Source organism: Oncorhynchus kisutch, linkage group LG4 (assembly GCF_002021735.2).
Source record: "Oncorhynchus kisutch isolate 150728-3 linkage group LG4, Okis_V2, whole genome shotgun sequence".
In the NCBI taxonomy this organism is placed as follows: Eukaryota; Metazoa; Chordata; class Actinopteri; order Salmoniformes; family Salmonidae; genus Oncorhynchus; species Oncorhynchus kisutch.
This window is the reverse complement of record NC_034177.2, coordinates 61,835,716-62,098,148: the sequence shown is the minus strand read 5'-3', so window position 1 is coordinate 62,098,148 and position 262,433 is coordinate 61,835,716. Positions and strand designations below refer to the sequence as shown.

The 262,433-nt window shown below is 42.6% G+C and overlaps 4 protein-coding genes and 2 long non-coding RNA genes across 10 annotated transcripts; 4 read left to right on the top strand and 2 right to left on the bottom strand.

Annotated features, from left to right (window-relative positions):
- Positions 1–31,615: 31,615 nt before the first annotated feature.
- Positions 31,616–35,870, top strand: LOC109888754 (uncharacterized). The gene is made up of 3 exons (XR_002255196.2): positions 31,616–32,084; positions 34,941–35,074; positions 35,705–35,870. It is a non-coding gene; the product is annotated as an uncharacterized LOC109888754 (long non-coding RNA).
- A 16,161-nt stretch (positions 35,871–52,031) lies between these two features.
- adgra1a (adhesion G protein-coupled receptor A1a) lies at positions 52,032–112,751 on the top strand. Of its 2 annotated transcripts, XM_031823379.1 has the most exons (8): positions 52,032–52,435; positions 52,899–53,107; positions 74,844–74,971; positions 79,142–79,265; positions 83,560–83,705; positions 106,220–106,261; positions 106,453–106,548; positions 108,659–112,751. In XM_031823379.1, exons 2-8 carry the CDS (start codon positions 53,105–53,107, stop codon positions 110,103–110,105), a joined length of 1,986 nt encoding a protein of 661 aa, XP_031679239.1. In that variant the 5' UTR covers positions 52,032–52,435; positions 52,899–53,104; the 3' UTR covers positions 110,106–112,751. The 2 variants fall into 2 exon arrangements, with proteins under 2 accessions (XP_031679239.1, XP_031679238.1); XM_031823378.1 differs by lacking the exons at positions 52,032–52,435; positions 52,899–53,107 and adding an exon at positions 53,508–53,769.
- A 16,062-nt stretch (positions 112,752–128,813) lies between these two features.
- On the top strand, positions 128,814–179,692 carry LOC109888948 (kinase non-catalytic C-lobe domain-containing protein 1). Of its 3 annotated transcripts, XM_031823377.1 has the most exons (16): positions 144,219–144,544; positions 153,459–153,730; positions 158,051–158,410; positions 162,631–162,724; positions 162,820–162,917; positions 164,491–164,690; positions 165,338–165,451; positions 168,511–168,658; positions 169,011–169,184; positions 171,049–171,264; positions 171,549–171,631; positions 171,858–172,011; positions 172,262–172,384; positions 172,863–172,922; positions 175,597–175,754; positions 176,902–179,692. In XM_031823377.1, the coding sequence occupies exons 3-16, from the start codon at positions 158,087–158,089 to the stop codon at positions 177,131–177,133; spliced, it is 2,178 nt and encodes a 725-aa protein (XP_031679237.1). In that variant the 5' UTR covers positions 144,219–144,544; positions 153,459–153,730; positions 158,051–158,086; the 3' UTR covers positions 177,134–179,692. The 3 variants fall into 3 exon arrangements, with proteins under 3 accessions (XP_031679236.1, XP_020337133.2, XP_031679237.1); XM_031823376.1 differs by lacking the exons at positions 158,051–158,410; positions 162,631–162,724; positions 162,820–162,917; ... (9 more) ...; positions 175,597–175,754; positions 176,902–179,692 and adding exons at positions 128,814–129,433; positions 131,581–131,779; positions 134,261–134,319; ... (8 more) ...; positions 143,152–143,239; positions 143,365–143,554 and having other exon boundaries at positions 143,742–144,544; positions 153,459–153,725; XM_020481544.2 differs by lacking the exons at positions 158,051–158,410; positions 162,631–162,724; positions 162,820–162,917; ... (9 more) ...; positions 175,597–175,754; positions 176,902–179,692 and adding exons at positions 129,322–129,433; positions 129,891–131,779; positions 134,261–134,319; ... (8 more) ...; positions 143,152–143,239; positions 143,365–143,554 and having other exon boundaries at positions 143,742–144,544; positions 153,459–153,725.
- Positions 179,693–179,762: 70 nt separating this feature from the next.
- Positions 179,763–184,806, top strand: LOC109888947 (homeobox protein vent1). The gene is made up of 5 exons (XM_020480095.2): positions 179,763–180,837; positions 180,945–181,177; positions 181,374–181,488; positions 184,261–184,460; positions 184,669–184,806. The coding sequence occupies exons 1-5, from the start codon at positions 180,534–180,536 to the stop codon at positions 184,804–184,806; spliced, it is 990 nt and encodes a 329-aa protein (XP_020335684.2). The 5' UTR covers positions 179,763–180,533.
- Positions 184,807–188,690: 3,884 nt separating this feature from the next.
- Positions 188,691–189,852, bottom strand: LOC109888753 (uncharacterized). The gene is made up of 2 exons (XR_002255195.2): positions 189,525–189,852; positions 188,691–189,180 (listed from the first exon to the last, which is right to left on the bottom strand). It is a non-coding gene; the product is annotated as an uncharacterized LOC109888753 (long non-coding RNA).
- A 20,690-nt stretch (positions 189,853–210,542) lies between these two features.
- On the bottom strand, positions 210,543–243,105 carry LOC109888752 (heparan sulfate glucosamine 3-O-sulfotransferase 1-like). Of its 2 annotated transcripts, XM_031823375.1 has the most exons (3): positions 242,740–243,060; positions 242,586–242,657; positions 210,543–213,345 (listed from the first exon to the last, which is right to left on the bottom strand). In XM_031823375.1, the coding sequence occupies exon 3, from the start codon at positions 213,154–213,156 to the stop codon at positions 212,251–212,253; it is 906 nt and encodes a 301-aa protein (XP_031679235.1). In that variant the 5' UTR covers positions 213,157–213,345; positions 242,586–242,657; positions 242,740–243,060; the 3' UTR covers positions 210,543–212,250. The 2 variants fall into 2 exon arrangements, with proteins under 2 accessions (XP_031679235.1, XP_020335510.1); XM_020479921.2 differs by lacking the exon at positions 242,586–242,657 and having other exon boundaries at positions 242,740–243,105.
- Between the last annotated feature and the right edge of the window lie 19,328 nt (positions 243,106–262,433).

Sequence of the window (262,433 nt, the reverse complement as noted above, 5' to 3'; positions counted from 1 at the left end):
CTGTGATGCTGCAGTGGGATGTGCTGAATGCTAAACACCGTGGAAACCCCCTCTACTCCTCGTAGTAAGAAGAGGTAGGGAGAAGGAGGAAGGGAAGGTGGGAGGGAAGGAGGAGAGTGAAGCAAAAAGAGAACTGGAATTTAGGAAGAATGAGAAAGAGGGCGAGACAGGGAAACGCGACAGATTAAGAGAAGGGATTGAAAATTGAGAAGCAGACAGGTAAAGAGACAGAGGGATATAGAAAGAGAGGGAGACGGAGGGACCAAAAGGCAAAAGGCCTCCTGCGGCGATGGGGGCCTGGGATAAAAATACAAAAATATTTTTTAAATACAATATAAATATAGGACAAATCACAACGAGAGACACAACACTACATACTTCAACAGAACACAACACTACTTCAATAGAGAACGAGAGATTGAGAAAGATAAATAGTTCCATCGACGGATAGAGATAGCCAGTCACCGAGCATTTGGGGAGATCTGTCCATCTCCGCTGAACAGCTGAACAGGGGACAGAGGAAATTTGGTTCTCTTTGTGCCTTTGGAGACTAGTCGCTCTAGCTGACTGGGCTTTGTGCAGCAGAATGGCCCTGGCTGTCCTTTGTCACGCCTGCTTCCCTGAGAGGGTCGGATATGTACGCACGCACGCACACACACACACACACACACACACACACACACACACACACACCGCACACACACAGACGCACACATCCTCCATTCCCATCCTGCTCTGCCGCAGTACAGCATTGTTTCATTAAGTGCCTCTGTTGCATTACCATGCTCATGTGCTGTACTGGACTGCTGGCTGTACAATGCTGTATTGTGAAGCTAGCTCCTCCTTATCTGTTTGCTGCTGGCTGTCCTATGCTATGCAGACAGAGCGTTATTTTACTGCATAATGATTTATATTAAACGTTGGACTCTGCTGCCCTGCACCACGCAATATAGTTGTTGTTTGCCCCTGACAACTTTTCTTTGTGAATATCGTGCTTTAACATTTCTTAAAGCAAGGCATGCTTTCATTGTAGATTGAATTCCTTGAAATCCCCCTCTGCTTATAGAGGGTGGGTCGAGGTGAGGGCATTATCAGCGTGACACATAGCTGATTCATAGATATGTGACGTACAGGGATTGTTGATGCCCCTGACGGGCATTCAGTCATAGATTGTTAACTTTGATGAAGAAACCTCAACCTTTTATTTTAGAGGCTAGGAAATACAGTGTGTTTCCAGTTCGTCGTGTTATTAGGTCATGTCAACTTAGTCCCGAGTTAAGACTTTCCTCACATGAAGCAACGGCATGCCGTTTATCATCATAAGCCCTCTCTTTGTACTTATTTGACCTGTCAACTTGGTAATAGTCACGCATACAGTCATTTAGCATTGGCATTATTTCATTGGTAACCAATGGTAACCCGCCACATGTTATGATTCTGTCTCTCTCCCCCGCTCTTTCACATTGTTTCTCTGTCTATCTGTCTCTTCCCTATAGCGCTAAAAGCACCAATGTAGACCAATTGGCCGAGGGCTCCGTCCCCTGTTCTAGTTCATCTGTGCTGTCCGGCTTTATTTTTCACCTTTTTGCTTCTGACCTACAAATCACAGCTCCCTTGACCCATATCGTCACCCCCCCCCCCCCCACACACACAGTCCTTACAGCCTCCTTTAAACAGGGAGCAGCTGGGGAGCTGGTTTCAGTCTGTCTCTTTTGCTTTCTGTCTATGTCTTTCTCACTCCCTCTACTACCTCCCTCCCTCCATCCCTCTACTACCTCCCTCCCTCCCTCTACTCCCTCCCTCCCTCCCTCCCTCTACTCCCTCCCTCCCTCCCTCCATCCTTCCCTGCTATTACAAGCTGCTTTATTCCTTGTACATTCCTTGCCGGGCCATGTGGGGTAATTAAAGCTAAATGAACAAATAATAATATGCTGTAAGGAACAGTCTGGATGAAGGTCACGCAGAGTAGCACAAACATGCACACACACACGCACACACACACACACACACGTGCGTGCAAGAGCATGCATACCCTGAGATGAGCACACAGTCAAACACACACACAAAGTCGAATGAATTAATACACAAATGCACATTCTGAATAGAGCAGTCATTTCTTTTGAAATTCCTCCCAAACTCTCATCAGATCCATAAAAGTCTGATCTCAGAAGCATAGCTCCCGGCTTTGGGTTAGCAGCGTTCCCTAAAGGACTAACCCTTATTGGTCTGCAGTGTGTTTGCGTGTGCACCATCTGTGAGCTTTTGCGGTTCCCTCAATGCAAATTCTTAGATTAATTAATTGGAATGTTCCTATCCTGGCTGAGGTTCCACAGGCAGTATAATTACTGTAAAACCTTGTTGAGTTCTCAGTGTGTGTGTGTGTGTGTGTGTGTGTGTGTGTGTGTGTGTGTGTGTGTGTGTGTGTGTGTGTGTGTGTGTGTGTGTGTGTGTGTGTGTGTGTGTGTGTGTGTGTGTGTGTGTGTCTGGGTCCATTACGAATTCCATACATCTCTACCCACTCTCTCCCTCTCCACCCACTCTCTCTCTGTCCTCCTTGTAGCAACTGATGATGTAATAAATTGACAATAATATAATAAATATGCTGAACGCATAACGTAATACCATTTTCTGCATAATGTAACGTTATGAAGTGGGTAAAACAAACCATGAATAAGTGATATAACTTTAACCAATATTGTATTATTCACTCTTTTTTATTTAAAAAAAAGGTGGTGTCATGCTTCAGTAATAGCTCACTACACAACAAACCACATTCCTAGCAGTAATATCAAGACAATTGACCCACCTTCCAATACATACCCACAACCCCAGTCAGATAGTCAGTCAGTCTGTCTATCTGTCTGTGTAAATGAGGGAGAGAGAGTGTGTGTGTGTGTGTGTGTGTGTGTATGCTTGCTACATTTTTGGGGAAAACGTATATCTATAAAAACGTTTTTTTATAGATATAACCCTGCAAACTAAAATGAGTTGTTAGGACATCCACAGAATGTCACAAAATGGTTGCCTGAAGTGGTAAGGACGTTGTGTCATGGTCTCATGGAGGTGTCTAGTTCCCGGTTAGTTCTGGGGACATCCCCAAGGACATTTTTAGGATGTTCTTGGGACATTGTATCATGGTCCCCTGGAGGTTTTTGTCTAGTTCACAGTTTGACCCGGGGATGTCCCCAAGGATGTTTACGACATTCTTGGAATGTTTTGTCATGATCCCCTGGAGGTTTATGTCTAGTACCCGGTTTGTACCGGGGACGTCACCTGATGGTCGACACCCAATGGTCGCAAAAAAACGTCATTTCAGTGCAGATGGCACTTTGATAAGTGCAGATTATTATAGGTATGAATGTATATGTGACTTCGTGGCACAGGAGAAAGATCAGCATACCCCAAATCCAGATGTTGTGAGTTCAAATCCCAATTTGGGTTGTATTGAAAAGTCAGTACTAAGTGATCATGTCATATGTAATCATATTGTCATTGATTTAAGATTTGACACTATTTTAGCTAAACGGCGTACCATGTACCTTAAAACCTATACCACTTAATTACTATACTTATAATGGTTTGGCACACCTGGGACCATCAAGTGACAAAAACCTCCGGGGACCTTGACACAACGTCCCAAGAATGTCCTGAAAAGATCTTTGGGGATTTTCCCTGGACAAACCGGGAACTTGACAAAACCTCCAGGGAACCATGAGACAACTTCCCAGGAACTTCCTAAAAGTGTCCTCAAGGAGGTTCCCAGGGTAAACTGGGAACTAGACAAAACATCCTGGGGACCATTACAGAACGTCCTAAGAATGACCTCGGGGATGTCCCCGGGACAAACCGGGAACTAAACAAATCCTCCAGGGGACCATGACGCAACGTCCTCACCACTTTAGGCGACCATTTTGTGACGTTCCGGTGACATCCTAACGACTCATTTCTGTTTGCAGGGATGTTCCCTTGGGACCATCACCCATGTCCTAATGACTTACAAAGGTCCTGACCTAGTCCTCGGTGACGTCCTGGTAACTTACAGGGAACCTAGACAAAGGTCCCCCAAAGAACGTTGACTATCATGAAACATCCCCTTGTGGTCATTGAATATCCCATGGATAACGTTCTATCAGAACCAAATATACACTCTTTCATAACGTTTCCTAATAGACATCAAAATACATTATTTTAACGTTATACTACGGCCAAACAGAGACCTGTACTGAACGTCTTCTTATGGTCCTGAGGTTAACGTCATGTTTTAATGTTCCCGAGAGTGGGATAACGTCTCGACCTTATGGGAACCTCACATAATGTCATTAAGACGTCCCCTGTTTGCTGGGAACCCAGTTGTAGACTGAACTGAACCATACAAGAGAGAGGGTGGAGAAGCAAGAGCCATATCTCTGCCCAAAATATGTCCACATCAAGCAGATCCTTAATTATTAAGCAGGTGAGGTGTTTTTGTATGGACTCCGGAGATTCCAGAGGCTTTTTCGATGCCACCAAGGCGTTGTATGGACTCAGTTACCTCGGGTCTAAACCCTTTTCGCTCCAAAGATGGTCAAAATCTGTTGAAGAATGACAAATCAATTCAATGGGATTCCAGGTAGCAAAAGCAACCACTGTTACATGGCCTTTATAAATCTTGCCTTCTGACTCTGTGAACCGCCATGCTCTCTGGCTGATTCTGTCAAATTCACCAAAATACTGCTGCGTGACAACATGTCAGCTTTAGTACTCAGCAACAGTGGTGCTGAAACAGAATCCTTCAAGGTTGACACTGGAATTATTGCACCCACCCTGTTTCCTATTTTTCATTGCTGCAATCCACCACCTCACAGGCTAAAATCTGCTGCAGGGATCCAAAATGATGTACAGAACAGACGGCAAACTCTTCAACCTCAACAGATTCAAGGCCAAGAGCAAAATCACCAGCACTTCCATTGTAGAGCTCCAGTATGCAGATGATAATTCCATCACTGCCCATTTAAGAAGAGGACATTCAGTGCATCCTGGAAGCTTTTGCAAAGGCATGCAAGCTTCTGGGTCTGGCCCTAAACATAAAAAATACCAAAATCCTCCACCAACCACACACTGACCAAAATTCATCAGCCCCAGCTAAACATTTTGACAAAACCACTCTTGAAAACATGGACCACTTTCCCTACCTTGGCAGCCTTTTCTCAGCCAACATTGACACTGAAATGCACCACTGCCTAATCTGTGCCAGTGGAGCCTCCTTAAGATCGAGGGAAGGAGTCTACGACAATTGTGACATCCAGGCCATAACTAAAATCTTGGTCTAGTGCTCCCCACCCTACTGTATGGGTTAGAAACATGGACCACATACAGCAGGCACCTTAAAGCCTGGGAGTCGCACTATCAAAGATGTCTCTGCAACATGATGAGGATCAGCTGGGAAGACAGGTGCACCAACAACAGTGTCCTTGAGAAGGCAAACATCAGCAGCATCCCCACCACCAACACCAGCTCTAATGGACTGGCCATGTTGTCAGGATGCCCAACTCTTGCCTCCCAAAACAGGTCCTGTATTCACAAATAAATGCAGATCACCGGGCCCCTGGAGGACAAAATATGCAGTTAAAGGACAATCTAAAGAATAACCTCAAAAAGTGCCACTTAAATATCTCCAGCTGGGAAGACACTGCAAAAGATAGGTCAACATAGAGGAAAACTGTCCACGAGAGAGTAGCACAGTATGAAGAAGTTGCCACAGAGGACAAGCAGCAACTTCAAAAGGAGAGACTTTCCATCTAGAAGGCTTACCAACCACCACCACTCACCGCTGCCCACAGTGCACAAAAATATGTGGCTCCCGGAACGGCCTCTTCAGCCATCTGAAGACCCACAATTAGGACCCACCAAGAAGACAATCATGCTCGACACCAAGTGATTGGCAATGATGATTCCACATGTAGCACCCTCTTCCCAAAACCAGCCATTACTCTTTCTAAGGCAGCATTTGGTGAAAAGAGGAGAAGTACTGTACCTGTAATGAAATTAATCCTGATCCTCCGTATAAGCTTGTTCTGAGAGCTCATCCATCTCTCACTGAAGTGTGCAACTTTTTCTTTGGCAGTAATCCAGTTTAGCTCCTATGTTTCTCTGAAGATAACCAGACGGACAGACGGACAGACAGAAACGAACCGCCTGCCTGATCCAAATCCAAACCTGCATGGGGAGGTAATAATAGCACCTGGACATACATTATTACATGGCCAAAAGTATGTGTCATCGAACATCTCATTCCAAAATCATGGGCATTAATATGGAGTTGGTCCTCCGTTTTGCTGCTATTTGCTGCTACTCTTCTGGGAAGGCTTTCCACTAGAAGTTGGAACATTGCTGCGGGGACTTGCTTCCATTCAGCCACAAGAGCACTAGTGAGGTTGAGCACTGATTTTGGGCGGATAGACCTGGCTTGCAGTGGGCTTTCCAATTCATCCCAAAGGTGTTTGATGGGGTTGAGGTCAGGACTCAGTGCAGGCAAGTCAAGTTGTTCCACACTGATTTTGACAAACCATTTCTCTATGGACCTCACTTTGTGCACAGGGGCATTGTCATGCTAAAACAGAAAAGGGCTTTCCCCAAACTGTTGCCACAAAATTGAAAGCACAGAATCGTCTCTGGGATGTCATTGTATAGTGTAGCGTTAAGATTTACCTTCCCTGGAACTAAAGGGCCTAGCCCGAACCATGAAATAGCCCCTAACCATTATGCCTCCTCCACCAAACTTTACCGTTTGCACTATGCGTTAAAGGCAGTTAGCATTCTCTTGGCATCCACCAAACCCAGATTTGTCCGTCGGACTGCCAGATGGTGAACGCGTCTCCACTGCTCCAGAGTCCGATGGCGATGGCGAGATATACATCACTACAGCTGATGCTTGACATTGCGTGTGTTGATCTTAGGCTTGTGTATGGCTGCTCGGCCATGGAGACCCATTTCATGAAGCTCCTGACGAACAGTTATTGTGCTGACGTTGCTTCCAAAGTCAGTTTGGAACTCGGTAGTGAGTGTTGCAACCTAGGACAGACGATTTGCATACATGTTTCAGCATTCGGCGGTCCCGTTCTGTGAGTTTGTGTGGCCTACCACTTCGCAGCTGAGTTGTTGTTGCTCCTAGACGTTTCCACATCACAATAACATAATTTACAGTCGACCGGGGCAGTTCTAGCCTGGCAGACATTTGATGAACTGACTTGTTGTAAAGATGGCATCCTATGACGGTGCAAGCTTGAATGTCACTGAGCTCTTCAGTACAGGCCTTTCTACTGACAATGTTTGTCTATGGAGATTTTATACACCTTCCAGCAACGGGGGTGGCTGAAATAGACTAATCTACTAATTTTAAGGGGTGTCCACATACAATTGGCAATGTAGTGTACTTCCAGCATCAGAAATCCTTAGACATGCAGTGCTATTTTCAACACACCACTCTTAGGTATCACAAAACCTTTTCAGTTTTCTCAGTAGTAGAATTGAAAGAATGCGAAACAGTTTAATAATTTAAACACATACCATACCATTCCCTTACTTTTCATGTGTCATTCTGTTAATATCAGATTTTCTAGCAGGTAATTGAAGTCAGAGAGCAGAGAAAGAATACGAGAGAGAGATGGCGTTAAAAAGAAGCAAACAACAGAAAACAAGTATAGAAAATGTGACAAAGCTAGCTCTGGCTTGGTCTGGTACACTATTTCCTAAATCATATCACTTGCTGTGATATATAAGGCTTTCTTCCCACCAACTGACTGAGTGTCCCTGGCTCTGGCTCTGCTTCAGTGGTGATAGTGCCTGGGTGATCATTAAAGCTGTTTGCTCCTGGCGGCTGGAGTGGTCTCCGAACGGCTGTTTCCCGGACAGCATTGAGCTGACAGCGCTGGTGGGTAAATCCCAAAGGATTAGAGCCGGCGTGAGGCACAGTCCTTGTCTGATGATTGGTACATTGTTTCAAGGCACTTGGGCTCTGGCTGCCTGGCAGATTGAAGGCGAGGGAGGTAGGGAGAGAGGGAGAAACGGGTGAAAAGAGAGTGTGAAAGAGAGAGGGAGAGAGCAGGAGAGGGATAGGACAGAGAAAGAACAGAGAGAGAGATGAAAAGGCAGGTGAGTGCTTTGCTAAATAACACAGTGTTCTCTGTGATTGTACTTCCAGCAGTGTTAGAGGACACTTGACGTGATCTGAGTGATTATCCAAGGTGAGTTAGAGAGAGCTGCCATGATGGGGACAATGAATACTGAACACAGATATAAATGCAACATGCAGCAATTTCAAAGATTTACTGAATTACAGTTCATATACGGAAATCAGTCAATGGAAATATATAAATGAGGCCTTAATCTACCCGATAGCAATGAATTACATATTTTCATTAAAATGTTATTTTGATAAGTAAATTCATAACATTTCATTCTTCCACCAGAAGATATAGTCCGGACAAAAATCTGGTTGTTCGTTTTGTTCGACGCGACCCAGTCGTTAATTATTTTTGCATAGTTGCTTCGCAAAAGAACTGGTCGTCCGTTCTAAACTAAACGTTTGCTATGGAGGCTGTATAATGTTCTTGTCACTTGCTTGCTAGGTAGCTTCAGCTAACTCAGTAACGTCAAAGAATGCACTTGGAATGACAGTACATTAGTTGCATTTTTGTTTGTTTTAGATTTTTTTCTATTGGCATTTACTTGGATATATCCACGATAATGACATTGATGTTTGATTTCGCCTGGCTCAGAAAAAATTTGCCTGGCACAGTTCACTCTCTATGTACAGTATGGTACAGAGATCGAGACTGCTGTTTTTTAACGTTACGGCGAGGGTAATCACGCAAGAGTTGGGTTGGCTACACTAGCTAGTTACTTCCCTCGCCGTACGGTTAACAGAACTGCGGGAAAGCAGTTCTCGGCAAGCGGGGAAGGACTACACTATGTACTGGTGTTTCCTATCTAGTTATCAGCCTCCTTCTTCGGTGGGTTTTTTCTCGCAGTTGGCATCCAATGTTGGTGCATTTCCGCCAACTACTGTGCTGGAGTGTGGTCCAGAGATGGCGCTAGCAGCTTCACACCCTGACTACACCATTCGTGTCGCATGCGCGAGCATTACATAATACATTTAGAAATCTATAATATTCAATTATTGCACCCACACTGCTCACGTGCGTCAACGAGCGTCTGCGTTTCCAAGGGCTAAAATAGAAGTCAGTTCTATTTGTGACGCAGATCGTGGTGTCCTACCTCTCCCGTGTCCTCATTGGTTTAATGAAGCAGATACCCACGTGCCATCTCATTGGTTATACCCACGTGGGTGATTGAAAGACGAACTGTGTTGTTGGTCGTCGTGGTAATTCTATGAAAGTTTAGATGCCAATCACCATATAAGTTCAAAGAAGAAAAAGCCTGGAAGGGGGAGAGATGACTAGAAATGATTCGGTTGACCGTTTTATGTGTGGATTAATTGTCGGAGTAGAGGTCCTTGTGCATTTGAGGTAAAATAACAACTCAATGTTTATATCCCAGGACAAATTAGCTAGCAACAGCAAGCTAGCTAAATAGGACAAATGAGCTAGCAAGTGCAAGCTAGCTAGCTAAATTGCCGTAAATGTTTAATGCTTTCGACATGTCCCCACATTAATTTAATTGGTTCTGAGTTTGTTTTGATATTTTAACCTGTGTTTCGTGATCGCGTTTGGTGTGGGTGGACAAAATAAATGTATGCACGATGGCGCACGCACGCAGATGCTTTGGGTACCATGTCAATGGCAGTGGACGTGGCATGTAGTAACCGCAGTTTGCAGGAAGATATTATTGAATACAGCAAGGCAAGGAACCATGCTCGTCCAATGAGCATCAAGGATCCAAACAACCAGTTTTATAATTAGTAGAAATGCCTGTAATGTGGCCCTTCATTATTATATAAATAAAGATTTGACTGTATAAGTGCCCAATATGGCACACAATATATGGACATGTTCATATCCATTTGGTGACACTGATACCCTTATTCTTTCATTCCCTTGAAATATCCTGTCAAGTCACATTACATGCTGCAAGATTGTGAGCAGAATAGGGACTGACTGTCTCAAATGAATTTAGATGGAGGTATCCTGTCTGGGGCTCAGCTTTAATATATTACATGTTAAGGTGATGGGGACTTCCCCTGTCATTCAGTTTTCATTCATACCTTCCACATCCCCCCTCTTTTTCTCTCTTACAAGCTTTCTCAATATTTAGTTTCTGACGGTTAAACCAGACTGAAAGCTATGCTCAAGTGAAAGAAAGTTGAGCGGCTAAGTGCAGCATTCAGTCTGGTTTAACCAGGCTTGTTTTGACTCCCTTGTCCGTTTTCTCCAGGTTCAGATTTCGTTCAAATGCTCCTTTGATCAATGCCTGTTGTCTCTGTTGACATTAAAGAGTCTGTTAATGTAAATGTTAACGATACCATAATTGCGGAGATTGAATAAGGTGTTTGGTCTGATTTGCCTTTGTCTTTTCTTTCATTTTGTATCAAGCTGCACTGAAGAGCCCCGAAGCTACAGGGCAGTTAGCAGCTAGCGGTGGCGTGGAAACAAAAGCCTTAAATTGGGTTTGGCACTGGGCTTTAATGGTCCAATAAAAATCTGTTTCGGCCAATAGTAACTACTAGCCTGTCACCAGCTAGTCCTCCACTCCACTAGTCTCTTCCCCTCCCATCCCACTGCACATCTGTGCGAGTGCACTTCAATCAGGCTCATTATGGTCTGCAGCTTTTTATAGCGCACGGCAGTCCGCACTCAAGATGCCTTTTCAATTAAGTAAATTGGCTCCCGATGATGTCGGTTTAGCTTGATTCAGCATTGATTGCCGGATCATCCTGTCCCTGAGGGGTATACTACTCAGGCTTTTCTAAAGTTAGCCAGCTTCAGTTACCGTCACATTTCAGCTTGGGTTTCATCCGTGTTACGACGATGGATATTGCTCGTCCGCCTGCCGCTAGCAGGCTTCTTTTTAATTTTTTTTTTTTTTTAAGTTTTTGAATTTTTAAAATTATTATTTTAATCGTATTTTTTATCTGCGCTTGTCGAGACAATTGAGACAATGCTGACGCATCAAGCCATGGGCAAGTCAGTGCCACATTTTCATTTATGCCGAAATCAAAATGAAATCAAAATGAAAGAAAGTTATCTTGGAAATTCAGCAGGCTATGGTGTAAAATAGGCTTTTAGAAGTGATGTTTTTATTTTATTACTTATCGTTAATGGCGTCTTTGGTGTGCTTATCAATGCATGAGCAGCTGTTTTCCCACTCCTATGGATCAAATAATTGTATTAAAGCTGCAATATGTAACTTTTTGGGCGACCTGACAAAATTCACATAGAAATGTCAGTTGTATATCTGTCATTCTCATTGAAAGCAAGTATAAGAAGCGGTAGATCTGTTCTATGTGCTCTCTTTCTATGCTTCCCATTTTCAGTTTTGTCTTTGGGATATGTACATCAGCTTCAAACAGCTGAAATATTATATTTTTGGTTATGGAAAATATAGATAGATGATACTCTACACTATACTTGCTTGTTTTGTCACACAAACTGAATTTAGGCAAACTATTTTAATTTTAGAAACCAGAACATGGCGGAGCGATTTCTGACTAGTTTGCTAAGTGTGTCCTTTGAGCATGTGTCGATACTAATAGGATCGAAAGAAAGGCAGCACTGATTTCTGATCAGCTTTCCCCATTAACATAAGAACATAATTATTCCACAATACTGATGACGGATCAGCTCCGAAAGCGATATCACCTAATGGCTGCAAATATTGCAGAAGTTTATTTGAATGCTTACCCTATAATAATGCACTCAATCACAGATTCATTTGGCACATCATTGTGCACAGCTTAGGTTACAGATATATTGAAACATATCACAGATAGTAACCTACAAGTAGCAAAATAGAACTCAATTGATTGAACATGAACAATTATAGCCTTCCCTACTGTTTATATTTTAATATAGTCATCTGTTTTCATTGGAAGCTTATTTTTTATATGTTGCTTGTTTGTATCAATTGCAAAGACATTGGCAACTTTGAATTTGAGGTCAACTTTGTTATGAAGTTATCAACTGTCACAGAGAGATGGATTAACCTTGTGATTCTATGTTTAGCAGAGATCTTCTGTGTAAAAAGTAACGTGGGAGGGCATAAAAGCTTCTAACCATGCACTTACAGTGTCTTCAGAAAGTATTCACACCCCTTGACTTTGTCCTCAATTTTGTTGTGTTGCAAAGTGTATTTTAAATGGAATTAATTGTATTTTTTTGTAATTGATATCCACAAAATACACTGGCAATGTGGAAGAAAAACATTTGTAAAAAATATATTAATCACAAATATATCTTGGGGCGGCAGGTTGTCTAGTGGTTAAAGGGTTGGGCCAGTAACCGAAAGTTTGCAAGATCGAATCCCCGAGCTGACAAGGTAAAAATCGGTTTTTCTGCACCTGAACAAGGCAGTGTACCCACTGTTCCTAGGCTGTCATTGTAAATAAGAATTTGTTCTTAACTGACTTGCCTAGATTAATAAAGGTTAAATAAATAAAAAAATTGTTAAGTATTCAACCCGCTGACTCAATACATGTTAGAATCACCTTTCCACAGCTGTATTGTGCAACATTTTCCCATTATTATTTTCTAAATTCTTCAAGCTCTGCCAAATTGGTTGTTGATCATTGCTAGACCAACATTTTCAAGACTTGCCATATATTTTCAAACAGATTTAAGGCAAAACTGTATCTCGGACACTCAGGAACATTCTTGGTAAGAAACTCCAGTGTAGATTTGGCCTTGTGTTTTAGGTTATTGTCCTTGTCAGGGGGTGAGTGTAGCTGGTGCATAGAAGTCAGGCGCAGGAGAGCAGAGATGAGTGGACAAAGCACTTTACTAAGGCAATCATTTGCACAAAACGCAACCGCGTCACAAAACAAATGTCCAACGAACAAGTGAGGCAGCACAAAGTACAAAAACCCAAGTACAAAGTACCGGCTGCCACAAAGCACGGGTAGTAAAACAAAACCCGGCGCAAACCAGCCAGAAGCGTGCCAACCTTGACAATAAACAATTTCACACACAGACATGGGGGAACAGAGGGTTAAATACACGATAAGTAATGAGGGAAATGTAAACCAGGTGTGTGGGAAAACAAGACAAAACAAATGGAAAATGAAAGGTGGATCGGCAATGGCTAGAAGACCGGTGACGTCGACCGCCGAATGCCGCCCAGAATCTCCCAGAGTCTGGTGGAATTCAAACTGGACCAGGTTTTCCTCTAGGATTTTGCCTGTGCTTAGCTCCATTACGTTTATTTTTAACTCCCCAGTTCTTAACGATAACAAGGATAGCCATAACATGATGTAGCCACCACGATGCCTGAAAATATTTATTCCTAAAGATCTTTCAGCACCCCGATGGAGTTGAGCTTAGACAAAAATGTGACAGAGTTTATGTTTTACGGAGTTGACAAAGTGCATATTTTTTATTTTGAAGTGGTATACAAAATAGCAAAAAGTCATATTCTGTCTTAGTCTATAACAGTGATGGAGTTGACAGGTTATGGTTGTGGTCATGGTGATATCAATAATGTTTGTTTAAATCTATCAAAAGTAGAGGACCTTCAGGAACATTAATTGTTTTGTTGCACTCCATCAAATCAGGAGATTATTTCTGATACATTTTTGACAAATCTGACGGACTAAAACTCAGGACACATTTTTTAGGAATTACAGTTTTGAGAGAAATATTACTTAGTCAGTTAATATTCATTTTATCCCGTTTTTAGAATTTTAAACACTTTTATGGAGTGTGAAATTGTAATCCTTTGCTCTAGACAGGGGCATTTCCTCACACACAGCAGACATGGAAATGAATAACATAACAACTATTTAGAAAATGTAGAAAATATAGATATTTTTCATTAAAGTCATTTTAAAGCTCAAATAATGAAAACATATACAGTGGGGCAAAAAAAGTATTTAGTCAGCCACCAATTGTGCAAGTTCTCCCACTTAAAAAGATGAGAGAGGCCTGTAATTTCATCATAGGTACACGTCAACTATGACAGACAAAATGAGGGGGAAAAATCCAGAAAATCACATTGTAGGATTTTTTAATGAATTTATTTGCAAATTATGGTGGAAAATAAGTATTACGAAGCCACAAGATTCAACAACTTAGACATATACTGAACAAGTCCCACAGACATGTGACTAACAAATTGAATAATGTGTCCCTGAACAAAGGGGGGGCGGTCAAATCAAAAGTAACAGTCAGTATCTGGTGTAGCCACCAGCTGCATTAAGTACTGCAGTGCATCTCCTCCTCCTCCTCCTGAAATCCTCCAGATTTGCCAGTTCTAGCTGTGAGATGTTACCCCACACTTCCACCAAGGCACCTGCAAGTTCCCGGACATTTCTGGGGGGAATGGCCCTAGCCCTCACCCTCCGATCCAACAGGTCCCAGACGTGCTCAATGGGTTTGAGATCCGGGCTCTTCGCTGGCCATCCCAGAACACTGACATTCCTGTATTGCAGGAAATCATGCAAAGAACGAGCAGTATGGCCGGTGGCATTGTCATGCTGGAGGGTCATGTCAGGATGATCCTGCAGGAAGGGTATCACATGAGGGACGAGGATGTCTTCCCTGTAACGCACAGCATTGAGATTGCCTGCAATGACAACAAGCTCAGTCCGATGATGCTGTGAAAAACACCGCCCCAGACAGTGACGGACCCTCCACCTCCAAATCGATCCCGCTCCAGAGTACAGGCCTCGGTGTAACGCTCATTCCTTCGATGATAAACGCGAAACCGACCATCACTCATGGTGAGACAAAACCATGACTCGTCAGTGAAGAACCATTTTTACCAGTCCTCTCTGGTCCAGCGACAGTGGGTTTGTGCCCATAGGCGACGTTGTTGCCGGTGATATCTGGTGAGGACCTGCCTTACAACAGGCCTACAGGCCCTCAGTCCAGCCTCTCTCAGCCTATTGCGGGCAGTCTGAGCACTGATAGAGGGATTGTGCGTTCTTAGTGTAACTCGGGCAGTTGTTGTTGCCATCCTGTACCTGTCCCGCAGGTATGATGTTTGGATGTACCGATCCTGTGCAAGTGTTGTTACACGTGGTCTGCCACTGCTGTCCATCCCATCTCCCTGTAGCTCTGTCTTAGGCATTTCACAGTATGGACATTGCAATGTATTGCCCTGGCCACATCAGCAGTCCTCGTGCTTCCTTGCAGCATACCTAAGGCACGTTCACACAGATGAGCAGGGACCCTGGGCATCTTTCTTTTGGTGCTTTTCAGCGTCAGTAGAAAGGCCTCTTTAGTGTCCTAAGTTTTCATAACTGTGACCTTAATTGCCTACCGTCTGTAAGCTGTTAGTGTCTTAACGACCTTTCCACAGGTGCATATTCATTAATTGTTGGGAGCATGGGAAACAGTGTTGAAGTTATTTGGATTTTTATGAATTATCTTTGAAAGACAGGGTCCTGAAAAGGGGATGTTTATATTTTGAGTTTATATTGATATACTATAGTATTCACTGTAGGGTTTTTGCTTTTACGCAAAACACTATAGTGAATACTGTAGTATTTACTGCAGTGTTTTTGCGGACATGACTGTCCGGGCAGGCAGGCAGTATACTATAATTCTATAGTAAGTAGTACAGTAGTTTTCTATAGTAAACTGTAGTATTTTCTATGTGGGTAATGACCAAGTGAATGAATTATACTGTATGACTGTCCTACATGAAAAGTTGTTTAGAGAGCAAATAAAGTAGGACTCGTAAACTGTTTTTTGTGTTTAAAAAAAAACTTATTTCATCCTCTTTACCTCCTGGAGATGGTTGGTCCCTCAGGTACCAATGAACACTTAATTTATTCATTAAATGCCATTATCAGATTATCTCAATTAATCAGAGTGTTCTGTTTCAGTAAATAGAGTCGGAAGATGACAGAGACTCAACTGAATGCGTTTCAACTCCTCACCCCTGCTGTCGAGAAGCAAGCTGCCAAATGGGGTTGTTGAATGAGGGGTTCTGATTAAGAATGGATGATGTTGGTACAAGGGGAAGCTAAACAAAACAAGCAGGTGCCGAAACAAGGGCCCAGGCTTATCTCAGAGCATGAATAATGTACAGGCGGAAAGCACTAACATTCTGTTAGCACCGTTAGCTGTAAACAGACAATTAACATAGTATGAGAAATGCCTAGTAGTGGGCTAGCTGAGGTATTTCCTTGTCCTTAGGAGAAGGGGGAGGAGTCATGGATTAGGTCCACACACACACACAAATGCACACACATGCACACATTGCCACACACACACACGCCCTGGAATATATTATTTGTTTATTTATCCTTTATTTAAACAGGGAGTCACATTGAGATTAAAAATCTATTTTACAAGAGAGCCCTGTACACATTACAATAAAAACAGAATATTAAAACAACATACACTACTTATACATGACTTATATTTAACACAAATTTAAAATCTGTAAGTCATTTCTGAATTGAATCAAAGTCATGCTGAAGTTCACGAAAGGCCTGCTGCACCGAGGTGGCACAGGAATACAAAACTGTGTCATCTGCATAGAGATGAATCTGCATAGAGTATTAAAACAGTGTTTCCGATGTCGTTAATATACAAAGTGAACAATAATGGACCCAAAATCGACCCGAGGAACACCTTTTTGAATCTCAAGAAATTCAGATTTAACCACATCTATCAAGATGGCCTGAGTTCTGTCGCTAAGATACAGTTGAAGTCGGAAGTTTACATACACCTTAGCAAAATACATTTAAACTCAGTTTTTCACAATTCCTGACATTTAATCCTAGTAACAATTCCCTGTCTTAGGACAGTTAGGATCACCACTTTATTTTAAGAATATGAAATGTCAGAAAAATAGTAGAGAGAATTATTTCTTTCATCACATTCCCAGTGGGTCAAAAGTTTACATACACTCAATTAGTATTTGGCAGCATTGCCTTTAAATTGTTTAACTTGGGTCAAAGGTTTCGGGTAGCCTTCCACAAGCTTCCCACAACAAGTTGGGAGAATTTTGGCCCATTCCTCCTGACAAAGCTGGTGTAACTGAGTCAGGTTTGTAGGCCTCCTTGCTCGCACATGCTTTTTCAGTTCTGCCCACAATGTTCTATAGGATTGAGGTCAGGGCTTTGTGATGGCCACTCCAATACCTTGACTTTGTTGTCCTTAAGCCATTTTGCCACAACTTTGGAAGTATGCTTGGGGTCATTGTGGGGTGACAGGTAGCCTAGTGGTTAGAGCGTTCGACCTGTAACCGAAAGGTTGGCAGATCAAATCCCCGAGCTGACAAGGCACAAATATGTCGTTCTGCCCCTGAACAAGGCACTTAACCCACTGTTCCTAGACCATCATTGAAAATAAAAATGTGTTCTCAACTGACTTGCCTAGTTAAATAAAGGTTAAAAAAATGTATTGTCCATTTGGAAGACCCCTTTGACACCAAACTTTAACTGATGTCTTGAGATGTTGCTTCAATATATCTACATCATTTTCCAACCTCATAATGCCATCTATTTTGTGAAGTGCACCAGTCCCTCCTGCAGCAAAGCACCCCCACAACATGATGCTGCCATCACCATGCTTCACAGTTGGGATGGTGTTCTTCAGTTTGCAAGCCTCCCCCTTTTTCCTCCAAACATAATGATGGTCATTATGGCCAAACAGTTATATTTTTGTTTCATCAGACCAGAGGACATTTCTCCAAAAAGTACAATCTTTTTCCCAATGTGCAGTTGCAAACTGTAGTCTGGCTTTTTAATGGCAGTTTTGGAGCAGTGGCTTCTTCCTTGCTGAGCGCCCGTTCAGGTTATGTCAATATTGGACTCGTTTTACTGTGGATATAGACACTTTTGTGACAGAACACGTCTTCTTCCTGATTGATATGATGGCCACGTAGTCCCATGGTGTTTATACTTGCGTACTATTGTTTGTACAGATGAACGTGGTACCTTCAGGCGTTTGGAAATTGCTCCCAATGCTCCCAACCAGACTTGTGGAGGTCCCAAAAAAATTTCTGAGGTCTTGGCTGATTTCTTTTGATTTTCCCATGATGTCAAGCAAAGAGGCACTTTTTGAAGGTAGGCCTTGAAAAATATCCACAGGTACACCTCCAACTGACACCAAATTATGTCAATAAGCCTATCAGAAGCTTCTAAAGCCATGACATCATTTTCTGGAATTTTCCAATTTTCTAAGTGAAATAATCTGTCTGTAAACAATTGTTGGAAAAATAATTTGTGTCATGCACAAAGTAGATGTCCTAACAGACTTGCCAAAACTATGGTTTGTTAATAAGAAATTTGTGGAGTGGTTGAAAAATGAGTTTTAATAACTCCAACCTAAGTGTATGTAAACGTCTGACTTCAATATCCATGCTTCTGGAATACTTCCTGATAACAATGTTGAATAAAACATTTGGGCTACTGAGCCAGCAATAAGCAGACCAGGCTCCAAATGATCAGCCCATTTGTATTTTTTTGTCTGTTAACAAAGCATCCAGGCCTTCTTTATCAGTGAATTTCTGGGGGAAAAAACCCTGACCAGCGTTTTCAGTAGATTCAATAGATTTTCACCATCTACTGTACATCCAAACTACTCTTTCAAGAGCTGGCTTTGAAATACATTCAAACATAAAGCCTGCAGAGATAAAAGGGTGATTAAATGCATTAATGATATCAATTTTGTCAGTAATAGGGCCAGAATCTAAATTAATTTCTTGGGGGAGAGAAGAGGAGACCCTTCAGTGATTTAACTGCTTTTCAAAATGTAGCTGGATTCCCTGTACATTCAGATAGTGTATTAACATAATAATCAGATTTAGCTTTTTTAACTAGTTTTACACACATATTTATCAATCGCGGGAAAGACTGCCAGTCTGGGCCCGAGTCTGTGAATCGAGCTTTGGCCCAGGCACCTTCTCTGAAGTGTATGACTCTGGACTGAACCAAGCAACGACGACAGCAGCTTATTAGCATTGGCCTCACCTTTCCTGGAAAACACTTTTGTGTGTGGCAACTCATAAACAGCATAACAGCCAAATAAAAAAAAGAGCTTTCAAGTAGTTGCTAATGTGAGAAAGCTTCCAGGATAGTGACCATTCAAGTCCCACTCTGTGATATTTGCAGCAGTTTTTGATTATTTGAATATATATATATCCATTTATGTTTTGAAGAACATCAACCAGTTAATGGGAAGAAAGAGATATGTTTATGGGCCTTTAGCGTTGAACTGGCTCCCTCCCTCCAGAAGACATTGGTTGACTGAGTATGTTTACATGCTGTGGTCTGTGGACCTGTAGCACTTATCAGGGACTCAGGTCCCCAGGAGTGAGCTGGAAGCTTAGAGAGAGACTTGCTTGTGAAAGGAATGAGTTTGTGATATTTATAGACCTGAAATACTACAAGAGGTAGAAGATGTTTGATTTTAGTCAACCGTTTTTTCTAGCCTGGTCCTAGATCTGTATGTGCTGTAAATGCATGTGCTGAAACTAAAGCAAATTGTTACGGTTTTCTAAGTGTGGTGAAGGAGAGTCGGACCAAACTGCAGCGTGTCGATTGCGATCCATGTTTATTTAAACAAACGTAAAACACGACTAAACACGAACACTACAAAAACAATAAACGAAACCCGAAAACAGCCTATACTTGTGTCAACTAACATCAAACAAGGACATCAATACAAATAGGACAATCACCCACGACAAACTCAAAGAATATGGCTGCCTAAATATGGTTCCCAATCAGAGACAACGATAAGCACCTGCCTCTAATTGAGAACCACTCCAGACAGCCATAGACCTTGCTAGATAACCCCACTAGCTACAATCCCAAAAACATACACACCAAAACCCCAAGGCAAAACACACCACAATACAAAAACTCCATGCCACACCCTGGCCTGACCCAATACATGAAGAAAAACACAAAATACTTAGACCAGGGCGTGACACAAATAGCTATAGACCAGGCTACCTTTCCACTGAAATATGCCTGTTCTTAGACCTTTTTTTATATCCAGGTTTATCTCATTGAGATACAATCTATTTTTCAACCAACACAGCAGCAGGGGGGAACAAAGTTTGAGAGAAATATCATACTGTAACAACTGACCGAAATAGACACATCATGAAAAATAATTGACATAGACACATACATTTCAATTACAGAAACATACAAGCATCGTAGATAAACAAATCTAAAATAAATATATCATATGTACCACACCTTTTGAAAGTCGGTCGTGGTGTACTGTGAGGCGAAGCATGCCACAGTGTCAGTACTGGCTCATCCCAACCTCTCTCTCTCTCTGGTCCATGGGATTGAGGTATGGAGGTCTGCCAGTGGAAGGTCAGGGAGATAAGATGTTCAGCCAGGAAGATAGGGAGCTGCCGCAATTACCGCCACGTCGATGAAAAGGCCTTTAAATATCTGTCGTCCACCCCCTGAGATGCAGGCGGGGACACCTCCCCCCCCCCCCCCGCTCTCTGTTCCCGAGTGTAGGCCAGTACCAACCCTGGCTGGAACACACACCATGTACTGTAGATGCAAACTCACATCATTACAGGCGCTGAAACTATCTGCTCTCTCTCACTCAGTCACACGTGCACACACACACACGCGCAACCCTGAGTGAAGGTCAGCTCCAACCCGGAACCCTCACATACTTGTAGACACACTAGTCTTTAGCTCTTTCTCTCTCCCCGTTCCCGAGTGAAGGCCAGTGCCAACCCTGGAACACAGTGTAGATGCACACTGAAATGTAAACACATTGATACCCTTATCACTGTCTGTCTGTCACACACACGCACCAGTCTCACACCTTAATCTGTGATCCAAGGGGAGGAGATGCCTCAAGCGGTTTACTGGGTGAAATTTACATTTATACTGACATGGGAAAGCAGGTCTACCCCTGGAGCGTAACTAAAGCTAGGTTGGCGCTAGCCTCTCTGAAATAGGCAATTTCATGCAGATAGCAATTCCTGGGAGGCTGCAGTTTTGCAGCCACATTTTTCTGTCTTTGAGCTTCTTGTTTGAGGAAGATGTGCCACTCCCATTGCCTCAGCGAGTGGGTTTCTCTCCCCTCTCTTCTGTTTTCTCTGTCTGTAAGTGGATGTGACTTGTTGTAGGACAAATGCTGCATTGGCTCTTTTGCTCTTTTCTTGGTGTCTGCTTTGAATCTGTCAGATGAGATCGCATTATGTGACGTCCCAATTAGAATCTACATGTGCACGATGTTTTGATTTACCCTTGAATAAGGAGCTCTGTCTTCTGTCTCTCTAGCGCTGACTCACACACGTTTTCTCTGTTCTGTCACATTCTCTCTCCATATCTCTCTGTATCTCTCTCTCTCTCTTTCTGTGTGTTTTGCTGTCCCTTCGCTTTAAGCAAAAACTCTGATGAGAGAATGTCATTAAAACTTTCCCCCGTCAATATTTAATCCAAACTGCTTTTGAAGCATTTTTTCGTTGATGATAAATTTGGCATTCTAATGTGAATTGATGTAAAATGAGAAATATGCTCATTGGAGCATGGCCTAAGTCTTCCCTGTTTAGAATGAACACATTCCTCTAGCACCTCATTTGTTTTGCCAGCGCTCACATGCTTAGTGGGAGGCGTACATAGCATGAACTCTCCCTCTAATAATTTACTTATCTATTAAACATTCTTTGGGGAAATGTTATGTCTCAGACAGCTATAGGGGAGGGGTCTCCCCAACACCAACATCCTATGCTAATAAAAACAGTTAATAATTAGTTGTAAACCCATTCTAAGGGGCTATGGGAAAATCCAGATGGCAGCTAAATGTAAAAACATGGGCACATATCTGGAAATTCTCAAGGCATTTGGTTTAGTGTGGTGAGATGAGCATTGCTTTTGACACTAGCCATTTGGTGCATGTGACATACATGTACTGTAGAATGTAATGCTGCCCGATGGATATAAAGGGGTCTTAGCTAATGTAGTCAGATCAGCTGTTCAGTGGATGCTGCTTATAGGTTCCAGCAGAGCAAGGTACCATCCTTTCCAGCATAGAGACTCGAACACAGAGATGGCACTCAGCCCTGGAAGTGACCAATTACACCATACATCAGGTGGCTGATGCAACTCCCATCGCTGTGACATTAAAAAAGGACATTAGTGGTGCATCACAGGCCCATTTCCTCTGGGAGAGAGAGAGAGAGATGGTCTGGGCTTGGATTAGACTGGCAGCAGGAGGTCAGAGCAACACTGGCAGAGGAGAGATAGTGTCAGTCTCCTGATGGAAAGGAATGTGTGTGTGTGTGTGTGTGTGTGTGTGTGTGTGTGTGTGTGTGTGTGTGTGTGTGTGTGTGTGTGTGTGTGTGTGTGTGTGTGTGTGTGTGTGTGTGTGTGTGTGTGTACGTGCCTGCGTACGAGTAATGCTGTGCATGTGTGCGCGCAGTGGAGTTGTAGAGGATAGAGACGATAATATAAATCACTCCCTGAGGCTCGAAACACGTGATACTCATCTAACCCCCTCTGAATCTAAACTAGCATTTAACAGCCGCTAAACAGGATAAGAGTGGCAAGAGTCAAGGAGCTCTGGGCCTTAATGCTGCCATCCATCTTGACTCAATCCCCATGGCATGCAGTGAGGATCATAGCGACTGAGTTGGGTGTTTTCAAACACCTTGCTGATGCTCTAGTAGTACATCAGTGGTAGGTATTGAAATGGGTACAGCAATGGGATGTATTGTAATGGGTACAGCAATGGGAAGTACAGCATTGGGTACAGCAATGGGAGATACAGCAAGGATTACAGTAATGGCAGGTACAGCAATGGGTACAGCCATGGTAGGTATAGCAATGGGTACAGCCATGGTAGGTATAGCAATGGGTACAGCAATGGGAGGTATTGCAATGGAAGGTACTTATTTATGCAAGCGAACAGGACCAAAGCTATGTCAGAGAGCTAAATCATTGATTGCTTGGGCCAACAAGCAGGAAAATCAATCAACAACAGTCAACGGCACCAAACCCCTGATCAAGTCAAATCAAATGTATTTATATAGCCCTTCGTACATCAGCTGATATCTCAAAGTGCTGTACAGAAACCCAGCCTAAAACCCCAAACAGCAAGCAATGCAGGTGTTGAAGCACGTTGGCTAGGAAAAACTCCCTAGAAAGGCCAAAACCTAGGAAGAAACCTAGAGAGGAACCAGGCTATGATGGGTGGCCAGTCCTCTTCTGGCTGTGCCGGGTGGAGATTATAACAGAACATGGCCAAGATGTTCAAATGTTCATAAATGACCAGCATGGTCAAATAATAGGTCTGGGACAGGTAACACGTCCGGTGAACAGGTCAGGATTCCATAGCCGCAGGCAGAACAGTTGAAACTGGAGCAGCAGCACGGCCAGGTGGACTGGGGACAGCAAGGAGTCATCATGCCAGGTAGTCCTGAGGCATGGTCCTAGGGCTCAAGTCCTCCGAGAGAGAGAAAGAAAGAGAGAATTAGAGAGAGCATACTTAAATTCACACAGGACACCGGATAAGACAGAAGAGGTACTCCAGATATAACAAACTGACCCTAGCCACTTGACACATAAACTACTGCAGCATAAATACTGGAGGCTGAGACAGGAGGGGTCAGGAGACACTGTAGCCCCATCCGATGATACCCCCGGACAGGGCCAAACAGGAAGGATATAACCCCACCCACTTTGCCAAAGCACAGCCCCCACACCACTAGAGGGATATCTTCAACCACCAACTTACCATCCTGAGAAAAGTCTGAGTATAGCCCACAAAGATCTCCGCCATGGAACAACCCAAGGGGGGGCACCAACACAGACAGGAAGATCACATCAGTGACTCAACCCTCTCAAGTGATGCACCCCTCCTAGGGACAGTATGAAAGAGCACCAGTAAGCCAGTGACTCCGCCCCTGTAATAGAGTTAGAGGCAGAGAATCCCAGTGGAGAGAGGGGAACCGGCCAGGCAGAGACAGCAAGGGCGGTTCGTTGCTCCAGAGCCTTTCCGTTCACCTTCCCACTCCTGGGCCAGACTACACTCAATCATATGACAGACTGAAGAGATGAGTAAAGACTTAAAAGACTTAAAAGACTAAAGACTTCGGTAAAGACTTAAAGGTTGAGACAGAGTTTGCGTCTCTCACATGGATAGGCAGACCATTCCATAAAAAAATTGAGCAATACAGGAGAAAGCCCTGCCTCCAGCTGTTTGCTTAGAAATTCTAGAGACAATTAGGAGGCCTGCGTCTTGTGACCATAGCATACGTATAGGTATGTACGGCAGAAAAAAAATCAGAAAGATAGGTAGGAGCAAGCCCGTGTAATGCTTTGTAGGTTAGCAGTAAAAACCTTGAAATCAGCCCTTGCCTGGACAGGAAGCCAGTGTAGGGAGGCTAGCACTGGAGTAATATGATCACATTTTTTGGTTCTAGTCAGGATTCTAGCAGCCGTATTTAGCACTAACTGAAGTTTATTTAGTGCTTTATCCGGGTAGCCGGAAAGTAGAACATTGCAGTAGTCTAACCTAGAAGTAACAAAAGCATGGATGAATTCTTCTGCATAATTTTTGGACAGAAAATGTCTGATTTTTGCAATGTTATGTAGATGGAAAGAAGCTGTCCTTGAAACAGTCTTGATATGTTCGTCAAAAAAGAGATCAGGCTCCAGAGTAACGCAGAGGTCCTTCACAGTTTTATTTGAGACGACTGTACAACCATTAAGATTAATTGTCAGATTCAACAGAAGATCTCTTTGTTTCTTGGGACCTAGAAAAGCATCTCTGTTTTGTCCGAGTTTAAAAGTAGAAAGTTTGCAGCCATCCACTTCCTTATGTCTGAAACACAGGCTTCTAGTGAGGGACATTTTGGGGCTTCACCATGTTTCATTTAAATGTACAGCTGTGTGTCATCCGCATAGCAGTGAAAGTTAACATTATGTTTTTGAATGACATCCCCAAGAGGTAAAATATATAGTGAAAACAATAGTGGTCCTAAAACAGAACCTTGAGGAACACCGAAATTTACAGTTGATTTGTCAGAGGACAAGCCATTCACAGAGACAAACTGATATCTTTCTGACAGATAAGATCTAAACCAGGCCAGTTTAACAGTTTAACCAGGCTCAGTTAGGTGGTTAACTGATCTTTTCTATCATCATAAAAAGTAGTTGTGATTCTTCTGATGTTTGCTAACAGTCAGTAAATACACCAATTCAACAGAGGTCTGTGGGGTTTTCTCCATCTTTATCTGTCTGCTTTGAAGGACAATGAAAACAAATGATTAGTGAAAAGGCTTTCTCCCCCTCTGTGCATTCATGTACAGTAAATGGCCTTGTTAATACTTCACCAGTGGTTTACTAGGTTGGCCCCATGCCAACCTTTCTAAAAATGGGAGGACTCAAAGTGTGCCCACTCCTCTGATGCTAATCTAGGCCATGTGGAGGCTGTGCAGTAGCAGGGCAGAGATGAAATAGAGCCGTAGGTAACAGCGCTCGCTAAGGAGTGGAATGACAGCAACTGGTTTAGGTTAGGGCTGTCAGATCATACACCTCCGCTAGAACCTCCAGTACCTGTCATCATCATCGCTATCCCTCTACCTGACCTTGACCTATGACATCACCATAGACATGAACAGGTCTCTCTTGCAAAAGAGATGTTATCTCAATAGGAATAACCAATATAAATCAAGGTTAAAAGACTGCGATGTTTGCGACAGCATCACTTTTTCACAATGCTGCCACAGCATCAAGGCTTGAATAGCATTTACATAATTGTGATAAGGGACGTAGAATTGATTACTGCTTACAGCGATTAACTGTCATTTTCAGATGCTAAACAGATCAGGCATCCATATATTGAGTCCAGGACAGGTCCTTCGGGAATACCATTCTCTTCTTCTTCTTCGTGTTCTCCATTATCAGCGGCATCAATTTAGCTATCATTCAAAGAGAAAATGGCACTTATTTTATGGTCCTTTATATGAAGCACATACAGTGCTGCTGTTGGAGTGGGGTTGGCCATGGGTCAAATATTGATCAGGAGGGGAGGGGGAAGGGCAGGAGGAGTGCGGATGAATGAGCAGGGGCCATGGTAAATGCTTCACCAGATCGATTAAAGAGATGTACATTTGCGCCATAGGAGCACACCAATAAATCCCCCATCGCAACTGGTCCCTATAGACCTTTTAATGGCTTTTTGAGGAGGAACAGAAGTGAACCCTGGAACCCCAAATAACTTCTAGTGTGTTTGTAAACAACAGCTGTTCCATCACAGCTGTAAACCGCTAGCTAGCTAAGCTAGCTAACTTAGTACAGTTGTTTTACTATTCACGGGTGGGATGGTCCTCACGACCGGGGACAAATCCGTTTATTTTAATTTTGCATGGATAGTAAAGTTTGTTAGCAGCAGGAGGTGGTGGCGCCAGGATCATGTGTAACACACGGGTAAGTTGTTTATCAAGTTGACCATCTAATCTAGGTAACGTCAGCTGGCTAGCTAACTACAGTCGTGGCCAAAAGTTTTGAGAATAACACAAATATTAATTTCCACAAAGTTTGCTGCTTCAGTGTCTTTAGATACTTTTGTCAGATGTTACTATGGAATACGGAAGTATAATTACAAGCATTTCATAAGTGTCAAAGGCTTTTATTGACAATTACATGAAGTTGATGCAAAGAGTCAATATTTGCAGTGTTGACCCTTCTTTTTCAAGACCTCTGCAATCCGCCCTGGCATACTGTCAATTCACTTCTGGGCCACATCCTGACTGATGGCAGCCCATTCTTGAATAATAAATGCTTGGAGTTTGTCAGAATTTGTGGGGTTTTGTTTGTCTACCCGCCTCTTGAGGATTGACCACAAGTTCTCAATGTGATTAAGGTCTGGGGAGTTTCCTGGCCATGGACCATGTTTTGTTCCCTGAGCCACTTAGTTGTCACTTTTGCCTTATGGCAAGGTGCTCCATCATGCTGGAAAATGCATTGTTCATCACCAAACTGTTCCTGGATGGTTGGGAGAAGTTGCTCTCGGAGGATGGGTTGGTACCATTCTTTATTCATGGCTGTGTTCTTAGGCAAAATTGTGAGTGAGCCCACTCCCTTGGCTGAGAAGCAACCACACACATGAATGGTCTCAGGATGCTTTACTGTTGGCATGACACAGGACTGATGGTAGTGCTCACCTTGTCTTCTCCGGACAAGCTTTTTTCCAGATGCCCCAAACAATCGGAAAGGGAATTCATCAGAGAAAATGACTTTACCCCAGTCCTCAGCAGTCCATCCCTGTACCTTTTGCAGAATATCAGTCTGACCCTGATGTTTTTCCTGGAGAGAAGTGCCTTCTTTGCTGCCCTTCTTAACACCAGGCCATCCTTCAAAAGTCTTCGCCTCACTGTGCGTGCAGATGCACTCACACCTGCCTGCTGCCATTCCTGAGCAAGCTCTGTACTGGTGGTGCCCCGATCCCGCAGCTAAATCAACTTTAGGAGACGTTTCTTGGTTGCCCTGAAGCTTTCTTCACAACAATTGAACCGCTCTCCTTGAAGTTCTTGATGATCAGATAAATGGTTGATTTAGGTACAATCTTACTGGCAGCAATATCCTTGCCTGTGAAGCCCTTTTTGTGCAAAGAAATGATGACGGCACATGTTTCCTTGCAGGTAACCATGTTTGACAGAGCAAGACCAATGATTCCAAGCACCACCCTCCTTTTGAAGCTTCCAGTCTGGTATTCTAACTCAATCAGCATGACAGAGTGATATCCAGCCTTGTCCTCGTCAACACTCACACCTGTGTTAACGAGAGAATCACTGACATGATGTCAGCTGGTCCTTTTGTGGCAGGGCTGAAATGCAGTGGAATTTTTTTGGGGGGGGATTCAGTTCATTTGCATGGCAAAGAGGGACTTTGCAATTAATTGCAATTCATCTGATCACTCTTCATAACATTCTGGAGTATATGCAAATTGCCATCATACAAACTGAGGCAGCAGACTTTGTGAAAATTAATGTGTCATTCTCAACTTTTGGCCACGACTGTACATATAAATAGGATAGACAGCCATCCAATAATTGTTCTTTTAATGACACAAATATTAGCTTGATCTGCAAAAAAACAACAATGTTAGCTACCTAGCTAGTAGCTAAGCTAGCTATCTAATGAACAAATTTCCAGACCTAAAGAGAGAACTATGGCAATACAAAAATATAATTGCAATGAAATATCAAATGTCATAACACTTAAGAATAATGAAGCAAGTCCTGGTCTAATTGATTTGTTTCCTAACCTCAGATACAGAGACCTGTGAAAGCTGCTAAACCCTGTCTGCGAATTAAGGTCCCAAAGAAAGTCTCAAGGATATATCTCTCCAATGGGTTATAGGTAGCCTGTATGCTATTGTTTAACTTTTAGAATTGGTTGTAGGACTACAAAAATACTGTTTAAAGTAACAATGCATACATCCTAGAACATGCATGCTCAACTTTGCTCATAGAACTACTGGCTGTGCAGGTTTCTGTTCTGGCCCATTCCTGACATTCTGCTTATTATTTGTATTAGACACTATTTATTTAACTATTCAATCATCTCTTGTATGACATGAAAAAAAGTGTTGATTATTTTAATTATGTATAGTGTCTTTTTTGGTCATTGAACATTCCCGGTTTGTCTGTTTTATTTGGTTGTCACTCACTCTCTTATCAAATCAAATCAAATTGTGTTGGTCACATACACATATTTAGCAGATGTTATTGCGGATGTAGTGAAATGCTCCAACAGTGCAGTAATATTGTCTTATGATATTGAACAGATTTGCAGCTGAAGCTGATGTCCTTGATCATTGGTGTGGGTCTAACAATCCCTGTATGGCTGATGTAGAATAAAACCCCTGTCCACAACAGCACTTCATACCCACAAAGCAGCATCCATTATCCAACCAAACTATTATCTTGGTTGGGCTAGGATAACAGTTCTTTAGGTCTCAGGGCGGGTGACATCACCACAAGATGGCTACTAGGGCTTTGTCTCAATTTGTCTTTCCGGAATTGCTCGCATCCTAGCTCCTCACTTGTATTGTATCACAACTGTATTGGAGGAGAAGGCACAAGGTCCCTCCCCTCTGACCTTCTCCAATGGGTTATGGGTTTTGAAAATGAGGCGATGAGAGGAATCGAGGAAGAATTAAGAGCACTCACCTGTCAACTAGCTCCCATGTGCTACACACTCACCCCTCTGCTACACTCACTGACCTCCTTCTCTGCAGACTGTGAACTCAGTCACTCTAGTACCCACATAACTAATTTGGTGGGTGTTTAATTCTGCTACATTGACTCAAATCATACAGTCGTCGGCTGAGTTATACAGTCAGTGAGGTAGGAGGTGAAAGGGGTGTGACAGTAGCAGAATTTGTAACAGGTGAGTTCTAGTACCCAATGTGATGTGATGTCATCCGCCTAAAACTTGAAGTAGTGTCTCCTCCTGTCTATCATTAAAATCTATATTTTAATACTGTAAGCATCTCCGGTGCGGGAGGATCTCCTCCTGCAGAGCCTTTACTTGTGGACACTCTCTAGGATATTTTTATTTTGCCTCCACTATCCATGCTCTACCCTTTTGGTTCCAATTCTTACAGTGGATGAGAGATTATTTATGGCATCCATGCCCAATGTAGACAAATGATGGGATTAGTATTGGCCTCATGGGCATGTTCAATGCACTTGTACATATGGTTTGTCATTAATATACTGAAACAGGATTAGCAAATCATCACACATTGTTTGCATTTTGTTGAGGTATTTTCTCCATTTGAAAGTATACTATTAGAAAATTAGGAAAAGCACTCACACATCTGAGATTACTTGTGTGTTGGAATCCTTTGCTAATAACTTGAAATAAAAGAAAAGGCTGATACTGGCACTTTTTCTTTTTCATTCTACAATTAACGCAGATAACCATGTTGAAGGATGCCGTGCAAGCCCTGCCCTTATACAGACTTTAAGGATGACATGCACAGGAGACTATCATGACTCAGGATATGACCCAGATGCAGACACAGGAGGTGGATAGTACAGTTCTCAGATTATTATTATTTATAAACACGGGGCAGGCAAAGGGCAGGTCGAGGACAGGTAGGGGTTCGTGATCAGGTCAGAGTAAGGCAGGTACAGGACAGCAGGCAGGTTCGGGGGTCAAGACAGGCAGAGGTTCGTAATTAGGTCAGAGGACGGCAGGCTCGGGGTCAGGGCAGGCAGAATAGTCAGAACAGGGAAAACTGGGAAACAGAACTTGAGAAAAAGGAAGATGGGAAAGCACGCTGGTAAGACCTGACAAGACAAGATGAACTGGCACCTGGTGTCCTACCTGGGTGTATACCTGGTTGACCGGGGTGCCGGCGGTGGAACTCAGCGATGAGGGCTGGGTCCAGGATGTCCATAGTGGGGACCCAGCACCTCTCCTCCGGGCCATAACCCTCCCAGTCAACCAGGTAATGGAATCCCCTGCCCAGCGGTCGAACCCTCAGGAGGCGTCTCACTGTGTATGTTGGTTGGCCGTCGATGAGACGGGGGAGAGGGTGGGCCTGGAAACAGGAGACAAAGGGCTGTGAGACATGGGTTTAATTCTGGACACATGAAAAGTGGGATGTATATGGAGGGTACTGGGCAACAAAAGACGAACAGCAGAGGCGGAAAGGGCCGATAAATGGGGGTGATAGTTTGCAGGACTCTATCCGGAGGGGCAGATCCCGAGTGGACAGCCATATCCTCTGCCCAAGCGGGAGGCAGGGGTCCGGTGGCAGTCCGCCTGTCATTGGTACCTGGAGGTGGTCTTGAGAAGAGCGGCCCGGGCTCTCTTCCAGGTATGGCAACAGCTATGGACGAACACCTGAGCAGAAGGCATATTCCACCCACACGAGTTGCTGGCTCCATGTGGTGGGATTAGTGGAGACAAGGCAGCAAAGAGTTGTCTCCAGGTCCTGATTGGCTCGCTCCGACTGGCCATTGGACTGGGGATGAAAACCAGAGGACAGGATAGCCGACGACCCATTAAGGATGCAGAACGCCTTCCAGAACTGGGACGAGAACTGGGGACCGCAATCAAACGGCAGTCCATGGATCCGGAAGACGTGCTGCACCATGAGCTAGGCCATCTCTTTAGCTGAGGGCAATTTAGGAAGGGGAATAAAATGGTCGGCTTTGGAAAAACCGGTCTATCGCCGTAAAGATGGTGGTGTTGCCATCATCCTACATTCATCAGCTACATTTAGTTTAGTTAAATTGTTGGCGGCCGTAAGGGAAATCCATCTATCTATCTGGCTAACAAGGTAAGCTGATCGCTCTCTACCTTCACGTAATGCAAGCTCTGTGTTTATTTGCTATGCTAAGTTAGCCAAATGTAGCTAACTCCAGCACCTGAGCAAACGGGAAATAAATGTTGTCTGATGATTTTGTTTAGTGGGTCTGGTAGCAATAATTCAATTTGTGTATATAACTTGTTTGTTCAGTTTTTTGGTTGGATCAAGAAATATAAACTTGCCATTTTGTGCTAGCTAGACAACTAACTAACTAGCTAGCTAGCTAGAAATTATGGCATGCTGCAGCGCCAGATCTGACTGCCTACGGAATCTGGCTGACTTTGGAATTTGATTCGCTGCTTCTCTCCCATAACTCCACCCCATAGTTACTGTTGCTATGATGAATCCGTGCGCGAGAAGGTGTCGCGGGAGAAGGGTCAGATCGGGCAAGGTGCTGCAAGCACCTAGTACACCTAGCTAGGTTAGATAACTAGCTCGCTGGATATGGCGAGAGTCAACAGTGTGCTCTGCTAACTAGCTAGCAACCCGTTTTTTACTGTATAAATTAGCTTGATTTGGTTTGTATTTATTTTACTTTTCCATTTTGAATAAAGAAGACTCAGTGGTTACTGGCTAGCTAGCTAGCCCACACTGGCACTGGCTCCTAGCCTAGCTAGCTACATTAACAACAAAGAAGACATCAACGAACACTCCTAGGTAAGTGCCTTTTTTTGTATTGTAATTTCACATTTGGGAGGTGCATTGAAACAATCAGCTAGTTAACTAGATACCATGGTTATATATATATATATATATATATATATATAATCACAGCCAGCTAGTAAGTTATGATGCACGGAAGTTAGGTACAATAATATGTTAATTGTGTAGGTAATCCTCTAAGAAATCCAGTGGTCCAAACCTCCGTCTCTGTTCAAAATGTATTGGAGTTTTTACCCTTATATGATGGTCAAAATTAAGGCGACTAAATCAATGGAGGCCATAGAGAAAATGTGTCTGGATGCTGTGTGCGAGAATTAAGGCTACCGGACAGGTTTACCTGTTGAACTCGTCATCTTTATTTTCAAATCCGTGTGACATAAAACCGTATATAAGTAAAGTAGATATCGATTTTGAGACATGACATATAACGTTAGTATTTTCATATTTTAGTAAATGCTGTTCATATTAATGGAGAGTTCCTGTTCTTAAAAAAAGGGAAAATGACATTTTTTACGAAGCATACTCCCAAATGTTTTCTTTTCAAAGCCTTTTACATTAATTCAGCTTGTGTCATGCTAATCTTGCTAGTTGCGACCCACAGAAATAACTTGGATGACACGACCACAAATGTAAAATCCTCAAAACTTTTGGCGATAAAGCTGCTCTCTCAACAGAGCTCGGTGCTTAATTATCTGATGTACAGTATTCGGTTATGACATACGACTTTTTTTAATGTAATGTTAATGATATGTTATAGAAATACTAAGATTCAGAAGATTCATATTTGTCTTGGTAAAATGTGTTTTATGTCATCACCAAAGCATGTCATCACCAAAGCACGTTTTCATCTACTGTGGGCAGAGTGGGCTCACACCCTACTAGAGGGGATAACTATGTTAAGGGAATTGTTTGATATGTCATCATGCTATATATTGTACATGTACAATAGAACATTTAGTTTATTCCCCCCCCCCCCCCAGCTCTCACAGTGAGTTAGTGTATGTGTGTGTCTGTCTGTCCGTCTGCTTGCCTATCTGTCTTTCTGTTTGTTTGGGAGTTTCAAACAACACTTGAGGGCATGTTCACTGAGCAATGAGCAGATGTAGGAGCTCATCCTCATGAAGTTAATCTACAGTATAACAGGTGATGCACTGTAGGTATCCCATATTAGCAGTGGTGTAAAGTACTTAGGTAAAATAATTTCAAGTACTACGTAAGTAGTTTTTGTGGGTATCTTTACTATTTATATTTTTTTACTACTTTAACTTTACTACATTCCTAAAGAAAAGTATGTACTTTTTACTCCATACATTTTCCCCTGACACCCAAAAGTACTTGTTACATTTTGAATGCTTAGCAGGACAGCAAAATGGGCCAATTAACAGATGTATCAAGATAATACGTGGTCATCCCTACTGACTCTGATCTAGCAGGCTCACTGAACACAAATGCATCTTTGTAAATGATGTTGGACTGTGCCCCTGGCCATTTGTACATTTTTTAAACAAAAAATGGTGCTCTCTGTCTGCTTTGCTTAATATACGTAACACATTTGAAATGATTTATACTTTTACTTTTGATACTAAAGTATATTTTAGCAATTACATTTACTTTTGATACTTAAGTATATATTACAAATCAAACACTTTTAGACTTTTACTCAAGTGGTATTTTACTGGATGACTTTCACTTTTACTTGAGGAACTTTCTATTAAGGTATCTACACTTTTTCTCAAATATGACAATTGGGTACATGTTCCACCACTGCATATTAGGTACTACTTATTGGATGGATAGATAGGTGGAGGGATTGCAAGCATACAGGTAGATACTGTACTGTATCTAACTCTATGTTTCCAAGTCAATGCAAGTCATTACTTGGCACTGATTATTCAACCCACAGTGTTTCACACACTGTGAACAGACCTTGTTTGAAGTACCCTTTCTCCTCATAAGCAGTACTCAAATGAGTTGGACTTAAAAGTAATATTGCTGAGTTGAGTCCCGATTCTCTTCCTTCTGCCAAAGTGTATACTTGTATACTTTTTTTGCATGGATTTTCCATGGAAATGCCCTTCTTTCCATGCTTACACCAACCCTATGCTTTTAAATTCATGATGAGAAGTGCACACCTAGGGAGAAGGGTGGAGAATTGAGACGTACTTTATCCCTTGTGTGCTCTCTCAACCACCTCTACGCTCAGTACTATACTAAAGGCTACAGCAATATTACAAGATAAGGGCTGTCTACGGCATTAAATAAAATTGAATTATACTCTCATCATAGTCCCATCCTCCCCCACTGAGTTCTTCTATGACATTTTGTTTGTTGCAAGTCAAGCTTTTGTTGTCCCCCACGATGAAATCGGAGGGGGGAATGTGGATCTGTCTCCGTCTGTTCATATGTTCGTCACACGCAATATCTCAGACAGCACTGTCCCGATTTAATGATGCGTCTTGCCATAGCTATCCGGAATTTACAAAATTACACTAATTGACACAAGGCGGGAGCTGTAGTAATTAACTGAAATTTGTTAGTCACACGCAAAATCTCAATTGGTGGAGGGGAGGCTGCATTATTCGTGGCTGATTGCATGTTTACTGTTGCCTTCTTTCCGTACCACTAAATATTGTCAATTGTCAACAGTTAGGACAGTACCAGAGACTCTGAAAAGTGGCTGATCTATGATATGGACTGGAATTAGTTTGATTCAGTCTCATTTTCCTATTGCTATATTTGAAGGCTACAAAAGTTATTTTTGGAAGAAAGAACTTTTCTATAGAAGTTAATTTGCTCCAGACCTGACAAGTGTGCCTTTCCAACTAATCTATTTTGTGTTCAAACCATCAGGAAACTCTGAGAAGGTAGTGGTTCCGCTGAACAATGGCATTGCTGTGTGTGGACAACCCCAATAGCTCCTCCAGCAGATGCTGCCCCCTCCTGTCTTCCAGATGCTGCTGACCAGGCTGCCCACCATCAAACAGGTGAGGATGCTCTCCCATAGGAAGCAAGGGCTGGAGTGGCAATAAAATGGCCATTCCTTACCCCACCAGTCCATTCTTTTTAAGCCCATGAGGGTGATTGTATGAGTGCTTACTTTGACTCAGGGGTAAAGGGTAGGCTTGTGTCCTGATTTATACACCCTTCTCCCAAAGTGTGCACTGTCATGGATTTGACAACAATGGAAACTCCTTCTCTAGCCAATGATTACACCAATCCAATGTTTATAAATCTATGGTGGGGGAGAAGGGTGGGGAATCGGGATGCAGATAGTCTCATTCCCTCACTTAATTTGCCTTTGACCACCTTAGTGCATTAGAATTACTTCTTCTGGAAGAGCTGTGACAATGGTGTTAAGTCTAGTTCACTGTTCCTCATTCTTTGTCTAATGTCTAATGTGTGTTTTCATGCCTACCTGTGCTGTAACTACTCAATAAGATCATACTTTGGCAAATTTAGTGAATTAATGGTTGGACCGTACAGTGAAAAAAAAAAGAAAAAGAAGTAGGGTATTTAAATTGTGACTAGTGCAATTGCCTGAGTTGTACATTGGTAATCTGTTTTAGGTTACCACACATGCTAACCAATGCATAATTTCTGCTCATTTTTCACAGGTGGTTCCTGGCTGATGATCTGTCTCCATAGCTGAGAGAAACCGAGGAGGAATATCACTTTGTCTCCAATACTACAAAAGTTTTGAGAATGACACAAAAAGTTTGCTGCTTCAATGTCTTTAGATATTTTTGTCAGATGTTACTATGGAATACTGAAGTATAATTACAAGCATTTCATAAGTGTCAAAGGCTTTTATTGAAAATTACATGAAGTTGATGCAAAGAGTCAATATTTGCAGTGTTGACCCTTCTTTTTCAAGACCTCTGCAATCTGCCCTGGTATGCTGTCAATTAACTTCTGGGCCACATCCTGACTGATGGCAGCCCATTCTTGCATAATCAATGCTTGGAGTTTGTCAGAATTTGTGGGTTTTTGTTTGTCCACCCGCCTCTTGAGGATTCACCACAAGTTCTCAGTGGGATTAAGGTCTGGGGAGTTTCCTGGCCGTGAACCCAAAATGTCGATGTTTTGTTCCCTAAGCCACTTTGTTATCACTTTTGCCTAATGGTAAGGTGCTCCATCAGGCTTGAAAAGGCATTGTTCGTCACCAAACTGTTCCTGGATGGTTGGGAGAAGTTGCTCTCGGAGGATGGGTTGGTACCATTCTTTATTCATGGCTGTGTTCTTTGGCAAAATTGTGAGTGAAACCACTCCCTTGGCTGAGAAGCAACCACACACATGAATGGTCTCGGGATGCTTTACTGTTGGCATGACACAGGACTGATGGTAGTGCTCACCTTGTCTTCTCCGGACAAGCTTTTTTCCAGATGCCCCAAACAATCGGAAAGGTGATTCATCAGAGAAAATTACTTTACCCCAGTCCTCAGCAGTCCAATCCCTATACCTTTTGCAGAATATCAGTCTGTCCCTGATGTTTTCCCTGGAGAGAAGTGCCTTCTTTGCTGCCCTTCTTGACACCAGGCCATTCTCCAAAAGTCTTTGCCTCACTGTGCGTGCAGATGAACTCACACCTGCCTGCTGCCATTCCTGAGCAAGCTCTGTACTGGTGGTGCCCTGATCCCGCAGCTGAATCAACTATAGGAGACGGTCCTGGCGTTTGCTGGACTTTCTTGGGCGCCCTGAAGCCTTCTTCACAACAGTTGAACCGCTCTCCTTGAAGTTCTTGATGTTCCAATAAATGGTTGATTTAGGTGCAATCTTACTGGCAGCAATATCCTTGCCTGTGAAGCCCTTTTTGTGCAAAGCAATGATGACGGCACATGTTTCCTTGCAGGTAACCAAGGTTGACAGATGAACAACAATGATTCCAAGCACCACCCTCCTTTTGAAGCTTCCAGTCTGTTATTCGAACTCAATCAGCATGACAGAGTGATCTCCAGCCTTGTCCTCGTCAACACTAACACCTGTGATAACGAGAGAATCACTGGCATGATGTCAGCTGGTCCTTTTGTGGCAGGGCTGAAATGCAGTGTAAATGTTTTTGGGGGATTCAGTTAATTTGCTTGGCAAAGAGAGACTTTGCAATTCATCTGATCACTCTTCATAACATTCTGGAGTATATGCAAATTGCCATCATACAAACTGAAACAGCAGACTTTGTGAAAATGTATATTTGTGTCATTCTCAAAAATGTTGGCCATAACTGTGCTACTAATGTTTGTAACAGTACTGATGAGGAAGAAGAGGATGGATTTATAGTTCTAGGCATATATATATACATACACATACCTATATAGACATACATACTTTTTTAAAGAATATACCTTTATTATTATTCCCCGCAAACCCTTCCACCGATCCCCCAATTGGAGTAAACTAATAACCACTTCTGCTTCTACCTTCAATCCATACATCTTATGCACACTCTACAGACACAGTCTACTTTACAATAGTTCTCTCTTGTTTGTTCTTAGTCCTTCCTCTATTTCTGATGTCCATCCAGTTTGATTTCTATTTGTAACTATGCTATTTCACAAAAGCTCCGAACCTATATACATTCTACAGATCCCTTATTCCCTGTTTATCTTGTTATTAGTCCCACCCTTCAGCTCCACTCAACCCCTCCCATCTGTCTATCAACATCATCCATTTTGGATTTCCACTTGCCATATATTTTTCAACTGTGCTGTGATGCTTCACAAAATAACTGAACCTTCCTATTCTCATAGCTTCTACAGATTGTAAATTAAAAATAAACATTTTTGCTAAAATAATAATTATATTATTGATTGATTGACCATGGCTTTTCAAATCACCCAGTATTGCTATCTGTAGTGTTAGTTCTAGGCAAATGTTGCAATTCTTCAGCCATTCCTGGACCTGTGACCAAAAATGAGCTACATATGGACAATACCAAAATAAATTATCTAATGACTCTGCCTCCTCACAGCAGAATCTGCAGAGCTGGGAAGATTGTATCCCCCATATATATAACATTATATTAGTTGCAAGAATTTTGTATAGTAATTTATATTGAAAAATGTGAACATTTTGAATCCGGTGTTGTTTTGCGTATCAATTCATAAACCATGTGCCATGGAATGGGTACATCGAAAATCTCTTCCCAACTATTTTGTTGGTCCTTAAATGAAATTGGTATATGTTTTTATTTATCATACTTTTCTTTAACCATTTATGTTCTTTAATACAGGGCCGACATACAAGTTCCTTACTTTTTTCCCCTTCTACTTGCCTCTTCCATTTTTGTGGTAATGCTGCAATTAATTGGTTGTAATTTTGGGTAGAGCAGACATTTCCATATGTCTGTGTTAGCTGCACGTGTGACATAACTCCACCAGTCCTATTTATGATATCATTCACTAAATGTATACTTTTTTTTCGATAAATACCGTTTTTTGTATCAATTAGTATATTTGAATTTAACCACAATATTTGTTGTACTATTTGTTCCGTCCTTTCAGGTGGATCAAACTGAAATTGCAACCAACTTTCTAAGGCTTGTTTAAAAAATAAAGATATTTTGGAGATTATTTCCTTTTCAAACAACCGAAAGTGAGCAGGTGTAATCTGAATAAAGGGGAAAATGCCCTTCCTGAATATAGGATGAGAGATTCGTACCAATTGACTAGAGAACCAGTTTGGATTTAAGTATAACTTTTGTATGACTGATGCCTTTAGTGAGAGGTCGAATGCTTTAATATTTAATCATTTCTGCCCACCGAATTCATTGAGAGATTCGTACCAATTGACTAGAGAACCAGTTTGGATTTAAGTATAACTTTTGTATGACTGATGCCTTTAGTGAGAGGTCGAATGCTTTAATATTTAATCATTTCTGCCCACCGAATTCATATTCGTTATATAAATAGGCCCTTTTAATTTGATCTTGTTTGCCGTTTCAAATCAAATTGAATATTTTTTGCTCATATAATTTAAAAAGCAGGTCACTAGGTGTAGGCAAAACCATAAGCAAATAGGTAAACTGTGATATAACTAAGGAGTTAATCAGGGTGATTTTTCCACAAATAGACAGGTATTTTCCTTTCCATGGTAGCAAGATCTTATCTATTTTTGCTAACTTTCTATAAAAATGTATTGGCGTGAGATCATTTCTTTCTTTTGGGATTTGTATTCCGACTATGTCGACATCTCCGTCAGACCATTTAATTGGTAAACTACATGGTAATGTAAAATGTGCATTTTTTTGTGATCCAATACGTAATATGGTACATTTATCATAATTTGGTTTTAATCCAGAGAGGATAGCAAAAGTATCTAGATCCTCTATGAGGCCGTGGAGAGACTCCAATTGTGGTTTTAAAAGAAAACATGAATCATCAGCGTACAATGACACCTTAGTTTTTAGGCCACGGATTTCTAATCCCTTAATATTATTGTTTGATCTAATCTTTGCAGCTAACATTTCGATGGCAATAATAAACAGATATGCCGATAGTGGACAACCTTGTTTTACTCCTCTAGATAGTTTAAAACTTTCTGAGATGTAGCCATTATTTATTATTTTACACCTAGGGTTACTATACATAACCTTAACCCATTTTATAAGAGATTCCCCAAAATTGAAATATTCTAGGCATTTATATATAAACTCCAGTCGTACTTTATCAAAAGCCTTTTCAAAATCAGCTATGAAAACCAGGCCTGATGCCCGATATTTCATAGTATTGTTTCCAGTACTTGTCTTATATTATCTCCAATGTATCGTCCATGTAAAAAACCTGTCTGATTAGGATGAATAATATCTGACAATACTTTTTTAATTCTATGTGCTAAGCATTTCGCTAGGATTTTTGCATCACAACACTGAAGTGTAAGAGGTCTCCAATTTTTTAAATGGACTGGATCTTAATATATACCACTTGGGTCCTGTTTCAGTAAATAATGATATCAGACCTTCTTGTTGCGTGTCTGATAATCTACCATTTATAAAGGAGTGATTAAAACAAGCCAATAATGGTCCTTTGAGTATATCAAAAACGTTTTGTATACTTCCACTGGTATGCCATCCAGCCCTGGAGTTTTCCCATCCTTAAAGGCCCCAATTGCCTCAAGCAGTTCCTCCTCTGTAATTTGGCCTTCACATGAGTCTTTCTGTACAGATATTAATTTTACATTATTATTAGGAAAGAAATCCATACAATTAGTTTCAGTTAGTGGAGATGGAGGAGTCTGAAATGAAAACATATTCCCAAAGTACTTTACTTCCTCCTTCAAAATATCATTTGGTGAATCATGCGTGACTCCATCATTTGTAACAAGTTTTAATACATTTTTTTTGGTAGCATTTCTATATTGAAGATTGAAAAAGAATTTGGTGCATTTTTCCCCATATTCCATCCAGTTCCCTTTATTTTTATAATATATTACACTGGATCTTTCTTGAATAAGTTCCTCCATTTCTTTTTTATTTTCCTCTAACTTATTCTGTGCCTCTATAGTACCGTTTTTATTGCTATCTAACTGTACTGTTGGATTTATCCATTGTTGCTAAACTGTGTTCAGTCAAATTTATAGTGCCACTTTGTTACCAGAAACAATTGTATGTATTTTTTTTAACCTTTATTTAACTAGGCAAGTCAGTTAAGAACAAATTCTTATTTACAATGACGGCCTACCAAAGGCCTCCTGCGGGGACGGAGGTTGGGATTAAAAATTCAAAATACATTAAATAAAAAATACAGGACAAAACACACAAATCTACATAGAGAGACCTAAGACAACAACATAGCATGGCAGCAACACATGACAACAACATGGCAGCAGAAAATGGTAGCAACACATGACAACACAGCATGTTAGCAACACAACATGACAACAGCATGGTAGCAGCACAGTGTACAAACATTATTGCGCACAGACAACAGCACAAAGGGCAAGAAGGTAGAGACAACAATACATCTACGATGTTCAATAAGGTATTCTGCAAATAGAATTACAATACAAAAATGTTCTTATTCAGTGAAGTTCTGCACATCGTATGTTGGAAACCATTACAAGAAAACCTAGTTGTTTCTTGAACACTAGTGATTTTAAGGACAAGAATAACTGTTACCTGTAGGACCATGTCTCTATCACAGGTCACTAATAACCTAATTTTAAGTTGTGCAAACTAATTGGTATACCATGGGCATGACAAATCAATCAACTAATTAAACAGTGTTATTGGCTATTATGTCAATCAATCTCCAGTCGACATTCTCAAGGAAAAGGTCAATATTCATTATAGCTATACCGATGACTAGCAGCTTTGACAGTATTAAGTCAAGAAACAGCTTTACTGTTTCAGAAAATATGGTGCCACAGTGCTGGAGAGGCAGAGCAGGCAGGTGGGCCTCCTATCTCCTGATAACCTGAGGATGCACACTGGCCGAGATGACAACCAGCAGTATTTGTAAAGACTCTCTCACCAAGGACTGTAAAGGCCAAAGGGGTCCTTCTCCCACAGTCACTGTTCCAAAATGTGTTCGACCAGAATGTTTGCAGTAGGTTATGTCCATCTACTTAAAATGGTGGCAATTACACATAACTTGATACTTTCCATATATGCATAGCCATTGATGTGTTTTAAAAGGTTGTAAATGGCTTTGGTTATGTTGCATTGAAGCTATCTCGATAAATGACCACACAAGTTGCTAGCTAGCTTATTAGCCTGGTAGCTAACAGAGCAAGATACTGAAGCTATTAGTTCAGAGGATACAATCAACTACTATTTTATACAGTAACAAACAAGTTGATACTGTAGCTAGTAAGCTAGCTACATATATAGCCACGGAATTAGCAGCTAGACTGTTAGCTAACGTTAATTTGCAGCATCTCTCACAACCTGTCTCTCCTTTTCCAGCAAACTGCTCGCACGCGTTGACTGGTCATAGCAACATTAACAGCTTCCAAAATGTTTGTGAGGCAAATCGGCGCGACCTTCAGTCAGATTCAGCATGGCAGTCAGATCTATCACTGACACGGATGTTTACTGGGGAACCTCTTTCCCGTGCATATAGAACGTGTTATTGTTCTGACACTTGAAAAGATCAATAGGGGTCTGGACTTATGAATGTGGCCAAGACACTGAGGGGTGCCTAACAGCATGCCAAACAGCTGCTCTGGATCTAGGGTGGCTTGAAAGTGAAAGAAATGGGATGCGACTAAGTACAGATGAAACCCGTGCTTGACTTGGCAGGAGCTAAGAACCAGGATCTCAAATGTTCTACTGCTTGTTCCTCTTATAGAACATTAGCTCAAAAGTAGTGTGGAGGTCCTGCGCGAAAATATATAACTGTACCCACACCTATTTCTGTCCAAGTCAAGCACGGGCTGAACCTATTCAGTGTTTGAGGATAAGAGCCTTCATCATTTGAAGAATCACGCCCATTTCATTTAGCACAAGTATTGGCAAATCCAAATCTATAAAATTCTTGTAAAATATTTTTCTCAATTTACTTTTCTTTCCTACTGGTTGGAAATGTGTATCTTCCCTATCTCTTCCTCCCCATTCTGCTCTCACATAAAGAATCTGCATGTTGTTCAACGCAGAGCATAATTCACTGACGCACTCTCAGACTGTGGGCAGGCATGATGAATGCCCCCCTGGGCTGCTAGGGAAGTTAGTTTGTCATTGTTGCCAGTTAGTTCATCATCAGAGTGATGAACAGTTGTATTTGGTGCAGCCAAAGGTTTAGAGGGAAATAATTAATATGTGGTAACAGGAGGCTGTAAATATAAAGCACTTTTATCTCGCTCCAAGTCTTAATTCTCTAGATCTGTTCAATTCAACCTGGCAAACAGTCAACCTGGCAAACAGTCGTTAAGGAGCATAAGGTAAATACAAATTAAAGAGCACACCATTAGACACAACGGCAGCGTGAAAGTAATGTTTATGGTAGCTTCGCTTTCTGTTGATCTGCTACTCTGAAACAGTGATAGGGAGAGTTAAAGTACTACAGTTTTTTCTTGATATTCATTGGCCTAACTCAAATGATTACCTTCATCTGGTTAACAAAATCAATATTCTATGATGGGATAGCCATTATGAGTTTACGTTTACATCCATTAACTTCACACTGTGGACACCACAGACAGATATTTGACAGTGCTGTGTGTGTGCCTATGTGTATGTCAGTACTTGTGTGTGTTTGGCTGGGTCTCAATGCACGTGCGTGCCTGTGTGTTGGACTCATTCCTCCTCTCTGCTGACGGGCTGACTGCTGCATGCCAGGGTTCAGCTGGAATCAGTCAGCTTGTCGGATCATCAAACACCGTGATGAAATCGCAGAACCCCCATTATGCCGTTTAGAAGTACGATGGGAGATGATTCATCTCGGAAGCTTTGTTCTGGGGCCTCATTATTATGTTTCTTAGCTATGTAGACAGCCGTATTCCTCTGCCTTTCTGACATATCATTTATTGACATGTTCTAGGTGTGTAGGTGGAAAGTGAGGGATGTATTTATCTTGGCCAGGTTGCAGTTGTAAATGAGAACTTGTTCTCAACTGGCCTACCTGGTTAAATAAAGGTGAAATAAAATGTATGACATGCGGTGTCCAAAATGGCACCCTATTTATTTACATATGCTCTCGGTGTGTAGGTACAAAAGTAATACACTATATAGGGAATATGGTCCCTGACTTAACCTCGGTCTCCTGCTCAGAGGAACAACATCGGAGAGCCCCATGTGGCGCCATTGCGTCGGTGGCAATATATGTGCATAAAAACCACTTCTTACAACCTCATCCACTGTATACCCTGCCTTATAAACCTTACTTCAAAACACATCCCTCTTTGACTCGGTTGTAATTCTAACCTAATATTATAATGATGATTGCTATAATCCTGTAAGTATACTTCTACTGCAGATATAAAAGTTAACTCCCACACTGGCCCTCGTGGAGGTCCACTGTCAACCAGTATGCTATTGATTTAGACTTTCATTTAGCTGATGAATGATCAAACCCCCCAATCTCCAACATGAATATTCATGTTTCTACACTTTGATGTAATGGTACATTGTCAGTTATGAGACGTTACCAGTTGCTCCCTTAACTCCCGCTCTGGTGCCCTGCAATGAAATTGTTAAGTCACTCAGCTTCATAACCAGGTTACCATGGATACACTTGAAACGGTGTAGCTATACCTCCTCTTTGCTGCTGCGTCATAAATTGGGAAAGGCACTATGAGCCAACATCTCTCAATGGTTATTGGTATAAACGAATATGGCCCATACTTCATGGAAATGTGAGTCACAATATATTATACATGTGCTGTGCTGATAATTACAACGCTGTAGATGTGTCAATTTCAGGCTGTTGTGAATTCAGTGTATGCAATTGAGTGGTACTTAAAACACTACACTCACTGAAATTACAGCCCTTTCAGTGGAGTGACCACAATTGAGGGGATTGTCATAAAGACGACACACAAAAAGTGAAAATGTGATAGTACCTGGAGAGGTAATTGAATGAGTAGATATGTAGAGTACACCCCCAGGTCACTCATTCCACCTTACAATCTGCACGGCCACAAAGCAGCGACTATTGTTTGAATTTAAATCACTTTGTTCTAGAGCAATAGGCTATCTGGTAGTGATAGTATCGCAATATTCTTGTTGATGATATTATATTAGATTCTCTGACTCCCAAGTAAAACTTTTTTTTTTAACGAACAAATGATCGGTTTTAAAATTCCATGTGAATTCACAATGAACCCTCGCGCTGCTGCCAGCAACGGTTTGGGTCTCAAAGTGCGTCCCTTTCAGATGGTTAATCATTGGACCTGTACTACCATTACTGTACTTCAATTCCACCTCGCAAAGTTTGTATTGCCATACAGGATGTTGCTTCTATCGCTTGCTTTGCTCTGCCATATTTCCAACTGTTGAACACGACGACGTGGTGGTGGAGAGTCTACTCCAAAATAATTGATTCCTCGAATCCCTGCACGTCGACTCCCGGTGTCGACTCTCATTTCTGGGTGTCAACATTCGATCCCACTTGGAACAGAGGCGACTGATTAGTTGCCGTACTTCCAAGAACACAAGCACACATCTTTCATAGCGAGCTAACAAAGGAACAGATAGAGATGGGAGGGGCACAGTGTAGGCAGATCGGTCACCAGGCAGACAGTCAGAACCGTGCATTAGGCCTATCTATTGGCAATCAAAAGCTGTATCTCGCAATGTCTCGCAACTTCAGTAAAGCAGGGCCTATCAGCAATGAATAGGATGGGATATTGATATGAGCGAGATGCAGCGCTTCGCTCTCACACAGTCACACACTATACGCACATGTGCACGGGTTAGCTTCACACTGTTCACAGCGTGGTAGCCAGGGCACTATAAAACAGCAGAGAAGTTGAGCTTCAGCTCTTGGTTGCGGAAATTGACCCAGTACTATGCTGCTAACTTTCAGCATCTACGTTATATCACTGACCCTCTTTATGTCTGAAACAATACGGTCTCTTTTTCGATTGGCAGAAAAAGGAGGATCTGTAACTAAGTCAGGGACCAGTAGCATGTGCTTTATTGTACTGTTATTGTTGTCTTTTTGCCCCACAGCCTCCTCGACTAAAATGATGAAGGTTAAAACCAATCGTAGAGTAATGGAATGCAGAGATCGGACTGAATGGAACATTTTTTTCTTCTTCTCTGGAGTGGGCCAAATGAAGACACACCCATATGACAGCCGAATCCAAAGGTGTGGCTTTATTTCACCTTTACGGCAAGTCTAGCCGTAGCAATCGCACTTCATCAAAGTGATAACCAACTGTTATTACAGCACCAAGTGTCCAATCATCCATCGTTTGTCTGAGCTTTGCAGCTGATAGGGCAAGGATATTTGGTGCCCGAAATTTCCCGAACTTTGGAATAATTCCATACGGCCATGTACGTATGTAGGCAAAATCCTCACGTGAGCAACACCAACAAAAATGCTTTGGGCTGGATCCTGGCTTCATGGTAACCATATTCATTCATATAGAGTGTTTCGGAAAATGATGGATTGCAAGTCATTCAGTTTAATAAGGTGGACTGCCACTCAAGTCATTCAGCTCTATTGTGAGTGAATGCATCATGTACTGCATGAACAGGTATTGAGTGGTTTAGGGAATGAAATTAATGACTGAATGAATAACTTACATTTTGAAATTTCACTATTAGATGACAGCCGTTGTCATTCTTTCAGGCACTCAATATGTCTTTCACTCCTTTTGATTTAAAATGAATATGGAGTGTTTTAATGCATCACAACGTTTACAGTACTAGTACAGCCTCTTCTTCCTTGCGACATTCAAGAAGCGTGTCTTTGTTCAGCTAAGATCTATCTCAGTACTGCAGTGCAGTCTATAAGAAAAATGCTCCCGGGGCAAACAGCTCTGTCACCCCAGCTGTTTAATTTACTAGGAAGAATTATATAAATACAAGCACAGCATATTCTATGTACCCACAGAGAGGCTTCATTTCTAACAGTTTGTCTTTGGATGAACCAAACAAATCAGATGTTTATTGACTAGGAATGATTGTCAAACCTGGCACAGCATAGTCCTATGTACTTAGGCTCTTAATCATTTATAACAGTTTCTCTTAGCTCCTTTGTAACTCAGCTGGGAGAGCATGGCACTTGTAACGCCAGGATAGTGGGTTCAATTCCCGGGACCACCCAGGCGTAAAATGTTTGAACGCATGACTGTACGTCCCTTTGTATAAATGTGTCTGCTAAATGGCATGTTATTAATCCAACAATATGATATTTGCCTCATATTTCAATATGTGAAAAGATCGTTTCATAGTGTACTTTTCTCAAAAGTGAAAGAAAAATAATGGAAGACAGTTCAGAATTGGGTACGACTGTGTAAGAAGAGAAATCTGTTTCCAAGACATAGCAGTCACAGTGTTCTGTCTCCACAGAGCCTGTTGTGTTTTCTGCCTCACTCCAATCTGCTCTCAATCCAAACCTTGTCTGGGGGAAGCAGCCCGTTGGCATAGCAACCATGTAGCCTGTTTAAATTTCTCTCACTATGTGAGTGAGTAATGCTAACAACACACCACTGAGCAGAACTATAATGCTCAAGAGAGATGGGCCATTTAAGCTTCAAACATGGCAATCATTTTGAGAGAATTATTATTATTTTTGATGTGGAGTCATCATATTAGATTGTGCTACAGCCTAACAATTGCTAGAAAGAACTTCTAAAAAGGAATTCCCATGTTCTCATTATGCTTAGTGTAAGCAAATGATGTTTACTTACCACTAGACATAGTGCGTGACAGTAGTCTTTCAGAAACACATGCTTGCGCACATACAAACAAATAAACACGCGAACAAACACAAGGATTCATTTCTCTGACTCACATTTACCTAAGATTTGGCTCGAAAAAAGTGTTGTGTTCATTTTTACAGCTGAGAGATATTAATTTTCATGGCACTTTAGCTTGACATTAATTTGAGTGATCTGATTACATGGCAATAGAGCTCATACGGACAGACTGACTCTCTCCTATTGCACTTCCCTTGACATCAACACAACCGAGTTGTGTTTTGCTTGAAAAACATTTACGAGAGTAATTGTTTGTTGGACCTCTCGGTGTAAATGTCTTCTGTCTGCCGGTTATCAGAGATGGCTCATAATCCATTGTGGACCTGAGGACGGAGCCAGTGTTAAGCATGGGCACACTCTGAGCTTCTGATTCTCTGTTTGCCCTGGGGCAGGTCTGTGGCTGAGTTTGCCCTGTAGGCCTAGCTGATAGCACGTATGGCCTTGCATCAAAGAGCAAGAAGGGGGAGTAGAGTCAGTGAGTTTGTGTGTATGTGTGTTTGTGTGTGTACATGTGTATCACCTATATCCATGTAGGCAGCTCACCGCCGACAGCCAACCTTGAGGGAAATGAGAAGTGACTCCTGGCATTCGCCTGGATGACCTCTGTGTGAAATGTGAAAACAACAAGAACTAAAAGAAGCATGTGCTCTCTGAGGTATAGGCTATAGAGAGGCTACAGCATGCCACGTTTCAGGAAGGGGAGGGGATCAGGGAAGGTCACACGGTGGCGCTGCGCCCAGTTAAATAACTCTGAAGTGTGAAGTCCCCAGCGAGTTCTTCAGGCGAATGTAGCCTAACTACCTTCTTAGGCCGTTCCCGGAAGGACTTAGAGCGTTTGTTAAAGCAAGGCCTTGTGCATGCCATAGACAGCACATCCCCAGGGCTATAAATCGCTTTGAAATGTCTGGTAAAAAGGAGGAAAAGATGCAGAGAGAAGATGGGCTTGTGAGATAAGATATCCATGCAGTGTTGTGGTATTTGAAACGATCTGTGTTATGAGGTGAGGTCATCTGTCATTCCTTACCGTTTGAGATCTGTGCCCATCATAAAACGTCTCGGAGTATGACTGCTGATCTAGGATCAATTTTGTCTTTTAGATCACAATGAATAAGATTATATATGGACACGGAGGAACTGATCCTAGATCTGCACTCTTACTCTGAGACCCTTTGTGAATATGAATCCACCATCCTTGAGCCACCCCTTCAAGGATTCCACTATCCTTCACCTGTCCCCGACGACGTCACAGATCAAATCCACTTTGACGCAGCCTGGGGTGCCTTTTATCCGAGAGATTTTTAGATATAGACTACTTGCTTAAGCCTTTCTGGAGGAAAACCATATTACCTAAATGGTATCTCTCTCTGCAGGATGAAAATCTAAAGATTCATCTATCTCTGCAGGATTTGAATCAATAGCCTTTCAAGTGTGAGTAAATGCAGAAACGAATAACTAACTAACCCTTAAAACCTCTTTGGGCTAGGGGGCAGTATTTTAACGTCTGGATGACGAGATTGCCCAAAGTTTGGACACAAACTTTTGACTGGTACTGTATATACAGTGCATTCGAAAGGACTCAGACCCCTTGACTTTTTTCACATTTTATTACTTTGCGGCCTTGTTCTAAGATGGATTAAATTATTTTTTCCCCCTCATCAATCTACACACAATACCTCATAATGACAAAGCCAAAACTGTTTTTAGACATTTTTGCAAATAAAAAACAGAAATATCACATTTATTCAGACCCATTACTGAGTACTTGGTTGACGCACCTTTGCTAGTGATTACAGCCTCGAGTCTTCTTGGGTATGATGCTGCAAGCTTGGCACACCAGTATTTGGGGATTTTCTCCCATTCTTCTCTGCAGGTCCTCTCAAGCTCTGTCAGGTTGGATGGGGAGCGTTGCTGCACAACTATTTTAAGGTCTCTAGAGATGCTCGATCGGGTTCAATTACGGGCTCTGGCTGGGCCACTCAAGGACATTCAGAGACTTGTCCCGAAACCACTCCTGTGTTGTCTTGGCTATGTGCTTAGGGTCGTTGTCTTGTTGGAAGCTGAACCTTTGCCCCAGTACGAGGTCATGAGCGCTCTGGAGCAGGCGTTCATCAAGGATTTTTCTGTACTTTGCTCCGTTCATCTTTCCCTCAATCCTCACTAGTCTCCCTGTCCCTGCTGCTGCAAAACATCCCCACAGCATGATGCTGCCACCACCACGCTTCACTGTAGGGATGGTGTTGGCCAGGTGATGAGCGGGGCTGGTTTCCTCCAGACATGACGCTTGGCATTCAGGGCCGAGAATATTGTTTTTCATGGTCTGAGAGTCCTTTAGGTGCCTTTTGGCAAACTCCATACAGGCTGTCATGTGCCTTTTACTGAGGAGTGGCATCCACCTGGCCACTCTACCATAAAGGCCTGATTGGTGGAGTGCTGCCGAGATGGTTGTCCTTCTGGAAGGTTCTCCCATCTCCACAGAGTAACTCTGGAGCTCTGTCAGAGTGACCATCGGGTTCTTGGTCACCTCCCTGACCAAGGCCCTTCCCCCTGATTGCTCAGTTTGGCCGGGCGGCCAGCTCTAGGAAGAGTCTTGGTGGTTCCAAACTTCTTCCATTTAATAATGATGGAGGCTACTGTGTTCTTGGGGACCTTCAATGCTGCAGACATGTTTTGGTACCCTTCCCCAGATCTGCTTCGACACAATCCTGTCACTGCGCTCTTAAGGACAATTCCTTTGACCTCGTGTCTTGGTTTTGCACTGACATGCACTGTCAACTGTGGGACCTTATATAGAAAGGGATGTGCCTTTCCAAATCATGTCCAATCAATTGAATTTATCACAGGTGGACTCCAATCAAGTTGCAGAAACATCTCAAGGTTGGTCAATGGATACAGGATGCACCTGAGCTCAATTTATAGTCTCATAGCAAAGGTCTGAATACTTATGTAAATAAGGTACTTTTTAAAATTAAGTTTGTATACATTTGCTAAAATATATTTAAAAAACGTGGTTTCACTTCACAATTATGGTGTATTGTGTGTAGATTGATGAGGATTCATTTTCATTTAATCAATTTTAGAATAAGGCTGTAACGTAACAAAATGTGGAAAAGGACAAGGGGTCTGAATACTTTCCAAATGCACTGTATACATTTATTATTGTTATTATTATTTGTTTTTATAAGGACTAGCTAAAAAACAAGTTCAAATGTACAAATTATCCAATGGAACAAGTTTGCTCCATGGCTCAGCTGGCCAAGCGGACATAAGGCTGAACATAGGACTGAAACGACCCCTTAACCATAATATATGTGAGGGAAATAGCAATACTATATGCCATTTAGCAGCCACTTTTATCCAAAGTGATTTACAGTCATGCCTGCATACACTCTTTATTTATGGGTGGTCCCAGGAAATGAGCACACTATCCTGGCATTGCAAATGCCATCTTATACCAACTGCGCTACAGAGGACCACTATGACAAGGGGGATGGGATGAGAATAGAAAATAAGGAAGAAAATGTTCATCTTTCGCCATGTTTCAGCACAAGGGACAGTTCCAGTCCCTTCTCTTTCCTCACCCAACTCTTGCCCCTTCCCTTGGTACTAGCTGGTGTCAGGCTTCTTTGACGTCACACACATCCATAACCTCAACAGACGTCATGCACCTATAGAAGTTTGAATGCTTTTTTATTATGTTGTAGAATCAATGGTTTTACCCAACACTGTTTCTCCGTTGATTATTCTCCCTGAATATCCGCAATGGTAAATGGTAGTTGTCCAAATAAATGGATGGATAAAAAACACATCACTAGGTAGGTATATCTTGCTGTGTTGGAGTGGAAACACATTCGCATAGCAAAAATATGCATTTATGTTGTCATAATAATGTATAATATTTATTAAAAATGTATCAGCAAAATATTAATCAGATCACATTAATTATGTGCAGGCTGCATTCTCATATGCCCCTAAGCTGCTGACTGTAGCACTTTGGGATCCTTTTCTATGATTAGACTTGAACTCAGCTATGTTAGGAATGCTTACTCTGGGTAGGGTCCTCCTAAGTGCACTCAATCCATCCTGACCCAACGCACAATGTAATGCCTGCCGCTACTCTTTTTAGAAACGGTGTTTCCCTCCCAAAGCTCACAAAGGGTAATGTTAGGGGATTCCATGGTGTTTAAAGGCTGTGAGGGGAAGATAAAGTGAGTCCGGTTGTCTCTTTAAATCAACGCTGCAGAGCTGAGAAGGTAAAGCCTTGATCACACCTACAGTGATTTGCGCAAAAATGGAACGTAGCATCATCTGGATATGCATGCAACAAAAAAAATCAGAATTCACCTTCTGCTACTATTTTTGTCAAGCTGTCTAAGCATATCATTTGATGCATATGTTCGATCAATCCAACGTATGCACCACACATAAAGCACTGGAACTGCCTCTGCAATGTAATGTTGTAAGGAAAACGCGGCGTTCAATTGGAAATTAATGTACTTTTGGTGTACCAAAACGCATCTCACTGCCGGTGTGATCGAGGCGTAAGAACAATTTCCACCTCTGCGGCAGGGAGCCTGACCAAATAGGCGCACGAGAGCGCTTCAGACAAAGCCTACTGAGTGAAACCCATTCCCATGGTTACTTGTGCTCTTTGATCGCTTCCAATCTTGGAGAGGGAAGCAAATTGTCAATCTTACTATACTGGAGTGATAATTTTCAGCGCATCTCTAGCGAATGGTTTATTTAATTTAAATGTTGTCCTTTTTTATTCCATCCGCAGAACTCGGTTGCAGTCGCCTCAATCCATTTACCGCTGGCTGGTACGCCTAGCCCCTCTGCGTTGCAATCTGTTGATAACTCGACTTGCAAGCTGCAGTTTATTGTCTTTCGAAATGGGAAACTCTTTCCTTGCACAGGGAATTCGTCAAATCTTGCAGATGATGGAAAACGTAGGAGCGTTTCGACACCAGTTGCTTTCACCAAATTAGGTAAGAGGAAATGCATGCATTTTATCATCATGGCTCGGATGTCAACGCTGTCTACAACTATGATCTGTCGACAAACACAGGAACACGCACATGCATAAGAAATTGAAAAAAAGTGCGCAGCTTGTAGAGATCTGATCCAAATTACATATCCATGTATTTGTAAGTTAAACGCATAGCCTAATTCACACCACATTTGAATGATTTGCATGTTATTTCCGTTACCACCCTCTTGATGATTTCTGTGCCAGATGTTTAATAACTTTTACATGTTTAACATAAACATGTCAATGAAAGATAAATACAAATAATGAAAGAAGGCAGAATTAATCATAATTGATGGCTGTCTGACAACAGTAACATTATTGTGTGTGTTTGTGTGTTCGTTTGTGCCCATGCGTCATGGATGTTGCACTTAAAGACTTTCCACTTGGTTTCCCTAATGTAATGTTTTGCTTTCTTACAGATAGGTGCACCCTCGGGAGCGCGGTGCACTCCGTTACCATCGCTCTCAGGCACTTCGCGCTGGGTGTAGACCCCACCGCAGCCTATTGGGATTTTGACCTGCTAGATGGGCACGGTGGCTGGCGGGCAGAGGGGTGCCACATAACAGACTCCCTGGGCAGCACGACCACCATTCATTGCACTCATCACAATAACTTTGCGGTGCTAATGGTGAGTACAGAAGTGACCTTATTACAATCCTCGCACAGGACACATTGTCCCCGGCTCTCGCGGGTTGTTGCTTATAATGAATCACACACATGATTTTGCACGAATCAGTAGAGCCACGTGCTTTATCAAGCACTTCGTGATATTAAGGGACCTTTCCAAATGTGTCTTTATTGCTTGTTGTAGCCTAATCCTGCGGAGGAAAATGTAATGGGGAGATGCGCAATGGAACCACGGCTGAGGATGGTATTACTCGTTTTTTGGAAACACGAAGTTGGTTCTCTTGTCTGCTACCTCTGCTACGGCAGGTCAAATCGAAACCGTGCTCAATAGAACGAGCGCCTTGTCAGTGTTCGTCTGCAAGCGCAAGTGGTGTAGCCTGCTAATTGTTTGCAACCTTCTTCCACCGAAATGTACGATTGTAAAGCAAGCCATCTTTAAATATTTCTCGCTCAAGTTGGTCATGGTGTTGTCGCTGTGTGTATTTCTGAATACCTTCTCCTGTCGACGTCTCCTATGAAAATAGATTTCATGAGGATAATACCGACAGCGCAATGTCATCGCATCGCTCAGTCGTTCCATAGTGCCTCTGCGCCTAGTCCGCGTTTGGACAGACAGGAATTCTCCGGATGTTTACCGAAGAGTGGGATTCGCTAGATTGGGAGGTTAGTCCTTATAGTGCGTGAAAGTGGTGTTCTGTGGAATGACGGTGTTTTTCAGAGTTGCTTTAATCTGCACATTTTACGAGGCTGTTCAATTTCGTTATTTTTGCTATGAAATGAACCAGGTTTGAAAAGCAGAAATTGAAGAGTTGCTGTGTGAGACAGGGGAGAAAAAGCGGCATAGCGAGAGCAAGGGATGGTGTGCATGGAATACCAAGTTGTTGTCAAGTAGAGCGCAGATGTCAGATTGTCATTGCGTGGGGCTGTGGCAATGTAGGCTATCAATTTAATATAGAACCTGAGCTATGTGAAATGCTTTTCACTGCATGCACTTGACGGCACGCCTTTATTGGGTATGTAGTGGCTGTCAGCGCACGAGCAAAGTGAGATCGCGAGACAATTTAGTGAATAGACCTGACAGCAGATTAATGATTTGAACGTCAAGGCCCGTCAAATGGAAGTGCTGGTCGTGTTGGGTGGGTGTAGCTGTTGCAGTCTGGTCTCTCTAAGGAGAGGATATTATGTTTTTTATTCGGGTGTTTATGCCAGAGACCCTGCGCGCCTTACTAATGCAATCACCACACCCGCAGTAGACTCTGCAGTGCCCGAGAAAAGGACCCATATTTACAGACTCGTGACATCACTCTCTTTTCGGCGCTATCTCTGTTGCAGTATGATTTCTCGCTCCTGTTTGGCTCTGGAGTACTGAACCTGTTGCATGATCTCCTCATGTCAAGCTGGAACTGTTCTGGTAATGTGTTTGATATATCACCATATAATATATCGTTACCTGTTTGTTAACTGGTGTTAGGGACTATGGTCATTGATGCAGGTTTGGACCACCCAAATAAACCTGACACAGCTGCCTCGATGCAGAATGACAACAACTGTGTCAATGCAAATCTAGTGATCTCAACAAGTTGTAAACTCTACCCGAACTTGTATTCTGGTCTCTAATACTAATGCTGAATAGATGCACTGTTAATATCAGAAATAGCAAGCATTTAATTCAGACATTTTTCTTAGTGTATGTAGCTGTGGTATTATCATCTCAGATGTCCAGCATGGGCAGTTCTGCAGCACAGTGTGATTGGATGGTACAGTATTCACCTCTGAGGTGAACCACTGCCAGGACTGCAAAGAAGTAGAGCAAACATGACACGTCTGTTCTCAAATTTCCTCAAATGAGTGGATCACAGTCAAATCTCTGCGAGGTACAACACGAGGAAACCATTAGAGGACAAATCTACAACTTTTAACAGAATGACAGTGGGGTCAAACAATGAAAGACAGCTCTGGCAGATAGCAAGGTGAGAAAACCATCATCTCGTCTGAAAGGCACACGAGCAATCTCCAGCTCTAATAATGTATGCAGTTCTCATTCAGCACTTTGGGGCTTGTGTGGAGATGATTAGTCTACAAATGGCGTGACAGACCAATACAATTGTCCCTGGGGATTGGTATCCAGTTATGGTTTGTTATTTAAAAGCAATTTAATGAGATGCTTTTGACTTGGCTTAGGAAAATGAAATGCTAGTCTCTCGAGTAGACCTGTGACCAGAATGCTAAATGAAAGGGAGAAGGAGAATTGTATTGCAGGTGCTCTTTGTTGTCCTTGTCTTTTGGATTACCCCCTGGATATGAAGAGGATTAGCCCCTAGAAATGAATATTAATGTAGATGTGAAAACGTTGGGTCTTGGAATAGACAGCAGGTAAATTGTTATAGCACCTGTTTCATTGTTGTTTGTGAATACCAAATGAAATTACAAGACAGAAGTTGGTATTGGGCTCATTAAAGAAGAGACGGGGAGCAACCTTGCTGGGTTGACTGTCGAGTCATAAATTGGAAAATCAAAGAGATTGGAGAAATAGCATCATGCCATTCAGGTTTCAGCACCATGGACCGTTTCAATCACATGCTACTGAATACACCTTCATACCTTCAGTAGAATGCTGCTCTCCTGGTTTCAGCACCATGGATAGCCCCTCCCCCCCTAGCATCCTTATGAATCCCACAGTTCTATGTAAGATATGGTTGTTTTTGGACCTAAATGAAATTGGAAATATATGTTGTGGCATGCTGGGCCCCATGTTTCAACATCCTGGACAGTTCCAGTTATGCCGTTGTCTTGCTAAATATGAGTCTACTCCTCTACGTAATGTTCTAGTCTATATCTTCTACGAAATGTTTGTTTTTTTAGTAACTGAAAGAGATGGTTGTGCGTACGGCCCAGTACATCACTGGGGCCAAGCTTCCTGCCATCCAGGACCTCTATACCAGGCGGTGTCAGAGGGAAGGTCCTAAAAATTGTCAAAGACTCCAGCCAGCCTAGACTGTTCTTTCTGATACCGCACGGCAAGTGGTACCGGAGTGCCAAGTGTAGGTCCAAGAGGCTCTTAAATAGCTTCTACCTCCAAGCCATAAGACTGCTGAAGATCTAATCAAATGGCAACCCAGTTTATTTTTTATACTGTTACTATCTATGCATGGTAACTTTAATAACTCTTCCTACATGTACATATTACCTCAATTACCTCCACACCGGTGCCCCCGCACATTGACTCTGTACCGGTCCCCCCTGTATATAGCCCCGCTATTGTTATTTACTGTTGTTCTTTAATCAATTGTTATTCTTATCTCTTTCTTTTTTTAGGTATTTTTAATAAAACTGCATTGTTGATTAAGGGCTTGTAAGTAAGCATTTCACTGTAAGGTGAATGACAGGGGGGTCATTGTTGTATTCGGCGCATGTGACAAATACAGTTTGATTTGATTTTGACTCCCCAGGTTTCAGAACCATGGACAGATCCAGACACCCCTGCTCGCTGTAGCCTTCTTTGGGAATGCCAAATTATATAGTAAAATAAATTAACAATCTATTTGGATTGAAAATGCATGCATGCTCTAGCTTTCAGCACCATGGACAGCTCCAGCTGTAGCCCTTCCCTAGCCCAGTCCCTCCTCTCTGTGTGTGTTCTGTAGCCCACGAGGCCTGTGTCTGTAGGGCGGGCAAGGCTGATTCATTAATTTACAGCATTGCAGCCTGATCGTTCATCTTCATCAGTGACAGTCTTTTTTCCTCTTAACCTGTGTGTATGTTTTTCACTGTCAAACATGCTGGCATTTTTAGATTGGTCTAAACATGAGGTATAGTCTGGGAGGCATGTTTTCTCCATGTGATTGCTCCAGTGCTCCAGCCTGTTTAATATGCAAGGACAGACCTTTACAGAGAGCAGAATGCAGGGAAAAGCCGGATTTGTCAGTATCCAATCATTACAAAGGCTCAAAAGTGGTAAGCCAATGGAAGAGGGTCTATTCAGAGATCTATTTCTATAGTCTGTAGGGCAGGCTGACTGTGTAATGCTGAGCGGACACACAGGGGGGAAAAGACTTGGTTCAGCATTGCAATTAATACTAACTGGGTTCTGTGTGGGAATGAAGCAAAGCAGGTGAGCCGTCCACTTTTAATTCCTAGAATACACTTTTTACCATGTAGTGCACAATCTAATAACTAAAACATGGAAATGAATCAACTATGCATACTGTAAATAAAGGAAATATTTTGGGAGTGGATTGTAATCTGTATTGAGAGTATACCAACGGCAAGCAGGAGAGACAGTGTACACGTACTCCCTTTGTCTCATCCTTCTTATCGGTTGGCATCTTTGTGGTGGAATTATGCATGCGCACGCACACACACACACATGCACTGCACACACAACCCCCCGCCCCACCCCTCCCCGCTGTGTGATAACGATGAGGGTTAGGGCAGAGCTGACGATTTGTGAGCCACTTACCCGTGCTTACCTCTGACCCCTAGCTCTCACCCACTCTTGTTTTAAAGATGGATGCGTATGGAGCAGACATTTCCATGTGTGCGTAGGCGATCGGAATCACTACGCCTTCTGGTTTCTGACTGAGAGTCTAGGCTCATTCAGTCTGCTGCGCGGGAACATAGAATCAATTCCCCTTTCATATTGTCTGAGAGGAGATTTCCAAATAATTTTTGAGCTACTTAAGGACACCTGGGGATAGATTATCCTTTTAATTTAAAAGTGCCACAGTTGCTCAGTCAGTTTAACGCTATTATAACGTTTAGACTATTACGACAATCAAATTAATACACAGGTTAATTGTTTTATTTTCCCCACATATTCAGATGCCATTCTGTTGGTATGATATTCAGTTGTTTTTTTTCTTCACACGAAGCTGTTGGGTCGATGAAGAATCAGGCCATCTGTGTTATCTGCGGTTGTATGACAGTACCATTGAAGTTTTGATGACTGAAGTGTGTTGAAAGGGTGTCATTTCTTGCTCTGTGATACACACGGGCCAGGAGTGTTTCCTTACCATGCGACATGATCAAGAACATTTAGGGCACAGAGTTTTTCCTGGCCAGGTCAAATAGTCAGGAAAAATGTCTGGCCCCATATGGATCCTGATAAATGATGAGGTCACTTTTCTGATCTGGGACCAGTTTTAATAATCACCATACTCCTAGGGAGGTCTAGCAGAGTCAGTAATCCTCACTTCCATAACAGATTCCAACTTGACAATAATTTGGCATGTGATGGTGATTGTTTTCACCCTGAATAATGAGTCTCAACTGCACGGCATGCCATTCATTTGAACATCAACAGTTTTGCTGGGGCTTTGCTGTAGTCAGCCAATAGTCAGTGTCGGGGCTTATTTTTCACTGACACAACATATTGGATGGGATGGGAAAACCTCCCTCGTATTTGATCCTCCCCTTCTTTTGGTTACAAATGCCATTGCTTTTAATCTATTGTTTTCCAAATGACTGTTGCTGTCCTCGGCTAAGTATAGGAAAGATTATAATACTTCTGCTCCTAGCAAGAAGGATGTTTCAAATTAATATGTCTGCGTACACAATCATAGTTGGAGCGATCCAAAGAAAGTTAATAGGCTATTCAATGGTTTCACAGTTTCAATGTTGTTTCTAGAAAGCGACTGATTCATCGGCAGCTCAGCAGCGATAGGCTTTTATGGACAGCAACATTGCGTTGCACTTCAATTGTAAAACTGTCCATGCTGATGAACGCTGTTTATAAATGATAATGGTGCTGTTGAAATTACATTTGTATTCTGATGTGATGTGTCATGCATAACTTTAACAGTGCTACATTTCAGTTGGCTAGGACATATGTTTTTACATGGGAAAGGGTTGAATAAGAGGAACCATTCAGTATAGATTTCTCATATGGAACCACACACACACACACACACACACACACACACACACACACACACACACACACACACACACACACACACACACACACACACACACACACACACACACACACACTGAGTGTACAAAACATGAGGAACATCTTCCTAATATTGAGTTGCACCCCCAACCCTTTTTGCCCTCAGAACAGCCTCAATTCGTCGGGGCATGGACTCCAAAGATGTCGAAAGCATTCCACAGGTTTGCTGGCCACGTTTACTCCAATGCTTCCCACAGTTGTGTCAAGTTGGCTGTCTTTTTGGTGGTGGGCCATTCGTGATACACACAGGAACCTGTTGAGCATGAACAACCCAGCGGCATTTCAGTCCTTGACATAAACTGATGCACTTGGCACCTAAATCTTTTGTCTTGCCAATTCACCCTCTGAATGGCAGTACAATCCATGTCTCAAAAAAAAATCCTTCTTTAACATGTCACTTTCCCTTCATCTACACTGATTGAAGGGATCATAGCTTTCACCTGGATTCACCTGGTCAATTTATGCCATGTTCTTAATGTTTTGTACACTCAGTGTATATGTAAGTTATCATTTTGATTAAAGTTACTTGTAACCTTCATACTCAATTAATGTAATCTACAGTAGCAGTGAAGAGTATAAATAATGCATAAAATCATCACATATTAACAGATTCCAGCCATGTTAAGAGGAGGAATAGGGACCCTCTCCCAATAACTCCACACCAGCAGCCCTCCTAGCCATGGCCACTTCACTGTTCATCCACCCCAAGAACTGCCCCTGTCGAAATGAGGACAGGATATTTTTTGTATAGATTGTTTTGGGACGACAAGGGCGACAGCTCTTCCTGGTTTACCACACATAACGAAAAACGCATTGCAGACAAAATATTTTACAATTGACATACATTTGAAAACATTAACATGGACATTACAACTAGGTCAGATACGGGAGAGACGTTGTGTTGTGAGGTGTTGTTTTATTAGTTTTTTTAAGCTAATTTTGCTGTTTGCTTGAGTAATTTGAGATGGAAGGGAGTTACATGTGATCACAGCTCTACATAATACTGTGCTTTTCCTTGAATTCTGTCCTGGATTTGGGGAGTGTAAAGAGTCCCCTGGTGGCATGTCTGGCTGGGTAACTATGTCTGTCAGAGCTATACGCAAGTTGATTATACAGACAATTTGAACATTTAAACACAATAATACATCTCACAAAAGCAAGAATTGATGCAGTTAATCTCTCGTCAACCCTCAACCAGGAAAGACTGGCATGCATGTTGTTGATGTTAGTTTTGTATTTGCAGTTAAGGGCAAGGTGTGCTGCTCTGTTTTCAACCAGCTGCAGCTTTGCTAGAACTTTCTTTGCTGCACTTGACCATATTACTGGACGGTAATCGAAATGGGACAAGACCAGAGCCTGAACAACAAGTACAGTTGATTTTTGTGTCAACAACACAGAACATATTTTAGAGCAGACATACCCCTCCCCATCTTAACAACTTTGTCAATATGACTTGACCATGACAAAGAAAAGCAACATTACATGATTATACCTAGGAGTTTAGCTTCCGCAACTTTCTCAGTGGTCACACCCTTCATACACAACTCCAGTTAAGCTTTATGTCTTCGATAATGTTTTGAACCAAATACAGTCCTTTTTGTTGTAGCTTTATTGAAGACCAGTTTAAGACCAGTTTATTATTAATCACTGACTGTAGCTCCCGATTTAGAATGTCGTTGGGCTCACTGGCTTTGGGTGCTGACATGTCGAGTGGCAAATCATTTGTAAATATAGAGAAGAGTAATGGCCCAAGGCTCGAACAGTTCTCACAGTTAATTTCTTAAAGAGGTGCATGCTTGTCAACAATTGGCATAAATCATTTTACAAACTTCCAGTGCTGCATCTGGACTTACTTCCTCATACACATCAGACCAACATACGTTTTATTCTTCAACATAAGAGTCCCGAGAGAACGTTTTGTATGATCTCTTATAAATGACTTTAGGCCCAACATTTGTCACTTTGCCTTTCCTTGCTATTGCCACAATGTTATGGTCACTACAGCCAATGGGAACTGATATAGCTTTGGAGCAAAGCTCTGCAGCATTCGTGAAGATATGATCAATAAAAGTGGATGTCACAGATTCAACATTATTGGTATGCACTCCAGTTGGTTGAGTGATAGCCTGGGTCATATTATAGGCATTAGTCAGTTAGAAGCTTCCTCTTGAGAGGACAGCTAGTTGCTAACCAGTCAATGTTCAGGTCACCCCACACACACTATCAAGCATTTCACAAACATTACCTAGATACTGATGGTTATCACTCTGTGGCCTGTAGCAACACCCCAACATAATAGGCTTTAGATTAGTCAGGTGAACCTGCAATGACAACACTTCAATAACACTTGACATGAGATCTTCTCTAAGCATTACAGGAATAAGGCTCTGAATATATACAGCACCACCTCCCCCACAGGCATTCCTGTTTCTTCTGTAGATGTTATATCCTTGTATTGCTACTGCTGTATATTCAAAATAATTAAGTGTCTCAGAAATGGCTAATATATTAATCTTATCTGATGTTAGCAAGTTATTGATTTCATTAAGCTTATTTCTAAAGGCTACACATATTTATATGGGCTACGTTTTGCCCTTTCCTGTGTAGCTTATCAGAGATAGACATATGGAAAAGAATAAACAAAGCAACAGAAAGAAAAATCAGAAGTCAATTAACTAGTTGGTGTGTGTGTGTGCTGCGGGGTTGAAGCTGTGAACCCACAGGCTTGGCTCTCTCATCCCTTCCAGGCTTTTTGGAGGGAGGGTGGACAATGAGCCTGTCATTGTGGATGTAAGTAATGTCTCCACGCACTCTGGCAGCTTTCATGGCTGGAATAAGTTCTGTCACGAACTTCAAAATGAGCGGACCAATGGCGCAACGTGCATTGATTTCCACATCTTTTTAATACAAAGTGAAACTAAACAAAAACGTACAAAGACCATGCCGACGTAGTGCCCAAACACACTAACACAAACAATATCCCACAAAGCAGGTGGGCGATAGGGCTCCCTAAATACGATCCCCAATTAGAGGAAACGATTACCAGCTGCCTCTAATTGGTAAGCATACAAAACCACCAACTTAGAAATACACATTCTAGAACACCCCCCTAGTCACACCCTGACCTAAACCACTATAAAGAATCCAAGGGATCTCTATGGTTAGGGCGTGACAAGTTCTCTGCTCTTCTGGTGCACAGCTTCAGGATAGTCCTCATTGAGGAAGATGTACGTTCCTCTCAATTTCTTGGCTCTGTTCAGAACAATTACCTTGTCCTTGAACCTCATGAAATTGACCAGTATCAGCTTGGGTCTGTCACTTGGGCCGGTTTTCCAGTCCTGTGGGCGCACTCCACCTCAGTCTTCCTGTGACCCGTCTTCAGTTTCTCAGTGATTATTTCCCTCACTTTGTCCTCAGACTCCGTCCAGATCTCATGTGGTGATTCTGCAATTCCGTCCACAACAATGTCGTTCTGCCTTGATTGGCCTGTTTAAACTCATTGAGCTGACCCTTGGAGTACTGCAAACTATTCTTCAGGTTCTGGACTTTTCTGGTAAAATCGTCCATTATTTTATTAGTTGACTCGACCAGTATTTGGACACAACACTTGAAGCTATGTTATTGTTGTTGTAACAATTGTTTGTAGAATAACTTTTTTTTGGGCCTAAAATAACCTTGTCCTCAATGGTACTTCCACCAGCTTTGGTCTTTGTCATGGTAGCATGGTAGGTTAACACTGGCAATTCCAGCCAGCACAGCTTGCAGGACCGATGGAAATAGCAACAAACAGCAGGGATTTGAACAGCCACAAGCCCGGGACTATCCGCGCTCCCAGCCATAAGGGTTAACCACTTCGTGGGCTGTGTTCAAACTGTCAAGGGAACCTCGCTAGACAACATGCAGCAGCTCTTCAGACTTTAGGGTTTGGCAATATCCCGGGACAGATAGTAGCTGCCTCAGCAAATGAGGCTCACCACATCGCGGGAAACAAATGAAGCAGGTAGGCTAGTTTCGATTGGAGAAGGGCTTGGGCATGGCTCTTGCTATTGTGTATCGCTTTCACCGAAACGGACAGCACATTATTTACACATGCTGGCTTATTTTGCATCCATTAGGGCCATGTACAGTGTGATCCAGCTCAGCACTGGCTGGCTGCAGGTCTGCCTCAAGGGGCCAGGGTTCCCAGACTCATTGCTCCAGCCAAACGGTTGTTTCTTCTCCACAATGAGTCTGGATTTGACTCCCTCCCTGACCCTTCTAGAATGTGAACACATTCAAACCGTCTAATTGGTCCCAGAAACCGATGGGTTGGGCCAGAGCCAGAACAAATGTGGGTAAAGTGAAGTTATGAAAATTCACCATTGACTTTGATACTCTGGTCCAATTGCTGGTGATTGTGTTTTGTACAACGGCCATCGTAACCAGAAACTACTTCAAAGATGACAAGAGTAAACGAAAACCAAAATAAAAACAACATTTTGAAAATCAATTTAGTAAACTGAAATAAATAAACTGAAATGAGGGCCTCCCGGGTGGCGCAGTGGTTAAGGGCCACCAGAGACTCTGGGTTCGCGCCCAGGCTCTGTCGTAACCGGCCGCGACCAGGAGGTCCGTGGGGCGACGCACAATTGGCCTAGCGTCGTCTGGGTTAGGGAGGGTTTGGCCGGTAGGGATATCCTTGTCTCATCGCGCACCAGCGACTCCTGTGGCGGGCCGGGCGCAGTGCACATTAACCAAGGTCGCCAGGTGCACGGTGTTTCCTCCGACACATTGGTTCGGCTGGCTTCCGGGTTGGATGCGCACTGTGTTAAGAAGCAGTGCGGCTTGGTTGGGTTGTGTATCGGAGGACGCATGATTTTGGACCTTCGTCTCTCCCGAGCCCATACGGGAGTTGTAGCGATGAGACAAGATAGTAGCTACTATCAATTGGATACCACAAAATTGGGGAGAAAAAGGGGGTAAAAAAAAAGAACTGAAATGAAAAACATTGTAAAAACTAAAACTATCTTTGACTACAAACCTAACAACATTTTTATTTAAAAAAACATCCTAAATTATGGTTATTTCTTTTCTAAACTTTGATCAAAAATCGAATGGGGTTTTCAAGCTTTTTTTCTGATGGGGTTTTCGAGCTTCTGAATCTGGTGGGTAAATGCTGGCAATAGATGCCGATGTTTCAAATAAGCCTAGCTTGTGCATCGTTATCACTAGCCATCACTAACTAACAGTGAAGAAATCGTAGGGCGAGCACGGTGCGTGACTGGGCCAAGCTTGACCAACTTGTGAAGTTGGCCCACACCGACCAAATTCAAACTGAAAGCCAGTCACTCTCTGATGTGGTGCCATGCCTTCTCAACCTTCAGTCAACTACTGTTGCAAAACAGTTGGCACAGGTCCTCCAGAAGTCACTGTGCGAGCGCTTCACATGCATACTGAATCCTCTGGCAGCCAACTTTGATCCAACCCCTGCAGCAGCTTGTCTGATGGACCCAAATGTGTCTCTGGCACTTTGCTAAACAGAGATGGAACCGCTGATGAGTCTTTTGCTTTACTTGAACAAATCAGAGAGTACAGCAGTGGAGCAGCAGGACACCAGGAAGATGCCAGCACGATGAATTCAGCAAGCATCTCGACCACAGTGCTTCAGAAATATAGCTTCCTCGCATTGATGATTGGGTCTGAGGTCAACTGTCCAGCTGGAGGGTCAATCTGGCAGGGCATTAAGTGCAATGTGTGATCTGCGGAAATACTTGGAAGAGGTAAAGAGGGGCATGTTGACAGAGTCACCTCTCCTGCTCTGGCAGGCAAGAATGGTTGTTTATCCTAAGCTTCACCCTGTGGCGCTGGATCTGGTTTCTGCCCATGTATCCCAGGCATTCGTGGAGAGAATATTCTCTGTCTGTGGTCAACTGTCGTCAGGCTTGAGAAACTGAATGACCACCTCTCTGGAACACAGAGTCTTATTGAAGATAAACCAGAAAATCTTGTTTGGTTGAACAGAAACACACACACACACACAGAGACACACACACGCGCGCGCTGGCTGGCTATGAACTGATAGATTTGTGTAGCAGTGTTGTATTGCTTATATTTTTGCTGTTGCAGCTGTTTTTATTGACCCTATTTGAAGGGCTTAGTCAGTGATACATGTTTAATATTACATAAACGTAACATGTCAAATGTGCCATGACTTAATTCCCCCCCCCCCCTCTCTCTTTCTGTCAGATAAAGGCAAAGGTATTTGATTCTTCTTACATCTACTACTAAAGTCAAAAAAAGCATTGGCAAGATAGTTTCCTTCCGCCATATTTCTTGCACCAGTCTAGGTGCTTATCCTTTAAATCCAAGTCACATTAGGATTGATTTCTAATTTGAACCTAACTAAAAACAATGTCCTGGCAATGGATTTGTATGGTGTCCTGTAGTGACCAAAACCCAGTGTTAGGATGGGCAGCGCCATTGAAGACTTTCGCCGCTTTGATTTAGTCAACTGGGTAGGACTTCCAAATTGATCCCTTCGAATCACCGGGTTGGCATGACCTGATGAATCAGTTGGAGTCGTGACAGCCGGGTCATCAGGAGGGATCAGCAAATAGATTTTACTTGTGAAGAAGAAAATTGACTTTCAAGATGGAGATGGCCTCAATGACGCTGCCCATGCTCTCACAGACGCCATCATGGCACAGATACAGAGATGTTATGTCTATCAACGTCTATGATCCTGGCCCCTTCACCTTATGGACAGTTGAAGTCAGAAGTTTACATACACCTTAGCCAAATACATTTAAATGCAGTTTTTCACAATTCCTGACATTTAATCCAAGTAAAACTGCCATGTCTTAGTTCAGTTAGGATCACCACTGTATTTTACAGTTTTTTCCAACTGCTTACACACAAATCTTTTCATGTCACACGATTTTTGAAACCTCTCACTCAAAGTGCAAAACTACACACCAAATATCCAAAACCATAAGCTATTTCTCAGCCTTTGACTCAGTTGTCAATTGCATAAAACACTTTTTTCAAAACACTACACACAATTCTCTACCTAAAACACAAAAATCTAACAGGAAGTGACTTGCTTTCATTTTCCAAACACAACCAATCAAAATGCTACACTTATTCACCAGGTCACACACACACACTCCTCACATGTGCAAACACTAATAGCTTAACTGATCACTAACCAATCACTGATTTACTGTAGTATAGGCCTATAAATAGGTCAAAGGTCAGATTACCTGTTTTGAACAATGGATGCCAACAATGGACAGAGAGCAAGAGGAGTAGGAGGGAGAGGAAGAGGAAGAAGAGGACGAGGACAAAGAAGAAAAGGAAGGAGAGCCATCTCTGATGAGATTAGGGCAACACTTGTTGATCATGTGATCAACCACGGTTTGACCATGAGAGAGGCACATCCTCCATCACAATGCCACACTGGGTCTGTACAACACCGGCCATATGCTCACTTTTCTGGATGCAATTTACACAATGCTTGTCCCTGATCCAGATCAGGAGCCTGCTAGATTTGTGGTTTTATGGGACAATGTTAGTTTTCACCGGGCTGTTCTGGTCCAAAACTGGTTTGCCACCCATCCACAATTTGTAGTTTTGTACCTACCCCCATATTCACCTTTTCTAAATCCCATAGAGGAATTCTTCTCAGCCTCGCGCTGGAAAGTGTATGATCGTCAACCCTATGCCCGCATGCCGCTTCTCCAGGCAATGGAGGACGCATGTGGGGACATAGAGGTTGCCTCTGTCCAAGGTTGGATACGCCATGCTAGGAGATACGTTTTCTCTTGCCATACATCGAGGGAAGTATCTTGTGATGTGGACAAAGTATTGTGGCCAGACCCAGGCCGGAGAAGAGATGAAGCGTAGCTTAGCACTGGTGACTGCCCCCCCCCCCCCTGTATACAACAGTAATGTTTGGCCTAATAAATATTTTCTGTTTCTACATTGCATTGGTGTTTACAGTGTACTTGTTACCCCTCTCAGCAGATTACTTTCACTGTAGAACATTGTATTGACATTTATTTCAGCTTTTATTTCTTTAGCCCTGACCTCAATCCCATAGAAGGTTTGTGGGCAGAACTGAAAAAGCATGTGCGAGCAAGGAGGTCTACAAACCTGACTGAGTTACGCCAGCTCTGTCAGGAGGAATGGGCTAAAATTCATCCAACTTATTGTGGGAAACTGACCCAGGTTAAACAATTTAAAGGCAATGCTACCAAATACTAATTGAGTGTATGTAAATTTCTGACAACTGGGAATGTGATGCAAGAAATAAAAGCTGAAATAAATCAAACTCTCTACTATTATTCTGACATTTCACATTCTAAAAATAAAGTAGTGATCCTAACTGACCTAAGACAAGGACATTTTACTAGGATTAAATGTCAGGAATTGTGAAAAACTGAGTTTAAATGTATTTGGCTAAGTTGTCTGTAAACTTCTGACTTCAAATGTATGTACAGTATTTGTTATGAGAAGGGTTGCCGAGGCAAGGCATAGTTATTTGAGTTGACGTGGGTAGCTCATCTTGGGTCAAACAAAGCAGGTGATGGGATAAAAGTAAATTAGCCAGACAGACTTACTCTCTTAATATGCGTTGACTTACGTTCCATATGGTCATAATTATGGCAATGTGTTTTTATGTTCATTGACCTGACAGTAATAGTTTACATGAATGAAGAGAGCATGGCTGTGCATGGAAGAAAAGTGGATCATAATCATGTGTTTTTCAGGAATATTTGAGTAAAATGCTGAGAGATTATGTTTCTTTGATTTGAACAGCTCTCGTACCATTCATTTCGGTGTACGTGTGTGTTTGTTCTTGTGTCTAGCTGAGAAAGGGGGCCATTTGTGTGTACGAAGTACGGATGTGTGTGTCGGGGCTGTGCTCGCCAGTGTGTGTGAGTCATGTTTCACATTAGTATTTCTCTGGAGGTTAGGTTAGGCGTTGCACCTCCACGGTTTAACTTCAAAGTTCACTCAATTCTCCCCCCACCCCGCATCCCATTCCACTGGGTGAGCGTTACGCTCCCGTATCAAAGGTGAAAACTAATCTGGCCAGTGAAATTCCTCTTTTCGCATCCAAACACTATGTGGCGGCCTGCCTGCCTGCCTGCCTTATGTCATAATGAGACCCAAACATGTAAATGGGAGCAGGATGAGATGGAGCAGCCACTTAGGCCTAAATGGCTGCAGGTAGCAGAGCTGTCAGGGTGTGAAATGGGATTGGCCTTGTTGTCATGCAATCCATAATCAAAAAATGGAAGAGAAGATTGCAGGGGAAGGGAGGGAGGGAGGGTGGGAAATGGGAAAGCATAGGGGGTCGGAAGGTGTGAGGCATAAGTTTCTCAGCCATGAACGTACACTCCCATAGCCTACACACACGCACACTGTAAATACACATGGACATGCTGCACTTAGACATATGCAATAGGACACATTTAAGCACAGAGACACTTTTTTTTGCCTTACCCTGCTCTCTTTTCTCTTCCAGACCTATCAAGTTGTGTATTGCGGCCACACATCATTGTAGGCTAGTTATGGTCTAGCCCTGCTGGGGATTCAGCAGTGTCTAGTCTTTGACAAGCCCTTCCTCCGCACTAGGAAATTTCAGTCTGAAGTGTTTTGGAAACAATGTGGTTTTTATGATGATCGTAATAGAGTCATCAGAGCTCTAACATTACATTACAGTGCTTTTTATGGGCCGGCACTCGGATGCCATTGGAGGCCTCTGTTGGTTCAGGAGACCGAGAAACAAATGTGTTGAACAGGAATAGACAAGAGGAAGTCTCTCTGGTGAGCTTTCTGATTGCACTAGCTGAGTTATTGTTATAAAGGGACATTTTAGCACTTTTTACTTTTTAACATCATATTCATTATCTCCAGCAGCATGCCAGTCTTCTAATGTGAAAATGCCACCTCCCTGGCTGGAAACACATTGTAGTTTTTGAAAATCACAGTTTAAAAAAAAAAAGCATTCCTCCCAATGACCTCATAGCGACGGATTTTCAAAATACCTTTTGTTCCTTTCCGTTTCAGTGTAGAACATAGAAATGTGCAGTGATATATATGGGCATGGTAAACATTGGTTGCACCTCCGTCACTCGGTCGCGTCGTTGCCATTGTTATCAACATTCTACAAATGCCGCAGCATATTGATGCTCGACTGATCGTAAATGCCAAGTCTTTTCTAAACGGCGGCTAATGACTATTTCATCTAATTTACACTAGTGGCCTGGAAATACATTGTAGAAAGTAGACAAATCATTTGTAGAAAACAACTTTGACATCATTGTGATGTTGTCATGTTTACAAAGTGGAAAAATGGAATTAGTTGCCAGAATCTTGCAGTATCCCTTTAACCTGTGGGGTGTTATTGTTATTCTTTGTTGGGCACTTTAGAAGAAAATTGCAGTTTTGTGTACAGTGTATCAACCAGTGAGGGAGGAGATTGATGTTGTCCATATTCTCTCTAAGTGTTGAGCAACATGTGGTCTCAGAAGGCGTAAGGAACATGTGTGTGTGTGTGCGTGTGCGCGCGCGTGTGTGCGTGCGTGTGTGCAGAGAGCATACAGAGATAGCTCCATTGAGACTGCTGTGTAGTAAAGAGGGGATGAGTCACCCTCCTCTCACTCTCAGCCCCAGACAGCACCCACCAGACAGCTCTCCACCGGGCAGGCCACCATGTGAATGTGGCAATAGATTATCCTCTTAGAAAAGCACTGCATTTTTCAAGTATAGATGTTATCATAGTTTGACAAGGTATATAACAGGTAATGTGGCTTCTATGTATGTAGGTTGAGAGACAAGCTTGGTTAGTGAAATGGGGAAGTCATCTTATTTCGTCATTCAGACGTTGTTCAGGTTGTTTCATTTGTTCATTTATTCTCAGCCTACAGCCATTCCTTCAACATCCTTTAGTTGTAATCATGGTTGAGTAACTTTGTGTAATGCTGAACAGTGAGTGGGCTCTGCCACAGACACGCACGCACACACACACACACACACATACACACGCACACGCACACACACACACACGCACACGCACAAACACACAGAGGCCAAGGTCACTCCACAGAGCACTTAGTATAGGTCACTTAAGCTCATAGCTTCAAGTCTATTAAGAAAAGAGACTGCAGTAACTAGAGTGGTACAGTATACACCAAGTGTACAAAACATTCCTAATACCTTCCTAAGATTGAGTTGCGCCCCCTTTTGCCCTCAGAACCGCCTCAATTCGTTGGGGCATGGACTTTACAAGGTGTCAAAAGGCATTCCACAGGTTTGCTGGCCCATGTTGACTTCCTACAGTTGTGTCAAGTTGGCTGGATGTCCTTAAGGTGGTGGACCGTTCTTGATGCACACGGGAAACTATTGAGCGTGAAAAACCCAGCAGCGTTGCAGTTCTTGACACACTCAAACCGGTGCGCCTGGCACCGACTGCCATACCCCGTTCAAAGGCACTTAAATATTTGAATATCACCCTCTGAATGGCACACACACGATCCTTCTTTAACCTGTCTCCTCCCCTTCATCTACGCTGAATGAAGTGGATTTAACAAGTGACACCAATAAGGGATCATAGCTTTCACCCGGATTCACCTGGTCAGTCTTATGTCTCAGAGTTGTTGGTAATGTTTTGTACACTCAGCGTAATTCAGATACACAGCAAATGTTACTTCTTTTTAATCTAAGGCAGAGGAAGAGACTCTGGGGACATGATGTTAACCGTATCCTTTGATGTGTAAGTAGAGGAATCAAGCACAAATTATACACAGGACCCTTAAATAACGATGTCTGGAGGGACGTTTCACTGTATTCCAAATGAGATACATCATCTAATAATGGTCCATAATATGATGTTTGATTGAACTGGATTTCATTACACAAACAACAGTGTGCTTTATGTGCATGTCTCTGTCATCAGCTTGATCCTAATCGGTCTTATTCCGTCTCCGCGGTTATAAGAGCATTCGGCTCACAACCATCAGTGAAACGTTGTAGAAACAAATGTTGCATGATGGGTTTTCGGGATCATCGCCTGTCAGTCACCGTTCACTGTTAGTCCACACCGGTTGTTTATGAAGCATGTGACAAATAAAATGTGATTTGTCCAGGGAGGCAGTTTGACCGGCCTACTCCCCTGGGTGTTATTGGGTGGTTGTAGATGGGTTTGATTTGCACACTTTCCAGTTCCGTTCCAGAACGGCTGCTCAGGGATGATAAAGAATGGTGCTGGATGGAGCCGGGAGCCCTTCGGCCAGTCCGCCAAGGGACGTTAATGTGTATGTGTTCCTGTGAGTCTCTGTATCGTTGTCGTATGCATGTGTGCGGGGGGAAAAAAGAACAAGGGAGAGATAATTGAGCGCATGCGCTTCAGTTTGACCATAATCCTTAAAATCCTCATGAAAATAAATATTGGTATACAGACACCATTTTAGCACAGCACCTCCCAGACCCCACTGACTCCATGATCTCTCAATGTTCAAGTGTAACAGGGATCTTTTGAGATTATTGGATTGGATTGGGCCGGGTTTAATTAACACGAGTAATCTGATTTTCGGGGATGGTGGGGGAGAGCGCGTGTCGTGTGGATTAAATGTGTAGGGACAACACAGACACGGGATAAAGAGGCTGTTTGGCTGCAGAGGGGAAAGGGACAACGGAGCGTGCTTAGACGAAACATGGTGGCTAATCCAGAATAGGTTTAGCCGGCCTGGGCACGGTATACTGTGGCTCAGTCTGTGGTGATTTGTGCTGTCAGGGCCAGGACAGGGGCCCCGCTAAACACACTAATAATGTCCACACAGGCAGCCAGGCAACACTCACTGATGTAATACGTTAGCAATAATGATAATAATAGCTGTGAGTGGTCTGGATGGAAGAATCCTATTGGAAACTGTCTGGCTGCTGTTCTTATCTGACGCTGGGAGTAGCGCTGGGTTGGGAAGAATACGTGAGGAATGGGAATTGTTCAGAGCCTGGTGCTACAAGGTATTGCAAGGAGACATCACTCAGTATCACTGCTATATGAACAATTAGGGATATGCTGTATTTTTTGGTTCCCCTACAGGCAAACTATGATGGTTATGGATATTGCATTATGTGTCTGTTAAGCAACTACACTCTTAGGAAAAAAAGAGAGAAGGGTTTCAAAAGGGTTTTTCGGCTGTCTCCATAGGAGAACCCTTTTTGGTTCAAGGTCTACGTGGAACCAAAAAGGGTTCTTCAAAAGGTTGTCCTATGGGGACAGCCGACTATCTATCTGAGGTTTTTCTGAGAGTGTCGAGACAACACCAGCGATGATAATGATAAAAGGATGTTTTGCGATTGGGAGAATATGCAGGTCTTTTTCTCCATTTCCTGGGACGTTGATTTTCGACCAATGGGATCATTCGGTTGTGAGATCAAGTTGATGCGCCAGTATTTGGCACCAATCACCCTGCAGTCTTTGTTCAACTGTCCACTGTATGAGAGGTCTGTCTCTCCCTGCATCTCCCCAGGAGTTTTAACACTGGGACTGGCAACCCTGAGAACTATTTGTTCAAAGCAGGCAGTCATGCACCCTGCAGTGTGATTCACAATTTTTCTCGGTCTGGTGAAAGTGACATCTCCCTCCTCCCCCACTCCTCCTCCATCTTGCCCTTCTTCTTTGCTTCTAACCCTCCATACATTGCACCCTTTTCATCTCTTCTCTTCCACCTCTCCATGCTCTTTTCTCTTCTCTTCATCCCCCCCACCTTCCCTTTCCTACCCTCCCCTTTCCCCTCCTCTCCTCTGAGCCCCTTCCTACCGTTTGACCCGAGCCAGTCGGATGACTGTTAGTGTTCCTCCAATCACCTCACCCCACAGCAGTAAATCCAGTCCTCGGCAGCCCCGTGAGCTAAAGTCCCCTCCTGCAGCGCCATTTCTCAGATACTAGGACTGCTCCTGGAGTTATGGGGATACTCTCAGCAGGCTATATATGGATAGGGTATAAAGATTTAGTTGGGTATATATGGATTTTTACTTAGCAGGAGGATCCTTGAATCCAATATGAGGGCATTCGACGAGTAGTTTTGATTGGTTCAATCGGTCAAGTGGTAAATGGTTGAATATGGTGTAAAGGCTCAGGGGCTAAGAGGCAAGAGCTACAGCAGTCTCAGTTATCATTATAGCCTCAGTGATGATGATCTAGTGATGTCGATATGTCCCATGAGACACTTTGACCCCGGGAACTCGCCCTTCGCTGTGCTTTTAACCACTCTGGACGGATAAATAAAGGTCCTGTCATTTCAGAATGGTCATTTGCTATAGCTGAGAATTGTAGTTGTACTCGGCAATCAGCCCTCCCTCTCCTTTTGCCTCTCTTTTCCTTGCCCTCTCACGCTCTCTCCCCCTCCTTCCACAGACAAAGTCTCTATCTCGCTCTCTATTTCACCCTCATCCCCTCTCTCCCGCTTCCTCTCCAGCTTCCTCTCTCTCACTCGCTTTCTCTGCTATCCCCTCTGCCTCTTTCAGTTCGGGCTCCATTGAACTGACTGGTGATGTTCTGCGTGGTCCTTCTCTCCCTGTCACACTGTTACATATCTGTAAGAGATCCAGATCCGCCTCTGGCCATAGCCCTCTTACCCTCCAGCCCTGACTATTAGTGCTTGTCACACAGTACAGCAGGGTCACGGGCCCCCACAGGCCTCTAGCGGCCCCTACCGGTCCCTGTGTGAGCCTGTGGGTTAGCTGGTCAGGGGAAGTGGTGATAGAGAAGGACAGCTGTGTAGAATACACTCACGGCCATGAACACGGACGAGGCATCATAGAGCAAACCCGGCTCACTCCCACACCAGGCCTCCAACGGTGCCCATTCAGTTCTGCGGCTGCGTTGATCACAGTGCAGCCAAATCAATGGCGCTAACTTTCATGTGTCTTGAAGTGGAGGGATGTGAAAACATTACCTCCTATTCACCTCGCTACTGGTTTCAACTGCCCTATGCCGTTTTACGAATGGTCACAGTGCAGCCAAATCCACGGAGCTCGGCTAGCGTTCTTATTTCTTGATGGATATGACATGGAAGAACGTATGTTTACCCAACCCTGAAAGAGGAGCAAACTCATTCCCAGAGAATCATGTCCAAAGTTGTCACGATGATGTGTGTGCTCTCAGTGTGACGTGACAGCATAGTAACGCTCCCGTGTGAGGCCCTGTAAAGGGCAATCTATGCTTCCAGATGTGTAGCACAGATGCAGCGTGATGTTGAAGTTTTCCTAATGAGCGTCTGCTACTGTAGTAGTATGACATTAAGAGAGAGAGAGAGAGAGAGAGGGAGAGAGTCATGCTGATTCTCTCGCTCCCCGTGAGCGCTACGTGTGTTTTGCAAATTCGGAGAACGTTTTTGTTGTTGTTGTGGACCATTGTTCATGTGGTAATGAGCATTGTGCGCCCGTGTTTTGTTTTCGGTTGCCCCGATACAGCATACACATGAGGTCCACTTCGTTTTCTTTGCGCTTAGACTGTCACATTCAGTACATTGTTTGTTTTTCGGAATAGTATGTGAAATACGATACCATATGTCGTGTCTGACCCTGGTCTCTTTCTCTCTTCACCCCCCCCCCCCTCCCCTCTCTCTCTGCCCACCTCCACCACTCTCTCCCCCCCACTGTCTCGTTGTCTCTCTTCTCCATGTCCATTTCTCTCTCAATTCAAAGCATTGAGTACAATTGCAAAATCTTATATACTTATATCTCTCTCTCTCTCTCTCTCTCTCTCTCTCTCTCTCTCTTTCTCCTATAGGATCTGAAGAAGGTGCTTTCTTTCCCCCCGTACCCTGGGGAGTTTCTGCACCCGGTCGTGTATGCCTGCACGGCCGTTATGTTGCTCTGCCTCTTCGCCTCCATCATCACCTATATCGTGCACCACAGGTAAAAACCCTTGGAATACCGTGTGTGTGGTGGGGGGTGGGGGGGGGGAGCCAGGGGATATGTGTCTGTCTGCGTGCATGTGTACAGTATGTGTGTCTGTTTGTTTAGTTCTGTGTTGAAAGGATTTGAAGTGAGTTCTCATCTTCAGTTAACTAACCACGCTTGGTAAAAACACACACACATCCAGGTCATGTATCCATCACAACACACCGCCTCTCCTTTTTGGGATTTTTCCTTTCTTCAATTTCCTCCGTCATGCTCCTGGGTTGTGAGTCAGCCGCTGTGGGCCTGACTCAGACACCTGAACTGGAGGATTGATGTGTGCGCGTGCTGTGTGTGTCTCAGTGCGGTTTCGAGGGATGTGTGCGCATGCGTGAGTCAAACTACCCCTACTCCATAATGGCCAGAGCACCTCGGTCACCTCTCTCCGTATGGTCTTTGAATCCCCGAGGGCTGTGCTATACGTTCGTCTAGTCGTCCTCTACTGATGATCCAGTGTGGTCTCCAGGCAACCATGGATAGCTTGTTATTTGTTCGGGCCTCATTTTCCCTTTCGAGTCTTTGTTAGTCACTCACGAGCAATGGAGTAAGCGACCGAATGTGACAAGCATTCATTCCTTCTATACCTTCACTGTGCTGAGAATAAAAGACCAAAAAGAAAGTTGTTCCGTGTCTCTGAAACGACAGATGAAATAAACGAGACCTTTTTGATACTGCCTTTGGTTCTGATGGGAAGTAGATAGGTGTAATGGGTCGCGAAGATCTATGGGCAAATGTAAGTTTGCCATCATTATGAGGCCACTCTGAGAAAGAGAGGGAAAGGAGATATTGCCAAAATGGAGGGCTATAGACGAATTGGTTGTTCAGAAACGAAACCGATATGTGCGCAACTATGGGGCGACAGACGGGGTTGGCTTATGCTGTTGGCATCATGTAAACTACATTCCGTCTCCAATGTTTAGCAAAAACATAAACACATTTGTACAATGAGCACTCGTTGTCTCTCAAATACATTGTTACAGTTGTTGGTTAACTTTTTTTTGTCATATTAGCATTGACATAAAATCAGTCAAAACACCTCAAAACAAGATGGTATTGGCATTAAGAACAAGATTAAACAAGCCACTTAACAATTCCCCACATTGCCAGCTTCTTGTCATTGTTGGTAGCTATCTGTGCGCGTCGTTTTCATGACGTTGTCACCTAACCCCGTCTACAAGGGTAGATGGACGACGAAGAAAGGTAACTGCAGTCTGGGAGGAGTGATGTCGTCGGCGGCGCCACGACTGCGGTCGGGAGACACCCTGTTCTCAGAGGGAACGAGCCATCGTATCACAGCTGCAGCAGGAGTACAACGCTACAACATCTCGCCTCCCTCCATGTCCAAAGGCATAACAACATAGCCAAGCCGTGTCTTCCTTACTGTAGAAATGCTCTAAGGGCGACATTCTGAATTGAGATCCGTGCACACCAGTGTCCCATTGATGTCAGTGAACGATTTACGTCTTGAGTTGTGAACGCAGGTCTCAAATCAGAAAAATTTCCTAAATGTGTAGAAATAACTACACTGACTGTCATAACGTTAGAGTGTATTCCAAGCAAGGGGAGTGTGTAGTTAGTGTATTCCAAGCAAGGGGAGTGTGTAGTTAGTGTAGCACCAATGAATAGTTCAGCTGGTGAGCTAACACAAGTGCTAATTCCACAGGGGCGAAGTTCACCCTTCGGGAACGTTCCCTCCCCTCGGCCAAGGAGAACAAGTAATAAGGGGTCAGTTTTGCCACACGTGTACTGTAGAGGTCATTTCAGTGCTTCACTGACTCCTATAAGGTTAGTGTATTTCAAACAAAGGGAGTGTGTATTGACTGAATAGTGACGCTGGTGAGCCTATTATCAAGGGTTTATTCCATTTGGACTCCCAAGTTCACCCTGGAGAATATCCCCTCGGGCCAAGGAGAACAAGTGAGAGGTCAGTTTAGCCACATGCTCTCCCGGGGGAACGAGGAAGTGGAGGGGTTCCAGGTGAATGCACTTGACCCAATAAGAGCCCATAGCCAAGCCCATGACAAGCACTGGGAGGCAGGCAGAGGCTGCAGTGATTTATGGCCATCTCCTGGAGTCTCCTTGGTTGTAGTTTAGCACCTAAAAAGCAGCTCTTCCTCTCCGCTTTGGCACATAACACTGCACACTAACTCAGACATGCCTCACAGGATACTGCTGCTCTCTCTCTCCATCTCCCTCTCTCTCTGTCTGTATGTCTCTCTCATTATCACTTGTTTTCACTAATTCTCTCTCCGGTCTCTCTCTCTCTGGTCTCTGGTCTCCCTCTTCCTGTGGTCTCTCTTACTCTCTTTCAGTCTTGCACTCTCTCTCTCTCTCTCTTTCTCTGGACAGAGGTTGCTTTCCTATACATGTCTTCCCCCTGGTGTATAATGGCACTGGTGAAAATGATGAGGATAATGCTGATTTAGGATACTGGATAGATAGATTATTTGACCTGGATGCTGCATCCGGATTGGCAAACCCACATATTCTTAGTGTTTTTTCCAACAGCTGGACACAGAGTGGCAATATAGGTTAAGTGCCATGCCTAAGGGTCTCTCTCTCTCTTTCTTCAGAATGGCATGGCTCCCAAAGGTTTTACATTTATCTTCGGTAATACTAATTACCCCCCTCAAAGACATTCTTTGAAAAAGTATACTTGGTCATAACAGACTTTATATGGGAAAATAAAAGGAAGGTTCTACAACTTTGTGAGTTTATCGACTCACCACCCAAATCAAATCAAATCACATTTTCAAATCAAATCGAATTTTATTGGTCCCATACACATATTTAACAGATGTTGTTACGGGTGAAGTGAAATGCTTGTGATCCTAGCTCCACCAGTGCAGTAGTATCGAACAGTGCAGTAGTATCTAAAAACGATTCACAACAATACGCACAAATCTAGAAATATATCAATATTAGATCGAGCAATGTCGGAGTGGCATTGACTAAAATACAGTAGAATAGAATACAGTATATACATATGGGATGAGTAAAGCAGTACGTAAACATGATTAAAGTGACTAGTGTTCCATCATGGGCTTTTAACTTACGAGATATAGTTAAATGCCGTAAAGAGAAACAATGGGTACACATTTAAGCTGCACGTGCTCATCCCCAGAAACTGTCTACATGTCTATTTTCAAAGGATAAAGTTAAAAACATTATAAAAAAATATGGAAGACATTGAAACGTATTCTACAAGAACCAATTATCACTCCCTTAAAACACAAACCTATGAACAATACTCTGATATTTTTTCAGAATCCACCAATAAATTGGTCCACATGGTAAACTAAAGGCATTGATTACTTGGTAATAGGAAATACATGTATTTCCATGATAGAATTTGAAAAAGCAGTTCTGGAGGTCCCAATGTATATTTTCACATGCAACTTTGATATGAAGAAATGCCTATTTGAAATATTTTGGACATCAGAGCAATCGTAAGGAATTCCTATTTGAGTCAGAAAAGGACATCCATATGACAGGTAAGATACACGAAACCTTGCAGAGAGCCTATCCAACTGACAACTATTGGAACCAAGACTTAAAAAGAACTGATGTTGGCACACGGTGGAGGGAATGTTGGAACATAACTAACGTAACGTAACATAACTACGGTGAACATAAATGGACGATTAATCCCGTATAAACGAATGTATAGGATGTATTACACGAGACTAAATTCCCCCAAAAATTGGACAGCAGAGTCATGTCTTAAGTGTAGAACTAACAATGACTCAATAATCCAGGCCTTCTGGGAATTTGAGGCCATGTGGCAGAGAGTGACTTTCACCTCATCCCGTTATTTCTATTTTCTCATCCATCTGTTTTCTGTTCTTCCCTGTTTATGATCTGAACGATGAATTCCATGACATGGCTGTGCTTTAAAATCTGTGTATTAATTCAGGGGATATGTACATTACATTTCACCAGATTTTCACCTCATCCCCATATTTCTCATCCCCTTATATCCTAATAAATGACCTGCATGATTGAAGTGGGTATTTTGAAAACTCAAAAAATGTTCAACATCCTCTCCATCAGTCTGTAATCCATTCCCCTGATTCTCTGTGCTATTCATATTTATTTGACTGACTGTGTGGGTTTTTCTTTTGGCAGCACAATCCGCATCAGTCGGAAGGGATGGCACATGCTCCTCAACTTCTGTTTCCACACGGCTCTGACCTTCACTGTGTTTGCCGGAGGCATCAATCGAATCAAATACCCCATCATCTGTCAAGCAGTAAGTGCACTGCCTTTTCATTTCCGCCCTCTCAAAGCTCTCCGGTGGAAATGATTATGAATGTCTATTGAGGTGCTCTGAGTGCACAGTGCAGTACGTATAGCTCCCTCTCTCTCTCTCTCTCTCTCTCTCTCTCTCTCTCTCTCCCTACACAGTGTTCGACAGTACAGTACAGTCCATCCAGCTTAATTTGCCTACCCTACAGTAGATGAATGAATGCTTTATCTAGCTATCTGTCTTCCTGTGCGTTTCCTATTGACATATTGGCTGGCAGTACATATCCTGTGACGAAAGCCAGGTTGCCTGTCCCTCCAGGGGTTTCCCGACCCGGCCCCCAGGGGCTTTTTACCCGGCAGTTTGTTGTCCTAATGAGGGTGTTGTTTTGCCGTCGTCTCAAGGGGAGTAGGAGTATGGCTGCCGTTACTGATGTTGCCTACAGCTTGGCTCTCTCTTCCTCCGTAGGTGGCACCTCCGTCTCTTAGCCTGAGGCTTGTGAACGAGAATGAGAAAATACTGAGAGAGCGAGAGAAAGGGAAAGAGAAAGAGAGAGCGAGTGAGGGAGAGATACGTGGAGAGAGAGCGAGACACAGGCACCAGTAAGCGCTGCGGGACGCGGCTGGTTACGAGGCCTGTATGACGGTGTGGGTTAACTAACGGGTCACAGGAGTGCTTTCTCTCCTGCTGGGAGCATTAACGCTTAGCTCTGAGATGTTAGAAAATAGAAGAGATCCGGGGAGATGTGTCAACGTGAGAGGATCCTGCCATACGTACTGTTTTTAGGGCCGAGCCTGGAGGCAGCGAGGGGAAGGATAGCATCGGGGTGGCTAATTAGTGGTGCATGTCAAGACCTGAGGTGTATCCTGAGTCCTTACTTAAAGATAAAGCAGATGGTTGGAGACATCAGGTAAGAGAGGTTTCAGCTTTTGAATAGAGATGCTTACCTCTTAGTCAATCTTTGGCTTGACTGATACTTGTGTGAAAGGGTTATTATGGTTGTTGGGGAGTTTCGATTTCAGGGTTCAGCGATAGACTCAATCTTGTCTTGACAAAATAAGGAGTAAGAAGACCAGACTCGGGTATGCATGCCCATTGTTGTTTTGGGGGAGATTGATAGGAAGACGTTACAAAGAATGGATAATGGTTGATGTGGAGTTAAAACGTCAGCGTTTGCGATAGACTCAATCGTGTCTTGACAAAATAAGGAGTATGAAGACCAGGCACATGGCTACATTTTGAGAGATTGACGGCCAGATGACTCTGTAGGTTTTAACGAGAGTTTGATACGTCCGTTTGAACACGTCATCTTGCCTCTGCGATCTCTCCTCAGCGTGTGGAGCATTTAGCCAGCTTTTCTCTCATTCTACCTTTTCAGTTGAGGTTTCGAAGGCTTCAAACTCACCCTCTATTCTTTTCTGGTCAGAACCAAGTCCGTCAGTGAACCCGGGACCCCCGGGGCTGCTGCCTCGCCCTCCTGTCACCAACAGTTTAGACATCTTCTTGTTCTAAAACACAATGAGTCCACCTCAGAGTGGAGCCAAACACATCGATCACCGTAGCTCACTGTAGCTCATGGAAGCCAACAGTGCCTGACATGCCTTGGCTGCCTGTCAGGAGGCTTGGCTCGGACAGAGAGACAGCTAGCTAGGCTAGGCGCCTCTGGTTCATGCCGCGCCCGTCAAGCAAGCGTCGACAACTACATTGTGTGACACAGTTCAGCCGGTGTCGCGGCATGAAACTCCACCCCCCCCCCTCCCCTATCGACCCACCTGCTCCCCCGCTGCGTAATGGCACATGATTAAGGCCCAATTAGCATATTCCCCGTCAGATTTATCCGTACACATGGATGCATTGGCAACGTGTGCTCTGAGTGACATGCAGACATCTTGCCGAGATGCCACAGTTTGAGAGATGCCTGTAAAGCAAAGGACATCTTGTGTGGATATTACCCCTCTCCCAATGTCATTATCGCCGCAGGTGTGTTCTGCACAGTGTCTCCGGTGCTCCTTACCACTGGCTATTGATCTGATTGAATCACGTTGCCTAATGTTGAAGCACTGCATTTTTAATGGGTAACTCGGCATTGCTGTGGGATTATTTGGGCCCGGTTTGTCTCCCCTCCTCTCAATGGGTTTGAGGCTGTTCCCCTGTTCCCAGCAGTGGGGACAGTGTCTGGGATGATTACATGGCTGATTGCTAGAGGAGCTGGTAGTAAGGAAATGTGTGATCACAAACACCTCTCCACCCTCCTCCGTCCCTCCACCCTCCACCCTGCCTGCAGATGGATCCCGCTCAGGCCCAGCATGGTGCCACCACCCCAGGGGAGCTGTTACACACCACCCCCTCTGACAGGCAAACTTCAAGGAGCTCTGGAACCGTCTCTGGCAGCCTCTCTCGGCACTTCAAGCACTCGCAAACCCCCTTCCTCTGCAAACCTCCCCCATCTCTCTCTCTCTCTCTCTCTCCCTCCACATCTCCTTCTCCTCTCTCGTTTCCTTCCTCCAACCCACTCCTCACTGTCACTTTGCATTCTCTAATGTTAGTGATCTCTTACTTATAAGCCACACTGCGACAGTAACACTGACCCTAACCCGGACTCACTCAATTATACTCCACACTGACAGACCCAATCATTCCTCTGTGATTCAAACATACCACACTTTCATACCACTCCTTGTGACAGTGACATACAGTAGCTAAAGACTATACTACTGCAAAGTTATACTGGGTCACTCTCCCTCCCTCCCCTGACCATTCCACGCTGTGTGCATCGGTCTACTCTATGTGTGTGTGTGTGTGTGCGTGTGTGTGTGTGTGTGTGTGTGTGTGTGTGTGTGTGTGTGTGTGTGTGTGTGTGTGTGTGTGTGTGTGTGTGTGTGTGTGTGTGTGTGTGCGTCTTTGTGTGTGTGTGTCAGTGGAGGCTCCACATAGGGGGAAGGGGAGGTCCATCCTACTCAGTGAATTTCATAAAAATAAATATAGTGAACCATTAAACGTATCTATTTATATATGATCTGAATGTTATCCAGTTATATATTCACATGTCACAAAATAACTGATTAAAACACATTGTTTTGTGTGTGTGTGTGTGTGTGTGTGTGTGTGTGTGTGTGTGTGTGTGTGTGTGTGTGTGTGTGTGTGTGTGTGTGTGTGTGTGTGTGTGTGTGTGTGTACGAAAGATTGATTTGATCCCTTTTGAGTTTTCTGTAGCTGATATTCCTTGTCGTGAATGTGCTGTTCAAATCTTCTTGAGGTCAAGGACTAGTTCAGTGTGTGGCAATACGACTCATCCTCTGAAGACCTTTTTACTTGGGTTCCATTCCATCCTACTTCAGTGGTTGTTTGTCCAGTCAGCCAGCGTTCCTTTCAGTCCAAAGGATGTGGGTTATAGCTACACTCTTAGAAAAAAAAGGTGCTATCTAGAACCTAAAAGGGTTATTCACCTGTCCCCATAGGAGAACCCTTTTTTGTTCCAGGGAGAACCCTTTTTGGGTTGTATGTAGAACCCTTTTCACAGAGTGCAATCATTGATTGGTTGAATCACAGACCACCACCTACTCACTGGGAGCTTTTTCCACCGTTAACCAGTCTCAAGGTTATTTCAAATCAGTGTCATGTCTGACTCCCGTATGGTTCCTTCAGTCCCTGTAGAGTTGGTTAAGCCTAGCAGACTGGAGCGAGTTATTTGATTGGATGCCTCTTAGTTTTGGGCCCTCTGAGCGAACTGAGGAGTGTGTTTGTGGAAAGAGGACACAATGCATTTCTAATTCTGTCTTGCTGTCTTTCTCCCTCCTAGCTGCCTTTGTGTCTCCTGTTAAAGCCTTAAAACAATGGCAGATTCCCATTCAAGCATAATTCAGGAATATTAGAACAAGAGAGGATGGGATGCAATGTCTGTTTGCATTGTAGACGTGACTGACATTTATATTGTGGTTTATTGTTGACGGCTCAAGGTTACTGTCCTGAGTCCTCTGATGTTATTGATGGCGGATGTGGGTGCGTGTGTGTGTGTGTGTGTGTGTGCGCGTACATGTGCGCGCGTGCTTGCGTGCACTAATGAACAGGTCACAGTCTTCAGCCCCCGCTGCAATTGATCTTTGGAGGAAAATGTTAGTGACGTTGTGAGTAGCGACTTTGATGACATGCTTGTTGTGTCTGGAAAAGAACTCTCTCTGAGTCAACTGGGTGTGAAGAAGTGGACATGAGAGGGACATGAAGAATGTGAAGACGAGAGCGGGACACGACGCGAAGACACATACAGCGAGTGACCCATGTCTGTCTGTGTCCCCTGGTGCAGGTTGGCATGGTGCTACACTACTCGTCCCTCTCCACCATGCTGTGGCTGGGTGTGATGGCCCGGAACATTTACAAGCAGGTGACCAAAAAGCCCCTGCAGCCCCAGGACGGTGACCCGTCTGCCAACACCAAACAGCCCATGCTAAAGTAAGAGCAATCCCCCCGCCCCTCTGTATGTGTGTGCTCGTGAGTGTGTGCACACGTGAGTATGCATGCCTCCGTGTCTAATCGTGCATCTTCGTGTGTATTTGAATTGTATGTAGCTGATCGTGCTTGTTGTGAATGTGCTGTTATGAATGTGCTGTTGTGAATCTTTTTTTTTGTAGGTCAAGGACTGGTTCAGTGCACAATTCTATGCTTTCTTATTTCATTTCTCTCCCTACTATACTGTATGCCTTGTGTGGCCTAGAGATGCTTGTCGGAATCTGTACACAATAGCATTGGCCGGCTCTCCTGCCAGTACTTATTAAATCCTCATTCTCACTAAATCCAAGCCCTGGTGTCCTGCTTCTCTGTTTTTATAGGCTGTGGATGTGTACCTTTCTGTCTTAACTTTTCTGTAATGTACTGTTTCTGAAACGCTGTCAGCTACAGAGAGAACGATCATTGGGCTTGTAGTTTAGTAGGTTACTTGAAAGAAAGGATATTGTAAGCAAGTCACGTTTGGTGGATTCTGTATAAACCTTAGTTGTGTGTGTCTGTTTTTTTTTCTTCTCCAAAAGCATGATTACCATGGGTTTCACTTGGGAGAGTTATCGGATCATTTATCAAAAGAAGCATAAAGTATGTAGCGAGATTAAATTCCTCACACTCCAAGCCCTATATTGTAATATTACTGTCACTGCCCGAGAATGTATACAGTTTGGCTCTTCAGTAGCTAGTGCTTCTCTTACACTAATTCTTGTCAAGAAATCACATTTTGAACTTGAGTCACTCTCTGGCGTCAGGGAACAACTTTTAGTTTGAATAATTTGACTCACATCATTTGGAATTGATTCTGATAAATACCCTAGATTGCTAGGAGCCGAGGATATTCTTTTAAAACAAACACATTTCCGAAATGGGACCTATTCAATTTAGAGACCCGTATTAGTGCGGTAGAGGTGGCGCTCAACGAGCTGTCTGCTGCTTAGCAAATAGCTATAAGCAGGGAGTTACAGTGCCTTCAGAAAGTACACCCCACAGTGACAAAGTGAAAACGTGTTTTTTTTTCTCGAAATTGTCGACTGTGGGACCTTATATAGACAGCTGTGTTTCTCTCTAAATCGTTTCCAAAATATTGAATTGGCCAGAGTTGGACTCCAATCAAGTGACATCTCAAGGATGATCGAAGGAAGTTGGATGCACCCGAGCTCAATTTGAAGTGTCATAGCAAAGGGGTGTGATTACTTACAGTACCAGTCAAACGTTTGGACACACCTACTCATTCAAGGGTCTTTCTTTATTTTTACTATATTCTACATTGTAGATGAATAGGGGAGACATCAAAACTATGAAATAACACATATGGAATCATGTAGCAACCAAAAAAAAGTGCTGAGCACTTGTTGGCTTCTTTTCCTTCCGGTCCAACTCATCCCAAACCATTGGATTGAGGTTGAGTGATTGTGGAGGCCAGGTCATCTGATGCAGCACTCTGTCACTCTTCTTCTTGGTCAAATAGCCCTTAAACAGCCTGAAGGTGTGTTGGGTCATTGTCCTGTTAAAAAACAAATGATAGTCCCACTAAGATGGACAAGTGCATGATAGTCCCACTAAGATGGGATGGCGTATTGCTGCAGTATGCTGTGGTATCCATGCTGGTTAAGTGTGTCTTGAATTCTAAATAAATCACAACAGTGTCACCAGCAAAGCACCCTCACACCTTTTCCTCCATGCTTCACGGTTGGAACCACACACGCGATCATCCGTTCACCTACTCTGCGTCTCACAAAGACACGGCGGTTGGAACCAAAAATCTCAAAATGTGGACTTTCCTTGCTTTTGGCCCAAGCAAGTCTCTTCTTATGATTGGTGTCCTTTAGTAGTGGTTTCTTTGCAGAACTTTGACCATGAAGGCCTGATTCACATAGTCTCCCCTGAACAGTTGATGTTGAGATGTGTCGCTTGATGGTTTTTGCGACTGCACTTTAAAGTTCTTGAAATGTTCCATATTGACTGACATTCATGTCTTGAAGTATTGATAGACTGTCGTTTCTCTTTGCTTATTTGAGCTGTTCTTGCCATAATATGGACTTGGTCTTTTACCAAATAGGGCTATCTTCTGTATATCACCCTTACCTTGTCACAACACAACTGATTGTCTCAAACGCATTAAGACAGAAAGAAATTCCACAAATTAACTTTTTACAAGGCACACCTGTTAATTGAAATGCATTCGAGGTGATGGGTGAGAAAACACTCCCAATTTAATCAATTTTGAATTCAGACTGTAGCACAACAAAATGTGGATTAAGTCAAGGGGTATGAATCATGTCTGAAGGCACTGTAGGGATGGAGAAGATACCTACTGACGTCTGTCCAGGGAGCATGTGTTTATCATCATAGGCATCATCATGGTCATTATCACCTTTATGATAATTATTCAGCAACTTGTCATCAATATTACCTTAGAAAATGAAGGCGAAGCCACAGGGGAAATTTGATTTCACAGGACTTGTTGGTTCATTGGCAGGATAACAAATCACAGTGACTGTGCAAGGCTGGTTTGCAAACTGACATGTTAAACAATTGACAGTCATATATTTATTTATATTCAAAACTCAACTATAGGGAGAGAGTCTGAGAGCCTGTGCCAAGTAGTAGGTTGCTGGTGCATTAGAATGAAAACTATAGCGGTACTCATACTCACCCTCCCTGTTTTTGCCACTTTTTGAGTCTAAGTACCTATTGAAGATGCCCGCTCTCTCTCTCTCTCTCTCTCGCCTTTGCGGTAGACAGAGGGAGTTGTTTGGTTTCCATGGTGATAAATGGGTTTGGTTTGTGTGTTGTTTGAGTCCTCTAGTTGAGACTGCTTTGCTGGGAGAGCGGGGGGGGGGGGGGGGGGGGCAATAGAGGAGAGAGAGAAGAGGAAATTAGTGTCTATCCTGCTGAAGAAGAATGAGGTGACGTAAACAATTACCTGTTACCATAGTGCTCACCCAAGGCTCTAGTTACCTCAATGACCTGTGAGCCCGCATTGAATATTAGCTTTTAGGGATATTGGTATTTTTTTGTACCTTAATTTTCACCAGGGAAGACATATTGAGACCTAAGTCTCTTTTTCAAGTGTGCCCTGCGCAATACAACATAAATATACACATTCCAGGGTTTTTATTATTTTCTACATTTAGAATAATTGTGAAATAACACATGGAATCATGTAGTAACCAAAAAGGCCAAAACCTAGGAAGAAACCTAGAGAGGAACCAGGCTATGTGGGGTGGCCAGTCCTCTTCTGGCTGTGCCGGGTGGAGATTATAACAGAACATGGCCAAGATGTTCAAATGTTCATAAATGACCAGCATGGTCGTATAATAATAAGGCAGAACAGTTGAAACTGGAGCAGCAGCACGGCCAGGTGGACTGGGGACAGCAAGGAGTCATCATGTCAGGTAATCCTGGGGCATGGTCCTAGGGCTCAGGTCCTCCGAGAGAGAGAAGGAGAGAATTAGAGAACGCACACTTAGATTCACATAGGACACCGAATAGGACAGGAGAAGTACTCCAGATATAACACACTGACTCTAGCCCCCCGACACATAAACTACTGCAGCATAAATACTGGAGGCTGAGACAGGAGGGGTCAGGAGACACTGTGGACCCATCCGAGGACACCCCCGGACAGGGCCAAACAGGAAGGAAAGAAGCCACCCTTTGCCTTGATGACAGCTTTCCACACTCTTGGCATTTTTTAAATATTTTTTACCTGTATTTAATTAACTAGGCAAGTCAGTTAAGAACAAATTCTTATTTTCAATGACAGCCTAGGAACAGTGGGTTAACTGCCTGTTCAGGGGCAGAACAACAGATTTGTACCTTGTCAGCTCAGGAATTTGAACTTGCAACCTTTCGGTTACTAGTCCAACGCTCTAACCACTAGGCTACCCTGTCGCATTCTCTCAACCAGCTTCATGAGGTACTGTAGTCACCTGGAATGCATTTCAATTAACAGGTGTGTCTAATGCATTTGAGCCAGTTTGATCAGTTGTGTTGTGGCACGGTAGGGGTGGTATACAGAAGATAGTAAAAGATCAAGTCCATATTATGGCAAGAAATGCTCAAATAAGAAAAGAGAAGCAACAGTCCATCATTACTTTAAGACATGAAGGTCAGTCAATCTGTAAAATGTTTAAGAACTTTGAAAGTTTCTTTATGTGCAATCGCACTTAAAGCTAAAGCACAGCTGGGTCATGCAGCAAGACAATGATCCAAAACACGCAAATGGCTAAAAAGCAAGACATTTGAAGTTTTGGAATGGCTTAGTCAAAGTCCAGACCTGATCCTAATTGAGGTGTTGTGGCAGGACTTGAAACGAGCAGTTCATGCCATGCTTGAAAAACCACAAATGTCGCTGAGTTAAAGAAGAATTCCAAAGTTCCTCCACAGCGATGTGAGAGACTGATCAACAACTACAGGAAGCATGTGGTTGCACTCATTGCAGCTAAAGGTGACACAACCAGTTATCGTGTGTAAGGGGGCAATTACTTTTTCACACAGGGGAATTGGGTGTTGCATAACATTGTTAATTAAATAAATCAAATAATGATTTAAAAATATATATATTTGTAAACTCAGATTCCCTTTATCTACTATTAGGTTTTGGTTGAAGATCTGATAACATTCAGTATGAAAAATATGCAAAAAAATAGAGAAAATCAGAAGGGGGCAAATTCTTTTTCACAGCACTGTAGCTCGGTGGAGACCCTAGGAACCTCAAGAGTTAACCAATCCTATGAACAGGTTAGGCAATATGTGTCTAAACTTCAACGGCAGAGTTAGATAAGACGGACGTTTATGAAGTAGGGCCTTGTAAACAGAGAGCTCTATGGAGTAATGTAGAGCTCTGTGGATGTTTAGCAAAGTCCAGACAACCTTTTGATACAGGATGCAGTGATGAGTATCAAAACTGTCACCAGTAACAAAACTAACACCTCTATGCTAGACTGCATCAAAAGTTCTCCTTGATAAACAATACCGTCATAATCAAGAACAGATAAAAAGGTTGACTGAATCATCTGATTCCTACTGCTTAGAGAAAGGCACAATCTGTTTCTGTAGAAAAAGCCAACTTTAAATTTTAGCTTCTTAACCTGCTCATCTATACGTTTTTTTTTATCATTAAAACCACATCAATACAAATGCCTAGGTAGTTCTATGCGGGACACGTTCGATTGGAGAACAATCTAATGAGTGAACATGTAGTTCATCTGAAACCTTCTGTATTTTGTTTTTCACGTATTAAGTTTTAAATCAGCAAGGGATTCCTGCATAGCTATAAAATCGGACTGTAGTTTTCACACAGCCAGATCAACAGTCAGGGCAATAGCATACGTAATAGCATGTAGATGAAGTTACCATTTTTAACAGATTGACCAATGGTGTTTATATAAATAGTGAAGAGAATTTTGTCCCAAAATCAAATCCCTGTGGTACACCTTTATGCACTTCTAGAAATTCTGACTTAACCCCATCAGTCACGATGGCCTGAGTTCTGTCACTAAGACAATCATGAAATCATGATCAGGCGTCAGAGCTCAGGCCTATCGAGGACAACGTATTCAATAAAATAGCATGATCAACAGTATCAGAAGCTTTTAACAGGTCCACAAACAAAGCGGCACATTTCGTTTTAGTGTCTAAAGCGTTGACAAGATCATTAACAACTAAAGTGGTTGCTGCAATAGCACTATGCCCAGGCCTAAACCCTGATTGGTTTAAATTCAAAATACATTTCTCAGATAAAAAAAGAGCAAAGTTGTACATTTACCAAGGATTCAAGTAGCTTAGGAAGGAAGCCTTGAAATGGAGTGATAATGATTAAGATCAATACTATCCCCGCCCTTATGGATTGGTAGTACAAGAGCTGATTTCCATACTTTTCCTGATAACAATGTTAAATAAAAAATGTGGGGTATTGAGCCAACAGTGATGGGCACTGCACACTTAAGCAGACCAGGATCCAATTGGTCGGTCCCTGTGGATTTCTTGTTGTCTATTGCTAGCAAAGCATCCAGGGTGTCTTTTTCTGTCAATAATAAAATAATAGTAAAACCATTTTTCTGATCATTCAGCAAGTTTCCGCTATCAGCATCCAGACCAGTATCATTGTGTATAGGCTTAAAAGTTATTTCAAAGAGAAAGAGCCCGCTAAAATAAAATGGTAATTAAGTACATCAATGATGGCATTTTTCCCCTTATTGAGGCCAGTGTTTGAATTAATTTGTTGTGACAGAAAGGCGGAAGTAGAACCCTTCAGGGATTCGACAATTTTCCAGAATTTAGCCGGGTTTCCATTACTATCCGAAAGACTGGTTACATAATAATCAGATTTAGCCTTTCTGGTTTTTCTTACACAATGATTCCTCAATTGCTTTAAAGCTTGCCAGTCCCGGCCTAAACCTGTGTTCATAGCCTTAACCCAAGCATTATCTCTTTTATGAATTACTTCTGATAATTCCGTAGTGTACCAGACATTCGACCTACCTTTAACCCTTAGTTTTTTGATGGGAGCATGATGATTCCCAATAGTATCGACGACATCTGCAGAAAGAAATACAATCAAGGTCACTAAAATAAAGACCATGTAAAAGAGCCTGTTCACTGTAGTTTTTAAAGTTCCTCTTTGGGATGACACACGGCTTAGATTTTGGTATTCTTACATCTCTAACACAAACAACTGGGCAATGGTCACTAATATCTTGGGCGAGCACATTAGTAGAAACATGTTTTTTCTATTGTGTATTCGTTAGAATAAGATCATTCAGAGTTGACCTTGAAGGACCTTTAGGCTTGGGCCGTATAGGCTTAGTCACCAGCTGTGTTAGGTTTAGATCATTACTCATGTCTTTTAGATTGTCTGAAGCCTACATTTCCCCAATCATAATTTAGGTCACCCAGGATAATAACTACTGATTGAGTAAAAGAAGACAAAACGAGTTAACTCCTAGAGTGCATAAAGGTTAGCCGAGAGAAGACGGTAAGACCCCTATAACAGTTATGGATACATTTTTTCCCCAGACAAAGGCTTAAAGATAGTAGCTCAGATTTTTGGGCAAGGGAAAAATGGATTTCAATAAAGACGGATAAATATCTATAAGAATGGCCACTTTATCACCTCTACCCTCTGTCAGGTCTGAAAGTATTATAGCCCGCAATATTAATATCAGAGACTAGAATGTCCCCAAAGAACCAAGTTTAAGTCAATAGCAGAATGTACGTATTCATCTGCATAGCCCAGATCTTGATGTAAATCCAGTTTAAGAAGTAAGCTCCTAATGTTCAGCTGCATCAACGATTTTTAAAGTCACATGGTGTCTCCAACTCAAACAAGCTATGTTCAATAGACAGTTGCAGGCCCTGTCTGAGGGTCTATCCCTATGTGTAATAGAGGAGAGAGTAGAAATTGGAATTACTTTTCCAAGGTTGGCACGATAGGGCCTGAGGCCGCAGCCAATATCATGAGTATGTGGAACTCTCAGAGGAACCAATGATGGAATGTTCTAAACTGACCTACATGGTCTTTGGTTGCCCAAGCCCTCTGTGATTTGAAAACCAAGGGGGTATTCAAGTTTATGGAATTCACAATTTTACTAATAGTGCTGGGTGAGCAGACCACAATGGGCTTCCCTTTTGAGCTAACAATAGCAGATCTAAGAGTGGAGTACAAGCTAATGGGTACAAGATTACAACTGATAACACCCCTGGAAGTATAGACAACAGCACAACGACAATGCTTAGAAAAGATGGGAGGCATTACCTGAGCGGGGTTCGGTTTGTTTCCGAGTCAATACATTAACGCAGCCTTGAAATAATGAAAAGAGGGTATAGGCTCCTGTACAGTTTGGGTGGAGTCCATAATCTCTGTAGAGCATATTTTGTTTCCAAAAAGTGTCAACGTTGTCAATAAAAGTTAAGCCAACAGAGTGGCAGTAGTCTTTAAGACAGATACTTGCCTACTTAAATAAAGGTTAAATGTAAAAAAAAAATGAAGTACTAAGACCCTTGCTGCAGCCAATGTCAGTATGAGGAACTCTCAGAGTAACCAATGATGGAATGTTATAAACTCACCTACATGGTCTTTGGTTGCCCAAGCCCTCTATGTGATTTGAAAACCAAGGGGGTATTCAAGTTTATGTAATTCACATTTGTACTAATAGTGCTGGGTGAGCAGACCACAGTGGGCTTCCCATTTGAACCTTTTACAGCCGCGACCCAGCGACGGCACGGGGCCAGAGATAACAGGCTGCTTTTCAGAGCCTTTCAGGGTGTTGATCAGCTCAATAAAATCACGTTTCAATTGCTCTGATTTACCCTTTTTGATATCATTTGATCCCACATGCACTACGACTGCAACAGCTCTTGGCAGCTGATGTAGGATGGACGGAATAAATACTGTGATATCCTTCACTGTAGCCCCCTGGTAGCAGAGGTTTTTGCTCCAAGAACCCTGCCCTCCGAGCAGGTTGGGGGGCTGGAGCCTGAGACACCCTCGAGGCCTGATGTGAGAGGGAGCCCAGGGGGTACAGGCCTGTGGTAGAAACTCCCTGAGCCGGACCCTCAGGAGACAGGGTAGAGGATGAAGGAGCAGGAATCTCTGGAAGCAGGTGGGCGAAACTGTTGGTCAGCTGGATGGGATCCCCAAAGCCATTTCAGCCCCGTTCACCAAAGACCGCTCCCATTAGCTGTTGCGAAAGCAGCCGCTACTTTTCCTGGGGTCCACACAAAACATGATACAGAACATTAATAGACAAGAACAGCTCAAAGTCAGAACTACATCAATATAAAATAGCCTACATATCAGTACATACACACAAAATAGCTAAGTCAAATAGAGGAGAGGCGTTGTGCCGTGATGTGTTGCTTTGTCTGTTATTTTTGTTTAAACCAGGTTTGCTGTTCACTTGAGCAATAGGAGATGGAATGGAGATCCATGCAATCCTGGATCTATTAAAGCTATATGTTTCCTGGAATTTGTTCTGGATCTGGGGACTGTAAAAAGACCCCTGGTGGCATACGTGTCTGGTGGGATACGTGTGTGTGTCAGAGATGTGTGTAAGTTGACTATGCAAACAATTTGGAAATTCTAATACAATGTTTCTCATAAAAATAAGTAGTGATGCAGTCAGTCTCTCCTCTACTTTTAGCCAAGAGAGACTGGCAGGCATAGCATCAATATTAGCCCTCTGATTACAGTGAAGAGCAAGACGTGCCGTTCTGTTCTGGGCAAGCTGCAGTTTCTCTAGGTCCTTCTTTGCAACACCTGAACATATGACTAGGGAATAATCAAGATAAGATCAAACTAGACCCTGCAGGACCTGCTTTGTGGATTGTGGTGTAAAAAAAAAACTCTTGGTGTAAAAAAAACAACAATCTTTACAACCATTGAATCAAAATGTTTTGAACATGACAGTTTACAGTCCCAGGAAACACCAAGTCATTTAGTCTCCTCAATTTTCTCATTCGCCACATTATTCGCGATCAGATTCAGCTTAGGTCCTGAACTTAGGGAAGGATTTGTACCAAATACAATGCTCTTAGTTTCAGAGATATTCAGGACTAGTTTATTACTGACCACCCATTCTAAAACTGACTGCAAGTGTTTGTTTAGAGTTGTAGGGATTTCACTAGCTGTGGTTGCTGATGCATTTAGGGGTGAATCATCAGTATACACTGCTGTGAAAAGGTATTTTCCCCCTTTCTCATGTTCTCTACTTTAGGATTTTTTTTATACTGAATGTTATCAGCTCTTCAAACAAAACCTAATATTAGATAAAGGGAATCTGAGTGAACAAATAACACAACAATGACACAACAACAAAGTCATTGCCCCCCTTACGCTCAATAACTGGTTGCACCACCTTTAGCTGCAACGACTCCAACCAAAGGCTTCCTGTCCACTTTTCCATGCAGAACTGCTTTAACGCAGCGATCTTTGTGGGTTTTCAAGCATGAACTGCTTGTTTCAAGTCTTGCCACAACACCTCAATTAGAATTTGGTCGGGACTTTGACTAGGCCATTCCAAAACTTCTAATTTGTTTCCATTTTCATGTAGACTTGATTGTGTGTTTTGGATCATTGTCATGCTGCATGACCCAGCTGCAGCTCACAGATGGAAGGCCTGACATTCTCCTGTAGAATTCTCTGATACAGAGCAGAATTCATGGTTCCTTCTATTAACTTCTTGCGTCGAGCAATCCCGTATCCGGGAGCGTAATCATAGCCTCAAGCTCATTACCATAACGCAACGTTAACTATTCATGAAAATCGCAAATGAAATGAAAGAAATATATTCACTCACAAGCTTAGCCTTTTGTTAACAACACTGTCATCTCAGATTTTCAAAATATGCTTTTCAACCATAGCTACACAAGCATTTGTGTAAGAGTATTGATAGCTAGCATAGCATTAAGCCTAGCATTCAGCAGGCAACATTTTCACAAAAACAAGAAAAGCATTCAAATAAAATCATTTACCTTTGAAGAACTTAGGATGTTTTCAATGAGGAGACTCTCAGTTAGATAGCAAATGTTCATTTTTTCCCAAAATATTATTTGTGTAGGAGAAATTGCTCCGTTTTGTTCATCACGTTTGGCTTTTTTCCAAATTAACTTGATTCTAACGTTGTTTAGAATCAATCCTCAAGGTGTTTTTCACATATCTATTCGATGATAAATCATTTGTGGCAGTTGGGTTTCTCCTCGGAAGCAAATGGAAAAATACACGCAGCTGGAGATTACGCAATAATTGCGACGGAGGACACCAAACGAGCACCTGGTAGATGTAGTGTAAAATGGTCAATCTTCCAATGATATGCCTACAAATACGTCACAATGCTGCAGACACCTTGGGGAAACGACAGAAAGTGTAAGCTCATTCCTGGCGCATTCACAGCCATATAAGGAGACATTGGAACACAGCGCTTTCAAAATCTGGGGCACTTCCTGTTTGAAATTTCATCTTGGTTTCGCCTGTAGCATCAGTTCTGTGGCACTCACAGATAATATCTTTGCAGTTTTGGAAATGTCAGAGTGTTTTCTTTCCAAAGCTGTCAATTATATGCATAGTCAAGCATCTTTTCGTGACAAAATAACTTGTTTAAAACGGGAACGTTTCTTTATCCAAAAATTAAAAGAGCGCCCCCTATATCGAAGAAGTTAAGGAAAGTTGACCAGCTCCTGAGGCAGCAAAGCATCCCCAAACCATCACACTACCACCACGCTTGACCGGTTGTAATGGTTTTCTTCCTCTTCTGACGAGGAGTATGAAGGATCGGACCAAGATGCAGCGTGGTACGCGTTCGGCATTTTATTAAATATAACTGAACACTAAATACAAAGTAACAAAAGGCACAACCGAAACAGCTCCGTCAGGTGCAACTCACACTAAACCGAAAATAACTCCCCACAAACCATAGTGGGAAAACAGGCTGCCTAAGTATGGTTCTCAATCAGAGACAACGATTAACAGCTGCCTCTGATTGGGAACCATACCAGGCCAAACACAGAAATACAAAAACATAGAACAACACATAGAATGCCCACCGCAACTCACGCCCTGACCAACCTAAAATAGAGACATAAAAAAGGAACTAAGGTCAGGACGTGACACCGGTTCTTAATGTAGATTGCATTTTTTTTCTTTTCGGTATGGGTTTCAACTGATGGCTGTTCTAAATGTGTGTACCATGTGCAACAAAAAAATATGCCCTCATCACACCCACCAATTGGGCGATGTTTGCAAATGTTTTGTCGTCTGATTGAGGTGAATGCTGTAAATCGAGAGGAGTCGATGTGCTCTGAAAGATGGAACGTGTCAAGGTTTATGGTCGCTAGGTTTGGTGTAGAGTTACAAGGATGACATGCATCTTACCCTGAGTTGGCCTGAACAGAATGAGAATATCTGTTGTGTTGTGGAGACAATGAGTTGTGGAACACGCACTTGAACGCACTCGTGATCCCATTCTATGTGCAACAAACTTACAATCTGTTTGTCTGAAATGCCTTGTGAAAGCCTAACACTGTAAGGTCATATTCTAAAATGGCTACTAATGTTGGCAATAGAATAAGCTTTCAAATGAAGTGTGCTTGCTTTCCATTTCTCAACGGCAAAGCTAGCAGAGCTAAAAATATAAAATAAAAAATCACATCTAGATGAAGACGCTTTCCTTGATTCATTAAAGTGCATTGAAATGACTTAGAAGCTGCGCACAGTTTGAAAGGTGTGTGGCCATTTGGAGTTAGACCTACAGTTGAAGTCGGAAGTTTACATACACTTAGGTTGGAGTCATTAAAACACGTTTTTCAACCACTCCACAAATTTCCTGTTAACAAACTATAGTTTTGGCATGTCAGATAGGAAAATTTTTACAGCAATTGTTTACAGACAGATTATTTCCCTTATCACAATTCCAGTGGGTCAGAAGTTTACATACACTAAGTTGACTGTGCCTTTAAACAGCTTGGAAAATTCCAGAAAATTTGGTCAAGGCTAGAAGCTTCTGATAGGCGAATTGACATCATTTGAGTCAGTTGGAGGTTTACCTGTGAATGTATTTCAAGGCCTACCTTCAAACTCAGTGCTTCTTTGCGTGACATCATGGGAAAATCAAAAGAAATCAGCCAAGACCTCAGAAAAACAATTGTAGACCTCCACAAGTCTGGTTCATCCTTGGGAGCAATTTCCAAACGCCTGAAAGTACCACGTTAATCTGTACAAACAATAGTATGCAAGTATAAACACCATGGGACCACGCAGCCGTTATACCCCTCAGGAAGGAGACGTGTTCTGTCTCCTAGAGATGAACGTACTTTGGTGTGAAAAGTGCAAGTCAATCCCAGAACAACAGCAAAGGACCTTGCTGGAGGAAACAGGTACAAAGTGTCTATAACCACAGTAAAAATGAGTACTATATCGACATAACCTGAAAGGCCACTCAGCAAGGAAGAAGCCACTGCCCCAAATCTGCCATAAAAAAGACAGACTATGGTTTGCAACTGCACATAGCGACAAAGATCGTACTTTTTGGAGAAATGTCCTCCGGTCTGATGAAACAAAAATAGAACTGTTTGGCTATAATGACCATTGTTTTGTTTGGAGGAAAAAGGTTGATGCTTACAAGCCGAAGAACACCATCCCAGTCGTGAAGAACGGGGGTGGCAGCATCATGTTGTGGGGGTGCGTTGCTGCAGGAGGGACTGGTGCATTTCATTAAATAGAAATCATCATGAGGAAGCACACTTATGTGGATATATTGAAGCAACATCTCAAGACAGTCAATCAGGAAGTTATTCTTGGAACTACCGCTCCCGGATCCGGGAGAATTGTCATCAACTGACACTAATTAGCATAACGCAACGGACAAAAAATATCACTAGAAAATATTCATATTGATGAAATCACAAGTGAAATATATTGAAACACAGCTTAGCCCTTTGTTAATCACCCTGTCGTCTCAGATTTTGAAATTATGCTTTACAGCCAAAGCAAGATAAGCATTTGTGTAAATTTATCAATAGCCTAGCATAGCATTATTCCTAGCTAGCAGCAGGCAACCTGGTCACGAAAATCAGAAAAGCAATCAAATGAAATTGTTTACCTTTGATGAGCTTCGGATGTTTTCACTCACGAGACTCCCAGTTAGATAGCAAATGTTCCTTTTTTCCATAAAGATTATTTTTGTAGCTGAAATAGCTCCGTTAGTTCTTCACGTTTGGCTGAGAATTCGGAAATTGCGGTCACGACAACGGCGGAAAATATTCCAAATTAGCTCCATAATATCGACCGAAACATGGCAAACGTTGTATATAATCAATCCTCAAGGTGTTTTTCAAATATCTATTCGATAATATATCAACCGGGACAGCTGTATTTTCTGTAAGACCGAGAGGGAAAATTGCTACCTCTGTCTATTACGCATGAATTACTCTGAGAGCACTCAGCCGGTCACTTATGCAATGTAGTCGCTTACGCTCATTCTTCAACATAAAGGCGTGAAACTACGTCAAAATGCTGTAGACACCTAGGGGAATACGTCGAAAAAGGAATCTGGTTGATAGCCCATTCACTGCTCAATGCCATTCACTGCTCAATAGGGAGCTTTCAAAACATGAGTCACTTTCGCCTGCAATATCAGTTCTGTTATACTCACAGACAATATTTTTACAGTTTTGGAAATTTAGAGTGTTTTCTATCCTAAGATGTCAATTATATGCATATTCTAGCATCTTGTCCTGACAAAATAGCCTGTTTACTTTGGGAACGTTATTTTTCCAAAAATGAAAATAGTGCCCCCTAGCTTCAACAGGTTAGCTTGGTCGCAAGTGGGTCTTCCAAATGGACAATGACCCCGAGCATACTTCCAAAGGCAAAATGGCTTAAGGACAACAAAGTCAAGGTATTGGAGTGGCCATCACAATGCCCTGACCTCAATTCTATAGAACATTTGTGGGCAGAACTGAAAATGCGTGTGCGAGCAAGGAGGCCTACAAACCTGACTTTGTTATACCAGCTCTGTCAGGAGGAATGGGCCAAAATTCTCCCAACTTATTGTGTGAAGCTTGTGGAAGGCTTCCCGAAACCTTTGACCCAAATTAAACAATTTGATGGCATTGATGGCAATGCTACCAAATACTAATTGAGTGTATGTAAACTTCTGACCCACTGGGAATGTGATGCAAGAAATAAAAGCTGAAATAAATCATTCTCTCTACTATTATTCTGACATTTCATTTCTTAAAATAAAGTGGTGATCCTAACTGACCTAAGACAGGGAATTTTTACTAGGATTAAAAGTCAGGAATTGTTCAAAAAAACAGAGTTTAAATGTATTTGGTTAAGGTGTATGTAAACCTCCAACTTCAACTGTATATATATATATATATATATATATATATATATATATATATATATATATATATATAAATATACAGTATATTGCACCTGCCCCAACATTTCCATGAATATTCTTGTTATTTTACTGATTGAAGGAAGAGTATTTTCAGATTTCGTTACTGACAAATGTGAAAAGTACAGTAAATGTAAAATGCACAAACAATCAACAGTGTAATGTTTGGATTCAGTCTTATGTCAGGTGAACTGTTCTCACCTTTGGTCTGATAATTTCCCTATATTCTCCAAAGGGTTTGTGTTTTAATAGCTACCATGGTCATGCACATGCCTTTTATATCTTCTTTTGGGCCCTATCCATATAAGCCCATTTCCATGAATGTAAAGGGTTAATTCATATTCGCTTAGATTCACACATCAGGTTTAACGTTGCTTCCGGTGTTCTTTTTATTTATATATTTATTTATATTTCTGCTTACTCACCGTGTTTGGCACATTTAAGAGGATCAGCTATGGGACAGAGAGAGACAGACACTCTTTGCTCGATGGAAGGTACTGTGTATGTGCTGTGTAACTCAATTTGAGCAAATCCCACAGGAAAGCCTGTTTGACTAAGAGAGGTTGACACACGTGCCGATGGAGACAGACAGACAGACAGATAGCACACCAACACCAGGTTTACTGTAAAATCTCAATGTCATTGTATGTTTAAGATCTGTTGCCTCAGGCTCTGACACTTTACTCGAGACATTTTGCTCAAGAGCACTTTTGAATATTCAAAGTCACAAAATAATTAATAAACATTGAAAAGTAATAAATGGCAAGGGCTGAAGTAACTTCCCAGCTAGCACATTAAGTTCCCTGGGTGTTCTTGGTGTGTCTATTTATGGTATCAGTTTGGTGTTGGGATTACACCCTCCTGTAAGGTATTGTATAGTGCAGTATAGTAATTACAGGTAGCCTGTAATATAAACATTATTCAGTGAACATTCCTCCATGAACCATAGCAACTGGATGCCAGTGAAAGTCATTGAGGACAAAGCCCTAGCTGGATAAGGACCCTCAGCCTCTCTTCCCACTCTCCACACAGGCAGATCCTTAACCACCTGCACTGCACAGGGAGGGGGCTTTATGGAATATTCTGGAGGCTGCTGTCTGTGATCCTAGTGCTATTAGAGAATGAGATAATGTGGTGGAGCAGATTGGGCCTCTATTCCCAGAATGCTAACAAAATTAACATAGACACGTAGACACTGTTAACTAAATGCTAATGAGTGAAAACAAACATAAACTAATGGCAAAGACAGACAAATCCAGCTCATAAAGTTATAAAAGCATAGCTAGTACCTACCGAATGTCATTTTCGGTGAGTGTGGACAATTGTAAAGTGAACAAGATAAATTGTACAAATGAACAAAGTTGTGATCCATGCTTTTCTGGCATCTGTACAGATAACTCATCCAGAGCTCTTTGACTTCTGGCAGAAAGCCATTATAAGATATCTGATGGCAAACATTTAGTAGTGAATTGTATCCAAGTGCAACTTCATCACAGAGACTCGCCGATAGATATACAATGCTATGAACTCCTGCTGTCTCCCTTTGTGCTATTTACAAACAGACAAGTAATGGCTCAACTGTTGTGGGGAATTATGGTAAGCTTCATCATGTAAAATAATATGACAGGGGAAATGAAGAATGCAATCTACTTCATCTCCTAGACGTTTCCACTTCACAATAACAGCACTTACATTTGACCGGGCAGCTCTAGCAGGGCAGACATTTTTGACGAACTGACTTCCTATGTTGATTTTTGACGAAGGTGGCTTCCTATGACTGTGCCACGTTGAAGGTCACTGAGTTCTTCAGTAAGGCCATTCTACTGTCAATGTTTGTCTATGGAGATTGCATGGCTGTGTGCTCGGTTTTATGCACCTGTCAGCAACGGGTGTGGCTCAAATAGCCGAATCCACTAAGGGGTACTTTTTTCCCCACATACTTTTGCATATGTTGAAAACCTTTAGTGGTGTGCGCTTTCATCAGAGTGGGTGAAAATGCACTTTGGCAATGAAATTTCCCTTCCTTACGTTATTAAATACATTTTACCAAGACAAATATGATTATTCATTTTCTGAAACGTTCAGTGGGGTCTTTCTCGAACATATTGTATCATTAAGATTATATCCAAAAGGTCTGATTTTGTAACCTAATACATCCGATAATAAGCACCGAGCTCAGTTGACATAGCGGGGCAGGTTTCTCGTAACAACTTTTGAGGATTTAACATTTTGTGGTCGTAGTCTTCAAAGTTTTTTCGCGGGTCTCAAAAAGTAAAATTAGCATGACATGAACTGAATTAAATGTAAAAGGATTTGAAAATGAAAAGCTTGGTACAGGCTCAGTACGCCATTGACATCTTCGAAAAAGAGCGGGAATTTTGAATGAATATGAAAAGCGTACATTAAAATATGAAAATATTATGGTTGGAATTCAAAATTGCCGTCCATCTTACCTCTGTATTGTTTTATGTCCTGCGGATTGGAGAAGAAGGATCATGAGTTCAATGGGAAAGTGAGTCTGTCAGGTAGCCAGTTGCATTCATTCTTGCACAGAATCCAGCCTAGCTGACGTGATTTTCCTCAGTTTTGACCACTTTTTGGATCTGGTCTCCATTGATTTAGCCACTCTAATCCCAGCCATCCTACAAGGGTAAAACTTCCCAAAACTTTTGAACGGATTATGATAGAGACATGAGTTTTGGACAACTGGTTTTCTTGGAGGATTGTCTACACAATTAACATTATTTTACCAATTGGTCAAAATATGTGTTTTTGATTGGACACCTTACAGTATACAGTGCGTGCAACAATATTATGTCTCCAAAAATAGTGAGTTACAGTAAGCAGCACAACAACCACACAATGCAGCTGTTTTTCCAACAGTTTACTCCATCAGCAGTAAATGTCACAACATGTGGACAGGCCTGAGTACTCCACTCCCCATTGTATATTCAGGGCTAGATGAAGAGAGAGAGAGAGGACAGCACGTAGTCAGAGGAGAGAGGGAGGAGGCACTTCTCGCTCCAGGGGCTTTGGCTGTCTATTTATATCAGCTGATGATTGCTGCTGCTTCCCAAAACTTAACTCAAAAGTGCCCGCCCTCTGCACTGTCTGCCATTTTGTTTTAAAGATGGAGTCCGCAGTAGAGAAAACAGCGCCACTGTCTGCCCACACGGCCATTATTGTTTTTGTTTTGTTGAGAAAGCGGAGGTGAGGAGCGTTGCCCAACGTGGTAAAATGTTGGGGGGGGGTGTTTGTTGTTTATAGTAACTTCTTTGTTGTTTTAATATCGCAAATGGACGTGGCAGTTTTACCAATTAACGATTCCGACATTAAAGGAGAGCACTGCAAAATGAGAGCGAGAGAGAGAGAGGAGTGAGAGAGAGAGCGTAAGAAGGACAGAGTGAGTGAGAGCATTCGCTTGAGAGAGACCTACCTGGGAATATCTTCCTCTTGTGTATCGGCATGGTTAGCCTGGCTGGGTTGTAGATAGAGAGGGGGAATAGGGGTCATAAAGCACTAGGCTTTAACATCCACTAGTCCTCTCGTCTTTATGCTTATCTCCTTGACATGTGTGTAAATGACTTTCTGTTGGAAGAGTGTCCTGAGGGAATCACTCCACCCAGACACTGACAGCCCCGGTAATGCCCCCGCTTCCACCTGCCCACACACACACATTGATTGTAATTGAATTTTGGGATGGGTGCAGTATAAGGGGAGAGAGAGGGAGGTGGGGAGAGAAGGGGTGGGGTAAAGGGTAGAGATGGAGAGAGAGAGCAAGACAGACAGAGGGGAAGAGGATGGGGACTGCATGTTCTTGCTATTGTGTTTTATCCCGAGCTGATGCAGTGAAAGGAAAATATCTCAAGCAGTACAGCTCTCATCGGGCCTGAAAATCAGAGTCTGGTCCGACCCAAGCCTTCGTGAGCTGAAGCCCAGGCCCAGTCCAACACCACAGAAATTAAACGAGCCCGAACCCCCCCCCCATACAAAAAAAGGCAGATTTCTAGAAAACTGTATATTGATTTTTAAACTGGTGTTGAGAACAATGTGGCAAAGGCGGGCGGCAGCGGTGTGAGGAGATGAGGAAACACCTCAGAGAGAGGAACACATACCTTAGTTATGATCAACTGAATGACTTTTTTTTTTTGAATAAAGTAGGCTAATGCAATTGAAGGCATGTATGACATTTTTGCTTATAATGAAACTCCCAATGTCTTATTATACTAATTGAAAGCAATAGTCGTGTGTGGTTTCATCACGTTTCAGCATGATAATGCACGGCCCCATGTCGCAATGATCTACACAATTCCTGGAAGCTGAAAATGTCCCAGTTCTTCCATGGCCTGCATACTCACCAGACATGTCACCCATTGAACATGTTTGGGATGCTCTGGATCGACGTATACGACAGCGTGTTAAAGTTCCTGCCAATATCCAGCAACTTCGCACAGTCATTGAAGAGGAGTGGAGCAACATTCTACAGGCCACAATCAACAGCCTGATACACTATATGCGAAGCAGATGTGTCACGCTGCATGAGGCAAATGGTGGCCACGCCAGATACTGACTGGTTTTCTGATCCACACCCCAACCTTTTTTTTAAGGTATCTGTAACCAACAGATGCATATCTGTATTCCCAGTCATGGGAATTCCATAGATTAGGGCCTAATGAATTTATTTCAATTGACAGATTTCTTAATATGAACTGCAACTCAGTAAAATCTTTTCAATTGTTTCATGTTGCGTTTACATATTTGTTCAGTATAGTTTGCTCATATACAGTGCACTCAAAGTATTCAGACCCCTTGACTTTTTCCACATTTTGTTACGTTATAGCCTTATTCTAAAATGCGTTAAATTTAAAAGAAAATCTTCAGCAATCTACACAACATACCCAATAATGATCAAGCGAAAAACTGGTTTTTAGAAATATTTGCAAGTGGATAAAAAAAATAATAACTGAAATACCTTATGTAAATAAGTATTCAGAACCTTTGCTATGAGACTCGAAATTGAGCTCATGTGCATCCTGTTTCCATTGAGCATCCTTGAGATGTTTCCACTACTCGATTGGAGTCCACCTGTGGTAAATTCAATTGATTGGACATGATTTGAAAAAGCACACAGCTATCTATATAATGTTCCAGCAAAAACCAAGCCATAAGGTCGAAGGAATTGTCTGTAGCGCTCCGGGACAGGATTGTGTCGAGGCTCAGATCTGGGGAAGGGTACAAAAATTAAACAGCATTGAACGTAGCCAAGAACACAGTGGCCTCCATAATTCTTAAATGGAAGACTTTTGGAACCACCAAGACTCTTCCTAGAGCTGGTTCTTGGTCAGGAAGAAGGTGACCAAGCTCCAGAGTTCCTCTGTGGAGATGGGAGAACGTTCCAGAAGGACAACCATCTCTCCATCTCCACCAATCAGGCCTTTATGGTAGAGGAAAAGGCAGAGAAAAAGGCACATGACAGCCCACTTGAAGTTTGCGAAAAGGCACCTAAAGACTCTCAGACCATGAGAAACAAGATTCTCTGGTCTGATGAAACCAAAATTGAACTCTTTGGCCTGAATGCCAAGCGTCATGTCTGGAGGAAACCTGGCACCATCCCTACGGTGAAGTATGGTGGTGGGAGCATCATGCTGTGGGGATGTTTTTCAGCTGCAGGGACTTGGAGACTTGTCAGGATTGAGGGAAAGATGAACGGCGCAATGTACAGAGAGATCATTGATGAAAACCTGTCCAGAGCACTGAGACCTCAGACTGGGGCGAAGGTTTACCTGCCAACAGGACAAAGACCCTAAGCACACTGCCAAGACAACGCAGGAGTGGCTTCGGGACAAGTCTCTGAATGTCCTTGAGTGTCCAAGCCAGAGCCCAGACTTGAACCCAATCTAACATCTCTGGAGAGACTATAGTTGTGCAGCAATGCTCCCAATCCAACCTGACAAAGCTTGAGAGCATCTGCAGGGAAGAATGGGAGAAACGTCCAGCTTGTGTGCCGAGCTTGTAGTGTCATACCCAAGAAGATTTAAATCGCTGCCAAAGGTGCTTCAACAAAGTACTGAGTAAAGGGTCTGAATACATGTAAATGTGATTTTTTTTAAATAAATTAACAAACATTTTAAAATGTTTGGGGTTTGGGGTATTTTGTACAGTAGATTGAGGAATAAAAAAATATATATTTTAGAATAAGGCAGTAACCTAAGAAAATGTGGAAAAATTCAAGGGGTCTGAATACTTTCCGAAGGCACTGTTTTAGCTGATCAGAACATGTTGCTAGCATGTAATGTAAATTAACAAGTGGATTTTGCTCTTCACTCGCATAGTAGCCTGTCCTACTCCTGACCAAAAGCCTGTGACTTGGCTGACAATCAATCAATCCGATTTTGTTTCACTGAGTCTCTGTCTGTATATTTTGTTAATTGAATAATCTGGCTCATCTGCTCATCTATCACCGATCACAAACATTTAGCATGCAATAATGTAGCCTAAATCAAGTGTATTATTTTGCTCTTATAATATAATATAATCTAAACCTAATATAATCTATCCATCATCGAACTGTGAGAGCGCATCCTGTTTTATGTCTTAATATAACCCACTTCAGCATAACCAATAAATCATTCATTCATGCATACGAGTCATTCATGCCTTTAAATACAATCAAGCATTTTAAAATAATAATAATAATGAAATAACAAAGGAGCCTTGAATAATTAAACAATAAATAAATAACCCTTTTATGCCAAACGTACATTTGAATAACCGCTTAAAAGCCCTGTGTTTTTTTGAATGCATGTTTAATTAGGAAAACATTTCACTTCACTTTAATAGTTACCAGGTCCAGAAAGGCACATTAGCCGGGCAGCCATAGGGTGTGTGTTGTTCAGGATGTATCTGCGTTAAGATGCCACATGGAACATGGGCTTCTCCTGATACTGAGATGCACTGCCTGTCGTGGTCTTGTGGATCGTCATTCTTCCTAGGGCACTCAAGCCTACTTGTATCGTGATTTGAAACGTTTCAATCATCAGGAAAAATAGGTTGAATCAAGGACATAAATGTCTCTGGCCCAGCCAATATTGGAATGCTAGCGGCGCTGGTGTCTGCAGCTGCTGCAGCTGAGAGATAGATGTAGTAGGCTAAAAGGTACTCGGACACGCATAGTTTTTACTTTCTTAGCGCGGCACGGCATGCCCAAAACCCGCCTGGCCAGAGTCAATTCACTGAATTTGAGGCCCGGCACGGTATAAGACCGGACCCCGTCGGGTTCGGGCTAAGAATGAGAACTCTATAATAGAGACATCTCCTATTTGAGAAGAAGTGGATGTACCAATCTGTGTGAACATGCTCCGGCACAAATACGTCTGTATGCCTACTGGTCATGGGGTATAATGTGCCGCAGAACTGTTTTCGTGTTGAAGACCGTTAGACGTTTTTTATGCTGCTCAGAAGAGAAAAGAGGAGAGGAGGAGGTCAATTTTACCTTTCTCTTAATAAGCTGTCTCTCATTTTCTCTCCCTCTCCTTTTCTCTTTCTCGCCATCTCCAGTCTACAACCCAGGCCGGCACAGAGAGAGAAGCACATCCTCAGGTCTCACTTTTTCTTCTTTTCTCTCTCTCTCTCTCTCTCTCTCTCTCTCTCTCTCCTATCTTCTTCTCCCTCTCCTTCTCTTATCTCCCTCTCACTAATAATATTGATTACTAAAATTACAATCCAGAATATAAAGGATATTGGTGTTGCCACGTTTATTTTTATTTCACTCTCTTTCTCTCTCTCCTCAGGTTTTATTTAGTCAGTGGCGGAGTGCCCTTCATCATCTGTGGAATCACAGCAGCCATCAATATTGAGAACTATGGCAGTGGGGAGACGGCACCCTAGTAAGTCACCCAGCAGTCTCCTATTCTCAAGGTCACAGTTTGAAACTATTTTACACACACACACACACACACACACACACACACACACACACACACACACACACACACACACACACACACACACACACACACACACACACACACACACACACACACACACACACACAGTGCCTTGCAAAAGTATTCATCCCCCTTGGCGTTTTTCCTATTTTGTTGCAATACAACTTGTATTTAAAATAGATTTTTAGGTAATGGACATAGTCAAAATTGGTTCAGTGAAATTAAAAAAATAACTTTAAATTAAAAATGTAAAAGTCGTGCGTGCACATGTATTCACATGTATTCACATGTATGCACATGTATTCACCCCCTTTGCTATGAAGCCCCTAAAGAAGCCAACCAATTACCTTCAGAAGTCACATAAATAGTAAAATAAAGTCCACCTGTGTGCAATCTAAGTGTCACATGATCTGTCACATGATCTCAGTATATATACACCTGTTCTGAAAGGCCCCAGAGTCTGCAACACCACAAAGCAAGGGGGACCACCAAGCAAGCGGCACCATGAAAACCAAGGAACTCTCCAAACAGTTCAGGGACAAAGTTGTGTAGAAGTACAGATCAGTTTTGGGTTATAAAAAAATATCTGAAACTTTGAACATCCCACAGAGCACCATTAAATCCATTATTAAAAAATGGAAAGAATATGGCACCACAATAAACCTGCCAAGAGAGGGCCGCCCAGCAAAACACACAGACCAGACAAGGAGGACATTAATCAGAGAGGCAACAAAGAGACCAAAGATAACCCTGAAGGAGCTGCAAAGCTCCACAGCAGAGATTGGAATATCTGTCCATAGGACCACTTTAAGCCGTACACTCCACAGAGCTGGGCTTTATGGAAGAGTGGCCAGAAAAAAGCCATTGCTTAAAGAAAAAAATAAGCAAACACATTTGGTGTTCGCCAAAAGGTATGTGGGAGACCCCCCAAACATATGGAAGAAGGTACTCTGATCAGATGAGACTAAAATGTAGCTTTTTGGCCTTCAAGGAAAACGCTATGTCTGGTGCAAACCCAACACCTCTCATTACCCCGAGAACACCAACACCATCACAGTGAAGCATGATGGTGGCAGCATAATGCTGTGGGGATGTGTTTCCATCGGCAGGGACTGGGAAACTGGTCAGAATTGAAGAAATAATTGATGGCGCTAAATACAGGGAAAATCTTGAGGGAAACCTGTTGCAGTCTTCCAGAGATTTGAGACTGGGACGGAGGTTCACCTTCCAGCAGGACAATGACACTAAGCATACTGCTAAAGCAACACTTGAGTGGTTTAAGGGGAAACATTTAAATGTCTTGAAATGGCGTAGTCAAAGCCCAGACCTAAATCCAATTGAGAATCTGTGGTATGACTTAAAGATTGCTGTACACCAGCGGAACCCATCCGACTTGGACCAGTTTTGCCTTGAAGAATGGGAAAAACTCCCAGTGGCTAGATGTGCCAAGCTTACATACCCTAAGAGACTTGCAGCTGTAATTGCTGCAAAAGGTGGCTCTACAAAGTAATGAGTTTGCTGCGGGGGTGAATAGTTATGCACGCTCATGTTTTCCGTTTTTTTGTCTTATTTCTTGTTTGTTTCACAGAAAGAAAGAAAAATTGCATCTGCAAAATGGTAGGCATATTGTGTAAATCAAATTATACAATCCCCCAAAAATCCATTTTATTTCCAGGTTGTAAGGCAACAAAACAGGAAAAATGCCAAGGGGGGTGAATACTTTCGCAAGACACTGTACACACCTTCTCAACGGCTCAGTGTCTAGACTCCATGCACTGATATCCTGCAACAACCATTTACCTCATTGACACTCCAAAATAGATGAGATACTGATAGATCTGATGATATGAGTCACACTTCAGTGTATGTTGCTCACCCCCTTAATGTTCTTATCACCCAAGGTAATGTATCACTTCAAGAGACCTATGTCTCTTCTCTGTGTGTGTTTTTCAGTGTTTATTAAGGAAACACACTCATACTGTAATACTAATGTAGCCTACTGTGTGTGCGTGCGTGTGCGTGCGCGTGCGTGCGTGTGTGTGTGTTTCAGCTGCTGGATGGCGTGGGAGCCCAGCCTTGGAGCCTTCTACGGCCCGGTGGCGTTCATCGTCCTGGTCACCTGCGTCTACTTCCTGTGTACCTTCATTCAGCTGAGGCGCCACCCAGAGAGAAAGTACGAGCTGAAAGCCCTGACTGAGGAGCAGCAGAGGCTGGCATCCATCACCGACGTGGGTAGGCATTGTCATCAAGGGGAAGGGGAGCCCGGAGCCCTGCCACCACCTCCCAATGGAGGGCACTGCCATGCTGGCTGCCACTCGTCCACTGCCATCAACCCCTCTATGCTGGCCAACGAGCATTCGTTCAAGGCCCAGCTGAGGACGGCGGCCTTCACCCTCTTCTTGTTCGTGGCCACGTGGGCCTTCGGGGCGCTGGCTGTTTCACAGGGCCACTTCCTGGACATGATCTTCAGCTGCCTGTATGGTGCCTTCTCCGTCACGCTGGGCCTCTTCGTGCTCATCCACCACTGTGCCAAGCGGGATGATGTGTGGCACTGCTGGTGCGCCTGCTGCCCCGGGAGACGCGCCAACCACGGTTGCCACGGCCATGGTCATGGCCACACTCGTCCAAAGGTTAATGTCAATGGGGATGCCTTAGGGCATGGGCACGGGCATGGGCACTGCCACCTGGATTCGCCGTGCCCAGGTAAGGCCCTGTTAGGAGGACACACCCACAGTGGCACCTTGGGTCACTGTAAGCATGGCAGCCTGGCGTCGTCGCAGAACCATGTGACGTGCCTGCCCGCCGTGGTGCCGTGCTGCGCCGCCCTGCACAGCCAGCAGCTGATGGAGGAGGAGCCTCCCGCACACGTGCTGCTACACGCTGACTCCGAGGGCTACCGGCCAGACATCCATCTGCATCGATGCCTGAAGGGCAGCACTAGGACTAAGCCTCGCCACTTCAGCCGTCACCGGCAGGCTGGCACAGGAGGGGGAGGAGGGGTGGGAGAGAGGGAGTACGCCTATCACATCCCTACTAGTGTAGACGGAGGCTCTATCCACAGCTCCCACACAGACAGCCCTCACAGTACGCACGAGCGTCACGGACACATCTGCCACCTGGCTGCTGCCCCCAACGAAGTGGGCCACCACACTTGCCAAGCGGCAACGGCTCACGAGGCGGCGCTGGCATGCCACGCCCCCTGCCATCGGCACGTGCCTTGCTGTGCCAAGGCGGACCTGTTCCCCACTCTGTGCCAGGTGGAGGCAGGCGACACGGGCACCTTTCTGTGCGGCTGTGGCAAAATAGCCAATGAGGAGGATGTGATCATGCCTCATCACCACCTGGAGATGCACCCGCGCAGACAATCCTACCCGCAGAACCCGCCACCCAATCAGAATGGCATCCTTAAAGGTGGCCTGCACGAGGGTTTCCTGTACGCATCAGACAGCACAGGGAATATACGCACTGGACCCTGGAAAAATGAAACTACTGTGTAGTCTAAAGATGGGGGGGGATATAGGCATCCATTCCCGCCCCAGCCTCCGTCCCTCCAATCCTCAACTCACCCCTCCTTTCCTTTCTAGAAACTACAAAAATGATTTCACAACTCTTAACATCACAACTTTTACTTTTTATTCTTTGCTTGTTTTCACGTGTTCCTTGTCCCATTTGGGGTGGCAGGGTAGCCTAGTGGTTAGAGCGTTGGACTAATAACCGGAACGTTGCAAGTTCAAACCCCCGAGCTGACAAGGTATAAATCTGTCGTTCTGCCCCTGAATAGGCAGTTAACCCACTGTTCCTAGGCTGTGGTTGAAAATAAGAATTTGTTCTTAACTGACATGCCTAGTTAAATAAAGGTAAAAATTTAAAATTCACTTGACAGATTATCTGACATTGTCATATAAAGATCCCAATGACCAGCCATACAGAACAGATTTTTCTCCTTCATAGAGGAATGTGAGTTCCACGTGCGAGTTACAGTACCTTTTGTCAAAGGTATTTTTACCACTATAGTATGTTATTATTATTATTATTATTACAGATCTATCGAGGATGGAGATTATGGATGTGTGTGTGGATGTGTGTGTGAACAGAACACCAGTGTTTATTCTTGCTCAAAGCAAATGAGATTGCGTTCTATTTTGTGAGTCCCTAAAATGCTCCGACTACTCTCTGACTTGTGTACCTGCAGTACTTCAAGAAGCTCAGTATCAGTGTTTTAGGCAAACACACCAGCAATTTAGAGTCATTGGTATTTTTGCCATTTTGAACAAAAAGCATACTTACTATAATATACTGTGAATATCAGTTAGAGATTTCTTAGTAATATACAAAGATGTCTACTCTCGTCAGAGTTCCGTGGATGCCGATACGTTGTGAAAATGTAAAAAAAAAAAATACACATTGGAAAAACCGAAACCACATTGAGTATTCTGTTACAGGTTGATATTGAATGTTCTTGTCTGTATGATGTCTTACTGTTGTGTTTTTTTTTAGAGCGAAGTGTACAACAACAGTCACATTGTCATTGTGTATATTTGCGGTGTTGGTGCGATAGTGACATCACATGCCATGACCAAGCAGCAGCCGTTCCAGGCTCAACCCTTTCCTCTTGCCCCATTTGATATACAGTAAAACCAAGCCAACATTTTCCATCTCTGGCAAGGCATCACAAAATGGTTGGAGGTTCATTCAATGGGTCATGTCCAAAATCAATGCTTAAACACAATATTTCATTTCTTTATAGGAAACAGAGCATGCGAGCCTTGTATGTAGCTTTGTGCTGTGTTTTTGCTTTGTATATCAATGCACATTTCTTGAAAAACGCCATCACTTTTGTCTATGGAGCAGATCAAGCTGAGTTTGCTTATAACATGCCGTGAAACAAACAATTATATTTTTACACGATTTTTAGTATCATTATGCCATTATTATGGATGCTCCTGAAACCATGTTCTGTTAAGGGACAGAGGACAGGGCAGAGATTCAGTGTTGAACATTTAACCTTATACAGGTGGTATTATGTATGGCGGCCCTAAGAGCCAATTTATGCTTGATTCAAAAAATGTGGTGGGAGGCGCTGTATGGATGGTGTGACGCAATTGCGGAGCCTCTGGAGGCACGCCGAGGCCAAATTGAGCTCCGTACCACATAGCCGTGTGCTCCGTATAGCTCCGCATTGACATGATTCGTTGACGGTAGGCGAGGGCTTAAATTCCTGTCTAAACACAAACCAACTTCCTTCACAACAGCTCTGCTTTGCGAAGCGCAAGAAGTACGAATGCCCCTGACTTCCGCAGAGGCCATATCACCGTAAATGCTGCGCGGCCAATGCAGCCGTCAGATTGACCACGCAGCGCCTTTTAAGTGGCAAAGTAATTTAAGAAAATCTCATTTGGCCCCCTTAGGGCCACCGTAGTTATGTTCGGTATGGAAACCAGTCATTCCCGAGTGAGAGAGAACTGACAAGGTTAATAGAGAAACAATTCCCTACCTACAAGAATACAGCAACTCCTGCCTGGCCAAAACCACCTTGGCGTGCCACACCGTCCATCCATCTTGTGCACTCTTGTCTATGTCCATAGAATTGGTTCTGATGAGTTCTTTTTTTATATACAAGATTTAAAATGTTAAAAAGAGTAAATAAATATATATGTAATGAAAATGTATGGGAAAGACCTCTTAATGTTAATGCTCAGTATCTGAGTTTAGAAATGTAATTTGTTCTTGGTGCATTTTTCCGTTTGCTTGTATTTTTGTTCTGATCTTTCATAAAGGGTATGCGGACTGGCCATATATTTTGTTATATTTGACACATAGATGCACTAACCGCTATGGGATACCGGGACTTCATGTCACACACGGTCAACTGTGATTCAATTGTGATCTGAATTCAACAAGGGACTTGATTTTAGAAAGAAATGTTAGAATTTCTGAAAAGAGAGCATTTTTAGATGTACATACGTAAAAGAAATATTTCTGATTTTGGAAGACAAACACTGACCAGTAGCAAAATGAGCCGCCATGAGACTTCAAGACTATGTCAGACGAATATCGATGCTGTGTAACAGTTTCACTAAATAAACCTAACATCCTTGGTATTCTTAAATCATCCCTGCATTAAACATGTCTATGAGAGACTACATTGCTTTGGTCTAATTCCTATACCTCTTGGACATCGACATGTCTTAAAAGCAAAAAGAGCTTTCCAAGTGTGTGAACTTCAGTGTTTGTTACCATAGGCCTCTCTATCTGCCACCTGTCTCATCATTCAGCAGTAGTACTGCCAATTCAGCCAGCTGGATAGCTTGTCAGATCTCTGCCAGTATACACTTGTGGTACTGTAACAAAACCCAAAGCCAGTCTTCACGTTTCTCTACAATCAACAACACAGATACCAATACATGTATTCTTGTGTGTGCGTGCGTGCGCATGTTTTGTTCCTCTTAGTTAATTTTGCAGTATTCATATCTCCTGACACCAGTGGTGGAGATGGAGATGTCTTAAGGACTCACCACAGGGTAGGAATTCAAAAGGAAAGCAGGCTTGACTGGCAGTGTGTGTGTTGTGCGCGCTTGCATGTGTGCTCACATGCATGCCAGCGTGGGTGTGCGTTTGTGTGTGCGTTGCGTGCCTGATCGCGTGCACTTGTTCGTGACTGAGTGTGTGTGTTAGTGTGTTAGCATGAGTGTGTGTATGTGTACAGTATGTGAGGGAGTGTGAGTAAATGAGACTGTGTCTTTTGTGCATCACAAATCAGGCCAGGGCTGACAGGCCATGAAACGAGCACATTTAATATGCAGCTGGCCACACGACACTCAGCCCCCTCCCAGCCATCAGATTATTCCTTTAACTTTGAGCAAATAAAAACCCCGGCCCTGCCTTTAAATTGAGCCCTGAAGACAGACTTTGTCAGAGATCTCTGTTTGACCTTGTGGAATGCTTTTAAGGTCAGTCACTGGTGTATATGGTGTCTTATCTAGAGAGGTGATCTGATTTACCCAAGGGAGGACATACAGTACTGTAAATATTTGTTGTGCGATGTTGGTGACGGTGGTGCGTTGGCTCGTGTGTGTGTGTGTGTGTGTGTGTGTGTGTGTGTGTGTGTGTGTGTGTGTGTGTGTGTGTGTGTGTGTGTGTGTGTGTGTGTGTGTGTGTGTGTGTGTGTGTGTGTGTGTGTGTGTGTGTGTGTGTGTGTATATGTGTTGATGACAGGGTGGTAAGCGGTTCACTGACAGATGAGTCCAAGTGTTGATGACTATGGTGATAAAGAATGCAGGGCACGAGGGGGAGGGATTCATTAGATGTGGTGTTTCTGAGCCAATGAATTTAATCCTGGATCTTCTTTTGGTGGAACCTCAGATTGCAGTACCCTATTCCCTCAGTCTAAGATGGAGAACAACAGGCAGAGAGGATAGAGGATTCATTTTCACCCACATGAAAACCTGGAGGTCAGTAGCAGTGGTGCACCTCCACTCCGAGACATTTCCTTCTGTTTAATGAATTTTTTAAAATCTGTATTAATCAAGACAAATGTAATGTTTATGATACAATTTAGGCTTGTTGTATTTTCCTGGTATGGCATTGGCTCCCGATGAATGCTGACAAGTGCTCACCGACAATAGTCACCTTTATGTACTGTATCTTCATATCTCACTGTAACTGCCAGGGTTGGGGAGTAACGGATTACATGTAATCTGATTACAAAAAAAAACTGATCGATTACGTTACCAGCAAAAACATTGTAATCAGATTCAGATTAATTAGAAAAACTAGATCATTACTTTTTTGGATAATTTTTTTATATTTGTTTTTGGATTACTTTTGCGGGAAAAAAATACTCTGACACCTTTCTGTTTTCTCAATGACATTCAATTCAGCATTGATGAAAGGCATTCATTATGTTTGTTCCACCTGAGAGCGTCTGACCACAAGTCAGAGACCACTATAATGACACACCAAATGCGTTGGATGGATCCTTTTTGTCTTCTTCTAATGCCTCTTAAGGGGAAAGTAATCCAAAACTAACGGAAAGTAATCCAAAAATTGCATTACGGATAAACATTTTGGACAGGTAACTGTAACGGATTACATTTAGAAAGTAACCTACCCAAACCAGTAACTGCTGCATTACTTCTCAGATATCCATCCACAGTGATTTGGCATCACGTACACTCAAAGCATCATTTTTGAGTCTCTTTGTAGGTATATGTCATGATACTACAGACATGTTTCTGAAAGACTCTTGACAGTACACTGTGATCACCATGCTTATGTCATCCTTGACTCAAATAACATACACAGACCTCAAAGGGAGGGAGGCAGGCAATATGTTGAGAGAGGTGGGAAATGTCAAAGTATTTTGAAGTAGGATGAGAGAGAATAGTGATGGAAAGACTTCATTCTGTTGACGAGAGAGAGAGAGAGAATGACTTTTCTCACGTCAGCTCGACGGAGTAACAGTGAAGCTTGGGAGAAAGCCCAGCATGTGTGACTGCTGCCTTTGTGTGTGTAGCATCTCTCAACAGTCTCTGCATGTGTGTGCATATGAATGATCATTAATGCTGGGGTCTGACTGTGTTTGTACTGCTCTTGCTGTTCTGCTAATGATGATGATGATAGTAATAAGCAGCAGGCACATTTCTGTGTCATGCTATTTCATGCTTTCGTGCTTCCTACAGATTTGAGAGGAATGGGTTGTTTATTTTCTCCACTGAGCTGTACAGTACAGTAGCTCTCTGCCTGCGGGAGGTTGGAGGATTGGAGACTGTGTTGTGTGTTCATGCAACACACAGACCATGAAAACAAAGGAGGAATGTATTGGTTTATTTTCTTGTGATTGTTCTACATTCACCCCCAGTATTTCTTCTTTCGCAGCTGTCGCCTCCCAGCTAGTCTCTCTCCCTGCTTCCCCTGAGAAGACCTTAGTAGAGAGAGATGCTCCCTCAGTGAACACAAGGAACAAACCAAATTCGGGGGAATTCTACCCAACCTATTTTACATTGCTGGCTCACCCTTCGCTGTTGTGCCAGATTTGACTTCGTTACTGTGTCTGTGTTATTCTGTGGCATAATAATGTGACTTTTCTTGAAGTGGAGTTTGGTGTCTCAATAAGTAACAAGTTCAAACGTTCTCTCATCGTTGTAGTCCTGACAGAGCACTTGGTGCCTCCTACTGTGCTGTTGTGTTGCCTTACACAGACCGTTAGAATATAAAATCTTCTGTGAATACTGATATATAAATGTTATGTAAGCCAAAGCTTAATATGCACATGAAAATACTGCTATGTAACCCTATGCAAATGCATGCACAATACTCTAACCCAAAGCCTGTATTCATGTGAGCAGAGTTACCGCTGAGCCAATCGTCTGCCAGTCTCAGTCTCTGCTGCACTGTCTGAGCCTCAGCCCCCCCCACCCCTCATCTCTACCCATGTTATTTATAGCCGTGTGGTGATGCAACACATGGTACAACTGGAATGGAGAAAGGAATCATGCGGTGGTTTTTAATACACAATACTAATATCAAGTGGATTATAGAGCCTAAGAGGCTGCTGTCTGTGACAGCAGGACCAGCCAGGGCCACCTCACTGAGGGGACAGCTGGGGAGCTGGTGACCGTGTGGTGGGGGGGTGCGGGGACGGCATGATTACTACTCTAGTGTTTTAGCAGTGCTGAGAAAATCTGGCAGCATTGCCATGGACAGGTGTCCATCCTCTCTATCTCTCTCTCTCTTTATCTCTCTTTCCTTCACTCTCACTGGTTATAAAGGTTGTACATACTGTAGGTCATGTTAACACTTGAGTGAGAGTCAGTCTCATTGAGTTTCATACAGAAGTACTATTTTACTATTTCATTAAGTACATTTACGGAGACGGGGATGGGCGAAGAAACGAATATCCTTTTGGTCTGTTCCTTCATAACAACCATAGTGCAAACACATACTCTGACTCATATTATCAGTACAAACGTGATGAAATCACAGACAATGATGATTCAACGTGATGTAACTAAGCAAAGATAGGTGTTGAATGGTTCCAAAGTCAAACACATTGCAGATAAATCCTGCCTATTGGGTAAAGCATCAGTTAGCGTGAACACTGTGACGTGCTGCTCTCTGCTGGTTAAGATGCACAATAACACACGTGTACAGTACAGTACTGAGGCTGCTCTCGAGGAGGATGTCATTGGATACTGCATCCAATTCATCAGCAGCAGTAGGTTTGACTTAAGGTTAACAGGCTGGACACCAGAGTAGGGTTGGGTATAACTTGCGGTGGGACTCGGGAGAACAGCATACTATAGTATATATGACCAGCCAAAGCTATAAAAAAAATCATGTTTGTTTTTTCGTTTTTTACATAACTTTATGCAATAGAAATAGAACAATTTCTATTGACATTTTGCACTGTTAATGAATTTTAAAAAATACTGATTATTTGTACACACTGGTCATAATACACAGTGGCAAATGCAGCAGCTACTAGAACGCATAGAACGCAAATATGACTTGGCCAAGCGTGGCAGAAACACCAGGGCAGTGCTCCAGCTCTCTAAATCATTGCCCACTTACGACCCTGACAGCTTAATTCAATTGATTTTATTAAGTGAAAGATTAGCCAGCTGAAGTAATTAAGTGTTCAGATGAAAGTGGAAAAATTGGAGACAGGAGCAAACTCCAGGGGCCGCTGCTCACTCCTCTTCCCTCCCTCTACCCCTCTCCTCCGTCTCCAAGGAGCAGTCTTGGGCATTCCACAAAACAACATGTTTGTCCGCCAGTAATTCATCCCCAGTCTGAGGCAGTATGTTATTGGTTTTTGCGTCTCATTGCTGTACATTGTTTTGACTGGTACTTGTCTGGAAGGCCTGATGAATATGTACCCTTGTTCTCTAGCTTTTCTGCCTGCATGCTCAATTTGCGTTCTAGCATGACATGAAAGACGTAAGAACTCTCTAGAGGAAAATGAACACAAAAAATGAATTAAAATACTTTTGAAGGCTAGTTGTCGTGTGGATAAATGCAGCTTGTTCCAGAGCAATGGTCCAAAGTACTGCAGACTGTCTTGGAAAGCCATGTTTCTCTGCTGATTGTTATGCCAGTAGGTGTGGGCCCTATTGTTCACAGGCTTTGGCTGCTGCTCAGGTGCTCCCCCCCAGAGGATGGGTGGAGACTCCCACCTGAACAGGTCTGACCTATTCAGGCAGGTTGTGCTGTGTCGCCACTCGACTCAGTCGAGTGTCGTAACGGATCCTGACCGCCAGTGGCGGTTAGATTCCAGCTTTTTGCAGATGTTCCCTCCGTGAATGCCCGGTCATGACACGAGCAGAGCAGCACTGTTGACGATACGCTGTAGCTGGTTAAGGCCTGTGTTATTGTACTGATGCATGGTGGGAAGCCATACCGTGGCACGGTAGTCCAGGTGAGTTGTTATCAGGGTGTGGCAGACTGTCAGGAGGATGCCCTTGGGGACGAAGTCTCTTGTCCTTTTTTAGAGTGCTATTACAGTAGTAACAGTTACTACTACGGTCTGATATGATGAATATACTGATGGAGGGGTTGCGTTAATTGATCTTCTCCATCTTATGTCAGCCAGAAGCAAGATAGGATTTGACCTGAATTTCACATTTAACAGCAAACTCCTAGGAGCGATGCTCTACTCAAGAACGATCAAGTCTGGCAGATGTCATTTGTTTAATTAGTTTCAACAGTTTTAATTATGTAATACCCAAGATGTTACCCAGAGCTATCTCATCACGAGTAAAAGTTGGGAGAAATACAAGCTCGTGTCTGTGTATGTCTCGTGTTGCCATCACTTGTTTCCCCAAAATGGAGACCAGTCCAATTTGTGTGTATTTATTACTTATATTGAGTTTGCAGACATCTTCTATTTAACCTATTTTACGTGTCCTATTCAAATGTTGCATGATTTACCTTGGTTTGCTATGTTTCTCTTCATTCTTAGTTGGTTTATTGTAGACTCCTCTACTTTGTCTGGTCTCCTCGGAGACTGAGTGGGCCCCGAGTCTGCCACACCTGTGCCTGATTGACATAACGAGCTGCCGCATTACTGAAGAGGGAGCCTGCAGCTCCAGTTCAGGGCCTGCTGCTAGAGGGATAATACCATCACCACTAATGCGTGCTATCACTGCCAGTCACCATTGATACCTGGAGCCAAATGGGGACCAGTGTCGACAATGCAGATATGGGATAGTCTACCGCTTAAACGCGCGATTGAATCCTTCTGTTCAGAATGGCTCTCTCGTGCATGTTCGGGTGCCATAGACGGGACTTTGTGTGAAATCCCCTGATACATTTCTTTAATTAAAAACAATTAACTTCCTAAAGCCTTGTCTGTGCGGTGGCCTGGGATTTGGAAACCTGGGGTGTAATCAGTAGTCCAAATTTAGGTAGGTCCCTCCCTCTTCTGTTTGCCTCTGTTTAAGAGCCGTTTTGCAACAGAATCTGCATACTCGTTGCGTTCATGTTTGTGTGGAGGTGGGGCTTGGGGCATTAGCTGTGCATTTGTCTGTGTGTCTAGGTCCATGCGAACATGTGTATGTCTGCATGCATGGAAGATGCAGGCACACATTTTCTTTCCTTGCCCTGCTCTGGAAGAAACTTTACAAGTTGGATATTTATCAGAGCCCACAGCACTGCTCTCACTTCACAGTATAGTGTGTAAAACCTTATGGTGCCTCAAGCCTTTGGCTGCAGTGCAAGATCCCAGCACAGGGCTAGCTGTACACAGAGCTGTACACAGGGCTAGCTGTACACAGAGCTGTACACAGGGCTAGCTGTACACAGGGCTAGCTGTACAGAGAGCAGAACGGCTGTTCATTCACGTTATCCTTGTTCACATAAACCAGATTGTTTAATTTGTGGACTAGATTACTTGTACTAACTCACAGCACATATTTTCAAGGAGAGGAAATGGTGTTAGTTCTGGTCTGGATGCCATGAGCATTCAACTGTTTTAATACTGTTCAGCTGATGGCCTGATGGCCTGTCTTTCCTTCAATGTTGAACTCTTCTTCTAGTTCAATAGATGTCTGTTTCAATACTCCAAAGCCTTACCTTTCCCACGGCCTATATAACAATCGTCTCAACGGAGGGGGTGATGTGTTACACTAGGCGGTGATGGATCCAAACCCTCTCAGTTTAACCTGAACTTGGGGGTCGAAGTAATGAAGTGAATGTACATTTGTGTCCCGCTGCTTAGACATGTGACGTTTTGTAGGATATGTTTTAATTTGTGGATGTTTATCATCCATTTTGCATAGTATGTCCAATTTGTCTGATATGTTACGAATTCCAATTCATACAATATGTTGGAATGTCTTGCTTTCTCTACCATCTCTCCTAATACCGCTCGATCTCACTCATCACGTTGTATCATGACAGACGGTACCATTTCTGTTTACTTACTCTGTCCACGAGAGGTTAGGGGAAGGATTAGCTAACTTATGTAGTTGCATACTCGTGCTAAAATACTAAAGTTGTCAGTGATGTGATTTGAACACTCAACCTTCGGGTCGCTAGACGCATTGCATTATATGCCCACTCGACCTACTCGGCCAGTCTTCCTCCTTTTTGCTTCTGCCTTGAGTAACGTGTCTTATGTAACTATACCAAACGTCAAATGTCATACTAATTTGACAGACCCAAATGTAAGTTTTAGTTGGAGCGGCCAGGCTGCTCAGTTACAGTATGCATCATCTTTGGCTTGTCCACACTGGGGACATTGACACCTCAGAACTGCTTGTCTGCTGGTTGTCACAATCCCCTCAGGGCGGATGACTGTCTGCATGCTTGATCGACCTCATGCCACTGTTGTATAACAGTACTGTCCAGATGGCCCAGGTCAACCCGACTGGCCACATGCATGCATTCCGATGTATTACCATGTGTCTATTAGAGGTCAAACGATTATGATTCTTCAACGCCGATAACGATATTGATTATTGGAGGACCAAAGAAAGCCGGTACCGATTTAATCGCCCGATTTTAATATATTTGTAATAATGACAACTACACCAATACTGAATGAACAATGAACCCTTTTTATTTTAAATTAAAATAATACATAAATGAAATCTATTTAGTCTCAAATAAATAATGAAACATGTTCAATTTGGTTTAAATAATGCAATAACAGTGTTGGAGAAGAAAGTAAAAGTGCATTATGTGCCATGCAAAACAGCTAACGTTTAAGGTCCTTGCTCAGAACATGAGAACATATGGTGGTTAAATATTCCCAGTTAAGAAGTTTTAGGTTGTAGTTATTGTAGGAATTATGACGCGTCGACTATTTCTCTCTATACCATTTGTATTTCACACACCTTTGACTATTGGATGTTCTTATAGGCACTTTAGTATTGCCAGCCTAATCTCGGGAGTTGATAGGCTTGGAGTTATAAACAGCGCTGTGCTTCAAGCACTGCAAAGAGCTGTTCGCAAACGCAGTTAAGTGCTGTTTGAATGAATGCTTACGAGCCTGCTGCTGCCTACCACCGCTCTGTCAGACTGCTCTATCAAATATCCTATCATGTACTTAATTATAATAAACACACAGAAATACGAGCCTTTGGTCATTAATATGGTCAAATCCGGGAACTATCATTTTGAAAACCAAACATTTCTTCTTTCAGTGAAATACGGAACCATTACGTATTTTGTTGAACGGGTGGCAACCCTAAGTCTAAATATTGCTGTTACATTATTGCACAACCTTCAATGTTGTGTTATAATTATGGCAAATTCTGGCAAATTAATTACGGTCTTTGTTGGGAAGAAACACAGTTCGCAACGAGCCAGGCGGCCCAAACTGTTGCATATACCCTGACGAAAGAGAAGTGACACAATTTCCCTAGTTAATATTGCCTGCTAACATGCATTTATTTTAACTAAATATGCAGGTTTAAAAATATATACTTCTGTGTATTGATTTCAAGAAAGGCATTGTTATTTATGGTTAGGTACATTTGTGCAACGAATGTGCTTTTTTTTGTGAATGCGCTTTTGTTAAATCATCACCTGTTTGGCGAAGTTGAAGTAGGCTGTGATGCGGTGATAAATTAACAGGCGCCGCAATAACTATATGCAACGCAGGACAAGCTAGTTAACCTAGTAATATCATCAACCATGTTTAGTTATCTAGTGATTACGTGAAGATTGATTGTTTTTTATAAGATAAGTTTATAAGATAAGATAAGTTTAATGCTAGCTAGCAACTTACCTTGACTTCTTACACAGGTTCTTACACAGGTCCTTTTGATGCTGCACTCGCGTAACAAGTGGTCAGCCTGCCATGCAGTTCACTCGTGGATTGCAATGTAATTGACCATAATCGGCATCCAAAAAGGCAGATTCCCGATTGTTATGAAAACTTGAAATCGGCCATGCCGATTAATCGGTCAACCTCTAGTGTCTATGCATAACCACAGAAACAGAACAATTTCCCTTTTTCATCTCAGATATGCTTTTGCGCTTGGATGTGGTGTATATGGGTGATTCTACAGAAGTGGTGTAAATTCCTGTCCAAAATCTAAAAAGTCTCAATTTAGGACATTTAATTACATCATGATTCAAGGTAATAATAAATATATTGTTAAATGAATATTGTACAAAGGCATTGACTCCTAAACGTCATGTTTGAAAATAAAGCAATTAATGATTAAAACGTGTTTTTTAAACATTATTTCGCTAGAACATGTTATATTACATTACATGATGTTATATTACATTGACAGATACTGATCTAATTATTCAGGTTTAAAAAATATATATATTTCAACAAAAAATACATTTCCCTCCTTCTGATGTCCTGAAAACGCTCACATTAAGGCTGTAGAACGAGCGTGCCTCAAACTACACCCTTACAAATATCACCAGGTGATGGGATTGCGCCCATCTCCAGCATGGCCACACAACGAGTAGTCTGTCTGCAAACATTTTGATGAAAATGAGTGAGCAAGTTGGTAAATATTAATGTATTTTTAAGAAGTGTCACTACCGAACATCTAATATTTGAAGAAATGTGTAAAGTATAGTTTTGGGACTAAAATATATTTCCTAGGATGTACATCTGTCCAAATGAAAGCTAGCCAGTCATATGCTAGCTATGGGATTCATTAGTCCATAATAAGTCTAAATTGTGCAAACCGAAACTGTCACAACCAAAACAATTTACACCATAGAGATATATAGTAGTCTCAACTTTGTATCTGTGCCATTATGGCGTCTGTGACCGCACAGGCAGCACCTTTGAGGCTATCTCTATTTTAAAGTTGCAAGTGCCATGGTCTATCAGCTGAGCTACAGAAAACGACTGTGTGGGTAGTGGATGAGTGCACACTTCAGGGAAAAGCATAGTATTGAGATGCATAGCCAGTAGGGGCAGCAGGGTAGCCTAGTGGTTAGAGCGTTGGACTAGTAACCGGAACGTTACAAGTTCAAACCCCCGAGCTGACAAGGTGCAAATCTGTTGTTGTGTTGTTCTGCCCCTGAACAGGCAGTTAACCCACTGTTTCTAGGCTGTCATTGAAAATAAGTTAAATAAAAAGGGGGCTCCAAGAGCCTAAACATTTACATCTAGTTGGCCCAAACATAGAAGTCTATAATGTATTGTACTGTAAAAAATAAAAAAGCAAACAGTTTCACAATTCAGGGCAATATTTCAAATATGTGTGAGACGTAGGTGTGTCTATGTAACATACTGTATGTTGTAAGAGATGGGTGCTGAAAGTTTGGTAAAAATAGGATATAAATGTATTAGAAATTCCACCACTTCTGTAGAATCACCCATACACACTGAGTATAAAAAACATTAAGAACACCTGTTATTTTCATGACATAGACTGACCAGGTGAAAGCTAAGATCCCTTAATGATGTCACTTGTTAAATCCACTTCAATCAGTGTAGATGAATGGGAGGAGACAGGTTAAAGAAGTATGTTTAAGCCTTTAGACATTTGAGACATGGATTGTGTATGTGTGCCATTCAGAGGGTGAGTGGGAAAGACAAAATATTTTTAAGTGCCGTTGTTGAACGGGTTACGGTCAAGAACTGCAATGCTGCTGGGTTTTTCCACACTCCAACAGTTTCCCGTGTGTACCACGAATGGTCCACCACCCAAAGAACATCCAGCCAACATGACACAACTGTGGGAGGCAATAGGAGTCAACATAGGCCAGAATCCCTGTGGAACGCTTTTGACACCATGTGTTGTCCATGCCCCAGTGAATTGAGGATGCAACTCTATATTAGAAAGGTGTTCCTAATGTTTGGTAGACTCATTGTATGACTGGTTATGATATCATGTCGGTCACCTTAGTCTGCCTCAGTGTTATCAGATGACAGCAGCTGCCATTGTGGAGCGCACGCCTGCCAAATAAGGGCTCATTTGTATACTGTGGATGCATCTCCCAAAGGGAAGCAGAGCAGTTGACGCATAACCTGGGTTCGCAGCCGTAATCCGGTTGTCATTAGTTACGACAACAACAAAGTCAAAATATGGCTATATTGTAAGAATGAATTCAAACAAAAACATTTATTTATTTATTTACGGTTAGGGTTAGACATAAGGTTAGCAGGTTGGTTAGGGTTAGGTCTAAAATCAGATTTTAATAAAATAAATAGTAGAAATAGGAGGCGTTTAGCCATAATTATGATTTTGTGGCTGTGGTAACTAGTGAGGACCCCATATTCCCTGAGGAAATATCTTGTGAATATGAGACTGCGTTTTTCTGCTATGGGGGTGCCAGCTATGCTAAAATATGAATTACCCAGATAGTATAATGCTATAGCCATTGTGCGGATGTGTGTGTTCCCCATTAATTATCTGGCTAACCTCGTAAAAAGTGTTGCCCCAATATCTCAACACCACAAAGTGCTGAACAGTCAGCAAATGAATAGTTTTGTTTCAAAACGCCATATATACAAATTTTTCACATTTGTGTTTTTTCATCTGAAATCATTGCTTCTGGGTACCTTCATGTGTGTGTAAAATGTAAAATGTTTCAGATTGTTCATTCATAGATTATCGATGTGTATTGGGGCGGCAGCGTAGCCTAGTGGTTAGAGCATTGGACTAGTAACCGAAAGGTTGCAAGTTCAAATCCCCGAGCTGACAAGGTACTAAATCTGTCGTTCTGCCCTTGAACAGGCAGTTAACCCACTGTTCCTAGGCCATCATTGAAAATAAGAATTTGTTCTTAACTGACTTGCCTAGTAAAATAAAGGTAAAAAAAAAAAATTACAAGTGTTTTGTTACATAAAGCTATGTATCAATTGTCTAGCTGGAATGGAATGCTCGTATCCAGACTGTGATATGTGCTTGTCTCACCTAGCAATCCTAATCCTAAAATGAATTCACTCTGAATAAGAGTTTCTGCTAAATGACTAAAATGTCAAATGTAAATATTTTACATACAGATCTCATGTTACTTTATTGATACAAAAAAATAATGTCACGTGTACAATTCCTTTTAAAAAAATGTAGTTATTTGTCACATTTGTCTTTGTAAAACCTAGCAGCACTGCTTATTTCTCTGAGAGTGAGGCAGATATATAACGTTTTGCAACAAAACTTTGATTTGTCTCTCTGAAATGAAACCATCAAGTGATAGATTTCAAACAAATACATTACACAAATACACTATCATTGAACAATCTCATCCCATTAAAAAAAACATATCTATTTCATAAGTTCTTCAAAGAATAAAAGCTAATTTACCAACATTTCTGAAAATGGATATATAGCGTTTTGGAAAGAAACCCTTCGAATCTAATAGTCTTTACCCCTGTCCAGCCAGGGTAGACCTCTACATCACTGCTGAGCAGCCGCAGGGCGCTGCCAACATAATAGCAATCTCATTCCCTGCCACCCGCCCTGCCACCTCCATCTCGGCAGGCACCCAAACAGGCTCGACTTCAACCCGCTAGAACAGGCATGGGATTTTTCTCAAATGGACTTTGTAATGATGTTGGCAATCATGTTCTGCAAATGGCATTGTACATCTACAATGTATGCCAGGCAGATCGGTGACCACCTCAATGGATTGGGCAACAATGCACCACTGGTTAGATATGGGGGACGAATCATGGCACGCTTTATCATATCAGCCGGTGGCTGATATATGAGAGAGCTTCACCCCGAGCTGGCACCGTGAGACTAGAATAAGATTAACAAACCCACACAACCAGGCTCAAAACTTCCTCAGAGCAATGACCCATATTTTTAAAAGGCAGTGTTAAAAGGCAGTGGGGGGGGGGGGGGGGGGGGTCCAAAATAGGGGAGGGTTGTGTACTGTTGTTTTTTCTTCTTTGGGAAGGCTTGTGTGTGTTTTGTTGGGCACAGGGGAGGGTAGTGTGTTTTCTCCCTGGTTTACATTCACAGTTTCAGGTTTTACTAAATCATTTCTTCTATCCTGGTCAAATTTCCTAATCTGCTTGCATGCGTCTCCACCTTTCACGCTTTCCGTGCGCTTACCATACCACTAGTCAATATAGTCCACCAGTCTGTCTATCCTGCCCTCTAGCCACCATTCATAGTTGCAATAGTGGTGGGTGGATTGTTTGTCCCGCGGCTATGTACCACACATGAAATCATTAAAAGCGGAACCAAAATGTTCCTATCTAAATCCACAAGAACAAAGAGGAATAGCTGATAGGCAGGTGCATCATTGCGCATGGATCTCCGATCTAAGTGAGAATATTTGTCATTTAACTTTTCAAATGTATTACCTTATGTGTGGCATAAACACGACCAGTCACAATGTTTTAATCTCATTAGGCTACTTCAAAAGTCTCCTGTATGCCACATGCACCTGTGTGCTACCTCTCTATATCATCGACTGCATCCTTATGTAATACATGTATCACTAGCCACTTTAACTATGCCACTTTGTTTACATACTCATCTCATATGTATATACTGTACTCGATACCATCTACTGTATCTTGCCTATGCTGCTCTGTACCATCACTCATTCATATACCCTTATGTACATATTCTTTATCCCCTTACACTGTGTATAATACAGTAGTTTTGGAATTGTTAGTTAGATTACTTGTTGGTTATTACTGCATTGTCGGAACTAGAAGCACAAGCATTTCGCTACACTCGCATTAACATCTGCTAACCATGTGTATGTGACAAATAAAATTTGATTTGATTTGATTTGATTTACCTGCACACGTTCGTCCACTCTGCTCTAATATAATTCCAGCATCCAAATAGTGCACTTTCCACTTAATGAACGTAAAGTGACATTTGTTACAAAACACCAAAATGTTTAATGACATTCGGAGACTGTCAAGCCAGGCCTTCCATACTGAGTAGGGAGGGATGTGTTTTCTGTTTGTCGAGATTGACATAGCCCTCGTCTATTTGATTCTGGTGTTGAAAACGCAAACCATGATGTTGAAGTGCCCAAAGTCAGTAATTTGGTATGCAGTTATGCTTTGCTTTAGGCTGTGTGGTGCATTTGCACAGAAAACTGTTGGTGATGGAGAGAGTGGGAGAAAGAGAGAGATCCTCAATCAGATGTTCAGAATATCAGTGCATAAGTCACCAGTGCAGGTGTGATTTTGCCCTTGGTAATACTTGAGTGACACTTGCAATTCATGTCACGAGGAGTGCAAAAATATGTGTAGGACAGGCTTTGCAGCAAACGTCCCCATGACTCATGTCACGAATTGCTTTGATGCAGAGGCACCGTGGAGCGAACAGTAGCGTTGGTGCGTGGGTAAAATCACTGGGGAAGCCAAGCCAGAAAAAAAACACATTACAATCTGTGTTGTGATAATTGAGTTGTTTGCTCTATACCCTGTTAGTTCATATAGTTTCCCACTGTGATCTATAGGCCTAAAGGCCGAGACAATAAGACGACACAGTGGCAGAATAAATTCAACCACACATTTGTTTCATCACAAAACCCGGAGAGCCACATCTGTCCGGTGAAGTCCACAAAGCAAATTGTATGTAGCAAACAGTTACATGACCTTCAACATGGTCCAGCAAGTTCATGTTTACGACATTTTCGGACTACTAAACAACAATTGATTTAGAACCCCGGTGTTACCGCAAGTCGCAAATAAAACACGAGCTAGCACCACTATTCCAGGACCATTTCAACTTCAACATTATCAAATCACCTATGCTTAGTCCAGTGACAACTAAGATTCCAAAAACAAATCAGTCCAATCAACGTGAGCTAAATATGATGTGGCTGTCCATGGTACTGATTTCTCTCTCTCTCTCTGTGTGTGTGTGTGTGTGTGTGTGTGTGCGTGCGTGCATGCGTGTGTGTGCCTGCGTGCATGCGTAAGGAGAAAAAAAACATGTTGACTCACCCTACTTGCAGAGAAACAATGCCCTCCTCCTCTCTTTCATTTTGCAAAAACAGTCTGTGACTTTCATACAGTCCTAGGCTACCTGGCTAAAATGCTTGCTTGCTAGCCTAACTTCCTTTCATGGGTAAAGATGCGCCAGGCCAGCTAGTTAACATTAGCCTATTACATCTAGCTACATATTGAACCTTCATCCTCCTCAGACCAGGGGCACAATGTATGAATTTATGGTTGGATCAGAATAACCATTGGCCAGTACGGAGAAAGAAGAATTAAGTCCAAATCCCTATCTTCATACATTGCTCATTTGGGAAAGGGGCAATTTGTGCTAGCTAGCCACCAGGACAAAAACACAAGATGCAATAGTTCAAGTTTTTTCTGCAAATTACCTTTTGCCTTTGATATGATTGGTGTGAAGCCAAATCCAAACTTGCTTCCCTTGACACTTTTTTTTTTGTGTACCAGGACCATTCAAAGTTGAGTTCACTCAACAGCTGTTTGGCTGTTGTTGTATATGTACATATGTTTATGAAGGTAGGCCAATCGCTTGTGTTCAATGCACAACAATGTCATACTATTTTTGACCAGACAGCATCAGCTGGATGGGCTACACATACAGAGACAGAGGGCCGTCGTTTCGCTCGCTTGATAGCTTTCTCCTGTGAGATACAATTCAGTCTCTTGAGAATTGAAGGAAAAGTATGAAACACAGAGAGACGAAAGATATAAAAAATTTAATAAAATCTTGCCATTTTTGGGGGGGGGGAGCCTAGTTTCTCTTGGCAACCATGAATACACGCCACTGCGGAGCGAATCTTGTATGTAGGGCAGCGCAGGCAACGCCTCTTCAAAACAAATTGTATATAGGCTGTAGTGTAGTGCATAGTGTAGCCCTTGCTGGGAGGACTTGAGAACTGCAGTTCATGATCGCAATGTCAGTTGTTTCTGTGGAGGTGCGGCAGTTGTTGCCATGACAGCATGTAGTTGACAAACTCCCCTGTTGCCATCAATTATTAGCAATGTGCTACACATTCAAACGCATTGCTCTGGTCGTTTTTCAGCTGTCTTTCGCCTGTTTTGGAATTAAAAGAACCGCAGCGACAGTGAACGTTTTGTGGAACGCCGCATCGCGTTGCAACTTGCTGGTAGAACGGGGAACATTTAGAAAAAGTAGCCGGCGCTGTCCGTGTTCGGAAAACCTATTCATGTAACGTTAATCTTTCATTCACGTAATCTTTCCTGACCTGATACACTGTTACCAGGACAGTAAGCGAAAGGGGAAAAGCTTTACAGTAGGTTTAAGGCTATGGGAGTGACACTGCACTCACCCAATTCTACAAACATCCACAGTCTTGATTAAAACCAAATACAATGGGGACGTCTGGAACTGATGCAGTCGCATTCTCAGGGGAGGAGGAAGAAGAGGAGGAATACTATGAAGTTGAGCATCTGCCTCCACTCCTTGAAGATGAGGTGAGAGTAAACATTTATGTTTAGCCTACATTATTATCATCGTAATTATTATTGTTCTCTCAAAACCAGGTCGCAATTGTAAATGAGAACTTGTTCTCAACTTGCCTACCTGGTTAAATAAAGGTAAAATAAAATAAATAAATAAATAAAATGGCATGTGTTATGTCAATACTGTGGACTGAGGTCCCCAGGGGACTGACTTTATTGGCTGTGACATATGCACTTGTGTTATTCACTTGTGCACCTGGAACCAAAAATGGTTCTACTATTGGGACAGCCGAAGAACCCATTAGGTACCTATTTTTTTTTAAAGAGTGTATAGGCTAACCTATGCTCTTGACCGAGTGATTGAATGATTGAAGAAGACATGCTGTTTTCTAAGGTCTAATTTAATCAACAACATGCTCTCTCTCTCTCTCTCTCTCTCTCTCTCTCTCTCTCTCTCTCTCTCTCTCAGGGCAACAAGATGAGATTAATGTGTCTGTGGCCTTTCCTTATAACTCTCATGGTGATCAGGGACCATATTAATTGTACTCTGGGATGTACAGTAATATCCATGACTAGCTTACTGTACAGATGTATTGACCCCTGCTGTGTCCTCTCTTGGCTTTATGTGGATAATACGGGCATTCATTAAAACACTACCCCATACACTTAGTTTGAGTGTTTTAAAGTTCCAATGTTAAACAATGTACAGTGGGCAATATGATTCAGTGCAGAACAGTTATTCGCAGTTATTCACTCCAGACGTGTTGAGCTGCAGCTGCCTTTGCAAGTATGGAGACTCCAGAGACACTGCAGGGTAATCTTGAGTGGAGGGCGGTATGTGCGAGGTCAGCCTGACAGATGCATTCAGCTGTAGCCTACACACAAGGGGAACAAAGTGTAAACTTAATCACATTTTACCTTTGAATACTAAGGGGTTCATTAAACCACTAACATCTCACCATGATTTCCCTCAATGACTTAGTCACCCACTTAGTAGCCCACCCAGTCCATCGCTACCTCACTCTTCTTTTCGTTCCTCGATCTTATTCAATGTCCTTCTCTAAACCTTTGAGGTGTTCCACCAGTGTATAGTTGGTCTTATTAGAGCTCATGGAGTGAAGAGGGAAAGTTATGTAGGCCGGCATATTTAACTTGAGGAGGGAGAGGGAGAGACTCAATGTTTCTCTGCACTGTTCTCAAGGGCAACAGTCTATTTATAGGCTTACTGTATGCTGCTGCTTAGTGACATCTTTCTGCCCTATTATTGTGCCATATTCTACAGAATTATGGGTGTGCTTTATTCACCTTCTGCAACAAAAAATATATATTTTGTAACAAAACAATAATCTCTTAGATCTCTCTCAGATCAACTGAAGAAGGATATTGTGTATTCACTCCAGTTCCATTTTTTTATTTTAAATGTATGACAAAGACACAAAACCAGGACCTGCAAAGTATCTGAGTAGGAGTGCTGATCTAGGATCAGGTTCCCCCGTGTCCATGTAATCTCATTCATTATGGTCTAAAAGACTTGACTGATCCTAGATCAGCACTCCGTCTCTGAAATGCTTTGTGTATACAGACCCAGATGTTTTACAGAGAAAATAGTCATGGAATGTTAGTGAGGACGGGACATCCTAGTGATGAAGCTCATCATTCAACTTGACTCCCATTATGAAACAAATGGCAACGACTGAAATGCCCATGTCCCATGAGACTAGGCTTTTGTGAAAAGCCCGTGGTCTGTTACACTGTTCAGTCACATGCATAGAATGGAAATGCAGAGTATTGGACACCACTTCACAATGGAGACGCTCTATCGCGGTAGTAGCAAAGACTTCCTTTTGTGCTCATGTGCCAAGCCAACAAAACATCCCGTCTTCTTCACATGATGAAAATGTCGAACATGCCATGAGATGTTTTCTATTTATGGATGCAATTAGGCTTCTTCATAACACCAATAAGTGCCCACTTGGCTTTCCACTGTTTGCAGCATGACATACAAGGATGTAGGTGTAAGTGTGTTTATTGCTGCAGGACACTTACTGTATTACTTTTGTGTGTGCGTGTGTGTTACTCCTGTGTGTGTTCGTGTGTGTATGTCTGCGTGTGAGCACATGCATGCTTGCGTCGATGCCTGCCTGTGTGTGTCCCCACAGGAGAACGTGTCCCTGGCGGATATCCTGTCGTTGCGGGACATCTGTCTGACGGAGCAGGAGGTGTGGGCGGTGTGTGTGGAGTGTGTCCTGGCCTTGCAGAGTATCGCCTCATCACCCCTGTTCCACACCCTGTGCATCACGCCCGACACCCTGGCCTTTAACGCCCATGGCAACGTGTGCTTCATGGAGCAGCTCAGTGGTGAGTCAACACAGCTCAACACAACCCGGCACAGCTCAACACAACCCGGCACAGCTCAACACGGCCCTCTCTCCATCACAGTCGATGCGGTCTCCCTGTCTATTCAGGGTCACATTCTTTAGGGCACATACAAATGTTTAAAATGTTTTGCAACGGGAAACTAAAATGAGTGTGTCCTATTGGACAAGTCCAGGCAGTCCCTCCCTGTTTCAGTTAATGTTCTACCATTTGGTGGGTAATGAACATCACCCATGTCTATTAGTTATTCAGGGGATTATCTGGTGTTTCGTCTCATACAGTACATCTGTTAGTGAGTGCTGTCTGCTATTGTAAAAGGCTGAGGCAGCACTCTCTCCACTGATCGATCAATCTGATCTGATCTAACATGGTATCCTGAGGTCATAGATCAATATGTCCTTCCTATGGGAAGTCAAAGGGTCATGAAGTTCAGGACCCGTATTCAAGTCCCCCCTTCTATTCATTATGATTTGAACATTCAAACTGATCCTAGATCAGTACTCATACTCTGAGATGCTTTATGAATGGGTCCCTAGACTCTCCTCCCCATGAAAAGTTTGTTTCCAAACCCCATCATATTCTCTTTTGGTCAGCAGTATCTGTCTCAAACGAAAATTACACCTTTACCCAAAATGATTGAAATGTAAAATGGCTGCATTTGCAAAAGAGGGCTGTTTCTTAATTAAAAAATGCTGAGCCTTTGTGCGATTACATCTGTGTGATGTGATTTTGCAGTCGTCTGCAGTGCCTGGTCTCATTTGGATGGAGAGTGTTGGTGAAACTGAGTCACATCTTTCATGTTCAGGATACTCTGCCGCTTTTTCACTATGTCTTGTCCCTCAGACATTGTGATAAATCCTCTCTGCCAACAGACTAGCTTCTTCTCCTCTTAACAAACCTCAATCATCTGTCTTTTACCAAACAGGGCTACGTCACCACCTGTCACACTCACCTGTGTTGTCCCTTCCACACAAACATACACAGGCAGGCAAGCAGGCACACAAACACACACGTATGCATGGATGCACAGACATACATGCGCACCGGATTCTCTCTCTCTCTCTTACACACACACACACACACACACACACACACACACACACACACACACACACACACACACACACACACAAACCCATGCACACGCATAACCATTCTGGGATTGCCTCCCATTTTCCCCATGGCAACATCAGTAATTGATAAGCATTGATGAGCTCAACAGTGTCCACATTGCCAAGGGGATTGTTGCCACGGTAACAGAAATTCTGGCGGTCAGCTGCCTATCGGTGCCTTTGACTCACCCTGGATTCACATTAGAATCTATTGCTGATCAGTAATTGGGTTGATTTGCTTTAACCACAATGGAACCCCAACCAGCACTCATATGCCAATACTACTTTTCTTCCCTGCATTAGGTTTAATTGAGCTTAGGAGCTTTTTCTTGAATACTGATGCATGTGTGAGATCATCACGTGTCCCCTCAGGATTGAGCCTACAGTGACCTTATGTGGCCAGTTAATGACCAGCATGCAGCAGTGTTATAACTCATGGGGAAGTGGGGAAGTATCCATTCAATTCATTGGTAGAAAATGGCGTTATACTTTTATGACACATCGACCACATTGTAATACATATTCATATAAGCTCTCTCCAGTCCCATCTGGGAGAATATGGGAGCCTTAATCTAGATAGTTTTTCTCAATCATAGTGTTAGGGAGCACATTCCTTCACTCACTGAGTTCACTGCAGTCTCCTTCCTATGTGTTTGCCCCTCCTGTCATATCTTAGAGCCAGCTTACCTATGATCTCTACCCAATAGTGCTCACTTCTCCTTGGCCGTTCGTTCTGACCCTCTGGAGTGTCTGGCCTCCTCCTAGCTGGGAGCCCGTCATAACTCGAGGAGTCAGAGACAGCCCCAAATCTAGGCCTGACCTACTTAACTGCCTCTAACTGTGGTTAGAGGAGGCGGAAGGCGGGCGGCTTTATCCCTGCTTCCACCCCAGCACAAATACTGGCCTACTTAAGACTGAAGATGCTCCGCAGCGCAACACCAAGGCTCTGATCGGGAGATAGCTGCAGTCCCATTTGTGTGGGATTGTCTCTGAGCTAATGAATGATGTACAGTATGAGTGGGTAGTTTCATTGGCTTAGCACCTGGTTTTATAATAGGCCCCATATTGTCAATTAGGACTGATACCAACACTACATGTGGTAAAACATTTGTTACACATTTTAACACTGTATTGTTGTGTGCTCATTCTGCTGGACTGAAGGATGTAGATGACTGGTTGCAAGTGGTTTTATTGGCTTAGCACCTGGTCTTGTACTTGGCCCCATATTGTTACAGTTACGGTGGAATCATGTGATCATATGTTTGTGGAGCGGTAGGCCTACCAACACCACATCTAACAATGCGTTTATTACACACGTTAACTAGATGTACTCTTGTACACTTCCTTGCAGATGACCCCGAGGGCTCGTTTATACCTCCAGAGTTTGACAAGACTGGCAGTACCTTTGAGGTAAGGGGGTTCTTTCACTGCGAATGGCTACTTCACGGCATGTTTTGTGTCTCGCTGTAGGCAGATGTTACAGTGCATTCTTGACATTGAGGGTTGAGAACAAGTGAGAAAACAGCAGTTGAGGTGCCTTTCGTTTACCAGGCCTTTTTGGAGTGTTTTCTTATATAGTCGTGTAAGTGGGTTTTGGCGTTGGGAAAAAGACTTGCACTCTGAAATATGTCCGCTAGAAAGGAAGTGATGAGATGGCTTCTCAAGACATTCTCGTTCATTTATTGTCATTACTGGACATATTAAAATGCACAATACGGCAACAGCCTTTCACTGTTGAAGTTTGTTTGATGAACACTGCGCCTACACATTAGTCCACCATACTTCATTTACTAGAAATCAATATGACATAAATGCTATTTCAGAACAAACATGGTGGAAATCAAAGGAATCTAAAAAAGTCTTTATGTATAGCAGCAAATACAGAGGATAACAATATGTCTCACTAAGAAAGGATTCCACTCTCTCTCATCACATCTATCTTTCTGTCTGATTCACTTATTCTCTCTCTCTCTCTCCCTCCCCCCCTTTGGGTTGTGTAGCGCCATGAATTTATTTCCTATCTCGACTACATTTATCAGTTGCTCAATTTCAGGTTTAATGTGCGTGTCTATGGTTGTCTAATGGTATCTAGTCTTCCAATATCTTCCCATGTACGTTAAGTGCGCCAAGTGGAGCGGCTGGGGCCGTAGAAATATAATTATTTCTAGTAAATTATATTTCTATGGCTGGGACGTGCTTGCGCACCCAACGGGAACTAGGCATGACCTTTCAGCAGCTGGTGGATTTAACATGCTCTTGACGTGTTTGTGTGATCTGGATCTTCTACCTTTCCCATATCCACCACATAAGTATGGGTTACATTCCTTTGAATTGTTTGCAATACAGTACGTATCTTGTCTGAGATTCGACCTAAAAAAAAAACCACCTGGTGCAGATTCATTCAAGAGCCAACATGTCAACCATAATTGCAACAGAGAGCACAATTCCCCCAAGTAAAGCACAAGAGAAGATTGTCAAATATCTGCAAGTTACAATAATAGTTCACTGGAGTAAAAGTGTCTGGCTTTTCAGCTTTCAGTCTCTTGAGTCTTACAAAGAGACAGGCTCTCATGAAATTCCCACGTATGTGCTGTAGTTTCATCTCCCCTGACTCCTGGTATTGCAGCCAATGATCTGACGAGATCCAGGGCAAATATGGAGAGATCATGATGCGTTTGTTAAATGAGGCCCCAGAATGCATTGCCTGCCAGGCATAATTGCTCGATTACAACTACAGGCAGAACTTAACGCACTTGTTCAGGTTACCGCTGGATTTCTTAAAACACTACTAACGGGAGATGACATGCGCCTGCAGGCTAAATTGAGCTTGGTTGTAACAACAAAACCAATAAGGATAAACCAGCAGATCAGTTGATCTCTTGTTCTTACCATGCCAAGTGATTATGATACCAGACAGCTGGTCTAGATTCCCTAATCCCACTCCCAATTAAATATCGACCTATCAGGAGCATCGAAAACCATAAGGCTGTTGAACGTTAAAAAAAAACTTTACAAACTTATTAGAGTACAAGATATAGAAGTAGTAGGCCTATATTTCATTCAAACGTTTCGCTTTAAATGGCAAAATAATACGTGCCATTTTAAATAACTTCAGTTTAAGTTGAATTTATTTCCACCAGTGAAAACAAGTGATAAACAGATAAATACAGATACAAACAATTAATAATTAAAAACAGTGTGCAGGTGTGGTTGAAAGCCCAGGGGATTATATGAAAACTACAAAAAAACTATCTACAATACATAAGTACAAAAATAAAAAAGGTTTGTTCAAACAGATGACAAAACCTACTAATTATAAATGTATAACACTAATTGTAAATGAATAAATTCATTGATCAGTAATCATTTGTTTAAATGTGTGTGTTGATGTGAGAGTTAGGCTATATTGAGGAGATTACTGAGTCGGATCATCAGGCTGACCCCCAGTCTTCACTTGAAGTTATTGAGCGATGAGGATATTTTGGCAATGTGAAGACAGGAATTCCAGAGTATGGCACCTCTGTATCTGACAGAGAATTGACTATGAGGTGTGGCAGTGGGGAGGGTGAAGGTTATCACAGTGTCTTGTGTTATATAGATGGATTTCAGAATTAACCTGGAAGAATCCACTGAAAGGTTTAGGTAAACTGTCTGGGCGGTATGAGTATTTGTAGATAAAAGTGCATAATTGGCGTACATTGTTGTAAATAGACAAGATATTGAGTTTCTTAAACAAAAGGTGCAGATGGTGCCAGGTAATTAGAGGAGGTGGCTAGGCATGCAAATGTATTTTGTGTGATGAGTCATTTGTGTAGGTATGAGGCATATGTACTGGCCCAGACAATATTACAGTAAATGAGATATGGGTAAATAAAGCTCTAGTATAGATAGGAAGCAAGCCTGATGAACCAAACCACTTATCTATCTGATGATACCAACATATTTCATGGTTGTCTACAGACAAATTGAATATGATCTTTCCAGGATACCTTTTCATCAATTACAACTCTAATTGATGTGACTGGTTCCATTTAGTTCCCACTAATTGAGATTCAGGCTCTTTTTTTTTTTTCAATTTTTTAAAATATATATTTTTTAACCTATTCTTACTAGTGAATAAAATAAAGTTGGATTGTTTTACATTCAAAGATAATTTGTTTGTCAGGGAACCATTCATAAAAGTTGGCCTGAGTTCATCAATTAGTGATTCCACATTTTTTTATCAAATCAAATTGGTATCATCAGCAAAGAGAATGGGAAGTACGGTAGAAGCAAGCGAGGTCATTGACATTGATGAGGAGTAACATAGGTCCAGTTATCGAGCCATGTGTCACGCCACAGGATATCTCGGCCCTGGTAGATGCACAGCTGTTTGCATCAGAAAATGATTCTCTATCATAAACATAACTATATAACCAAATATATGTATAATCGTGAAAACCATAATAATACAATTCAGAAAGTAATTTTGGATGAATCCAAGAGTGTATTCATTGTTGTTAAGGGCTGTAAAGATTTTATCCACCAGTTGCAAAAGTGCCATATCTGTCATTTTCAAGTCTTTAGGAACAATACCAGTTCGCATAGATTTATCTATTTGACAATTACCACGGTAGATCTTCCGTGGTAAATGAGGAAATGCTTTATTTCAGTTGTAAGGAATTGATTGTCAAATAGATAAATCGCCATTTAGTTTGCTCATAAAGTAGGAATAAATTGTTCCCACGATAATACAACTGGAGGGTGAAATGGTCTTGATAAATGATGGCTGCAATCAAGACTAAAATATAACCTCTACATCCACGTTAGGGAGCGGTAATGTTGGTTGCAATTTGAGATCAGCTCTGCGGGTTATTTTCGCCCGTATTGGTTGTTTTAACGAGAGATCAGCTGGCGATAATCTAGAAGCTTTCGATGGTTGCAATTGGCCTAATGGATCTGAAGGCGCTCATATGAGGGAGGAACATTGCCTTGGCCTGGCCTACTGCAGCTTTATTGACATCTTGATGGCCTGATGAATTACTTCCTCAACCAAAAGCATGCCAAATAGGCCTGGTTTCCACCAAGACCCCAAAGAGATGCCCAAAGGACTTCTGCTGCATATACTAATAAACAGAGGTTGTCATAGGATACAGTAGTGATGAATGGCTTCTTTTTTAGTACATGAGCTGATGACATGAGGTAAATAACACATATGAGGTTTTAATTCCCATCTGGTTTAAAGAGAACATGTCCATACAGTGTAAACATGTCTAAGCAGTCTTTTTATTTTATGATAAACAATTGCAGTGTAGTGAATGTTATGGGTCAGTTTGAGGTCAATGACGCTCTGAATCTTCTCCAGGGACATGTGTACTCTCTGGGCTCCACCCTCTCTGCCGCGTTGGACTTTGTCATTGAGCCAGAGCTGGAGGCAGAGCTGGGGGAGGAGATTCAGAGACTGCTGGAGCAGATGCAGGAGGAGGGGCCAGAGGACAGGCCACTCCCCCAGGTAACTTCACCGTCATGGATGAACATTAATGGAGTGCTGTCTGTCTTTACGCTCTTATTATACAAATTACGGAGTGGCTGCGAGTCCGAATTATCTTCCCGATAGCACAAAATCCAACATTTTTATGCAAGTCCGGGATTCTCTTCTTTACGCACAGTCTCTGATCTACTCATTTGGCTGCCCAGAGAACAGGCTACCAACAAACTACACTGGCAAATTTCAGTGATGAATGGAGAATGGTGCTCATTTAATAACGTTAGATCAAAGCTGAATCGATGTCTGCAAGATCACAACATGATAGTATTCTACATAACATAACCAAATACAGTGTCTTCAGAAAGTAGTCATACCCATTGACTTATTCCACATTTTGTTGTGTTACAGCCTGCATTCAAAATTGATTACATGTATTATTATTCTTACCCATCTACACTCTATACCCCGTAATGACAAAGTGGAAACATGTTTTCAGAAATGTTTGCAAATGTATTGAAAATGAAATACATTTCCATAAGTATTCACACCCCTGAGTCAATACTTTGTAGAAGCACCTTTGGCAAACGGATACAAGAGACATGACATACTGAAATGCAACTGGATGTGCACAGACACTGAACATGAGCAGCACCGTGTGGAGGAGCAATGACAGTGCAATGTAGATAGGTAGTAATGGGAAGGTTGGCTATATTTAACGACTCTGATCTTTTCGACTCGTTCAGTCAAAAGAACAAATCTTTCGGCAAAATTTTGTTCACTTGAGTGAGCAACGCCCAGAGCACGCAGGACCCTCTACCGGTGAACGATGAACTGAAAACTCAAAAGATGATTCTACAAGCCTCTCGTTCACCATAGTGGGCTTATTGGAGCTGTCATTTGTGACTGCTTTAAACAATGTACATTTGTTGATCGCTAGGCATACAAAATCAATTATTTCTTGATACATTTGAAAGGAGATCTAGTTGTGGACGCAACCGGACTAAATTGTGAACGACTCTTGTTGGAATGCATTGCTTGACTGCTGTGAGGCTGATAAGCACAATATCATTTGTAAACTGTAGTCCCCCCCCCCCCCCAAAAAAACGATTCGTTCTCAAGTTTGAGTTTGTTGACCAGAGCCGCGGTGTATGTTTTGGTTCTATAAATCTGTGTCCATCATAACATTCAATAATCAATTGAATTCCTTCTTGCACCATGCGATCAATTATTAGTTCTAAACATGCACATTTCTTCTCTATGTTGCCTGCTGCACGATCTATTGTCCTGCGTGCATATATGACAGAGTTATTGGTCGGAGCAGAGCACGTGTCTAGATCCTCATGAGCCGGAGGAGTGTGTATCAATCATGCTGTAGGACTTATTGGGGGCCAGCAGGTCAAACAAACGGTTAAAATTAACAAGTCACTCGAATCCTGACTCGAATCAGTCAAAAATAGTTGTTCAAAAAGAACAAATCGTTCTCAAACTGCACATCACTACAGATGGGAAAACCAAAATGGAGGATGTTACAGTCGTGCTCTAAAAATACATAAAGCGAGTTGCACACTCTATATAAGATCTCCCAGTAATTTATTGGGTAAACCGCCAACGTTTCGGCATCATTGTGCCTTCTTCATGCACGAAACAAGAATTCTGCCCAGGGGATAAAACTCAAATATGAAGTTTACACCAATAACCGGATGGATTTTCTTTTGGGAAACAAATTAAATCTGTTTCAACACTGTGTCCTCAACAGTGAGTCATCAACAATGAAATGGCAAAACGTATTAAACCCCCTAAAGTTCATAGTTTCATATTTATATTAATATAATCTCAATGGTAAATGTGAGAAAGGTACCCTTTCTATAGAAACTTAAACTTACCTTTGCATCACAAAGTACTTTATGTCTATGCTAGCTGATATATTATGTGTCTTCCTCTCAGGACCTCCTCTCCCTTGCAGAGGAAAAGCTAGTAGATACCTCTTCCACAGCCCTGTGCCGGAAACTCTCTTCTATAGGACGAAGAGTTCTGTCAATCGAATCCGTCGCAACATTTCAAGGTTTGCCTTTAGACACGGGATATGTCTGTGTAAATCTATGTCAACGTGCATTTCTGTTGTAGTCCACTGTGGCCATAACCATACTACCTGTGTATCTATCCACAGATGGGTGGCGTGGCTCTTGGGAGGCTCGATGGCAGCAGCCCAAACCCAACTGGCAGCTCCACAAGAGCATCGACTCTGAGGACAGTAGCTCCAAAAACCAGGGCATTGTCTCACATACCACGGCAGAGAACCTGGACTTAAACGACTCCAACGGCCTGCATCGGCATCACGTATGTGGAGCCTGGGACTCCACCCTTTGGGCTGACGGTATGGGGGATGTGGAAGAGAATGGATGTGTCAGAGAGGAGGACATGTTTGGTTCTCAGTTGGATAGCAGATCTCAGAATAGTTCTCCTGTACACAGGAGGGCTCAGGAGAGGGCTGGGAGGGTGAGGGGGATTCTGAATCGTTCCTGCTCCGTTCCAGACTCCAATAATCCCCCCGCATTCCCGCCCGCGCCCCATGGGGATATCAGTGTCAATGTATCGGACCTCACGGAGATAGGAGCTGAGGAATGCATGGGGCACGGGTCTGTTTGGAGCACGAGAGGGGACCGAGAGAAGGCCACTTATGAATGCAATGACTCTGAGCAATGGGACTCAGCGAGAGACAGTGAGACATTAGAAGGGGAAAGAGATTCTACCCTGCCCATATGTGGTGCTGAAACAGATTCAGACAGTCAAAGTGGAACACGAGATGAAACCTCTTCGTCCCGCCCAGCTCAAGACCCGGACATGTTGGTCGACTCTGCTTGCAACATGACTTCAACCTCAAACCTTTACACTCCCAATAATCACATGACTAAAAGCATGCTGTGCCTCAATGAACAATCTCAGGATGAGGTGAGTTCAAGGATCCGTTTCATGTACTGTACAATGTACGTAGATTTTACATGCCTTCGTTTCAGGAAAGTTCTTGTTTACAACTCTTCGGGGTGGTTTCTCAGACCCAGATTAAGCCTATTCCTGAACTAAAAATCACTTTCAGTGGTGATTTTTCATTGAACGTGTTTTTTTTGTCCAGGACTGGCTTAATCTGGGACTGGTAAACTGTCCAAGAGGGAAAGAAATGTTAACAATGTTAATTTTTATTGATTGTGACCTAGTGGATCTCTCTGAGGGATCTACTCACACGGAGTGGGCAGAGACTGTCTGTGAATGAGCTATGGGCCCTGTGTCATACCTGCCTCTCCACACTGCAGACCTACTTAGACTACCCAGGTTGGACTCCTCACTTCTTCAGTTAAACAACCACTGATTCTCTGCTCTGTGTAAATCAATGACATGATTTACTAAGCAGTAAGCATCCAATCCCTCACTTTGTCTGGTCTCTAAACCACTTTGCTGTTGATTAAATTATTATGAGAAACGTCACTGTGGCAGTGGCAATAAATCATTTAAAACTTTGTTTTAGTTCGACATACACTTTATGTAATTTCTTAAAACGTATTAACCTCTTAGGCTTACTCTTCTTTTTTTCCTTCCTGAAAGCATACCTGTGCCTGGATACAATGTACGTGGGTTGTGAGGGAGAAGTTCTCTTCCTGAAACCTAAAAACACAGGTATGGCTCTTTTAGCTTGTGCAGTACACGGTAGTCAGCAGTACTCTGTTTGGGATGATAAAGTTACTTTGCCACTTTCCATTTATTCCCTTGTCTCTGTTTATGTATAGATTTACAACTGTTGTGACTTCAAATATTCAAAAGTTATCCTGAGAAAAGTGTCTGAAGGAACATTCTACGAAATGATGTCGCGTTCAATAATTCAACGTGAATTTTCCTCGTAGGATCCTGCGATGCATTTTATCTGGCCCCTGAATTCCAGGAGCATGGAATCGTAACTGAAAAGGTTTGCCTCAACTTCTGACATTCATCTTTTAAAATAAAACCTTCTTCTCCATCAAGTAAGATGCTTTTGATTACCGATGAAGTGGGGTGTCATCTGTCTGTCCGTCCATCCATCTGTATGTCTTTCTCTCGGTCCATTCGTCCGACTTCTGTCTGTTTTTAGGCCTGTGTTTATGGGGTGGCTGCCATCCTATGGGCCACGGCCAAGTTCAACCTGTCAGCCAATCAGAAGCTGGCTATGCCCAGGAAGTTGAAGATGCTGCTGCTGGAGATGGCCAAGAGGACGCCCATCGAAAGACCTTCCATTGTCGTAGCTAAAAAGGTAGTCATAGCTTCAGCTCTCAACCATTCTAGTGAAAGCACATTCATCTATTCTTCTTTTGATCAATGTTTTAGTAGCATTAATTACATATGTAACAGCATTTTTAATAGACGCAATGGTGACATAATATATTGTGAATGAATGAGCAAAGTTTCTTTACTGTAAAGTGTGTTGCAATTTGAAATACACTTTAAATGAAGTTTGATTTGATGAACAAATTAATGAATGAAGTATCTTAGGTGCTAAGGTATAAGATTTTAATTGATCATGTCTCTGCTGTTACAGAGCTGTCGGGATTATCTATCACGCCTAGGAACGAACGCTGAGACAGTGTGGACGAATCTGATCAACAGAGTCCACCCGGTACCACTCCACTGTACCACTGTAGCTACTGTTTGGCAGGGGTAGTGAGAAACATACTGCCCCTCAGAGTGAAAGGGAGGACACATTGCTATTCCATTATTGTCTGTCGAGGATAACTTCCTCCCTTACCTTTCAGCCACTCACAAAGGACATTGATGCAGAGGATCAGAATGGATTGGACAGTAGAGTAAACTCAAGTCAGGAATCAACACGTATCAAGAGTGGTACGATTAATTCATCTTTTCAGACATTATGTTCAAGCGATTTTGTTGACCTTGCATCTACATACAGATTTGTGATCATCAAATGGCATTGATGTTGTAACTGAGATTGTTGTAACTGTGTGTAGGGTTTGTGCCCATGGCCACTGAGAGCCGATTGGCTCCTGTACCTGGCCCTGTTCCCCATAGCTATCCAATTAACGGAGCCCCCCAGCTTCCAGAGGCCTTCACTTCCCTTGCCACACACTTCAACCCCATCGTCCTGACCAGGGAGGGGGACACTGAGGAAACTCCCCTTCCTGCTTCAGACATTGAGGAGTAAGCAGTATGCCTTCATTCAATGGAGATAAGAAATACCAGTCAAGGAATTATTTCACACACCACTGATGTTTTTGCAAGTTGGAGCTTACCATAGTTGCTTTATTGATTGCGGCAGAGATGTCATTGTATGTTAGCACTGATTTCAAGAATGCATTTTTAATTATCACATAATTTTGTGTTGCAGGGCTATAAGTGAAGTCACAAGAGGCAATGACATCGAGCCTGTGCAAGAGGCTAAGGACCGAGAAACCCCCCCACACCTTGAGGACCTACCCCTACCTCAGTCAGATAGAGACCTACACGACAACGGACGGGACAGCCCCGCCAATCAAAGGAGCGTGGGCACACGCAACCTTTCCTCCACTGCCTCAAGCGGCAGGACATTGGTCAACTCTCCACCTCCCACCTCCCCCAAACTCAGCAACCAGAGGACTCCCATTTCCGACCATCCACTCCCTCCTTCGACCACCCAATTGACTTCGTCTTCCTCTTGCCAATCGTCATCCTGCTCTCATCTGACTGGTGGTGGTGTTTTCAACAACTTCCTATTGCGTCAGGACCCTTTAACAGGGCACTTAACCCTGGTGCCAGTGCAGATAACAGTCCCTGAGTCCCTCCATGGTCTGGAGCTCAATCTGCCCCTGACCTAAAGCTCCAGCTACCTCCAGGGTCAACCCACACATCCACGGGGCCCTAGAGACCATCTGACCCCTGGCCAGGGAGCTGAACCTCTTTTGGAATGCCTTAATGGCAGACCCTCGGACCCCAAAGCGTCCATGCCCCATCCCCACAATGGAGAAGGAGGTCCAAGGACAGGAGAAGGTGAGGGTGAACACCTATCAGAGTCCCATGGACCCCCTCAGGGAGACTCACTTCCTCCCACCTCCCCCCTGATGAACCCTTCCCTACACGAGGTTATTGGCCTACTCAGGGCAGAGTTTGCCTTTGATGGCTATCTGGAGAATGGTGTAGAGGATCTAGCAATGGGTAAGTAACATGAAGATTGATATTCATTCTCATGTAGCCTATGGCCCCAGATCTGTTTTGACAACTTCTACAGTTCTTCACACCAGTTGGTAAGACCACACAAACAGATATGGCTAGTAGCCATATTCTCCCTGTTTTTCACCCGACTGAATTTAGTTAGGATAATTGCTTTATAGAGAGATGGAGAAAAGATAAATTATATTTGTCACATTCGCCAATTTCAACAGGTGTAGACCTTACAGTGAAATGCTTACTTACAAGACCTTAACCAACAATGCAGTTCTAAGAAAATACAACAACAAAAAAGTAAGAGATGAAAGTAACAAATAATTGAAGAGCAGCAGTAAAATAACAATAGCGAGGTGATATACAGGGGGTACTGGTACAGAGTCAATGTGTGGGGGCACCGATTAGTCGACGTCATTTAGGTAATATGTACATGTAGGTAGAGTTATTAAAGTGACTATGCATAGACAATAACAGAGTAGCAACAGTGTAGAAGAGTGGGGGGGGGGGCAATGCAAATAGTTTGGTTAGCCATTTGATTAGATGTTCAGGAGGCTTATGGCTTGGGGATAGAAGCTGCTTAAAAGCCTCTTGGACCTAGACGTGGCGGTCTGGTACCGCTTGCCGTGCAGTAGCAGAGAGAACAGCCTACGACTAGGGTGGATGGAGTCTTTGACAATTTTTAGGGCCTTCCTCTGACACCGCCTGGTATAGCGGTCCTGGATGGCAGGATGCTTGGCCCCATTGATGTACTGGGCCGTACGCACTACCCTCTGTAGTGCCTTACAGTCGGAGGCCGAGCAGTTGCCATACCAGGTAGTTATGCAACCCGTCAGGATGCTCTTGATGGTGCATATGTAAAACATTTTGAGGATCCATGCCAAATCTGTTCAGTCTCCTGAGGGGGAATAGGTTTTGTCGTGCCCTCTTCACGACTGTCTTGGTGTGCTTGGACCATGTTAGTTTGTTGGTGATGTGGACGCCAAGGAACTTGAAGCTCTCAACCTGCTTCGCTACGGCCCCATCGATGAGAATGGGGGCGTGCTCTGTCCTCCTTTTCCTGTAGTCCACAATCATCTCCTTTGTCTTGATCAAGTTGAGGGAGAGGTTGTTGTCCTTGTACCACGCGGTCAGGTCTCTGACCTCCTTCCTATAGGCTGTCTCATCGTTGTCGGTGATTAGGCCTACCACTGTTGTGTCATTGGCAAACTTAATGATGTTGTTGGAGTCGTGCCTGGCCGTGCAGTCATGAGTGAACAGGGAGTACAGGAGGGGACTGAGCACGCACTCCTGAGGGGCCCCAGTGTTGAGGATCAGCGTGGCGGATGTGTTGTTACCTACCCTTACCACCTGGGGGTGGCCTGTCAGGAAGTCCAGTTGCAGAGGGAGGTGTTTAGTCCTAGGGTCCTTAGCGTAGTGATGAGCTTTGAGGGCCCTATGGTGTTGAACGCTGAGCTGTAGTCAATGAATAGCATTCTCACATAGGTGTTCCTTTTGGTAATATGTACATTATCCCAGGTGGGAAAGGGCAGTGTGGAGTGCAATAGAGATTGCATCTTCTGTGGATCTGTTGGGGGCGGTATGCAAATTGCAGTGGGTCTAGAGCTTCTGGGATAATTGTGTTGATGTGTACCATGACCAGCCTTTCAAAGCACTTCATGGCTACAGACGTGAGTGCTACGGGTCAGTAGTAATTTAGGCAGGTTACCTTAGTGTTCATGGGCACAGGGACTATGGTGGTCTGCTTGAAACATGTTGGTATTACAGACTGACAGGGTGAAGTTGAAAATGTCAGTGAAGACACCTGCCAGTTGGTAAGCGCATGCTCGGCGTACACGTCCCTGCAGGCTTGTGAATGTTGACCTGTATAAAAGTTTTACTCACATCGGCTGCGGAGAGCGTGATCACACAGTCATCCGGAACAGCTGATTCTCTCATGCATGTTTCAGTCTTACTTGCCCTGAAGCGAGCATAGAATTGATTTAGCTCGTCTAGTAGGCTCCTGTCACTGAGCAGCTCTCGGCTGTGCTTCCCTTTGTAGTCTGTAATAGTTTGCAAGCCCTGCCATTTCCGACAAGCGTCAGAGCCTGTGTAGTACGATTCGATCTTAGTCCTGAATTGATGCTTTGCCTGTTTGATGGTTTGTAAGAGGGCATAACAGGATTTATAATAAGCTTCCGGGTTAGTCACACTCCTTGAAGTGGCAGCTCTACCCTTTAGCTCAGTGTGAATGTTGCATGTAATCCATGGCTTCTGGTTGGGGTATGTGCGTACAGTCACTGTGGGGACGACATCATCGATGCACTTATTGATGAAGACAGTGACTGATGTGGTTTACTCCTCAATGCCATCAGAAGAATATTCCAGTCTGTGCTAGCAAAACAGTCCTGTGGTTTAGCATCTGCTTTATCTGACCACTTTTATAGACCGATTTGCCAAATGGAGGGCGAGGGAGAGGGAGAGCATTGTACACGTCTCTGTGTGTGAAGTAAAGGTGGTATTGAGTTTGTTTTTCTCCCCTCTGGTTGCACATTTAACATGCTGATATAAATGAGGTAAAACTGATTTAAGTTTCCCTGTATTAAAGTCCCCGGCCATTAGGAGCGCCACCTCTGGATGAGCGTTTTTCTGTTTGCTTATGGCTGTATACAGCTCATTGAGTAAGGTCCTAGTGCCAGCATCGGTATGTATACAGATGAAAACTCTAGGTAGATAGCGTATCTCTTGATAAGCTGTAGACCACACTAACTCATGCGAGCAAAATTTTGAGATTTCCTTATATATCGTGCACCAGCTATTTACAAATATACATAGGCCGCCACCCCGTGTCTTACCAGAGGCTGCTGTTCTATCCTGCCGATCGAGTGTATAACCCGCCAGCTGTATGTTAATAATGTCGTCATTCAGCCACGACTCGGTGAAACATAAAATATTACAGTTTTTAATGTACCGTTGGTAGGATATACTGTACGTGCTTTTAGTTAGTCCCATTTATTTTCCAGCAATTGAACTTTGGTTAACAGTACGGATGGCAAAGGCAGATTAGCTACTTGTTGCCTGATTCTCACAAGGCACTCCACTCCGATCTCTCTCTGCAAAATCTCAGTTTTTTTCTCCAGCGAATGATGGGGATGAGGGCCTGTTCGGGTGTTTGGAGTATATCCTTCCTGTCCAACTCATTAAAGAAAAATTATTAGTCCAATTCAAGATGAGTAATCGCTGTTCTGATGTCCAGAAACTCTTTTCGGTCATAAGAGACGGTAGCAGCAACATTATGTACGAAAAAAGTTAAGCGATGCGGACAAAAACTAACAAAATAGCACGGTTGGTTAAGAGCCAATAACATGGAAGCCATCATCTCCGGCAACCATCATGCGAGTTGTGTCATTAAAGAGTATGGTATCTGGTATGACAAGCTTTCTGTCTAAAAAAACAGTCATTGATGTACTGTCTCATGTTTGTGTTTGAAGGCGAGTATTTCCAGTCTCTGAAGGACCTACAGTACCAGACATTCTGCAATGTTGTGAAAGAGAAGTTCTGTGACCTTTACTGGGATGAGGACTTATTGGGAGTGCTACACTGTGTGGTCAACTACAGCCAATTATCTCTGTATGTCAGTGATGTCAGTGATTGCCCGTTTCATTGGCGATCCAAACACAGGTCTTCTCTCAATAACAGAAGCCTAACAGAAGATAAATGATACAATTGAAAAAAGATTCACACTTTCATTTATATAGACTGAATGCATGAGGTAAATTAGGTAACATTAGCAAGTTAGCTAGGTAACGTTAGCTAGCAGGGATCTTAGCTAGCCAGTTCAAGTTGGAACATTATTAAAAGCAAGCTGGCTACATCTATCAAACCTGAACTGCCAATGAATAGGCTACAGTTAGCAAATCTGGCATGATAGCCAATCGAGATCCCTCCACCTTGCAGTTAAAGAAGCTATTGTTAGCAAGGTAGCTAGCTTGTTAACGTTAACAATGCAAATATTCCTCTGACATTACACATTAGCGAGAGGCTTTGTCTTTCACTAGTTACATCACAGTATCATAGCTAGCTCGGCTCGCTAGCATTATCAAATAATGTAGCTAGCTAGCATAACCAACATTTACTCACCAGTCACCCACAACACCAATCTCAGGTTTGAAGGTTGACAGCATGCAGAACTATTAGCTAGCTTTGGATGTAATTGATATCCTGGCGATCTGCACAAGATTGTTGAACAACTTTATGGAGGCCCATTTTCACTGGAGCATTTCTTGAGCAATATGTGCATTGCACATCAAGCTATTGCAAAAGATAATGGCATGGGAAGTAACCACACCATGTTGTTTTGAGAAGACTGTTTCTCTTTGCATAATATTGTTTACCCACAAGTCAAATTATCTCATGAAAGTTTGTAATTTCTGGGGGGGAATGCCATTAACAATTGTGATTAACTTTGTGCAAAGGAAGGAAGCAAAGTCTTGGCCAAACCCCTCCCTTCTGCTAATTTCACCTGTGTTTATCATGGCCAAAAAGCACATTTTTGTTTTCAGATTATAATTTTTTTTACAATAAAGCCAATTTTGACTTTGTGGCTGCAGAATCTAGTGGAAACAGTTTCTTCCTCACACTGGCTTGAAAATCACTGCACCAGTTTAAGCACCAATTTTGCCCAATTCTGATTCATCAAATAATCAACCAACAAAACCCCAAAACCAGGAACTACTGCTGCTCGTAATCACATAATTCTACTTGAGACTTGACAGATTCTCGCCATTGTATCGGTCCACGAGAATCAATCCACGACAAATTACTCCATGCATGACAATTCTCCCGAGGCATTACCACCATGTGTTAAAATGTTAATTATAATCCAAACCCAACCTTTGTGTAAATTGTGACAAACTTACTTTAAAAAAAAACGCTGTTTTAGACGAGACCGACTTTATGACCAAAATTATCCTATATACACTTTGTAGTCAATTTTGACCCTAAAATAATTGTTTTGGACTCATATCGATGCCATATACACCATTTTCAAAAAGAGCAGTTGCTTTTTCGATTCAGTCACTCTTTAATTTACGCGCTTAAACTAAAAATAATGCCGTTGTCATAAAACTGTCTTTAGCTGGAAGGGCTGTCAATACTATAAGAAGGATTTAGTTCTCCTTAAAAGTATTCTCCGTCAACAAGCTTAGTTTGTCTCTCTGAGCAGGGAAAAGCCCAAAATTGGCAGTGTTTGTGTTCAGAATGTTAATTTCTCTCAGGTGAGTCCTCAACAACTCATAGGCACTTTAGATGCTACAACCACTCCCCCTTACACACACACACATTCACGCACACTCCATTCATAATCAGCATTCACAGAAGATGCACTTCAGACACACACTTCCACTGGCTCTGGCTTTCTCCAGCAAGTTTTTTGTTTGTCTCGGGAATATTGGCTTGGCACCATTAATGAGCTACTTATGGTTCTTCCTGCCTAACAGAGTCATAAGGATCCTTGAGGAGTGTACATGAATGAAGGAAAAGGTGAAATGACTCACCCCTTTTTTGTTCCTACTTATGCAGACCAAGACAGATGGAGGGGCACATGAGTGTGGTGAGGAGATGTGCAGCTTGTCAGTTTACTTAGATACTGTTTCATCTCATGGTTGCCGTGCTCTTAACGGCTGGGGCAGTGTGTTGAGATCATTTTTCATCTTCTGTGGTGATGATACAGACCGAGATCACAGCCTTGGACAGACAGACAAACAATGCTCTGAGTGGAGATTTTAGACTGTCAACTGGAGTAGCCTTTCACTGCTAGGGCAGCTTATTGGAAAGATGACGCCGGAAGGGATGGCTGCCGTTTTATGGGCTCTTAACCAACCGTGCTATTTTTTAATTTTATTTTTTGCATTGTTTGTAACTTATTTTGTACATGATGTTGCTGCTACCATCTCTTATGACTGAAAAGAGCCTCTGGACATCAGAACAGCAATTACTCACCTCAAATTGGACTAATAATTTTTCTTTAATGAGTCGGATGGGAAGGATCTACTCCAAACACCCGAACAGGCCCTCATCCCCGTCATTCGCTGGAGAAAGAACAGAGATTTTGCGGAAAGAGATCCAGGTGCCTTGTGAGGATCAGGCTAATCTGCCTTTGCCATCCGTACTGCTGAAAGCACATATATCCTACCAATGGGACATTAAAAACCTGTAATATCTTACGTTTCACCAAGTCGTGGCTGAACGACAACATTAATAACATACAGCTGCCGTGTTATACACTATCGGTAGGATAGAACAGCAGTCTCTGGTAAGACACAGGGTGGGGGCCTATGCATATTTGTAAACAGCAGCTGGTGCACAATATTGAAGAAAGTCTCGAGATTTTGCTCGCCTGAGGTAGAGTATCTCTTGCTAAGCTGTAGACCACACTATCTACCTAAGAGAGTTTATCTGTATTTTTTGTAGCTGTCTACAAACCACCACAGACCAATGCTGGCACTAAAACCGCACTCTGTGAGCTGTATACAGCCATAAGCAAACAGGAAAATGCTCATCCAGAGGCGGCGCTCCTAGTGAACTTTAATGCAGGGAAACTTAAATCAGTTTCACCTAATTTCTATCAGCATGTTAAATGTGCAACCAGAGGAGGGGGGGAACCTTTAGACCACCTTTACTCCACACACAGAGATGCGTACATAGCTCTCGCTCACCCTTCATTTGGCAAAATCTGATTGCTTTACAAGCAAAAATTAAAGCAGGAAGCACCAGTGACTCGGTCTATAAAAAAAGTGGTCAGATGAAGCAGATGCTAAACTACAGGACTGTTTTGCTAGTATAGACTGGAATATGTTCCCGGGATTCTTTCCGATTGCATTGAGGAGTAAACCACATCAGTCACTGGCTTCATCAATAAGTGCATCGATGACGTCGTCCCTACAGTGACTGTACGTACATACCATCAAAAAATGTAAATGTAAACTATTATACAAAATTCTTGCAACCAATAGAATGTGCTATATATAATAATATATATAAGAGTCATTAGATTGTGATTTATTTTGGTACTGTCCATATGTAGTTCGTTTTTGTCACAGGTCCAGGAATGGCTGAAGAATTGCAACATTTACCTAGAACTAACGCTGCAGATAGCAATACTGGGTGATTTGAAAAGTCATAATCAATCAATAATATAATAATTATTTTAACAAAAATATTTATTTAATTTACAATCTGTAGAAGCTATGAGAATAGAAAGGTTCAGTACTTTTGAAGTAGATCCACAGATGATGCAATCTCTATTGCGCTCCACACTGTCCTTTCACTCCTGGACAAAAGAAACACCCATGTGAGAATGCTATTCATTGACTACAACTCAGCGTTCAACATCATAGTGCCCTCAAAGCTCATCACGTAGGGGCCTCTGCCAGATGGTAAGGGTAGATAACACATCTGCCACGCTGATCCTCAACGCGGAGGCCCCTCAGGGGTGCGTGCTCAGTCCCCTTCTGTATTCCCTGTTCACTCATGACTGCACGAACTGGCATGACTCCAACACCATCATTAAGTTTGCCGATGACACAACAGTGGTAGGCCTGACCACCGATAATGATGAAACGGCCTATAGGGAGGAGGTCAGAGACCTGACCATGTGGTACAAGGACAACCTCTCCCTCAACTTGATCAAGACAAAGGAGATGATTGTGGACTAAAGGAAAATTAGGGCCGAGCACGCCCTCATTCTCGTCGACGGGGCTGTAGTGGAGCAGGTTGAGAGCTTCATGTGCCTTGGTGTCCCCATAACCAACAAACAAACATGTTCCAAGCACACCAAGACAGTCGTGAAGAGGGCACGACAAAATCTATTTCCCCTCAGGAGACTGAAAAGATTTGGCATGGCTCCTCAGATCCTCAAAAGGTTTTACAGCTGCACCATCGAGGGCATCCTGACGGGTTGCATCATTGCCTGGTATGGAAACGGCTCGGCTTCTGACCGCAAGGCACTACAGAGGGTAGTGCGTACAACCCAGTACATCACCGGGGCCAAGCTTCCTGCCGTCCAGGACCTCTATACCAGGCGGTGTCAGAGGAAGGCCCTAAAAACCACCCTAGTCATAGACTGTTCTCTCTGCTGTCACACGGCAAGCAGTACCGGGGCGCCAAGTTTAGGTCCAAAAGACTCCTTAACAGCTTCTACCCCCAAACCATAAGACTCCTGAACATCTATCAAATGGCTACCCAGACTATTTGCATTGCCCCCCCCCCCCCTTCTACACTGCTGCTACTCTCTGTTCTTATCTATGCATAGTTACTTTTATAACTATACCTACATGTACATATTACCTTAACACCAGTGCCCCTGCACATTGACTATGTACTGGTACCCCCTGTATATAGCCCTGCTATTGTTATTTACTGCTGCTCTTTAATTATTTGCTTTGGATACAAACCGTTTTGGACCACTCAACCCCAGCAGTCAGATGCTAAGGAGCCACTAAGGATATTATTATTTTTTCAAGCTAATTATTGATTGTTTTGTTCTGATTAATTCATTTATGTTGGCCTACTTAATTGTTTTAATTATGCCTGTGAGGAGTGGGCTTGTTTCAATTATCTGTCTAGATTTCTCATATGATTATTTGTCTGAACTTTCAGTTGCTGTGTTTTTGTATTGACTGAGTTGTTATTCCCGCTATTTAGTTTGCATTGTTTATGTTGTGTCTAATTACTGTCTGATGTTTCAATTACTTTTCAGTCTGAGCTCTTATAGTCTGCGTTCCGTTTTATTGAATTAGTGTGTTTTGCCTGTTTTTGTCTGTGTTTGTGTTTGTCTAGTGGTCGGTGTGTGGCTGTGATGTTTGTGACTAGCTGTGACTGTTGTTTTGTGTTTACTCTCTCCCTCTGGCTGCTGATGTGCCATATTTAGAGGCTCTAATGAACAGTCTCCATCAAAGCCATGGCAAAGGGCAGCCACCTCACCCCTGAGTGCTTCCAGCTGTATAGCAGAGGAGAGGGAGGCACTGCGGCGTGGTCATGTCGACCTGAACGGCAACCTGCACCACAGTGGACCTGTAGCTTCAGACGCGTTGGAGAGATTTGAGAGACACCAGTGGGCCCTGTCTGCACTCAGAGAAACAGAGACTAGACCTGAACATAAAGATACTGAATCAGAGGAGGGTCAACATCATGTCTGCCCAGGTAGGAAAGGAAATACTGTAACTTTACAACTGTCATCACTGTTAACATTACTTCAATCACTCGTCTCTGTTACCATTACTTCACAGCTGAAGGGGGTGTGAAGATGGGGTGCTGTGGGATTATTTAAGACAAGCTTTGAGTCTCCAGAGTGGCGCATCGGTCAAAGGCCCTGCATCGCAGTGTTGTGGCTTCACTACAGCCTGGGGTTCGATCCTGGGTTTTGGCATAACCAGCCATGACCTGGGAGTCAATCAATCAATTGTATTTATAAAGCCCTTCTTACATCAGCTGATGTCACAAAGTGCTGTACAGAAACCTAGCCTAAAACCCCAAACAGCAAGCAATGCAGGTGTAGATGTGTAGGTGTAAACTCCCTAGAAAGAAACTTAAGAGGAACCAGGCTGTGAGGGGTGGCCAGTCCTCTTCTGGCTGTGCCGAGTGGAGATTATAACAGAACATGACCAAGATGTTCAAATGTTCATAGATGACCAGCAGGGTCAAATAATAATATTAATCACAGTGGTTGTAGAGGGTGCAAGAGGTCAGCACCTCAGGAGTAAATGTCAGTTGGCTTTTCATAGCCGATCATTCAGAGTATCTCTACCGCTCCTGCTGTCTCTAGAGAGTTGAAAACAGCAGGTCTGGGACAAGGTAGCACGTCCGGTGAACAGGTCAGGGTTCCATAGCCGCAGGCAGAACAGTTGAAACTGGAGCAGCAGCACGACCAGGTGGACTGGGGACAGTAAGGAGTCATCAGGCCAGGTAGTCCTGAGACATGGTCCTTGGGCTCAGGTCCTCTGAGAGAATTAGAGAGGATTAGAGAGAGCATACTTAAATACACACAGGACACCGGATAAGACAGGAGAAATACTCAAGATATAACAGACTGACCCTAGCCCCTCTACACAAACTATTGCAGCATAAATACTGGAGGCTGAGACAGGAGGTATCAGGAGACACTGTGGCCCCATCCGACGATAACCCCGGACAGGGCCAAACAGGCTGGATATAACCCCACCCACTTTGCCAAAGCACAGCCCCCACATCACTAGAGGGATATATTCAACCACCAATTTACTATCCTGAGACAAGGCCGAGTATAGCCCACTAAGATCTCCCTCATGGCAAGAACCCAAGGGGAATCTCATAGGGCGCCGCACAGTGTCGTCTGATTTAGGGGAGGGTTTGTCCGGGGGGCTTTACTTGGCTCATCGCACTCTAGTGACTCCTTGTGGTGGGCCGGGCACCTGCAAGGTGACTACAGTCATCAGTTGAACGGTGTTTCCTCTGACACATTGGTGCAGCTGGTTTTCGGGTTAAATGTGTGGGTGTAAAGAAGTGCGGCTTGGTGGGTCATGTTTCGGAGGACGCATGACTCGACCCGTTGGGGAGTTGCAGCGATGAGATAAGATCGTAATCACAAAATTGGGGAGACTAAAAGGGGTCAAATTACAACAACAAAAATGCTTTGAAGTATTAGGGTTTTAGATTTGCCAGAGGTGGCACGAGACCAGAGGTGGCAGAGCGGAGTGCTCGGGTTGGGGTGTAGGGTTTGTTGAGCATAGCCTGAAGGTAAGGGAGGGGCAGTTCTTCTTGCTTCTCCATTGGATAGTACCATGGTCTTGTGGTGGATGCAAACTTTGACTGGAAGCCAGTGGAGTGTGCAGGGGTGTGACATGGGAGAACTTTGGAAGGTTGAACACCAGGTGGGCTGCAGCGTTCCGGATAAGTTGCATGGGTTTGATGGCACAAGCGGGGAGCCCAGCCAACAGCGAGTTGCAGTAGTCCAGACGGGAGATGACAAGTGCCTCAATTAGGACATGCTCCACTTCCTGTGTAAGGTAGAGTCGTACTCTACGAATGTTATAAAGCATGAACCTGCAGGATTGAGTCACTGCTTTGATGTTTGCAGATAATAACAGGGTGTTGTCTAGGGTCACGCCAATGTTCTTTGCACTCTGGAAGGGGGACACCGTGGAGTTGTCAACCACAATGGAGAGGTCTTTGAGCAGCCAGGCCTTTCTCGGGAGGAAGAGCAGGTCTGTCTTGTCGAGGTTGAGCTTGAGGTGGTGGGCCGACATCCAAGCTGAGATATCTGGCAGGCATGCAGAGATGTGTGTCGCCACCTGAGTGTCAGAAGGGGGGGAAGGAGAAAAGTAGTTGTGTGTCATCCGCATAGCAATGATAGGAGAGGATATGACAGAGACAAGTATCTTGGTGGATAGAGAGAAGAGGGCCTAGAACCGAGCCCTGGGAGGCACCAGCAGTGAGAGGACATGGTGCAGACACAGATCCTCTCCATGTCACCTGGAGCGGCCTGCCAGGTAGGATGCAATCCAAAAGTGTGTAGAGCCTGAAACGCCCAGCCCTGAGAGGGTGGAGAGGAGGATCTGATGGTTCACAGTGTTGAAGGTAATGGATAGATTTAGGAGGATGAGAACAGGATAGAGATTTAGCTTTGGCAGTGTGGAGAGCCTCCGTCACACAGAGAAGAGCAGTCTGTTGAGTGACTCGTTTTGAAGTCTGCCTGGTTAGGGTCAAGAACATTGTTCTGAGTGAGATATCGAAAGAGTTGGTCAGAAACAGCACACTCAAGTTTTTTGGAAAGAAAATAAATAAGGGCTACCGGTCTGTAGTTTGACGTCACAGGAGTCAAGTAGGAAATAAATTAATCGAAGGCAGACGTCAGGGCGTTGAAGTCACCAAGTACGAATAGCGGTAAGCCATCGTCAGGAAATTAGCTTACCAAGGTGTCAAGCTCATTGAGGAACTCTAAGGGCACCTGGTGGGCGATAGATGACAACAATGTTAAGCTTAAGTGGACAAGTGACCGTGACAGCGTAGAATTCAAATGAGGAGATGGGCAGGTGAGACAGGAGAAAATAAATACACATTTCCAAAAGGTCAAGGGACTGAAGGGCAGCATAGGCTGAGATGAACTAGGTGTTCTTGACCGCAGATCGGCAGTCCCAAACGCTGCCCGAGACCAGGAATTCCACATGGGTTGTGCGCGCAGGGTACACTAAATTAGAAGGGTTGCAGCCAAGGGGTGGGGAGCGTCTGTAAAGCCTACAGGGGGAGGAGCGAATTAGGATAGAAAACACACACATAGTTGCCAAAGCTACAAAATAGCTAATTGAGATTGAGAATAACTAGGTAAAATACTCAAGGGAGACAGTGGTGTGGAGCCTTCCTCTCGTAACACTGCAGAACAACTTGGCAGAACCCTCTCTGTTTTGGCGACAATCTTAGTTCAGCGACGAGACCGCTGCTTACAGCTGCCGCTTTGAAAACTGGCGAGACTGAAGTACTAATTGCTAATTGCCTTGCAAAGGTGAAGAGCACACAAGCACACCTCCCGATACTAATTGCTGATTGCCTAGGAGAGGTGAAACCGCTCCAATACAGCCACTGATTACCAAAACAACAACAGTCACAAATTGCCCTGCCCCTTAATCCTGGTTGATGTGTCAACAATCATCTGCAAGTTAATAGCATTCAGCAGTTCACACACTAAGTAGGCGACTGGGAAGACAGGCAGCACTTAAAGGCGATGGCCCTAGCTAGCAAAAACAAAGACAGTAATTATACTCATAATGTAGATATCAGGAGTCCTCTAGCAATATAATTTAGCACCATTACTTCACAACTGTCATTACAGTTACCATTACTTCACAACTGTCATCGCTGTTAGCATTATGATAAATGTCTGTGAGATGACGTAGTTAGATGAAGTTGTATACTGTAGCGAGATGTTGTGACAAATCCAGCAGTTGAATCAAGTTGTTAGGAGAATGATTGGCAGTTGGATTAAGTTGTTAAGAGCAGTTTATTCAAGATGGCTCAAATCATGCTGTGATGTTACAATGATCTCCTCAGCTGGAGAGAGTTGTTGTGGAAACAGGCACAGGCACAGTCACTTCCTTTCCATCTACACGCGCCAATACATACAATTAGCATAATGCACACTCAAACAGACGCCTAAAGACCCATTGGTAACAAACACTGCACACTTGCACACACCTTCAGTTTCACACAAAATACTTTGTGAGATGATAAATCAGAGCAAAAATAGTCTGCTCACACTGGAAGGTGGAGGACGCCCGTGATGCAGAATCAAACAATATAACAAGGTTAGCGTTTAACAGCATACCATATAACAAATTTAATAGAGCCTTTCACCAAAAGAAAGCTTCAGCCTTGCGAGAATTCCACCTCTCAAATTCTCTGCTCACACAGATGTGTGCATGAACACACACACGGACTACCTGACCCATCCATTTTCTCTCTCTTCCTGCTCTGCCATGTTTCCTGGTCCAGGATTGAGAGCTGCTGAGTGTTTGGTTAAGGGGGCTTATGGAGAGTGCCGAGCATCCAGTGGGGGGCGGCGATGAAAGCCCCTCTGAAGCTGACTCTCTATGGGGGACGGACGAGCCACTGAGGGTGGGCCACCGAGGCCAGATGAGCCCTGACTGCTGCGAGGACATGGAGGACACAGAATCTCTGGTGTCTCATTGTCTCCTCTCCCCCAGCTCAGGAGCAGAGGAGTCCAGCCACAGCCACAGCCCAGCCTGGGCCCTGGCCTTCTATGGAGGGGACTGTTTTAGTCAGGATGTGGTGGAATATGCTAGGAACTTGGGACAGCATAGTGAGTCCCCGTGCCTGGAGCTGAAAACACAGGTGGGTAACCTGGGAGGAAAAGCTATTGAGCTTAAATATAATAGACTAGCTATGAGTGATGACAGACCATACATATACCATGGTCTCAATGTTTGGAATAGTGATTTTTTTGTAAATGTGTAAATATGTGACTCTCATTTTAGAAGACGTGGTAAATGTATACTGTCTGATACTTCAAAGATCAACATGATTAGTTACTACTTTCTACCAAATGGTACATAATGAAAAAGTTACATGCATCTGAAATAAACAATAATTCGTTTTTATATCATAATTATGTGAATATCTATATAAATGCCAGAAAAACAAGCAGACTAAAATAAAGCGAAATCATGTTTAATGTTTAAGGCAAGTAGTGTCATTGCTTAAGGCTGTTCTAATTCTACTGTTCAACATTCACTAAATGCTCACTATATTCAAAGGACTACTCTCTCTTTAAAATTGATTTTTATCCAGGTAGTGTTTGTTGCATTGCAGCCAATGATGAAGCTGTATTCATTTCATTATGGCATTACGGTAATGCCAATTACATAGGAGTGGCACTTTTGATATAAAGCATGCCCTTTCTATTAGTCTCATTTAAAATGAATGGATTGAATGATGACCTATTGTAGTCTGAGCATGCACAAAATAGTATCATTGACATAATTTACTATGAATAATTAACTAATTTACTAATGAATAATTAATTGGTAATTACACTTTCAGTCAAACTCCATGTTTGGATAAGTGCATGCATTTCATGAAAAAGCTATGAGATTATTAGTTAAAACCAAGCAAAACAACATTATTAGCTGAAGCAAATCAGCATATAATCATGATTTGAGGCGAATAGGAAGAGAGTTTGAGGTTTTAGGGTAATTGGCACGTTATTTTCTCCATATCTATCTACCCTTCGACATAAAAGTCATTATCATGTGTAATAGAATAATGATGGTCTGTCCTCTCTGTATGCTTTGATGGTAATTATGTACGTTTTTACCTGCTCCTTCAGTGGAATAGTCTGACCTTAATAGACCGACTGTCTTTGAAAAGCAACAAATCCCTTTGAAAACGGCCTATGTGGCATCGATATGAGTCCGAAACAGTTATTCTAGTGTCAAAATGTACTACAAAGTGTAAATAGTCAGTCATCAAGTCAGTCTTGTCCATTTGCCCACTAACATGGGGGTGAACAGCGGTGTTGTTTGCTCTCTATCAAATTGCATAGACAGTGAGACAGACCTGCCCGGCAGCTCCGACTTTGTTTACATAAGACAAGTCACACATATATTTACTTCAGAAATAAGAGCACCAAAATCCTTAATGTAAACTTGTGCAACAAAAACATCCTCTGCAAAAACGTCAAAATTAATTACAGATTTATTGAGTTACATTAGATTCATTTTGATGATCTGAAATAGGCTTATGCGTCTACGGTGTCTCATGGGGAAAAAAACATAATTAACCAAACGCGGAATCGGTCAGGAAACACACCTCCAAGACTGAAATCTTGTTTTTCGAATGAGCAACACATAAACATGCGTGCTAATCAGCGTGTTCAGTGGCTCTTTAAGAGCCATGGGTCCATATCGGTGTTATATTGTACTCTAACGCCCTGTTTCCATTGGCACTTTGAAGTTAACCCGGGTTGGGCTAGTCTTGGATGGCTAGATCGAATTATGTTTCCACCACAGCCTTCAGAAACGAGAAATTATGTCATGTTGCTAGGTAACCAATATGTGACTGCAGCTGGTTTCGCAAATGTTGCTAGCTAGCTTTTAATTCCCTCTAGCCATGCTGTAACTAACATTACCCCATACTCATGCCAGTGAGACTCAGAGCCATGTATTTAGCTTGCTAACATTAGCTAGCTAAACAGTATTGTCACTAGCGTAACAGGCTAGCTAGCTAGCTTAATTCCTACCTTGCTTGCCACTGCTTTGGCTATTAGCTAGCTAGCTAACCAAGCAAACCAGACAGGTTTGATATAATGTAGCTAGCTAGCTTTCAATACGACCTGGCCTGCTAAAACTCACATTACAAACTCACAAACCCACATTAGCTAGCTAACTCGCTTGTTTCAACTCTGATTTGCTAGCTAACGCTAGGTAGCTAGTATTCGAGGGCTGACTATTCTCATACATTTTTGCAATACACAAACTTTTATGAAGGGTCCAGCTATGGTGGTAATTCGTGTAATGTCTGACTACTGCAGTACTGATTGTCTATGTGCTAGCTACCAGCAACAAGCCCAGACGAGCAAGCTAAAAGTTGTCAGCACCCAGTAGTGATCAGCCGGACTGTGTTAAATATTTAGGAATACATCTGTCAAAAAACCACTTAGTCAGACAACATTTGAATTTCTCCCCTAAAATTAAGAGAACTAAAATTATATGTAATAATTGGCTACAAAGAGATCTTTCTATACTTGGGAGAGTACTTCTGTCCAAGGCAGAGGGACTGTCTCGTTTTGTGTACACCTCATTATCATTATGTGTAAATCCAGCTACTTGTAAAGAGATCAATAAGACCTTTCTTGACTTCATCTGGAAAAATAAGTCTCACAAACTAAAAAAACATGTCCTTTCTAACCATAGAGCTGAAGGCGGTCTAGAAGTGTTGGACTTTGTTGACATAAATAACACTTTCAAGATAAACTGGTTGAAAAAATGTTTGCTCGATACTGATTCAATATGGTATTTCATGCCAAATAATGTGTTTAATAAATTGGGAGGTCTTCAATTTTTACTGAAATGTAATTATATTCCTGAAAGATTACCTGCTAAATTGGCTAGGTTTCACCATCAAGCTTTACTGGCATGGAAAATATGTTTCCTGCACAATTTTTCCCCTCATAAAGCTCTTTTGTGGAATAATTCAGACATAACTGTAAGGAATAAGTCATTGTTCTACCCCAGCTGGCATGAGAGGAATATTGACTTTGTCCTTGATATTTTCGGCAACAAGGGTAATATTCTCACATATGAACAATTTATAACATTGAAAGAGTTTCCAATACCTTTCAGAGAGTTTATTTATGTGATCAAAGCCGTTCCCAGTGGTCTAACTACACTTATGAAAAGTCATCTTAATTTTGAGAATGATCAATGTTTATCCAGAACTCAGATTGGAAATCTTGTTGTAATAAATATATAAGACAAATTCTTCATTCACAAAACCAACTTACACAGAGAGGAAAGTTTTTCTGGACCATGCTTATTCCTGACATTGTCTGGAAAAATGCATGGTTAAGACCTTACAAATACTGTATACCAAACAAAGTTAAGAAAGTGCACTTCAACGTTTTGCATAAGATATATCCATGTAATTCTATGATGTCCAAATTTGTGGCTATTGATGATATCTGCGTTTTCTGTGAAAAAGAAGGTGAGAATCTGTCTCACTTGTTCTTTGAATGTACATTTGTGTCTGAATTTTGGGAAAACCTTGCAAAGTACTTATTTACCATTATGAACACTGCCTATAATTTTAACATAAAATATATAATATGTTACAATTGCAATGATAACAAAACCACTGAAATGATTGTTATTTTTGATAGAATTTTTCTGATTGAATTATCTTATTAAAACACTAACCCTAGTGAATAACAAAAAGAATAACATCTTCATTAATCATTATAATAAGATATTTTCAGAGTGAATATAATTGCACTTAAATAGTTTATTTTTTTGTATTTGATTTATATTTCTGTATGTTTGAGCATTGTTAATACCTGTGTTTGGTTTGCTAGACATGTTTGATGTAGCAATGTAAGTTGATTTTTGTATTATGAATAATAAAAAAGTAGTGATCAGCCGGTGGTTGCATAGTAACGGCGTCACCAACCTGAATTCGAATCGAGCTGGCACCGGTTATGAAACTGAGCTACGCTGGTCTGGGGTTCCCTCGACCCAGCTTGATTTTGAGAATTCCATTCGAGCCAGCTCTAATTTGGCCTTCATTTGAAGTGTCAGTGGAAACGGGGCTTAAAAGGCTCTTTGTGTACTGTATATACACCTTTGGGAAAATGGTTAATAATGGGTTATTCGGCTATCCCTGCTACGACAACATTTTCACCCAACGAAAAACCGAAACTTTGGGGAAAAGGTTCTACCTGTGAACAAAAAATAAGGGTTCCTCCAGGGATAGCCAAAGAACTCGTGACAGTTCTAAAGTGTACGATCTGAATGGCTTGGTGTCTACTTTGTTTTATGTATTAAATGTTCTACTTGTAGGAGCTTCAACAGCAGCTTATGATCGAGAAGAAGAGTCTGAAAAAGACCAGACATTTCTACCAAAAGCTGCTCCATCAAGAGAGAAAAAACAAACGTACCAATCAATCCCTCATAACTTTTACAATTTATACTATAGGGTTTATACATAGAGAAATAAACACACCATTTCAATGTGTTTTTCTGCTGAAGGTTCGGATGCTAGATTGATGCTGTCCAAACTCAAAGTCCAGCTTGAGGAGTTGAGGTCCAAAGTGGAGTTTCTAGACTCTATAAAGAAATATCTGGAGGTGCGGACAGGTTGAACAGAAATAATCCCCAAATACTAACACAAAGCAGGCATAAAGTGCCTTCGGAAATCATTCAGACCCCTTTACTTTTTCCACATTTTGTTACGTTACAGCTTTCATCTAAAATTGATTAAATAAAACACGTCTTCAATCTACACACAATACTGTATAATGACAAAGTGAAAACAGATTTTTAGAAATGTTTGCAAATAAAAATGGATACCTTATTTACATAAATATTCAGACCCTTTGCTATGAGACTCCAAGGTGCATCCTGTTTCCATTGATCATCCTTGAGATGTTTCTACAACTTGATTGGAGTCCACCTGTGGTCAATTCAATTTATTGGACATGATTTGGAAAGGCACACACCTGTCTATATTAAGGTCCCACAGTTGACAGTGCATGTCAGAGCAAAAACCAAGCCATGAGGTTGAAGGAAATGTCCATAGAGCGCAGAGAGGATTGTGTCGAGGCACAGCCAAACTGAGCAATTGGGGGAGAAGGACCTTGATCAGGGAGGTGACGAAGACAGAGTTCCCCTGTGGAGAAGGACAACCATCTCTGCAGCAGTCCACAAATCAGGCCTTTATGGTAGTGACCAGACAGAAGCCACTCCTCAGTAAAAGGCAAATGACAGCCCGCTTGGAGTTTGCCAAAAGGTACCTGAAGACTCTCACACCATGAGAAACAGGATTCTTTGGTCTGATGAAACCAAGATTGAAGTCTTTGGTCTGACTGTCAAGTGTCAGGTCTGGAGGAAACCTGGCACCATCCCTACGGTGAAGCATGGTGGTGGCAGCATCATGCTGTGGGGATGTTTTTCAGCGGCAGGGACTGGGAGACTAGTCAGGATTGAGAGAAAGATGAATGGAGCAAAGTACAGAGAGAATCTTGATTCAAATCTGCTCCAGAGTGCTCAGTACCTCAGACAGGGGCCAAGGTTCACCTTCCCACAGGAAAAAAAAACCTAAGCGCACAGCCATAACAACGCATGAGTGGCTTCCTGACACGTCTCTGAATGTCCTTGAGTGGCCCAACCATTGCATGGACTTAAATCCGATCAAACATCTTTTGGAGAGACCTGAAAATAGCTGTGCAGCGACGCTTTCCATCCAACCTGACAGATCTTGAGAGGATCTGCTGAGAAAAATGGGAGAAACTCCCATAATACAGGTGTGCCAAGCTTGTAGCGTCATACCCAAGAAGACTCGAGGCCAAAGGTGCTTCAACAAAGTACTGAGTAAAGGGTCTGAATACTTAAGTAAATGTGATATCTTAGTTTTTAATTGTAATAAATTTGCAAAAAATTCTAAACTGTTTTTGCTTTGTCATTAAGAGATAGTGTGTGTGTAGCTTGATAAGGAGAAAACGATTTAATACATTTTAGAATAAGACTGTAACGTAACAAAATGTGGATAAAGTCAAGGGGTCTGAATACTTTCCGAACTGCACTGTACACTCCATATCGCGGATTGTTTGCTGGTTCTGATTGGTTGTTGGTTCAAATCATTGATTGGTTACTGGTTCTGATGGGTTGTGGTTCATATCTCTGCCTGGTTGTTTTGGTCAGGTTCTGAGTGTGGATCAATGGGGTGTGGATGTGTCCCTCCTTCCCTCCCTGGCAGCCTCTGATCCAGGGAGCCCTCTGGATCTCCAGCCCTCAGAGGAGCCTGCCGTGTTGGGATTGGTGTCTTTGTCTGGGGCAGGGACAGGGAAGAGCAGCCTGCAGGCCGCCACACCCCTGGATTTCATGTCCTACCTCTATGCCAGGTAACACTAACTATATAACAGGTTACAGTAAAATGTTTAGGTTAAAATAATAATATTAAACCCATGAGTGTGATTAACGGTGTATTAGCAAGTATGGTTTAAATCAGAGCTTCCCTATTCCCGTTCTGGAGGGCCGAAACACTTGTTTTTTGTTTCTACCTTGTAGTTAATTGCACTTACCTGGTGTCCCAAGTCTGAATCAGTCCCTGATTTAAAAGGGTGAAAACCAGAGGTCTTTTGGCCCTCCAGGACCGGAATTGTAGCCTCGCAAAGCCGCCTTATCCTGCAAGCTTACATAAAATGTTGCACGGATATCGTTTTATGTAAGCTTGCAGGGTCAGTCAGCTTTGAAGCTGCTGGAAGTGGGCAGCCCTGTTTTAAATGGTGGCCCTCTAGTGGTCAATGTGTTAAACTGAGCATCACAGTTTACTGTCCATCATCATGCCTTTGATTGCTGAGAAAATGTAACATTTAATTTATACCTACATAGGGCACAATAAGACATGTCTGTTTATTTATATCTGTGTTCAAATGTTTTTCACAGATTTTTGTCCTAATTCGTTTATACCTGTTGTGTGGTGCAATCGCTTAGATATTGCATTCAACAGATACGAAACTGAAATCTTTTCTAACTCCTCCTCTGACAGAAATGCTCCATTGGAGGGTTATATCCAACAGTTCCTGTACACTTACCGCTATTTCTGTACCCCTCAAGAACTCCTTCAGTTCCTGATGGGCAAATTCACCAGTGCAGCAGCAGGGTATGTAGGCTACTATCGCCGAAATGGAAACGGACATAAAACAAAATAGATTTTCATGCTCTTTCGATGGTGGCCTGACACCCTGTGTTTGCTTAGAAATATAATTGGAATGTCCGTTCTAGTCATTGTGTTTCTTTGGTTTTGATTCTGTGGAATGAATGTCTGGTCTAATAATTGTCTATGGTAAAATGCTAATTAAAGAAAATAATAAGAAAATGTTTGGCCACTTGTAAAATAAAAATGAAGCCAAATTGGCAGTACTACTATAACTGTCTATCATAAATAGCTGCTGGAAAATGTGGCGAAACAGCATTTGCCCCAGTACTTTTCTCAGCACATTTCTGCTTCTTAGTTCAAAATGAACCTGCCATTGTAAACTATTGAAGATTACACGCAGAAAAGTCGTGCTATTTGTATTTGAGCAATATGATTGGCCGTTCACTCAAGAATCACTAGGCTTTTGAACCTGTAGTGCCACCTCTGCTTCCATAACTTTAGATTGAGGTCAAATAAGAAAACTGTTAACATGGGCTTGTTTAAAACAAGGATCACATTTTTGCACAACTATAATTATGTTGGCATGAATGCTGCCTTTGAAAATGAGCTACATTCGATCATACTTTTCTTATTCATTTTACTTCATGAGAATTTGACAATGGTTTAACATTGATAACATAATTCAAAACCAGTAAGCTGCGATTGGGATAAGTCCAACATTCTTCCAGCATGTTTATGAATGTGTTACTTGAGTGTATGAATCCAGAATGGATGTCCTTTGTTGCAATAACTGATATTATCAGTTTGATTGAATAGGGCCATTCAATTTGCCAGCTTTTCCATTCCTTTCCATTGTTTCCTGCAATACATCATCATTCAAATTAAATAAAAATGTATTTGTATAGGATTTTTTACAAAAGGAAATTCATAACACATGAATTTCTGAAACCCACAGAAATAATTTGCTTTCCTAACCGTGTTGTCCATATTCTGCCTTTTTGCTCCCATCTCCTGAGAGAAGATCGCTCTGCCTTCATTTAAATTCTTCTATACATTTTTTGTCCTGTTTTCTTCATGGGCAAACAGTATATGCCTGTTCAGGATCCCCTTGCGATGGAAGTGTTTCCCACAGTCACATGATTTCTCTCCTGTGTGACACTTTATATGCATTTTAGGTATTTTATTTAACCTTTATTTAACTAGACAAGTCAGTTAAGAACAAATTCTTATTTACAATGACAGCCTACCGGGGAACAGTGGGTTAACTGCCTTGTTCAGGGGCAGAACGACAGATTTTACCATGTCAGCTCGGGGATTCGATCCAGCCAACCTTTTGGTTACTGGCTATCTGCCGCCCCATTAGGGACTCCTTGCGAGTGAAGCTTTTACCACAGTGACCGCAGCTAAATGTTTTCTCCCCTGTGAGTCATATGTTTTGTTAAGTTTCCCACATACTTTTTTTCTCGAAGTGAATCCTCAAGTGTGTCTTCAGCCTACCAATCACAGGGAAGCATTTGCCACAGTCAACTCAGCGGTCAGTTTTTTTTAGACGTGGTGCTGGGTTTTCTCAATGGTGTTTTTGTACACAGTGGAAGGTTAGGATCTAATGGTAGTTGAAGTCAAGTCCTACTGGGTCGCTACTTAAGACTGAGCTGTGACTGGAGGCATTGTTTTTGATTATCTGAAGGGTCACAGAGAATGTGGAGACCCATTGGGAGGGTCACGGTGCGAAAAGGTTTGCGATCCAATGGCTTAGTCACTCTCGGTCATCCTGATCACATTCCCTTTTCACACAGGCAGAAGTGAAATTGAGTCTTTGGTGTAAAGAACAACAAAAAATCCCTTGAAGCTGCTCTTCCTGCTGACTGGTCCTGAGTTCCTCCTGTTTCTCCTTAATCTGTGTGGGCTCTGTGTCCTCCTGCACGAGACTGGGTCCTGCTCACAGTGCTGCTGCTCAGGGGTAACCCCGTTAGAGACAGCAAGAGAGAACCAGGGGGAGTCTATTATACGACGTTTTATCTCCGGTCTGATCTGCAACAGTCTCCGCAGCTGGTCATTCTCCTCTTTAGATCAGGAAATCTACTCCTGGTACTCTGCTACCACTTTCTCTACTACTGCAAGAATCTCTATGGCAAGCGCCAATAACAAACGCTCATTCAGAAACATGCTCGGAGACTGGATTTTAGCCATTTAGAGTGGACCCTTGAGTACTTGTTTCAATGGATTCAAAGTTCACACAAGGAATGTTGAAAATCAAGACAAACCTGCCTCCAATTCTAGTTCTGTGGTTTCCTCTTCTTTTGTTTTTCATCAGTTGTAAAGCCCAGAATGAACAGCAGCGCCATCTGGATGGGTGTCTGTTCTGGGGTAGATGAGAACAAAAATGTGGATTGAGAAATGTTGTTCTAGAGCGGGGGTGTCTAACTTATTCCATGGAGTGCCTAGTGTTTCTGATTTTTGGTTTTCCCTTTCAATTAAGATCTAGACAACCAGGTGAGGAGATTTACTTACTAATTAGTGACCTCAATTCATCAATCTAGTTCAAGGGAGGAGCAAAAGCCTTCAGACAATCGGTCCTCCATGGAATGAGTTTGACAGGTGCTCTAGAGGAAGTTGGGTTCTGGGCTGGGATAGATAGCTGGAGGGAGTTGCAGACTCATGTCTAGCACACAGAGGGAGATAGAGTACAGACATATGTCCCCCCCCCCCTCCCCCTACAGTAGAGTTGGTCTCAAAACATGAAATCTTGTCACGACAAATCTAAGCCCAGGCCTGAATCACTTCTCAGAATGTCAGGCCTGACTCGGGCAGAAAATCAACTCTATTTTCAGGGGAATTCTGAAAAGTAGCTAGCCAGAATTAATGTTACTCTTTTGTAATAATGACAGCTTTTTTAACACCCCCCTCACCCACTATGTCTGATCTTAAAATACTTTAGGCTTGAATATAGCTCATTTTCATATTTTTAAATATGTTGAAGATAATCTATGTAACTAGAATGTCCGGTCTAGATATTCTATTTCTGTGCTTCTGTGTGATCTTCACATTCCTTTTTCTACCAGAGGTGATCCAGATGTGTCAGGGGACAGTGCTAAGGTGTACCACCGGAGTCTGGACGTGCTGCAAACCTGGCTGACTGACTACATAATGGTGGACTTCAGCCCCAAATCCAGCCTGCTGATGACCCTGGAAAACTTCCTCACCACTAAAGTAATTACAGAGCTGATCAATCATCAATTAATCACAAAAAAGCTCAAAACCGGTCACTCAAGAAATTAATCATCGGATTAATGTCTCAACTGGGCCGGCAGGAAGCCTAGCGGTTACGAGCGTTGGGCCAGTAACCAAAAGGTTGCTGGTTTGCTTGTCCGAGCCAAGTAGGTGAAAAATCTGTCTGTCCCACTTCATCCTAATTGCTCTGGATAAGAGCATCTGCTAAATTATGTAAATGTCAACTAATTAGCTAAATCTGTAGCAGTGTTGTTGCTCTTGTCTATTTTTCAGTGTTTAGCCATGCAATACTCTGAAGTAGGGTTTTTGTAATGATCTGGTTCTTATTTAGGTGTCTCCGTTAGACAGTAGAGGAGAGAGACTTTTGACCACTCTTCAGAGGTCTCCCAGGAAGAGGTGGAGCCAAGGCTGTGGGAGCCCAATCAGCATGCAGGAGGATGATGATGATGCACTGTCTGTCCATACCTCATGCAGAAAATCAGCTATTGAGTACTCTGGAAGGAAGGTCCATAAAAGGATTATTATGAGTGTACTATTATGTTGTTTTTCTTGCCAGAAAAGAAAATGGTTGCTTCAAAGTACTGAAAGTTTGTCTGACTCAAAAATAATCCATTTACACTATGTATTTCAACTGATGGGGACCATCAGAGCTGCTTTGTATTCATTACGTGCATTACGTGCATACTATGTTGCTTTAGCATCAAACATTGGCACCAAACGGAAGAAAAGAGACTGAATAAAGGAGGGACTACCTGGACTTGTCCAATAAGAACCACAGTGTGTGCCCTAATCAATACAGCGACGGTATATACAGTACCTTCAGAAAGTATTCATACCCCTTAACTCATTCCACATTTTGTTGTGTTACAGTCTGAGTTCAAAATCGATTAAATATATTGTTTTCTCTCACCCATCGAGACAAAATACCCACATAATGACCAAGTGAAAACATGTTTTTAGAAATGTTTGCAAATGTATTGAAAATGAGATACCGGGATATCTATTTTAAGTATTCACATTTACATAAGTATTCAATACATGTTAGAATCATCTTTGGCAGCGATTACAGCTGTGAGTCTTTCTTGGTAAGAGCTTTGCACACCTTGATTGTACAATATTTGCACATTGTTCTTTATCAAATTCTTTAAGCTCTGTGTAGTTGGTGGTTAATTATTGCTAGATAGCCATTTTCAAGTCTTGCCTTAGATTTTAAAGCCGATTTTAAGTCTAAACTGGAACTGGGCCACTCAGGAACATTCAGTTTCGTCTTGGTAAGCAACTCCAATGTACATTTGGCCTTGTGTTTTAGATTATTGTCCTGCTGAAAGGTACATTTGTCGCCCAGTGTCTGTTGGAAAGCAGACTGAACCAGGTTTTCCTCTTGGATTTTGCCTGTGCTTAGCTCTATTCCATGTAATTTTATCCAGCAAAAAACTCCCTCTTCCTCGCCGATAACAAGCATGCCCATAACATGATGCAGCTACCACCATGCTTGAAAATATGAAGAGTGGTACTCAGTGATGTGTTGTTGGATTTGCCCCAAACATAACACTTTGTATTCAGGACATCTAGTGCATTTCATTGCCCCATTTAAAAAAAAGTTTTACTTTAGTGCCTTATTGCAAAATGAATGTTCTGGAATATTTTTTATTTTGTACAGGTTTCCTTTTCGCTCTGTCATTTAGGTTAGTATTGTGGAGTAGCTATAATGTTTTTGATCTATCATTTTTCTCCTATCACTGCCATTAAACTCTAACTGTTTTAAAGTCACCATTTGCCTAATGGTAAAATCCCTGAGCGGATTCCTTTCTCTCCGGCAACTGACTTAGTAAGGATGCCTGTATCTTTGTAGTGACTGTTGTGTATTGATACACCATCCAAAGTGTAATTAATAACTTGTCCATGCTCAAAGGGCTATTCAGTGTTGCTTTGGATTTTGTTACCCAATTGGTGCCCTTCACTGCTCGACTGAGGGACCTTACAATTATCTGTATGTGTGGGCTACAGAGATGAGGTAGTCATTCAAAAGTCATGTTCAACACTATTACTGCACATGCAACTTATTATGTGACTTGTTAAACATATTTACTCCTGAACATAATTAGGCTTGCCATAACAAAGGGGTTGAATACTTACTGACTCAAGACATTTAAACTTTTCATTTTTTATGAATTTGTAAAAATATCTAAAAACATAATTCCACTTTGACATTATGGGGTATTGTGTGTAGGCCAGTGACACTAAATGTAATCCATTTTAAATTGAGGCTGTAACACAACAAAGGGGGAAAGTCGAGGGATCTGAATCATTTCTGAAGGCACTGTATGTATTCAAAGCCATAACCTTTCTAAGTTGATGTATCTCTGTAGAGCTTCCAGTGGAGGATATCCAGGGTGGTTGAGCCCCAGTCGACCCAGCCTAAAGACAAGGCCTACTCCATAGCAGCAGCCCTGCCCCGGCCCTACTACACCTCGCATATGGATAACATCTCCAGTGCCTGCCTTAGAAGCGAGGAGAGACACCACTTTAGTCAGAGTGAACACAGCGCCCAACACACAGCACAGCAACTCACTCTACTGCAGCAGGTACACACGAACGCACGCACACACTGGCATGCACACATGCACAGCCCACCAAATCATCCTGCTGCAACATATGCACAGACATGCAATTTCTACCTCTCTCATGCATTCACACTCACCCACAAACATTGTCATTTATAAACACCAGGGGGAGACAAATCACTCCTTTACAAATTTTAAAACAGATTCACAGACCTGCAATATATATTTACATTTACATTTGAGTCATTTAGCAGATAAATGTGTAAAATAAGCTTTTGGTTTGAATTTTTTTTCTCCAAATGCAGGAAATGTTTCAAGGCTGTCACCCAATTCATTTCCTCAACTCTAAATCTCAAGGAGTCAGGGACAAAGCTGTTTGTGTCACCAAGTGAGTAAATATTCCCTGCGCTCCAAATATTTCAGTGGCTTTTCAGTCAAATTTGTTTGAAGTACCAAATGAGTACACCAGAATGTATAATCTGAACACATTATCACTTGCTAGATAATGAGCCATTCGTTCCAGTCAGCCATTGCATCCCTGACAATTTGGGACATAAAATAAACCATTCATCAACAGCCCAGTCTCTCGTCTGACTGCCTGTCTTCTGCCACAGACATGCGGCACACTCTGTTCCTCCAGTAGAGGGCAGCAATCTATTTGTTCATGAAGGGACTCCACAGGACAGCCACCTCCAACAGCTACTGAGATATGCTGACAGCGTCTCCAATTGGGTCTCTGCAGAAATCGTCATCTGTGATTCGATAAAGGTGAGATCTACTAGTAACGAGGCTACAACTCTGTTGGACAGTACGGTGTGATCTCTATATCGTCGTGCATCATTAATTCATTGAACACACACACACACATCATTTATTTTCATTCACAGTCAGCCGTTGCCCATTGACTCTAATTACGTGAGAGCCATCAGATGCACTTATATGATGTGTTCTTTGTTTTCTATAACGATTTGTGTGAATGCATGACCATCGGATCTCTCTTCTTCTTTTCTTGCTGCAGATCCAAGCGGCATTGCTCACCAAGTTTCTCCTAATTGCCAAACACTGCTATGAATCAAGAGACTTTGCCACAGCAATGCAGGTCCTTGGAGGCCTGGAGAATGTGATTGTCAGGCAATTACCGGTAAGTCTGCGTGCCTGCATTTGAAACGGCACTCTATTCCCTACATACATGTATTGCACTACTTCGGACCAGAGCCATTTTCGGAATCACCCCATGGGAAAAAAAGAATAATAATTCTACACAGACAGGTGGAACGTTTGTAAAGTAACGTACCTCTTAGGCCCTTAATGAAGGGAAATGTCTCTTTTACTCTGCTGTTATGGAAGCCAGAACATCAGAATTTGTGTTGAAACAAGACGTAGGAGGAAGTAACGGCACCGAAAATGGGTGCTTACCCCGTGAAGTGCAACAGAAACGTCCCGTTTTAATTGTGTAAGTGTAACAACTGAAATGGATGTATTCTTGTTGTTTCTCCATGTTCTAATAATATTCTACCTGTTCTAGTCAATGCTGAACTTTTAAGGGAGTAAAGCTTCCGTAAGTGTGAGACAGATTTATTGGTTCTTGCTAAATGAAACACCTCTTCTCTTGCCGATAGGCTTGGAAACATCTGTCTACCAAGGTGTGTGAGGTCCTTGAGGATCTGCGAGCCGTGCAGGTGAGGCCGCTCGCGTGCGCGCGTGTGTGTGTGTCCTCTGCTGTACCAGAGACGTGGTGCTTCAGGAAAATAAACCGAAAGAAAAACACCTTCAAGCAGCACATCTGTGTGTGAAATTCTGTGACATGCTCACAGCTGGCCAGCATTTTGTTATATTCATTTTTTTACTGGTTTATTTAAACGATTGTTATATAGAAACTAATCTTGTGCTACCAGACATCACACCGTATTCTCATTTGAGAATGGCTGAAGGCTGGTGTAAAGTACCTAATTAAAAATACTTTTAAGTATTTATTTATGTTATTTTTGGGGGTATTTTTACTATTTTTGACAACTTTTACTTCACTACATTCCTAAAGAAAATAATGTACTTTTTACTCCATACACCCATACCTGACACCCAAAAGCACTTGTAAAATTTTTACTGGAAAATGGTCCAATTCACTTTTAAGAGAACATCCCTGGTCATCCCTACTGCCTCTGATCTGGCGGACTCATTAAACAAATGTTTTGTTTGTAAATTAATGTCTGAGTGTTGGAGTTTGCGCCTGGCTATCTGTAAATTACAATTGGGCCATCTAAACTCAGCAAAAAAATGGACCCTGTCTTTCAAAGAGAATTCGTAAAAATCCAAATTACTTCACAGATCTTCAATGTAAAGGGTTTAAACACTGTTTCCCATGCTTGTTCAATAAACAATTAATTAACATGCACCTGTGGGACGGTCGTTAAGACACTAACAGCTTACAGATGGTAGGCAGTTAAGGTCACAGTTATGAAAACGTAGGACACTAAAGAGGCATTTATACTGACACCAGAAGAAAGATGCCCAGGGTTCCTGCTCATCTGCGTGAACGTGCCTTAGGCATGCTGCAAGGAGGCATGGGGACTGCAGATGTGGCCAGAGCATTAAATTGCAATGTCCGTACTGTGAGATGCCTAAGACAGCGCTACAGGGAGACAGGACGTACAGCTGATCGTTCTCACAGTGGCGGACCACGTGTAACGACACCTGCACAGGATCGGTACATCTGAACATTACACCTGCAGGACAGGTACAGAATGGCAACAATCCCTCCATCAGTGCCCAGACTGTCCGCAATAGGCTGAGAGAGGCTGGACTGACGGCTTGTAGGCCTGTTGTAAGGCAGGTCCTCACCAGATATCACCGGCAACAGCGTCGCCTATGGGCACAAACCCACCATCGCTGGACCAGACAGAAATGGCAAGAAGGGCTCTTCACTGACGAGTCACGGTTTTGTCTCACCAGAGGTGATGGGCGGATTTGCGTTTGTCGTCGAAGGAATGACTAACACCGAGGTCTGTACTCTGGAGCGGGATCAATTTGGAGGTGGAGGGTCCGTCATGGCCTGGGATGATGTGTCACAGCATGATCGGACTGAGCTTGATGTCATTGCAGGCAATCTCAATGCTGTGTGTTACAGGGAAGACATCCTCCCTCATGTGGGTCCCTTCCTGCAGGCTCATCCTGACATGACCCTCCAGTATGACAATGCCACCAGCCATACTGCTCATTTTGTGCGTGATTTCCTGCAAGGCAGGAAAATCAGTGTTCTGCCATGGCCAGCGAAGAGCCTGGATCTCAATCCCATTGAGCATGTCTGGGACCTGTTGAATCGGAGGGTGAGGGATAGGGCCATTCCCCCAGAAATGTCCGGGAACTTGCAGGTGCCTTGGTGGAAGAGTGGGGTAACATCTCACAGGAAGAACTGGCAAATCTGGTGCAGTCATGAGGAGGAGATGCACTGCAGTACTTAATGCAGCTGGTGGCCACACCAGATACTGACTGTTACTTTTGATTTTGGCCCCCCATTTATTCAGGGACACATTATTCCATTTCTGTTAGTCACATGTCTGTGGAACTTGTTCAGTTTATGTCTCAGTTGTTGAATCTTGTTATGTTCATACAAATATTTACACATGTTAAGTTTGCTGAAAATTAACACAGTTGACAGCTAGAGGGCGTTTATTTTTTAGTTTAGTTTGCATAATATAAGGGGTTGAAATCATTAAAACATTTACTTTGATACTTAAGTATATTTGAGCAATTGCATTGACTTTTGATATTTAAGAATATTTAAACCAACTACTTTTAGACTTTTGCTCAAGTAGTATTTTACTGGGTGACTTTTACTTGAGTCATTTTTTATTAAGTTATCTTTACTTTTACTCAAGTATAAAAATTTAGGACTTTTTCTACCACTGGCTATGTATTTATTTATATTTGTATAACCTTTATTTAACTAGGCAAGTCAGTTACGAACAAATTCTTATTTACAATGACAGCCTACCCCGGCCAAACCCGGACAACGCTGAGCCAATTGTACGCCGTCCTATAGAACTCCCAATCACGCCCGGATGTGATTCTGCCTGGATTCAAACCAGGGACTGCAGTGACGCCTCTTGCACTGAGATGTAGTGCCTTAGACCGCTGTGCATATAAAACCAAACTTGATGGAAAATATTCTCAAGTAACATTCAGTACACGTGCCGACCTTGGAAGAGGAGGGATTTTGCTCAACTTTACAGTAAAAAAAAATCATGAAATCAATGTTATAAATCAATGGAAGAGTAAGACATCTGTTTGTGAATGCTCTTTCTCTCTCTCACTCACTCTATTTCCCTCTCTCCCCTCCCCTTCCCTCTTTGTCAGGTCTTTCTGAAGAGTGATAACCTGTGTCTGATGGGAGGAGAGCATGTGAGGAGGAGACCCACCCTCCCTGCTGTCCACATCCTGGCCATGCACATCCAGCAGCTGGAGATAGGAGCCTTCACTCTGACCAGTGGCGCATACAAGTGGCCAAAACTCAGGTGAATGAACATAATGCAATTTCTCAGGGCCGGTTCCCTGGACACAGATTAAGTCGTGGACTAAAAAGGATGTTTTAAGGAGAATCTGAATAGAGTATTTGAAAGTGGGTTTAAATCAAGGACTAGGCTTATTTAGGGTCCGGGAAACCGGAACTTGGGCCTGTATTTACAAACTGTCTCAGAGTAGGAGTGGTGACTTAGGATCAGAGTAGCCTTTTAGATCATAATGAATAAGATTATATGGACAGGGAAAATGTGATCCTAGATTTGCATGCTTTGTGAATACATGCCTAGGACTATGTTTAAACTGGGTCTAGAAAATCTTGTAGCCTACACAAGGCCAAAACACTCCAAATACTTGCCAATAGCATTTATTTGCATGTATCTACATTTGAGATTAATTTTGGTCACCTTTGCACTGACAGGGATATCAACCTGACACTCATTGATAAATGGCATAAACTTGAGATTAACTTTCTCCCTCGATGTAATGAAGTGGGCCAAATTGCCATCAAACAAGTTTCCCTGTGTCCTTCTACCCACTCAAATATGGCGGCCAGATGCTGGGTTCACAGAAAGTCGCGGCGGACGATAATGACACAGCTGCTTATTCTGTGGCAGTCGTGTACGATTTGGGTTCCTCTACTAAAGCTAGCACACAGCCAGATGGTGTATCGGGGATAGGGTGTGATATTAGGAGATGTGGCACACCAGGTGCTCCGAGACACATCGATGTTGACAGATGCTGTGGTCATAAGGGTCACGGTGAGAGGCAGCATCACAGCTGGTTATGATAGACCCTAGGTTCCCCGACTACTCTGGAAATCAGGTCACTTACTGTACTGTATATGGTGCAAGTGTTCAGTAAAGTGGTGGGAAACTATGTTTGTGTTTCTGCCGCATATGAACAATAGCAAACTCCTTTTTCTCCTTTTTACTCTCTGTCTTGTTCTCCATCTCCATGGTGGCCCCAACTTTTACCGCAGCATTTGTCCTAATTTTCTGTACTTTCTTGTCACCCCTCTTTGCCGCTTTATCTGCTTCTCTCTCTCTCTCACTCTCTCTCACTCTCTCTCTCTCTCACTCTCTCTCTCTCACACTCTCTCTCACACTCTCTCTCACTCTCTCTCTCTCACTCACTCTCCAGAACCATAGCCAAGGTGGTGAGTCAGGTGCATGCATTCCAGGAGACGGTGTACTCCTTCACTCCTGACCCGGGGCTGCAGGCCTACATCAGACTAAGAATAGCCCACCTCAGTGGCTGTGACATTCCCCTGCTGGCTGCAGACAACGAGGCCAACTTCCACCACAACCCCACTGACCGACACACCCGCAGGATCCAGGACACACTGAAGAGGGTGAAGGCCACCTTCCAGTGACCCGCATCCTTGCTAATCTAGGATCAATTTGGTCTATTAAGTCATAATGAATATGATTATATGGACAGAGAGAACCTATTCCTAGCCCAGGTCAGACAACTACTCAACAGACTTCGAACCCTCCACACCTCACTGGGTTCCTATAGTAGCAGGGACTGGGTGGGTGTCTGGGAAAAACTGTTCATTTTTCTCTGTTTATTGGTCATATTTTTTTTTGTAAGAATCCAGCTCAACCTCCCACATTGCACCCCATAGCCTGACAACCCACAGCACACATCCAACTCCTAGATTCTCTCCAAAGCGGACTCCAATGTCAAGTGAAACTTTGAATTGTTTTTTATATATTTTTTTATATTGGGATGAGGAGAGTAGAAAACAGTATGGGACTTTTAAAAATCCTTCTGGTGGAGGCATATCGATGCTCGCGTTTCTCTTACATGAAGTTTGATTGCTCGTCTCCGAGACAACATAATGATGATAATGTGCAACAATGTTTCATGATGAGTTGAGGTAATGTCTTTAATTCACTAAGTGTACTATGCTAAATGAGATATTTTGATACAACCACAGATAGCTAATGACCATTTTCATCCCTCCGGAGCACCATTTTAAATACATTGACAATGGCTATTTGACATGATAATTACAGCATTTCAAGATACAAGAGAAATATCAAAATCATGATGTATTTTGCTATTATGACAAAATGATTTCAAATACCTGAATAATTGCTATAGTTCCACACACTAAGTGTTTTTTTTTAAACAAACGTTAATGTTGCAATGTAACTACGGTGTATATAGGCAACACATTGTTGCATAGTCAGACTTGCAAAGGTGAAATTAGATACTTTTCTAAACATGTGATTTGCAAACTAATTGAAACAACTGCAATAAATGTTTTAATAGATTGAGTTTGCTACACATTTTGAGCATGGTATGCTACCTTCTTGTTCCTGGTTGATTAATGCTAAAACATCATGAAATGTTCTGTCTTTCTTTCAGTCAAATTTTTTTTATCAACATACATGCATGTGGCAAAACAAAACCATAAACATTGGCATAATTATACTCCCATATTTAGCACATTGACATCTTGTTAAGTTAATTATCGTTTTAAATGATGTACTGAATATGAGAATTAAGTGCTGTAGTTACAATTATTGTATGTCTCCTAGCACTATTTCAAGCATCTAAAAACGCAAATTAAATTACCTTGTAATCTTTCATGTTTCAGAGTCTGATGTAAATGTGCTAAATATGTTAGTTTATGCCAAACTTTGGTGTTTTCCCACATATGTTCATATATTTTCTGACTGAAAGAAAAGTTCCTGATTTTTATATAATTCATCAACCAGGGGACGAGAATGTAGCCCACCATGCTTAAAATGAGAAGCAAACTCAATCTATGAAAATTTGTATTGTATCTTACTTGTGTTTTTGTATGGATTTATAGCAACACCACAAACAAACAAAAACGACCTGATCGCTGAGGATCGGAGAGCATGTGTCAGTGGCAGGCTCATTGTGTTTGGAGATGTTGTAGTTGTGCGTCCAATTTGTCTCCGACTACTAAGGACGTTGCCACAGAGGCGAGGAAATATGCTCTGTATGGAAGCGACTTCCCTCGGCGGCGTCCCGTGAGGACCGGACAGCTTTCCATTGTTATCTGACGGGATCAGGGCACCTCCTCAAAGCACTCGAGATAAAGGGTCGTAATTGGGAGGCTGAGAAGCAATAGTCAGATCATCGATAAAGGAGACATTCAATATATCCTTATCTGCATTGTCATAGCTAAGCGATAATTTTAGGGGTATTGTCCCGTAGCTGCTGGGGGTCTTCCATCTGAAGAGACTGAAACACGTGAAGGGCTTCGTATACACAGAGAAGGGACACCTGGCGACATTGGCCTGGTTGGATCATTTGGGTTGACCAAATTTCTTCAACTTCCCATTTCTAGATATTTTTGACATTCTTTCTGGCGAACATCTGGCTGGAATGCAATTTTGGACAGGCCTCTTTGGGGATATTTTACGCATGTGTAAGCTATGCAAAACCACATGCACTGTAGCCATTGTAGGCGTTTTTCAGACTTCTTTAGAGCTTGCTCTCCCTTATTTACATTACAATCAAACCTAATTGTGTTGCTACTGTAATACCTTTGATCTGTAATGTTTAAACCGACTGCGCCAAATGCTGTCTGTTGGGCCAGTGGCGCCAGTGCTCACCGGGGTATCGAAGAGGTGTTAATGCTAAACCATTAGAGTAGTATATTACTTGCCTTTGCTTTACATTTGTGGTGGAAGGGGCTTAGAAAGGAATGGTGTAAATGATTAGACTGCAATGTTGTGTAAAATCATTTAAATAATTAATATCAGAGTGGTCAACTATAAAGGGTTATAAAATATCATTCCATTCCCATAAAATTATAAGAGGCCACAGTGATTGCATGAAATGTATGTGTACGATCCCACGATCGGCTTTAAACGTCTCAATCAGGTGGGGTGCAGAACTCCACCACTTTTGGTTTAGTTTAATAAAATATATTGTTGCAAAAGCGTTAAAGGGAGGGGCAAAGTGCTGTTTTTTAGACCGATTAGCCTCGCGATTTGTCAACTCGTGCAAAAATGATCTGTCAATCATTTTGGATTTAAAAGGTCTAGGTAGCCTAGTTAGCCCAAGTTGAATCAATAATCACAATAGACCGGGAGTTATTAGGCCTACATGATGCAAACATGCACAATACTGTAGAAGGTCTGGAGTTGTACCTGTTTAGGTTACCAGATCAGGATAAACTACTGGCCCCAGGAACAAAGATCGCCCCAGCACTGTGGTGTCACCTCTGGGATCACAAGGTACAGATATAGACACAATTGTCACCTCACTAACTTGTGTTGCAGCATGGTGTTACAAGTTTAGTCGTATTGAGGTTTCCTTTTTTATTAAGTCTGGGCCTATGGCAAACCCTGTTATCTTGATTAGATAGTGTTTTTAATTGGTCTGCTGTTTTCAGTGTGATCTATTCGCTCTGGAATACAACTTAAACGTCAAGTTCTTATTTTTATTAATATTAAATACACACATTGTGTCAACATATAACATCCTTTGAACTATGATGCAGATGAGGACACTCCGCCTCTGTGTGTGATGTTTCGGTATACTTTCAGCTGAGGCAGACAAATGCACGAGCTCAACTGGTTCTCACAGACTTGGTGGCGCCAGGCTTTCACACAATCAGGATGTGAAAGGCTTCAACAACGAGGCATTTAGGCCCCAATCACTGGGAATCGATCAGGCGTTAACACGCCTTTGCATATGCACAATTTTAAGTGGGTCGGGACTTTATAGGGAGGGCCCTCAACAGGTCTTGTCACAACATTCTCGGGCCCTCTTTAGATAGTATGCTGACCAACACAGAGCTCCTAGAGGCAAACATGGTCAAGGTCTTCTCTGTCGACTGGCTCGCACAGAGCAATCACAACACCAACCCGAAAGAAGGACCTGTGGACACTATACCAACCTACTGCAGACCCCATGTTCCTTGTATGGTCCAGCCTCAACCGCCAACATTTTATAACAAGGTCTACCTCCAACCAAAACCAAAGACCACGAGGATTGAACGCACGGATTCCACTGAAGAACCCCAAAATCTAGAATCCAGGTTGAGCTCACCTCTGTATCCGGTACCATGTTCTTCCCCAACTCGTAAGTATAATTTATATACGATACAATAATAACAATAATAAAACATATTTTACATGATTAATGATGGGTGTTTTATTGAAGTGTATTCACTGACAATGGTATCACAGTTTCAGAAACCAGCGGGTACACCTCGGGGTATGACAGTGAGGCGGTCTCCTCGGAATGTCCCTCTGTGGAAGAGGCGAGCGAGGGAGAGAGAGACGGTGGCCAACGACGTGTGCGTACTAGGTTCACACCGGAGCAGATAGAGAAGCTGGAGAAGATTTTCAACACACACAAATATCCAGATGCTGGAGAAAGAGTCAAAACGGCACTGAAGTTGAACCTCTCTGAAACTCAGGTAAGAACATAAACTAAATGTAAACTACCCACTGGACACAGATTAAACGTCTATTCCACGTTGGTTCAAACAACGTTGACTCAACCCGTTTGTGCTCAGTGGGTATGCACATTATTGTCATTAGGCCTATACAATGTGTATTTATATTTCATTCGATTACATTAGTGTTCTAATCCATTTTCATGTTATGTTTCAGGTGAGAACTTGGTTTCAGAACAGGAGGATGAAACTGAAAAGGGAGCTCCAAGAGTATCCAGTTCAGTCTCAGATGATGTTCCAGCCCATTCGACCATTTCAGTACCACGGCTTCGGTGAACAGCAACTCTCCCCCGCTGCAAACCACGTGATATACCAGCCCATGGTGGAACAGATGGTTTCTCATCAACACCCTTACGCATATTTCTACTAAGGACATTAAAAGCTGCAGACTTCAAACTTTCCACTCTAACACTAAATTCGAGTGAAATCTAGTTGTTGTTTTTTCTTGGACGTGAACATATTTCTTTAAAGATGTACAGATGTTAAAATTATATTTATCATTCAATAAAGTCTATCTTATATCACAACCGTACTTTTCTACTTTCGTATGCATTGTCAACGTCAACATTTTCACGTTTGACAGCGACAATAGTTGCTGTCAATTAAATCAATTATGTTAAATGTAGGATGATCGCATTATTTTGATTACATGATTAGGGGTACCATGAATAGATCACATTGATCTATCGTTCAAGAATAGATGCTGCAGGGTCATGAAACGAAGTGTGGTTGGGGATCAGTTGGCTCTTGGGCCTGAGTTGTCAATCTGGTAGCTTCCCTGATCAAATCAAAGCAAACTTGTTTGTCACATGCGCCGAACAACCTTACCGTGAAATGTTTACTTACATTAACCAACAGTGATATTTGTATGTTTTGTATTTATTAAGGATCCCCATGAACTCCGTACTTGCCCATCTATTCAATTATTTAGGCATTTCAATTATTTTAAAAGTATGACTTCATTTATAGCCCTTTATGGGATTAGCGTGGACGCTTTCGAACAGAACTGTAGGCCAAAACTGCCAAGGCAGCAGCTACTCTCCCTGATGTTGGCCCCTGACTACCAGGTAACAAATCTTGGGCCTACAAAACTAATTATATATTGGCCTTTGCATATAGCGTGGTAACCGTGATGAATTTACCTACGAATCAATGAAAATCTGACAGATCAGCTACATTTTAGGCCTTATCATCTACGTCACTTCCCTCTCTTGTTCACCACAGCAGTGGCCCACATACTGTGCTTTCATATGCGCGTCAACTAATTCTGTTTGTCTCTAATGCGGCACTTCAAATGTTAGCTAACGGGGAGATCATGGTCAACAATTAGTCCTAATTGAGCCTGTCATTGATGAGTTTACACTTACCACATGAGCCCTAGGGACTGGCTCCAGAGAGTCTGGGGTTTTGTGTGCTAAATAGTCCGATCTCAGGTTTGATGTTGTGCCTGGGGTAACAATGGGATTATGTGATACGATTGCTGAGACCCTATGTCTTGAAGTAGGAAATAGATAGGATAACTTTGTCTATATAAATAATGTGAAAACCAGTCATTGTCCAGTTGGCCGTAAACAATCAATTGAAGCGTGATCATTTAAAGGTGGTAGACTAGATCACAAAACCACCCATACAGACAGATACTGACAGATACGACATAGAGGGTAACTACTGTAGGCTATATTATGCAATTAAATCAAATCAAAGTTTATTGGTCGTGTACATATATTTGCAGATGTTATCACTGGTGAAGCGAAATGCTTGTGTTTCTAGCTGCAACCAGTGCAGGTATTATGAAGAAGTGCAGTGATGTTGATGTGCTGAATGAAATATAGGAACTGCATTGAGACCTGCTATGGATCATGGTTGCTTGAGATTCACGATTCGCCAGGGGCCTAAAGAAAATACCCTTTCAAATTCACAAGTAAACAGAGATCAAATGTGGTTCTCTCATTTTCCGTTTAGGCATGCTTGACAGCATTCACACCCACTGTGTCAGACATACAATTGGTCCTCATCAGCAATCAGCTTCATGTTGGTGAGCAGACAGCTGGGCGCTTCTGTCTAGGTCTGGAACAATGGTCTCACAAATGATAGTTACAGTAGCCTGGCCCCATAGAATATCAGCGCAATAGAGAATTTTACGTATAGAAAAAGGCCATATGCCATCATACATTTTGGGGTAATATTTGCATTGCATGGATATATAGGGCCTATATATTTCCCCGTTAGATTATTGTAGGCTATCAATAAATCATGTCGATGCTATTGACATAAAAAAAAGTATTTACTTTTCCAAATGAAATAATGTAATATAATCAAAGCAGTGGCCTACAATTGTGTTTAACCCCGTCTACTCTAATCTCATAATGGCCTGTCAAATACTCTTTAGTAATTGACATACCTAAATAATTTCATTCTGAGATGGGCAACTAGGAGGCTATACCTGACTAGACCGAGTTTCATAGCCTACTCAGACATGGTGGCGCTGGGACACATCAACGATTGCAACATCTATTAATATCCATTACACAGACCATCACGGTTTGTATCGTTCGGTTGAGAGACCTTTGCATATGCAAATACAGTGGGGTGTCTCCTATATAGAGCGAGGACCGAGGTTCGAGGCCTTACATATAACAGACCACCAGATCGCACCAACAAGAGGGCACACCATGGCGAACTTCTCAGTCGAATGGCTATCTCAAAGTTTTTACAACACTTCAACGGACCAAGTGGACATCGAAGAAGACACAACACATGACAGGACAAGGTCCCGCATGCCTTGTGTAGTTGTTCCCGGTGCTCCATCAACGTATAATCAAGTTCCAGTTGAGCCAAAAGGACCTACTGAAGTGATCCTTCATGTCGACATGAACGAGCTTGCTGCTAAAGACGACTACACTCCATCATCTCCAAACAGTTCGTATATAATTTCCCCCCTCAAAGCAATCGTTTTGAGCATTTGATGTTGGAGTGTGTTACATATACGCCTACTTGTGATTTCTGGATGAATGACTGACTATTTTGTTTGTTTACCTTTCCAGGTAGCTGTGGCTACACGTCGGGCTCTGAGAGCGAGGTGGGGGACGATAGCGACGGCGAGTATGCACTACACCGCAGGATGAGAACCAAGTTCACCTCTGATCAGATTTGCAGACTAGAACGATCATTCAACAAACACAAATACCTCGGTACAACTCAGAGGAGAAAGATTGCTGAGAAAATGAAGCTCTCTGAAACTCAGGTAAGGACACAAGCCATAGCCTAAGCTGCGACATGTCTTCTCGACTTGGATTTAATGGTTTGATCAAGAAACACCATTACAACGTTAGCATTAATTAATATATCATATTATATTATTTCCTTTCAGGTGAAAACATGGTTTCAAAACAGAAGGATGAAGCTGAAACGCGAGGTCCAAGACCTGCGACCAGAATTATTTTCTCCTCCAGCATCTCTGCTGCCTCCACTGGTCTACGCCGCGCCGTCATTTCAGCACCAAGCGCCTCGTGGACAGCTCCACAACTTCGCCCAGAGAACACAAGCGCTCTGCCCGCATCACATTCAGAGAGTCCCTTTGCAACAGATGATTCATGGAAAACCAATTCACCCCATGATGTTGGCGCCCTGTTACTACTGACTGGACAGCAATCCTAAAGACTGTTACTACTGACTGGACAGCAATCCTAAAGACTTCTGTTTTAATAGTGAACTTCTGTTTAATTATTTGACTCGCAACTGGTTGATTCCAATTGGGGAATTTGTATCTAGAATCTAGATCTGTCTCCATCGTTGTCTGTTTTGAGGCTATTGTTTGATGTATATATAAATAAATATATGTAAACATTTGAATATTACGTTTTTCACAAATAAAATGTATAATAATTGTTACCAGCTTCTTGCTTTTTACCTTGTGCTTGTTTTTGCCATTATGCATGTACTATTCCATAATAGTTTCGGTTCAGTCCTTGGAATAATCTTTTAACCAATCAGGGGCATAATTCATTCACTATTGCGTTCACTAATCTGCCAAGCACTGGGCAGCAGGTAGCCTAGTGGTTAGAGTGTTGGCCTAGCAACCGGAAGGTTCCAAGATCGAACCGCGGAGCTGACTGTTGGTCTGTTCTGCCCCTGAAAAAGGCAGTTAACCCACTGTTCATAGGCGTCATTGAAAATAAAGAGTTTGTTCTTAAACTGAATTACCTAGTTGAATAAATCAATACATATTCTAGGTCAACTAAACATAAAAACCATGACATCAAAAGTGGGTATATAGCTATGAGACGGGACGTTAGCATGGCTTGTGTATGAAAGAACACAATTGCTTGGTGTTTAAACACCTGTCAAGGTCAAGCAACAAGCTGTATAATTCCAGAAAACGTATGGCAATAACGTGTCGTTGATTCCTCGTTGGTGCTTATTTTGGTATCGCCCATTCCTTCTATAGGTTTAGCAAATATTCAATAGGTGTCAGTGGTGCGTTTCTTCAACCCAACCCTTTACATTGTGAACATGCATACTACATCATGATCACAATGATCCAAATTGATTAGATAGGGCGTATCTAGGGTTAGGGCGGCAGGGTAGCCTAGTGGTTAGAGCGTTGGACTAGTAACCGTAAATTCAAACCCCCGAGCTGACAAGGTACAAATCTGTCGTTCTGCCCCTGAATCAAATACAATTTATTTATATAGCCCTTCGTACATCAGCTGATATCTCAAAGTGCTGTACAGAAACCCAGCCTAAAACCCCAAACAGCAAGCAATGCAGGTGTAGATGCACGGTGTAACAGGCAGTTAACCCACTGTTCCTAGGCCGTCATTGAAAATAAGATTTTGTTTTTAACTGACTTGCCTAGTTAAATAAAGGTTAATATATATATATATCAGTAGGCAGTAGGCCACTGCAATCTGTCTGCAGCAACATGTAGTGGCATACAGATATATACGTCTGTATGCAGTTAGATACGTCTGTCTGTATGCCGGCTGCTGTAGACAAATATTTCCGATGGCGTCCGGTGGTATGGTGTGGCTCCGAGCCTTGCCTGCACTCCGCTAGCAGGAGATTTGCATCTTCAAAGAGGTTGAAAGAGACATCAAAGAAGAGGTATCTACAAGATCATTGAGCTCTATTGTCTCTCAATCGAAGGATTCGCACTTACTCGAGAGGCGCGATGGAACGGCGCCCTAAAGTCTGCTAGAGGTGTATATTACCTCAAGTTAAAGTCATTAGACGATACCAGCTAAATAGGTGGCTGATTGAGTCATTCCGAATTTCCGTCATAAACAATTCTGGAGTCATTCAAGGGTCTATCCCATTTACCAATGGGACATTTATGTGGAAACTAGTCTATTTATGTCCCCTCTAATCGGATGATATGCTCACTCTATCTCAACCAGTTCTGAGTGAAGTTGGTTCTGAAAAACAGAACATCTGACACAACACTCAGGGCTTGCAGTGCATCTGAGGTCAAATATGCCCAGATATTATCGAGGAGTAGTATGAAATGTACATGCACTCACTACAGTATGGAAATGTATGTTCTCACTACTGTAAATCGCTCTGGATAAGAGCATCTGCTAAATGACTCAAATTTAAATGTCAAAAAATGTAGCCAGTCCAGCAAAATCACAGCTCTGGTATTGAGTCACTGACTGTGCACTCTATTAAACAAAGACATTTAGAGTTTCACGTTTCCAAACAATAGGCCTAAATGATATATTTTTTGCCTAATCTATGGTTTATGCCAAATCTAAGGGATACTGACACCTATTGCTGTTGGTATTGGTCTATTGAATACAGGACTGGTATTGGGCTCTGCAAAAAAAATCCTCATGATTTGTTTTGCTTCTTGTATTAAGTTTGGTAAGGCACAGATAACAACCAATGGTTAAATATGTTATTGCTTTTCCCACTAGTCTGTAGACTGAGAGGCAATGTTTTTGCATGACCAAAATGGTGATCTGCATATGAGTGTGGTGTTGGGGACCTAAAGGAACTCAGGGGTAACTGTTTGGCTACTGGAAGTTACTTTGATTTACATTCATTCTCAAACATGAAATATTATGGTATTGTCTAAGCTAAATGGAAAGAATAGTGTAGGCCTATTTAAAAAAATATTTTTTTGATTTGTTTAAATCATTGTATTTTTAGTACAACAATAGATACCTCTTTAAATTCATCATTCCAAACAGTCAATTTCTGAGTGAATAAGCTATTGTTAATATCTAAAGCCAGCTAAATCTGAATCAGTCCATCTGAGTTTGTTTGATCTGAGGGTGGGTATTGGGTAGGAAGGGATTGTCTTTAGGTTGAACTAGATTGTTTCCGGGTGTTGAGGAGACCTGGAAGAAAAACATTTTTTTTCACTTATTTTGTAAGTGCTACTCATCCATTTACTGTATGAGTTGTATCAGGCACAATATCTGATTGATTGTTTACTAAAATTGTGTCAAGAACACAGTTTGTTGTAATGAAATAAATCACAGGATGAAATAAATCAAAAATACTACGAACTGAGCAACAGACATATTTCATTTATATAAATTTTCTGTCATTGGTTGACAAAACATTATTCTGGTAATACCCACTAGGAGGCACAACATGAATGTTTATTACAGTATTTAAAAATAAACTGCAGTTTACTTTATGGTTAATGTTAATAATTCACCATTGTGACAAACTAACATGTGTAGTAATGTCAGAATGTGCTAACTGCCCTGCTAAGAGCTGACTGCTCTGTGGCTGAATGGCTACAGACGGAGGGGAGCCGACAGGACTGAGGAGGGTGGGAATAGTAGTCTCAATGGCTGTTTTCTGCATAATGAGCACTCATGTTATTCTCCCATCACTCACTCTTCCAGTTTATCCTTGGCTACAGATGACTCTGATACAGGTCGATGTTATTCAAGAAGTACAAGCATCTATTGCAACTGAATTCTCAGAATTAAAGGCAAGATTCTTAGAACCGTGCATAGTTCTTAGAAACCAGCATAGTTTTAAGAACATTGCGTAATTTTGGAAAATCACAGAGATTGCTGTTTTTTGGAAAATGTGTATGATAAGATCAGAAACACACTATTTCAAACCTTTTTCTTTACCATAACTACCTTATATTCTTCTTTACATCTCATAGGCTTGAGGAAACACGACTGTTTAATTATTAAAGTGTAATCTTTTCATAACTAAGCTAATGGGGGACTTTACTGGGATCTAAATCATATTTTGCAATGCCCTTGACCTTATAAAGATGGCCATTCCTTGAAATCTTATTCATTTGTGAATGTTCTGTTAAAATCGTCATAGTGTCGTTTCTGCATGGTATAAGGTGGTATGGTGTTATTTAAACTATGTCAAAAAATAACTCAAATGTAAATCTATTTAAGATTTGATTGTCTGATTACTCACTAACTATTCATGGTTATCCAATTGAAGGGATACATTTGTCCTGTAACAGAAAATAAGACATTTGAAGATCAATAATTGGTTCTTCAGCCCAACATTTTTTTTATAGACTGTTACTGAACAACACCAGACAATTCGACCCACTAGGTGGACAACACATCAATATAGAAAGCAGGCAATAAAACAACAACTTAGACATCGACGAAATATACTATAGTTTTATCATCAAAAATACAAAATAAAGGAAATGACAATAGAATATTTCAGGACATTGTAAAACCCAGTTTCTCATGACGAGGTATGGTACAGTCTCTCCACTGAGTTCAGGGTTTCTTGTGGTTTTGTTTTCTGCGGTTCTCTGGTTCAGGTCCAAGATGGGGGAACAGGGAGAACTTTGGGCTGTGCTGGTTGACCAGGGGTAGTCCGGTCGGTGAAATACCTCTGCAGCCCCATTTTCCCATGCCCTATGCCTCTTTAAAGCTAGATCTCAAAGAGGTATATGCATAGGAAAAAGGAACAGCGAGTACAGATACCCCCCTTGAATCGGCCGCTGTGTGGACCTAGAAGGGAGAGACACAGACAACCCCACAGAATGAACTCTTTGGATTTGAAAACGTATGCAATGTCATTAAAATAACATAAAAAAACGAAGTGATTCATATTTGATCATGTATCGGCAACTTTGCACAAGTAAATATTACTTTAGGATACGTTGAAAAAAAAATTCAGGACTTCACTCATTGAATAAGACAATAACTGCAATTAACACATTCTTAATAATTATTTGTTTAACAGCACATGTGAAAAACCTAAAATAGACTTTATTCTCTGCCTGAGCCTGTAGGATAGAGTTTTAGGTCTATATTATTATCAGGTGAAAATCATCCAAAAGAAGCTGACTTACCCTGTGCAGATCCAGAGCTCTCTCCCCAAAGCAAACACCTTCTCGTGGGCATTTATCCCTCCCCAGAGACCTTGAAGATGTTTGAGAAAGACAGAGTAGCTGTTTTCTGAGCTCCGTCAGCACTTAGCCCACCTCCTTGGTTTCAGGCCATGGCATAACATGCACCTGCAGGGGCCAGAGCAACCCCCTAAAAAAATAGGTACATTACATAAAGTAACCAGCAACAAGCACGACAAAGCCCCAGTGTCTCAGCTAAGGCTGATTGGCTGTCATTGCTCGCCATGGTAGCGGAGGATAAACTTGCTACATAATCTGCTATCTTCCTCACAGACATCAACAGCACAGCGAGGAAGGAGGGAGAGGGTTAGGACACCTCGTTCCTACGGGCTGAAATGTTTCTTATCGGTTCAGGGTCTCTTTCTCTCCCCCTCCCAGGAGAGGCCCCATGCTTTAGTACTCCTCAAGGTCTTCGGACAAGGACTCTCAGGATGTGCTGAGGTGAGACATTCACACACACCAACGTAGTATACCCATGCACACACACAAATACAGTACACACACATGCATTGCACATGCACTGATGTGCTCTCTCTCTGTAGCGCACACACGCACGCATGCACGCACGCATGCACGCACGCACGCACGCACGCACGCACGCACGCACGCACGCACGCACGCACGCACGCACGCACGCACGCACGCACGCACACACACACACACACACACACACACACACACACACACACACACACACACACACACACACACACACACAAACACACACAAACACACACACACACACACACACACAGTGTAGCAGTAGGGGCGTTCTGGTATGTCAAGGCCAGAGGCCAACACATACCCTCTCACCAGACCGAAATGAAACTGTGTGAAACTGCACTCCTCTTCTGGTTTTGTACTAAGGGGTGTTCATGTATCATAGAAGTTATCGGACGGCCTGTCATACATGACCATATCGTCACATGACCATATCCTCATATGACCATATCCATATCCTCACATGGCCATATCCTTACATGACCATATACTTACATGGCCATTTCCTCACATGACCATATCCTCACATGACAATATCCTCACATGACCATATCCATATCCTCACATGGCCATATCCTTACATGACCATATACTTACATGGCCATTTCCTCACATGACCATATCCTCACATGACCATATCCATATCCTCACATGACCATATCCTCACATGGCCATATCCTCACATGACCATATCCTCACATGACCATATCCTCACATGACCATATCCATATCCTCACATGGCCATATCCTTACATGACCATATCCTCACATGACCATATCCTCACATGGCCATATCCTCACATGACCATATACTTACATGACCATATCCTCACATGACCATATCCATATCCTCACATGGCCATATCCTTACATGACCATATACTTACATGGCCATTTCCTCACATGACCATATCCTCACATGACCATATCCATATCCTCACATGACCATATCCATATCCTCACATGGCCATATCCTTACATGACCATATACTTACATGGCCATTTCCTCACATGACCATATCCATACATGATCATATCCTAACCAGGCCAGGAAAATCTGTTCAAGTGTAGCTTTTGAACAGCAGTGTGGGGAACTATTTAGAATGGACTCTGACAGATTAAGAACACAGTTCAAACAGTGATTGGCATACCCTCAAGTCAATATGTTTCGGGCTATTCGAGTGATGTATAGATTTATTCGGTTTCACCATGGACATGTGTTTGCATCATGACAAGCTGGCAAAATATCCCATATGGAACAATACATGGACATTTGATTTGAATAACTTTGTCAGATGTGAATGTGTCAGCCTAGTCATACCCTTCACAGGACCCTTGATGAGGCACACATACCCTGTTGTGAAAACCACTGCTCTGGACTCTGTCTCCACCCTCCATCATGTTCAAACTTTGACAGCTTTCCACAATCACCACTGGGAGGCAGCAGATTCAAACGCTGGATGGTAGCAATGCTCTTATGCACAAATCCACGTGGCCTATGGCCTTTCCTTTCCTTTCCATTCCTTTCCTTTCCTTTCGCCCTCTCTCTCAGTCTCTCTCTCTCCTCTTTCTCTTCCTTTCCATTTCCCACGTCCTCTCTCTTTCTGTCTCTCTCGTTCTGTCTCCCACTCTCCCCCCTCTCTCTCTCTCTTTCCCTGTCTCTTTCTCTCTCTAGTATACTGTACTGTATGAATGCCTGCTAAACAGAATAGTTACCTGTCCTGTTGTTGCTTACAGTTCACTTTGATTGAATACCCTGACAAATTTTACTCCCAGTCCTCAAGAGACCCCTTTGAATTGGCTACCCGTAAACATGCAGCATTTTAGATTTCTCCTTTTGTTCTTGCAGAGTTTTATATTTGATGGAGTTAAGTGAAACTGTCTTCCATCTCAGAATTGGGCAACAAAAGGTGCTTGGCATTATATTTTGAAGGAAGTAACAGTTTGAGATATTAGGTTGGTGACATTACCTTACATTACCTTACATAACCTTACATAACCTTACATAACCTTACATAACCTTACATAACCTTATATTACCTTACATAACCTTACATTACCTTACATAACCTTACATTACCTTACATAACCTTATATTACCTTACATAACCTTACTTGCTACACAGCGTAAACATGTTTCTCAGCATTTTTAGAACCCATTTGAAGTGTTTGTTGTGCTCAAATTAACATTGAGAGAGAGAGAGAGAGAGAGAGAGAGAGAGAGAGAGAGAGAGAGAGAGAGAGAGAGAGAGAGAGAGAGAGAGAGAGAGAGAGAGAGAGAGAGAGAGAGAGAGAGCCAGACAGACTAATCGTCAGTGATCAAGCCTAAACTCGTGACCTCATCAGTTCAAATCATTTCTGTACAGTAAATGAGGAATGAGGGGTAGTAATGTGTTATAGTACAGAGTGCTCATAGCTCGGCCTTTCAAGTGAACCGTGCTTAAACTCATTATACAGTCTGATGAATATGTCACTTATTTAATATGGTAATAATGTAGCTGCTTCCTTGTTTGTAAATACCTTTTTCATGGCCCTTCTCATTGTAGTTCACTGACTGTTTCACTAGCAGTAGCTTTTATGCAAAGCTACTTCCGGAAAGTACATTTTTATTTTGTGTATGTGTTCGCTGTGGGAATAATAATACAAGTAATTACAACTGCTTTATTGTCACATAAAAGGGAAAGGTGCAGTGAAAGGTGCTGTTTTACAGGGTCGGCCATAGTAGTACGGCACCCCTGGAGCAAATTAGGATTAAGCTCAAGGGCACATCGACAGATTTTTCACCTTGTTGGCACGGTGTATTTGAACCAGCAACCTTTCGGATACTGGCCCAAAGGTCTAACAACTATGCTACCTGTCACCAACCGTTGTGTTGCTGTTACCAACTGAGACGCACCAGTTCACTTCATGTTGAAGTGCTGAGGTCGAACCCCCGGCTGTCTCACAGTCAGACGTGTTCATGATATCAGCAAAACTATATGATACTGTATACTCCCCCTGCTAACATTGCTGACAAGACCTTCTCTCTTCCTGGCTGAGTTAAAGTTACTCCCCCTTTCCCTTCTCCTGTCTTCTCTTTCCTTAGTTATCAGATATCATTACCCAAGTCTTAAAGGCACATTACAGCTAATACTAATTCAACTAAAGGCCTTGCCTGAGGTCAAAATCATTGCAGGCCCTCAATTAGACAGATCGTGGTCAAGCGTTCTCTCTGGCTCATTCACTTGACTTTGTTCTTCACCAGATTTACCAGACTAAACCAAATCCCTGTCAGTAGCCTACCGGTCCGACACTCTTCAATTTGGAGGAGGATGTTTTGATTTGTGAAATCCGCTCGGCGTCTTTCCTCTCTCCTCACTTCCTGCCCGAAGGTGGTTCAGATAGACAACAACACCTGTCAGTGCTGTCAGTCCCGCGTCAAAGACATTTCAATTTAATCGCATGCCTCCCTCCGGCCTGGGCAAATTACCACTTTAAAGGCAGAGGGTCCCCAGGTTTCCCCTGGAGCGCCAGGCTAGGGACTCTCTCTTTCACCCCACTGTTCAGCAATGCTGATGAGTACCTCGGCACCCCTGTGGCACGTCTGTCCCCATCCAAAACAAAGGACTCTCAGATGGATACAGGAGCACAGTGAATTATTCTGTATGAATAGAATAACATCTTAATTGCAGTGTGCCGAATGGAATGTTTACAGCAAGAACTATACAAGTGGAGACAATTTTAATTGTTCAAATCTTTATTATGTGATGGAGCAGCTGGGATTGTTGTAGAAAAGTTACATGCTGACAGTGAAATACACGTGAGGTTTTAGTCACTGTTATCTAACAGGTATCATTCAATCGAAAGCTGTAATGTGCAGTGAGAGTGGACATTTCTGAAGGTGCATGGCATTGAGTCCACTTCTGGTTCCACACAGTAGATGTTGCATTTTTGAGTAGATGAATTCCAACATGCCTTCTCGTGATTGAACAAGGGCCTCCCCAGCACAGGAGGCTGCTAGGGGAACGGGGACGTCTCATAATAATGGCTGGAATAGAATAAAAGGGATTGTTTTTCAACACATGGAAACCTTGTGCAAAATGAGCTTCATACCATTCCGTGAACGTCGTTCCAGCCAGTACTATGAGCCCGTCCACCCCAATGAAGGTGCAATCAGCCAACTGTGCTCCCCAGTATATACTATAGGGCGAGAGAGATGGGAACAACCTTGACATGACTGTAGTGAAGTGAGAACATCAGACTACTTGGCGTACTACTCCACTGTGCGATAGCTAGAAAGTGAACGCACCCTCTTGTTTGAGACGGCACCATCTGGTCCTTGAGTTCCGATACGTCAGTTTCACGATGATACCTGCGCCGCCTAGCTTAGATGGTTTGACTTCCGCTAATAGTGCTCTAACGCTGCAATTAAAGATCAAACACTGATTAACGAAACATGCAGAGTTCACACATCCTTATAGGGTATCTTGTTCTTTCCCTCTGTACGCCTTTGAAAGTCTTGACGAGCAGCATTATATTTATCCTTTCGTGGGCATCGAGGCCCCACGTTTCCCCCCTCCGCCCTTCTTATTTCATATCCTCACCCCTGTCCTCTGATCTCTCGTTTCCCCCCTCCGCTCTTCTTATTTCATATCCTCACCCCTGTCCTCTGATCTCTCGTTTCCCCCCTCCACTCTTCTTATTTCATATCCTCACCCCTGTCCTCTGATCTCTCGTTTCCCTCTCCCTGCGCTATATTGAATTTGAACAGTAAGTATTTCAATTGGCTCTGTTTTAGATGTGTTCAAGGCTCTAAAAGGCATGTGAACTGAGACATGAACAGAACAATTGAGTGGTTGTTGGAAATGGAAATCTTTATCTCTCTCTTTCTCACTCCTTTTCTCTCCCTCCCCTCCGTTCGGATTGAAGAGGGGAGATGTGAAGGTCGCTGGCTGTTTCTTGTTATGACATTCCTCCAGTTCTGAGCTTTCTCTTTCTCCAGTTCTCAGTTCTCCAGTCCCGTCCCCCCCCCCCCCCTCTCTGTGGCCCACAGCGCATTGAGAGCTGTGTGCACCAAGCTCTAGCAGGCAGGCAGCGGATAACTCATGGACATGGGAAACACAGGTGAAGCATTGTTCAGCGGGACTCCCAACTCCCAACTCCCCCCTTTCCCCCTTCCCCATTCAACCCAGTGCAGTGATAACATACAGTCCCTCACCATATGTAATTCGACAGTGAAACAAACATTTACATTTTGGCTCTATACTCAAGCAATTTGGATATTAATTTGGAGCAAATGATGAATATGAGGAGACAGCACAACATGTCACATTTACTTACAGTGTATTACAGTAGTCAAATGTTGAGTATATGGCCCCGTATACTGTGCATGCTTGTGACTCAGATGCATTTGCAGTTGTTTTTGGCTATGCTTTGGCTCGTGTCTCATCCAATAGTAACTGTTTTTGTCAGTGAATATAGAAGATGTTTCTGGTGGATGCTGCCATGATAAGGAATCATGAATGGATCACAAATAATGATGGGTGAGAGAGTTACAGAGCCAGAAAGACCACACTCCTCCCAACATGCTAACCTCCCTTGTCATTGGTGATGGTGAAAGGTTAGCATCTTTTGTCGTAGCCTCTGTAACTTTCTTACCTCGTGTTTTTTTCCCTAATCATGGAATTACCGGAATTCTTTTTGAAATATTCAGAAAGATCTTCTCTCCTCACATAGAAAGAAATGACTCCAGACATCATCCGCCATTCAGTTACTATTGGACAAAAACAAAACATAGCCAAAACAAAACTGCCCCTGCATCCAACGAGTATGCAGAGTCGCACGCTTGACGCGGTCGTTGTGTGCAAGAGATATGGGACCAAATACTAAACTTTAGAATGCTTTAGTACAAGGTAGGTGAAAACTTATTCCAAATACTTATGACTTCTTCAAATGGGGGAGCCGAGATACATAAAGTGAATGCTTTTGTGTCTAAATGGTATGAAACATAATGGTACATATGACATATACTGTATGAAAATACCCGAAAATGAAAGTTGACATTCTGTACTAAAAACATTTTTTAAAATCTCAAATACTAAATGCCGGAGTATAGAGCCAACATTTCAATGTTAGCTTCCCTGTCCAAATACATATGGTGAGGACTGAAAGCGCTTCTTTCAGTGATGGGAACCCATAGATAAGGTGATGTGGCTGGGTCGTCTCCAGGGAACAGGGCGTTCTAAGATACTGATACTGGTTGAGAAGGAAGGAGGGAGGTCGACTGCCCTGGCTGGGTGGTGACATCATGTACAATGTACTGCTGCTAGTGTGTGTGTGTGTGTGTGTGTGTGTGTGTGTGTGTGTGTGTGTGTGTGTGTGTGTGTGTGTGTGTGTGTGTGTGTGTGTGTGTGTGCATGCATACGTACAATAGCAGTCAAAAGTTTGGACACACATACTCATTCAATGGTTTTTCTTAACTTTTACACTCTTGGCATTCTCTCAACCAGCTTCATGATGTAGTCACCTGGAATGTTTTTCAATTAACACATGTGCCTTGTTAAAAGTTAATTTGTGTAATTTCTGAGCCAATCAGTTATGTTGTGACAAGGTAGGGATGGTATACAGAAGATAGCCCTATTTGGTAAAAGACCAAGTCCATATTATGGCAAGAACAGCTCAAATAAGCAAAGAGAAACAACTGCCCATCACTACTTTAAGACATGAATGTCAGTCAATATGGAAAATATCAAGAACTTTGAAAGTTTCTTCAAGTGCAGTCGCAAAAACCATCAAGCACTATGATGAAACTGGCTCTCATGAGGACCGCCACAGAAAAGGAAGAATCAGTTACCTCTGCTGCAGTGGATAAGTACATTAGAGTTAACGGCACCTCAGATTGCAGCCCAAATAAATGCTTTGCAGAGTTCAAGTAACAGACACATCTTAACATCAACGGTTCAGAGGAGACTGTGAATCAAGCCTTCATGGTCAAATTGCTGCAAAGAAACCACTACTAAAGGACACCAATAAGAAGAGACTTGCTTGGGTCAAGAAACACGAGCAATGGACATTAGACCAGTGGAAATCTGTTGTTCGGTCTGATGAGTCCAAATCTGATATTTTCGGTTCCAATCACCATGTCTTTGTGAGACGCAGAGTAGGTGAATGGATGATCTCTGCATGTGTGGTTCCCACAGTGAATCATAGAGAAGTTGTGATGGTGCTTTGCTGGTGACACTGTCAGTGATTTATTTAGAATTCAAGGCACACTTAACCAGCATGGCTACCACAGCATTCTGCAGCGATAATGTCATCCCACCTGGTTTGCGCTAAGTGGGACTATCTTTTTTTTCTTCAACAGGACAATGACCCAACATACCTCCAGGCTGTGTAAGATATTTGACCAATAAGGAGAGTGATGGAGTGCTGCATTAGATGACCTGGCCTCCACAAATCACCCGACCTCAACCAACTTGAGATGGTTAGGGATGAGTTGGATGGCAGAGTGAAGGAAAAGTAGCCAACAAGTGCTCAGCATATGTGGGAACTCCTTCAAGACTGTTGGAAAAGCATTCCAGGTGAAGCTGGTTAAGAGAATGCCAAGAGTGTACAAAGCTGTCATCAAGGCAAAGGGTGGATAATTTTTTTAACACTTTTTTGGATACTACATGATTCCATATATGTTATTTCATAGTTTTGATGTCTTCATTATTATTCTACAATGTAGAAAATAGTAAAAATAAAGAAAAACCTTTGAATGAGTACGTGTGTCCAAACTTTGACTGGTAATGTACTGGTACTGTGACATTTCAGGGCTATTTCACAAGAAACCGGAACACCGTTGCAGTTCAGTTCATAATTTTCCTTCCACTTTCTTCAGAGCTGCACAGACATGAGGAAAATGTCTCCAAAATGTATGTTTTCCCATGAATAGAATGTGCTTTTGGATTGAGTAATTCAGTCCCATATCCTTGAAAATACTTGCAACCAGTTGTGAACTTACATAACCAATCAAGGATAATCAAAGCATAGGTCAGGATGACCCTGCCCAGAACAACCTCCCAAGGCCGGCCACAGTGTTATGTTCTCTTTTCATCTATCTCAATAGCCTAGTTTATACATGGCGCGATCACGCGTCCTGTGTCTTGATATGCTCCACCATTTGATTGTGGCCCCATTTTTAAAAATGTGTCTACACATGGTATTAAAACATGTCTCTTATCCGTCCACTGTGTCTGCACTGTGACCAGACTTCCTGGTTTCTCCCAGAAAGCAAATTATTTTGACAGATATTTTCAAAATAATATTTATTTATTCTAAAGACACATATTGTTGCCATAGGTCAGTAAGTGCCACCGGTCAATGATTCTGGAGGACTGGAGAATGATGATTTAAATGTTTTAACTATCCAAATCTGTCTACACTTGTAAGATATCCAGATACAAGGGCTGTGTTTCCACAGGCAAATCAATTCTGATATGTCTGCCCAATTACTGGCATTAGAGCGGATCTGATTGTAAAAAAGAAGAACAATATTAGAATTGGGCTGCCTGTATAAACACAGCCAACGCGTGCCTGACGACCTCTGGGGGAGGTCAGGAAGATCTGATCAAAGTCAGATCACTTTTAATTGTCTACATCAGTCTAAAAATGTGGGCACAATCAGAATGTGGACAAGATCAGGAAAAAGGGTGCATGTTAGAACCAGTTATAAACGGGGCTAATGTTTAGTCCTTCAATGTGTCCCCTGTCACTTTACCACCACCTGGAAGGCATAAAAAAAAACACACACACACACACAAAAAAAAGTGTTACTTTGATTTCAGATACTTTCTCCCTTTCCAAGGTTGTTAATGAGCTGTCAGTCAAATAACCAGTTTGATCCACAGGCTACAGTGTCAGGGACGTGTTACTGCTCTACTAAAACCTGTAACTGGCTCTGTGGCGGCTGACACGACAACAAACAGGCAAATTTGTGTCTCTCTGTTTAGTTGACCTTGAATCTCATATTAAATTTGGAAGGGGATGTTATCAGCCTTTCCTTATGTGGTTTGCCACAGGGTTAATTTAGCAGGAGGCCGTAACAAAGAGGAGACATTCACAGTGTTTTTTTAGTGGTGCAGGAGAGAAGCTTGGTGAAAATATCTGATTGAACTCTTTGGTGCACGTGGTTTAAAAGTGACCTGGTAAAACTGTCCCACATTGATATTCAATTATTTTGAACAAATCTCCAATGTGGAAAATGTTTTTTTCTTTTTTTATCTTCTCAATTCATAAACAAAGGCTCTCCTTTTACTTTGAGCCTGGCGACTTCCCATTGTACTGTTGTTTCTTTCAGAGTGCCGTCACTCACATATCCACAAATAACCCTGGCACACAGTTGTTGATACCAAACTCTGAACACTAAAAGGGCTAAAGGGAAGAAACAACTTTTTCTCCTTCCTTCGTTGTCTCCTTTTAAATGTCCTTTTTAACGAGGCAGTGGTCGGGTTGGCCAGATACCACACACAACCGACCGGGCAGGTTTATCTTCCAGACGTGACCTGAGCAGGGGTTATCATTAAATCTGTTATTGTGTGTGTGAGACTGTGTGTGTGGGTGCATGCTCAGATCCCAGCTAACAATTCCAGGGAGAGAGAATGTTTTTGTAATGTCACCTGTAATGTTCCCCTAATGTTTTGGTCCTTTTTTCAATTTAGTTAGGGGGAACATTCTATCAATGTTAGCAAAAACCTTTTGAGAACCTTTTTTTAGAATGTGTTGGTGTTAAAGTTAAATTAACATTCCCTTAATGTCAAGCAGAACTGACCTAGAACGTGTTTACAGTATTCCCAGCATATACAATCATGTTCTAGACACTTCATGAGAATGTTGCAAGAACACTCCTGTGTCCAGTTTTCTAAAGGTTAGGAGAATACTCCATCATTTATGCAATTATTAGTCAATATGTCCTCACCTGGGATTTCAACTCACAACCTCTCGGTTAACAACATTCAGCTCTTTTTGCAACTCCACTACATCTCTGTCAGTTAGCACTTAATTGGACTATGTTCTCATCATGGATATGACTTTTTTGAACAATTTAAGGGCTTTCTGAATAGTTGTCTAATGTTGGTGAGGCATATTAACCTGTTTCAACGATACTCCTGAATCACTATGAGCAATAAAAGGTTTTTCTTGAGTTTGCTTTTAACAGAGCGTAGATTTACTTTACTTAAAAGTGCATTCAACCTATTGCTTACACCTATCAAGTTGTTTCAGATCTACAACAAGTAGATAGGGAGCAAGGGTTTAGTGTTTCTTCTGGACAGGGCCTAACTTTACTGGCCCAATAAGCACAGGCCCTAGAGATCCCCGATTGGGACAGTGGTTGGGGTGTTCGTCATTAGTGCCGGTGGCCTGGTAAATATTTCCAAGTGTTCTAACAAAATGTTCATATAAACAATTGAAATGCCTGATCAATGCAATTCAAAATGGCAATAACGACATTAACATATATTGTAAAGAATGGGAAGGTACGGTAACTCCCCTAGCAGATGTCAAACGCAGGGCACCAAATCCCTGGCCAGTATAGTTAGGCCCTGTCCAGAAGAAACCCAAAATCTTCCTTCCTAGATCTAAAACAACTTGATCGGTGTAAGCAATAGGGTGAATGCTGTCTTAAAAGTACACTCAATCAAATATTTTCTTGAGTGTACCTTTAAGAGAGCATTCACCCTCTACACCTATCAAGTTGTTTTAGATCTAGGAAGGAGGGTTTCTGGTTAGGGCCTATCTATACAAAGTGATTCAGGAGTATTAATAAAACAGGTTAATATGGCCCATCATTATTTGACAACTATACAGAAAGCTTTTCAATTGCTGACATGAATAAATACAATCAATGATGAGAATAGTCAGATTAACTGATACCTGAGACGGACACGGTGGCATAGCAGGATGCTAGGAGTACTGTGAATCAAGAGGTTGTGAGTTCAAATCCCAGGTGAGGACATGTTAAATAATAATGACTGTATAAACACACAATGTAATCTTGTATGCAAAGTTAAAACCAGTGTCTGTGAGGATCCCAAACCTTGCCAACCAATAAAGAGCTGTGACTGGATCTGTGGTTTACCTTGATTGGCTCGTCAACAGTAACATGTTCAATAAATGTTCTCATTCATTGTGTCGAGAACATGGCAACCATGTCCTGAGTATGTTGGAGTCACATGAATGTTTTAGCAACATTCCCATGAAACGTGTCTAGAACATTAATGTCTTAAGTTCTGAGAACATGGTAACCATTATTCTGGGTAAGTTATATGACATTAAGAGAATGGTTTCTTGGAAATATTCCTTGAACATCACTGGAATACTCCTATAACAACGTTAGTTAATTAACAAATTAAACTATTAAAGGGACATTCTTTAAAGTTGTGGGAACGTTTGTTGTTAGCTAAGACGTGTGTGCGCACATTTAGTTACCTAATATGAAATCCTGCTTCTTTCTCCATTGTCTAACAAAACAGGGCAAATCAGTCTGATTTGACAACACGTTTCAAGTCACTGGACACATTTTGGGCAATTCATTTTGACATGGGAATAGTAAATGGGTCACTGTGAAGGCTACTGGCCTAGTTATAACAGAAAAAACTTTGAGCTCCTTCCCTCCCATCAAGCTCAACACGTTCATCTTTTAGATGACCAAGGAGGTCAATCAGTGCTGGGTTGAATGGACGGTGCAGCCCACACTGAGATCAATTGTTGGTAACACACAGCACATTCATATCTGGGTATGTTTGATGTGTATGTAGACTTGTGCTTTTCCTCCTGTCTGATGTAACAGTATTGACAAATCGTTACAATGGAGGTGGCTGTTTGGTGTCTCGTACTTCAGTGGTTGTGCAGTACAGTGGTCAGCTGTTCTGTACTACGCTGAGCTTGAGCTGAGCGGTCTAGCTTTAGAACGTCTCACATCGGGCTGCTGGAGGTTCTAAGACTCAACACGTCAGTACTGTGCTGTGCCGATCAGTGCTTGGTTAGTGCTAGGACACTATTGTGTCATTTTAGCCCACAGACATGGCAGGAGACTCCCATGGCTTCCAACAACTGTTAAAAAAAAGAGTCACATTACAGTGGAAACGGTCTCAACTACGCATCTCATCTTTTCTGATCTGAATGCCCCGTCTGCAGTTAACTGTTCGACAATACAACATTCTAAAACTGGCTAATTTTGAGTCGTCCTATCGGTCCTTATGTCGACTGTTGGATCTGAGCTGGGCTTAAAAAGGCTAAAATCCTAAATCAGCACTCCTACTCTGAGATACGTGATAGATACGACCCCTGCTCTTTTCCTACCCATCATCCCCCTGGAGCTCACCCCCTCCCTTAGCCCATTTGCGGATGGAAATAGCTTGTCTGTGACACTTGGCTCCTGAGCGTCAGGGCAGCTTTAAATCAAATCAAAATGTTTTTGTCCCATGCTTTATAAAACAACAAGTTTAGACTAACAGTAAAATGCTTAATTGCGGGCCCTTCCCAACATTGCAGAGAGAAAACCTAGGAAAATTATCTAAAAATAATAACAAGAGGTATAGAAATACAATAAGTGATGATAACTTTTCGACACAGACAGGGTACCAGTACAGAGTCGATGTGCAGGGGTACGACGTAATTGAGGTAGATACATTATTTACATATACAGTAGGTCGGGGTAAAGTGACATGGCAATAGGATAGATAATAAACAGTGTCACCAGCAAAGCACGCCTACACCATCACACCTCCTCCATGCTTCACTGTGGGAACCACACATGCGGAGATCATCCGTTCACCAACTCTGCGTCTCACAAAGACATGGCGGTTGGAACCAAAAAAATAAATAACTGGACTCATCAGGCCAAAGGACAGATTTCCACCGGTCTAATGTCCATTGCTCGTGTTTATTGGCCCAAGCAAGTCTCTTCTTATTATTGGTGTCCTTTAGTAGTGGTTTCTATGCAGCAATTCAACCATGAAGGCCTGATTCACGCAGTCTCCTCTGAACACTTGATGTTGAGATGTTACTTACTTGAACTCTGCAAAGCATTTATTTGGGCTGCAATGTATGAGGCTGCTAACTCTAATGACTTAACTCTGGGGAACTCTGGGTCTTCCTTTCCTGTGGCGGTCCTCATGAGAGCCAGTTTCATCATAGCGCTTGATGGTTTTTGCAACTGCACTTAAAGAAACTTTCAAAGTCCTTGAAATGTTCCATATTGACTGACCTTCATGTCTTAAAGTAATGCTGGACTGTCATGTCTCTTTGCTTGTTTGATTTGTTCTTGCCATAATATGCACTTGGTCTTTTACCAAATAGGCCTATCTTCTGTATACCACACCTACCTTGTCACAACACAACTGATTGGCTCAAACGCATTAAGAAGGAAAGAAATTCCACAAATGAACAAGGTACACCTGTTAATTGAAATGCATTTCAGGTGACTACCTCATTAAGCTGGTTGAAAGAATGTCAAGAGTGTGCAAAGCTGTGATCAAGGCAAAGGGTGGCTGCTTTGAAGAATCAAAAATATAAAATATTTAATTTGTTTAATACTTTTATGGTTACTACATGATTCCATATGTGTTATTTCATAGTTTTGCTGTCATCACTATTATTCTACAATGTAGAAAATAGTAAGAATAAAGAAAAACCCTGGAATGAGTAGGTGTGTCCATACTTTTGACTTATTTTAGATACATTTTACCTTATGATCGTTGGGGACAAATGTGAAACCAGTCATATGGCAGCAAATTGAAGCATATCAACGTATCACTTTTTCCACAGCGCAGTTTATGAAACGCTGGCCTCATAACTTGGGGTGAAATTTTGAGACCCAGGCTATAGGCTTCTGTAGCCATGCGCAAATGACAAATGATAGCGCCAAACCTGTCATATTGATTCATGATTTCTAGAATGTTTTTAATTATATGCCTAGACTTATCAGCATTTTTTCAAGTTGTAATGCGTTAGCCACTATCGGTAGGCACAGTCAGTTTTACCCACATTCATGTATACCAGTCACGGACTTTAGTGTTAGTTCCATTACATCGTTAGTTGACCTTTCTTTCCTCTGTCACGTTCGTGTGGTTGTTCCAGAGGATCGCTAGCAATAGTGGACCATATTAGGATAATGTATTACAAGTTGTGCAATCATTTTGGTACATGTAGCCTATTTGACTCATTATGGAACGCAAACCATACGTAGCAGTTTAAACCTGGAGCACGCTTCACAACGACTCAAATATTGCCATCACAGATCCATTAATAGTGAGGATAATAAGGGGAAATATTTTTTTATTTACCAATATATTTGTCCAAATTACTTTTTGTATTATTCAGAAATAGTTTCACCCTTAATAATATACAAGGTCAGGGTATTTTTAAAACGTTTAGTTAGTGTTTAAGGTGACAAATATGCATTTAAAAAAAAAACTATTAAATGAAAACTCCACGAGAAAATCTGGTGGCCAGCAATTTGGGACCATTTTCAGCAGTTGAGTAAATTGTATTCAGCGTGCCCAAGGGAACCACGTGCAAAGCCCATTCTGCGCCTGCATAAGGAAAGTTTTGAATACCTACTAAAAACTACTAAGAAGTGCATTGGAAAGGCGTACATTTCCTAAGTCTGAATCGGGCCCTATGCGAATTAGAGTGGGTCCAGGGTGTCTGGGATGATGGTGTTGATGTGAGCCATGACCAGCCTTTCAAAGCATTTCATGTCTACAGATATGATTGCTACGGGGCAACAGTCATTTAGACAGGTTACATTGGCGTTCTTGGGCACAGGGATTATGGTGGTCTGCTTAAAACATGTAGATATTACGGACTGGGTCAGGGTGAGGCTGAAAATGTAATTGAAGACACTTGCCAGCTGGCCGGTGGATGTTCTGAGTACGCATCCTGGTAATCCGTCTGGCCCAGCGGCCTGGTGAATGTTGACCTGCTTAAAGGTCTTACTCACGTCTTTACCTTGCGTTGAGATGATACTGTTTGCCATGACTAGCCTGTTCACTCAGACGGTTGTTGTTTGGCAGAGGAAAAATCTGAGCAGGACTAAAAGCTAAACAGTTCGCTCAGATGGGAACTGATTTCTCATTCTGGAGTGGAATACCTCCCGCCACATTTCTGCCAGCCCCGAATGTAAATAGACAGGAACTCCTGGGGTAGGGGTGAATGGTGAAGTGGAGAAAAGAGAGAGAACTGAGGGGTTTCAGCTCCAAAACAGAGTTTATCTATCAACATTCAGACATTATGCTGAGAACATTTAGTATGCATGAGCCCATCCATTCACCACATGAAAGCCCATTGGGAGCATTGCCCAGTGATCACACAAGGAAACATCAGTGTGAATGGTGCACTTGACTGTCGGCCTACTCTCTTCCACACAAAACACCCATCCACACAGCATGTCTGACTTTCACGCTCTCCACTCATTAACAAAAGATGGTATAATAAGACGGTATGGTAAGGAATACTTTTTTTTTGTGGGGGGGGGGGGGGCTAAATATGAGAGGTAATTCAGTCACCCTCATAAACACAGTCTGGCTTTTTACTTGCACATTTACCCCATGTGCCCCTGATGTTACACCTACTACTCTAACATCTACATGTTCCCTTGTCATCAAAATTAATAAATCACAGGGCTTTTATGCTGAGGGCCCAGATGAGCAGAGACAAGCCTCCTTTCCCCTCCCTGTGACCTAAATGCAGCTGCTTTCCCCCTCTCAGTAAAGGCCGCTATGGGATCACATCAAAAACCAAGCCCTCTGCACTGTGAAGGCAATTTAAAATCCACAAACAAATGAATAGGTAAACACGCAGAGCGGAGGTGTAAAACCTTATGAGGTGCAGTGTTTTATCATTTACATATGATCAGTTAAAAAATGTTGTTTTGTGTTCTTTCTTCTCATCTCTCAATCTCTCAGCCCAGCTAACAATTCTAGAGAGAGAGAATGTATTTGTAATGCTACCCGTAATGTTCCCCTAATGTTTGAGTGTCCAGTGTTTCCATTAGTTAGGGGTACATTCTGTTTGCTAGAAAGCTTTTTTTAGCATGTTCTGGTGTTAAAGTTATGTTTTACATTAAGGGAATGTTCTCTTCTCGTATCTAGGACATTGTTAAAATGTTCTCAGAATACACAGCATTCATGTTCTAGATGCGTTTTATGGGACGTTTCAAGAACATTCATGTGTCCAGTTTTCTGAGTGTAAGGAGAGTATTCCAACAATGTCACATCAAAACACACACAGAACATGGTTGCCATGTTCTCACAACATCATTTAAACTCAGCAAAAAAAGAAACGCCCTCTAGCTGTCAACTGTGTTTATTTTCAGCAAACTTAACATGTGTAAATATTTGTGTGAAGATAACAAGATTCAACAACTAAGACATAAACTGAACAAGTTCCACAGACATGTGACTAACAGAAATGGAATAATGTGTCCATGAACAAAGGGGGAGGGTCAAAATCAAAAAGTAAGAGTCAGTATCTGGTGTGGCCACCAGCTGCATTAAGTACTGCAGTGGATCTCCTCCTCATGGACTGCACCAGATTTGCCAGTTCTTGCTGTGAGATGTTACCTTACTCTTCCATCAAGGTTCCTGGACATTTCTGGGGGGAATGGCCCTGGTCCTCACCCTCCGATCCAACAGGTCCCAGATGTGCTCAATGGGATTGAGATCCAGGCCCTTCGCTGGCCATGGCAGAACACTGATATTCCTGTCTTGCAGGAAATCACGCACAGAATGAGCAGTATGTCTGGTGGCATTGTCATGCTGGAGGGTCAGATCAGGATGAGTCTGCAGGAAGGGTAACACATGATGGAGGAGGATGTCTTCCCTGTAACGCACAGCGTTGAGATTGCCTGCAATGACAACAAGCTCAGTCTGATGATGCTGTGACACACCGCCCCAGACCATGACGGCCCCGACGACAAATGCGAATCCGACCATCACCCCTGCTGAGATAAAACCGCGACTCGTCAGTGAAGAGCACTTCTTGCCAGTCATGTCTGGTCCAGCGATGGTGGGTTTGTGCCCATAGGCGACGCTGTTGCCGGCGATGTCTTGTGAGGACCTGCCTTACAACAGGTCTACAAGCCCTCAGTCCAGCCTCTCTCAGCCTATTGCGGACAGTCTGGGCACTGATGGAGGGATTGTGCGTACCTGGTGTAACTCAGGCAGTTGTTGTTGCCATCCTGTACCTGTCCTGCAGGTGTGATGTTCGGTTGTACCGGTCCTGTGCAGGTGTTGTTACGTGGTCTGCCACTGTGAGGATGAGCAGTTGTCCATCCTGTCTTAGGCGTTGCACAGTACGGACAATGCAATTTATTGCCCTGGCCACATCAGCAGTCCTCATGCCTCCTTGCAGCATTCCTAAGGCACGTTCAAGCAGATGAGCAGGGACCCTGGGCATCTTTCTTTTGATGTTTTTCAGAGTTTGTAGAAAGGCCTCGTTAGTGTCCTAAGTTTTCATAACTGTGACCTTAATTGCCTACCATCTGTAAGCTGTTAGTGTCTTAATGACCATTCAACAGGTGCGTGTTCATTAATTGTTTATTGAACAAGCATGGGAAACAGTGTTTAAACCCTTTACAATGAAGATCTGTGAAGTTATTTGGATTTTTACAAATTGTCCTGAAAAAGGGACATTTATTTTTTTGCTGAGTTTATTAGTGTTCTAGACACATTTCATGGGAATGTTGCATTTCTGTGTACTGGATCAGTTGTCAGGACATTGCCCGATGGCCCTAAATAAATATCGCCAACATTTAACTCAACATGTCCTCCTCTTAGATTTGAACTTACAACCTTTTGGATGTAAGATCATTCAGGTCTTACTGCTACAATGTCTGTGTCAGTTAACAATTAAATCAATCTTTGATCATTGACTTGATTTACTTATTTCAACAATTGATTGGATTTTAGGATAATGGCGGAGATGGCTGCCGCTTTACAGTCCCTTAACCAATTGTGCTATAATGCATTTTTTCAGCGTTATTTGTCACTTATTTTGTACTTAATGTTTCTGACACCATCTTGTATGTCTGAAAATAGCTTCTAGATATGAGGACAGCGATTACTCACCCCGTACTAGAAGAATATTATTTTTATTCAATGAGTCGGATGCAAAGGATTTACTCCAGACACCCAGCAAGGCCCTCATCCTCGTCATTCGCAGGATAAAGTAACGCAGATATCGGGGACGTAGGTCTGGGTGCCTTGTAAGGATCCGACGGAGAGTGGGTTAATCTGCCTTTACCATCGATCCTATTAGCCAGCGTACAATCACTGGATAATAAAATAGACTAACTACGAGGACATTAATAACTGTAATATCTTATGTTTGACCGAGTCGTGGCTGAACGACAACATGAATAACATACAGCTGGTGGGTATTACGCTTTTTCGGCAGGATAGAACAACAATTTATCATCAGGTAGAACAGAAAACCAGCAAGCACCAGACCCTGTAGAGTAATAGTTTAATTCCTCTGCCCTAGAGATGACCACCCACTGTCCAGATAAGGTTATCATTGGTGCCCTGTGATCGAGACCCGCTAAGCGAGTCACCCTACTCTTGCATTCTTAGCAGGTGTAAAAGTGCATCCATCTAGGTCGGCGGCGGAAGAAACAGGCGCAATAGATTATGGTCATTGTAGTTAATTACCATGTTCTTACGCTGAACGTTGATATGGCTTGGAGTTGCTGTGGCACAGTAGTTTGTGCTACTCAACAGCACCTGTATATAACAATTTGTTTTTACCAAATAGACTTATGTTTAAAAACAGTGAATATTAGAGTATCTGTCACTGGTACTATGCTGGTGGACATATCTAACAAATGGAAAATAGTTGGCAGGTACCTGGGGGTTGAGTCTGATAATTCTGTGGACCAGACCACGTTGAATTAATAGTAGTCTTTTTTTCTCCCACAGATGGCCTGCTTAGCTTCTTAAAATTCTTACAAGCTTGTTTTGGCTGGTCTGTAGCTTACTCTTTACATGTTTGGGGCTGCTGGTGAACCATGATGTGCAGGCATAATCAAAAGTGACAATGGACTAGCGCACTTGCCAGTCTTTAGGGTCTCGTTGTCAGCCCGTTTCGAGGATGCTGGAATTATATTTTGGATGACGTGTGCATGCCTACAGGAGCCTAATCAAATGAACACATTGTGACTGGTTGTGCTTATTATGCCCTATATCAAATGTAATACATTTTAAAAGTTAAAATGACACCGTATTTAGGCTATATTGAAGTCTTGGGTTCAAGGTGAGAGAGGAATAGCCGCTCGGATTGGAGAGGAGGCAGAGCAGCGAATGCAATAAGCCTTCCTGAATAACTGGGCCTGCCCAGCCTACAACAGACTGCACATCTCAGTATTCAAGGAATAAAATACAGCCGGACTGGCCTGCTACTGTGCCTTTGTAGACCTTATAAAAACTGTGGAGAGCACACCCACAACTGATCCAAATGGAATGAAACATCGAAATCACAGGGCTGTTGGGCCGTTATTCAAATGACATTTTTTTTCCACTGCAATTTACAGCCTAGACTAGAGTTTTGAACTCTGCGCGAAAACAACGAAGAGCTTTCTGAGCTGCTTTATGTCATGTCTTCACTGTTATTTCATAGGCCATGACGCATCTGGCCTCTCCACCGCCGATCAGTTAGCCTATTCCTGTTTGTTCTTGTGTTGTCAGTCACATTGAAAATGTGTGCAGCTCTGAATGCTTTTATGCGTGGTATGATTACTAGTTAGCCTATTGCAGATCTGGACAGACAATCCACCTACTGTGCCTCCATTGTCACTATGACTGGTGGATAGAGTGCCAGACAGACAGACTGGTAGACTATATTGACCTGTGGTGTAGTAAAAAGGTAGCGTGCGGAAAAGCGTAGTGCATCAGGGAAGCACCTGAACACCTTGATATGGGGAAGGCGCGTGAAAGCAGGTGAGGACATTTGTCCAGGATGGAAGAACTTGGATGGTAAAACCAGCAAAAGAGCAAACAGACCAGGGGGAAAAAAATACACTACCCTCCCGTGTCCAATAATAATAAAAAATAACACACACACACAAACCTCCCCCCCATTGTTCATTTCTCAATCAACTTGCATGAGAAAGAGGTCGTTTAGGGTGAAGATCTACAGAGAGTTAACATCTCTGTGTTGAACACCTCTCCCTCAAGGCCGTTTGCATTCAACCCAACATGCAACAAATCGACTATCCTCCTTGCCTGTGGTGACATTGTCGCAACATGAAAAAGCTGAGCGATTTCATACAGCTGAATATCACTCAGACATGTCTGAATAAAAAAATTGTACCATATAGCCAGCTTTGTATTGAAAGGAGCTTGGAGTCCCAAGGCAGATGGTCACTGCTGTGATGTGGTGAAGCAGCGGTGGAGACGCTGGAGCATCAGTTGATAGAGGAATATATCCCAGACAAGGTTATTCATTGATCTGGCAGTGAGTTTGTATTAGAAACCCTGTGAAATGCCTTTCCCTCTTACAAGCATGCAAATGAGTAATGAAAAGAACATAAATCTAGCAATTTTATACAAAACATTTGTAGAGCTAGGATTTACTCAAAACGTACACAAAGTGTGACACACCAGGCGCGTGTCTACAGTCAGACAAGGGGTTGGTGGGTGGGTGCTGGGAGGGCTGGAAGCATGTACACACATGGCTGAGATGGCTCGGTGACCTGGACAGGGCCTCCTTGTGGAGGCAGGGCAGGGTGTTCTCTTCCAGGTGAACAGGCACATGAAACACACGCGATGGGGCAGGCCCCAGTGAGGCCTTGGCAAGGGTCACCGGGTCCCTGTCACAGCCTCTTCACCTGCACCACTGACAAGGGGAACCCTTGAAAGAGCATGTCCAGACACATCACCTCATATTATTCCTGAAGGACCTATATGCCCCCTAGTGAAGACATAGGGTAATAACATCCCTTATTCCAGTACAGCAATGACAAATTACTTTTGAAACACTACCAGCTTCTTTAAGTCAAAATAGAATACTGATTATTCTGAGAGCATGTGCTGGATGGTACCTTAGAACAAGACTATAGTTGAATACACTAATGGACATATCAATAAACACAATAAAGTATCAGTAAATGTGAGATGGTAAGATTGAGTGTAAAAACATTGGCTCCTATTTTTAGTGTGGACTGACCAACACACCCCTTTATTCCTGCTGGCCAGGGAAAAGCCACCAGCATCGATGTCTGTCACCCCTGGGGTGGGAGAACTTATTTAGCCTCTGTCAGAGCCAGCAGACAGAAGGGAGATCACATAATCATCAGTGGTCTCCCTGGCTTCGCCTGCGCTTTAAAACCTAATCAACAAGGATAATAATCCTGATGAAAATAGTAATGGCTACTCTTCTGTTTATGCTTATGTTGAACTCCAGTGAGAACGGCCACAATACACATATGATTTACTGGCTGCCTCTACAGCCTGATCAAACTGTTGAACACTTAACAGTGCTAAAATACAGGAAGAGCTCAGACTTCAGCTTGCTGACTCGTGATTCGGCCCCTTTTGCTGCAGGCACTACCTTCAATGTCCAAACCATTAGTGATTTCTGTAATGCTAAAGTGGCGCTCTAGGGCAACCATTTCCCTTGCATTAATGTCCTACTTCCACTCCAGTGAAACAAAGGCTTATCCTAATGCCTCAGTCTACCTTAGCATGCTCCCTAAACAACTCCGGTTAGGATCTGGAGGGCAGCACAAAGAACCAAAAAGGAGAAACAGATCCCGTTCCACATGTACATTTTTAAAGCAGAACAATTTATTATCAAGTACAAGAATATCAAACAAAGCAGAAAAAAATCCATCAGGTTCACAAAATTGTTTTGCCACAATCTGCGTCACTTTTGTTCGGTACAGTACAGAGAATGACTTATCAAGATTGGCGATTTTTCCACGTTAGCTTATATTTTAAGTTCTTGCTTTATTTTGTAAATGTGGAACTGCGCTGCTGACACCAGAGCAGAGTAAAAGGCGATTGACAGGAGTGTTTGGGTGTCAGAGTTCGTAAAGTGCTTTTGCCCCTTTAATTACTGGTCAGTCAGACCTTAAACAGGGCAATGGTTCCTAAGTCTTCTGTGGGCCAGGAGGAACTAGTCCACATAGGAAGAGGGGTGCCCTGCCTTACTGCCAGTCAAAGGAGCGCTTCACCAGGCGGTAGAAGTTACGATTGTGCTCCCGGAGGTAGGAGCGTAGCTGTTGCAGCACGGTACTGTTGACGGCCGGGTGGGGACGCCCTTTGGACTCGTGCAGGCAGCGTTCTCGCCCCTCACTCCGGATGCAGAAGAACCCCTTGGTCTGGTTGAAGTAGAAGTTGGACGACATTATCCTGGGGGGCAGGTTGAGGAAACGCTCTACTTTCTGCAGCTCGGGAAGGGGGTCCCGGATCAAAGTGTCCCCATCAACGATGTGGATCTGCTCCAGAGGGAAGTGGCGCAACCAGTTCCGCATATGCACGTCGTAGAAGCTACGCTGGATGGCCTTGTAGCGGGTGTTGAGAGCGCCGCTGCGCACCAGCAGATTCTCAATGGCCTGCACTGGCTTGTGGTTCTCCAGGCGGTTGAAGTAGACCTGGGTGTAGTCTGAGACGACGCGTTCAGTTGGGTCCCGCAGGATCAGCAGCAGCTTGATGGAGGAGTTCATGGCACGGATGCGCTCTGGCGCCAGGGAAGAGGTGAAATAGCCTGGCGTCTTCTCCACTGTGATCTGGTGCGGGTAGGAATAGGGCATCAGCTCACGGTACCAGTCAAAGCCCTTGGCGTAGTTCTCGTCCCAGTCGAAGAAGTGCACCTCTGTGGCAGCGGCAGCGACCTCAGGGTGGATATCTAGCATCTCCAGCAGGGCGCGTGTCCCCCCCTTGCGCACCCCAATGATGATGCTGTGGGGGGCATGTTTGCTAGTCCCCGGGGGTGGAGACAGAGTGACATTGGCAGTGAGTCCAGGGCCCAGATCCAGACTCTGAACAAACTCCGATGGGGCAGCATAAGTCTGGAGAACCAGGAGGAACACTGACACCAACAAGCAGGCCATGGTGAGGGAGGTTGACGTGAAGAGAAAAATAGAGGAGAGGGGATGGTCAGAGAGACAGGAGAGCAGTGGATCAGGTTTAGCTGCGGATCAGAGCCATCTCTTTGTGATCAAAGCTCACATGAACAGAGCGGCTGTCTTCGTCTGCCATCGAGCATGAGGAGGAGAAATCACAGCCAGTCCAGAGCACATCTGCAGAGACAGAAGGAAGAAAAATGTACTTAGGTCTTCCCATTTGATTATCATGAAAAGCTAGCATAGCCCGAAGGCAATTTCTTTAACCTGACAAAGCTTTCCAGTAATTAATAGAATGCAAGTCTGTCTCAAGTGTTTCCTCTCTTTTCCTTATTATTATTCATCTCACTCGGTTTCAAATGTTTTCCTTCCATCTCCCCCTCGTCTCTCTCCTTTCCGTATCAGGAGTCACTTGTTTTAATTATATGGTGTAATTTCACTGGCTGAAAAATATTTAGATCTCTCAGCCACATTTCTGGGATGAACTATGCAAGTGTCTGGCTCTGGGCCAAAACATAGGCCACACTACTTAAATGTTGTTTTACTGGGGGTCATAATCCTCACTCAAATCAATACACTTAACCTTCACCCGGGAACATTTCAATGAAGACAGCAGGGGTAAGTGTAAAGGACAAAGTGTGACTGTAGAAATAAGAGAAGCTTTTAGTTCTGGATACTGTACCTTCTGATTTTCTATACATGTGAAGCAAGATCAAAAACAAGACCAAGAGAACTAGGACAGGAGGACTAGGATTGAAAAATACTGGATAGACTCTGAACAGCCATAACATTTGAGTCCTCCTGACCTTAAGTCTTCCCAAATGCTTTCATCAGGGAAACAAACTACGGGAGAGGTCGATTCCTCCATGCAAGTCAAAATAACTGCTCTGTTGCATAAACATCAAATACCAGCAAAAGGTCATGGTAAGGCTCTCTAAATAAACTCCCAGAATCATTATCTGGCTGAAAATAGGCTTCCCTGCTGGAACAAAAAAAAAAACAGCATAGGCTGGTCATGCTGGTGACCAGCCGCCACCGTGTTATGGACACTGGTAGTCTCTCGTGGAAAGACTACGTAAACATAAATGGTACCATAGATCTGTCACGATACGTGATGCGTGAGATCCAGTAGTATTAGTTCCGGTGTCCGTTTTTTTTCGCCACTGGTTATTTGTCCGTAACAAACAAAGAGAGAGGACTGAGTTCTTCCTTCTGGTTCAGATCCTCATTCTAGTTCTTCTCAACACGTATGGACCCAGAACTTAAATCATACTTTCGTTCTGTGATAATTAACCGAGATAAGGACATTGGTGACCAGCCGTCGCTGTGTTTTGGACACTGGTAACTAAGCTGATCACAAGCATACCAGTCATGCTGGTCACCAGCAAAACTAGCATCAATTCAGCTTGCAAAGTTATGTTTTATTCCTATTGGGATCCAGTCAAAGTGGGGATATCCAAGAATTGGAACGTATTTACCCACAATCTGCATTCAGAATGACAGCCAGGCTTAGAAAGATTTTTAAATACCTAAACCATCTAAAAAAGGAACAACCATTTCAGCAATGGTTGCAATACGTCCAACTAACAGATTTGATTAGTTTAGAAAAATCTATATGTTAATCATGTTTGTGTAGCATAAGATTGAATTAATTCAATGTATACGCAAAAAAAAGTGGAAAAGTACAAAATTTTCATACTTGAGTACAAATAAGACACCTTAAGACTCAAGTAAGTCACCCAGTAAAATACTACTTGAGTAAAATTATTTTGTTTTAAATGTACGCAAAAGTATAAATAATTTAAAAAATGTCTTATATTATATGTCTTATACGGATAGCCAGGGTCAACACTCAGACATCATTTACAAATGAAGCATTTGTGTTTAGTGAGTCTGCCAGATCAGAGGTAGCAGGGATGACCAGGGATGTTCTCTTGTAAAGTGAGTGAATTAGACAATTTTCCTGTCCTGCTAAGCATTTAAAATGTAACGAGCACTTTTGGGTGTCAGGGAAATTGTAAGAAGTAAAAAAGCACATTATTTTCGTTAGGAATGTAGTGGAGTAAAAGTTCAAGTTCTCAAAAATATAAATAGTAAAGTAACAGATACACACCCCCCCCCCCCCCAAAATGACTTAATTAGTACTTTAAAGTATTTTTTACTTAAGTACTTTACACCACTGCTAAAAATATATTGAAACAAACTATTCTAAAAAGCTAATGGCAATAGACCATGCATGCTGGTAAATATGATAATGATTTACATTTAAGACATTTAGCAGGACGCTCTTATCCACAGCGACTTACAGGACAAATTAGGGTTAAGTGACTTGCTCAAGAGGTACAAGTAGATTTGTCACCTAGTCGGCTCAGGGATTCGAACCAGTGACCTTTGGTTACTGGCTCAACGCTTTTTACCGCTAGGCTACCTGGGCATGGTTTTGCAGACCAGCTTGACCATGCTGGACTAGCATGGACCAGCTTGGTCACCAGCATCACCTGCATAAGCTCGTCACCAGCATCACCAGACCATGCTGGTCAGACCAGCTAGACCATCTAGACCAGCATGGTCACCAGCATACGCTGGTCACCAGCATCACTAGCTTGACCAGCTAGTCAGCCAGCCTAACCATCTAAACCACGCTGATCAAACCAGCCTGACCATGCTGGTCAACTAGTATAACCAGCTAGAGCATGCTGGTCAGTCCAGCATCCAATCAGCACTGACCATACTGGACCAGTTTCAAATATATGCTAGCCTATGCGGTTGTTTTTCTTCTTCAGCAGGGTTGTTGACAGAATATGACTTTACTCCACCCACTTTGCTGTTGTCCAATATTAAAATCAACCACTAGCATGGCCATGATTGAATAAGCAGAAAGCGATTGTTAAACAGCCACAGCTCACTCTGGATTAAGCTCTCTAGGTAGCTAAGGGCTTGGGCAATGTATAGGGCTGTGGCTAGTTAGCTAAGGGCTAGGGCAATGTATAGGGCTGTGGCTAGTTAGCTAAGGGCTTGGGCAATGTATAGGGCTGTGGCTAGTTAGCTAAGGGCTTGGGCAATGTATAGGGCTGTGGCTAGTTAGCTAAGGGCTTGGGCAATGTATAGGGCTGTGGCTAGTTAGCTAAGGGCTTGGGCAATGTATTGGGCTGTGGCTAGTTAGCTAAGGGCTTGGGCAATGTATAGGGCTGTGGCTAGTTAGCTAAGGACTTGGGCAATGTATAGGGCTGTGGCTAGGTAGCTAAGCGCTTGGGCAATGTATAGGGCTGTGGCTAGGTAGCTAAGCGCTTGGGCAATGTATAGGGCTGTGGCTAGGTAGCTAAGGGCTTGTGCAATGTATAGGGCTATGGCTAGGTAGCTAAGGGCTTGGGCAATGTATAGGGCTGTGGCTAGGTAGCTAAGCTCTTGGGCAATGTATAGGGCTGTGGCTAGGTAGCTAAGCGCTTGGGCAATGTATAGGGCTGTGGCTAGGTAGCTAAGTGCTTGGGCAATGTATAGGGCTGTGGCTAGGTATCTAAGGGCTTGGGCAATGTATAGAGCCGTGGCTAGATATGAGGTTTGGGACTAGGAGTAGGTATGGCCGCTGGGGCAGGGGCTAGGTATGGGGACTGGGGTTAGGGAATGCAGCCCTGGGGGCTGGACCTGCCCTGCAGCACTGTGGGTAGAGAAAAAGGTGCTCTACTGTAAACGTCTGTGCAGGGAGCCACTTATGCGCTGTGACAGGCGAGCTTGCCTGTCAGTGTTTCAATAGTGGAGCGCTGCCAAGTCCAATGCTAACAGCCAGGCGCGCTTCCTGTCTTATCCAATTCCCCTCGCTCCCTCTCAGCACACCGTCACCTGGAATGAGCCATTGTTTCACATCCCGCTGGGCCGCAATGCTTTATTCAAGACGTGATGCATATCTTCATGGCTTTTTTTCCGTCACACAGCTGCCCGGCACACGATCTCAGTATCTGGGAGAGCATTTAACTAAAACTATTGGACTGAATGCTGAGGGAGAGAGAAAGGGAGTACTGGCATGTTACAGACAAGACACTGGCATTGATTTATAGTCCCGAACTAGGTAAGAGGTCACGTTGAAGTTGGCTGAGTAAAACAACTAAGATCAAATATACAGTGCCTTCAGAAAGTTCTCAGACCCCTAGACTTTTCCCACATTGTTACGTTACAGCCTTATTCTAAAATGGATTAAATAACACAATTTCCTCAGCAATCTATCCACAATACACCATAATGAGAAAGAAAAAAACAGGTTTTTAAAAACTTTTGCACATTAAAAAGAAAAATACCTTATTTACATAAGTATTCAGACCCTTTGCTATGAGACTTGAAATTGAGGTCAGGTGCATCCTGTTTCCATTGATCATCTTTGAGAGGTTTCTACAATTTGATTGGAGTCCACCTGATTTAAATTCAATTGTTTTGGACAGGATTTGGAAAGGCACACCTGTTTAAATAAAGGTCCCACAGTTGACAGTGCATGTCAGAAAAAACAAAACAAGCCATGAGGTCGAAAGAATTGTCCATTGAGCTCTGAGAGGATTGTGTCGAGGCACAAATCTGGGGAAGGGTACCAAAAAAAATGTCTGTAGCATTGAAGGTCCTCAAGAACACAGTGGCATCCATCATTCTTAAAAGGAAGAAGTTTGGACCCACTAAGACTCTTCCTAGAGCTGGCCGCCTGGTCAAGCTGACCAATCAGGGGAGAAGGGCCTTGGTCAAGGAGGTGACCAAGAACCCAATGGTCAATGACAGCTCTAGAGGTCCTCTGTGGAGACAGGATAACCTTCCAGAAGGCCAACCAGCTCTGCAGCACTCCACCAATTAGGCCTTTATGGTAGAATGGCCAGACGGAAGCAACTCCTTAGTAAAAGGCACGACAGCCTGCTTGGAATTTGCCAAAAAGGCACCTAAAAACACTCAGAACATGAGAAAAAAGATTCTCTGGTCTGATGAAACCAAGACTGAACTCTTTGGCCTGCATGCCAAGCGTCATGTCTGGAGGAAACCTGACAACATCCCTACGGTGAAGCATCATGCTGTGGGGATGTTTTTCAGCGGCAGGGACTGGGAGACTAGTCAGGATCGAGGCAAAGATTAATGGAGCAAAGCACAGAGAGATCCTTGATGAAAACCTGCTCAGGGCCTCACTGTTAATTACGATAAATTAACTAATTAAAAAAAAAAAAAGTTTTTGCCTTGTCATTATGGGGTATTGTGTGTAGATTACAATTTAATTCAAAGCTGTAACGTAACAAAATGTGGAAAAAGTCAAGGGGTCTGAATACTTTCCGAAGGCACTAACTCTTAAGGCAAGTTAGTGTACTTGCCCTGAAAAAGAATGTGCTATAAACATCTTCATGTTTTACATCTGCAATCGTTTAGCTATGCCTACCTATGACAAATGACCCAACTATCACACACATACGGCACAATTCACTGACCTGTGATCTCATTTTACAGTTTGTCAGAGGCTGCAGACACTGTGGCTTATCATCTCATAGCATTACCACTGAGAGCCTGAGCCAGCGTAGCTCATGGTTCTACCCTACTATTCATCATCCTAGCAGGCACAGCGGGATAAACAACAGGTTTTCTGCTCCACGGGAACCCAGCTCCCACTAATTACTCAAACCAGCCAGCCAGCTATATCTAAGGCAGGAGCCAGAACAAACCCTCATTCATATTCAGTGGGTTCCCCATTCAGTAACATGTGGTGAGCAGCAGGTATTGTACTGCAGAGTTAGTTTTCTTAATGACACCTCAGAGGTCTGTTCATCCAGAACAATTATTGATTCTATGGAGCTTGATTACCAAACTCTTTGTGCAATCAAAACAGTATCATTTTTGTGCCTGGTTCAGTTGCGGGGATTTACTATTGATATGTAGGTATGTATAGATGCCCTCTTACACACACACACACACACACACACACACACAGGGGAGGACGGCTCAGAATATCAGCTGGTATTGCGTGAATGTAATCATGTGTTTGATGTGTTCGATACCATTCTATTCATTCTGTTCCAGCCATTACCATGAGCCCGTTCGCCCCAGTTAAGGTGCCACCAGCCGCCTGTGACACACACACACGCACGCACGCACACAAGCACTGTAACACACTGCACTTAGTGATGAGAAGACGGTCTCTATTTACGGACTGATCTTTGACTCGTTCAGTCAACATAAAAAAAATACATAGACTCATTTCGTTCATTTGAGTCGGTAACGCCCAGAGCATGCAGGACCCTCTACCGGTGAACTGAAAACTACAAAGAAACATGACTCTCTCGATCACATGCCGTTCACCATAAGGGGCTTATTGGAGCTGTCGTTTGTGACCGAGACTTGTAAAAGTGTGCTTTAAACAACGTAAATTTATTGATTGCTAGGGATACAAATAAGATTATATTTTAGTACATTTTAAACAAGGTGTAGTTGTGGCCACAAACTGGACTAGATTGTGAACGACTAGGCGGAATTAATTACTTGATTGCCGTGAGGATGATTATATTATTTGTACAACATTATTTGCGAACTGCAGCACCCCAAACAATTAGTTCTTGAGTTCGAGTTTGTTGAGCAGAGGCTGTGTATGTTTTGGCTCTACAAAGTGTCCATCATAACATTATATTAATTGCACCATGTGATCAATTATCAGCTCTAAACATGTAGTTTTCTTCTCTATGCTGCCTGCAGCCTCATCTATTTTGCCTGTGCGCATATACAACCGTTGTTTGTCGGAGCACGTCTCCGGAGTCACCAGAGGAGCGCATATTAATAACCCTGCTGTAGAATTCATTGAGGCCAGCAGGTCAAACTAAAACTAAAGACTAAAATGAATGAGCCATTCAGAAAAACAAATCATGACACTAGTCTGTATAGAGAGTTGTTCATAAAAAACAAAACCATTCGCAAACTGCATATCACTAACTGAAACTGTGCTAGACTACACTGTAGTCACACTGGCCCTTTCTGTGGGCCACTGGGTCGTACTGTGCCGGATGGCCCTCGGCCAGGCTCCAGGGGCCTGTTACCATGGTGAGGAATAGCCAAGCGGACCGGACGCCAGCGGAGTGTGGTGATAGATTATGTTGGGAGGTGAGACTCAAGCCCAATCAAAACGCACCACCGCTCTTCTTGCGGAGGAGATGGAATGATCAAAACCAACTGCAGCTCACACACACAGTGAGGTCAGGGCATGGAGCCATCCTTCCATCTTTCTTACGCTCTCCCCCCCCATCTCGTTCATTCTGTCGTCACCGTCGTCTGCATAGCGAGTTGTTACAAGACCTTAAACCCAGTGCCCATTCATCTACAGTACAAGCAGATAGACTAATTGTCAGCTTTCTCCATTTCAAACACCCTCTCGTTTTCTCCCTCAGATGCCTGATTACAACTTCAAAAACACACACACGATGCCTTCATCGCAAAAGAACTGCAGTCCTTGACCCTAGGCTGGTTTACAGTTTGTCTATAGACATGGCTAAACAATTAGAATGTCTATTATTATTATTTTTTGATACCTTCTTTGCTTTCAGGCCCACGTGGAAGGGATGGTATGGGGAGGGGGGTTCCTGGGTGGAGACATTTTGGATGGTTGGGGAAGGGAGGTTGGAGGCTCACTTCTTTGTTAATGTTCCTTGACATACTAGGAAAGAACAATAAATATCTTCTCTCTATTATATACACGCACACTAGGTTCGCTAGGAAGCTAAAGTTAGCTAGGCTAGTTAAGGTTAGGATGACGGTTAGGGTAAGGTCGTGGCGGGCTACCGAGGTGGGCTCCCGAGTGGCGCAGCAGTCTAAGGCACTGCATCTCAGTGCAAGAGGAGTCGCTACAGTCCCTGGTTCGATTCCAGGCTGTATCACATCCGTCCGTGATTGGGAATCCCATAGGGAGGTGCACAATTGGCCCAGCATTGTCTGGGTTTGGCCAGGGTAGGCCGTCATTGTAAATAACAATTTGTTCTTAACTGAGTTGCATAATTAAATGAAGGTTACATTTACAAGGTAGGATGCTAGTAGTTAAAAGGTTAGCTAACATGCTAGTTAAGTAGTTAAAACTTAGTAAGTAGTTGCAAAGTTAATATGTATCTAAAATGCTAAAGTTGTCCATGTGATTCGAACCCGGAACGTTTGTAATTTACAGTGCTATTATTGTCTTAATTTAGAGTGTTAAGGATGGGAAAATAAAAAACTTCTAATTTTCTGCACATGCTGGGCAATTGTTGCAATATTCAGGAGTGTTTTTTAAAATTTAACTAGGCAAGTCCGTTAAGAAAAAAATTCTTATTTCAATGACTGCCTAGGAACAGTGGGTTAACTGCCTTGTTCAGGGGCAAAACAACAGATTTTTACCTTGTCAGCTTGGGGATTCGATCTGGCAACCTTTCGGTTACCGGCCAAACACTCTAACCACTAGGCTACCTGCCGCCCCAAAAGGGTACTTTGGTTTAGATGAGAAGTTGCTCACATAGTTGATTAACAGTTAGTTAAAAACATGCTTACTGACTACTGTGATATTTACTGAAATATTGCTGCTCAGCCAGAATGTAGAGTTGCCAAGCCATGGCCAAAAGGTAAGACAATGTAAATTAAAAAGTAGAGTCTACAGACTCTTCTCAACTCCCACCAGTCTGAATAAGCCCTAAGCAACAGTATGAGCTAGAGCAATGGACTAGTAACCGAAAGGTTGTAAGATCAAAACCCTGAGCTGACAAGGTAAAAACCTGTCGTTCTGCTCACTGTTCCTAGGGAGTCATTGAAAATAAGAATTTATTGCAAAACAGACCTGAAAGAAAGACTGGGTCGTGTTTATTAAGACCTTGAAGCAAAACTTTTGTTTGTGCAACAGAAAACTGAAATTATATTTATGTCCAGGTTGTCCTTCCTTCCTTTTTTTTTTTTCCCCGTTTGGTTACTAATAAATATAACCCTGAACTCCTCGGTTGTTGTGGTTTACTGGATATTGCTACACTGACGTATGCCACCAATGATGAATGTTTCAGAATACAGAAAAAAATAACATTTACACAGAACTCTATGGAGAAAATGTTAAGGACACATTAATTTCAATGTATGAAATCATTAAGCATCATTAAGCCAGAGAAAGAGTACAGTACACAAGCTATTCAATAGCCCAGGTTCTTGCAACATTCCTTGTAGACACTCTTTGCAAGGGCGGGAGGGGTTGGTAGGAGACTTGCTCGCTCATCAAATTGGCGTTAGACTCATGTATACCGTACCTACAGCGCCCCCTAGTGGCCAACAAGTAAACATTTGGCCATTTCCACCCACTTGGCAGCTAAACGATTTGCCAAATCAAAGTGTGTTAATCGCATACACAGTTCATCAAGTGTTACAGCGGGTGCAGCGAAATGTTTATGTCACTAGCTTCTGACAATGCAGTAAGATGTCAAACAAGTACACAAATAATTCAATTGTGAAATAAACACAAAAGACACCAGAAATCAACAACGGCGGGAACGAATCCAATTAACAATCCAAATAGCACTGTAGCAGCAATCAAAATGCAATCTATACATATGTACACGGGGGAAATTTACACAAGATATAGTACAACCGATATGTACAGCAGTAGATATATCAGAGTGAGCTACAGTACGTCGAGAATCCAGCATAAAAATAAACATGCGGTGTGTATGAACTAACTCAAATACAATGAACAGTAGTATTAGAATAAGCTATGTCGAGGGGATACAGTATTTAAATAGCTACATGGATCGAGTTCACCGTGCAACTTTATTGACCTTTTAGTTCAACATTTGCACTCCCATGTATACCCTACACACACTCAGTCACTCCAACGCAAATCTACCTCCATCTCTCCATTATCCCTGCACATGAACATATGGTATTGAAATTAACATATTACCTGTATGTAGTATGCTTACTTACCTACTTTGTGCATTTCATATTTTATTATTCATTATTGAATTGTTGGGGTTTCAGTTAGCAAGAAAGGCATTTAACCGTACTTGTGCACGTGACAAAACATGAACTTAAATACAGTGTCCAGTGGTTCAATGTCTCTGTAACATATGACAACAGTGTTGGCGGCGTGTGCGTATGATAGCTTGCGTGTGTGTTTTGTATGAGTGAGTGTGCATCACCTGGTAGACGACTGGTGATGGCTGTTCAACAGTCTGATGGCCTGTTAATATCACTAGGCCCTGAAATTAGTGATGAGGTTGGAGGGCACTATGGCGTTAAAAGCTGAGCTGCAGTCGATTAACAGCATTTCTCATATAGGTTTTCCTATTGTCCATGTGAGATAGGGCGGTGTGCAGTGCAGTGCGTCGGGTATGTTCCTTGACTAGCCTTTCAAAGCACTTCATGATGACAGAGTGCTACAGGGCAATTGTCATTTAGTTCAGTAGGCTTGCTTGGGTACAGGAACAATGGTGGCCATCTTGAAGTAAGCAGGGACGACATACTGGGAAAGGGAGAGGTTGAGAATTTCCGTAAACACTCCAACCAGCTGGTCTACGCATGCTCAGAGAACACGGCTTGGGATGCCTTTCCGGGCCGGCAGCCTTGCGAGGGTTCACACGCTTGAAGGTACTACTCAAGTCGGCTACAGAGATCGGGAGCCCACAGTACTCGTCAGCAGTGGGGCCCATGTCGGCGGCTCGGTGTAGTTTTCCTCGAAGAGGGGGGGGGAGAAAAGAGTTTTGCTTGTCTGAGAGTGAGGCGTCTGTGTCCACGATTGTCTGAAGTCCCTGCCACATGCATATTGTGTCTGAACATAGTAGAATGTGAAATTCCAGGAGAATTTCTTAAATTTTCTTTGTTAAAGTACCTGGCTACAATGAATGTGGCCTCAGGATATTCGGTTTCTGATTTGTTCAAAGTCCAGTGTAATTCCTTGAGTGCCAGCATAGTGTCAGCTTGTGTGGGGTATTCCAGGTCAGGGGAACAGAAACTCTTGAGGGTTGGTACATTCCTACAATCACACCATGGGTTGTTTATCATGAAACACACTCTTCTGCTTTTAGCTTGATCAAGCACCTCCACTGTCAACAAAGTCTCTGTAAGGCAGAGTAAGTCACAGTCTCTCGTATCGCTCTGGTAGGAGATCCACGCTCTGAGCTTGCAAAGTTTTATTGTCTAGAGACTGTACATTAGCAAGTAGTATACTAGAAAGCGAAGGGTGGTTTGCCCTTTTCCTTATAAATCGGACAAGAACTCCAGCTCACCTTCCTCTTCTTTGGCGGTATCGTTTTGGAAAAAAGGCTTCCGTGATGAATGAAACTGGGGCTCCCGAGTGGCACAACGGTCTAAGGCACTGCTCTCAGTGCTAGAGGCTTCACTACAGACCCTGGTTCGACTCCAGGCTGCATCACAACCGGCCGTGATTGGGAGTCACACAGGGTGCTGCAGAATTGGCCCAGCGTCATCCGGGTTAGGCAGTCATTGTAAATCAGAATTTGTTCTTAACCTTTTATTTAACTAGGCAAGTCAGTTAACTAAAAACTGCTACGGGTAGTCCGGACAAAAGGATCCAGCTCCGTAAAGTGGTGACTAATCTTCGATCTGATGTCCAGAAGTGCTTGTCGGTCATATTAAATTATACTAGAAACCTTCTGATCAAATGATGTAAAAAATAAATTAACACAAAAATAAACAATGACTGCAAAGTTCCCTGGGAGCTAGCAACATTGTCGGCACCATCTTGACAATGAACTTGTCACTCAACATTGTGTGAAACCTGGCTTGCCAGACTAGCAGTAATTCAGAGTAACCCAATAATTGATGCAAGCTTTGCTTCAACTCAAACCCACAAGCACTCCAACAACAAAACTTGATCCCCAGTCTTCAAAACAACCAGCATCCCAAGATGTCCTTCTCTCGATGAAGATGGTACCACACACACAGAAATATAAAATCTTTTCATTCTATTTATAAAAAGGCACCACTTACGACAGACTTCCCACATCTCCACTCCATATGCTAATTTTTGAATGACAACAAGCAGGGCGAAGGAAGAAAATCTTTGTTTTGGCTGAAATTGGGGAGCTGTTGGCAGCACGAGCTGGGAGAAAAGCGAGGAGCGCCAGCTATTAGGCTATTTCTGTAGCGCATGAGTAAGGCGACGACCTAATCCGCACCCACATGTCAGCCGAGTCATTCATTGTGTGCTGCCGGTAAACTGCCATTAACTGGTACAGACACACGTGCCCTCAGCGCAGACACTAATTGTGGTGTTTGAACTCTAATCTGGTGTTCTCTCTGGTTAATTCTATGGCGGAGTGGCGCTCTTTCGTTCATTTAACTGCAGTCGGCTTGACTGCCGAGAGCAGCATCTCCCATTTAGACACCCGTCTGCCCACCGCCATCTGTAGCTAGCAGCATTTATGGCTGGAGCTCCGTGTGTGTTTGTGTGCACATGCATGTGCGTGCCTGTAATCAGAGTGCTCCCTATGGACCACGATACATCCAAATGCCAGAATGCAAATGGGGATAGCCTACAACACTTATTACATACAAGTATTTCCAATGAGTTTGCCACTAGCAAGTACTGACATTTTGTGTATTTGTGAAATGACTAGATACCCTGGCAGCAGTGGTGTAAAGTACTTAAGTAGTACTTGAAAGTATTTTCTACTGAAGTTGTTTATTTGTTTTTTTTGGGGGGTGGGGGGGGGTGTATATTTTACATTCCTAAAGAAAATAATGTACTTTTTATTCCATACATTTTCCTTGACACCCAAAAGTCCTCGTTACATTTTGAATGATTAGCAGGACAGGAAAAATTTCCAATTCACACACTTATTGAGAGAACATCCCTGTTCATCTCTACTGCCTCTGATCTGGCAGACTCACTAAACACAAATGCTTTGTTTGTAAATGATGTCTGAGTGTTGGAGTGTGCCCCTGGCTATCTGTACATTTAAAAATCTCAAAATGTGCCATCTGGTTTGCTTAATGCAAGGCATTTAAAATAATTGATACTTTTACTTTTGATACCTAAGTATATTTGAGCAACTGCATTTACTTGTTATACTTTAGTATATTTAAAATCAAATACTTTGACTTTTACTTATGTAGTATTTTACTGGGTGACTGACTTAAGTAATATTCTATAAAAAAAAAGGTATCTTCACCTTTACTCAAGTATGACAATTGAGTACTTTTTCCTTCACTGACTGGCAGCCAATAAACATCCCTCACTCTGAAACAGTAGAGATATATGATGCACAGAAATGGATGACCGGTCTACCCAAAGCCATATATTTATCTGATATGGCTCTACGCTTCTTCAGCTTGAATATATGCATGCTTTACCATATCAAGTATTCATTTGTTTGACTTGTTCCACATTTTGCTGTGTTACAAAGTGGGATTTCTCATTATTACACAAAATACTCTGTCAAATTGGAAGGCAAATTCTAACATTTGTAATGATTTTTTGTTGTTGTTGTATTATCTTGATTATAGAAGTATTCAACCCCGACTGACTAAAAATGATAAAAATCACCTTTGGCCATGATTACAGATGTGAGTCTTTCTGGGTAAGTCTAAGAGCTTTCCACACCTGGACTGTGCAACATTTGCCCATTATTCATTTTTTTTTTATTCTGTCAAATTGGTTGTTGACCATTGCTTAAAAACAATTTTCAAGTATTGCCATAGATTTAAGTCAAAACTCAGCCACTCAGGAACATTCATAGTCTTCTTGGTAAGCAACTCCAGTGTACTATAGATTTGGCCTTGTGTTTTAGCTTGTTGTTCTGCTGAATGGTAAATTCAGACATCTCCCAGTGTCTGGTGGAAAGCAGATTTTGCCTGTGCTTAGCTCCATACCGTTTCTTTTTTTGACCTGAAAAATTCCCCCGTCCTTAGCAACCACAAGCATACCCATAACATGATACAGCCACCACATTCGGAAGGCACTGCACATACACCAGGAGTTGCTTTTAAATTTGTCAATGTCTGAAGATTTACTCCGGGCATCAACTGACGTCGATTCCCTAAGAGGCATTCTGGCAGACAAAAACAGGCCGACTTACTCATCACCCCAGAATGAACGGCGACCGCTAATCAAAACCTACACCGACTCACTCAGGGAAGCAGTCCACAGTCGGTCAGATAGTGACACCGAGAAAGGCTCCAATCACAGAGTGGCCAGATGAGATTCATGCCATCTGCCAGTTCTGACAAAACAGCTAAGTGAGACAGAGACGAATGCATGTGCACACAGAGACAAGGACACAGGCATGCGCACACAGACAACGTCGGTGACAAGCATGCCAACACAAACACATTAGCTCATCGCGCATCTAAGTCGTTGCAAAGAGTCTGATCTCTGTTTCGGGGTTCCTCGTAAAGTCATCGGTCCGTAGTTCTTCTAAAAGTGAACACAAAAGCCGAGTCGGAGAACACAACACCCCCCCCCCCCCCCCCCCCCGACTTAATTAAAACAAATTCACTTCTGCTTTCTCTCCCTCTCTTTTCCCTGTTCATTCTCTAGAAGGCTGAGCCTGGCTCTCTCTCCAGGCCTCCCACAAGCTGCAACACACACATACATTATGTATTAATTACTTCATCAAATAAAAAGCAGGGCATCTTGTGATAAACTGCAGGGATACTTTTCATCGTTGATGAGGCCTATCTGATGAATAGTTTAACGAGGGAACTATAGCAGGGCCTGTTTAGTGCTGACAAATTTTTCACAGCAAGCGGGAAGACTGCAGAAAGGAGTAAGACCGATCGGAGACTCACATAATCACTTTAGCGAATGCGTTTTTTGTTTATCGTCAGTCCGTTTGTTTATCCTCCACATCCAACCCACTCTGTTCACCATCTGCCGCAGAGCAAGAGAGTATGTGCATGATCTAGGATCAGTTAAGCCTTCTGTATCATCATGTACAACGAGTGTACAAAACTGCTCTTTCCATGACAGACTGACCAGGTGAATCCGGCTGAAAGCTACGGTCCCTTATTGGATGTCACCTGTTGAATGGTGGAGACAGGTTAAAGAAATCATTTTAAGCCTCGAGACACGGGTTGTGTATGTGTGCCATTCAGAGGGCGAATGAGCAAGACAAAAAAACAAAATGTAAGTGCCTTTGAACAGGGTACGGTAGCAGGTGCCAGGCTTTGAGTGTCAAGAACTACAGCGGTACTGTTTTTTTTCCTCCCCCTTTTCTTCACGCTCAACAGTTTCTCGTGTGTATCGAGAATGATCCAACCACCCCAAAGGACATACAGACAACTTGACAACTGCGGGGCCAGCATCCCTGTTCCGGTGGACTAAAAGAGTGCAACTCAATATTAGGAAGGTGTTCCTAATGTGTGTACACAGTGTATACGATTATATGGACAGGTGGGAACCTGATCCTGGATAAGCATTCCTACTGTGAGATGCTTTGTGGATAAGGGCCCAGTCACCCCGTCCCATATAACCTTATTCATTATGAACTAAATGAAGAAAAAAAAACATCCTAAATCTTTCCTCCTTTGAAAAGCTTTTTGAATACAGGCCCGGAAGTCTCCAACTCTATGGACGTCCTGGTGTTGCTTCTTCCTCAACACAGCTTGCATGTACCCTCCAGAGATGTAGGCCTACCAAAATCCTACAGAGGGGTAAAACCAATAACTGCAGACAGAGTTCACTTCTGATCTTCTACAAATCTACAGCTGGTACATGTCATGTTCCTCTACATGTTGGACTCGGTTCCCTGTTCTGGCACAATAGTGTCCTATTGGAAGACGCACACAGTGTGGCCCCGCCAGCATTTTCGTCGCGACAAATATGTACTTATCAGGCACTGCAGACAAGACATTTCTTGGGTTTTTGAGCTGGCCCTTCTGTGATCCAACGCTGAGTGCCAAGCACTGGAGCGCTTCGACTGCCGATGCAGCTGGGAACTCATTCTAATAATAATCCATTGGATCCAAAGCATTTCCCAGTTTCCCACAGTGTTGGGTATCTTACTGCAGTGTGTGCTATCTGTAAACCATTCTAGCTGAGACTGAGATATGCAGATCATAAGTGGTATGGATCGGTATTGACAGACCTGGAAGCACATTTGCACACAGCGAGTGACCTTGATCTCATTACAAACCATGTTCACATGAGACGATCCCAGTGTTTGAGTTCTCAGATAACCAGAAGTTGTTGCACTACATGCATGCATGCTGCCTATTGATTGTAACCTAAAAATAAAATAAAAAACACACGGCTCTGATGATGTAGGTCAAGATGGCGGAGAAAAAAAACCAAACATGAATCAGCACAAACATGCTTTGAATGCATAGGCATACTTCTCATTGTCGGTCTGTGCATAACGTATGCGTTTCGTTCAGCTGCCGTCTGAGCACACTTTGTATCCCTTTGGACACAAACGAAACTGTCCCTGTGCTAAACTTCCAGCGGCATCCTTGTAATTTCCCACAATTAAGCGGAATAGATTGCAGGGGACACGTTTATCTATAATGATAATCTCTAGCTCCATTTTCGCTGCGTCCCAGCTCTGAAGCAGAGGACAGGAGAGGTGCAGAGAGCTGATTGGGCCGACACAAACAGCATCCGAGCTTCACCTGGTAGTCGTGTTAGCAAGCTGGGCGCCACCATTAGATTATTACCATCAAAGCCCTTCCCCGGTGATGCTGTACCCCCAGTTCCCATCTCTACGGCTGTCTGCCAGCCATTTTCAAGGGAGATTTTGTGAGTGTGAAAAACAATCTACCACTTCACTTAGAGGGTGTCTATGTTATCAGTTATAAAAATAAAAAAAATGGGTGAATGTGTGAAAAAAATACATGGTAATTATTTCTGACTCAAAGCACATTTAATACCCAAGAGGGAAATAGCTAGTGATTCTGTTTGTGTAGCTTTTACTGTCTGACAGAATGAGGTTATGACTGTGTAGTCAGGAATTGTTTGGGAGGGTTCTCTTTGACAATATCAGCGTTGGAGCTCTGGCCTAATGGACAACCACCAAGTCCATGTCAGTCACCCAAGCCCCAAAACTCTCACGTTCCCCTGCACGCTATTTGACCAACCCAAAGAACTAGATTTCCAAACATACACACATCCATAAGCATTTTGTTTCAGAGCAGTCCGAAAGTCATCATCTCTAAAGTCAAACTTTTAAAAATCAGGTCACACGTCTATTTTTTCTTTTTTTGACACGCCTTATCATAACTGTAACGACTTATCGCCCTAACCTTTCTCTGTCACTTTCATCCGTGGCCTCTTGTTCTGCGCTTCCTATGAATAAGTCATCGGGGCCTTTGGCTTATTGCGCATCGTTCCGCCGCCTCCGTGGCCCTGTAAACCAACTGAAGTGTTTATGGGAGATAAGAGGCGGTGGAGGTTGCACACCCAATAACGCCTTTTATCATCCCACGTTCTGCAGCGATATACATTCGACGAGAGAGCCCATACTGAAGATGAATCCTTTAATTAGAGGAGTTTGTGGACCCAACATCAGAGGCATAATGGGAGGGGGGGGGGGGGGGGGGGGGGATAAAAAACAGCCATTGAAAAGGGCAGCATCTGCGGGATCTCTCGTTGGCCTTGTCTGGCGCTGTGCTGTGTCTGCCGGCGTCGATGGCGAGATAGGAGCCCTGTAACCTCAAAGCAATATCTGTAAAAAAAAAACATTTTTAGAGAAGCATTGTAAGCTTTTCTACAACGCTTGAATGCCATGGGTTGCCTAGACTATTTAGAATAGATTTGTTCAGTTCATTGATTTTCTTGAAACTTTATCTGTGCAAGTCATGTCTACATTATCGGTTGAATTACTGCCAAAGTCATTCATTCACTCTGCTCGGATTTCCCGTAAGTCTAACACTACCCATGGAGCAGAAAAGGCTTACCAATATTACACATTTAAAAAAAGAACGCATGTTCAAGGTTACTCGACACGAATGTGCCTTATTGGTCATGGTGACCATACGGAGGGAAACAGATGAAATGACAACAGCAAATCCCGTCGCAATTCCTCCGATTTTGAGCACACAAAACACATCTACCGAGCCTTAGATTACATAGACAATGGTCACCACCATACTTTGATCAGACAGGCAGACTCCAACATCCCGAATATAAAACGCCTAGCACAAAACATCCTCTACCTCTGGCCAGTGCACACCACGCCGTCCCTCTTGACATCCTATGATACTTAACCTTTAACAATATTCAACGGCAATTTTAAAAGGTTAGCATCACAAGGCCATTCTGTTCCTACTCCATAAAAATGTTACCTTTCAGACCTCTGAATAGGAAGTAGTTGAACATTTAATTAGCCAAGCAGACATGTGCCAAAATACTCAGATAATGACTGCCGCTCCTATTCCCAGTCATCTGAATAATCATTGGTGAATTTTTTTTGTTGAATTAATTACTCACTCTCCCAGACTGAGGAAGAGCGATTGTGGCCTCGATTGCATAATTTACCAAACTCCGTAATTATCTCCACTCCACAGTGAATATGTAGTAGTCAAGGGGACTCGCATACAGTTCATGTTTGTCCCTTTGACTGCTCAAAGTCTGATTATCGCCTGTAGAAGAAGACAACATGACCAAAATAAATAAAAAAGCATGTTATGAGGGATTAATTGGCTTTGATTTCCACATAACCATCCCAATGTTGTTGTTGTTTTTTTACACCTACAGTGTATGAGTAAATCGTCAAGTCGCCATATACCCCATATAACAGCCCGATGTTACAAACAAGTTCAGATATAGTATCACTGGTCTAAAACAATAGGAAAGACAGTAATAGCCTAGTGGGAACTGGGGAAAAGGGATGATGCGACCCCCTTCCTTGAATCTCCTATAAACCCCAAATGAACCATTCTGCATCACAAGCAAGCGCCAAAGCTCTATTGGTATTTAACAAAGATTAGCTTTAAATTGATGATTAACCTTTGTAATCCTATGTGCACATTGAGAATAGCTCCACTTGTCTCTTGCAAGGGCCACACTAAAGAGCTGCAATATTGTTCGGGGAAAATTGAGGCTCAGCGAGCAAATGAGGAAGCAGCGTTATCTGTAAAAATGGCGCTCCGGCGGATAATGAAGACGAATCTCCAGAACGGAGAGTCCTCTCAATGAATCACAACAGAATCATTTCTCTCTCGCATTGGGCATCTTTTAATAAAAGCTCTACGTCCAATACATCCCATGACAATATTGCGGCCCTTATCTCACCAGGGAGCAGAATTAAGACCGGGGAATGAACGCCTGCCATTGCTTATGAACGCCTGCCACTGTATTAAGGACTAAATCGGACATTAAACGAGTCATTTCTTCATATTTAACTCAGACTGGGGAGGTAATGGTTTAATTTGCCGGGCAATGACTGTCCCCCGTGGATTTGGCTTTGCATTCAATCACATCCTTCTGCCTACCACTGCTACGTTGGGGATATCGGCTCCCTCTCGGATACAATTTACAGGACCACATCTCGTATACACTTCTGAAATGATCAAATATAGCACAAGTGGTGGGGAGAAAAAGGCATAGCTCAAGGCTAAGACGGTGCTGGCCATACAGACCCAAAGATTTTATTTTAGAGACTGTCACTCTGGCAAAGGGTAGACCATTTTAAAGCCACACAGATACTTCACAGGATACCTTTCATAACCTTGGCACCTCACCGCTATAAACAGGTGTCTCTTTAGATGCCACTGCCTTGGGCCCCATCCTGACCACCTTGTGTGCCCATGACCCTTTAACCCCTCTGGTACCCAGCCTACTACTCAAACAATCTCCATACAAGTTGAATTACCCATACATGTTTATATCCGAGGCCTTTATACAGCCCTATTTGGCTTCAGCGATATCATTGTGCTGCTTCTTTCTGCCCCTATTCCCAATGGCACCTTGTCACTGTCACTAACCCATACTACACCACGATATGGAGTTCAATGGCAGGGCACAAACACTGAACTACAAGCCATTCATAAGAGCACAGCATGCATGTGGCTTGCCCTGAAGTTGATTGACCTTTTCACCTACATAAACCTCAGTGCTTATAAATAGCAAGTTTCAGTCCAACTCAAATCTTTTGCTCATTACAAATGTCAAATGCCACTCCTGGTGCCATGTGAGAACCACATTGACATTGACATTGACCTTTTGCTATAATTTGTTGTTCTTTTAAAATGATTTTATTAAGTGCCAACAAACCCCCCTAAAACTTTTGATAAAAGCCCCTGCTGAATTACAAAGCTACCTCCGATTACATTTAAGAAATGAGTGACAACAGCTTGATCTTCACCTAACAGTTGCTATGACTACACCTCACACATGCATAATATGGGCATAAAGTGGCCCCTAAACGGGGTCCCTCCTTAAATCACCTTGTCAAGGCGCCCAGACAAATGAATGCCCTTATCCTAAAATACATTTTAGAAATGCCTCTGTGCCTAGCCTCAGTCAATTAAACATATTTAAATTAAAATAACTTCCGTAAATTATTTTAGGCCAAGAGAGGCATACTCTATATACACGAGAAGAAGAAAAATATTTACAAATGAACAAATTTACAGCATCCATCACAAGGGTAAAGTATGTCTGGTGTCTACTCTGTAACACACACACACTTCATGAACAAATGACATTGACACATAAGACCTGAACTCTGCCGAAATCCAAACCCCCCCCACTTGACACTCAAAGACTGGCACCCCCACTCTCAAAACTCGATCTCTCCCCTAATGTGGCAGAAATGACATGGCACGGCTGCAACACGAAAAAGCCTGTATGCTACACAATACCCAATAACGAGGGATCTGCTTGACATGTACCTACTCATCTGACAGAGGAGATAGGGAGGGAACAAAAGGTAATGAATAAATTAGCTGCCAGTCATCAACAAGGGGAATGATACATCTACTTCATAACACACGGAAATTATGGCGTCTGCAGAGCTCAGAATCCCTGATGATAAAAATTACCCATAAAATACATTCTGAATTAGATGTCAGAGCCTCTTCCCCATCTACAAGCGCCCTCACCCACTCCCTCTATCCCTTTATCCCATTATTCCAAAATGACAGCAAATTGAGCAGAACAAAGCCCATCGTCTGGTAGCATGGATCGTAGAATGCATCTAGGAAAACCTCATCAAAATCCATGTGCCTTTAACAAGGCTTTCCTCGGGCAAGACCACAGACGCTGGGCTTTTGAGGCAACAGCGTGGCGGCTCCCGAGCAACAAGAGGCGAAAGACAGCGACAGTATCAATACTGCTTTTTCATATGGGGTTTCCTGGTTACTGGTGCGAAGGCAGGCGAGCCGGCAGAGTGGGATCAGGCAAAGTGGGATCAGCCAGAGAGACATAGACTAAGTAGCAATACGCTCCGCGCAAAACCCTGCCGTACTCATGAATAATGGAATGCTGTACAAATATGTAAATCTGGGCATTAGCCTAGTTATTCCCCTGTACTGTAACTTACAGTGACTTGTCTATTAGGAGCCGCCTATTGGAAGGAGGAAAGAAGGCCTGACAGCTAACTTCACATTCTCCACAGTCACTAGCTAACTCGCATCCCCCCCCAAAAAAGGGACAGAACAGCAGGGGAAGTGGCTACATGCTACGGTTACGCAGCACTAGATCGCCGAAGACGTAAACAATGAGCATTGTGTGTTCCGCCCCCACACTAAATTGCCGTGCTACTTAAAGTAACAATTGCACAGGTAGGATTTGGAAGCCTATAAGATAGCGGGAATGAGCATGAAGTTGTCGCTAATCGCCCGATTCTTCTCAAAGGCTGGTATGAAGTGTTGATCAGTAATAAGCACACAGGGGATGGAAATGAAGGTTCTACAGGCAGGCAGAAAATAGGCCACTGTACTGTATAACATTACCACCATAATGTAAGCCTATGAAGAACACTCCCTGTTGAATATAGTCCTACAATTATGTGGTAGTCATCAACAAGGACCCACCAGTAGTACAGGTTGTTACTGGGTCCATGAGAGGTTGAAATCACAGGCCACATGAGGCTACTGCCACGTTCAGCACAGGCCAGAAGCACAATGAATGAGTCACCATGCTTCGACGATGAGCGACATAATTATTAGCGCCAATCGAAGTCAATTGTTGAGGACATATACGACTGCTCCGATTTGAAAGAGAACCTGACATGCAATACCTGCCCTCTCACCATGGCAACAGAACAGGCCACACCCCAGCCTCATATCCCTCCAGCATTCAAATATCCCTAAATAGCCAAATCAGGAAGATAGGCCTGCTTTTAAGTGGAGAATATTAACTCCAGATTTTAGGGTTTGGAGATTGAATCTGGCACACATTACTGTTGAAAACACTTGATTTCATGATAGATACTCCACTTCCTGAGGGAGAATACCAAACATTTTCTCCCATACATTTTTGGGGGGGAATATATTTACATGTTTACAAAAAAAAAAAAACTGTGCCATTCCTTCCACTGGTACAGTTATTATTTTAATTCAGCAAACACAACCTCATTTAATATTAATACCAATCTCGTGTTGTCTTTCATGGGTGTTGAAGAAAACTTGAAAAATATCATTTAGATCCAGTGAAATGTAATACAGTAACATGGAATACATCAAATGAAACCCTGGGGTTAAATTGTAGTACACCAGAGATGCTTTCGCTCACAATCTCCCCCTCTTTCTCTGCAGTGCTGGATATTTGGTGGGAGTAGCTAGTCCACTGCCTTATTTTGCCATTGCTTGCTTCTGCATTAGTCTGTAGACTGCATTTGGCCAAACATGTATTCATGTGACATCCTGCCACTGTGGGATTTAGAATGTACCTCATGTGTTGGTAGGCCGGATCACACTAACATCCTGTTTTTAATAACTGAATTCCAAATAGACCCTAGCCCATCCCCTAGGCACTCCTGTAGATCTAAAAGAATTGGATAGGTGTAAGCAACAAGAGTGCCTAGGGGTCCATTTGGAATTCAGCATCTGAATCAGTCACCCTCCAGCTATTCTCCATACTAACCCATCCCCAATTCCCTTTGCTCTCTGCTCAACCCTGCATGCCCCGTCCTTGGCTACTATAGAACAAAAAAAGAAAACCAACAAACAAACGTGACAATGATTCTGCTGCAGAGAAACAATGAACCATTCATGGTAATCAGTGAAGTACGAAAATAACGAGCTGAGCCCGACCCTCCATCCTGAGTGGTTGTCCATGAGGCGAAACCTTGTCTTCTCAGACCTGCTCAAGTTCAGTGTGCTACTAACAACCCGCTTGCGATGGTTCCATTACAATACCTTGTAGGTTATGCTTCAGCTACATGCTAGAACTGTTCTTTAGTCTAAGCAGCGATCTAAACTTTATTAGGCATGGTGGAATTACTGACAAGGCATGCAGTGCACTTTGGGTCCCGGACCTCCAGGGTGCCCCCATTGACATGGCATAAGTCATGGCAAAAATGGAGGAAATTAGCTTTTAAAAAATAGATGCATCTCCAACCCCATGGCAAAATTAGTAGAATTGCATGAGACTAGTTAGAAGGAAAAAAAGAGTGTAGAATTGCAGCAGACTTGCTTTAAAAACAGCAACATTTTCTCTACGCCATCAAGGGGGTGGGGTGGGAGGGGTCACTAAAATGTTTTCGTTAAGAGCCCCCCAAAAGGCTAGGGACAGCCCTGAACACAGGACTGGATGCCATATGCATTTAATCTTACACTGAAGACTTATTTTTTATCTTTCCAAAATCAAACTGCATTCATTCGTCTACACCACCCACACTATTCTAATTACAGGCGAATGAGACAACCCATGGCAATAATGAATAAGTCTAGCCCTGTCATAAGTGATATAGGAAGCTCCTGGCTCATCTTAAAGGAAAACTCGACACTAACTATATTTTGGTTTACAGTCACTAAATGTTTTGCATGTCAGCAGAATAACTGATGCGGTGCAATCTCTCATTGAAGTCCCCTCGACCAACCACCTAGAGAAAAATGATGATAAAGTCCCCCAAGTCCGAATATTCACGAGCTGAAATAGGCAGCAGGAACGGAGCTCTCACACAGGGTAATAAAGTTGATGGAAAGATCACACCACCGCCGTAAACGCAGCACACGGCCGCACAGGTGCACTCACGCCCTTCTGAGCACACAGCCCATTGTTCTCGTGAAATCCACACCTAGTTTGTATGACTCGCTCACTCCAGTTTCATCAAAGACTTACATATTATGTTAAAATAGAGGAACTGTGGACGCTACTGCCCCAGCAAGAGATGTACTGTTACGGATTGTAGGCTAGCCTAGCACCTTTAACATCCAACATCCATGTTATGCTCAGAGTAAAACTGGCTCTGGCAGCCAAAACACCCAAATACTCCATCGAAATGTGAGTGAATTCTCAATTGCGATTTGGTTCCAGAAACATAAAGCTCTCTACTTTCATAACACGCCAGAATCATTTTACAAGTTGTAACAGAATTATCGACAGCGAGAATGAGTGGTGCTCGTCCGGGAACTATTGAGGCCTGGACAAATATATTTGCCTCTAAAGAATAAGCTCAGCTAAAGCACAACACGTACAAATAAAACTATCTATACAACACCCGTCTAAAGTCCGGACTAACCTACTCCTTCCAGAGTTATTCTTTACAATGCAGAATAATAGTGAAGATGTCAAAATTGTAAAATAACACATATGGAATCATGTTGTAACCCAAAAAAAAAAGTGTTAAACGAATCAAAATATATTGTAGATTCTTCAAAGTAGTCACACTTTGCCTTGATGACAGCTTTACATACTTGGCATTCTCTCAACCAGCTTCATGAGGAAAGCTTTTCCAACAGTCTTGAAGGAGTTCCCATTTACGCTGAGCACTTGTTGGCTGCTTTTCCTTCACTCTGCGGTCCAACTCATCCCAAACCATCTCAATTGGGTTGAGGCCGGGTGATTGTGGAGGCCAGGTCATCTGAGGCATCACTCTCCTTCTTGGTCAAATAGCCCTTACACAGCCTGGAGGTGTGTTGGGTCATTGTCCTGTTGAAAAACAAAATGACAGTGGGACTAAGCCCAAACCAGATGAGATGGCATAACGCTGCAGAATGCTCATTGCTCATGTTTCTTGGCCCAAGCAAGTCTTCTTATTGTTGGTGTCATTTAGTAGTGGTTTCTTTGCAGCAATACGACCACGAAGGCCTGATTCACGCAGTCTCCTCTGAACAGTTGATGTTGAGATGTGTCTGTTACTTGAACTCTGAAGCATTTATTTGGGATGCAATTTCTGAGGCTGGTAACTAACTTATCTTCTGCAGCAGAGGTAACTCTGGCTCTTCCTTTCCTGTGGAGGTCCTCATTAGAGCCAGTTTCATCATAGCGCTTGATGGTTTTTGTAACTGCATTTCAAACTTGAAATTATCCGTATTGAAGGACCTTCATGTCTTAAAGTAATGATGGATTGTCATTTTTCTTTGCTTATTTGAGCTGTTCTTGCCATAATATGGACTTGGTCTTTTAACAAATAGGGCTATCTTCTGTATACCACCGTTACTTTGTCACAACACAATTGATTGGCTCAAATGCATTAAGGAAAGAAATTTAACAAGTTGACTTTAAACAAGGCACACCTGTTAATTGAAATGCATTCCAGGTGACTACCTCATGAAGCTGGTTGAGAGAATGCCAAGTGTGCAAAGCTGTCATCAAGGCAAAGGGTGGCTACTTTGAAGAATCTCAAACATAAAATATATTTTGATTTGTTTAACACTTTTTTGGTTACTACATGATTCCATATGTTTTATTTCAAAGTTTTGATGTCTTCACTATTATTCTACAATGTAAAAAATAATAAAAAGAAAGAAAAACCCAGGGGATAAATAGGCGTGTCCAAACTTTTGACTGGTACTGTATATTCAAACAATATATCTCACACACACATCCAAAAGTATGTGGACAACACTTCAAATTAGTGGATTCTGCCATTTCAGCCACACCGTTGCTGACAGGTGTATAAAATCAAGCACACCGCCATGTAATCTCCATAGACAAGCATCAGCACTAGAATGACCCATACGATTTCATTGACTTTCAACATGACACCGTCATAGGATGCCACCTTTCCAACAAGTCAGTTCATCAGATTTCTACCCTGCTAGAGCTGCCCCGACCAAATGTACGTGCTGTTATAGTGAAGTGGAAACTTATAGGAGCAACAATGGCTCAGCCGTGAAGTGGTAGGCCACACAAGCTCACAGAACAGGACCGCAGAGGGCTGAAGCGTGTCATTTTTTTTTTTTTTAAGTCTGTCCTCGGTTGCAACACTCACTACCGAGTTTGAAATTGCCTCTGGAAGCAACGTCAGCACAAGAACTGTTCGTTGGGAGCTTTACGAAATGGGTTTCCATGGCCGAGCAGCCGCACACAAGCCTAAGATCACCATGCACAATGACAAGTGTTGGCTGGAGTGGTGTAAAGCTCACCACCATTGGACTCTTGTGCAGAGGAAACTCGTTCTCTGGAGTGACCAATCACGCCTCATCATCTGGCAGTCGGACAGACAAATCTGGGTTTGGCGGATGCCAGGAGAACGCTGCCTGCCTCAATGTATAGTGCCAACTGTGAAGTTTGGTGGAGGAGGAATAATGGTCTGGGGCTGTTTTTCATGGTTCGGGCTAGGCCCCTTAACGGCAGGTAGCCCAGTGGTTAGAGCGTTGGGCCAGTAACCGAAAGGTTTGCTGGATCAAATCCCTAAGCTGACAAGGTAGAAATCTGTTGTTCTGACCGAGGAAGGCAGTTAACCCACTGTTCCCCAGGCGCCGAATATGTTGATGTCGATTATGGCATCCCTCCACACCTCTGATTCAGAGGGGTTGGGATGAATGCGGAAGACATATTTCAGTTGTACAACTGACTAGGTATCAGCCTTCTCCCTTTACAATGACATGCTAGACGATTCTGTGCTTCCAACTTTGTGTAAACAGTTTCCTATATCAGCAGGACAATGCCCCCTGTGCACAAAGCAAGATCCATACAGAATTGGTTTGTCGAGATCGGTGTGGAAGAACTTGACTGGCCTGCACATAGCCTTGACCTCAACCCCATCAAACACCTTTGGGATGAATTGGAACGCCTACTGTGAGCCAGGCCTAATTGCCCAAAATCAATGTCTGACCTCACGAATGCTCGTGGCTGAATGGAAGCAAGTCCACACAGCAATGTTCCAACATCTAGTGGAAAGCCTTCCCAGAAGAGTGGAGGCTGTTGTAGCAGCAAAGGCAAAAAAAACTCAATATTAAAGCCCATGATTTTGGAATGAGATGTTTGATGAGCAGGTGTCCACATACTTCTGGCTATGTAGTGTAAATATATACATTCAACAAAAATATAAAACACAACGAGTGAAAGTGCTGGTCCCATGTTTCATGAGCTGAAATAACAGATCCCAGAAATGTTACATGTGTACAAAAAAACGATTTCTCAAAAGTTGTGCACAAATTTGTTTACATCCCTGTTATTGAACATTCTATCCTTTGTCAAGATAATCCATCCACCTGACAGGTGTGGCATATCAAGAAGCTGATTAAACAGCATGATTACACAGGTGCACCTTATGCTGGGGACAGTAAAAGGCCACTCTAAAATGTGCAGTTTTGTCACAACACAATGCCAAAGATGTCTCAAGTTGAGGGAGAGTGCAATTGGCATGCTGACTGCAGGAATGTCCACCAGAGCTGTTGCCAGAGAATTGAATGTTAATTTCTCTACTATAAGCCGCCTCCAATGTAATTTTAGATTATTTGGCAGTACGTCCAACGGGGCTCACAACCCTAGACCACATGTAACCAAACTAGCCCAGGACCTCCACATCCGGCTTCTTCACCTGCAGGATTGTCAGAAACCAGCAAACCGGACAGCTGATGAAACCGTGGGTTTGCACAAGCTAATAAATTTTGCACAAACTGTCAGAAACCTTCTCAGGGAAGCTCATCTGCATGCTAGTCGTCCTCAACAGGGTCTTGACCTGAATGCAGGTCGGTGTCGTAACTGACTTCAGTTGGCAAATGCTCACCTTCGATGGCCACTGGAGAAGTGTGTTCTGTACTGTACTGGGCAGATCACCAGGATGGAAGCTGAAAATGTCCCAGTTCTTCTATGGCCTGCATACTCACCAGACACGTCATCCATTGAACATGTTTGGGATGCTCTTGATCGACACTGTTTTCTAGTTCCTGCCAATAATCCAGCAACTTCGCACGGCCATTGAAGAGGAGTGGAGCAACATTCTACAGGCCACAATCAACAGCTGGATCAATTCTATGTGAAGCAGATGTGTCGCGCTGCCTGAGGAAAATTGTGGTCACGCCAGATACTGACTGGTTCTGATCGACGCCCCTAGATATTTTTTATTTTTAAAGGTATCTGTGACCAACAGATGGATATTTGTATTCCCAGGCACGTGAAATCCATAGATTTGGGTCTAATACATTTATTTCAATTGACTGATGTTCTTATATTAACTGTAACTCAGTATTAACGTTGTCACCCAAAAAAAAAAAAAAATCAAAATGGAAAATATACACTCAATGTGCACTGTTTTAACACAGTTGCAGCCAACAGTATATTCCAGTTACAACAGAGCTATATAGCTAATTAGAACAGCTGGGCGCCTCTCTCTTCCAAGCCATCATGCAACCTTTTGTTTTTAGAAAATGATATGAAAGTAAAGTTCCAAAGGTTTTCTTAACTGCATTGCAAGCTATGATTATTGTGCAGACAGAGAGTTGGGACTGTTGTAGGCTATACATTGGCTCTGCCCTCAGCAATGCTTAAATTGAGAACCCAATAATAGGCTTTTTGGGTGGAGAGCTGCTGCTTCCCCGGATCGACGACTGATTTACGCAATTAAACCGCAATCATTTGGAATGCTCAATCGCTGACACAGACATGGCCATTTACCACTTAAAGCCCAATTATCAGTGTGGTTATAGCAGCGTCAACGTAAAAACGAATTTGGGGTGTTAAAAGTTTAACTCCATTGTTTTTTGAGACGCAAATGATCTAAAGGCCTCAGTTTATGTCAACATGTATTTAATACAACCACCCTTATCGTATCTAGGAAGCCAATGTCCACAACCAATTATTAAAGTTACACTGTATCCTATATGCACGACTAGATACGTTTAAATACAATAGCCTAGATTTAAAAAATAGTTCATGCGCATGAATAATGTAGGGAGGGATAGTACTTTAATAGTAATATAGAATGGATATGTTAATATAGAATATTAGGTTTGTAAACAGGTTATCTATGATAGAAGATCAACATTTATCTGGTTTGAATATACAGTAGGTAATGGATCGAATGTCATCCCGAATTGTCCAACGAGGAATGAGGGTAGATTACAAGAATATGACTACATATTTCCCAAATAACTCGGAAATACATTGATCTGGAACTACTCACGATTTATCCAAAAGCAAGAAGGAATTCTATTTCAGAATGCAATCACAGATCATTCAACCTGCGTCCCAATTCCTGTCGCAAATGAAGAGGGATATTAGACTGGAAGGCACGAAAAAGTAGACTACCCTAGACCTAGGAGACAAAATCTAGTTACCTTGCATGAGGTCGGCGATAGTGATGGAATCTCCGAGAGTCATCGGTCTGGCTCGAGTTCAGTCACAGATGAACCAACGGATTGCACTTTTACACCAGCAGCTGACTACAAGAGCCTAAAACTGTCGTCCTTTATCCCTCACACTGAAATACACTCAGAGCATCAGCCACTCTCATCACTAATTAATTTGAAGGAGGACATTAGGGAAACTGAGCCCCGTTTTTTTCAGAGCTTGTTTTGACTCAATCCCTCGAAACAGACATGCAAACCCCACTCCATCGGAACGTGGTGAGATTTGTGCGGAGCGCTGCCTTGCGTAGCACTGTGGGAGGAGTCGTGTCAGGTGACCAGGTAAATTGCTGCGGTACTAATTCAAAAGGTGCTGTTTTTTTTATTTTATATTTCATAAATGAATCATTTAGTTTACTATTAGGAGCGCTTAATGTGAACTCATATATTATTGTAGGCTACTTAATTATGGGCATCTACAGATTTTAGCAACGTTTTGCACTTCCAATTCAAGTGAATATGCATGTTATTTATGTTATACACTGCAGGTTAGTATGCCGGGAGCATCATTGATCGAATTGCACCTCTGATAAACAAAATGTGATTCTGAGAACAATTTTGAATGACTCATCAAGCATACATTAAGTGCTGAGATGTTGAGGAAATGATTAATCCCTTCTCAGTTGATAGTGAACATGTCTCCCTTGAAAACATCTGTAAACTCTTTCAATAGAGGAGATCAAACAAGCCTCGAGGCTATCGCCTGCTATTATACAAGCCTTTCCTCCAGTGCAGCGACTTCCAATTGACAGCACATTCACCATAGACACGGAAGGTGTACGCCACCTTCATCTCCGTTCACTATAGTAACTTGAACCTACAAAAAAAAACATGTGTCATAATAGTTGGCTCGCCCTGCTGCCTCCTCTGAGACAAATAGAGGGCAAACAGGGGGCACATCTATATTTCAGCAGTCCTATGCCAAAGAGAGAGAGAGAGAGAGAGAGAGAGAGAGAGAGAGAGAGAGAGAGAGAGAGAAAATAGTCCACATGAGTATTTGATTTGTTAAAAATGCATTCTGTTTGTAAGGCTAAAGACAGGAGCTCCAGACAGACCTCTCTGAGCTCTGACACTGCAAAGGGAAACGACTGGATGAAACCACTGGATAATAGTGAGAGCAGTAAGCTATGTGCAGACTTTGATAAAGACATCAAGTGAAATGTTCTTTTGAGCAGTGGTGATTTGCACAGACACCTCTCTGGGTCCAGGGGATTCAGCTAAAAGGTGGCTTCCCGAGCTGTGAAAAAATATGTATTGCTCACTCCCATGGTGACATTTTTCAAAGTGACCATCAAAGGAAATTAGACTGATTTCAAAGATAATAATTGAAAAATAATTATATTTGAAATCAGTCTCATTTCCTTCACGTAAGCTCTGAGTGTTAACCATTGTGTTATCTGATCGCATGAGTGACGGCAGGAGCATTGGCCTGTCCTTGGACTCCAGCTGATACATTTTGAATTTAGCAAAAATGTTAGGCAGTTTCAGAATAGTCTTAGGAATACATACACTTATATTAATACTGTTCCATCGAAATACTGTATGAGAAGGTAAAGATGCCCTAGTGGCTGAAAGAACCTCTTCAGGTATGTGTTTAGGCTTTTAGGTCGACTATGATTTCCTGAACAGTTATTTTGTTTGTGACATGGCTGCATCACTCTACTGACTCCATGACAAAAGTGACATTGTTACACGCCCGTTAATGTCAACAAGTGGGTAAATGGTGACGAGGTTTCATGTGCACTCATCTGGTTCCATTGACAGTCGGCAGACACACTTCAACAACCTGACCACTGACCCCCATTGGTTGCTGTTTAATCCTTGAGCTCAATCCTATTTTCTAAATGTTGGGTTTGTTGTTTAGTTTGTGAGCTGCCTTTAAGCCTCTGAAATCAAATTTGAGGTTAATAAAAAAAAAATGGACGGAGAACATTTTCATAGTATACTCTCATCACCATGTCTTGTCAAATAATGAGGGAAGTGTGCCTCGTGTTTATAGAACAGCAGATCCCATTCGGTCATCAGAGCTGATACTGTTAGCCAGAGTTGAGTTAGTTTGAATTTCTCCCAGGTTGTAAGAAATGGCACATCCCAAATCACAAGAGAGGGACCCTCTCGTATTTGAGGGTTATCAGTTGAAAGTGAAAAGGAAAGCTGTTTTATTCATTCCATATCTCCGCGCCATACTTACAGGGGAACTCGCAACTCCTTTACTAGCTCTTTACCTCTTTTGCACAAATTGCAAGCAAGCTTACTTTAAATTTCTTATCAGCCCAAAAAATTATTTAATGAGTGCTTCAACTTAAATTGGAGCCCTGGCTAAATATTCATTCATGTTTTAGAGATTAAACACATGTGGAAGGTGTTGTCCATAATAAATCCTTATCATGCTAGCATTCGGATGTAGCATGTCTCATTCCTATCCAATGCAGGCACTTAATAAAATAGTATTTGCAGTTGCAGTTGCAGTTTCATCATAAAGAATAGCCCTAACCCTGAGCCAGTATTATCTACATCACATGTTTGTTGGAGAGGATCCCAATGTTAATACTGTTAAATATGGGTTAAATAGGGTAAGCCTCCTCTCAACAAATGTGGGACTAGTTCAAGGCTAGGGCAGGGCTATTCTCAATAGTTTCAAGTCTCATTGGTCGTACGGGATATGCTTGGTGTACATCATCCAACGAAATGCTTACTTGAAGGTTTCTCGTCGACAATGCAACAACAATAAGCATAGTTATAAACAAGAATATGTACATAAAGTAATTGGCTCAGTAGAATAGAATAAACATGTGACTTTATGATGAATCTTTGCAACTGCTAATATTATTGCATTAGCTGTCTGCATTGAATAGGAATAGTCATCCCACTTCCCAATGTTAGTGTGATAAGAATTGTGTGGGTAACACAAAACAAGTACACCAATCGATCAATCAAATGCATTTTTATAAAGTCCCTTTACATCAGCAGTTGTCACAATTGCTTTACAAATCAACTCAAAACAAGGCATTTTGACTTCATTGTCTTAACCCTTTACACTTGTGGGAATGGGCTAAATTGAAATGTTTCTTACAGAGGAAATGTGAAAAGCATTAGCTTAAAGCATCATAGCAATTGAAAGGGAACAGCTTGGAGATTATTGGGGAAATGATTCGACCAAAGTTGAGGACACAACAGTCCACCTGACACAAGACTGAATCCAAAACATTACACTGTTGATTTTATGTGCATTTTACATTTACTGTACTTTTCGCCGCATTTGTTGATAACGAAATCTGAAAATACTCTGGATACATTCAGTAACATGTAATTATATTCCTGGAAATTGTGGGGTAGGTGCAACATAAGACGAAAAAAATTACAAGGATTTGAGCGAGAGGACTAACTGTTGTCTCCAAGTCTCCACACACCTATCCAAGTGTGCACAGTTCCTAAGTAATTTCAATGCAATTTTATGACAAAAAAAAAAGTCTTCAACTACAAGGTTCTTTCTTGAGCTCTCCTAGTTGTGCTGTTGAGGAACTAGAGCAAGTACACTTGTAGTTTTTTTTTAATACAACCCTGCATCCCCGCCATCACACAATCAAGGTTGTTGTTGACGCAATCAGAAAATAGCCCATTATGCTGTAAATTGAGATCTGGATTAGGTGGGTATCATTTGAAAGCTTGTTCTATTGCCAATATGACTAGCCAAGTTATAAATTACGATTTTTACAGTGTTAGGCTTCCCCAGGGCAGTTCAGAGATAGAGATTTTAATTTTTGTGCGGAAAGAAAGAAGTCATGCGTGCATTCAGATGTGTTCAGCGGCAAATTTTCTTCAGAATAGACAAACGTAGGCTCATTCTGTTCAAAACAACCCAGGGCATAATGCCATGTCATCTTGTAAATGTACATCACACATAGTGATCATAAACTTTGACACTGTATATGTTATGATATGAAGTGCATATTTGGACTTGCATGTACGACATCAAAGTGGTATTTATTATACTTCTCAACGTCTCATCTTTCAAAATACATAGAGTCCTCTTAATTTACAGGATTTCCCTCACTCAGACAACAAAACAATCGCAAAAGTTGCGCAATTAGCGGGAGGGATGAGGGCAACTTCTTGTTGCGTGCGGTGCTCAAATTCAGAAAGGCTGTCAGTCAAAATCTATACAGCGCTGTGAAGCGCAGAGCCTTGACTCTGACGTCATTTAGAGCGTGTTATTGCACATACAGTGCGTTCCAATTTAGGCGATTGTCAGTGCCCAAATCTGCCATTTTCAACCGGTATACGGGTTATTACAAGATAAGCAATCTAGGTAAAAGTGGCATTTTTTGTAGTGTGGCATTCTTTGCTGTGATTGGTAAGTGCCCGAAGGTTCTTTGCTGTGATTGGTTGCTGAGAGATGAAGAGAGAAGAGCTACCAGGGGGGCTGGTACATTATAATGACTCAATCGCAATGGTGACAAAGAGGCCATCTCATCAACCCCTCACATAGCGATGGAATACTTTTCCTTCCTAAAAGACAGGCTCAAGAGCTGTGAACCCTTGTTCCTCGCTCCCACTCACGCTCCCAATTCTGCCTCTCTCGCCCCAACACACAGAGAGGACACATAATGGAAAGCTCTCCCCTGCTATCCTGTTAACAAAGCGCAATCACTCCATAATGTCAAAAGGTGACCTTTGAATGTTTGAGGCTTGCACTCCCTTCCAGTGTACTATCCTGGAGGGACTGCTGGAGCTTCAAAATAGTTTAGAGTGGTATCATTCCAAATATTCTGCATGTAGAGGAAAATCATCAGCCTTGGGTTGAACATAAGCACCCTGCTCAGTAATGTGTTTTGTTGGAGGAGGTGAATCACAGCAAGACACTTCCCCTTAACAATGTTGTACCTTCATTTAGTGTTTGTTTGACACTGATGGCAATCCACCATTTACAGTGACTTGAGAAAGTATTCAATCCCCTTGGCATTTTCCCTATTTTGTTGCCTTACAACCTGGAATTAACCTGTATCATTTGATTTACACAACATGCCTACCATTTTGAAGATGCAAAATATTTTTTTTTGTGAAACAAACAAGAATAAGACAAAAATACAGAAAACTTTAGCTTGCGTAACTATCCCCCAAAGTCAATCATTTGTAGAGCCACCTTTTGCAGCAATTACAGCTGCAAGTCTCTTGGGGTATGTCTCCATAAGCTTGGCACATCTAGCCACTGGGATTTTTGCCCATTCTTCAAGGCAAAACTGCTCCAGCTTCTTCAATTTGGATTGGTTCCGCTTGTGTACAGCAATATTTAAGTCATACCACAGATTCTCAATTGGATTGAGGTCTGGGCTTTGACTAGGCCATTCCAATACATTTAACTGTTTTTCCCTTAAACCACTCGAGGTTTGCTTTAGCAGTATGCTTAGGGTCATTGTCCTGCTGGAAGGTGAACCTCCGACCCAGTCTCAAATCTCTGAAAGACCGAAACAGGTTTCCCTCAAGAATGTACCTGTATTTAGCGCCATAGAAGTGAAATAATTACAATTAAGCATTAACACTGGAGTGATAGATGTGCAGATGATGATGTGCAAGTAGAGATACTGGGGTGCAAAAGAGCAAGAAGATAAATAACAATATGGGGATGAGGTAGTTGGGTGTGCTATTTACAGATTGGCTGTGTACATGTACAGTGATTGGTAATCTGCTCTGACAGCTGATTCTTCAAGAGAGGGAGATCTAAGTCTCCAGCTTCAGTGATTTTTGCAAATCATTCCAGTCATTGGCAGCAGAGAAGTGGAAAGAAAGGTGGCCAAAGGAAGTGTTGGCTTTGGGGATGACCAGTGAAATGTACCTGCTGGAGCGCATGCTATGGGTGGGTGTAGCTATGGTGATCAGTGAGCTGAGATAAGTTCGGGGCTTTACCTAGCAAAGACTATTAGATGACCTGGAGCCAGTGGGTTTGGTGGCGAATATGTAGCGAGAGCCAGACCACGAGAGCATACAGGTATCAGTGGTGGGTAGTATATGCGGCTTTGGTGACAAAACGGATGGCACTGTGATAAACTACATCCAGTTTGCTGAGTAGAGTGTTGGAGACAATTTTGTAAATGACATCGCCTAAATCAAGGATCGGTAGGATAGTCAGTTTTACAAGGGTATGTTTGGCAGCATGAGTGAATGAGGCTTTGTTGCGAAATAGGAAGCCGATTCTATATTTAATTTTGGATTGGAGATGCTTAATGTGAGTCTGGAAGGAGAGTTTACAGTCTAACCAGACACCTAGGTATTTGTAGTTGTCCACATATTCTAAGTCAGAACCGTCCAGAGTAGTGATGCTAGTCGGGCAGGCTGGTATGGACAGCAATCGGTTGAAGAGCAAGCATTACGTTTTATTAGCATTTAAAAGCAGTTGGAGGCCACGGAAGGAAGGCTCATTTGGGTGCTGTTTCAGTAGTCGCTACTACGTTAGGCGAGCTGGAGACACAGCGATTCAGACAGCTAGCGGGCCAAGGCTAGTAGATGGGCCTTCGGCAACGTTGAAACCACCTCAGACAATTACGTCGGCAGACCAGTCGTGATGGATCGGTGGGGCTCCATGTTGGCAGTAAAAGGTCCAGGCCAATTAGCAAAAGAGGTATTGTAGCCCAATAATTAGCTGGTGGACCTCTTCGGCTATCTGGGAGATGGGCCTAGCTCGAGGCTAGCTCAAGGCTAACTGGTGCTTGCTTTGGGACAGAGACGTTAGTCAGGAGTAGCTAGCTAGCTGTGATGAATCCGGAATTGCAGTAGGAATCCGGAAATGTGGTAGAGAAAAAGCAGTCCGATATGCTCTGGGTTAATATCGCGTTGTGAAGACTGGCAGGTATTGACCAAGCTGAGGCTGGCTGGTGTCCGAGTTAACGGTTAGCAGTGGCTAACTGACTACTAGCTAGTAGCTATCAGCAAACCGGTTGCCCACACTATTCCATACACGCTGACTGCTATCTGCCCGGTACAGTTGAAACCGGGATTCATCCATCCACTTCTATAGCATGCCAGTGGCCATCGAAGGTGTGCATTTGACTACTAAAGTGGGTTATGACACCGAACGGCAGTCAGGTAAAGACCCTGGTGAGGACAATGATCTTCCCTTAAAACGGTTTCTGACAGTTTGTACAGAAATTCTTCGGTTGTGCAAACCCACAGTTTCATCTGCTGTCGGGGTGTCTGGTTTCAGACGATCCTGCAGGTGAAGAAGGCAGATGTGGCATTGTGTTGTGTGACAAAACTGCACATTTTAGAGTGGCCTTTTATTGTCCTCGGTATAAGGTGCACCTGTGTAATGATCATGCTGATTAATCAGTTTCTTGATATGCCACACCTGTCAGGTGGACGGATTATCTAGGCAAAGGAGAAATGCTCACTAACAGGGAAGTAAATACATTTGTGCACAAAAAGTGTAACCAGTGTGAAATGGCTTTCTAAAAAGAAACATCCTCTCACTGTTAACTGTGTTTATTTAAAGCAACATGTTTATTTAAACTTAACATGTGTAAATATTTGTATGAATATAACAAGATTCAACAACTGAGACATGAACTGAATAAGTTCCACAGACATGTGACTAACAGAAATGAAATAATGTGTCCCTGAACAAAAGGGGGGGGGTGAAAAAAAGTCAAAAGTAACAGTCAGTATCTGGTCTGGCCACCAGCTGCATTAAGTACATCTCCCCTTCATGGTCTGCACCAGATTTGCCAGTTCTTGCTGTGAGATGTTATCTCACTCTTCCATCAAGGTCCCCGGACATTTCTGGGAATGGCCCTGGCCCTCACCCTCCGATCCAACAGGTCCCAGACGTGCTCATTGGGATTGAGATCCGGGCTCTTCGCTGGCCATGGCAGAACACTGACATTACTGTCCTGCAGGAAATCACGCACAGAACGAACCGTATGGCTGGTGGCATTGTCATGCTGGAGGGTCATGTCAGGATGAGCCTGCAGGAAGACTACCACATGAGGGAGGAAGATGTCTTCCCTGTAACGCACAGCGTTGAGATTGCCTGCAATGACCAACAAGCTCAGTCCGATGATGCTGTGACACATCGCCCCAGACCATGACGGCCCCTCCACCTCCAAATCGATCCCGCTCTAGAGTACAGGCCTCGGTGTAATGCTCATTCCTTCGACAATAAATGTGAATCCGACCATCACCCCTGGTGAGGCAAAACCACCACACGTCAGTGTAGAGCACTTTTGCCAGTCCTGTCTGGTCCAGCAACGGTGGGTTTGTTCCCATAAGCGATGTTGTTGCCAGTGATGTCTGGTGAGGACCTGCCTTACAACAGGTCTACAAGCCCTCAGTCAAATCAAATGTATTTATATAGCCCTTCGTACATCAGCTGATATCTCAAAGTGCTGTACAGAAACCCAGCCTAAAACCCCAAACAGCAAGCAATGCAGGTGTAGAAGCACGGTGGCCAGGAAAAACTCTCTAGAAAGGCCAAAACCTAGGAAGAAACCTAGAGAGGAACCAGGCTATGTGGGGTGGCCAGTCCACTTCTGGCTATGCCGGGTGGAGATTATAACAGAACATGGCCAAGATGTTCAAATGTTCATAAATGACCAGCATGGTCCAATAATAATAAGGCAGAACAGTTGAAACTGGAGCAGCAGCACGGCCAGGTGGACTGGGGACAGCAAGGAGTCATCATGTCAGGTAGTCCTGAGGCATGGTCCTAGGGCTCAGGTCCTCCGAGAGAGAGAAAGAAAGAGAGAAAGAGAGAATTAGAGAGAGCACACTTAAATTCACACAGGACACCGAATAGGACAGGAGAAGTACTCCAGATATAACAAACTGACCCTAGCCCCCCGACACATAAACTACTGCAGCATAAATACTGGAGGCTGAGACAGGAGGGGTCAGGAGACACTCAGTCCAGCCTCTCTCAGCCTATTGCGGACTGTCTGAGCACTGATGGAGGGATTGTGCGTTCCTGGTGTAACTCGGGCAGCTGTAGTTGCCATCCTGCACCCGTCCTGCCGGTGTGATGTTCGGATGTGCAGGTGCTGTTACACGTGGTCTGCCACTGCAAGGATGATCAGCTGTCCATCCTGTCTCCCTGTAGCGTTGTCTTAGGCGTCTCACAGTATGGACATTGCAATTTATTGACCTGGCCACATCTGCAGTCCTCATGCCTCCTTGCAGCATGCCTAAGGCACGTTCACCCAGATGAGCAGGGACCCTGGGCATATTTCCTTTGGTGTTTTTCAGAGTCAGTAAAAAGGCCTCAGTGTCATAAGTTTTCATAACTGTGACCTTAATTGCCTACCGACTGTAAGCTTAACGACCATTCCACAGGTGCATGTGCATTAATTGTTTATGGTTCATTGAACAAGCATGGGAAACAGTGTTTAAACAATGAAGATCTGTGAAGTTTTTCGGATTTTTACAAATTATCTTTGAAAGACAGGGTTCTGAAAAAAGGACGTTTCTTAGTTAGCGGTGCTCTATATTTGCTTTTCAATCTGTGACATCACTTGCTCTGATAACTTAAAGTAGTTGTTTTGTGGAGCTATATGTAACGATGCTTCGTGGGAGGCAGTTGGTTATGTGTTTAGAGGGTCTCTTGTTCAAGCCCAGGATGGAAGCGAAACTGTTACAGTTGAAGTCGGAAGTTTACATACACTTTGGTTGGAGTCATTAAAACTCGTTTTTCAACCACTCCACAAATTTCTTGTTAACAAACTATAGTTTTGGGTTGTTGGTTAGGAGATCTACTTTGTGCATGACACAAGCAATTTGTCCAAGAATTGTTTACAGACAGATTATTTATCTTATAATTTTTTGTATCACAATTCCAGTGGGTCAGAAGTTTACACACACTAAGTTGACAGTGCCTTTAAACAGCTTGGAAAATCCAGAAAATTATGTTATGGCTTTAGAAGCTTCTGATAGGCTAATTGACATCATTTGAGTCAATTGGAGGTGTACCTGTGGATGTATTTCAAGGCCTACCTTCAAACTCAGTGCCTCTTTGCTTGACATCATGAGCAAATCAAAATAAATCAGCCAAGACCTCAGAAAAAAAATGTAGACCTCCGCAAGTCTGGTTACTCATTGTGTGCAATTTCCAAGTGCCTGAAGGTACCACGTTCATCTGTACAAACAATGGTATGCAAGTATAAACACCATGGGACCATGCAGCTGTCATACCGCTCAGGAAGGAGATGTGTTCTGTCTCCTAGAGATGAACGTACTTTGGTGCAAAAAGTGCAAATCAATCCCAGAACAACAGAAAACGACCTTGTGAAGATGCTGGAGGAAACAGGTACAAAAGTATCTATATCCACATTAAAACAAGTCCTATATTGACAGAACCTGAAAGGCCGCTCAGCAAGGAAGAAACCACTGCTTCAAAACCGCCATAAAAAGCCACACTACGGTTTGCAACTGCACATGGGGACAAATATTGTACTTTTTGGAGAAATGTCCTCCGGTCTGATGAAACAAAATTAGAACTGTTTGGTCATGATGACCATTGTTATGTTTGGAGGAAAACGGGGTAGGCTTGTAAGCCGAGAACACCATCCCAACCGTGAAGCACTTGGGTGGCAGCATAATGTTGTGGGGGTGCTTTGCTGCAGGAGGGACTGGTGCACTTCACAAAATAGTTCGGCATCATGAGGATGTACAATTATGTGGATATATTGAAGCAACATCTCAAGACATCAGTCAGGATATTAAAGCTTGGTCACAAATGGGTCTTCCAAATGGACAATGACCCCAACCACACTTCCAGAGTTTTGTTGCTTTTAGTTGGCGAAACAAAACACAACATTGATGGTTCACTGTAGATATATAAAATGTCATTATGCAATGGTACAAAGAATGTAAATGGTCTCATACCCTTATTGCTCATTGTAGTTGGTCCATGAGTCAGAATTTACATATCACCAATGCTCTGGGCAAATGACACATATTCTGGGAGACTATTTGCTTGATATAGATTTGTTACAGGCCCTGTTGTACAGCAATGTCTCCCTAACACACAAAGCCATAGCACCATATTGATAATGCATTGCATATTGCTGCTGGTATGCAAAATGATTCTTGCTGACAATTTGTTATCTTGTCAGTGCTGGGGGCTGTCCAGACTATAGCTTTAATCACCTCTGCAGTCATAATCACTGAGGCAACACCACCAGATATCCTCCCAAAGATGGCCCCAACCTCCCATTTTCGGTTCTGCCCTCAAACCATTTCCCACCTCTTTTTTGTCGCCTTTTTCCAGAGACCTTTGATGTTATTTGTGTCCTGAGGCGATCCAAAAGTACAGAGCAAGATGGCTTTTTATTCACTGTTAGATTTTGTTTTGTCTCGTTTCTCCTCCAAGTTTTTCACCAACATAGCACATTTATGGCTGAGGGGATTGAGGCAGAGCCTCAGGGAGGTATTGCTATAGAAGTGTCTCTCTGTGCAAACCACTTGAAAGGCTCAGGTTTTAGTGGTGTGGATCAAATGTCATCTCCTCAAAAGTTGTTGAAATGGAATAAGGCCGTTGCCAAAAAATATTGTTTTCGCTTCAACATTGCATTTCAACCAAAGGGATGAGTCACTTGTACTTTCTCGAAAACTATCTCTGCTCTGCTTTGAGTGAGCCATGTTTTGAGTGAGCCATGTCTGTAAGGACCCTGATGTATGGCAGTAAGCCTGCGTCAACAAATCAATTTGACCTCTGTCATCAAAAGTGGCTGTCTGTTGTTGAACAGTACTATGGGAACTCTGCTGTTATATAGCTCTGTACTATCGGGATCTAAACTGTAATGGGTTCACCAAGGCCACATCTTTGTTAGTGTTCCAACGCAATTCCAAGAAATTAGCTGAACCAGATAGAATATTGACAGGCACTGGGTTAATACCCAGTGCACAATATGCAACAAGACAAAGAGGGAGCTAGTGTGATGACACATGGGTTCCTTCTGCTGTTTTAGAAGGTAATTTCACTTGATCAACCATGGTAAGCAACAATCTCTGCAATTCTCTCCATCCCCCACATGGTTCATAGAAATGTAATAACCCACTGGGCACACACTGGTTGAATCAATATTGTTTCCAAATCCTTTCAATGAAATTACATTGAACCAACGTGGAATGTTGAATTGACGTCTGTGCTCAGTGGAAAAGTACAATAGCAAACCACACACATGCAAATGTGCCCAGTTGCCCCCACACACAAAAACACAATGCAAATCATCACTTACACAAACACGTCAGAGGCTCACAGAAGAGTGTGCACACTGAGTTTTTCCACAAGCAACACCCACACACCGGTATTCAAATGAACAGGTGCCAATTGCTTCTCTAGCTAGCCATAGGAATACCGAGTCCACCTGCGCAGAATGCTTGTTTTATGAACTCTCTTTGACTCCAATGTGTGAATGTGCTCGGCAGCATACAGCCTCAATAATTTGTGGCCTGGCAGCTGATTTAGGGTAAATGCTCTTATAGCCCTTCAGTAGGGTGGCCCTGAGGACAGATACAAGCTCCACAACACAACGCAAAACTTTTGTCACAAAATGGACGCACGTGCGTGTGTACAACTATGAATGTTAAGTTCGTATCGGCCCTAAGGTGGAAAGTAGCTTTCAAAGCTGCATCCTGATAAGCTCAGAGGAAATATTCTGAATTTTGCACCACATCTGAGCTTCATGATTAAACCGAAACGGGGTCACAAAGTGGCAGTTATACATGTACATGTGCTTAAAAGTTTTATAAGAGCCCAATTCAGATTTTTTTCCTATCATGTCTTAAAGTAATGATGGACTGTTGTTTCTCTTTGCTTATTTGAGCTATTCTTCCCAAATAGGGCTATATTCTGTATACCTCCGCTACCTTGTCACAACATAACTGATTGGCTCAAACGCATTAAGAAGAAAATAAATTCCACAAATGAACTTTTAACAAGGCACACCTGTTAATTGAAATGTACTCCAGGTGACTACCTCATTAGGCTGGTTGAGAGAATGCCAAGAGTGTGCAAAGCTGTCATCAAGGCAAAGGGTGGCTACATTGAAGAATCAAACATCAAAAATATATTTTGATTTGTTTAACACTTTTTTTGGTTACTTCATGATTCCGTATGTGTGATTTAATAGTTTTGATGTCTTCACTATTGTGCTACATACAATGTAGAAAATCATAAAAAATAAATTTTTAAAAACTTGAATGAGGAGCTGTGTCCAAACTTTTGACTGGTACTGTATATACACGGTTCGTAAAATTCGAAATAAAATAGCTAAATGATCCTTGGTATGACCATCATAAAACAATTCCAAAGGTGAGGTTTTAATGTATACTTTAAACCGAACTGAATGCAAACAGAACAATTCTTAAAGTCAAATTTGTTGTACTACCCAATGTTACTGTCTCCACTACAACAAATAAATACTTAAATACATGTAATTTTGTCCTGGAAACATTTAACTGAAATACTGTAGAATTCCATTCATTCAAATGAAAAATCTTCATTTTCCCTGTAACATTATTATGGTGGCGTTGGCTGTCTCATGATGAGGTATAATTTTCCCGCTCTGTACGCACCAGACTATAATCACAGACTCTTATCTCTCCCCACAATATATCACTAAGATGTAAAGCTCTCCGCTGATATGCTTTGTGAGTTGTAACTCATTCATCTGTGGGAGTTCCTATTGCGGTAAGCGATGGGCCATGGATGACAGAGTAGGAACAATGGGGATATCAATTAGAGCAGAAGGACTCGCCCACCTGTCTCCCTCTATACTCCAAACTCTCCATACACTCCAACACATGGGCGGGTTAACAGTAGAGTGCTGCTCTGCCACCTCCATCCCAACGAGAGATCTTCAAATGATCCAAATCGAAAAGAGGAAAGACTGGCTTCACACCCCATTTATCCCAATGCAAACATAAATCATTGGAATTAACTCACATTGCCAGCCAGGAAGCTCCATGCTGTGGTTCTACAACTCTCTGCATCCTCCCACTTTCCTTTCCTGTAAGTGCTTTTATTCAGGGGATTATTCTCTTTCTTCATAATTGCCTAGTGTTCTCATTTTTAGAAACACGTTTTCTCGGCTGGTCTGTACATTTTTGCTCTAAAAACATTGTGATTGCTACATTTGGCTGCCAATCATTGGTGGAACAATGGGGGTGAAACATGGTGGAAATTTGAACCCATAAGAGTCTAAGCCCTGTATAAGCCAGGGGGGGTTCCACTAAGCTATATGGAATTGTTTTAAGAAGGTCATACAAAGGATCATTTAGCTATTTTTTTTTGAATTTTAAGGCCCCTTGAAGTATCAAAACAAAAAAATCTTCAAGAAGTGTCTGTCCTATATCTGAGAAATATAAGAAAGATCAGGAAATATACATATATATATATATATATATATATATATATATATATATACATTTTTTACATGTATTTATCTTCTTATTTTTGGCACTAAACATTCTCCATATATACATTTTTCAACTGGTACAGGAGGACCTTCAGAAAAGTCTTATGAGGCTTGTGTGTTGAGGCCGGTGCATAATAGTTTCTAGGCCAAACCATTCAGACAGACGTTTTTGTGAGAAGACCGATTTTTTGGGTTGTCTCATGGTCTGATAAACACAGCTCTAGCTCTGTCACCTTTCACCGCAGATGCAGAAGTGAAACATAGAGAAATATCTCTATCTTAAACTGGCAGATTTTTATGGGGATTTTTTAATTATGCTAATTCAATTTCTGAGAGGCGCTTACATTGACTTTAGGAGGTTAATCACTGCCCTTAGTACTGTCTTGACTTTCTCTCTGCAAAGTACTGGGAAATTACATTTATGGGCCTTTTTTTTTTTCTTGCCTAAGCATTTACCCCACATTTAGTGGAAAAATACATCAAAATATTGGGAGAATTACCTTACCCAAGCGATCAGTGTTGACCTAGTCTTGGAAATCCCAGATCTAGGGCAACAGCACTAGGTTTGGGAAGGGATTTTCTCTGCAAATTCGAAAGGGGAGAATAAAAATCAGGGGAGGCTGTTCTTCAGACAGATAATTCTCCAAACAAATGACAAGTTTGGGTAGGTGAGTTTTAAATGTGAGCGGGAATTGTCCTCTTGAGAAATAATCCCCTCGGAAACATGACAGAGGTGGACACAATGCTGATGAAGATAGCTAGGCTAATTATAGCCAAAGCCAGTCAGTGGATGTAAACTCACTACGCTAACGTTAGCTGTTGTGGAGCATGCAAACTACTGACTTTCGAAATGCATTAATTGAAAATATCCTCCACGAGCCCCTGTAAGCTAGCTACCAATTTTGTGTCCAGTGAGGATGTTAATACCAGGACACAAACTGATAAGGCTCTAGATAGATTTCCAGCACGTTCAGTTCCGCCTAGACCAACCAATGCTAGTACCTGTGCATACGTATAAAGCCACCACCTGCCCCTACTTCAGCCAATCAGATCACGTCTCTCTGTTCCTACTCCCCACCTACAAGCAGCAACTGTAGAGGGAGTCACCAACACAGAGAATAGTGAGGCACTGGACAGAGGAGGCATACTCAGTACTGCAGGATTGTTTTAAGAATACTGATTGGAATATGTTCAAAGATTCATCCACCCAGGACTCATCCATCAACATTGGGGAATATACATGGACAGTCACAGGCTTCATTAGGAAATGTGCTGATGATGTTGTACCCACAATAACAATCCGGACATACCCCAACAAAAAACCCTGGATGAATGAAGATATCCATATAATTCTGAGAGCCCTTACAGCAGCATTCAATGTCAGAAGAATGAACCCCGATGACTCAATCGCGCGCAACGCGTACAAGGCAAGCAGACCCATTAGGGACGCAAAAAGACAATGCAGACTCAAACTTTATATGATGTTTGACAACTCAGACTCGTGTCGCATGTGGCAAGGACTACAGACTATCCCAGACTACAAAGGCAAATCCAGCTGTGCAGTGCCCACCGAAGCCTCCCTAGCTTCGAGGCAGACAATACCAAGCCATTCAGGAAGACTCTCGCTGCACCGGACGACCAGGTGACATGAGGAAAACTCTCCAAAGAGCGAATATTCACAAAGCCGCCGGCCCAGATGGCATCCCTGGCGTGTCCTCAGAGTGTGTACTGACCAGCGGGCGTGAGTCTTCTCTGACATCTTCAACCTGTCCCTGTCTCAGGCTGTAGTCCCCACCTGCATTAAGGAGACCACCATCGCCCTGTCATGCTCACCTCGGTCATCATGAAGTGCTTTGAGAGGCTGGTCATGGCCAAAATAAAGGTCAGCGTGCCAGGCACACTGGACACACTCCAATTTACCTATCACTAACAGATCCACGGATGATGCCATTTCCATTGCTACTCACACGGCTGCAGCACATCTGGACAAAAGGAACACCTATGTGAGAATGCTGCTCATTGACTATAGTTCAGCATTCGACACTACTGTTCCCTCCAAGCTTGACAACAAGCTCAGAGTCTGGGTCTGCAACTGGATCCTGGAATTCCTGAAGGGCTCACCACAGGCTGTGAGGATTGGCAACAACACCTCTCCAAATACTACCGCTGCACCATTGAGAGGTGGTACGGGATATGGCTCCGTCCATTACCGCAAGGCCCTCCATTGGATGGTGAAGACCGTGCTCCCACCCATCAAGGACATCTACTCTAATACCAACAGGCTCAGAGACAGTTTCTATCTATAAGCCATCAGACTGCTGAACACTTGAACTGGACTGACCACCTGCTCTGATTCTCTGAACTTTAGCACAAATGCAGAGACCCATACAAACGTACACACATACAGTGCATTTGGAAAGTATTCAGACCCCTTCCCCTTTTCCATATTTTGTTACGTTACAGCCTTATTCTAAAATGTATTTTAAAAAATATCAACACACAATAACCCATAATGACAAAGCGAAAACAGGTTTTTAGAAGTGTTTGCAAATGTACCAAAAAACAAAAATACCTTATTTACATAAGTATTCAGACCCTTTGCTATGAGACTCAAAATTGAGCTCAGGTATATCCTGTTTCCATTGATCATCATGTTTCTACAACTTGATTGGAGTCCACCTGTGGTAAATTCAATTGATTGGACATGATTTGGAAAGGCACACACCTGTCTATATAAGGTCCCACAGTTGACAGAGCATGTCAGGGCAAAAACCAAGCCATGAGATTGAAGGAATTGTCCGTAGAGCTCCGAGACAGGATTGTGTTGAGTCACAGATCTGAGGAAGGGTACTAAAACATTTCTGTAGCATTCAAGGTCCGCAGGAATACAGAGGCTTCCATCATGCTTATATGGAAGAAGTTTGGAACCACCAAGACTCTTCCTAGAGCTGGCTGCCTGGCTAAACTGAGCAATCGGAGAAGAAGGGCCTTGGGCAGGGAGGTGACCAAGAACCTGGTGGTGACTCTGACAGAGGTCCAGAGTTTTTCTGTGGAGATGGTAGAACCTTCCAGAAGGAAAACCATCTCTGCAGCACCTCACCAATCAGAGCTTTATGTAAGAGTGGCCAGACAGAAGCCACTCCTCAGTAAAAGGCACATGACAGCCTGCTTGGAGGTTGCCAAAAGGCACCTAAAGAAACAAGATTCCCTGGTCTGATGAAACCAAGATTGAACTCTTTGGCCTGAAATCCAATTGTCACATCTGGAGGAAACCTGGCACCATCCCTACGGTGAAGCGTAGTGGCAGCATCATGTTGTGGGGATGTTTTTCAGTGACAGGGACTGGGAGACTAGTCAGGATCGAGGGAAAGATGAACGGAGCAAAGTAGAGAGTTCCTTGATGAAAATCTGTTCCACAGCGCTCAGGACCTCAGACTGGAACGAAGGTTCACCTTCGAACAGGACAACGACCCTAAGCACACAGGCAAGACAACACAGAAGTGGCTTTGGGACAAGTCTTTGAATATCCTTGAGTGGCACAGCCAGAGCCCGGACTTGAACCATATTGAAAATCTCTGGAGGGAGAGACCTGAAAATAGCTGTGCAGCGACGCTCCCCATCCATCCTGACAGCGCTTGAGAGGAGAGAAGAATGGGTGAAACTCCCCAAATACCAAGCTTGTAGCTTTTTTATATATTTGGGGAAAAAAACATGTTAACTGTTTTTGCTTTGTCATTGTGGGGTATTTTTGTGTAGATTGATGAGGGAACATTTTTTTCTGCATTTTAGAATAAGACTGTAACGTAAACACAATGTGGAAAAAGTCAAGGGGTCTGAATAATTTCCGAATGCATTGTATACATTCCTGCCACACACTCATCACAACTACTGCTAACAGATTCTTATTATTCTGCTCAATTTGTACACTTCCCCCCGTCCCCAATATATGTGTACATTTTGGGCTACAAATTGTGCCTTCCTGTCTTATACTTATGCTGAAATGTGTTATTCTATTCTTCTGCCATTTACTTTATGGTCATATCTTTTATTATTTCTTATTGTTGTTTCAATGTCGAGAAGGAACCTGCAAGTAAGCATTTTGTTGGATGATGTACAGTATACCATGTATATCCCGTGAGGACGACTAATACAACTTTTCCTGACAAGAAAAAAGGACAAAAGACCTCACTTGATTGTCAGGAATGCTGGCAAAGCTGGGGGGGTTGGGGAGAATGTTGAGTCTGGTTTTCACATGAAGAAAGCAGCAATACACCCATGCAATGATGGCTTATGATGTCTTACTTCATAACAGCTGGTGTTAATTGGAGATTAATTCAATCAAGCTCCATTAAAAAATATCCTAACTCAGTCCAGAGATATATATATAATTTATTTAAGAACGACTGCCCCTAAAAAACAACTTCTCATTTTGAAAACGGCGAAATGTCAGAAACAAGCTTCAATACAAAGTGTAAATATGATAATTTTGGTAAAAAATGATAGGAAAAAATATGTAAAGGAATGCAGGGTACGGTAACAGTTTTCCTTGGTAGCGCCCAAGTCGGGCCCAGTTCCACAAAGGGGCTAAAGGGGGCTTAGCCCCCTAAGTCCAAACTTTAGCACCCTCAATTTTTGTTTTGTCCCTATATAAAAATAGCTAAACAGTTAAGATGATTGAGTGACAGGTTGGCACTCTATCTCCGCTGTGTCAGCATGATGGACAGGGCACACCGCGGTGTGTGTAGGGAGGCAAGGGGTGCTATGGAAAGCCACTGGGCAGTTACGTATGACTCCTTTGGGTTTCCCTAAAAAGTGTAAAAATGCTTCTCATCTTTCATTTTTGTGGTAGGCTGAATAACATATGCCTCCACCTGTCATATTTGACTTTGTCAGGTTTACTGTTGAAGCCGTTTTACTCTTAGCTAACTAGCTGTAAAAAGCATTAATGTTATTAGCCTTAACCTATTTAACTAGCTCGAACCAGCTAAATCGGCCACAATGGAGATCAGAAATTGGCTTTGCCAAAGTACCCAAACTAAGGAGAAGGAAAGCGATGAGCAGCAGCAGCATCAAACCACACACAAATATGTTGCCGAGCTCCAGCTAGCTCTGTGTGCATATCCTACACATTCTTCCACAAGAGCCATCAGGATAATTCTGGCTTCACAGTCACCTCCACCTCTGACTGTTCCTGATGATATTGGAACAAAGAAGTAGTGT

What these genes read in the sequence shown, in the direction of transcription:
- adgra1a (XM_031823378.1), top strand. Translation starts at nt 53,734, where the DNA reads ATGTTTACCGAAGAGTGGGATTCGCTAGATTGGGAG. An exon ending in GGGATTCGCTAGATTGGGAG is followed by an intron (nt 53,770 to 74,843) that starts GTTAGTCCTTAT and finishes TTTCTCCTATAG; the next exon opens with GATCTGAAGAAGGTGCTTTC. An exon ending in ACCCCATCATCTGTCAAGCA is followed by an intron (nt 79,266 to 83,559) that starts GTAAGTGCACTG and finishes CCCCTGGTGCAG; the next exon opens with GTTGGCATGGTGCTACACTA.
- LOC109888948 (XM_020481544.2), top strand. Translation starts at nt 131,416, where the DNA reads ATGACATACAAGGATGTAGGTGTAAGTGTGTTTATTGCTGCAGGACAC. An exon ending in CTTCATGGAGCAGCTCAGTG is followed by an intron (nt 131,780 to 134,260) that starts GTGAGTCAACAC and finishes ACTTCCTTGCAG; the next exon opens with ATGACCCCGAGGGCTCGTTT. An exon ending in GACCTACTTAGACTACCCAG is followed by an intron (nt 141,704 to 141,973) that starts GTTGGACTCCTC and finishes CCTTCCTGAAAG; the next exon opens with CATACCTGTGCCTGGATACA.
- LOC109888947 (XM_020480095.2), top strand. Translation starts at nt 180,534, where the DNA reads ATGCTGACCAACACAGAGCTCCTAGAGGCAAACATGGTCAAGGTCTTC. An exon ending in ACCATGTTCTTCCCCAACTC is followed by an intron (nt 180,838 to 180,944) that starts GTAAGTATAATT and finishes ATGGTATCACAG; the next exon opens with TTTCAGAAACCAGCGGGTAC. An exon ending in TGAAGCTCTCTGAAACTCAG is followed by an intron (nt 184,461 to 184,668) that starts GTAAGGACACAA and finishes TTTCTCCTCCAG; the next exon opens with CATCTCTGCTGCCTCCACTG.
- LOC109888752 (XM_020479921.2), bottom strand. Translation starts at nt 213,156, where the DNA reads ATGGCCTGCTTGTTGGTGTCAGTGTTCCTCCTGGTTCTCCAGACTTAT.